Source organism: Zootermopsis nevadensis, unplaced genomic scaffold (assembly GCF_977971745.1).
Source record: "Zootermopsis nevadensis isolate Lab colony 2312 unplaced genomic scaffold, Znev_1.0 Znev_ptg000021l, whole genome shotgun sequence".
Lineage (NCBI taxonomy): Eukaryota > Metazoa > Arthropoda > Insecta > Blattodea > Termopsidae > Zootermopsis > Zootermopsis nevadensis.
In genome coordinates, this window is record NW_028259153.1 from 15,496,322 (window position 1) to 15,725,336 (window position 229,015).

General features: G+C 37.6%; 10 protein-coding genes and 2 long non-coding RNA genes across 54 annotated transcripts; 8 read left to right on the forward strand and 4 right to left on the reverse strand.

Annotated features, from left to right (window-relative positions):
• Positions 1–22,213: 22,213 nt before the first annotated feature.
• LOC110839226 (uncharacterized) lies at positions 22,214–65,133 on the forward strand. 2 transcript variants are annotated; one of them, XR_002546393.2, is made up of 10 exons: positions 22,214–22,515; positions 38,970–39,089; positions 45,626–45,722; positions 46,479–46,582; positions 47,127–47,223; positions 51,297–51,360; positions 51,604–51,705; positions 55,175–55,255; positions 58,330–62,352; positions 64,045–65,133. XR_002546393.2 is itself a non-coding variant. In XM_022083212.2 (9 exons), the coding sequence occupies exons 2-9, from the start codon at positions 38,978–38,980 to the stop codon at positions 61,159–61,161; spliced, it is 3,489 nt and encodes a 1,162-aa protein (XP_021938904.1). In that variant the 5' UTR covers positions 22,214–22,515; positions 38,970–38,977; the 3' UTR covers positions 61,162–65,133. The 2 variants fall into 2 exon arrangements, 1 of the variants encoding a protein (XP_021938904.1); XM_022083212.2 differs by having other exon boundaries at positions 58,330–65,133.
• LOC110839230 (uncharacterized) lies at positions 60,591–65,591 on the reverse strand. 2 transcript variants are annotated; one of them, XM_087352492.1, is made up of 4 exons: positions 65,375–65,591; positions 63,709–63,784; positions 62,687–62,787; positions 60,591–60,986 (listed from the first exon to the last, which is right to left on the reverse strand). In XM_087352492.1, exons 1-3 carry the CDS (start codon positions 65,545–65,547, stop codon positions 62,689–62,691), a joined length of 348 nt encoding a protein of 115 aa, XP_087208618.1. In that variant the 5' UTR covers positions 65,548–65,591; the 3' UTR covers positions 60,591–60,986; positions 62,687–62,688. The 2 variants fall into 2 exon arrangements, with proteins under 2 accessions (XP_087208618.1, XP_021938925.2); XM_022083233.2 differs by lacking the exon at positions 62,687–62,787.
• On the forward strand, positions 65,591–76,098 carry LOC147873200 (uncharacterized). Its single transcript, XR_015536113.1, has 3 exons — positions 65,591–65,758; positions 75,242–75,328; positions 75,840–76,098. It is a non-coding gene; the product is annotated as an uncharacterized LOC147873200 (long non-coding RNA).
• Positions 76,099–79,005: 2,907 nt separating this feature from the next.
• On the forward strand, positions 79,006–106,541 carry Hmt-1 (ABC transporter ATP-binding protein/permease Hmt-1). 7 transcript variants are annotated; one of them, XM_087352469.1, is made up of 15 exons: positions 83,675–83,894; positions 84,094–84,396; positions 85,445–85,644; positions 85,744–85,897; positions 86,489–86,672; positions 87,007–87,173; positions 87,342–87,579; positions 88,393–88,568; positions 89,548–89,753; positions 90,508–90,715; positions 91,795–91,973; positions 92,415–92,529; positions 93,300–93,562; positions 94,379–94,530; positions 104,334–106,541. In XM_087352469.1, exons 1-14 carry the CDS (start codon positions 83,862–83,864, stop codon positions 94,509–94,511), a joined length of 2,559 nt encoding a protein of 852 aa, XP_087208595.1. In that variant the 5' UTR covers positions 83,675–83,861; the 3' UTR covers positions 94,512–94,530; positions 104,334–106,541. The 7 variants fall into 7 exon arrangements, with proteins under 7 accessions (XP_021938911.1, XP_021938910.1, XP_087208596.1 ...); XM_022083216.1 differs by lacking the exon at positions 104,334–106,541 and adding an exon at positions 102,932–103,380; XM_022083219.2 differs by lacking the exons at positions 83,675–83,894; positions 104,334–106,541 and adding an exon at positions 79,006–79,094 and having other exon boundaries at positions 94,379–103,380.
• Positions 96,210–122,068, reverse strand: LOC110839229 (uncharacterized). 7 transcript variants are annotated; one of them, XM_022083229.2, is made up of 13 exons: positions 110,210–110,438; positions 107,605–107,762; positions 106,610–106,718; positions 104,789–104,968; positions 104,340–104,517; positions 102,660–103,037; positions 101,174–101,324; positions 100,595–100,786; positions 99,909–100,088; positions 99,447–99,628; positions 98,670–98,882; positions 97,816–97,971; positions 96,210–97,297 (listed from the first exon to the last, which is right to left on the reverse strand). In XM_022083229.2, the coding sequence occupies exons 2-13, from the start codon at positions 107,734–107,736 to the stop codon at positions 97,174–97,176; spliced, it is 2,175 nt and encodes a 724-aa protein (XP_021938921.1). In that variant the 5' UTR covers positions 107,737–107,762; positions 110,210–110,438; the 3' UTR covers positions 96,210–97,173. The 7 variants fall into 7 exon arrangements, with proteins under 7 accessions (XP_021938921.1, XP_021938914.2, XP_087208614.1 ...); XM_022083222.2 differs by lacking the exons at positions 96,210–97,297; positions 110,210–110,438 and adding an exon at positions 121,155–122,068 and having other exon boundaries at positions 97,661–97,971; XM_087352488.1 differs by lacking the exon at positions 96,210–97,297 and having other exon boundaries at positions 97,661–97,971; positions 110,210–110,454.
• Positions 106,654–141,971, forward strand: LOC110839225 (uncharacterized). Of its 9 annotated transcripts, none has more exons than XM_022083209.2 (16): positions 106,654–106,726; positions 111,990–112,294; positions 113,552–114,952; positions 116,258–116,440; positions 118,482–118,655; positions 127,694–127,795; positions 128,322–128,497; positions 129,085–129,157; positions 129,361–129,504; positions 129,948–130,163; positions 131,233–131,356; positions 133,060–133,203; positions 133,815–133,990; positions 134,744–134,882; positions 135,835–135,940; positions 137,035–141,971. In XM_022083209.2, exons 2-16 carry the CDS (start codon positions 112,073–112,075, stop codon positions 137,204–137,206), a joined length of 3,552 nt encoding a protein of 1,183 aa, XP_021938901.2. In that variant the 5' UTR covers positions 106,654–106,726; positions 111,990–112,072; the 3' UTR covers positions 137,207–141,971. The 9 variants fall into 9 exon arrangements, with proteins under 9 accessions (XP_021938901.2, XP_087208593.1, XP_021938899.2 ...); XM_087352467.1 differs by lacking the exon at positions 106,654–106,726 and adding an exon at positions 111,470–111,743; XM_022083207.2 differs by lacking the exon at positions 106,654–106,726 and adding an exon at positions 111,470–111,713.
• Positions 141,972–142,657: 686 nt separating this feature from the next.
• On the forward strand, positions 142,658–191,850 carry RhoBTB (Rho-related BTB domain containing). 14 transcript variants are annotated; one of them, XM_087352475.1, is made up of 17 exons: positions 163,825–164,075; positions 164,679–165,054; positions 165,507–166,330; positions 168,672–168,879; positions 169,147–169,250; positions 169,934–170,131; positions 171,124–171,331; positions 171,770–172,012; positions 172,248–172,339; positions 172,828–172,948; positions 175,186–175,341; positions 177,922–177,945; positions 180,417–180,530; positions 181,466–181,636; positions 181,895–182,140; positions 182,560–182,708; positions 182,953–191,850. In XM_087352475.1, the coding sequence occupies exons 4-17, from the start codon at positions 168,694–168,696 to the stop codon at positions 183,182–183,184; spliced, it is 2,244 nt and encodes a 747-aa protein (XP_087208601.1). In that variant the 5' UTR covers positions 163,825–164,075; positions 164,679–165,054; positions 165,507–166,330; positions 168,672–168,693; the 3' UTR covers positions 183,185–191,850. The 14 variants fall into 14 exon arrangements, with proteins under 14 accessions (XP_087208613.1, XP_087208600.1, XP_087208604.1 ...); XM_087352474.1 differs by lacking the exons at positions 163,825–164,075; positions 164,679–165,054; positions 165,507–166,330 and adding exons at positions 142,663–142,973; positions 145,426–145,491; XM_087352478.1 differs by lacking the exons at positions 163,825–164,075; positions 164,679–165,054; positions 165,507–166,330 and adding exons at positions 142,663–142,869; positions 145,426–145,491.
• On the reverse strand, positions 144,791–158,355 carry LOC147873201 (uncharacterized). The gene is made up of 4 exons (XR_015536112.1): positions 158,146–158,355; positions 157,359–157,574; positions 154,484–154,699; positions 144,791–145,256 (listed from the first exon to the last, which is right to left on the reverse strand). It is a non-coding gene; the product is annotated as an uncharacterized LOC147873201 (long non-coding RNA).
• Positions 191,851–192,002: 152 nt separating the features above from the next.
• Positions 192,003–206,238, forward strand: LOC110839206 (uncharacterized). Of its 3 annotated transcripts, none has more exons than XM_087352471.1 (15): positions 192,003–192,341; positions 194,085–194,442; positions 195,083–195,246; positions 195,684–195,918; positions 196,868–197,000; positions 197,782–197,942; positions 198,831–199,063; positions 199,941–200,129; positions 201,165–201,310; positions 201,533–201,823; positions 202,204–202,314; positions 203,250–203,406; positions 204,055–204,190; positions 204,974–205,182; positions 205,530–206,238. In XM_087352471.1, the coding sequence occupies exons 2-15, from the start codon at positions 194,312–194,314 to the stop codon at positions 205,682–205,684; spliced, it is 2,451 nt and encodes an 816-aa protein (XP_087208597.1). In that variant the 5' UTR covers positions 192,003–192,341; positions 194,085–194,311; the 3' UTR covers positions 205,685–206,238. The 3 variants fall into 3 exon arrangements, with proteins under 3 accessions (XP_087208597.1, XP_087208599.1, XP_087208598.1); XM_087352473.1 differs by having other exon boundaries at positions 203,253–203,406; XM_087352472.1 differs by having other exon boundaries at positions 194,127–194,442.
• Positions 206,239–206,718: 480 nt separating this feature from the next.
• mRpS18C (mitochondrial ribosomal protein S18C) lies at positions 206,719–210,211 on the forward strand. 5 transcript variants are annotated; one of them, XM_022083151.1, is made up of 5 exons: positions 206,719–206,790; positions 206,921–206,985; positions 208,797–208,939; positions 209,247–209,457; positions 209,974–210,211. In XM_022083151.1, exons 2-5 carry the CDS (start codon positions 206,958–206,960, stop codon positions 210,063–210,065), a joined length of 474 nt encoding a protein of 157 aa, XP_021938843.1. In that variant the 5' UTR covers positions 206,719–206,790; positions 206,921–206,957; the 3' UTR covers positions 210,066–210,211. The 5 variants fall into 5 exon arrangements, with proteins under 5 accessions (XP_021938843.1, XP_021938840.1, XP_021938842.1 ...); XM_022083148.1 differs by having other exon boundaries at positions 206,720–206,798; XM_022083150.2 differs by having other exon boundaries at positions 206,734–206,817.
• LOC110839207 (uncharacterized) lies at positions 210,139–212,632 on the reverse strand. Its single transcript, XM_022083147.2, has 2 exons — positions 211,313–212,632; positions 210,139–210,570 (listed from the first exon to the last, which is right to left on the reverse strand). Exons 1-2 carry the CDS (start codon positions 212,246–212,248, stop codon positions 210,379–210,381), a joined length of 1,128 nt encoding a protein of 375 aa, XP_021938839.1. The 5' UTR covers positions 212,249–212,632; the 3' UTR covers positions 210,139–210,378.
• A 341-nt stretch (positions 212,633–212,973) lies between these two features.
• PIP4K (phosphatidylinositol 5-phosphate 4-kinase) lies at positions 212,974–227,604 on the forward strand. Of its 2 annotated transcripts, XM_087352490.1 has the most exons (9): positions 212,975–213,356; positions 214,290–214,387; positions 214,944–215,054; positions 215,578–215,716; positions 217,025–217,155; positions 217,849–218,017; positions 218,455–218,770; positions 220,501–220,752; positions 221,052–227,604. In XM_087352490.1, the coding sequence occupies exons 1-8, from the start codon at positions 213,222–213,224 to the stop codon at positions 220,686–220,688; spliced, it is 1,287 nt and encodes a 428-aa protein (XP_087208616.1). In that variant the 5' UTR covers positions 212,975–213,221; the 3' UTR covers positions 220,689–220,752; positions 221,052–227,604. The 2 variants fall into 2 exon arrangements, with proteins under 2 accessions (XP_087208617.1, XP_087208616.1); XM_087352491.1 differs by lacking the exon at positions 221,052–227,604 and having other exon boundaries at positions 212,974–213,356; positions 220,324–220,546.
• The last annotated feature ends 1,411 nt before the right edge of the window (positions 227,605–229,015 follow it).

A 229,015-nucleotide genomic window follows, 5' to 3' on the forward strand; every position in this document is an offset into this window, starting at 1 on the left:
TTTTTTTTGTTTCCGACCCAGTGAGCTCAGACGCGAGTGAAATTCTGCCGAGACAATGCAAACGTGTTTCCACATACGTGTTTAGGAATAGCTCACAAAACGCGGTATTACGAGGCAATCCTATTTTCCCTGTCCCGTCAGCCCGTACGTCCGTTTCTTTGTGAAACTGTTAACAGTAAATCAATTACTTATTCATTTAATTTTACTTACCTAAGTCGAAATTCTATCGGAACACTAGCCTAGAATATTAGTTTCAGATGGGGCATCGCCGAATTTTTAATTTCACCGACATAACTACGGTCAATCACACCGAATGTAGCGTCATACAAAGAATTCCTGATTCAGATCCAGCTGAGTCCTCTTAAAATCTCAATCTTCAACTGACTACCCTGAATTATGCTTCTCGTAGTTTTCCTCTGTAACTCCATTGACATTTCGTATTTTGTATTAGCTACGATCTATCGACGTCCCACATCTTTTACCAATGCATTAATCACTATCACATTGACATATGTCATTCAACGATGAACTATAAATTTAACGCTGTTAAGTAAATGGATGAAGGTGACTGTCTTAAACTCAACATTAAATAGTGTAACGGTCCGGACACTGCCTTCATTATTCTTAAACCAAATTCGTTTATGATTTCGTAATGGAGTTCTGCGCATTAAAGCTGCGTGAGTGAGCTGGGGTGGAATTCCTTCGAACAAAGAGGTGATTGTAATAAGTAAGAGACTAGGTGGCGGACTCATGTGTGGTCTCGCGAAGATGAGACTAGTGGTGCAGTAGTAGAGAGTATCTTCAAGGAAGAAGACCAAAAACTTATATTAGTGTGCATTTTAAAGAAACTATACAATAAAGGTATACTTTGAATTCAAGTCAATTGTTACTCCTTTATTCTACATTCGATCCCCATGATCGACCCTGAGTATTTGAGCTAGCTGGAGCAAAACCGAAGAAGGTGGACGGTTATGATAGTGTACCTTCCGACATTATCCCCAAAGCAAAGTTACTTACGTCACACTGCCAACAGGCGTCTGTAGTCCCCATGCAACACAACATGGCTGCTCTGTTTAACTGTTAAGGAATGTTAACTCCAGATTTTCAGCAGCAAAAGACAACTATTTCATCATCATAGCAGTTAGTAGTCTTATAATATATAATGTAATAATAATTCAATTAATTCAATTCAATTCAATTAATTTATTTACGTGTTTGCCAACAGCAAGAAGCCAATAACAGGCAAACACTGATAATACATACAAAAATAGTGAAATAATAATGGATAATATTACACAAACGGATTAACTAAACTTATACATGTGCAGTATTAAATATAACTGCCAAGTACAGGCAAACCCAAAATAGAAACAATATTAACACAGAGCAAAAAATGAAGGAATATAAATAAAAACAAATAATCCACCTAGGGAACACTAATATAATTGTAAAACTTTAAAAAATACAAAAAGACAGATAACGAAGCTAGATCATTTCCCTTGTTGAGAACGTTCGCTCAAGGGAGACAATGTTTATGCTACATACGTCCAAAGATTTACATACGTCATTTGCAGCGATGACGCACCTGGCTGAAGGACTATGCCTTAGTGCACTGCTCACACTAAAAGTAGAAAATTCTCTTATTTGCCTCGCCGGCACACGTAAACCAACAGCGTCCATAATGGAATGGCAATTTATTTTGCCCTTAAATACATTAATAAGAAATAACGCATCGAGATGTCGTCGTCTGGAATAAAGTGTTCTAACATTTAAAGTAGATAGGATCAGTTCATATTTTCGGGGGATATTAAACTGGAAAAATCGGTAATTGCATAAACTGGCAAATTTTCTTTGAATATTTTCTAATTTATTAGAATCTCTCTGTGTAAGATTATTCCAAACGACCGAGGCATACTCAAGCTTTGACCTAATTAAAGCATTATATAAAACAACAAGGCTGTCTAAAGAGGAAAAATTATAAGTAATAAAACGAATAAGCCCTAAGGTCCTTAGTGCCTGGGAATGAACACAATTTACATGACAGTGAAAATACAGTTTACTGTCTAACAAGACACCAAGATCTTTTATACAATTAGTACGCAAGATTAAAAAGTCACTAACAATGTAATTAAAATGGATACTGTTGGTTTTACGTGTGAACGATATAATTTTGGTTTTCTCTATGTTAAGTTCCATATTGTTATCATTACACCACTCATGTACGGAATCGATATCTGCTTAAAGAGCTCTGCAGTCATGCACAGATTTAATATCGCGATATAGTTTCAAGTCATCGGCAAATAAGAGAAATTTAGAATACTTAATTTTGTCGCAAAGGTCGTTAATAAAAATATTAAATAAGAGAGGTCCCAAGGTAGAGCCTTGTGGAACTCCAGATAACACCGCGTAGAAAGAAGAAGACTGTCCTAAAATGCGAACAAAGGCAGATCTGGATGATAAATAACTTTGGAACCACTTGACATAAGGAGAAGATAGTCCAAAGTTATTTAGCTTTTTCAAAAGAATAGAATGCGGGACTGAATCAAAGGCCTGCCTAAGATCAAAATACACAGAGTCGATCTGTCCCTGTGAACAAACCGACGGCTGAACATCATTAAGGTAGGTAACTAAATTAGTTACCGTAGATTTTGATTTACAAAAACCATGCTGGCTGGGGTGTAATTTGAATTTGAAATAAAAGGAAAGGTGATCATGAACAATGCTTTCAAAAATTTTGGAGAGGTTATTAAGGATCGAAATAGGCCTATAGTTAGATACTAAGGCGCTGTTGCCTTTCTTAAAAATCGGCACGACAGCCGCTCGCTTCCATAACAAAGGAAAATTCCCACTAGATAAACTAAGGTTGAAAATATGGCGTAAAAGAGGAGTTAAAATCTCAGAACAACCTTTTATGACGAAAGTCGGGATTTCATCGGGTCCGACGCATTTCGTCGAACGGAGACGACTAATTGCCCGCGTAACATCATCAACAGAGATACGAGGAATATTCAAAACATCAGAATAGGCGAAGTCAGAACTAGTCGTAACATTAACGCAAGAAGAGGCGTTAAAAACAGAACGAAAGCGGTCTGCAAAGGCCTCTGCGATTGACTGCGTTTCCGTGATAAAACTCTCTCCAACTTTAATTTGTGTAATCGACTGGTCTTTCTTTTTGAAATTAGAAATATATTTCCAAAAGTGCTTTGGTTGGGTTTTCAAATTTTCTTCAATAGTTTTTAACCAAACCAATCTATCTGATTTAATAGTCAATTTAACTAGTTTACGATAGTGGGAAAAAACGCTATAATGATAATCAGTTTTAGATTTTTTGAATTTCTTAAGAGATGCATTCTTCTTTCTAATGTAGTAGACAAGAGTTTTGGAAAACCAATGAGGAAATGCAGAATTTCTGGGTTTTACAAGGGGAATAGCTAGGTTGATGGCCTTCGACACAGTAGCCGTGAGATTATTAACTGCAGCATCAACCGAGCTTTCATTAAGAACGCAAGACCAGTCAGAGTTTTCTAGGGTATGGTAAAGTAGTAAGTAGTCTCCTTTCCCGTAATTGTGTCGAGGAGTAAGCGAGGTATGTTGATAGTCAAGACTTAGTTTAAGATTAAGGACAAGAGGCGGATGATAGTGGTCAGGAGGGACCAGCGAGTGAGGAGAAAGGGAAATGCTGAGATCGCTGAAGTTTGTAAAGACAAGGTCGAGCAGGGCATTGTTAGGAACGCAGTCGTTGCGCTGATTTAGACCAAGAAAGCACGAGGTGGCGTAAAGAGAATTTCCTTTAATTTTGCTATAGTAATAACAATGAGAGGAAGGGGTGCCGTTTAGCCAGTCAAAATTGGGGACATTAAAATCTCCTAACATGACCACCCGATATAGATGCGAGTTTAGGTTTACTTCTAAAGTGTTTAGATAATTTTCAATTGCTTTTATATCACAATCCGGTGCAAAGTAATGATTCCCTATAAGTAGACTGTGGTTGTCTCTAACAGTAATTTCAATCCACACACACTCTTCAATCGTTTCCAGATCATACCTTCGTTTAACGCCACGGAAAGACTTTGAAACTGCAGTCAGCACTCCGCCTCCCCGTTTTTTATTGGAGCTTACGTAATCCCTATCGGCACGAAACACGTAATAGGATTCAGGAAAAATATTATAACTTAATATAGAGTCATTAAGCCAGGTTTCCGTAATACAGTAAATTCCGGACGTGCTAGCGAAAACATTGTCAATGAATTTACTGCATTTGGTTCTTAGACCCCTGACATTTTGATAAAATATATCAATAATAATAATAATAAGGGGTTAAGGTAATGGGGAGAGGTAGTACCTTTCACCATCATAGTCTGACTTTGCTGGACACTGGTCCTCACCCACCCAGGAATAAGTGAAGCGCATTACAGATGCTAGGCATCCAAGAGCCTCTCCTTGCTCAAGACCGTCCGTGCGTGGTGAAGAGCCACATCCGACTAGAGGTGACCCTGTTATATAACAGAACACGGCGGATCTAGAGGAGTAAACCTCGATAAATAATCCCGTGCAGCTACTACCGAAGAATGGAAAGAAAAGATCTGAAGTACAGGTCGCCTAGGTACTCCAAGGGCTGAGGTTGGTTACGGCAACGAGGTAACTCAACGCAGGCCAACCATGGACACGAACAGCCAACAAACCCAAGACTCTCAAGAAAATCAATCAAGAAAAACAAGAGTGGCTTGGACAAGAGAAGAAATGAAGGAAGGAGTGTGGTGTCACATGTATTGTACTTGCTAAAAACAATATGGATCCCGGAAATAGCTGCTGCCTTATGTACCTTAGGGACAAGGTCTGTCTCGGGTACATGGAAGTACATACCCCATAAAGTGGTGAATAGATGGGATATAATAATAATCCGAGCGTAACAGCCCTCTGAGAGCCAAAGCCGACTAGCATGACTGCTGGTCTCACGTTCATATGCCTAAGCAGAGGTGAACGATCATCCAACCAGATATAGGGTGACGTATGGACAGCACGACGAACCCCCAGCCATTGCTAGTAATATATAATGTATGCCTTCGTAATTCGCAAATTTGCCGATGTGGAAAAGGTCACACATCGATGAAGGATTAGTAACAAGAACATAGTTGTTATACAAATAAATAGTTAGGCATATGACTATAATTTTTAATAACTTTCCTCCGAATACAAAAATCAAAGCTGAATTGAAAACTGGATTAATTCTGCATCGCCACCTGCCTCTGAAATGATTACGTAATACTTCATATATCAGTACTCCACCACACACGATCACTATTTAGCAAAGCAATCGTCTTAAAGCATTTGATATCGTCTTCAAACATTGTAACAGGAAATTCGCTGTATATCTACAATCTCGAACTACTTCACCTCGAAAGAACACACCCCTCTCTACGATACAAACTTCCCCACATCGGTCTGTGCCATCTATTGATTAATCTATGAAGTTAAAACATTCATGACTTCTTCTTCCACCATTGTTTACTTTATATACGGGTCGATGGTCGAGAAGTATTTTCGATTTCTTGCCAGCCCATATCTCTCTTCGTCTTCTAGTAATTGACTGAACCATCTTATTCTGGGTCGTCCCACGCTTCTCTCAAGATGGCTGCCATAATGAAATATTTTTCTGACTTTGGTATTTGTATTACAAATGCCAAATCACGCATAACAAAAGAATCCAGTCCCTGACAAAACGCTTCTTACAAATGTAGAGGGCACATAACATTACTTCAATACGTCAAATATTTTCCCCGGCGGTCTTAAAATTAAAGAAACTGTAGTAGCCTTACCCCAGTGGGGTAAACCAGATGAAATTACAGTGCTGTCACCATAACAGAAGATAAACATTAGAAATTAACAGAAATAAGACAGACTTTCTTCCTGCCAGTCACTATTACTTGTAACACATTCCCGTATATGAAAGTTTCTCCGCTGAAAGGCAGTTTTTCACGACATTATTTACAAATTTAAATGTCTGCGATTTCGTGAAGTTTGGTATGAAATTGTTAAACACTGAAACATTAATAACTAGGAGCGCCATAAGAAAGACATCGTTGAACATGCGTGACTTTACTTCTTCAAGTTAGCCTGTACAAATTATGACAAAATTATGTCGCGGAACAGACGAAGCGAATGTAAAAAGATAAAGCTGTTTCGACTCACGCTATGGAGGAGTTTGGAGACAGACTGAATATCTCCTGCTTGTTCTTTATCTCAGCACTAAATGGGGTGACTGGTCAGCGTCACACCCCGGCCGCCATTTAACCCTGAGGAAGTATCCCCAGTAGCCCACCCATTGGATACGAGGCTCGGTGGACCCCAGAGCCGGTCTGGACGCAGAAGCTACAAAGGAAAACCATTTGTCCTGTCCGTAGTCAAAAACTACATTGGCTGAGCTATCCCAAATTATTCACGTAAGTCATATGGACCAGTAGGTTGATTAATATGTTACGTCAAACATTCATGTTGCCATTCTCAAGGTAGGTATGAGGTGGGGCCAATTCTGAAGGTCCTATATAGGACAGGCGAGATAAATAACTAAAGATATAAATAGAAAATATTTTTTGAAATTGTTGTTATACGCCTTTGTCATATCGTAATTGGTTTTCATTTCATTGTCCAAAGTAACGAATGAAGAAATTACCATTTCCCCAATTGCCATATCAGCGCGTCGGTAACCTCACCACATACTGGGTAACGTGCATCGTGTTCTTCAAATGTTTAGATATTCAGTGGCTGTGTCTAAATGTGCGTCCGTGCAAGGCCGACTCTGCACTTTACCGTGCCATAAAATAAGTCTACCAGTAGATACCATATAGTGCGTATAACCACTTCACTAAGGCGTACAATAAATGTAATGCATTATTAAACTGGGTCAATTTAGTCCTATAAAACAAGCCTATGTTTCGAGGTCTATATTATAATATGACCAACCTTGTGGGTCTATAATTAAGACGATAACCCTTATGATGGAGGCAGTAGTTACCTCTTAAACGTCAGTAAACTCCGACCAGACTGCATCTGCTCGCCACCGTGGGAACCTCAAAACTAACTTCTAAATAACATCTTAAAAATCGTGCGTCTTAATGTCTTATTTCTTTAGCTGTGTCCAACACGCTGGACTTGCGCACAAATTTTGATACGATCAAATCCCTGACCGTCAATACACCATAGATTTTGAATACGTTACATTTTCTTGATATCTATCTGCATTCAAAATTTCAAATTTCTACCTCCGTTCTATTATTAGTTATCTCCTTTCAGTTGCATATATAGGCCCAGATTTCATATTGTTATTTCACAGTCTACAGGAACATTATGTGAACAAAAACTGTATTTTTCGAAGGCCTGTCAAAACGTTGTCTAATCAAATTAAATACAAATCCGTCCAACAGTTTTCGACTTCATACACGCAAACAGACAGACATGCATCATGAACATAACGCACAATAAGCAATATTTACTTACAGGCTAGCTTAGGAAGCGATTTTAAGTCTCCCATTATCTCTGCTTAGGGTTCACACTTTCCTTATAAAGTACTATATTAATAACATAGTCGCATATGTCTGGGACTGATCTTATCTGTTTGCGTGTTTTAACTCGAGAACTGTTGGGCGAATTTTGACGAAATTTTATATTACTTGACGTTATTGGAGACTAGCCAGAAGACGGAAGGAAGGACGAACTTGTGTTGTGGGAAAACTAGCGCCATTTAATGTATTCCTAGACTCTGGTATGATGAATGTTGATTATAACCTTTACGTAGACAGTAAGTGAAATAATAATATGGGAACTACAAGAAATCTGTATCTAACTTTCCAATTGATTATGATAAATAATCAGCCAATGAAACTCAATGGACCAGAACATGTGCACACTGCCATCAGGATAGATCAAAAATACCTACAAATACTGAAAATATTTTATTGCGTTGAATTTGGTAGCGGTTGCAGACTTGAAATTAGATTGCACGAATTTTAGAAATGGCCATCATGTTGGTAGCAAATATGTACACAAAATAAGTCACTGAATTTTCGCCATTATTCGTGTAATTTAAAATATGAGTTACAGTTACATATAATCCACACGCATAACTTTAGAGTGAAATTCGTATTTTAGCCTAAATAATTAACTACGTGGAGTATGGTTTATCTTGAGAAGCTAATATTCCTTCATCTGGCCACTAAACGTCCTAACTTTTACGGAAACCGAAGGTTTATTGTCGTATTTACACTCGTTCTTATCTCAAGCCCAATTAACAACTCACGCATTCTTTATTTGTTCAAATACTTTCCTCAGTTACCTGTTTCAGTCACGATTCATCTTTCTTCTTCACTTCATGTAACAGATCATGTTCGACATCCTTACAAACTTAAATGTAAAATTGTAGTTTTAGTATTTACGCAACAGAACAGAAATTATTTTTCACTGAAAAGTATCCAACATTTCCTGAATTAATTAATCTTCTCAAAGCAACAACGAGGCTTGTAATCAGCTGGTTACAATTTATATCAGTCTAAATTACAGAGAAAAACTTAGAATAAATAAATTATGTAATTTAAAGTAGACTGTATAAGTGACCTAATGTACTAGACTTTCTGGAAGAAACACTGAATCAGTTCGTAGCTTCTTCTCAGAACTTATTTATTTCATACAGATTACTGTAGTGGCTGTCCACCGCATTTGACTCACAAATCGTCATGTTGACATTTAGGTCACGTATAATGAAGTGGGGCCGTGACAAACACATTATGAAAGGAACCTTCATGAGCTTTCAAACAACAACGCCTGCCTCTCTCCCTCTCTCTCTCTTTCTCTCTCCTTCTCTCTCTGTCAACGGCTCTGTAATTTTAATGTTGCTAGGTGCGCCTACGGTTACCCTTTTGTCAACATCAGTCACTGCCTACCAACTTTCGTAACTAAATCATCATCATTATCATTCAGCCCAATACAAGTCTTGATCTTCTGGATAAATGTGTAAAACTGGCCTCTTGGAATTTGACCGTTATGTAAATTATAACGTCATAAAATTACAAAGTTTTGAAAACATTATTCCACTCTTGTCGTCAGGTAAAAAGCGGAAAGATGATTTGGTCCCGGTCTGAGGCTTACTCAACCAGGGAGCCCGACAGATAGGTTTCTTGTCCTCCCCCATCCCTTTTTAAGTGTTGAAGATGGCAGAATCCAGCTTTCAGAAAGTAGGAATTTTATGATTGGATTATTCAGACGAAGTACAAAACAACAAACTTACACATTATAACGCGCCGTCGTCAAGAACCTTCAATCTTCCGAGTATTGTCCATTTAATTCATATAGGCCGAGACATTTGGTACTGGTGCAAAATCATCGGAATGTTGTTACTTACTCAGCTGGACAATATTTACCGTCTTAAGAAGCAGAAAATTCATTGATGTGTTCACACATGCCCACCCTAATACACTGTCCATATCCTCATATTCTAAGTATCTGAGATTAATTTTAATATTATACTAATATCTAAAACTGTCTCCCGGATAATCTATGTTTCTTCCGTTCATAGGTCCAAATGCTGTCTAAGTAGCAGGCTCTAGTACAAGTGGTAGTAGTGGTAGCAGGAGCAGCAGTTCATTGTGTAGTGGTAGGCCTGCATTTATAAATGGTCGCTCCCAAGAAACCCCTCGTCATTACAGTGGGGTCTCTCACTTCAATACGCCCTACAACACGCAGACAGTTCTACAAAACACGTCCGTTCTTTCTTTCTGTTTCTTTCTACTCCTTCCAATTCTCCTGGCTACCGGTTCTTCGTCGAGTCATCCCTGTTGTACGCACATACATTTCCCACTTCCTTCTTATTTTAAACTGGTAATTCTATTTTTACATTTAACACCTAGAATCTGTAAGCCCATGAAAATAATATTTAAACATTTAGTCCGTACCTCAAAGAAAACAAAGCATCTCGTTACTAAGGTCAATGTTATTTAAAGTAAATAACTGCAGTTTATTCTGAGAATCATATGAAACCTAACCTAACACATTCTGCGCGAGAAATATGCAGTTACTGATTGTTAAAATAGGTGGTATATAAAGTTACCACAGAGAGTTTAAGGGTTAACTGTTTACCGGCATCTAAGAATATTTTATTTCGTGATGGTTTAACCGTTTCCCCGTAGACTAAGGGCATAACACTTCTACAGTTCCTTGCAACCTCTCACCAGTCACCACCAAACCACAGACTTTGGTCTTATTTCCTTCATATTCCTGTATCTACCGTATTGCGTATATTCTTTACTAACCTAGTTGTTTTCAGACTAACTCTGTGACTAACTATTTAACGTTTTAACCCGAAGTTTCAACACGGTTATTATTATGAAACCCACTTATGGACACAATTGTAATTCAGTTTTATCCATCGCCCAACCGCACGCAGTAACCACATTTTGCTATAAATTCACGAAATGGTTGGGAGCAGGTCAATCACGGGGAATGCTTCTTACAAGTCAGATAATGCATTTTTGTCTTCACTTCCCCTATTTGAAACAGCGTAACTTACAATAGGCCACACAACAAGATTACTTCTTTATCTGTTGTTTTGTAAAAATATGAAATGTGGTCCCTCATCTAAGTAGAGAACATACCATTCGGAAAATTGGAGATGATTTATGAAGTTAATCTTAAAAATGTAGGGTAAGAAAATGTGGACTGGATTCAAGTGGCTCGTGATAGGATTCAATGGCAGGGTCTTGTGAATACGGCAATGAAAATTTGGATCCCACTGAGCAACTGTTAGCTTCTCAAAAAGGGTTCCGCTACATGGAGTTAGTTAAAGGTAGGGCTACCGTCTATGAAGCTGGGTGAGCCTCAGAACCGGTCTGGACGTGATAATCAAAAAGAAAAATCTTAACCACTGACGGGAATCGAAATCTGTCAAGAGAGAACGAAAGTTTTTACGTTTGCGAGAATGATGGTGGTGTCCTTTTTGATGCCGTGCAGACTCCTTGGTAGTTGTTAACGCTTCGGAGAAACATAGAACCTACTGCCTCCTTATTGAAGTATTCTTTGAACCTGAAGATTAGGACAGAATGTTAATCCAAAAACGCTGGCGTGTACTTACGAGTCTACACGGCGCCAAACCCAGAAAAAGCCATATCCAGTTTACTATCTGAGCATCCCGTCTCGTGGCATTCCTATTATTATTATTATTATTATGAATTGTTTAATTGGTCCACAAGCAGCCAAAAACTTCAGGCGTGTTGCCGTCATAACTCGGATGCTTGCAGGCCAGATGAAACTGTAGTCACGGCTCGAACCACGAGATAGGCGGCTACAGTGAGTTGGGGTCGTGCGCACGTATGTATTATTATTATTATTATTATTATTATTATTATTATTATTATTATTATTATTATTCAGTGTTCTGCCTGACGACAGGTCCATTGCTCTGCCCAAACAGAGCTCTCCAATTTTCCCTATTCTCAGCTTCTCGTTTTAATTCCTGAAACTTCTTTCCTTGTTTCAGATCGTCGGTTAGCTGTATCGCATTCTGTATCGCATTTCTATTAAGAGTCCTAAAATTTCAGCTATTTGATCTTCAGTTCCTAGGGCTGAAAGGTAGATTGGATTTTACCGAAAAACTTAACAAACCCTACTTTCCTTTGTGCGACCATTTCACCCAAGTTTATCAATGGGATAACCTTTGAAGTACTAATTATCGTTTCCGATTATCTACTCCCGCTTTTAAAAGTCGTTCTTGCAAAGAATTCAATTTATCGTCGCGGAACACCAAGCCTGGAAGCCATATATAACTCATATTGAGTTCGTGTACAGCCGTCATATGCATATGACAAAGCAGCGCTTGCGAGAGAGGAAATCTGTGTGCAAGAACGGCGCAAGAGCATTTGTCGTTGGACAGTTAATCTGTTATTGTCGACCCGATGCATTCGGATTACCGCTCTCGATGGGAGCACAGCCTATTCCTCAGTCCCTTCCAACATTCAGGCCACGACCACATTCACCCCACGAATTTCTAGTGTACTGTACCCAGCCATAACTTCCAACAGCGATACAGCGTCGTTAAACAACCTATAAATGTTCAAATAACATATGAACAAGAGTATTTCCTGTCCCAAGCCCAGGAGAGAGAATGTCAGTGGTATGCTCTTTCATATTAGACATTTATTAAATTATATTACTGAGATTTAACGACGCTGGTTCAACTACACAGAGTCAAATTAGACGGTAACATCACATTTGGTAAGTAGGTAATGATCTAATAGCCGGAGGTCCATTATACCTCGATGCCATAAACGCAAGAGGTCGTGCCTGTCTGTCCGCACGTCCTGTCTTTAATATTACTCAAAAATATTAATGGTTGCGCCTATATTTGACACTGGTTGGCATCTGTACTGAAAGCTGCACTACTATTTTTGTTCTATCAATTCAATGCAGCAAATTCGTACTTGGTATGAAATTAAAATAGGCTGTAACATTAGACCTATAATTTAAAAAAATCTTATCGTATTAAAAATTAGTAGGCCTACATAGTTTTACTTGTAGGCTATTAAAAAAAATCTCATTAAAATACGGAAAACATGCCTTTGGTTATTAGCAAACAAAATAAGACTTAGATTAAGACCTAGTTTTGTGAACAACTGAATATGCATTAATTAGTACATGTTACATCGTGTCTCTATTGTGGACGAGCTTGTTAATAGCCTACATAATTCATAAACAATAAAAAACAATTCGTAAACACAACTTGTAATAGGTATATAACTGAACGAATAAAAACCACTACATATCTGGCCATAAAGGGCCAGTATCAGGTGGTTAGAAAAGAAGATTACTGGATCATCATTATACAAGACAAACAGCGTAATAGCCTATAACATCCCAGCAATCCGTAAAATACTGCGTCTGGTGACAGGTTTTTGAAGCTGAGATCATGCATTAGTTATCTTTATTCCTTCAATTAAAATCTTTTTAAGAGTTGTGTTGACGGATTAATTAATATTAATTATCTTTGAAACGATACACAACGGTAGGCAACGCTTAGAAACGTGCCGGATATCGAGACCAATGTGAGATTAACGTTTTATACAAAGATTTTGAAATGTGAAACATTTCTGCTCCTTTACAAGGCTAGAAATTTGTTTGGACGCCATGATGAGTTCAGTGGGCTAGTGAATGCGGAAATTCATTTCTCATCCTTTGACAGCGATAGACCTTTTGTGTGTACAAACTGTGGGGAGCGCCTGGGTGGTAGTTTTATTGACAAAGTGAGGGCGCGGAGAGACGAAAGCGTTTCGGTGTATTGTTTAAATGTGAAAGGGCAGAATGACGGAGAATCGTCGCCCTTGATCGTTATTAAATGTGAAAATGTCCCTTTTGCTTATTTTAACAGCAAATATGGACTCATAACATCATTTCCGTGCTCCTATCTGCCTGTGTGACTCCCTTCGTTCATTTTCGAACTGAAAGATTTTCATAAAAATTCTTACCAGCATCATACCACTGAGGGCTACTTCATCTTCCTAGCTTTATTTTTTAACCACCAATAGTACCAACATAGCATTATGCGAACTTTTGAGATAAAAGTGACTTTGGAGTGCTGGTCTGTAATCATAGACAGATCTATCGGATTAGAAAAATATAAAAAAAAAAGTAGACAGTTTTTAAGAATAAATTGGATGAAACGACAAATTGAAACTTGAGATGAAGATGAAGATGATATTTGCAGTCTTCCTTGTTATGACACGGCAAACTTTAAATATGTTCTTCGGTGGTTAGCAACGTTCCGGAAAGAAACGTAACCTCCTGAATCTTCATTTTCCTTCCATTTTCAAGGGAGATGGAGGCGGTATGTTCTTCCAAAACTTTGGTAACCACCTACACAACTACATAACGTTACAACTAAGCAGCTCACAATCTACATCAGCTTTCAGCTTTCCGCTACATAGACCGTTTGACAATCATTGCCAGTAGACATTTAGAACGGAGGTACAGTTCACAAACGTTCTTAAGCCCACAGACTGTAAAAAAGAAATCGTATACTTAGTACACATTAGGCCCACACATGGTAACGGGATTAAACTTTGCGTTACAAAGTGTGTTTAAATACAGGTAAGGCTAAGGCAATACAAATGTGTTCTAGCGGAGCTACGTACAAAAAGACGCCTAATTATTAATTTACGAATAATTCGATAATCACCATACAGATTTAAGCATCTAAAAGGAAATAAACATCACAGTTTATTCCCATAACTTCATGCTAATGTAGAAATATCCATTTTAGTTCATGCAAATTGAAGTGACGTCTTCAATGATATTTGCTTTAACAATTCGTTTACATTTGTTCGTGATTTTATCCCTTACTCTCATTTTTCCTTTCCCTCGTTCCTTTCGTACAGTAATCTTCTTTGTAAGTCCTTCTAAAATCTGCGAAATGCTAACGTTACGTCTAAAATAGAACATTCTGCCGTCTAGCATCATTTCTGAAAACACTTCAATTATGCATTAACACGCACACAGAGCTGATAGTAAATAGCATAATATTTATTAACCTACATGTATGTAGCCTATATTCGACGAATTATTGGACCACAAGAACCATATATACGACTGTCTTGCAGCCAGACCGCCATATTTGAGGCTTCCCTATAGCCTGTACCTCCTTACACGTGGTATACAATTTATGAAAGATGTGTTCCATTTGATTAACCTGGACCCTCCTCCTGTGCAAATTTTTAAGCAGCCTCTCTCCAACTATGAGTGTATTAACCCCTAATTTTTCTCTATTTCACTGCGCAAATGGGCTCAAGGGTCAAAGACGATGGTCTAAGTCGTTGATAACAACTTAAACTTTGACTATTTCATGATCTGTTGTATGAGTCACAATAATACGGGGGTGTTCGAGAAAGATTTATACACACGAGGTTAATATTCCGCGCTACAATGTGTATACATCTTCTTGGGACACTGCTACATTGGAATCTCGCTGCTTCAATTTTTGTAGGATTTTATTTCTGAGAGTTTTTACCATTATTATAGCACGTCTAATTTTGGGGGAATTTCTGATAGCTAATCAATAAAAAGTGATTTATATTTGCACACGTCTTTTACACAAACTAACTCAACGGTGATAAATGCATGAATTTAAGGTTATAACTGATCGTCTGTATTTTTCAGCACCAAAAGTTCAATAGAAATTATATTAAATGTAGAAATGGGAATCTGCTGTAAGATTTGTCGGGTAGGTAATTTTAATTTTAGTTAATATCAGTCCAATAAATATGATTTATTTTTAAAGACGCACTGGTAACCACCTATTACAATGCTCAGCAACTCTGCATTTTGCCAGCAGAGTGTTTTTGTGTTTTTTTTATCATTCTCAGAATAAACAGCTACTGGGCATATTTCCCTGAGAAGCATTAACCATTTGATTTCTGTGTTGGAGACCCGTTGTTTTTTTTATCTGTGGTAGGGACTGGGTTTTAAAATAATATTTAAACGAGCTTTCTGCCTGAAAGTGTTAAATAGAACTTTACAACTTTCCTAACTTTTACCATAACTTACAAAAACTGTTACTTAAAATAAAATAGCTATATGGCTATTTGTATTGAGATCTACATTTCGAATATTTAACGAAACACAAGAAAAACTTACTCCCTGAGTACGTAGTGTGACGGGCATGTCTGTGATGGACCTTTCAGCATTAGTTTACATGCGGTTAAGTAAAATAGCGTATTTTAAATTTTGTTAAAAAAGTGGTGTTTTCTGTCATTCCAGATATTTAATTTTAAATGGAACAAAACAATTACATTTTTGGTTCAAAAATTAAATCAGAAAAGCCAGTTTAGTAAAAGCCTGGCATCTTCGAATATGATATAACATAGTAGACCAAGAAAATGTCTGCATCTACGGAATTGGAACCTTCTTCAAAGCGAGCCTTTGGACCCCAACCTGAAATATTTAATGGGGTACATTCCACATTTTTACAAGGTGCTTCTCAAAGATTTATTTTAAATGTCTGGACCTAGAAGTTTCCAAAATCGAAATTTATATTAACCTGTTTTTGTTACAGGTCTACGTGCTACATGTTCTGCCAATGTTATCGCCTAGACAAATCTCTCTAAGAAAGTGGCAGTAGATTACCTTAAAATAGTCTACGGCCGTTTTCTGCCCATCCATTCCAATTCATATCTCACAAAGCATTCTACCACTCGACTCTACATGCAACAAGCAGCTGAAAAAAGTCGTTAAATAAGACAAGGATCGATCAGTCAGAGGCGCGCAATGTGATGATACATCGCTCTCCACTCAGAACAGAAGCGATCGTGTCTTATCGGTAGGACTGACTTCGCGGTTTGCTAGCTCGTGTTGGAGTCTGACGACCAATTTAGTTTTTTGCTCCGTGGAGTGGGGATAGAGTGAGCTGGTTGCCTGGGTCATCGATCGATGACGTCACCACGCGGATGTGGTGGAGTGAGACAGGGAGTTAAGTAAGGGAGTGTACAAATGTAAAGACTTACTGACTACAGACGAGCCGCTTAAATTCCGTTGCCTTCAAATTCAGATAAACAGTGGGGAAAAAAAAGTTCGCTTGTTGTTTATTTAACGCCACTGTCAATAGTCCATGTTGTGTGACGGATGGTAAGATAAATAATTAATAATGAAGATTGTTATCTTGTGGGTAGTTGCGCCGTGTACTCTGGTATAAGTTTAGCGACGTTTAAGAGGTTCTTGCTGCCTCCATCATCAAGGCAATTACCCGGAATTTAGCTGGAGGAGCCGAATAGAACCACTAACATTCTCAGTCAGGACAACCGCCTTCTAGGAATACGATAATACAAAGCCAGAATGCTAACCACTCAACCGCGAAATTCGGCCATGGTTTATAATCAAACAAAGAGATGTAATTGAACTCCTGGGACAGCGTGTTTTTTTCATGCGTAGGTGATCATAGGTTTGAATCCTAATATAACCAGCACATTTTTACAGATTTCAATTGTAAATATATCTGTTTCGTACCGTCGTTATTGTTATTATTATTATTATTATTATATAATTATTGACTTGTGTAAAGAATAATTCGTGCAGAATTTCTACCTACATTTCATACGCTTCATAGCTGGAATCGCGATCAAACTGAAAGCTAAATATGCAAACGTCATATTGTTATTCTATGCTCTACAAAACGAAATGATCTCTTATGTACAGGTCTACATGTCCACAAATACACTGTATCTATAGGTCGCAATCATTTATAAGTCCAAGTGACCCTCGTGTGGTCTCCGATGGCATAAAGTTTATGTCAAACTTCGTAAATATATCTTCATTTATAGAAAATATAAATGACTATAGCAGCATCTAGGTTTATGAGATCATTATCCAGTCCGTGCCCACCCTTTCACTTTCTAACAAACTGACCAATTTTTACGAAACTCTGGAAGTCACATTAATCACTAAGTTTTAATTTTCTACAATTGGTACTCTAATAGCGACATAAGACACACAGACTTTTGAAATGTAAAAGACACTAGCGCCATTTAACACAGGATTCTGAAGTGGACCGAATGTCTCATAGATACTCTACTGATATGATAATTTTGCCAAGATAACTTAATATTTTTAAATTATATAATTCAAAATAACAACACGGTGACTACATAAAATCTGTCCTACTTAGCTTTCGGTTTTGATAGTAAAGATAAACTGATAATTGATGCTAGATACGAGGTGCGATCGGAAAGTTTCCAGACTGCGCGTATAAAAACCCGTACACTTATCTCAGGTATTAAATTCATCCATCACCCTCGAAGTAGTTCCCGTGGGAGTGAACACAACGATCCCAGCGCCGCTGCCAAGCCTGGAAGCATCCCTGGAAATCTTTCTTTGTCAGCCTGTCAAGCACCATCTGCGATTCTGCCTGAATCTCTTCTATCGTCTCAAATATCCTTCCGTTTAGCTAAATTTTCATCTTTGGGAAGAGGAAGAAGTCACACGGAGCTTAGAAAGGAAGTTGGGGTCGGTTCTTGCAAGATCTTTGAGCTCCTGACCAACGAGAAGTCGATTCTGCTTCTGATCCTCAGACAGGATGTGTCGCATGTGGAATTCTTCCTTTAGAATCAGCTGACAGGTCCCATAGCCTATCCCAACAATGTCGCACAAGTCGTTGATGGTACGACGTCGATCTTCGTGAATGGCCTGCCGAATCTTCGTAACATTTTCGGGCGTTGTGCTCGAAGATGGTCGTCCAGAACGCTCGTCATCATCGACAGAGGTTCGTCCATTTTTAAAACGTGAATGCCACACAAAAGTTTGTGCACGACCCATTGCGGACTCCCCAAATGCTTGCGTTAGCATTTCATAGGTTTCCGTAGCCGTTTTGGCGAGTCTTTGGCAAAATTTGATGCACACGCCATTCCGAAATCGCAGGAGGGTCGGTGTAATGCACTACCAAAACGCCCGTAACTAAGAAACAAATGCTAATTCGATGGTGCCGGCTGGCACACTGATTCACTATGAATGTAGGCCGCACCCCCTAAAGGCAGAAGCTCGTACTACATCCGGTTCGCCCTCTATTGACACAGTCTTGAAACTTTCCGATCGCACCTCGTATATTATATTGACTAAGGAGACTACTCTTACTTCGATAAAATCTGCACTACTACTACTACTACTACTACTACTACTTCTAAACTACTACCACTCTTACTGATACTAATAGGCTTGAAAGTAATGTTATCATGTTTAGGCTAGGCCTAAAACTGCAAGAAATAAGAAATTCTGACTAAAATTGTGTGATCAACTGCGCATTAGACCATAATTCCACCATACTAACCTGTAAGCTACGTAGCCCTACACTGCATTAAAAATTTACGTTAGGTACAGTCTGTGAGACAAGAAATCAGCTCCTGTTAGTTACTTACACCCGAAACGCTTTGATTTTATTAAAAAAGGGAAATTACAATCCAAAAAGCAAGCTTACGTCTGCGAGATCACATGCAATTTGTGTGTGTGCGTATTCCCTTTCAACTATTGAATCAATTGCCCGATTTTCATCAAATTTATTAGAAGCCTTATACCACTGGACGCCACTTTAACCTTATACCATCCGATTCATTTCAATTACTAATAACAACATGGTGCACGCAAGACGTTGTAGGATTGTAGAGATATTTTCGCCATTTATTAGAGCCTACTCTATACGATAGTGTCAGAAGTCACTGTCGAAACACCTAAACTTCGAAAAATATTAAATATTGCTGTATGAAAAACTTTGCTTCAGATTATATTGTATTCTGTTGCTTGAATGTAATCGATTTATAGGACTCGGAATCTGTTGAGTAGTGAAATAGGCTTTATAATTTCTATCCGAAACTCCTAGTACGAACCTAAGTACTTTGAATGAACTACTGATATGAATCCAGAAAACAATATGAAAAAAATCCTTTCTGAAACAAGGAAAACCCGTTATAGGTGATAGATGAATCCAGTTTACATCTTCCCACCCTTTTTACAAGCTCCATGTTAATATTATCCTTCATGCAAGCCTAGACCTTCCGATTAATTTCTTCCAACCAGATGTTATACTCGTTGCTGATGTGTATGCGTACTACATGCCCCGCCTATCTCATCCTTCTACATTTAATTTGATCCAGCCTGTACTACTCCGTGAAGAGTAGTTACAGATTATGGAGCTCCTCATCACGCAATTTCCTTCAGCCTCATTTCTCTACAACTTTCTCAGTTTCAAATACGGGTCTGCACCTTATTCTCAAGCACCATATATCTGTGTTCTTCCCTACTGTGAGAGACGAAGTTTCATGCCCATAGGCACAACAGCGTACAGTAATGACGGAATTTTTATTGCTTTCAATTGAAAATACCGGTATGTTACTGATTAGGTCTTTAAAATTATATTTATTATTTTTATTTGAGGATAATTTTTGTAACTGAGCTACATGAACATAGATTTGTAGCCGGACATTTTTGAAGGAAGTTAGTTTAAAAACTTAAATTTTTAGAAGAACAATACGCTGGCTGCTCAGCCTGGTGGGAATTTCAGTGGAGGTGTTTTGGTTCCCACCACACCCACGCCATAAACTGTTGGCGCCACTAGCGGTCATTTCGTGGTCAACAGCAGTCGCATTTCAGTGTCGCTGTGTATCACTAAAGATTTCAATAAAGTTTTATAAGTAACTTTTACAAGAAATGTGTCACGTTAAATGCATCCCAGTATCCTTGAGAGGACCTCATGATTCTGCTGACCGAAGCTAGCTGATAAGAAGATCAGTGGAGTTCGGCTACAGATTCTGGGATGTACGTCCTAACCTCAAAGTTTAGCATCGCCGCCGTGTTTATGAGTCTAATTGTTATTTTCCAGAATGACAAGTATAATTCATAGACTTTTATAGGCCATTAAGCTCCAATGGCTTTTCAATATGTCTTATGACCATTAAACTATAAGCTAAAGAATGTTTACTCGGCCACTGTATTGTTATTTATATTCTACAAAAATTACAGTCAAGCTACCTTAACAGAAGTTGCACATCTATAAAAAATATACTTCAATTATCATGGACCAACATATATTTTTTTCATCGTCTATGGTCAACTTGACCATCGTGACCCCTTTCGGGGTTTTCTTGTGAAAGTACCACGGTGGTTTCGCCTTGTCTTCCGTGTCCAGACTTTACCCACCAGACTGGAATAGGAGACGCGGGCAAACATCCATGCCTTGAGTGGGACTCGAACCTACGGTTGCAGCGGCCAGGCGCACGAGGTCCATGCCTCAGACCGCGTGATCACTCCGCCGGCCCAACATACATCCAGGATTCTAAATACCCAGTGGCACTAGTGTCGCTAACACTTCACAAGCCATATAGACCTTCAAAGGCACAACGTTCATACCGAATTTCGTGCAGATCGGTTAACTGGTTCAAAAGTTGTAAGACAGTGATGCACACAGACAGCATGGAGTTCTCATAAGCATACATTTTTCCTTTCATTTTTCAGAAGATAAAGTAGGGTAAAGATACTTAGACATAAGGCCTACTTAAAAGTCGTAAATGAAATAAACTGATCTGTTTTAATATTAGGCTGTATGAGAGAGATAGAGTGTAAAACAATTCTGTGACTAGTGAGATAATTACAGCGTACTGGGGCGGAAATAAAGCGACACACGATATTACACTTCGTGCAAGATATAGGTTCTACTACAGAAAGCCTTTAGGATTTTTATACTCACATAACCGTCAGCAATTCTGCTATATGAAGACTTCTGGAGATAGGCCTGTCTGCATCCACTGTGTGTCTGAAGTTTGTGTGAGTTTTGGAAGTCTAGGCACATAACACCACTTTGTATAGAGGTTAGTGAAACTGTAGTTCCGCTTTTCCTGTACAAATAAGTCTTCACCTTTTCCAAGAACGTAACAAGACACCATTTTACGAATGCGAAACATCTTAAGCAGTTTGCAAGTTGTAATCCGACACTAGCACATCGCATGTAAAACGATAAAACTGCAGTAAAAACTTTTTCTATACCACCATTTGCGCATCCAGGCCTGCCAACTGTCGTAACGCTATAATTAAGAAATACAACATGCAGGTGACGATCGTCTGTTGTTTCGAGCGCGTTCTCCTTGCATAATGTGGCGAGTCGATTGCAAAGAATGTCAGAGAACGTGTCCATTTTTGGTTATGTCTGTAAAGCTCCACAGATATGCGTGAGGTCGACATTACCCCATTTGCTCGTCACGGGTTACGTGTCAAAGAAATGTCACAACCGAAGTCATTGAAGTACGTACTGAAGGTGCATAATTAATTGATTGCAACGAATCTTTGTTCTAGCCTATAGTTACATCTAGCAGACGCCTTTAATCGCCTTGGCATATACTAGGATGAAAATGTTGTCTGTGCTGCAAAGCGGGCTGCGGGGAAACAGCATGCTATTACGCTGTTGCCAAAGATGAGTTCATCAATATAGTTGATTGCTAAGATGAAATTGCACCTGGACCCTTCCTTCCCCCACAGATTATACTATCCCCTCCACTTAGAATACAGACCGAATGTGAAACTCCAAGCGTGACATCAAGGTTTCTCATTGGCTGGCGTGCGGTTAAAAGAGGGCACAAAGTGTTAGGAGGGAGGAACGGGAGGGGAAGGGATGTCGGCTGTTTTCTCTCTCTGAAAGAAGAAAAGAGGATAGTAGAAGTAGAGTTGGTCGCAGTAGAGAGTTGGTAGCTGTGTGGATAATATGTGTGAATTTGGTGCGTTGTGTTACCTTTCCCCACCCTGGATATATTTTGTTTAAATAATAGATTGCAGTACTTTATGGTGTAGTGTGTTTTGTTGTGTGTGTGTCTAAAAGTGCCTAGTGTAACAGAGTGATGGTGAAAGAAGTGAAAACGCTATGTAATTGCAGCGCTGTTTGGTAACTGCTGCTGCTGCTGCCACCGTGTCGCTGCCAATCTGACGGATTGCTTTTACACTGGATAACACTGCTCGCACGTAAGTTTCTAATACTCTTTACATTAATGGTGGTATAACAGTTAGGTAGAATATTTGTATAATCGTGCCGTCCTAGACTATATTTAAGTTGGTGTTTTATGTTTCACAGAAATAGAATACAGAAACGAGGATGGGGGGGAATACACGTGGAATATAATTCTTGTTTCAGTTACTGAAGCTTAGTAAATAGGTCTCTGTCTGGCATAAATCATTAAGTGGGCTACTAAAACATGTTTTAATGTCAGCAAAATATAAATTAACCGCAAATCTATTAACACGACACTAATTTATTTTATTTCTCTTAATTGTTTTTCAATTTTAGTTAAAGATGAACTGAAATATAAATGTGGCAATCATCCTTTTCCAGGATTTCAATCTGCTCGTGTTTTTGTGCATGTTAAGAATGTGTATTATGTTTATTACAGATGATCTGTAATCGAGAGCCTTCAGTTGCTTTTCAGTTTTAAAGTTGGCAGCGCTATCGGCTGAACTCGGTTTTGTTATCGGTTACACACGAAAAAAAAAGCTATTAGTTTTCCATTTACGAAGACGTTCCCTTGTATTATATAAGCAATTTACGTTACAATTGGTCAATTTCTAACGTACGACGTACATTCTAAGCAATGCCTAAAACTGATTCAGCGTTAGATCAAGCTGTATTTTGTAATAAAAGCGGAAAATCAGTTATTTATTTTTATTTCTCTGGAGTTGAGAAAACTTTAATTAGCCCGTTTTAGCGAGTTTCGTTTCACGAAGCGGAACCTTAACAAATATTTGCTCAGAGGTGACACAAATTCAAGCCCTCCTCTTTGAAATGTTCGTGATGCCTTGTCCCCAAATATATTTTTCTAACACAATCTACGTTGAAATAAAAATTTAATAATGAAAAGGAACTTTCGAGTGAAGAAATAGGAAGGTGATTATAACATTTTAATTGTCAAATTTTTAAAATCATAATCTGAAATTAAATCTAGAAATACCCCTCCCGGTTGATCTAATGTGCAGTCTGTTTCAGAACAGAATCCCTTACATGCCTACTTTGAGTATGGTTCTCTGCAAATTATCTCTCAAATTGTATTGCAAGTTCAGTGACAAACAAGAACATATTTGGCACTTCAGTGATTTGTTCCCTGGTCGATACAGCAAAAGGGTATTAAGGCATTACATTACAATACGGAGGAATGCTGCAGCTCAGTTCTATGTCTCTCTTGAAGGTTACATACCGTTATTTTCGGGCCTACTGTGAGTGCATTGTGAATGGGGGACAGCTTTGTGAGGTTGGCAGCCCTTGCTGTGTCGTCTGCCTGCCTGCCTGCCTGGTCCTAGAAAGGCATTGAGTAGGGAGGGAGGGTTGCAACCATAAAACTCGACTGCTGCGGCCCCTAGGAGAAGAGGGAAGTGTTCGTGGAGAGGGGAAGAGGTATTATTACAGGGGCCCGCTGTTTGTTATCGCGAGGGTCTACCTTCTGTCTCTGTCACTCTTGTAGCAGTTGTTCCTTTGTGGACCAGAAACTTGTTTACTGAGAATGCATCGTGGCCTCTACTCATGTTTTAATCGAGTATTTTTCAACGTAGGCCAGATTTTATTCCGGAAAGACGTTTCAAAAAATGACCGACTTTTGGAATGTTGCGCTGCATAGTCTGGTATAAATTTCTGTCGTTTGTTCTGATGATGTAGTCAGCAAGCACCTCTGAAAAGGCGGTAAACCTACCAGACCACACGGCACAACATCCCAGAAGACATTTTCACACTTGCCGCCGTGAGAACCACAATTCTTACTAAATTACTGTTGACCTATGTAGTCTAACTGTTGTTTGTTATTATGTGTACTATGTTGCACCCATCCCAATCTTCCTGATTTTCAGCCCAAGAGAATGAATGCACTACGAATACATCATTGGTCTAATCTCCCCTGTTCTTCCGTGTACTTCCTCTCTCTCGGGCAGCCGGCAAACATTGCTCTCAGAACTTTCTCCTCAGTCAGTTTCGTGGCTAGGCTACAAACGTGACTACCGGGCTTTGATTCTCAGTAGGGGCTCTCGGTCCCACCCAGTCTCCTATCCGATGGATATTCGGGGCTATTTCCCTGGGGCTAAATCGTATGGCGTCTGAAGCTGACCATTCATCTCCATCTGTTGCTGTGGGATGGAATGCGTGGACCCATACCCACAATCCTCCCTCCATACCTCTTTATGGCAAGATGATTAGTGAACGCCACGGTCAAAGCGCCACGTTGTTCTCAGACATCGTGAATCCATGTTATGAGGGTCTAAATTTCGTGCGAGTAGCCAATTATATGAGGAGGCAGAATTTACAAGCTGTTCTGCGTAGTTGAGCTTTTAGGATGGAATCTGTGCGTTTATCAAAAACGTTAGCATACACGACACAGCAACCCCGAAGAATACTTTTTGGAGGCTGTGTGCACATCGTAATGGAAATTGAAAATCACACAAGAACATCCAAGGATCTGACAACAAAATCATCTTACGTAAGAAATTCTTAAATCTTTGTGGCGTTGACGTATAGTAAGAAGGGAATTTTAAGAATAAAGTTGGTAAATCGGAGTACCGGCTCGTGGGACTGTCGGCTGCTGCTGTCTAAAAGAAAACCACCACGTATACATGCCATTGACTTTAAAACAAGCAACAACCCCCATTTTTGTGTCGTTCTGTCAAACAACTCTGGATTTTGTTTTGTGCAGCTGGTGGAAAACAAAATTTCTCAAGGTATGCAAAATTGTTACGACCATTTCCTTACAGCCTTCGAAACCTCTGCGAATGGAAGTTACACGAACGTTTCGCAAGGTGGGGTCCTGGTTGAAAGTGAAGTGGAATATAATTTCACATTATACTTTATGGACTACTAGAGTAAAACTTTGTTAAGTTTAAATGTTCGAAAGTACGAGATTTCCAGTGATATCTTTTCATGCTAGCCCAGTTATCACTCTGTGCTCACTTGATGGATATTTAGTTGAAGTCGTGTTATAACGTTGCGGTTGCAGATTTTTCGAGTAAAAATATTGGAACACTGTTTTCATCACAGCTATTTAACCATTACAAGTGCAGTGGTAGGCCTACACATAGTACCCACCTCATTCTTTGAAATTAATTAGTAATTCAACATTTTGCTGACAGAATTAATTTTTATGATTCTCAGAATAAACAGCTATTATTTCTCTAAACAGCATTAACCAGCTAATTTTGAAATGAAGATTTGTAGTATTTTGTCTGAGGTAAGTACTGCATTTTTAAATGTCGTTTAGATTAGCTTCTGGATTTAGAGAATTAAATTAAATCTAATTTAACAGAGGTTATCTTATATTAAGACATTCCAGTGTGTTCCTTAATAATGTGTTGTAATTGTTACCTTCAACAGATTTGATCAAAATCTTAGACTGAGTGTTTTAAGATTTTAATCACGGTGGTCTAGCGGTTAGAACGCTGGCCTTATTATCCTGGGGTCTCGGGTTCGATTCCCGGCGGTGCCCGAATTTATAACTTGTGTTGGGCAAGGCCGTGGTCTAGGCAGCACGGAGGTTTCCTCCGGGAGCTTCCCCGGTTTCTCCGTGGCATCCCAACAATTACTCCATTCACACACAGAAGAAGGCAATGGCAAACCACTTCTGGATCATCTGCTAAGAACGTATATGAACAGGTCCCAGTCCGAGAAAAGGATGGAAGGATCCTGTTCATATGGACCTGTCGTCAGACAGAACACTTTAAAGATGTTAACGAGATCTGTATTTTATATCACGAATCCATTTTTATAAGATGAATCGCTTTTAATTGATAAAAAATTCATATAAGCTTAAATCGTAATTGGATGGACTCAGATCAATCTTTTGTGAGAATATGGCATAGTACGTAACCCGTTTCATCGAAATCCGTTGAACACTTCCCGAGATGAAAGATGCTATTACTGGGACGACCGTTCCATTTGGTATTGGACTTCTGCAAACAGCTAAATGCGAGTGAAATTTAGGGTTTTCACGGCGGCGAGTATGAAGATGACTGTCTACTGGGCTGCCTCCATCATCAGGACGATGATCTTCCTGTTGATGGGGCAGCACCTCTGAAACGTTGGTACAGTTCTATCAGACTACACGGCGCAACGTCGCTGAAGACAGACGTCTGCAGTTAAATGTGAAGTTGTCCCTGGCACTTTTAAACATCACGTTTTGAAAACGTCTGGACCCATTCTTAAACTCGGCACTAAATGCCACATGAGTCGTTATGTTCACATCCCTGCTACAAAAGAGTTCCTTGCGTGGACTGAAGAACAGACTGATGGGCGGACCCCAGAACCGGTTCAGACGCGGAACGAAGAAAGAAAACTTCTCCTACTGGGAATCGAACTCCAGCCGTTCAGCCTGCAGCCTGGTCACTTTACGGACCGAGCGGCTTCTTTCACACGTTACATATAAAAATAAATGTTAAGGAAATGCTAATTTGTTCCGCTTACTCGTCTTTGCCCCTAGAGGTCGTAGCTCTGTGGGGGAAGTTTTGAGGAATAAATGAAGTAAATTGGACCCACCACGAAATTAAAGATAAGCCCAAGATTAAATAACCTACCAGGATCTGTCGGACTTCTCTTTAACGTACTAACCTTGCTGATAGGAGGAACCCACATGGGTGAAATCTCCAAACTAGGTTATCTGGTGGGATTACTTACGCACGCCATGGGGCCGGATCTTTTGTATTTGCTGTGGGCTAATCCTGCCTGCCTGCTTCCACGTTTTCCTTGCGTCGCATTCATAAGAGATGTCAATAAGCAGTATACCGTCTTCTGGGGATTTAGTTCAGATGTGGTTCTCATAAGCGAATTCGTTTTGGTATTGTGTTTCGAAGACTACATATATACAGGGCCTGTAGTCCACCCAACAGTTCCTGATATCCCGAATTTGAATTTCTCAAAAATACCAAGTAGGATTTGAGGTTCTCAGACGGTGAGTACTGCATCATCAGGACTCATCAGGCAGGTAGAGCAACAAGGACCTCTGAAACGTCGGTAAACTTCTACCAGATTACACGGCGCTACAGCCCAGAAGACAGCCATCGTCTTCTCAGAAATGCCCGTCACAAAGGTGACAAATACAAAACCGAGTGGCATTGTCTCATTTTGGTACTTATTCCCGTTGATCTGTTAAGAGCGGAATCAATGAACCGTTGAGGATACGCAGGTCCTCATGGGTGTTTCCAGTTTCATTGTAAACGTTCTTATTATCTCCCGTTGATAAAATCTGATTGTAGTAGCTCAGGAAGTCCTGTGACTGAGATCAGCTGTTTCCAAGGGACCTAACTGAGTAGGTACTTTTCGCCTGAGGGTGGAAGCAGTTATAGTTCCCGAAACGTCGTGTTCTGTTCCCAATACTAAACTGTGTACAAAGTTCAGAATAATAATGAGCACAGTCTCATTAAATGTAAAAAAACTGGGCAAATCTCCAATTTCATTTAATTTAATAGGCCTTCTGTTGGTTTTTAAGCAACTTTATTTACTCAGGGTATGCGTAGGCTCAGGAAGGATTTGTCCATCCGCCCACATGCTATAACCGAAACTATTAACGGATTTGGATTAAATTTTGTATCTGGCGTCTACACTAAAATTTATTGCGAGAATTTAAGTGAGAATTGTATCGATGACTTTTTTTTTCAGTCTGAGTTCCACACGAAGCTCTGACAGAACGTTATCGATTTTGTTAATAACTGCTTTTGCGCAAGTTCATTTGTCTGGTGTAAATTACAGTCATAATTATAGATGTACTTAATGTCTATAAATTGTGTTTGAAATACTTTTCGGAGTGGTGAATATGTGACAGAACAAAGAAATGCACTGCAATTTCTGACTAAACAGCGCGAAAATACTTTTGTATTTAGCTTTATAACAATCTATAAAATCAGGTTTTAGGTTTGTTTTCTGAACACAGGATAATTCTAATCACAGGGATAATCTAACGTGGTTTTAGAGATCCCCGACATCTTCGTTAAAACTCGTCCACATAACTTATCACTGTCGTGGTCTGTCTCTGTCACTGAAGCCACATGTTTGAATAGTTCCAATATTTGTAAACAGGCTTCCTCTCTCCCTTACTCCCTTCCCAGTTTACGATTGTGACTGTTCCATTTGGCACTGTGTAAGTGATGAACACCAAGCAACAAGACGTTTTGTCACGTGCAGCAACAATTAACAGTATCTGTGATAACAGGTTCTGATACCGATCTTAGATTCGGTCGTTGTTTTATGCTCTTAACAGGCCGATAAATGTGCCAAGACAGCTATTTCAGTGCCTTCATTTAATGATCATTCACGCAGCTTTAACCCAAGTAGGTAACTTCGTCAACGAAAGCAAAGTTTTGCGAAGTCTGCTGCACTTCGCGTGTCGGACGCACGTGGCTAAGAGAATCCTAACTACAGGCATGCGCATTTCAGTCTTCTTTGCATTGATTTCTACATTGGAAACATCGTGGAATATTCGCCCACCGATTTGTACAGAATGAATATTTGTACGTAAAACACACGTACTTCAGCAGCGTCATAGAAAGTGCGTGTCATTGAATGAGAAACGGTGGACTCAGTCGTTTAGACTGATCACGAACGCTGGATGATTTCAAATGCGATCGTACGAACACTGTTGTTATGTTGTATCCGTTCCGGCATGTCACGAAGGGATTGTAGAATGGGACAACCAGCTGATTGTGAAATTGATTGTTACTTTATTTAACAGCCCACTTTCAGCTGGAAATTACAAAGAATCGAATTAGATTGTAATATTAATTAAAGACGTATATTTAGATTAAAAACGAAAATGTATACGAATTTAAAACGAATCGATTGTGATAAATTTTTAAGATACAGAGGTGCTGTTTTCGCATTTGCGTGGCAGATTGAGGGTACGTATGAAAAACTCGTTCAGAATGGCATGTAACTTGTCCGAGGTTTTAATAGGGCACATAATGAATAGATCTACAAGTCTAGATATTACACGAAGCCTTGTGGACTCGTAGAAACATACTGTCTCCATCTGCAGGGCTAAAACCATATCAGCACTAACAGATCGAAAAGAACTGTACTGCGTTAAGATCTATATCTAGAATGAAATTTGAGGTTCTCACGGCAGTGAGGATAAGGATGAAATTGTTCCTGGTTGTGACGCCGTGTTGACTCCCAGGTAGATGCCAACGTTCCAGAGGAACATACTGTCTCCATCTTCAGCCCTTTGGGACTCACCGAACCCCCAGGCTGAAAGATCACCCTTTGTCGGTTGTCCCAGACTGCTTATTCAACATATTTGAAGCTAAAAAACTGATTTTATCAGAGCAGAACAACAGAATAGTTAAAATGCAGCAGTATATTTTAACTCTTGCATGGTTCTGTGTAGTATCTATAGAAATTGATCACAAAGCAAGTTATTTTTAAGTTCTTTACTTTCCACGGCCATGGTAAGAATAGAGATGATAATAAGGCAACTTATTTTTCTTTGTTTCTTTGCGTAATTTTTGCATAGCCATGCGAGCTACAGATGATGATCCTAACACAACTTACGAACTTTGGTTTCTTTTTTGTATTCTGCTATATCATGATGGAATATAGGCTGCAATCCAACGCAATTTGAGCTGTGCTTTTGAGCAGTCGTGTGAACAAGGCCAAACGGCCGGCAGAATGAGGAAATCGGCGGTTGCTTTTTGTGATAGCTGCTCGGGAACTTTGTCTTGGTCTGTGTGCATAAACTCAAGGTCGTGAGAGAGATACTTCACTGTCTGCTGGGCCTAACGACTCGCGTTACGTAATAGATTGTGTGTGGGCATGCAGTCAACGAAGTTACAGCTTCCATGTTTGTTTACCTTGCGGGTAACTAAACGTATTAAGACGTCTGTGTACCAGAATAGACGCGCCAAGCGTTAACTTCGGGAACCGTGTGTTTTAAAATACTATTTAAATCACTAATAAAATTAACGCTTTATTTTAATTAGTGGTTTTTGCGTTCTATGTTGCACGTGTCTTCCGCCTGGCATAAAATTTATATAAAAAAGGGGGGAAAAAAGCTCAGTAGCATCAAAATCTGTTAAGTGACGGGGAACAGCGTGAGGGTGAGATTTAAGGTTATCACGTCAATGAAAATGTCTGTCATGATCTTCTGGGTTGTGACGCCTTATGATCTTGTAGGTAGTTACCATGTCGCGTCGCAACCCTGAAGAATACGACCGATATTTTCTGTAAAGGGTATTTCCGTTCGAAATGTGGACAGTAACGAGCCTATGAATCTCCGGCGAGTCTACGCTCAACTTTTATCATACCCAGCTGTAGATAGGCTGGGCTTTTTAACTAACTCCCTGGCAGTAGAATCCGCAGGTTCAACACTGACAACACCAAAGCCCGCTACCGGACACGATCCTGAGCGAACTCCATCCATTTGCCATCCTTTCAGTCTACCTCCCAAAGATCCATCTTGATGTTATCCTCCCATCTCCTTCTTGGTGTGCGTAGTGATCGATTTCCAGAAGGATTAACTAACTAACTAGATGGCTTACCGAACCAGACGGTTCATCACCGAATTAACCAAAGCCCTCCACCGGACCCTGTCCTGGGCCAACAAAATCCAGTTTCCTTCAACTCCTATCTCACAGATCCCGCCTGAGATTATCCTCCCATCTACGTCTAGGTCTCCCCAGCGGTCTCTTCCCTCAGGTTTCCCAACCAAATTCTGCATGCGCCTCCCTTGCCTCTCCCATGCGTGCTACGTGTCCAGCCCAACGTAGCCTCCCAGATTTCATTATGCTCACTATTCTAGGTGACACGTACAATTCACGCATTTCCTCTTCGTGCAGTATTCTAAATTCCCCACTTAGTTCATCCCTCCTAGGTACAAATATCTTCCTGGGCTGGGCGTGGATTATAGGTCTAATAAATGAATTCTTTTATAGGCCTGTGTATAGTGTAATAGGGGATATAAAGTTTACATTTCTGTCAAATACGCTTGTAGAGTATACTATTTATGAATCTGCTAATATGAGAATGTAAGCATTGATAAAGGACGATATTATTAATATTATTTAAATATTATTATTATCACCACTAGTAGTAATAGTAACAGTTCTGTTGTCTATTTTAACGTGCTAACTCAACACCTAAATAAACCAGTCGACAGTCAGCACAAGATAAAATAAACACAAAGAATAAAAAACCACACAAGTGAAATGAGATTGATATAATCAGTCTAAATTCTTCTTTTGTGCCGTAAAAGTGTCCGCAAAGGAGACGCGTTTTAAAGTACTGAAATTGCAATTGAAGAACTAAAGAATATGCTAAAACAATTTCAGTAAGCATTCAGTAGTTTCTCCAAAAAAGAAAGATTCTTCCTTCGAAAACAGCACGTGACAAGGAAAGTGCTACATTATGAAACCTGGAGATCGAGTGGTGGAGTTTGTCCTTGGTTAAAGAGGAAAAATACCAGGAAAAGGAAAATCCTGTGATAAGATGATGATGATAATTATAATAATAACTCAAAGGAGAGCTGCTGACGAGCTGTTGCCTGCTGGCAGATTCAGCCTCTTTTCATGTGGTTAACTGTGTTTTACCTCACACTAAACCAGAGCGAGACACTCGTAAAGAATCGATCTTTCTGCCGCTGTTTCTCTCTCTCTGTCTACGCGCGTACGTTCACCGCAATGGACCGATGATCTCATCCTGCATCAGCTACTGTGCTGCCCGCAGCGAGATGCAAGTGGAAGAAATGCACTTGGCGATGCAGCAGGACAAATGGGGCAGTGCAAGTGAGGATTCGGCACCCCCAAAAGCGCGAGATATATCGAATTTTAGGGAAAGGAGCAGTTGCTGGCAGAATTCATATTGCCCACTTTCTTGCAACATAGACTTCCAGTTTTATAAATTTTGTACCAAATTTTATGGGCACAATGGAAGTTCACGGTTGGTCATAGGATCAAATTCAACTCCCGTCAAAAATTTTATCTAGGATTTCAGGTTCTCACAACAGCGAGTACGAAGATGTCTGTCTACTGAGTTGTAGCGCCGTGTAGTCTGGTAGACGTTACCAACGTTTCAGATGTCTTTGCTGCCTCCATCATTAGGGCGGTGAGGCGTTCATGATGGAGGGAGTAAGGACCTGTGAAACGTCGGTAAACTTCTAACAGTCTCTACGGCTCCACAACCTACGAGACAGCCATCTTAGAATATTTTATTAATTTCAGCTGTAAAACTAATTGTTATAGATTGTTGGTATTTTCAGCAATACTATAATAATAATAATATGGCACCCCACAGTTATTCCACATGAGCCGGGATAGCTCAGTCAGTATAGTGACTAGCTACGGGCTGGGTTCGATCCCCGATGGGGACAGAGGATTTTTCCTCTAACCTCTGCGCCCAGACCGACTCTGGAGCCCACCCAGCCTCCTCTACAATGGGTACCGGGGGTCCTTTCCCGGGGGTAAAGCTGGCCGGGGCGTGATGCTGACCACTCACCCCCATCTAGTGCCGAGGTCAAGGAAGAGAGGAGCTATACCTCCACTCATCCCAAACGCCTACATGGCGTATAGTGGGACAAACTTTACTTTACTTTTTTTACAGTTATTCCACGCAAGTTTTGAGATAATGCCTTCAAATAGGCACCATTCCAAGTAGGCCTGCTTATCTGTTTAACATTCACTGTCCTGAAGACGGCTGTCTCGTGGGTGTCGTGTGCTCGGTGGCTGGAGGCAGCTAGCACCTCTGAATCGTCGGTAAACGTCTACTAGACTACACGGCGCAACATCCCAGAGGATGGTCATCTGCGTACTCGTCGCCGTGAAAACTTTGAACAGATTATGCCTAAGATGAGAAAAGGCAGTCCCTCAACACGCGCGTGTCCCATCTTCCGGGAGGCACACCGTTCCCTCTGCTTGCAACATCACTCATTGTTCGACAAGGCAGGGAACCAGCCACCTGGGAAGGCAACGGAACTTACGATTTAATGAATAATGACGAGTTTAAATCGAAGTGAAGTGACGTATAACAAACTAACGTGTCGTGACGTTCGGTAAAATAAAGTAAAGCGACATTAAAATAAGTGAAAGTGTTTATAATGATCAAGGTAACGTGCTAACTTACAGGCCTAGAGCGGGTCACAGAAATCTACAAATTAATCAGCTGAATTTTACCACGTGCACTGACAGTAATAGTCCATCTCTGTAGAATATAATCCAAATTTGGTAAATGTATAAAAATCTGATAGACAACCTGAAGTTGACAGACCACATCGGCTGGCAGCTTTAAATTCATATCTGGCTCTACACTTCGTATTGATGGTCCTTATCGTATGAGAGGCCGAGAGGACGAGAGGAATATGTGCTCTAAATAAATAGGGTATGATATTTACAGTTGTGTAATTTGAGCATTTATTCAACTTCGTTAAATAGGCCTGTAACGATCAATTACTGATACGTCTATTTATAAGAACCCTTATTTTGGCGTCAATAGATCGAATTCGACTAAAATCTGGTGTAATAACTACTGTGGTAACGCAAAAGGTATTTTCGTCGGGTTCTTTTACAGTCTAACTTGCGTATGTTTAGTTTATAAAAAATGTTTATGTAAAATTTTAAAATATTTTACATTCCCTCGTGTTGACAGAATTAAAATTTAACTGTAATCTGAAGGATATAAGTATTTATGAGTCTAAACTATTTTAAAATGCACTAAGAAATTAATATAATGTAAAATGAATAATAGTCTACCTCCTTATTCTATTAAATATGCAACTTTATGTTTAAGTTTTAAACACCCGATGCATCGGTCCGACCCGATCTCTTGTAAATAGCAAGTAACACAGTAATGTGATGCAGCACGTGGTGCAGTCTGCAGCTATGTTAGAAGAAGGTACAGTGGAGGGAGATATTCATGGTCAGGAAGGAGATGAAAGATAACTTTTGCTGTTTTATTTCGCTCAAGAAACAACTTTGGTGCTGAAGGATATCCATTGCCTAAATTGTGCAAGATGTTCAGTACTAAAAGAAGTTGTCGTTTGTCCAAACAGATGTATGTACGAGCGACAACTGACGGCCCTGACTTATAAAACTTCAAGAACTCAGGAGTACCTAGGTCTACAAGTGAGTCTCCATAATTTATTCAGGAGGTAGCCATTTCAAGTGTCGTTCGTCCTACTTTATGTCGCTCGCGCTTAGAATCGAAATTTTTCTGTTTGTTTATAGTTTCGGACCAACGACCTTCGCCATTAAGAAAGTGTTCTTTGTAAAGATGAAACTTTGTCTTCGAGGCTGTCATTGTCTACAGCGGCAGTGTAAACGAATTTCGTGTTCATTGTTCTGCAAAAGCTAGCGAGAGTCTCGAAAGTGGCGTGTGACTTGGGCCAGAGGTCAATTGTAAGGTTTGGTTAGGTTAGTTATTAGGTCAGATGTAATATTTGAGTGATTATAAATCGGAAAGGATGTGACAGAAATAACTAGAAACTTTGAGATAGGCGACACCGGGGAGAGAACGAAACCTGGCAGGCCACCTGGGAAATGAGAGGTAGGCTGTGGAATTAAACGTGTATAAAGATGTAAAGAAATAACATAATTAGTAGGATATAATTGGGAACATAGAAGGTGGAGGTTTTTCTACTTAGAGATGTTCGTGAACTCTTGTAGCGCCATTAGAGATAACAGTATCCCAATTAAGTTAATAGGCTGTCAAAACAAACTCTGTTCTGTTCCCACTGCTTTTGAAACACGTGGTACATAGAAATGTTACTATCTATCCTGTGAACATAAGCTGCTGTCATTCTGGTATATTCTCTGTAAACACATGGTATGAACAGTTGTACTGTACACTGACGATCAAAGTGTTTCTTGATGATTGTGAAGACAGAAGTTACTGCTACAAGCCACACAACTCACGAAAGAGCATTTTATTCATGCTGGACGTTATGACGAAGAGAAAATCTTACCCTGAGGGGAGTCGATCCCCGGTAGCCTAGGCTACTGACTGAATTATTCCTACCTTACTACCTTTATGGGCAACATTTTTCGATATGGTGGATATTTAAGGAATTAGAATGAAGAATAATTTAGAACTATCTGCACTGTTTAGTGACTTTAAATTAGTGCAGTAGCAACAATAGGCATTTATCCGTAATAATAGGTTTGTTTGTGAAACAAATGAACATGATGTCCAATAACGTATGCAAACTCTCATATGGAGAATAACTTGCATGTAGAACGCTTTAGAATATGTTCTGAACTGGTCTTGTCTTGTTAGGTAATTTTACACTCCCGAAATATAGGCAACCTGCTCTGCTCAATATCAGGGTATGTTCCAAGTTCTCAATTCCTTCATTAGCCTGTCATTTTTTAAAAAAAAGTTAGGACAGTCATGGGGTCTCGTCTGTTCCAGTTAATACCCCTACAAACCCTTTTCCCCAGTAATTTCCTTAAGGGTGGACTATTTCCGTGGATTTCGATATGGCCATTTGCCATTCGAGGCATTTCCACATTCGCAGTTCTTAACCATCTACTCTTATTCAATTTTCGTGTAATTTCCCCAACAAAGTTCCGTATTCATTTCTTTTCCTGTAGATTATAGACGGGCCCTTCTTTCTCAGCCAGACTTATGTCTCAGTTGACTTTAAACTTCGTCTGTTATAACTCCGCACCGAATAAAAAGATGTGGAACGAAGCCGCAGGCATGTTGACGAATTTTAATCAATAAAAGGCTCGAAAATGCAGGCCTGTGCGTAAGAAGACCCTCTTCACGTTGCTCAGTTAGCTTAGCGATATTAGTTGAGACAGTGTTGTAAAGCTCAGTTGCGCGGACTTCTGTTAGGATTATAATACATATTTTGTTTTATATTTACCATCTAATGCAAGAAAAAGGCATGGAGGACAGAATGAAGGAAAGAAAGAAAGAAATAAAGTGGGATGGCCTTCAATGACATTAATTTTCTTAATATTGTTATAGAAAAATAAGTTCTGCTGATTTGGCTTTATTATTTTGGTGGGGGTCCCGATTTAAATCTCGGTCGAAGACTAAAGCTTTTCGTGGTTTTCCTGTGTACCTCCAGACCTACCCTAAATTAAGGCACGGCCTCTCTTTTGTACGTCCTTTCCAGTTCAGTTCTCAGCAGTCCTATAATTCGACACCGTGTAGTCGTAACTACTCGTAGCGTCGTTAAATAAACTACAATAAACATATGTAGCCGAAATAATGAGTTTTATTCCCGTGGTTTCTATAACGGGACACACACTCATATGAATGAATATGACACCACAAGCTTATTTGTCCATGTTAGACGTAAAGAACATGCAAGAAGTATATAGAAGCATGCCATTTTCCGAATCCTCCCCTACTTAGGTGTTATAATTCAGTGCAAGGCATAAGCTCATCCATAAAAACTTAGGTTTTCCCCAGAAGCTCTGCGTTCACATACTGAGTGATCTCGGTGTGTGTGACGGTGGTGTTCGCAGACTTCGGGTGAGAATTCTCGTCTCCACTGACCACCTGTCCCATGGAGCCCCCCTGAACGGAAGGGGGAGAAGGAGAAAGAGAAAGAGAGAGAGAAAGACAGATGAATGTGCCTCCCTTTTTTTACTTCTTCGCCTCGGTTATTGATGTGTATCGCCATTGCTTTCGGAACATGTGCTGTCTTCTTTACTTTCTTCTGTCTCCGTGTATTCTTTCCTTATCATTTTTATCACATTATTTCCTTCCTCTTTTCCTCGTTTCCTTATTTATCTCTTGCTTTCTTTTCTTCATCTATTCTCTTTCTTCCCGTCTTTCTTTCGTCCTTGTTCTTTTTCTTACATTAATTTATCTCTTCTTCATTAATTTCTTTCCTATTTCGTGATTTCTTATTGTGTTCTCCCTCCATTTGTCTTGTGTTTCGTCTTTTTCTTCTCATTCCTTGTTTCATTGTCTTCTCTCCTCCTCCTGCTTTCCTTGTTTCCCGCTTCGTTCTCAGTTTTGCACAGTCGACAACAGACCACCTGCAAATGCCGTGGCGCGCGAAGTAGAGTAACATGATAGATTTATTCATCGGCTTATTTATTGATTGAAGTCCGCACTTGCATTGGTTATTTACGTCTGGACGTGGTTATGACGCAACCACTGTTTGATGTCTGATATTGTAGGCTGCCTTGATACGCCGGCAAAATGCTCTTTATCGCCAGTCTCGAAAATGCCACCAGTTCAAATCAAGACATGATAACGACCTGCGTCTATTACAGATCCATCCCAGTGTTCCACTGAATTGCCATAAGTCTATTTGGCCTGTAGATTATTTACTTGAACAGATATAAAAGCGCTTCGTTCATCCAATAATTCAGATAGCAGTTGACTTTGAAATAATTTATACCCGTTTGTTCTGTTCACGTACAAAACACTTCTTTGTTTCACGTAATTACGTTCTTGTCATTGTAATAATCGATTTCTGCGCTATCGATAATTTGCATTCGGTCACCATTCAGGCAGTTTTAGCCTGTTATGGTGTTTATGTAAAGGTTTATTCCTATAAACAAAAAGACTGTAGGTCCGTATCTCATTAACATTTATAGTCTTAAACATATTATTCTTGTGGTATAGTGACTTTATCCTGTTTAATGGTATACAAAGAAAAATACTATATGACGGCGTGCAATGTCGATTATCTGTGTTTACAGTGGATTTGTGCCGGTGTTAAATAAATACGAAGGCCAGTGAGAGATGCGCAATCGCAGAGAACTTAAACTTAACCTTGAATCATTTTTAAACTTGTCAATATTTTGTCGCAAAAATTTAGCAGCAACGTTTGAAATTTTATTTATTCATTTATTAACTAGGAATAAATTCTACAGACATTATTTAACGGATTTTCTTGAAAGTTTGTTCTGACATAATGCCATTAGACACGTTCACAGTTTGATGTCTTTCAATTCCCCGTCACCAACAGTACCAACTTTTAGTATAGGAATGTCTTACAGGTTGTTACGCCATTTAGTCTGGTGTGGTGATCGTCCTGATAACGGAAGCAGCAAACACTTTTGAAACGTCGGTAAAATTCAACCAGACTACACGGCGAAACACCCCAGTCATCTTCATATTCGCAGCCACGAGAACATGAAATCTCACAACAGAGAAACTTATTTTTGTTCTCATAAACCTCAGCAACAGATTGATATTCTTCGAATATCTGTTACCATTCCAAATATCAAGACCGTAATCTACATTAAGTGTCGCTAGTATCACTGCCATCCCAGACGTCACGTAATAGCCATGTTGGAATTATTGACGGAAGGAAATTAAAGAAGGTATTAAGATTTATAGTCTCTGGTGGCATGATGTTAATACCAAGCTTCGTAGAAATAAGGAACTTGTTTCAAAAGCAATTTATTGTACGGACACGCACACTACATCCTAATCCTGTCTTTCATTATATAAGTAAATGATCTAGAAACATCGAGTAACTGAATGAATATTGTTGTGTGTTCAGGCAAGACTATGCAGCGATCGGGCAGATTACATCTCAGGGATGTGAACCAGCATCTCGTGTGTGTCTTGTGCAGCGGCTACTACATCGACGCTACCACCATCGTCGAATGCCTCCACTCATGTAAGTACTGATATAACCTTCTTTAGCCCTTATGGCTGCCGCCAGCCGAGTGGTTTTCTTTCATTCTTTGGCGTCATGGATTAGATTGACTTCCTCTTAGAGGTCTGCATGGGCCGAACTTTTAAAATGTCATCCTCCGTGACCCGAGGGTCATTTGGCCTGTCCCAGTCCGATTCCGAAGTTTATCTTCCCCGTACCCGACCGAAGATCAAGTTCGTTTTATTGCAGCCCGTATGAAGTCCGATCTATTCACACTCTGCCCTGACTATCGTGTCACCAATATATCGTATGCATAAGTGGCATTAATTCTTGAATAAAACATTTAACGACGCTCTAAGAACGTATGAAATTATTTTAACGTTTTGGGAAAGGTAGAAATATGTGGGATTCCAAGGCTGTAAGGTGTTAACACGAGCTATTATTTGTGTGTGTGTGTGTGGGGGGGGGGGACAGCTACGAAAATCCCCGAGAAGATCCAAGTCAGTGGGATTTGTTCCCGGAGCTCGACTCACGAGCGTAAGGTGATAGCAATTGCGAATAACGTTTTCTATGTAAAAAAAATAGAATGATGACCCGAGAAAGCCCGAAATTATATAATTTTGATGGCTGGCATTTGAACTCGGCCTGGGCCAGAACATTATCTATGCTTCCAGGCCCGGTCTCGTGCAGACTGTCTCTCCTCTGGCTCCAGATTTTTACAGTCCCTAAAATATTCGCCTTTTTAGTATGTACTATAACAATCGCTTTACTTTTCTCTAGTCTTCAATTCCTTGAATTTGGTCAGTGTAGACACAACCGTTTCCTTCTAAATCCTTGTCTAATCTATTACTTCCGGTATTATTCAGTGCTGTATAATCTCTTCAGTTGAAACAGCGACGTGAAATCTAAGAATCGTTATGTCAAAACTCTGATATCAGTAACTGCACGTTTTGAAAAGGGCTCGATTTACCACTCCCACCCCCACCCCCACCCCCACCCCCACCCCCACCCCCCCACCACCACCACCACCACCATCATGTTTATCGGTATTGCGTGTTAAGATTCCGACGAAGGCGTCTGTCTGTAGTTTATGTATGTGGCTGGCTACGACCTGGACAACCGGGGTTCAGTTTCCGGCAGGAGACATATTTTTCTCTCCGTCACATTATCCAGACTGGTTTTGGGGCTCTGTTGCCCTATTCAGTGTGTACCTGGGGTGAAGTCGTCGTTGTGAGAGTTTGGTTCACTTCCTCCTTGTTTCGAGTTGCGGAATAAGTGGGACGTTGCATCCAGGCGCCTAGTTTGTCCCTATGGAGTGATTCCTAGACACAACGACAGCTTTCTCGTATCTGTGTTTTGATGGTAGTCTATTGTAGGGGTCCTTTTTGGTCTCATCCCTTGTTCAGAGAGACCTGCAGCGTGTATGAATATATATGTATGCGTTTCTGAAGCTTTGTCCAAGTGGAGGCATATTTGCAAAATATCTCAAAGCACACCGAATCATGTAGGCCAATTATAATAGTTACATGTAAGCATACGCATGTTTTTTTGTAATATGTGCAGGCATGAAAATGTATGAATAAGCGATGTCTGTGTGTGTGCGTTATTATACTTTCAAATTCGTATACATTTTGTAATATATAATTCATATAAAATATTTAACAGAATAGCATGAACTACCAAAAATGATTAGAACAGCAAATGAATAGAATATAAAGTTAAAAATGGGTAGCTGTTTTAAGATAGAAGAGACTGTGGATAAAAAAATGAAGGAAAACTAAGAAGAACCATACATTTAATGTTTTACGAGCCACAGTTGACGTACGTATTTGCATAAATTTCGCTTAGTCCATTTATAAAAGATTTACGAAAACACTTTCTGAAACAGGTTAGTAAACTAGCATGACATTATTGTAACTTTAGCCGGAAAACGCAAGAAATGGATGGAGGTAGTTTTGGAATTACACTCGTCAGCTTGAAAATCTCTGGAAAGAAGGGAGAAAGGAAGGAAGTATAATGGAGAATAAAACGTGATATTCTGACGAAATTGCGTTTGATCTTTCTCCACACACGCCCCAGTGGCAGTGGTTTTATCTCACGCTGTGCGGGACTGCGAGACTCAGTCTGCCCTTGCCACCCCCATCGTAATCCTCAACCCTCTACCACATTCTGCACACAACCCCAACGCTAATTGCCACGACTACAAAATATTCATTCCAACAATGGGCAGCTGCAGTAGAACGCAACGTGGGTGCATCTTTCTCCTCTATCAAAGACAGTCTGAAGCGTAATTAAGCTGATTATAACTGAAACAGTAAAGTGGCTGGATGTAGAATGGAGATCTGCAGGCTTGTACAATTTTCTATATTGCGTTCCTGCTTCGAATCTGGTAGTTGCAGACTTACAGTCAGACACGTTATTTCCTGAGCAAACCTGTCAAGTCATCTAATTTAGCTAGGTAATGGCTCATTAGCATAAGCTGAAAGCAAGTTGTTTGCAATGCGCGTTATGTGGGACGTAATTATCCCGCTGTGTAAGTGCTCGAGAAAATATTTGTAGGCTAACCAAAGACGAATAGGAAATGGAGGATATTACCTAGCGAGGAACTTCTTGGCTTATAGAATGCTACAACAGAAATGCATTTGTAACTCACACGATGAAGGGTGTGAGGAGGCAGACGATAAACCTACTACTTAGCTAGGAGCTGGATAACACATTTAACCACAAGTTTCACTTCGAAACTCTGCTCGATTTCCGAACGTCGCGGCCATGTTTTGGTTTGTACGTAGTTCATATCTCGGCCCAGAGGCTGGGTATCCTGATTGATGCTTTTTTATTTCATTCATACGAATGATGGGATAGTAGCATAAAATAAATAGATCACAGCTGCTTCCTTACACATACTTGACAGTTTACTATTTACTTATCACTAGAAAATATACAACGTATTTATTTTTTAAAAAGCTCAGTTTAGAGAGCTCAGAATCAATCTCTTTTGTTACGTATGTAACTCTTTATTTTCCGGCATGTCCTTTGATAGCGCTGTTTTAGTGATGCTTGTTATAAATTGGTTAGACATAAAAGTTTCACTCTCCAAGTAGTTAAAATGTCAGATTTTGTAAGCCCTGTAACTGAAACGAAAAGAATTATTTTACTTCCCTCTTGTGTCTGTTAGCTCCAAAGCTCATGTTATACTCATCACTGCATAACCATTTAAAGAGCGTGTTATTTATTTGTGGTTTGTTTAACGACGCTGTCGTAGTATCAGGGAAGAATATAAATAGAAGATATTAGGGAAGAAAGTGTTGAGAATATGGACCTGCAAAACAGGAAGTATCAGAGCAATAGAGAAAATTTCACAATGAATTTTGTCAAAATCTGCCCTCTTTACTAGTCTGTTGGTGGGATAATTAAGTGAAGGAAGTTGAGATGATCAACACATGTAGCACGCATGGGGAAAATTAGAATTGCATACAAAATTTTGGTCGGGAAGCAGCAAGGAAAGAGACTAATTTAAAAAGTTCGGTGTAAATGGTGTGGGAACTGGATTCATTTGGTTCAAGACAGTGTCCCTTGGTGGACTTTAACCCGGTTACGGACCTTGAGATTCCATAAAAGCAGGAAACCCTCTGACCAACCGAGTAGCTGCCTACTTTTCAACATGGCGTTAGTTCACTAAGGACAGTAGCTCACGGCCAAATCGCCAGCTCTGGGACGAGATAGAAGTGGCATTGAGTCGGACAATAGGCATTAGAGAAAATCTCTTGCAAACTTCCATGTTGATATCTTAACCCATTGACATACTTTTGAAGACTCTGAGACATGCGCCAATTCGGAAGTCGTTTGACGGCTGCAGAAGGTCACCGGAATTAATTGGAAAATTTTGCAGTCTTATTTTAGCTTCTCGCGGCGACGAGTGTGAAGATGGCTATCTTCTGGGATGACGTGCGGTGTAGCCTGGTAGAAATTGACCTACGTTTCAGAGGTGCTTACTGCCTCCTTCATCAGGGCGACACCGCAACATCCCAGAAGACAATCTCTTCTTTACATGGCCTGTCAAGAAACAGGCATAGTACATTCACGCGAAATATTAGTGATACATGTTTGAATAATTTATTTTAAAACTATTTAATTTTATACAGATGTTTAGAGTAGCTAAAATTGTCGCGTATCTGCACTGGCTAGTAGTACTCAACGAGTTCCGAGGACTTTTAATTTAAAAAAAATATATATAATAGGTGCTTGCATATGGACCTACGTATTGATGGTTCAGGAAGCATAATAAATCATTTGATTTGTATCAAGCCATCTCCAGATAAAGAATGAAGCCCTCATTCAAAGTTTCCGAGGTTTTGCTGCTTTTATTTGTTTTACGACAACATACCAACTCTTGTTACGCTTTCTTGGCTGAGGTTTTTCATCCTTTTCGTCAGCCTGTCGAGGCGAATGCTAGGATATTAGACCAACCTTGAAATAGTTCATTACCTTTGGAAAAATTCCGATTTCCTCATCATCCATGATTATGTTTACACCTCAGTTGGCGCTGTTTAACCTGCAAGGTCTCGTAAACAACTATCCTGATTTTGTGTCTGGAAATCTGCCATGTAGCCTATAGTGGTACGATTTGTTCGTGAGTGTGGTTCACCTTCAAAATTCTAGCCTTCTGATTTTATACACGCATTCTGATGTCTATGTTGTCTGGAAATATTGGTGGAAACCATTTTACGGAAGTCCTGAAAGGAATAAAACTAGTCTCAATAGCCTATATATCTTCAAATGATTGAAACTGAGAACCTTTCAAGCAGAGATTTATCGTTTTCGAAACGTCGAGAAGTTACACGAGGCCAAGTCAGGCGATGCTCGTCCCATCAGGCTATCCAATCAAAATTTTGCACTCATTTCTTATCTTGCCATGCGCACTACCGCCACCATATAATTATAATGGGTAATTCCTTTGCTACCAAATAATCGGCGCATTCGCAATTCTTTTTATCGCTGAGACTCGACTTTTCAATAGTCGACTTGAGCGTTTTGTTCTTGACGACTCTGGTCCGAGTCCCATCACAAGTCACTATTTTTAAAAGCCAAAAAGTTGGCCTCGTGTAAAACAATTTTTGATGCTGAAAGATTTTCTCATGTTTATGACAAGCAAAAGTAACACTTACTTACTTCAGCCACAAAACAGATTTAATCCTAAGGACCGGTTGACTCAAAACTGTCGAGTCATGTTATCACGTGACATAACACTCACCACTCCCAAAATTGTGACAGTTACTGCGCAAAATCACTACAGCATTTCTTTGTTAAATCCCGAAAGGCCTGTGCAGTTGGAACACCACTGACACAAGCCTTAAGAAACATTTGTGTCTATAAATAGACTTATTTGCATGGCTGTTAATATACTTTTATTTATCGTTGTTTAGGGCCCACATGTGCCTCCCTCTAATGGCTACAAGTTGTTTTCTACACTAATCACACCTTCCCGTTTTACGAGCATTCATCTGACGATTTATTTCCTTAACGCGTATGAGAAATAAACATTCCTCTTTCGGAATGCATAATTAATTTCTGCTACAACTAATGAATACGGACTGGACGACCGGGGATCCCCGATAATGACTCTGCACGAGTCCTGTTAGCAATTCCTCGTACAGACAGTTTTGGTTCTTGTACTGTGTCAAAGATGTGTTTTAATCAGTAGACTTACCGTGATTTTCAAATTAATTGAATGTTAGTTATAATAAAGAACTCATTGGTACAGGAATTTTCCTGAAAAGCTGACATTTACTGAAGACATTTCTGTGAGATTTTATGTTCTCACGTCGACGATTATGAAGATGGCTGTCTTATCGGATGTTGTGCCGTGTAGTCTGGTAGAAATTGACCGACGTATCAGAGGTTCTTACTGCCTCCATCATCGCTCTGATTTAGCGGCAGCAAGCACTTCTGAAACGTCGATAAACTTCTTCCAGACTACACCGCGCATTAGCCCAGAAGTTATTCATCTTCAAGAAATCTGTTTTATATAACTCGTAGGTTTATTACCGTGACCACAAGATCCCACCATTTGACTCTGTCCCAAGCCAGCTGAATCCATTCGACAGCTTCAGAACCTATTGCTCTAAAATCATTTTTTTATTATTATTCTCCTATGTACATCTACCTCGGATGTGTGGTCTCATCCCTTACAGGTACGCTATTCCTATAAAAATCTTGTGTGCGTTTTGCATCACCCCCCCCCCCCCCAATGAGTACTAAATATCGCGCGAGCTTCTTGCTATTTCAAGTGGGTTGGGGAGACTAGAAATTACTGTAATAAATACACGCACAGCATACTTGTAGTTTGTAAATTATTGTAAGTCCCGTCTTTAGTAGTCACTGATTACTGCTTTTAAATCAGCACGTTTATTTTTGTTTAACTAACGACTCTGAAGGAATCTGCTTTTATAAAAGGACATATGTCACTTTGACTTCCCTACGATTAAACATTTTGACGTTTTTCGTAGTGTTACTCCAATTTTAGCTTCGTGCCTTACGATGTTTTCTTTTCTCTCTAGTTTGCAGGGGCTGCCTCATCAAGTACCTGGAGAGTAACAGTTACTGCCCCATCTGTGACGTACAGATTCACAAAGCAAAGCTGTTCCTCAGTATCAAGTGAGTATTGTCGATAACAAGAATTTTTAAAGAAAAGTTTAAGAAGCTTGCTTCTTCTAAAAGTCTTCTAGCTAGACTAACAGGAAGTAGACTATAAATTAACAATTACACGAGCATGTTCTGTTTGTTTGCATTATTTAAGTCTGTATAATTTATGTGAATCAAATATAATTTTTCTGGACATAACCTCAAACTTTCGCATCGCTGCCATATTTGGAAATTTTCACACTAAATCGCCTTCATATCAGTCCTGTACGTACTTTTGTGAGCTGTCGAGTAACTGTGCCAAATACTACGTCTTTAGCTGCAGGGTTTTATTATTGCTGTCACATGAAGATCGAGGCAAAGTTCATCTGCATTGATACTACATGTCAGTGGCACATTTCTGTGCACACTTTAAAAAAACACTCAATTATAACGTCACAATTTGACTCCATCGCCATGTTTGTAATTCTAAAATGTATTTAAAAATGGTTTAATAATTATCGCTATATAGCGGAAAGTTACGTATAAATTGATTACACGAAAGTAATTTTTCTTCTTTTAAATTCTACACAAATCATCTTAACGAAAGTTTAATTTTTTTATGATATTACCAAATATCAGGATCTTATTTTAAGTGACGCTGGTGTAGGTTCCACCCGGTTTAAGTCTCTGTCTGAACACTAGCTATTCTTCTAGGTTCTCCTCAGTCCCTGTAGACAGTTTGCGAAACTCTACGTATTTGTATATCGTTATGATCCATTCACATTGCAGGCCGGACAAGGCTCTGCAAGACATCGTGTACAAACTAGTGCCCGGTCTCTTCCACGCCGAGATGAGACGGCGGAGGGATTTCTACGAGAAACATCAGGATCGCGGTGAGTGTGTAAAGTGCGTGCGTGCGTATCTTAGTATATTGTAGACCTCCATGTGTAAGCGTATAATTATCTGCGTAACATTTCTTCGATGAAATTTTGGAAAGCTGTCTGACGAAATTCGTAACTTGAAATTTACATGTAGTTAAAATTTATTAACAGCTGCTTCTAGTCGTTGATACTTCATAGTATAAAAGATCAGTCACATTTGGGTCCGTCAGTTTTATTTGAAACATATTTTGAATGCTTACCTACCTTGACCGAACCCAGTACAACAAAGAATAACAAGAATAAATGTTTGCTGTCGTCATAAGGGCGATCACCTTGATGATGGAGGCAAAAACACTTTTGAAACATCGATAACAGTCTACCTGACAGAAGATACCTTAACTTTATCGGAGTCAGAGATCGCGAATTATTTTGCGAGGGGCGTTGACGCACATGTCTAGTACAGTAATGTAATAGACGGAAGAATCCAGGGAAATAAACACTGCCGTTCCGGAGTTTGGATGTCTGTGACACTGAGGGTTTGTATGTGTTGTTGCAGCTCACGAGACGACGCCCGAGGGACGCGGGGTCGGCGTCGAGCGACTCATTTACTCCCCTGAGGACAGCATCAGTCTCTCGCTTGAGTACCTTGACGGGTAAGTGCGTCGACAAGTATTAACACTTCGAAACTTCTGCACACAGTTCGCGTAATTGTTTCGTATTTCTGCTTGTATATTTTCCTTTCTTTGTTTCTAAAAAAGAGATGATGATGATGATGAAGAAGAAAAGAGTAAGAAGAACTCCATCGAGTCGAATCAAATGCAAATCTTTATCTACAGTTAGGAGGAATTAACCAACTGGCTAGCATGACCTACATGGAAATATTCTCAAAATCCGGATGGTTATCGAGGACTAAAAAGAGATGAAAATTCTAAAGGAAGTCTTTCTTTCTTCGCTTTAATTCTGTCCGACATTTTCAGTCGAAATACTCAACGCTGTACGTCTTGCTGACTGTTATACGCGATGTAAGTTGTGCTTGAGAGATTTAGGTCCGGTGATCGGCGTGGTCATTCGTGAGAATCCTGATGGAAAGCTGGCTTCCAATCGCATTTTCGATTCCCTCTTCTGAAACCAGATCTGCCTTGTCCACGAATTATTATTTTCGTCTTGATTTTAACGTTGATTTGTGGTACCTGTTTCTAATATAGGTGTTGGACTTACACTTAAAATCACGTGATTTTTAGTAGTCTTCCCACGAAGCGCCTAAATCGATCGCATGATCGGAGCGTCATATCTGCCCACCTCTTCAGCTGAGTGTTTCGTCTTTTAACTTTTGAACTGACGTCAGTGGCGTTCACCAGACGTTGTTTGGCAGATATTGTTTCGCCCAATAGAGCCTGTAAGCTGCATGAAGCTGAAATGTAAATTAAAAAATATGGGTCATCACGCTGATAAGTTGGATGTCGTATTAACTACACGTCGTTTAATATGTAAAATGGAATTATAAGCAAATGATGCCTTCCTGTTTCTAATTAATTTCAAATATGCTTATATGTTATTTCAGAACCATGTAAGCGACCTTATAAGCTGATGGTGTTGCTACCACTTCACAAATTCCGTAGGATTCAATATTTGTAATTCTAAACTACGAGAAAATAAATTTTTAATACACTATGTAATATTTATTTTAAACACCCTGTGGCTATTGTTATAAATTTAATAATATTCTTATTTTTATGGAATAATCCAATTTGTTCGCCCGTTTTAAAGTTTATTCTATTTATTTTTTAATCTACTTGCGCTTTTTATAGAAATATGTAGTTTAATTAATTTGGAGAAGAATTAGCGGTTCAACAGGTGCAAGCCCTTTGCAATTGTGTTGCAGAGAGCTGTACTGCGAGAACAGATCAACAACGTTGCCATGGCTACTCGAACCCCTCTCAGCATTCGGTCGATATTTTATATCCCAAGGCAAGAGCGACTCATGGTACTTGAACAATACTCGAAAAACGTATTTCGAGATTTATTACACGCGGTATTTGTAATAGATATAGAGCATGCCCCATGCAGTCCGCAATGTAAATGGAATTAAATTACGTGGAATGTGTGCCTCTCTCTTCGTATTAGCAAGATTTTCGAAATGTCCGTGACAGAGGTTGATTCATTGCACGTGCTAGTTGACAGAAGACCATTTGAAAACGGCAGTAGAGCCAACTTCCGGAATTTAAGTTAAGTCATTTCGAGTGACAAAGAATTTTTCACGTTAATTAATATTGTAAAATCGTAGCGTGGTATTTCGAATTTTACAAAGTGGTTTTGTTGAAAATTTGCCTTAGGACATAAGTTTAAAACTTCTTTTAAACTATTGTTTCAACATGAAAACTTTTCCTTTCGAAAGGTGTTTGATAACGTAAAAACTCAGACATACATGTTTTAGCGCATGAATTATAATTCCTTTGTTATTAAGCTTTTATTAATCATTCTTTAATCTTCGGATAGGAGTTTTGTTACCAGTGTTAGTACAATAGTTTTAAAAACTATGGTGGGTTTTAAGATGACTGTCGTCTTGGTTGTTGCACGGTGTAGTCTGGTAGAAATTGACTGACGTTTCAGAGTTCCTTGCAGGGACTACACGACGCAACAACCCAGAAGACTGCCATATTCAGACTCACCGCCGTTGAAACCTCAAATCATACATAGGGAACGATGTTTATCGTGAATCTACCCTTCCTTTGCTTTTCGTAAGTTTTCTCTACTTCGAATCGTTCAAGGTGCGTCGAATCCACCTCACCCCCTTTTTATTTGAGGGTGAAGGTGGTTTTTGTTGTATCCAGAAGGGAATACTATATAATTTCTCCAAATTCATTGTTTTTTTATATGTTAAAGCAGTCAGGTGCACGTCTCAGGAGATACGCATAAAAAGTGACGATTATGCACCTCATACATAACCTGGTCGAACAGTGTTCTCCGTTTACAGATTCTTAGATGGCCGTCTTCTGGATTGTAGCGCCGTGTAGTCTGGTAGAAATTGACCGACGTTTAAAAGTCCTTGCTGCCTTCATCATCAGGGAGACAACAAGGCCCTTTCTACCAGGCTACAAGACGCTACAACCCAGAAGACAACCACCTTCGTTCCCACCACCGTGAAAACCACAAATCCTACAGTTTCTAGCTTTGTTTAGTTCATTGCGTTTCGTTGACAAACTCTTTCTGTTTTCGTCACTGTTTCATGGGATCACTTAGCAACGCGGTGTTGTCACATAAAACGGTGTTTTTCTCATTATTAGCAGAGTTTTTGGGCGTAGCTCGCAAGAAACTTGATGAGCCTCGCTTCTTATTATGTTTCGACCTAGGTGCGTGTCAAGTTTCCGGTGCAAGGTCGCTAGATGGTCGATCTGTATTCGTCATCAATGAAAGCCGAAGTTTCAGGAGAACCAGAGTATAATGTACCGTTGAATGAAAACGACAAACGCTTTTAAAATAACCAGACAGTCTACAGATATAATTTTCTTATATGTCGACGTGAAAACGCGTTGTTGATTCAACCTCATCTGGCTCTGGATTATGTTTGTCTCCTGATGCTCAGCAAATGACCGATGAGCTTGCTGAGTATTATTCCTCTCTTTTCTTTCTTTTTATTTTTTGTTTCACCCCAGTAATTCCGTTCTGTTCCGCAATACCGATCATTTTCATTCACGCTCGTTTTAAAAACAGTTTTTTTTCTCATAAAAATCCGCCTTCGGATTCAAGAATTTTAACGAGGCTTTTAACCAAATCAAAGACCGAAAATGTTAGTCTCGTCATGCGTACAGTCCCAGGACAGGCAACAGACATGCCTGTGCAGAAAACATAACTACACGACTGCAAAATTTTCAGTTTTTTGGAAGTGTTCCTAACTTTACAAAATTAACTTCGCCGAGAAAGGGCTTACCCTCAGCTTAGCCTAAAGGGTAAATCACTATTATTTTTTCCTGTACCCGCAAATGAAGATGAAGTCGAAATAACCCACATTTAAAATGGAAATTACTGTTTTCCTCCATTTCTTAATTAATTTTATTGGGACTGATCTTTTAGGAGTTCTTCGCTCTCGAGTGAAGCAAAACACCATCTTACGAGCCTTTTTATGCCTGTCTGTCTGTCGCGTCTTTAACCACATTGCTAGAGTACATCGTTAAAATAATATGAATCTCTTTCATTGTTGGATTACAGTCTCAACAGTGAGTTCCTTTGATACAATTGTTGTACTTTTTATTCTTTTACTTTGCTGACGTCATCGCCTATAATTATAGCGTGAAGAAACACCTATAGAATTTTAGTGTTCTCCAAAAGAGTAAGCTTTTCAGTTCTTGTTAAAAATTTGGGCCCATACGTCTGCTGAAAATGAACTTTTAATTAAAAATAAGATTTATTTTTATGTATGTACTAAATTAAGTCGCTAACTACCACAACTTTCCAGGCTTATGTAGGTGCTTAAGTGTTGACTATTAAATATCATTATTATTATTTTTTTTTTTTTTTGATCTGCGTGTGAAGTATTTTCAGTCAGTTCGAGTAATTGATAGCTATTTAATAGTTTGTAATCGCAGAATTTTCCTCGCCAGGTTTTCCAGCTACTTCGAAACTCCCCATTCGACCCCGAGTAAAAGTAACTGACCACGTCTGTCCCTGAACATGATTACTGAACTACCCCTTCTATTTCTCCACTAGAACTGTTTCTCTGTTGTTTCAGGGATGAAGAGGACTTGGGTTGTGCGTCCAGCCGAAGTTCTGTCAGCGACTCCAATTCCTCTGAGGTAGGTAGACCCAAATTCTCATGAACCTGTTCACAGTTGCGTCCTGTTAGCTAGCTTTATCTTTAGCCCATGTAAGGCCTGTGAAACTCTCACACATTAATTTTATAATTTGACTTTGTGACTCTGGCCACCATTAACGACGTATCGTAGCTGAAGGGTGGTAGTGTTGTGACCTTTACTTTTAAGAGGAAGCTGAATTAAGTTTTGTTAAATATTCGTATGTTTGTCTGTGTCTTTGAACAGGTAGCAGTCATAAAGCGGTACCTCCAGTGCCCTGCCCTGGTCAGAATCGGGCACCTCAAGAAGTTCCTTAGACTGAAGTATGATCTAAACGCGAGTCATTTGGTGAGTATGGAAAAAATAATTGACGTTCGCCATCATTGGGATGAGAATCATATTAATATTGATGGTACATGAGGTCCCGGGTCTTGGTCTAGTGACCTGCCTTGATGACGGAGGCAGTATGACCTCTGAAACGTTGGTAAACATCTAACATACTACACAACGCAACAACCCAGAAGACAGAAATCTTCTAGATCACCGCTGTGAAAACCTCAAATCTTACGTCAGTGATCTTCTAAAAGGCTACACGGTGCAACATCCCAGAAGACAGAAATCTTCAGGTCTTGTATTAACTGGAAGACATCAGAAACGGGATCACGTTCCATTTTAGCTTTATATGATTGCACTGGACCAATATTCTACGAATTAAAGTACAGTTAGCCTGACAATTACGTGAACATCCGAAAATTTAGTTTTCCGTATTTTTCGTCTCGATATCTGTCTGCCCATCCCCCCCCCATTTGATCTATTTGCAGGGCTATCGATCTATCGGTAGATCTATTGATCGTTCTGTGTATTGTTTCCTTCTTGAATAAAATAGAAGTTAGACTAGTGTAGGCATACCTTAAAAATTTCGAACATGGCGAGGGTCCATATCTTTGATGTTATATCTGACAATAAAAATTATCGTACACGCTACAAATTTATACAATTGAAATGTACAAACCTGTCAGACAGGCCTTATCTTAACTGATATTGATAACTTCTGTTCGAAAATAAAGCCGTGGTCATAACTCATCTGTCACAAATAAACGTCCAGAGACCCAGAGTAGCAGAGAACGTATTTCGGGACGGTGTGTACTCTAAACTGGAGCGCATAGTTCCACTCGTGAAGCCTGCAGGACGACTCCCAGCTACTTTTTAACATGTTGTGTGGTGTGGCTACTTGGCCTCATTTGCATCGAACTTTCATTCTATCCGACTTGAGAACACAACACAAGCGAGAGAGACGGAGATCGATGCATGTCGTGCGGTTAGAACTCAACCTGTACAACTGTGCTGCATACAGAAGCAGCCTAAGTCCTCTTGCACTCCTGACTCTCGTCAAGATCCACGACCTTTCGGGTGATCGCCACCTGTGTTATTCTCTCTTATCAGGTCCCGAGGATACAGAAAGAAAAGTAATGTTGTAGTGACTGTTACAGACTGCTTAAACTATAATGGTTTTACACACACAGAAGACTGTAGTTTCTTCAGATGTAGCTTGTTAGAATTATTTGAGAAGGAGCGTATTTAATTAACATGTTAAAAACGAAGAGAGGTTATGCTTTGAATAAAGATAAGATAATTGTAGAGGATGGTATACTCTAATACTTTTGACTAAAATCTTGGACATTATCATCTGTTGTTTCTTATAACACGACGTTTCGGTGACTGGGTCTGTCTCCGTCATCACGTAAAATAAGGGCGGATAGGGATAGAAACGAGCTCTTTCTAAGGGATCCCACAGAGTAGGAACACTTTTGCCCCCCCCCCTATTTTACCTGATGACAGAGACAGATCGATCCCCGAAACGTCGTGTTATGAGAAGCAACAGACGATGGATAATGTCGAAGATTTTAGCCAAAACTTTTTATAATAATAACAACTGGTAATTGCTTGTATATTCCCAAACACATGCCAGTAGAACGAAGATGTTAATCCGAAAGAGGCTGGCAAATAAAACCAAGAATCTACAGATTGCAGCAGCATTTTTAATCTTCAAGGCACAATGTGGATTTACCTGGCACAGAAGGGGCGAATCTTGAACCGCAGGTAGTCCCAAACCGCCAGAAGGCGACTCTTTGATCGGGAAAGAAGAGAAGAGAAACGAAGGGGAAAGGCGCAAGCGCATGTTTCAAAGAAGGGGCAGGAAGTTGGGGGGGGGGGGGCTCTTGATAGCTCAGTCAGTAAGTGACCAGCTACGGAGAGAACGACCTGTGTTCGAATTCCAGCGTTTTCCCTCCGCCACTGTTATGCCCTGAACGGCTTTGGGATCATTTCTTCATAGTATTTAATGAATACAGCGCACCTAATCGACAGTAAAGCGACCAGAACGTGAAAATTAACCACTCCCCTCGATACTTGAAGCTGACTACGATTGCATTCTCCCACGTCCTTCGGGAGTTCACAACCAGCTGCAAAACTGTGCTTTAATGTCCGGAAAGAACAGCTCTTTTATCTAGTGTTACGTCCAGTCTCCAATGCAGTAGGACAATCGGGTCGGAGCATGAAGCTGATCACTCATTTCGAACGGTACGGTGATTGTAAACGAGTTTGGATGCAAGGGGCCAAATGGCCGTGGTCTATTTAACGATAATTTACTGTAGGCCTGCTAGCATTCATCACGATGGACTGTGGAAAAAAAATGTAATACTGTCAGGACAGCAGAGAATCGAACCCTAGACCCGTCATATAAGAAGTAGGCAAATTCTTGGACTGTCTGAAAACAAATTTATAAACCGTTATGATATGATTTGGGAAAAAGTGTTCGATGTTAGTATGATGTACGAATATCGAAAACTGTATGTGGGTTTGTAGCGTAATTTCTTCATGGTATAAACTTACACGTATTTCTTCGAATGAATTAAAAAGTTTGGGTAGATGTTTCAGTTGTTCGTTAAGAAGGGAGAAATGTGTGGCTAATAATCACAGTTACGTAATGCAAGTTAAAGTAGTAGTAGTCGGGGGATAACGATCCATCACCGTAATAGAATTAACAGGTTATATAATATTACAGAGCCTCTCTCGCACTGCCGAATTCTTTTGAACAACCTGAAGAATGGAAATTAGGCGTGCGATTTGGAACGTAGGTCACGTTCATTAAAACAGTAGCAAGATAATTAGCGAAGTGTAGATTAACTTACTGGCAGGTTTATTGGTTGATGAATACGAGAGATCAGATGGGACAAGATCAGCTCCTGAGTGACAGGAAGACGTACAGACCTGGACATAAGAGACCTTGGCGTAGACTGTGCTACATAATATTAAAGCGGATCTCAAAGAAACGTGGCGTGATGGTGTGGACTGTATTTGGCTATCTAATTTTTAACCTTTTGCGGTCCTATGTCGGACTGAGTCCGACATTTAAATATCCGAGTTCAGGTCCGATGTCTGACTGAGTCTGACATTTAAATATCCGAGTTCAGGTCCTATGTCAGACTGAGTCCGCCACGTATTTTACGAAATTTTTACGTGATCTGGAGTCAAACTGAGGCTGGTAAACAATGTCAGCATATAATTCAAGTCTTCTTCTTTGCACTAGTTCTATCCTAGTAAGTCTTTGCGTACCTGATAACAGTGAAAGGAGACAGGAGAGAAACATCTTTGTGTGATCTTTAACCATGTTACAGGGCTAATATTTTGTGTGATGAAATGTTTTCTGATAAATAAAAATATTCAGTTCTGGGAAATAATTTCTGTGTGAACATTTTCTCGTGTAAGAGTAGTTCTGTTGTGTGCAAGATTGTTTGCATGTGTTATCTTGTTTCAGGTGGAAGTGATTCACATGCGAGAATCCCTGCCGGACGAATATACTCTAATGGACGTAGCCTATATCTATACGTGGAAGAGGGTGAGTTTCTTGCCTCGTGAAAATAAAATATTCTATGTTATTAATTTTACTAAAGAATTGTCTCCAGTAGATTCATCGAAACTATTTTCTGTCCATGGAACCCTTTTGATTTCAAAATACAGCAAACCAACTAACCCCCCCACCAAAAAAAAAAAGAAGTAAATTTTGAGAACTTGTGGCTACGAAACGTTAAATTTCACAGATAATGCCGCAAAGATTTGAAAACTGGAAAGGCTCTTTCTTTGACGTACACATGAATTAAGGTTGGTCCTTGCTGAACATTTGATGCGAAAGCTTTTTGTCGTAAATTTAAAATTACCTCATCAGGGCCGATTGCGTAATCACGCTAAACGATGAGTAATGGCATAATCAGTGCCTCGCCGTACGATTTCGAGATCCGTTGTGTTGGTATTAAAAATGTAGGAAATTTTCGACATCCGTTACGTTGGTATTACCAATTCGGGAAAGTTAATAACTACGATTTTTGGTTAGATTCACTTGCCATAACGTCTGTAAAACACTTCGTGAAAATCTGTCCAACTAGTTTCGATTTATTAAATGCGTACAAACGGACATCGAGGACTGCGTCGTCACTCCAGCTCATGACTTCAAGCACCTCGTCACGTTGGTATTATAAGTTTTAGAAAGTTTCGAATTATGAATTTTTAATAGCATAACGTTCATGCCAAAGCCATAAAATTCCTTAAAACATGCGCACCGACGGATATCACAGGTGTAGGGACGCACATACGCGGAGTATCATGTGAAATGGATTGATCGATTTTCCACATCACGAATTCAAACAGCCATCACGTTGGTATTATGGAATGTAGGAATACGCTATGTATGAGCTTGGACTAATCGCTTACGTCAATGTTCGTACCAAATCCTATGTAAATTCTTACGGATATTATCCAGTTATTAAATGCGTAAGGATGGATGTCGCATCTAGTCTACGTTTTACCGAGTGTAAAACAAATTAAAATATGGGATTTGCTATTGGTGTCAAACGCTGTAATGCCCATAAATTTCAATAATGTCCGTCAGTCATCCGATTATTACACACATGTAGGCGGTCTTTACCGGAAATGACCAAGGCCAGTATCGTCACGTATGCGTACAAGATTTTTTCTAATGGCGTTCTCATTGCCACACGTCAGGGATCTGAGCTTCCATCGCATCGGTATCAATAATTAAGTTGGGGAGATTTTGAATTGGCCACAAATGACATAACGTTCACATCAAATTTAATTAAAATCCGTCGACGTATTCTGGGGGCATTAAATGCGAACCATGGCATGACGCTAGTGAAGAGGTCTTAAAGCTTATAAAACACTTAGAAACTTATTTTAAAACATTTTATAAATATTTGACAAAAATAAATTAAAACTGCTACAGTTTGCAATACATAATTAAGTTTCCACTCTCGCAGTTTGCCATTAATTACTTAATTGTGAAGTCCGAGCGAAAAATAATTATAAGACTGACCTAGAAACATGGATGTTGGATGTCTGATACACATACAACAAGAATTTTCGATCACTGTGACTTCATGACGTAACGTGCATTGTCGCCACGTTGTAAGCTTTTCCCCAACAGCACTGTACCGTTCCGGGTCTGTACCTTAGGGTCATACACCAGCAATAAATCAGACATCTCCGTTGCTGCTATTCGTTTGGAAACAAGGTTACTTCTCAGTTTTATTAATTATTTACAATCCAATAAAACGTTAATGTGCATATATAAAAATAAATATCAGCTTCAGTAAATAGTAATAAAACACTTTACTAGCCTTTGTTTGCTGTCTCCTGGTATTTAGCTGAGTCGGCACGCAGAAGGTCCGTTGAATCGACAGTAGATGCACATTTCACGAACACTTATTACACTACTACAACACTATTTCAATGACCATTTTCCACGGACATATATTAGCCCAGCCAAAAACACGTTGTTTCACTAGTAACACATTTTTCTCGTCTCGGTACAGTCAACTTGCTTAAATCGAGTTTCGATCAGAACACGGGCAGTTTTGAGTTTGTCGTGGTTTTACTCAGCAGATTCCTTCAATTCACCATGCATAATCATGGTTAACCGCAGGGCTTGTCGCGTTATATAGAAAGCGTACCCCATTCTAATTAATTTCATTCCTGTTAAAATCTCGATTACACAGCCTACTACCCTGAATTAGATTTTTTGTAGTTTTCCCTCTGTATTTGCACTAGAATTTTATAGTTTGTGTTACCTACGATTGATCAGTTCTCCCACGTCCTCTACCAATGCACTAATCATTATCACGTCGACGGTTAACAGAGATATTAAATAAATAAATAAACATGATTGTCTTGTGTAATTTGACATTTAATAGTGCACGCACCTACAAATGACCATAATAAATCACATTACATATTCACAAATGTAGTCCTCATGCAACACAACGTGGCTGTTTTTAATTGCATCGGAGTTTTATGGTGTTAGTGACTTTGTAGGTTACTTTGATATTCGTGCTTTTGAATATTTTGGTGAGTATTGCCAAAGAATGTGAAACTGGACCATATTTTACTATTTGTGGTGGGTTGGGGTACACCCGATCCATGAAGACGTAGTTGGTTACGTAAGTGTTGTGTTTTTTAGTAACTAAGTTGGTTGACTAATTCCTTAGATGCGTAATGAATTTTGTTATACGCGTTAATGAGTTTAATATTTCTACAATTGTTTAATTTGTGTTTTTGCTATTGATTACATTTTGATGTTTAGGAAAGGATGTATGTACTTATGTAGAATGTTTGTTAATGGGTTAACAGGGTACTTTGTTGGTTCGATTCGTTTCATATTTCATTCGTGTCTGTTATTGGGTATTTGTTTAGATACTTTGTTAGTTGGTTAAGCAATTCGCTGATTGCTGCTAAGTTTAATAAATAGATCCACTGCATTAACGGTCATTTATTCCGTCCTCTTGCTGTACACTCTACTTTTCTTTAAGTCTTGGCAACATAATGTTTTGAATGGAGTTGTGAATTGTTAGTCACACGTAAAATTGTTGGTAGCAAATATGATTTGCCTTGCTTGTTTTTCAGAATGGGCCAATGAAATTCTTCTACCGAATCTGCCAAAGTCAGAAAGACCCCACTTTGGCTCCAGGCGAGAAACGACTTCGTGCCCTTGCTGCCTCAGCGTCTGCTGAGCAGCCATCGCCGACATCATCCACTTTACAGTCATCTTCAACTGTCTGTCGATTGACAGAACCCTTTTCGTCAAACGCTAAAGACGTTTCTGAAGCGATACCTCAAGCAACTGCTGTTGTACCCCCTGAAACGTTAAAACAGACAGTGGTCACAACAGTCGCTGCTAGTTCGTCATCTGATAAACCCACGTTTGTTTCTGTACAGTCTCACGTGGTAAGTGTCACCACGTCTGTCACGCAGTCGTCTCCAACAACTGCTGTAAATACGCAAGCCGCTGTGCAGATGTCGGTTGTAGCGTCTACCAAAGCTCCTATCAAGTCAAATTCTTCACAGTTACTTCATAATAGTTCCACAGGAATTCATATACATAGTCGAACAAGATTAATAAACAAAGGCACAAATCAATCCTCGGTGACCATTACCAGAACGCCTTCAGCATTAAAACCAATTAATTCGCTGACGTCTGCTGTCACTAAAACCCCAATACGACCACTCGCGATACCATCAAGCAAAGCGTCATTGCCATCTTTGGCAACTGCAAGTAAAACTATGCAGAAGCAGACGCCTTCTATAACAGTTTCGAAAATTCGTCAACAACCTCTTCCGACAGGTGCCGCAAAGCAGACGCACCTCGAAGCGGGCACCGGAATCTCGGCACAGCAGCCAAACTCCGAGACCTTTACAAAAGAGGTCAGTCAGATTGCCACTGTCAAGACATCTGCACATTCCTCTTCCACAGATTCTACGCAACCACAAAATCAGCCATCATCTGTTGCAGACAACAGCCTTCCAAAGAGTGGCCGAGTTACAATCGGTGAACATCTTGATGACAATATCAAAACGCCTCCTTCTTCATCTATTGGTCTCGGTGACACAGGTTCCAAACCTTTACCCAAACAAGTACAGCCATCAGAAAGTGGTACAGCGAATTGTAAAGAAACATCTGCAGTCAACTGCATGGACAGATTACCCACTGAAGTTAACAGGAAGCCTGTAAGTGTATCTGGCGTAACTACGACCGTACCGCCAGATGCAGCAAGTAAAACAAAACCCACTTTGACAAATTCGGTCCAACAGCGTGCTCAGATGTTGGCAAGGAACTCTTCCGTCTTTGTTAAAGTTACGCCCAACTCTGCCAATAATAAAGAGCAGCTTAGCACAGCCAGACACCAACTTCAGGTAACTAAAGATTCAGCGAGACCACCTCGTGTGAATCAGAAAATAGTCGACAAACACGCGAATAACCTCTTAACCTCCAGAAAGGACAAACCCGATGATGGCGATAAAAAGGACGTTAGAGAGGAATCAGTGAATGCTGTACCGGATCCAGAAAAAGGACTAGATAAGAAGACCTCAAGCACAAATAGTACCCCTCTGGCCTCTAATAATAACAACAAGATCTCCCATCAAAGTCTTCAGATCATCAAAAATAATCAGCAAATCTTAAAGAAAAATGACGAAATAATGCGTTGTCCAAATACTATTAAACGGACGGCGCAGATCTTGCAGAGGAAACCGCAGGATACGCTAAAGACGTGCGGTCAACTTCGAGCCAACGACGATAAGTCGACCTCTAAAAAGCGGTGTATACTCGCTACAAATCCAGTGAAGCGACATCTGGTTAACTCTGTAGATGCCACAGGACAGGATAACTTGGAACCGGCGTCCAAGAAATGGCGCCTTGGCGTAGAAAACAATCATAGGACAATTCACGTTGACCAAAAGTCATCCGAGTTTAAAGTCAAATGTACTTCCAATCCCAGTGAAAGTGAAACCTCTAAAAATGTCACAGGAGAGAGTTCTCAGGTTGTTCCGAAAACCACTAACAGTAGTTTCCAATCACCGGCTCATGTCGAGACAACAGAAGGTCAGAAGGGCCACGGCGTTCAGAATAACGGTCTTACTGACAAGGTAGAGTCGCCCATTCCGATGCAGCGTCCCGCGCACAAAAATCTCCCAAACATTTTGTCAAAACAGTATGACGGTCAGGCCCCGAAGTCTGACCAAATTCTAGGGTCTTTGTCTGTCTCTCGAAACGGACAGCAGATTTCTTCAGTGCCTGTACCTGCCGCAGCGCACTGTAACTTTGTCCCCAGACTACAACCTCCATCTCTTAAGGGGAAACAAGATGGGGATTGCAATGATATTGGTGCTCTAGATCTGTCTGCGTCACCACGTCGCCAGCAGCAGAGCAACATCATGTCCATTGCCCAGACACTGGCACGTCGTCACCAACAGCAGTGTCCTTCCCCCGGGCCTCCTCCTCTGTCGCCATTGTCGTCTCTTTCTCCTTTTCCTGTTATGTCTATACCAGTGCGTTCGCCACCGCCACAGCTTCGTATTCCTATACCACCACTTCACCGTTCAGGACACTCGCAGCAACAGCGGCCTTCCTCGTTGTCTTCATCGTCGCCCTCTCCACCTGCTGATACGCTGCCTGGCTGCTCCAGGTCTGGGCTGCAGCGACAACAGCCCGCGGACATTTACCCCTCGCACCTGCTGCCTTCTTCTGCTGTCATGTTCCGTCAGCAGCTCGAGATGAACAGATTCTGGAATTCAAACAAGCACAATACGAACCCGAGCATGGACTGGTTTAATGACGCCAAATCAGTCAAGTCGTTTGAGAACTTCATGAAGACGCTACAGCAACAGCAGGGCAATCGAAACTCCCCGTATTATCCGTACAACAACACGAATGCAGCTCCCAACAGCCACCGGAAGTGATGTAAGGCTGAACGGTTCTCAGAAACTAGATAAAAAAGTCTGAATTGTCTCCTAAATATGGTGGCGTACTGCAAACGTTCAAGCTCAGATGAAAGTGAGGTTAAGTGTCCCTGTGCATAAGCACCATATTAAAAATATGGGGCTTATGGGGGGGGGGGGGGGGAAGTGAATGTAAAGTACCACATACCTCGACCTAGACAGAGATAATTGGCCAGTTTCATACTCTGGCAGCAGTGAAAACAGAGAAACAGCCTCAGGTACCATTTGGATGCGTCCTAGCTACTTCGGACTTGTCGGGAATCGAAACCCGGTCATCCGGATAAATACTGACTAAACTCGGCTGTATTGTAGGTAACGTGGGCAGGATATTTCCGGAGGGAGAGGGGACAATTGCTAGTTCCCTCTCAAATTGCTGACTTCCCTTCGAAAATAAGCCTGTATTTGTTGCGTAATTAACAAACTGCCACAAAAATAGTTCCTGATTGTTTTATAAGTTGATGTATTAGTGTATATAATGTAATATATGTGGTTAGTCACATGCTGTTGTATGTGTTAAGAAAAAGTGAAGGGTGGATTTCGGAAATTTTAACATGTTATGAATCGAATATCAAAATTCGTGTAAAAATTGTTTTATTCAGTAGACTGTCAGCAGAGTTAGAGATTTTAAATATCAATCGTATTTACAAATATGATTTCTTAACATAAGATTTAAATATCCAAATGAAATCGATATTTTAATCCATGTGAAAATGTAAAAGTCTTATTTTAAATTCGCAAGTTGTGTTATGAATGGACTGATACAAACAAGAATGTTGCCTGAGAACTTTTATAGCCCCATTTCTTACTTCGGAGACGAGATACGTACGCCAAGTGTCCTCACAACGTGGCCACTTCGTGCACTTTGCAAAGAGTGCGTAAGAACATCCAAAGTCATTTGTGTCGGTGATTTTAGTTTCGAAATCGACTGGGATCCACTGATGATTTTCAGCTATCCTTCGTGACAATGGTCAATATGTGTGTGTGGAGTCTATAGCCCCTCCGGGGAGGGGGGCATAGAGGTCACGTAAGCTCCCTGACCCACGGCGGCCATCAAACACAACTTTATTCTACGCCGCGACGTTTCAGAAATGGAATACTTCGCCATTTCGAGGCGGATTGAGATCACGGGGACCAAAGACACCATAAACGAAGGTTTTAAGCTCAAAACATTTGCAAAGTCATGTTTATAAATATGATATTTAAGTCTTAAAGTGTCAGTGGAACGAAATATAATTATTAATTTCACTGTTACATTTGATGGTTTCATAATATGATGTTTTATGTTGTTAAACACGTGATGTCTTTTGTTGCTTGTGATAAATTATTTTTTTAAAGATAGTTTGGCGGATTTAATATTAGAGTAGTGAATTCGTGTTATGAGTTAGTAAGGTGAAGTTACCGTATGCATTACGCCATGAAAATGATCATGGGGTTTGAAAGTTTCGTGTATTTTTAATTTCGACAGTAGATTGTGGTGAATGGTTACCTTCACGCTGCAGCCTTCTTACTCGCCAGGTAAGCAGCCTTCATACCGAGTGGACTGGAAGCTAATTTGGGCTCAGAGCAGGTTTCTGCAAGACGGTGAAGCTAAAAATCAATTTTCTATTAGTAATTGAAGCTTGGACGGCCAGTTCGTAATTATCACTAATTGACTGAGCGGTTCTGGTTTGTCTATGGATTGTTCATACTACATTCTGAAACCAATATTTCATTTTAACATGGCATGATGCATTGTGGATATAAGACAGTTGTATAGGCTATAGAAATATTTTGAAAGGTTCGCATTCTTACTGAAGAACGTAACTTAGAAATGAAGCCAGTACCAGATGTAGTTACTTCATTTGCGTTAAGATGAGACGAGTGGGTGAGAGTGAATGAGGTACGTACGAATTCAGGACAATAATGTAAAAACTTATGTGTGTTTCTGTAATTCACTTGCATTGAGCTTCAAGGATACAGTACTTTGCATTTTTACTGTAGCTGTACATAGTTTGCTTCCAAGTTGTAAATATATCATAATATATTTTCTTTACCATGATATATTCTGTATACGAGACTATTTGGACTTTGGGACATAAGAAAATAAAAGTAAATATGTTACTTTATTACGTTTGTATTTCGTATGTTAACTATTTTTGTGCCGAGATATTTTAAAGAAAAGTATCTTATTCTGTTTCTGGCGCGTTCGAAACTGAAGTTGCAAAAATGCATAATTTAGCATCACCATGCCAGTGTGTTTATATATCTTGATACAACTCGGGAACAGTCGAACGGATTTTAATTAAATTTGATGCTGAAAGTATTAGTCTACTGAAATTTGTCAATGCATTCCAGTTTTACTTAAAATCTGACAAAAATAATAGATTACAAAATACGAACTCTGGGTCTGTAACCCGATTTAACCATTTAATACTGAAGCTTGTCTAAATAATGTTTAATAATTCAGTCCTTAGAGCGAAGAAAACATCATTACAAAGATCAGTTGAATAATGCAATGTAAGGAAATACCTGATTACGCTGGTAATTCGAGAAGTCTGTGTATCTGCATTCTGTTAACTTGTTGAAGCTAATCGTTTGACTTAGACTGAAACCCATAAATACAGAACGAATAGTTGCTGATTACTGAAGCAGGTGGAACAAAAAGTTGCCATTCTGCTTTAAACGGTTAAACAGGATAGAATTTTTTCAACTCAACTTAACTTGCAAACAAAATGTTGAGTTTAGCCAAGACAATATAAACACAACTAGTATTAATCTGTAACGCTAAAGCCTACATGGCAATGAGATCTATTGTGGGCTACCGTGATTTTCCTGCCACACTCCCAAATGTATTTCACTTTGCAGCGTCATCTTGTCTGATGACGAGTAGAAGCCCCCGGTGTCTCGCTGTTCTGTCGGCCACAAGGAAGTGAAACCAGACGTAGGCAGTCTGCGGACTGCAGCTCGTAGTCAGTGCAACAGCGACATAACCAACAGGAAAACAGGATTCGTGCTGCAGTCAGGAGAACTGACACTTCTTTTGTATGTTTGGCGGGTTTCAGGTTCTCACGACAGCGAGTATGAAGATGGCTGTCTTCTGAGTTGTTGCGCCGTGTTGCCTGGTAGAAGTTTACAGACGTTTTAGAGGTGCTTTGTGCCTCCATCATCAGTAGAAGCACCTCTGAAACGGCGGTAAACTAAACCCAGAGGACAGACTCCTTGATTCTCTTATAATTTTGTCTGAAATCCCTGGCGTATTCTGAACTTCAATTTAGATTTATAGGCCTACAGCAGCTTTAGGATTCTGTTTTCAGACATACGTCCAAACCGGTCTAGCGATTTCAGAGTTGTAGCTTGTAATGCAGCCAAAACAGACTAATCGATATTTCTCAGGTGTACAAATATTTTATTGTCCAAAATAAGTTTTACTCTGATAAGCCCTTTTCTCCAATGCAATTTTTCTTTGTCTCTAAGGAGAATAAATTCAATTAAGCTTTTTAAAAAAAACAAAAAGTACGATTTGGTATGTTCATGAGGCCTACAGGTACACATAGTTAAAATGATTTGAAGTTGGGGTTGAGACACGTTAAGGCTTCTGAAAATTTTGTTTTCTAATTACATGAGATGTTTGTCAGATCATTATGCTTGAAGAAAGAAAAAATGTAATGATTTCGGAAGTATTTTAAGTTCCTGTTGGATAACAAATCTGTTAACCGGAAACTATAGTGAACTGGACTACTTTACCTAGGCGTTTATATAAATATGGCAAATTTCCAGTCTAGTTACATAAAATGGCTGCTCATTCAAGCTCAAAGCACTGTTGTGAACAAGTTGCAATTAATATTTAATTAGATCTTGTTCAATTTGCGTTAAGTCCCTTTCCTGCAAAAGCCTTCATATTAAGTGATACGAGAATGTACTGTGTATAACAAAAGTTTCTTAAATTTTCCTTTATTTGTTGTTTTATTTATTATTTTATCTGAAGAAACAGCCGTATTATCCTTCCCTATATTGTGTTGCCACATTACTCACAAAGCATAAGCTTATAAATTAAATCCGCTGTCACTATTAATAATCTGTATATTAAGAAAGCACATTTTTTGCTCGTCATAGCACACGACGTCGTCTTCAGTTCTGATACGACTTTCTTCAGGCACAAATATCCTCTGAAAAACAATAGAAACTGTCTACTCACAGTTTAGAAGTGAAGTCGCCGATTTCTCTCGCACTGTATGTGAAACACGAGCCCTCTTCCCTTCCGTAAATCTCCTTTCGTTTCGTCTTATCAATACCTTGCTCCATTCTCTTCCGACTTTGCTCTTGAACACGGAACACTTCACAGCGCTGTCCTGAGTCGGCCCGCTGCATTAACAAGGACAGTCTGACTGCAAATGCTACAAACACAAACAGAACAAGACAGTTCACCCTCGTCTGTGTAGGTATGAGTTAAGATTCCTGTGGATGTGTGCAAGGATATTTTGCAGGCTTTGTTCTGTATTAAATACTGGTGACATTTACAGTTTTTAACGTGTATCTGCACGAGGAAGGCCGTGTGAGTTGACGCATTCCATCTCTGCAAGTAGGCCTCCAATTTCTGATTTAAACTAACCGATTTTCGATCAATACATTCCAGAAACATGACCATTGTGTCATATTTCTTACGTCGCTTACCTCAACAATTTCAAAATCACATTGAGATCAATGGGTAAGATTAACACGTCTTCTGGGTTGTTTCACCGTGAAGTCTGGTGGACGTTCATCGACATTTCTAAGGTCCGTATTGCCTTTATCACCAGGTGAAACAACCCCAAAAAATAGTCAAATTGAATGGAAATGGGATTAATATTAGTCTACGTGGATATAGACCTAGATAATAGGATATAATAGTATGCATGACGTTTAGGCTACGTCATATTAATATTTTCGTTAGGATTTTCATTATCAGACTCTGCAATTGTATCACATTTACTAGACGAATGTTCGCCCAAGTTTGCATATGTCAGAGTCTCAAGACTTACCGGTAAAAGTTTACAGACTTTGTTAAACAAATAATTAGCTACATTCTCATTAAGTAGGATTTGGGGTTATCGAAGTGGTGAGTACGAAACTGGTTGTCTTATTGGATGTAGCGCCGTGTATTATGGTGGAAGTTTGAACGTTTTAGAGATTCTTGCTGCCTGCAATAACCCATAAAATAGCCATCTTTTCGTCCAAACCATTTCGCCAGTTATCCCTGTGGCGCGAAACCTCGTCGTGTTCCTGTCGATAGACGAGATAACTAACGTTATTACAATTCACCGGAATCTTGCACACCTCTCTCTCCTCTCCCCACCCACCCTGTTAAGGGGATAATGAACTCTGAAGTAAACCTCGCATGTTGCTGAAAATAGCCATCCCGGCCACTGAATAACCAGAACGTGCTGGGCATAAGGAAATGGGACGCGACGTAGTTACGAAAATCAGCCGCAGTGACTCAGCGTTTCGCATTTCGGCACCTTTCATCACGACAATGATTGATATTTTGGTTCATTCACTTGGTATTTATCTAAAGTAAGTGTTCTCAACCCGCGTCCCGTCGATGTGTTTAGCTAGGCTACCAGATAACACAATATACACATCGTTAATGTCGTAAGATCTGAGGTTTTCACGGCGGTGACTCTGAAGATGGCTGTCTTCATTGTTAATGTCGTCAGTAGTTTGCAGTGGCTGTCGCTATGAGCAACTGTTAACTTGCTGAAAAACGTCAAATCGGGCACTTTGAGCGATGCATGCGAATCGCAACAGAAATTAAACTGGTATTGAAAGGTTGATCAAGGCAAAGCAGTGCGACAGCTTTGGCTGTTCACCTTCTCAGATTTTATGGAGCCTAAGGTCTCGTCATCGTACTCACAAAAGGCAGATATTGTACCTCGTCATGAGTCGGTTTAATCCAGTCCACATTTTCAAACACTATTTCTCAAAATAAATCGTAAATTTATCCATCATGTGGCCTCTTCAGATCAGGATTTTTGTCAATTTCTCATTCTTCTCACCAAGCCTTCTACATTTTCCGTCAATCTAATTTTTTAGACTAAAATTTTCATTGTTTATATGAAGCCAACTAACACTTCCATTTCTGTTAGACTAACTTACGTAATATGAATGATTATGTAATCTCACGTAGAACGTCATTTTATTTGAAGATACTGCATTTTACTGTGAATTGAAACATCCACGTGTATTTGGCATTTCGTCCAATACTAAATCCCTCGAGAATAAATGTGAATTTTTTTAAGCAATACAGAGTAGTGATGGAATTTTTTATGGAGCCTTGAGTACAGATATCGAAGTCCAGGTGGTTTGTAACTTATCACCGTAGGTCTATAACCGCGTACTAGTACGATACAATTGATTATATTTGTCAGGTTGGTAATTCCCTTGGTGCTCCCTCCCGTTTTTGTTGTTAGTCCCATTTCATTGCCCCTGTCACACTCCATAGGCCTTTCTTATAATCAACCCCTCACCCCACATTTCACCCTCCCGGGTCCTCATGCTGCATGCTGCATGCTTGCCAGGTAACAAAATGACGTCACCTATCATCCTGCGTGTATGAGAACAGCAGAAGGCTCCCTCTAAGCCATCGGATCTCAAACTGTGATACTGGTACCCCTTGGGGTACCAGAGGTTCTTCCCAAGGGTACAATAAATCCTCATTCATATACGTTGTGTGATGTAGGGGGTGGCAAAACCAATTATTCTTCTTGCAACCTGAAATTAGTTCACATAATTTACGCATTTAAAATTAATATAGAAAAGCTATTTTGTTTTCTATCATAAATACAAAATGTAGGTTGTGCATTTTCCAAGTTTCTTTTGCGTGGGGGTACCAGATTTTTATTTGTCTTTATCAGGGGTACCAAGCACAAAAAGTTTGATAATCACCGCTCTAAGCTGATCCTAATAGCCGAGCGGATTAAATAGCGCCCAAGATTAGAGGACGATCAAACAGTGGAAAGGTTAAGTTATAGTTCAGAAATTGTCAATATTTACCACACTGAGACACACCATATCGGGCCACTGTAAATTTATGTATATTAGTGCTGTATGCTCATATTATCACACTATGATACATACCGTCGTATTATTTACGAATTATATAATTATTATCACCATAAACATAAATTACAATTTTACAGTACGCTCTTCATTAAAGTAATAAGATTAAAAATTGAGATTGTTTAAATTGTAATAAATGGGTGGGTGTTATACCTGATGATTACCTTATAAAGAGTTGTTGAGTACGTGACGAATGTAATTTCTGTTCACGTTGTAATCTTTATTTTTAAAACTGCACGATTCATGTTTGTTTTATTCTTCAGACATGTTTTACACAGAGTTACTTTATAGAATCTCTCTTGTCTTTCAATATGTCAGCAGTTCATAGAAAATTTAAGAACCTTAGCGACATTTTTGGGAAAAGAAATAACTAACACTTGCTTTAGAGAAGTAATTTCGTCCGCTCATTCTGCAGTTTCAAATTTTACAGTTTAGGTTCACTGGCCTGTTCCATTTCTCTTCCAATTTAGAATCATGCTGCTTCTGAAGTTATTAAACCTTCGAGACGACCGACCTATATCAATGCTACTGACACAGTACAGAAAAACACAGAAACACGCGCACAAACATTAATACCTTGAGTGGGGATCGATCCACGTATTCGAACTGTTCAGGACCGTGTACGACTAGCGGAAATTGTGATCGGTTAGAAATTATAATTAAATACGTACACTGTACAGCAAATAGCTTCTTGAGCTTAGTGGATAAAAGAATATCTAGGTATTAAGTTAGTTTATCACACTTTGTGAACTGTTGATAACTGTATAGAAACGCATCTGATTTCAAAATGTCGCGCTCACACTGGCTGAAAAACACAGTTCTGGGGAATCCATTTTGTCTGAGTTATTCTGACATTTGTCATGGCAGAGACTTTTCCCTTGTTCTGATCCTCAGTCTAAAGCAGAAGTGACCAGCTTCTCTGGGAACCTAGTGGGTAAGAACTTTCAAGTGACCGCCAACCCGAAAACCTCTCGAGAAAATTCTGCTCTCAGACAGCCATTCGCGTTAACTAAACATACCGTACTGGGAAAGGAGACACACCTCATACAGTTTTAATCCTACACGTCATTTGATTGCATTTATCTCTCAACACTACTGTCGATTTCACTTTTATTTTAATTTTGTAAGCCTCACTTTCAGTTAACCCGTTCGATTTCCATTTTTGAGAATACAATTTCTTCTTTCTAAATTAAACTTTCACATGATAGGCTTGATTTCATATTTAGTATAGGTTAATAGAATTAAATCGAAACCCAGTTGCGTCATAATATATCTTAAGAATAAAATGTAGGCATCCCAACACAAATTTTTAGGTGAATGTAGGCCTAACGCTTTTAGCCGTTTGACTTTAAAAGTGGTAAAGAATTTTAGGAACTTATCGCCTCCTTTTCAGGTGACGCGCGGTAATTCAGAAAATATTTATCATTATCAGTTCAAAGATTCATTTTGTTTTGAACTAGCATGAAACTCCTGATCTCCCGATAATATTAGGACTGTTATGGTGGGCTAATCATTTAACATTTGAAGATGACACTTCCTCAAAGCTGTAACTTCGCAGTTGATGGATACTGCGATGAATTGGAAGTGAATGAATGGGTTGCAAACGGGAATTAGACAGCGGAGGTGTAATCACGTCAATCTTTATTTGCAGCCTAATTAATACTGTAACGCCTACGAACACGAACAGAGGGACAATGACCTATGGGCCGTTGCAAAGAAGGATGGCTGGATAGGCAAATATATGGATGTTTTTGAGGATCACTCGATAGAATGATGACTAATTAATGAGTTAATTAATTTATTGCTGCATATAGATCGACTGAGGGATTAATGAATAGGCTTATGTATATTGATTGACTAATGAATATGTGTGATCTCAGGTCCTACCATCTGCGAGTATGAAGGTGTCTACTGGGATGTTGCGCCGTGTAGTCTGATGGAAGTTTGCCGACGTTTCAGATGTGCATCCTGCTTCAATAATCTGGGCTCATCTCCATCACTAATGAACTGATTATGTAACCCCGTGCAGCTGAGTCGTTCTTTAGAAGCTCTCAGTATTTTAGCTATTGTAGACATTTTCTGCATTTTATACAACCCGAAAATTCAATACGATGTTCACAAGAGCCGAATGAATATATTAATGGAGCTGTTACAGGCTACGCTTATGGAATGAGGACCGATAAATGGATTGATTGGTAATTAAACTGCTGCAGGCCTATAGATTAAGAAATTGATCGACTTATAAAGAGATGAATTTTATGGAATTAGAGATTCTCGCGACGGTGAAGTAATCGATGTCTGTATTCTGTATTTTGACGCCGTGTAGATTTCAGCCTCGAAGATTGGTATCTATCTACAAGTCCACACTGTGTTACTACCCGCAGATCAACATCTACAGATGGATTTTCGATGGATAAACACAGCTACTGATATCTGAGGTTCTCACGGCGGCAAGTATGTCTTGCGCCGTGCAGTCTGTAGACGTTTTCAGGGCCCTGATGATGGAGGCATCAAGCAGCCATTAAACGTTGGGAAACTTCTACCAGACTACACGACGCAACAGCACAGAAGATGGCCATATTCAAATACAGCAATTCATTTTCACATAGATTGTCTGATTGTTGAATAGATCCATATATTAATACGGACTATAATTCGGCGAATGAACTTATTGTTTATTAACAGATAGACTGATCTTTTGATGGATCACTGATGGAAGACATAGACCACTGTTAATTAATTGATGTTATGATTGTTGGTTATATCGACGGATTAATATGGGTCAAAGGACTGATAGAACGATGAAAGAAAAACTTGTAGATGGATGGACTGACTGATGGATGGGCGCTGTAAGAAATGCGTAGGCTAATGGCGAATATTGAGTTCTTGACAAAGACCGGGGGCTGAGGAGCCCAGACAGACTCCTCGCTGCAGCTACAGACCACAATACGTAGTAAATCGTGTGAGGAAGAGAGTCAGAGATGGAGGGTAGGGTCGGCGGAGGGGATGTGTGAGGTACCCACCTCAAACGACATTTAAAGGCGAAAATAATTTTAGTGCCGAGTTCCTTCTATGGGATCCAATAGGGAGAATGGAACTGGGTTGAATCTTTCGTAGTTTCTACACAAGCTGCTCAGCTTAGCCCACTCTTTCTCTTTCTCTCTCTGTCTCTCGCTCATCTTTATTTGTACCTCAGTCTCCCCTTTCTGCTATCGTTTCGTTCCCAATAATGGGTCCTTCTTAGAGCTTCCCTACTCCCCTCTCACGTCCTGAAATAGACTGTTCCCGCATCATAGCGTGACAACATGTAGAAAGAGAAAACAGCGGCAAACCGGCAGCGCTGTTGCCACATTGATTCGTCGAGGCGATGGCTCAAGGCAAACAAACGCTGTTTGTATGTGTGTGTGTCTACAAATTTAATTTACGTGTCGTTTAGAAGCGTACGTGACGCTGTGGAGACTGGAGACCTCTTGCCGGCCTCTGGGCCGAAATTTTAAACGTCATCACGTGATATTTTGCTTGATTTAGGGCAACTTAACGATGCTTCACCAACTGTACAGGCTATACTCGTCAAATGACGGAGCGAATAAGAATTTGGAATAAGGAGAAAGGACTCTGTAGTGGCCTATTTATAAAAATTATCTTAGAACAGCTACGCAGGGGAAATGAAGGAAACGAATAAAAATTTTCGTTTCCACAAAACCCTGGACTTCTTAAACAGGCCACACGGTAAAGAGAAAGAATGAGGTCTTAACTAATATCATAGCCTGCAGGATGTCCTATAGGCCTGCGAACTGGGAATATGTCTGTTTTGAGCCTAGGCCTATTACAAAATTATTTACAAGTAGGCACGTATGTAATAAACAGGTTTGAGCCTAAAAAGCTGTGGCCGAAAGACCTGAGGGGAAAAGACCTCGTGGAAGGGGCTTAGAAGAAAGTATAATATTAAAATGGATCTGGGAGAAATAAGATAGAGTGGAAGCGTGATGTCTACATGCATCTAGCTCAGGTTATGAACCAGTGGCGAGCTGATGCAGGCCTCATTTATTAAAAAGTGTGATAAACCAAGTCAGTTGAGTGACTGGAAAACCGCAAGGCCTGGAATTGTTGCTGTTGGCCAGACACCTATTACACTAAGCTCAGCACCAGTCGTAAGGGCTTATCCAACTCCGATAGCGTTTAGCCTACGGTGCTGGATAATAGACCAGCTTATGGTGTTCTGGAATCACGTGGTCGGATTCTGTACGTTACAGTAGGCCTAGCCTAATAATTATAATAGACTCAGCCTTCTAGAATTAGGTATGTCATAGCATTTCACCCATGCCAAATAAAGTGTCAGGATGCCATGACTTGATTTTATAGAAATCGGCAGTGGTATTTCCTGCATACCAGATTTAATGAATTAAAAAGTAACATAGTATTCTTTCGTTACTCTCGGCTTAATGGTTACAATACAATGGTTCGATATCCAGATCCTCGTTTGTAATGGCAGGTGTATGACATGAAGTTGACGCTCGTATTAACATATGGGCAGCTTTATATTGTTCATTCCACACCTAAAAGGTAAATTAACTTAGGTAGGTCAACGTCATTAGTCGTCTTATAGTCTCTTATACACTTAAGACGATGAATTTTGCACGCAACGTTTGAAAAAGTAAATTTACTTAATCCAAGTATTTTGCCGATTAGGCCTATGAAACGTAAAGTGATTCCGTCTGTACTGTTTATTTGGAAATGTCCAGCCAGTAGGCTAGACCCGAAACGCAGTCTTATGACGATATTAATAGGTCTATTTCTGTTGATAAGGCTACGTGTCTGTCAGAAATGCCTTCAATATAAGCCCAGGATAAGAAACCACGTAACTCCGTGGCACATTGGCACGTGGTCTTCCTTGGGCATGGAGCAAGTGTGGTTAGGAATGCGATCAAGACATTGAGCGACACAGTAGACGGAACTAATGCTACTTATGCACACTACAATAATATTACTGACGAGCGGGCCTGTAGCCTATTCCTTTCAAGTCTGCTCTCTTTTCAGTTTCTTGTTCTTCTAGTTTTTACTATTGACAAGAATGCATCCTCTCAAATAAGTTCCGGGAGTAGTTGATAGTACGAGAGAAATTCGTAGGAAAACAGAAATAAGCCGATGTAAGATTTGACGTTTTCACAGCGGTGAGTCTAAAGATTGCTGTATTCTGGGTTGTTGCGCTGTGTAGTCTGGTCGATGCTAACCAACGTTTCAGAGGTCAGGGCAATGATGACGGAGGCAGTATGACCTCTGAAACGTTGGTAAACATCGACCAGACTACACAGCGCAACAACCCAGAAGACAGAAATCTTCATACTAATTCATCGCCCTGATGACGGAGGCAGTATGACCTCTGAAACGTTGGTAAACATCGACCAGACTACACAGCGCAACAATCCAGAAGACAGAAATCTTCATACTCATCGCCCTGATGACGGAGGCAGTATGACCTCTGAAACGTTGGTAAACATCGACCAGACTACACAGCGCAACATCCCAGAAGACAGAAATCTTCATACTCATCGCCCTGATGACGGAGGCAGTATGACCTCTGAAACGTTGGTAAACATCGACCAGACTACACAGCGCAACAACCCAGAAGACAGAAATCTTCATACTAATTCATCGCCCTGATGACGGAGGCACTATGACCTCTGAAACGTTGGTAAACATCGACCAGACTACACAGCGCAACAACCCAGAAGACAGAAATCTTCATACTAATTCATCGCCCTGATGATGGAGGCAGTATGACCTGTGAAACGTTGGTTAACATCGACCATACTACACAGCGCAACAACCCAGAAGACAGAAATCTTCAGAAATAAGCCATTTCGTTCTTTTAAGCCCTTGTTTCTTTATTTTTTAAAAAATTGTCTGCATGGATTAAGAATGCGTGGAGCTACAAATATCTGACCCCTCCCCCCGACCCTTACGTCGGCAAGGTACGGTGCTTCACCAGGTACTTTACCTTATTTCTGGCGTTCATTAGACTTGTTTTCCCTTAGACATTATTCCATGTTTCCTTGGCCAGGGACAGTGTCTGAGAGAAAGGCGTCCAATAAATACAGATGCCATTCATTGTCCAGCAGGTTTCCTCTACGCTTTGTGAATAGAGAAGGATTAAACACAAGCTGGTACTAGAAGGGACAAATGTAGTACAAGGATGACTAGTGCAGCTTTGCCAATTTCTCAGTGAATGAAGAACACCTCTTGTTGTCTTGCTCACAGTAACGGAGTTTGTAACCGGTTCTGTTCATTTCTTAATATCGATATGCAGCACTCCAACGACAGTTCTGTCTACCAATTAGGACCGCGTCCACAATTTTAATCTTCGTTCTTGCATGTAGGAAGTCGATCCGTGTGCCAGCGAAGTTTAAGACTTCCTCTGTCTTGGTCAGCTAGAAGATCGCGGTCGTCGATTCGAACTCCAGTTGGACGTGTCTGCCCTGCGTCTACCCTGGTTGTGTTGTCCTGTGTAGGTAGATGATTTAAGATGGGCCTGAAGAATATCAGGAATACTGCAGACATACTCAAAATCAAATGTTTTCTGGAGCCAGAACGAAACTTTGCCAGAACACATTTTCAAATTTTTGGTGCTTTATAATCTTTGTGAGACATTAATTCTGTTCCTCCCTCTGAAAGATTTAACAGCCGTGGTGACTTATTCCTCGCTGTTCATCAGGCAACTTCGTTTCCTCCTGAATGTGTTACTTATTACAGTCACTTGAGTCTGAAGAAACTGCTGGAATGTCATTAATGTTTTCTTCCACTGATAATTCACTCTTGTATTTGTGGAGAGTTTTGTTCCGAAGGAGGAAATTCCTGTAACTTAAAAATCACTCTTCAAATTTTCACGAATCTTACTGCCGTCCATTGTATTAAAAGAGAATTCTTTTGGCATTGAAAGTCTTCTCTGATATAGCCTATTTGTTTCCAGTTCCGACGCTGATTTCGCCATGTTTCTTTCGTTTGGCGGAAAAATGAAAAACACGGAAGGACTGGCATAAATGTGTCGCATTTAAAGGTAATCAAATAAAACAAATAGGCCTAATTGTTTTCCTTGTAACCCTTAATCACGCCGTAGCCACTTCAATAATAACAGGAGATCAGAAGTCTGTTAAACTTAATTTTTGTTCATGTCGAACTTTATCGACTTTATAAAAATTGGTTTATTTTATACTCACAAGTAATTTTGTTTCTATATGACAGACCTATAAAATACAGATCAACTGTGCCAATTTTAGCCAAATATCCACACCTATAAAATATTTTTAATACTATGCTTAGTATTTAACAATAGCTACGTTGTAACTGTGGAAAACGGGCTAATTTAATCTAGAGAGGTTAAAGAATTAACAAGAAAGCCCGGACGACATTCCATTTCCTCAGGCTTATCTATTAACAATTTGTTGCCATCTTTCAATAGTCTGTCATTCAAAACTATTAGCCTATATTACTTAACCTTTTTACCCCCGAAGCCTATTTACAAAATCCTGTTGAAAATATCCAGGCCAATATATTCTGTTGGTCTACAGGATCGATAAGTTGAGGAAAATATGAATTAAAGTATAAACTACGTATCTGATGCAGCCTTACGTTACCATCTGGGAGCCTAGTTTGTAATTGAAACATCAGATTTAGCAGCTAACGACGGATCGGCCAACTCCGTGGCTTAGCAGCTACTGCTCCGACCGACGGACCGGCCGGCAGTCAAAGGGCTAAGGACTTGAACAGCGTCGTTAATCAACCGGAGACGCCATCAAAACCAGGAAATCTCCTTAGAGCGAGCGCATATAGGCCTAGGTATAAGTCATTTTCTTACATACTTTTAAGTCTGTGTCCTTCACTTGCGTTTTCTTGATAGTTTTGCTTGCGTTATTCCATTCGGTTGGTGGTGAGTTCATAGAACCCAAGCGTCCATTACCATGTTCCCAAAACCCCATTATTGGATCCTATTCTAAACGATTTTAATCGTATTCACACCCCCCAGACATCGTATTTCTAGTATATTTTTTAATGTTATCCTCAGATTTATGCCGACGTCTAAAAAGTTGTCTGTTCCAAGTAAGGTTTTGTGTGTAGGCCTTAGGCCGGTTTCTCCCCTCACATGTAGATTTGGTCTACATGTCTCGCTCACCCTGTCCTAGCGAATGTAACTCACCATAAGTAACAACCCGTGAGGCGAAAGGAAGGCATTTTAGTTAACAAAAGGTTTTTCATTGTGTAATTTTCTCAACCTCCTGTTATTTCTTCTTTCATACATTCATATGGGCCTGTTTTGCTTCGAAATTTCACAGTCCGTACATAATTACAATAGAGAAGTTAAGTCTCATATAATATTACTTCCTTGAACGGTTCATATCCATCTAGACAGTGAGATGTTTCTCTCAACTGAAGTTGACCTCGACACAACTTCAAGACACAAATAACGTGGCACTCATAAGGTCGTTTCTATGACACAAGCAGCCAATATGGACAGAAGGCGATCTCTCTGGTATCTCTCCAATAACTGAGAACTGTTATCTCGTATGCCATTGTCGATAAAATACAATAAATCTCAAAATTAATGTCATGACTCTGCCCTCTCAAGACAGTTTACAAGCCTAGAAGTTTAAATCTTTTGTTCAAAATTCCCCTGATGTAAACGTGGCAACATTGCGACAACGAAAGGTTAATCTGACTTCGCGTCCCTTTTTAGGCTGTGAGTTTGTTTCCGAAAATTGCCGAAGTTCTCCGAACGGAGATGCAGAAGCTTTTCTGTACTAACTCAAAATGGCGGCTGTGGCAGCACGGACACGGTGCCGATACATGATGCCGAACACCAACGAAGTTTCCCGAACGGTAACTGTGTGTCGTAATAGTCAAGTTAACGAAATTACTCAATCGGCTCAATAAATATATTATTAATTACATTAGTTCAAATTAAGAAGGAAGACAAAATTAGTTGGCATATAAAATATTTCTATAAATTATTTTATGTGTTGAGAACGCTTAGTCAAAAATACTTACCCACAATACAAAATCCAGGTTATTTTCTTGGAAAAGAAAATCAGAATGAATAACTATAACAAGCTTACATCTGTATAGAAATAATAGGATATTGAAAACTCTTGTGGCTGTCAAAATTCGGAACATAATCATGAGAAAACACAAAAATAAATAGTGAGCATTCAGGTCATTCCAATGTTCTTACGCAACCTCGATACCTAATATCCAAACAGTGAACCACGCATGGACCCAGAATAGGCCTACAAATCACATAGAAACAACATTTACTAAATTGTTTTGCAATGAAACCAATGGGTAATTGTGTAACTAAGATCCTGAGGGCGGTTTCGTCGCTTCTAATCAACCATTTCATTGCAACTCAGAGAACTAATGTACTGCTTTATGGATCCGATTCCTTAAAATTTGATAGAGCTCAGATAGTCAAAGACGTTTCCCGCCTGTTATGGACCCCGAAGTTTCATTACCGTCTTTGTAACGGGTTACCACTGGAGCATATCCTGAATCACACCACCATATTTATTTCAGATCTATTTTAATATTATACTTTCATCTACCCTTATTATACTGTTTTTTTTCAGATTTCGGCCACATTTATGCAGGCCTAGACCTTATTTATATCGCATCTATTCTTTCTGCTTTCGTGTTACATACTAGCCTATTCAACACTGCTTAACGCTTAACGCAATACCGAGCTATAGGCGTGGGAACTTACGTTTAGGCCTCCACCTATTAATTCCAATGTATTTGTTACATTGTCAATAGGCCAACAGGTCTACCATCATCCCCCCTTCTTACTGTGACATAGCTCGAAATCGGATTTATTTTGCATCCACTGTAGAGACGCTTAAAGCCTTTCTATTCTATAAAGAATTTTAGGTTTTCATGGTGCTACAACCCAGAAGACAGCCATCTTCTTCTTTTTCTTATTTCTGCTAGGATTAGCCTTTGTTGTGTGTCCAAATTATAACTTCTGAAATTATGAACCCTTTCAGATATCATTTAGGGCTTCTTTGACGGGGGGGGTAGCGACCTTCGCAAGGAGAGCACAACATCTATGCCTCGAGAGAAATTCGAACCCATGATGCTAGTGGCCAAGGTCCATGCTATAAAGAGATAGCTATTGAACGCCATGTCAAATTCTGCTAACAACAAAGTCATACAAACGCAGAGGTGACTTAGCTGGGTCTATTTCTACTATGAACTGCATAGGGCCTATAAGTTATAATACAGATTACGTAACAGGAGAATGAATAAGACTGATAATGAAGAACTTCTCAATCTGTGCTCTTCATCGAACGTAAGACGTTTAGAACAAATCACGGAGAGTTTGGAGGCCAGGGCACATTTATTTCATGGCAGTAGATTTGTATACGAAATGTTGGTTGCAAAATCTGAGTAAAGGAAACCACTTCAAAAATCTAGACATTGATGGAAGGATGGATATAATATTAAAACGGATCTTGAAAAAAATGAATGGGGGCAAAAAGGTGTAGATTGGATTAATCTAATACAAAATAGGGAACAGTGCCAGTCTGTTCTAAGCACTTGTCTGTAGTCTAATGATCTATCAAGTTCCAGAAATTGTATTGACTAAGGAAGGTCTCTGCTCCATTTAGTTTCCGTTCTACATTTCCAGATAAATAAGTCTGTTTGTCTTTTAAGGGCATGCGTACGGCTGCCATATTATTGCGCAAAGCCTCACGACGTCATAGCAGTTCACCGCTAGCAGAGGCAGAATCCAGGAGGCGGAGCCCGCGTGTACCGCCCTCTATCATGTGACCGTGAGTAGACCCGCCTCGTGCGAACACCAAGTTCTTTCAGTATCTGGGGGTCCATAACTCTGGTTTACCACAAATTATAGGTAGGATTTAATTGATCATGGAAAATAGTCTAAAACGCCAGGGTAAATATTCAACGACACTTTTCTGCAGCCAATTTTAACGTTAAAATTGGTGTATTTTATGAACACGTGCTTTACACATCTCATATTTAAAATATTTCTGTATTAAGATGACAGGAAAAGCCAAATATTGTATTTGGAATTCTAGATTGCTCCGTTGGTACGAAATAAACAATTATCAAGTATACTGTTCGTGTTAGGTTTCATATTGTAAATTTTGCGTAAGGGCGATGTATGGTTCCAGTGTTTCACTGCGAAGAACAGGGTAATTTAGCGTTGAGTTCACGTTCCAGATATAATGAAGATCAAAATTTCTTAAAGTAGGCTAGACATTTAGAAACAATTCTTTTTGAAACAGGACTATAGAACAGTTTCTTTAATTTTTTTGTACAGTAATAGTATTATTCAAATCCACTTGTGTCCACGATTTTCTTCGATTATTTCTTCCTGCGTAGTCCTACATTCCGGGAATCTTCACTAAAATAAAAACGAATAATATGACCTAGGTTCGCTTTTTTAGATCATGTATCAAAAAATAAAATATTACATCTGCGGCGTCTGACCTACAAAATTATCTTTTAGCGCGTGGCATCTTTTCCTGCCTAAATATAAGACGAAGCCTCAATCACGACTGACAAACTGAATCTAACCAAGAAGACGAAAGGCCTACGCTTAGTCTTAAAAGAAATAACATGCATCAGGCTTAAGTATGCTTCGGTTTCTTGCATTTTGATTACCGGAAGGGGAATTTACGATGAATGTTGGCGTCTCACAAAATGCACCGACCACAAATACAGCTATAGCTGTGTTAACTCTTAAAAATTTACTTCATAAAGAAAGCATTCGTTGATAACTCAGTCTTCTTTATCTCTGTTCAAACCGGCGTGGGGGGGGGGGGGGGGGGGGTCGTGCGAATAATTTTGGCCTTCAAGTTTAAAAACGCGGTGCCGGAATTTTTCCGTTTTTATCCAAACTATAAAAAGTAGTGTTTTACATTTACTAATTTGTTTCGTTTTGACGTAAATACGTCTATACGGAAGGGTCATTCGACAAAAAAGTGTAACGAAAATGTGTAAGATCCGTATCAACAATGTGTAAATATGGACCGATAACAATGGTCAGCTTGTATGCATTGTTATGTTACCTAGGAAACGCCATCTGTTTACTCGGCGTTGTTGTGTTACATTACTTCCGTCAACAATCCGCTTTCGTTATTGCGGAAAGAGCTGAGCTGTTTAATCTCTTGTAGAAGTGCGTCGTAGACTAGATAATTTTATGTTGGTGAAACGTTTTAGAATATCACAGGTACTTATCTTATATAAGCATTATTACATTACATTACATTACATTACATTACATTACATTACAGAGACGTATTTACGTCAGATTCTCCGGAACCTTGGTTCCACTGTCAACTCTTTTTTTTCCCCAGTTGTTACGAAATTTCATAGTTTTTGTTGAAAACTTGGATTGCATTCCCTTTTCTGTACACAATCTAATTATTCAGACCAAGGATTGAGCCTAACTGTGTGTCCCTTACATACTGGCGGAGATTTTATGCTAAATTAAAACTTTTTATATTCGCTAGTGCGTAATTTAGGTTATATTTAACAACTTTTAATATTCTTAGCCTTCATTTTAACGTCTCTTAACTTAGGTCCCTTTATTTTAACACCACATAAATTCGTTAAATTTAAGCGCTCTTACAACAAAATTTACAAAAATGCGCCTATTAACTTCAATACGTCTGTCTGTCCGTCCATCCAACTTCAAAATTGCTAAAAAGATTTTCGTAAAATTTGATAAGACTATTTGGTAGTTTTATTAAAACTTTTCAGCAAGTGCCAATTTTGGTTAAAATTGAACAAGAAGCACGGATTCTTTAGATTCAGATTTAGTCCTACGTGTGTTTCTGCCCATCTAAATATCTAAATTAGTAAACATATCACAAACATTCAAATATTAGGGCTAATTAATTTTATATCTGTATGCAGGCAGACAGGTTAGCGGTTCTGCAGAAAATCTTTTGCTGTTTATCGACGTAAAAATGTCACCGACGTATGTGTAAAGAACGGGGTTTTTCATAAATGTATTTATAGCGTACCCTCCTCATCGCGAATGAACAGTGCGGATCGGGGCTTCAAGGTTCGCAGCTCCGTCTGCTTGTCACACGTAGACAACGCGGCGGGCGGTGGAGTGAGGGGCAGTTCACTGGTACAGCGCGTATCGGGGCTGCAGTCCTCGCAGCCGGCTCATAGTAAACACCCTTACGCGGTACCACGTGTTTTAGACTGGTTTCTGTATCGCAATCTGTTTCGTGGTTATTGTTAATGAGTGTTCAATAATTCTATGTGCTAACTATTTTTGTTCTGATAATGACAATGAGCAAAGGAAGTGTGTCATAATTACAGTAAATTACTTTTTCTAAATTGTCTTTGAGTGAAAAAAGTGATGTAAAATATCTTGGCCGCCCTCTTCCGGAGTAACAAATAGATAAAACATCGTCGAGCACGTATGGGTTTTCTCCTGATGTAAATTTACTTTTCATTTATTTACATTCTTATGTGTTGAGAAACTAATCTGATTTTTCCCCCTTGCGCAGTACTACCACTGCCCAGACTCACGAGCCGCCACTGTTAGGTTAGGTTAGGTTAGGTAAAGTTGTGTTGTTTTACGATAGGTTATTTTGGGTCCTGAAGAATTTCTAGAGAGTTCATCGGGTGGTCGTGGGGATGTCCTGGAGAATTCCTGGAAAAGTGCTAGAGAAAATCTGGATAAGTCCTAGAGTAGTGTCGGAGAAGTCCTGGAGAGGTTATGCGGAAGTTCTTTGGTCATGGAGAAGTGCTGGAAGGTTATGTGAAAGTCCTTAAGCGGTGGTGGGATTGAATCTGCTGAAGTTTGATTTTTGATAAGCTACATTCAATCAGGTGCATTATGGGTTAGGTTGGGTTAGGTTAGGTAAGGTATAGTTACGTTAGTTAAGGTAAGGGCAGGTTTAGGTTAGGTTGGATAAGGTTGTGTTATTCTACGATAGCTTAGGTATGTCCTGGAAAATTTCTAGCGTGATCATCGGGTGGTCGTGGGGATGTCCTGGAGAAGTGCTGGAGAATCCTGGAGAATTCCAGAAAATTTCCTGGAGAAATCCTGGAAACGAAATGCGCAATTTTTTTGTCATGGAAAATTTCTGGAAAATTCCTGGAGAAGTCCTGGTGAAATCCTGGAGAAGTCCTGGAAGTTAATTTGGAAGTCCTTAACCGGTGGTGGGTTTGATCCACTGCGGATCGGTTGTTTTGGGTTCGTTTAAGTTTGATTGGGATAACTTTCATTGGATTAGGTTGCGTTTTGAGTTAGGATGGGTAAGGTTAGGTTAGGTTATTATCCACTAATCGGCTGAACTGATAGTTAGTCCACGGTCGAGGTGTGCGTAGCAGATCGGGTCTGTGATCCGGTTTGAAGGATTTCAGCGTGGCTAGCCACTCAAAAGTAATGAGCGCTTCGTGCGGTGGAGTGAGGAGCAGTTCACTGGTACAGCGCGTATCGGGGCTGCAGTCCTCGCAGCCGGCTCATAGTAAACACCCTTACGCGGTACCACGTGTTTTAGACTGGTTTCTGTATCGCAATCTGTTTCGTGGTTATTATTAATGAGTGTTCAATAATTCTATGTGCTGGCTATTTTTTGTTCCGATAATGATAATGAGCAAAGGAAGTGTGTCATAGTTGCAGCAAATTACTTTTCTAAATTGTCTTTGAGTGAAAAGAGAGATGTAAAACGTCATGGTCTCCCTCTTCCGGACTTACAAATAGTTAAAACATCGTCCAGCAAGTATGGGCTTTCTCCTGATGTAAATTTGCTTTTCATTTATTTACATTGTTATGTGTTGAGAAACTAATCTGATTTCCCCCCCCTTGCGCAGTACTACCACTGCCCAGACTCACGAGCCGCTACTGATGTCATTGTTATATCTCCTTGTCACAAGGTCATCACTCTTAGTTGAATGTATATGGTGGCATAGAGCAATGGTATTGAACCTGGGGTACGTACCCCGGGGGGTACGTGAAATTTAAAAAAAAAGACATTTTATGATAAACACTGAATAATCAGTAATGTAATTTATTTAATTTATTTTAGATGTAGATTATATACTATGTATAACTTGAATAATACACCAACAACTTTGGGGGTACAAAGTTGAAGAGAAATTATATCTGGGGGTACGCGAACAAAAAAGGTTGATGTCACTGGCATAGAGGATGGTCTTTCCGATTTATCATGCCTTCCTTTCTCACAGGTTATGCCATCAGCTGTTTCTTAGCGTTGTCGAATGGGTGGGGAGGACACGTGCTTAAGAGATGACTTTACAGGTTTATTTTATTTGCTTATCACTGTGACGTGATAATGTATTGAATTTTTAACAGCAGGAATAACGTTGAAATGTAGGTTTGCGAAATATTATATGTGGAATTATATCTGTGACGATGTTCTGTACTGTAGCAGAATTTTGTCCTTGTTAATGATACTTTATTCGTAGGAGTGTAGTGATCTGTAATAGCATGATAACAGTTTGATAAATGGACGTATTGACAAAGTTGAGATAGGAAGGTGCGAAAGTTGTAACTAATATGCCCACTTAAAATTAAAAGATCTTGCATGTATTATTTCCTAGACAGCAGAAGCGGTCAGGTAGGAATCTTCATACCTGAAGTCATTCTCTCAATCTCCCAAATGTTTATTGATATTACTGCTCAGTTTCTTGTTTATAATTGTACAATAGTTGACTATATAAAATATGATATTATTATTAATGTTCATGTGTGCCTGCATTTGATGTTTGCCTATCTTTTATAATTTTGAGGTTATGATTATCTTTAATGTATTTCAGATCAGAATGCTGTACTGTCCGCCAAACGTGACACTTGGTGAAGTGTGGATAAACAATGGGACATCACAATGTTTCATGGAGACACTCACAGTCAGTATTACTGCTGGCATACTGCTTCTTTTTGGGTCAGCACAGTTCTGGATGTACAAAAAATATGGTACGCGGGTGGCACAATTGTCATTACCACGTTCAAAGCTCTATTATGCCCAGATTTTCATTACGTTTCTCCTGCCTATCTTGGCAGTTGTGCGGTTCATACTGCAGGCGACAGTTCTCAAAGGAGGATTTGTTTATGGTTACATGGTATGTATGAAAAATGGTTTTTACAGTATGATTACCAGTTGTGTTGTATAAAGTAGAATTATTTGACAGTACTCAAATTTACAAACATTTTGGATGCATTGTGCAGTTTAGAATGATAATAAGTGATGAACTTGCAGTGAATAAACTTATATTGTGTGCTCAACCTTGGTTTCTAATACAAGAATATTATTAATTAGTCTTCCAACAAATAATATGTATTTTATTTCTGTGAGATACTGAAGTTATTCTGGCGGTGATAATGTTGGTGTTGTTCTTCCGCGTTGTAGATTCCATTGTTTTGGGTCTGAATTAATTCTGACAGTACTGATTGTATATCACATGTCATCACAGTGATACGAGTGTAAATGGCAGTCTTTGGGGCTGATATTTCAGAGGAATGTGACTTCCTCCATCTTCGGGTCCTAAGTGAGGAGTGTTAGGAAGTGAATAGTTTAAACAGGGTTAGGAAGATGATCAGGCCAATGGGGTTGGTCAATCAGAGTCATGGGATGAGGAGTGAAGATGGAGGAAGATACTTTCAGCTCAGCCCTGAAGATGTTCACAGTATGTGCCTCAGTCAAAAGACTAGATGAGGGTGATGATGATGTTCTTCTGGGTTTTGGCGTGATGGAAACGTTTTGGAGAGATATCTGCCGAGTCCACGCGGTGCCAAAGCCCAGAACGACATGAAATAATTAAAGAGGGGGAAATGGCTTTACATGAATGTGTGTGGCTTCATGCAGAAGTTTGTTGAAATAAATTGGAGAGTTTGTAGGTTCTAGCAGTGAAAAATCTGGTAAATTGTTAAGAAATAGTTTAAATAGTGTAAAATGATGGAATATTTTTATGGACAACATTTTACAACATGGTTGGATCCTCATTAAGTAACTGCACAAAAGTGCATTATATTTGCTTCTTCTTTTATGATGTAAGCAGTGTTAAGTATTTTTAAACTCACCGTGATGATAAGATGTCTCTGCGATTTTACAATTTCTAAGCGAATACCACAAATGCTGACCTTTTATATGATTCTTCCGTCTGCTTGCAGATTCTGTCTCTCTTGCTGACTATAGCCATGTTCCCGTTCTCAGCCATTCTAATTATTTTGGAACGCAACTATCTTCTGCCGTCAGTTCCGACGCGAGGCCACGGTTTGGTTCTCTTATTTTTCTGGACATTAGTGCTTGCATCCGAGAGCTTGTCTTTCATCAATCTGAACAGAGACGACTGGTGGTTTCACCTCACAACGTAAGTTTCATTCATACGCTAAGTAATTAGCAAATATTTTGTTCTATGCAGTGCGTTCCAAGTATATGAAGTGATTTTCATTTTGTTTTATTTTACAAGACTCACAGATGAGATTGAGATGGGAGTGTTTGTGACACGCTTTGTGTCGTGCGTCGTCCTCTTCGTTCTTGGATTGCGGGCCCCGGGCATAATGACGAACAGAGACTATTTTAACCTAAGCAACTCTTCCACAGAACTCAACATTCAAATAGACGTAAGTCCACTTGCAGATACTAAAATGCTTCTTACTTGGTCGTTAGTGTCTGTGTATGACCGACCACATTTATAGTTTGCCGTCAGCTTATTTATCTTCAAAACTCATTTTGGATATGAAGGTATTACTATGTATATTAATAAAAGAAATATTTTTATTTTGGTTTTGAAATATCGTTTTGTTGGTTTTTAGTTTTAGCGAAGTTATTAATACAGTCTGATACAAAGCGTTATGCCATGTATTCAGTCAACTTTTTATACATTTTAAAGTTGTACTGAGTGAGTCCATTTCTTGTATGTGGTTTTTGTAAATAAACTGTACTGAAGTAATGAAATTGCTTTACAAGTTATGAGCTTTGCACCGCAGTGAAATTGTAGAATGTTGTCTTCTGTGGCAAGACATTATTTAGTCTTATAGCTGGTCAACGACATCATCTCCATTTTTATGGTGGGAATGAAGATGGAGGCTTCATGTTACTCCAAAATATTAGTAACTATCTGCAAGAGAGTGTCATAACCTGCAAGACCACGAATCTGATAAATTGCTTATTTATGAAGCACGTGAAAGACTTAGTTTCGTATCTGTCAACAGGAGAATGATGTGACGAATCAAGGATCTACATTCCGAAATGCATGGAAGAAGATTCTGGTTCTTGCGCCTTTCTTGTGGCCTAAGAAAGACCTCCCCTTACAGTTTCGTGTTTTGTTTTGCTTCCTGCTTCTGGCAGTTGGACGAGTGATCAATTTATATGTACCGATTTACAGCAAGCTGATCGGTGAGTTAAAGTCACTTTGTTACTTTAAAAATTCATTACTCCATAAACCTCTTGAAAAGTCAAAAAGTTATGAGCTGCACGTGAATTTATGTTTTTTAATTAGAGTTTTCCCGCTTGCGACTTTGCGTCTATTCTCCCAGGAGACCCTTTGACCTAGTTTACAGTGTTTCAGAAATCATTCCCATTCTGAAAGAAAATGTTCTGTTTAGTGTAAGCGCTATTTGAAAAATCATAAAGATTGCGTTTGGAAAATATGTCGGTTTACAGATAATTTAATATGCGGCATAATGAAAAAAGCTTTATTCTTGGATGAAATTCAAACTTTGTATTGCAGTGGATAGCATGGCAGCTGAGAATCCCAGGTTTCGTTGGGACTGGGTGCTTATTTACGTAGGTTTCAAGTTCCTCCAGGGCGGTGGAACAGGAGGTATGGGTCTCCTGAACAACATCCGATCATTCCTCTGGATCAGAATACAACAGTATACCACTCGTGAAGTTGAGGTAAAAACAATACATTCTTAATTGTCTCTGTCAAAGATGGTGGTATGCTGGTATTTTTATATTTTTGGGTAATGACAATGGACAGCATACAACATAACTGAAGTGCGGTGAATCAGCTGCTGTCGTGAATTTTAATGCTTACTGTGTGATTTCATTCTGTTGGCACAGGTTGAACTATTCAAGCATCTTCATGGACTGAGTCTGCGGTGGCATTTAAGCCGCAAGACGGGAGAAGTGCTGCGTGTAATGGACCGTGGCACGGATAGTATCAACAACCTCCTAAATTACATCCTCTTCTCCATTTTGCCTACCATAACTGACATTTTGGTAGCAGTGGGGTACTTCATATCTGCGTTTAACGGGTGGTTTGGACTCATCGTGTTCGTCACCATGAGTCTCTACATAGGTAAGGAAACAATATTAATTTTAATTAATGTATATCATGAACTTTAAATCTAATATTTTAAGCACAGAGAACTTGCTTTTAAGGTTTCCGTAGAGAACATTGGATTTTTACATTAACTGAAGAAAATTTTGTGTTGCTTACGTTGCCAGTTTATTTAATCTTTTTGAATTCTTTCTGCCTCACTGAAATTGTACATTTCTGAGGTGGTGTAGGGGCACTTGTGAGGTAAATGCTTCTAGAATAATGATAGCTGACAATGATTGTACAGCTTAACATGAGCTCCAAACCACAGTGGGGCCTCATATTCTTCAAATTCACAGAGACAACGAAAGACATAATGAAAAATCTACTCTAGATGTGACCTGTCTCAAACTTGAAATCTTTGGTGCAGAAGTTCAGCATTGTACCCTTAGACTAGCAGGTCTTGACAGTGATGGTTAATTATAAGCTTTATCACACAATTTTTTCTTCTTCTATGGCTCTCCGGTCCGTATTCGGTCCATGGCCTCCTCATTTCTCCTCTTCCATTCGGTCCTCTGTTAGGTTTGATCGAGGTTTTGAAACATCTTCCATTTTACGGTGCAAGGTTGTTAGCCTTGCGACCAACCCCCAACCTGGAGGACCAGGGTACCTGTCTTAGTCTGACCTCTCCCCCTCGACCAATCTGGCTAGGGAGTCCCTACCAGTAGCTATGCTACCGCCAGCATAGCTCTTGGGGTCACTGAGGTACTCAAGTCCCACCACCACGACAAGGTGCAGGTACCATTAAGTGGGGATCACACAATTTAGTTAATGTAATTTTTTCTCTTGTAGTGGCTACAATCTTGGTAACTGAATGGCGAACCAAGTTCCAGCGCCGCATGAACCTAGCAGACAATGCCCAAACGGCTCGTTCTGTAGACTCACTGCTTAACTTTGAAACTGTCAAGTACTATGGTGCTGAAAATTACGAGGTGGAGAGCTATCGTGAAGCCATCCTTAACTATCAGGTGATATATGTGAACACACCTATGCTGGAAATTTGTCTTACCATTTTAAAATGCAATAATTTTTCTTTGGGATCCTGATCAACCCTTAATGTAACAAAGCTAATTAACAGCACAGATAAGATATTATTTTGAGATAAATTATAAGTCGTCTGTAAGTATATTACATTTAAACTATTTAAAATATATTTTTTCCTCTCTTTCTTCTTTTTATTCCTACTTTCGTGCATTTGTTAGGATAAAATATGAGAAATATTCAGGATAAAAGCTCTCAGGCTGTGATTCAAACCCAGGACCTGTTGAATGCAAATCAGGAGTGCTCATCAATCAGCTATAACTTGGTGATTAACAAACATGGAGGAAAACTTCTTTGTGTGTAAGATTAGTAATTGAGTGGTTAAGTTGAAAATGGAAGTAGATCTCTTTTTATATAAAATTTTAGGAACTAGGTGACAAGAAGAATGGGTAAAATACACCCTTGGGGTAGCAGCGAAGAAAGTGTTTTGGTTATGCGTATTTGTCCACTGTCGTATATGTAATGTGTTTAAGTTGTGCTAATATGAGCTACGTACCAGGGCACTAGTAGGAAATTAGGCAAAGCTTACGATGGTTCATATTTCAGTGAAGTGGCCCTTAGAATTTTCCAAACTATACCAAAATCAAAATGGCTTTTGACAAAATTTAGTGCAAGTCTATTATACCAATCATCAAGTAGTTTGGGAACGGGTGGACAGACGTGGCAAAACTGATGGTTTTTAAGAAATGTTTTTTTCCTCAATGTTGGGATAAAATTACTTTTATAGATGTTATAAATAGCCATTAATAGTTTCTTTTTGTAACAGTCTGAAACAGCGTAAAGGACGCTTCAAGTTATATGCGTTTTACGCCAAACCCTTTTTCAGTATTACATTAGTAACATATCTGACTTAACAATGTTATTACATCTCTACATTTTGTTTACATCAAATATTGTTCTTGTTAGACGGAAGAATGGAAGTCGACTGTGACACAGAACATCCTGAACACAGTGCAGAATGTGATAGTGTGCGGAGGACTTCTCACAGGGTCCTTGCTGTGTGTGCACATGGTTGTGACAAACCAGGGTCTCACAATTGGCGATTACGTCCTGTTTGCTTCGTACATTATTCAGTTGTACGTTCCACTCAACTGGTTTGGCACATTCTATAGGTAAGACGTAGTAATGTTGAATTGAATGAATATTGAAGTAACTTCTTCTTTATTACGCCGTCTCCTCTACAGGAGGTTGGCAACATATTATGAGCAGGATCCTTCCATTCTTTTCTCGGACTGGGACCAGTTCATATATGTTTTTTAGGCAGGTGATACAGAAGTGGTTTGCCATTGCCTTCTTCTGTTTTCCTGAGTCTCTCTCATCTGCTCATAAGACCATTGGACAGAAAAGATCTAGAAGAAATTAAGGATCATGGTAGCCTCAAACTGTTAAATCTGTACAGAGCCAAACCTTATGATCATTGTTTCTTGATCACATTTCTGAAATTGTGATAACAGTCATACAAGAAGGGAGTTGTATGATTTGAGGTTTTCACAGCGGCGAGTATGAAGATTTCTGTCTTCTGGGTTGTTGCGCTGTGTAGTCTGGTCGATGTTAACCAACGTTTCAGAGGTCATACTGTTTCCGTTATCGCCCTGATGATGGAGGCAGTATGACCTCTGAAACGTTGGTTAACATCGACCAGACTACACAGCACAACAACCCAGAAGACAGAAATCTTCAAGAAGGGAGTTGCCTGCAAGGTTTCAAATAAGCACAATCCTTCTAAATCCATACCTGCTTACCTTATCTCATGCTGCATGACATCTTCAGAAGTACCAGCATCATTAAATAAATCAAATAATCAGTTATTTTTATGGAAATTTGTTAGATACTAATCTGTTGGTAACTTTGCCTGTAACATTTCAGAGCAATCCAGAAGAATTTTGTTGATATGGAAAACATGTTTGACCTGATGCGTGAAGAGCAGGAAGTCATAGATGCACCTGGAGCTGGGCCTCTGTCTGTGAAGCGAGGCACTGTTGAGTTTCATAACGTCAGCTTTGGATACATACCTGATAGAATTGTTCTGAAAAATATCAGCTTCACTGTACCGGCAGGCAAGACGGTGGCGTTTGTGAGTCAACCTCTCTTATTAATTTGTACAGTGGAGGTTTGGTAGTAGCAGGAAATGTGACTTTATTTAATGCACTGCCACATAACATGTTTAATACAGGATATTTTGGATTGACAGGGCCGAACTGAGATCATATTTATAATCAAATTGAGAGCAGAATCAAGTCTGAAGATTTTACTGTCAGTCAGTGTAGAATATTTTATTTTCCCATCACCTCTATAGAAAATTAAAGACAATAATTTCACCTGTTCTTTTACTTGGATATGAAATTTGGTCCCTTACTTTAATCTTATCAGAAAAGAACGGAGATCGAGAATGTCTGAGAACAAACTCTTTAGAAGCATATTTGGACTTAAGAGGGATGAAGTATAAGAATTAAGAAAATTGCTTAGGAGCTTACACTTGCACTTTTGACATAGTATTATTGAGGTGGTTAAATCAAAAGATATAAAATGGGCTTGGCGTGATTATGTAGCTGGAAACTAGAAATGAATAACAATTTTGGTTTGAAATACCTAAAGGAGGGAGACCATTTGAACATGAATGACAGGATCTTGGAGAAATAGATTTTAGAGCTGTGAACTCGGTTTTGCTAGCTGAGAATAGGATTCATTAATGGCTGATGGGCTGATTAATTAGCTGCTCAAGGAAGACTTTGTACCGTGCAATTTGATGTAGACGAGAGAAGTTACTTAATTATGACAAAATATATGATGAAATGTTTTGAGAGTGACAAAATTTAGATCAGTACTGCTAACATATACACACACATAAAATAACTTGAAAATTTAGTATTTATTATGAAGTTTAATACAATTATAAATTACTCCATTAGTGCACGTAGGGCAGTAAATTACTTCAACTTCCTGGTAACAGAATTCAAAAATACAGTATTCTAAATACGTAAGCCTGCCATTGAAGACATTTCAGAGCTAATTTAGGTTCCTTAGGATCCTAATTCCCTTCATACATATTTTTTGTAAAAATTTATCTTTCATTATGAGAATGTTGTGTGTTACAAAACATTTAACGAAAACCAATTGATTACTTTGATTGAATTGTTGTATGTTCCATTTTAGGTGGGTCCATCAGGAAGTGGTAAAAGTACAGTCATTCGACTCCTATTTCGATTTTATGACGTAGACTCAGGAAGTATTGTTATTGATGGCCAGAATATTAAGACTGTGCTACAGGCATCATTGCGACAAGCAATTGGTGTGGTGCCACAGGACACTGTACTTTTCAATAACTCTATCAAGTTAGTATGTGATGTAATGAATTTTCTTAAATTAACCAGCTTGTAGAATAACTTTCTATTTGCTACAGTCATTGGTGGTTATACAGCTGTCAAGAAAGTCACTGGTGATGGTATTATATTACCATTTTCTTTCTTTTGGACTTCATCCTTTGTCTGGTTCTGAAAAGTCTTAAAAATTTTAAAATCTTAAAAAGTCACTGTGTTTCAAAGGAAGAAATCTTTCTTCAACTTAGGTCAAAACTGGGAGACATATTCTGTTGCATCCAGTAAACTGAGCTTAACAACAATTAATAAACAGAGAAGAGAATATAAAAGCTGGGTTACATGTCAGCAAGCAATTTATTGATCAGCTGAATAAACATCAACTGCTCTTGTTATAAACATATGGACAGATCATGTAAGAGTTATGATTATTCCACATAGATGGCATTAATGTTCCAGGTACAACATCCAATATGGCAGGATATCTGCATCAGACGAAGACATCGTAGCTGCCGCAAAACATGCCGATATTCACGACAGGATCCTAACCTTCCCCGATGCTTATGAAACCAAAGTATGTTTCATTGTACCATATATGTATGTGATTCTTGTAAAACGTGCTTTTGCTGCGCTTTCGCATGTCTGCTGTTTTATTTAAATATTATGACGAGCATCAGTATCCTATCCATAGCCAAATTTTAACATCAAAATGTTGGTTGTTATATGTTAACTATTTTTATGCATCTTTATTACAAGTAGGGATATAACCCCATATTTAATGAGTCACCTGTACTCGAGGAGGGAATGCATGTACAGTTAAGAATGTAGATATTCCAGAATGGTACTGTTTAATTTGAATTACTGATGCCAGTTTTGTGATTATAATTTTTTTTTCTGTCATGCTAAGGAGAATATTTTGATCTAAGAAAGAGAATATAACAGAACAGTGGCAAAACTTACTTACTAGGTAACTTTGTAATATTTTTACTCTTTACCTAATGTTGTTAGTATGATCAAATTGTGCAAATTGAAATAGGTGGAGCATGTAGCACATATGGGGACATAAAAAATGCATACACAAATTTTAGTTGGAAATTTCTAAGAAAAGAACATCTTAGGGGAATTTACATAAATGTGGAGATTATATTAAAATGTATCTTGGAGACATTGGATTTGAGGATATGAACTAGATTCAGTTGACTCAGGCTAGGGCCTAATGGTAGGCTATTGTAAACAAGGCAACAGACGTACTGGAAAAACAAATCTTGGCCAGTTGAGCAACTGTCAGTTTTGAAGTTTTGAAGAAAGATCTTGTACCGTGCAATTACTGTCATTGTTAATTAGGTGGGAGAACGAGGATTGAAGCTGAGTGGGGGCGAGAAGCAGCGTGTGGCTATTGCTCGCACACTGCTTAAATCTCCTAGTATTGTGTTGCTTGATGAAGCTACAAGTGCATTGGACACACAGACAGAGAGGAACATCCAAGCTGCTCTGAACAGAGTGTGTGCCAACAGGACCACCATTGTGGTGGCACATCGACTGTCGACCATAATTCATGCTGATGAGATCCTTGTACTGAAGGAGGGTGAGATTGTGGAGCGAGGCAGGTGAGGCGTTTCTTCCATAATCATTCAAACCTGCTTTATGGTACCAGTACACAGTTTATTTATTAAAATTAAAGATAAAGTTAATGTTGGCGTTATTCCTGAGTATGAAGATGACCGTCTTCTGAGGTGTTGTGCTGCTTAGTCTTGTAGAAGTTGACCGAGGTTACAGGGGTGCATACTGCCTACATTGTCAGGGTACAGGCAGGGCTTTGTTTTATGTGCATCCTTTGCACACAATACATAAAATAATTGCATAATGGGATGATTATATCTCTAGCTGTCCACATTTCATATCCAAAAACTGCTCAACAGACTTAAATTAAATTTGACGAAGTAACAGGTAAATTAAATCCCAGTTCATATTTGTCCAATATAAACCCAACGTACATGATTCTCAATTTGAACATTATAATTTATTCTCAAAAGAGATCATACAAAAATGGATATGGAGCATAAAATATATAATTCATTATGATTATAATTTGTATCTCAATTTATATGGTGTCTGTGTAATATACCTGGTACCTGGTACTGAGCTATTCTCGGAGTAAAGATGAGCGGGTAAGGAAAATTAAAAATAATTTCTGAACATGTGTGATATTCGTAGTTTTACAACAGTATGTTTATGTCTGTTTTATAGATTTTATCTGTAGTTAATGAACATCAGTGCTAAAGAGATACTAAAAATTGCAAATAATTAATTTTTTAAAATATGTATAGTTCATTCTGGAGTACCACTTTCCATGTTTGTTAATTTATTAAAGTGTGCATAGTTTTTTGAGACATTGCAAATGTAACGTAGTCATTATTTTACAGACACGAAGATTTAATAGCATTGGGCAATGTGTATGCAGCTATGTGGGAGCAGCAGTTGAAAATAGATGATATGCCACAAGAACAAGAAAGTGAAGGAGACGTGAACAAGAAAACAAGTGCTAGCAGTGCATGAGTTAACACTTTTCTGCCAGGTATAAAAATGTCAGTTTAGTACATTCAGATCCAGCTGGAAATTTGTCAGACTGCTCTTGCCATATTCATCCACACTTCTGAATATTCATACATAAGCAAGTTGCCATCCGGCCTCTGCTAGTAGCGTTATTTTACAAAAAGAAAAAGGTTGCAATATTGTTATGTCTGAAATGTTTCCTTTCATGTTTCTTAAACTTTTATCCATTGTTAGTTTATTACAAGTCATCTGCTGAGTATACGTGTTAATAAATATTGCGTAAGGGACTTCCAGATACTAAGCAGGAGTCATAATTACTCAACCATGAATTTCAATGGTCTGAATATTCTAATCTTGTGAGCTAAGCAGTTTTGCTAAAACAAAGCGTTAGTATTTTTTTTGTATAAATAAGATATTTCAGATGTAAGTTGAAAATCAGTACATTTTCATATTCCTCAAAGTTTCTATTTTGGTATGAGAAGGCTTTGCGGAAATTGAATTATATCTGTTGAAGAAAAGTTGTATTACTTTGATGACTGAGCTCAGACATTGAGAGCTGTCATAAGCACAGAGAAGGCGTACTCATGTGAATGGCAATTACTGCTATTGGCAGTGAATATGTTAACCATTTCATAGTGTAATTTATTTATATTATGTATATATTTAGCTTTTATTTTAGAAATTATAATAGGTAGTTACTATTAAAGTACAATCCCCATTTAATGTTTCTTGGAGAGAAATGTATTTGAACAATTAATCCACTGTGCAGCGCCTTTCTTTCAAAATTGGTAGTTACTCATCTGGTCAAGAAATTCCCAGCTGTTAAGGAACCGAAGACATGAAAACCTATCTTCACAGCCTCTCTCCTAACCCTTTAAAGCCAAAGCTCATCTAAATAATATTTAAAAACTAAGTCATTTATACTACCCATAGCCATTACATAGATCAATTGGTTAATGTTTTTAGCACTGAGAATAAAAGAAAACCCATTAATACAAAATGCATTGTCACTAGTATTAAAGCTACTTGTATGTGTAGTTATCATTTGGCTTTAAAGGGTTAATATCCATCTGATGTTATTCTGTCATCTACACTTATGTCTCTCAAATAGATTGCTTCCCTTGAGGTGTTCCAACCAAAATTATGCATTTTTCATTTTTGTACTTTGTGATCCACGTCTTACCCATCTCATCTTCATCGTATTAGACAGAATACAAATTATGAAGCTTCCCATTGTGTAAATCGTTCAGACCTGTACCGAACGCTACACTAACGAGAATCTTAAGTAAAGTCTGACATGGAGGTAATGTGGTTAGGACCATAAAAATTTTAAACTTAAAATGAGGAAGGACATGAGCAAACATTAAATGAAGATTCCACTGTATAGTGAAGTGGTCTTTCTGATGAACTGTATGGACATGTTAGAACAATTCTTTTGTAAAAATTAAAATGCTTCTTCAGATGATAACGGTAGCTGCTCCACTACAAAACTATTTGTTCTTATTCAGTAATCTGGTACAAGGTATAGGAAATCAAATATTTTCAAGCCTGAAGTAAATAGGAATCAATTAGATAAAGACATGACGACATCACCAAATTTCTCACATACTCCAAAACTGGCTCAGGATAGAATTCAGCTCCAGGCTGTAGTGAACACAGTGACGAACCTGTACGCTTTCATATCAGAGAATTTGTAGCCAAGAAGTTTTAGTGTGGTATATTCCATATTTGTGATCTACAGAAATGGTATCATGGTTCACAGATTGTCAAGAAGGCTGTAAAACAAGAATAACTTAACCTATGATAAAGGCTTGACAGTTCGTCTCTCCTCTGTAAGTTTTCCTCTTGTGTCTGGGTCCATTTTTTCCTTACTGTCATACTCATTTTTCTCTGTACCCAGCCCTTTGTAACCCCAGTGACATCTTTATTTCTCAATCTTTTAGAGGAATTCTTTTGTTATCAATATGTAACAGTTGTCCTTACCATTCTGTCTTTAATATGATAAACTATTATTACAGTGTTTCTCAATGCAAGCAGACCTGGCAATTTAAATGCTAGACTATATTTTAGTATATAAAGTATAAGATATATAAGTTTATTATGTTCTCTACATTGAATGCAGAAATTGATAGCTAATTAATGTCTTGTGAAGCATTCAGTCATTCGTCATTTGCAAGTTTGAAACACAAGTAGGTAGGGTGGGTAGTTTGCAGGATCTTTGTACCCTACTGTGATGGTCTGTGTGCCAAAAAGTTTCATAATCACTGGTCTAGAACAGCAGGTCTCAACATTTTCTGCCTCACAGACTTGTACAATTATAGAAATAATATTTAGTATGTACTAGTTGGTCTCTAAAAGAAATTTAAAAAGTTGTAAGTTGCAGAATTGTAATCTTTCTCACTGTGGTAAAATTTTTAATAGAATGTTAACTAGAATGCTTGAATTCTTAATTTGGTAAGAAAGGCTGCCACAGCATGATGCGACCACCCAGAGAATAAATGCAAAAGTCTCAAACCACCATAAAAGCATATTAGTAGGAGTACCATTAAACTGTTCTGTATTTTCCATATGCAACTAGACAACTATTTTCTGCTTCTTAACCAATCAGAAGTTCATAGTAACATCTAATAGCTATAAGGCCAAATGCAAGATCGTCAAACGACAGTCAGCCAAGGAAGATGTGAGATCTGGTCATTGGAGGACTTGCGGTGGGCGGACGACCAGCAATTCTCATCTCCAGAGCGACACGTGCGACCTTACGGTCAAACGTCTCTGGTGATAATGTTCTCCTAAAATGAACAAAATTGTTAGAGTACAGAAACAAGAAAATCTGACCATAGTTATGAATAAGATAACTTCTACCAGACTGCATGGTGTAATATTCCAGAAGACAATAATCTTCAAGTTCCAGTTCATGTGTTGAATCATTAATAGAACATTAAAATAAATATAACATTAGAATAAAAACACTGTACAAATTTAAAATTCTGCAAAGTTGTGATCACTCCTCAAACTTAGATCATGATACAGGCTGCCAAGGGGAAGTTTTTATGAATAGTAAAAGGCTTTACAATGTTGGATCGAATTCAAATGAAGAAATAAGAAGTAAATACAGACATTTTCTTTCAGTAAAAATATACAGGAATACAAACAAAATCAACACATACAAAGAATGGATGACAAAAATTGCAGTAAAGAATAAACTGAGAGTACAAACATATTAAGGTTGTGTACATAAGAGAAGAAGAAGAAGAAACTGGGGTACATTCTTAAGAAAGTGTCATGATCTGTGTCTGTAATGATGTACCTGATATGCTCTCGGAGATCAGCTGTTGTCTGTGCTTGCAGGCGAGACTCTCTTATGGCCATATCACGCTCTTTGGCCATTCTCTGCATCTTTGTCTCCTTCCGAGTTATGAGCTCTCGAATATAGCACACTCGAGCTTCATCATCACGGCTTAGCCTGTAAGATTGATGTTATTAGTCTGCAGAGAGCTGCTACATGATTGCTGACTGTCTAACTACATAATTCACAGTTCTTGTTGTCTACTATGTACAACAAAAAATTATGTATGTAATAATTCCACTAATTTGTAATCTTATGTTTTTCTGTATATTGCTTTCCTCTGCCTTCCATTAATTTCTGTTATTTGTGCCAGGTTTTGAAAAGGAAAGACACCAATATGTCTGCCTAATTTAAAAAAACCAGTGAATCAGCGTTAATTACTTTACGTTAAGGAGAATGTTGTGATACACTTGGACATCTATTTCCGGTGAAAGACCAGATGTTAGCATTTGAGCCAAGACTATATTCAAGTTTGAGGCATCACATGTTTTTTTGTTTAAGTATATGTTGTGTTTGCACAAATACTTGTTATTTCAGTGTGGATCTCACACCAAGAGTAAATGGAATAGAATATGTAATTGTTTATAAAGCTTACACTATCCAGTAACATTCTATTGATGAGAAAATTGTAATCAACAGTGTTATCCACATTATCACTGAGAAAGCTCTTTGTGCTGCATTGGCGAGGCTGGAAGTGTAAGGGAAGCAGGTATTTTTTTTAAAAATTTTATCGACTTGTTAGTCATTTTCATTCTTATTTAAAGGTTCCAGATTAAAATCTGATTGCAGGCAATTTTATGAGGTGGTTGACTGACCTGTCCATGAGATGTGTGTGGTGTTGCCATCGTGCCCTGTTCTCATTCTCTACCTTCTGTCGCTTGCTCTCCAAGTGACGTGTCGCTTTAACTTCTGCTTCCTGTGTTGCCTTCCACTGCAAGGACAGTACCTGACCCTGCCACTTGTTCAGTCCCACATCAAGATCATCATGCAGTTGATGAACTTGTTGAAATCTGACTGATCGTTCTAAGCTGAAAGAGAGGTTTATTTCAAAACTGACATCTTCATTCATAATTAATTAATTATAGAGGGACGTCTGTAGCAGAGGGTAGTTACTAAATTGGCCAAGAAATGTCCTGCTTGTTTTACAGAACTGGAAGTTTCTGTTCACAGAATCCTGTCTTTGAACTTCATCCTGCGACAGTTCAGTCATATTCAAGCCCTCACATCTACCTAAGATCCATTTTAATATGGGGTGTCATGGAATGATTAAAAGTGATTTGCTATATTTAATGAATTAAAGCACTTACAATGATAAAATGAAATGACATGTAGACACTTCAAATTTGTCATCACTTTTGACAGTTCGGTCCCTGGCTGTTATGGTGTTGCAACTGCTCAAAAGTTGTATAGGACATGGGAGCAAATGCCTTTGTCGCCAACGTCCCCAGACTTGTTATACTTGATATTTTTTGTCGGGTTTCATGAAGGATCATGTCTTCACACCGTCATTGCCACAGTTCCTAGTATAGTTATGGGGACAAATCTCAGAAGGAAAACTTGCAGTTGATGCAGATGATTTACCAGACTCGTACCTCTGTCCCTTAAGTTGCCTACTACGGTCCTTCTGGATCTGTTTAAACTTTTCTTGTGCGCGTTCTTCTCGTTGTTGACAGAGTCTGCGCAGTTCTTGTAGTGCCACCTTGGTTTCTTCTTGCATCTGCTGCCAACGTTCTTGATGACGGAGTTCTTCTACTCGATTGGCGCTGGCAACTCTCTGTAAATGGTGTGCATAAAAACACTTTATACCTGAGACAGCTGTCATGCTACAGACTTGAAGAGATGCCTGGTTGAAATTGCGATCAGGTTACTGGATACCGTGACTGAGGTTTTTCATGGTTTCTATCAATTTATACTGCGCAAGTTTTACCATGGCAATACAATGCTACAGGACCACAGATAGGTCCACCTACTTTCTCAAAAGTTCCACTTTGCAGGCATAATATCTCTAATTTGTGTTAGTATTACAATAAGAATGTCCATTATGAAAAACAAACCCTCCGATAAGTTTCTTGGTTTTGCATCCTTGTCATTTCTGCTCTCTCAAGCCGCAGCTTCTGCTGTTCATCTAATGTTTGCTGCCACAGTGCTGCTTCCAGCTCTCTTTGTTGGCATGCTGCTTCCGCTTCGGCCTGACGCTTCGCAGCAGACTGACTGCGTTCCTCGACTTTACTCATCTACAACAAATAATGGAATATGTCTTACATACAGAATAGCAGTTGTGGAGTCTAATCCAGATTTCTGTCTTCTGGATTGTTGCGCTGTGTTGTCTGGTCGACTCACCGCTGTGAAAACCTCAAATCTTACAGAGTCTAATCCAGTTTTAAACTTTTCATTGTTAACACTATGTATACTTTTATCCAGGAAGTGTGCCACAACAACCTTAAATATATTTTGCTTTCACTTTATTGAACTGCATGCATAAGATTACAGAGGTCACTACTGGAAATGACCTTAAGAGACATTACAAAATTAAGAAATAAAAAGCAATCTGTAAGTTATAAGATAGTTGATGAATTAACATTATCAGTTAAATATAAGACTAATGTAGACAGAATGCAAGAGACAGAATAACTTCTCAACCTTAGAGTGAGCAATTGCAACAAGATGTGGCAGGAAATTGGCTGGAATTTTTTACAATTAGGTGCTTACAGCGCATGAGAAAGAGTGAATTTTCTCAAACCTTTCGCTCCTCTACAGCATAGCGTAAGTTTGCGGCACGTTCTTCTTTTTGACGAATTCTGTGCTCTAGTTGCTGTTGTGATTGCCGGAGACTCTGCTTCATCTCCTCCATTTTACGCGAGTTTTCAGTGTTCTGCATTCTTCGCCTTTCTGCCACTATCTCCCTCCACTGTGCCATCTCCATACTGCTTTGCTGTATCATATTGTCATTGGAGAATTCTGTATAATTTTTTGTGTGGGAGGGACATACTAACATAAACAAATTTGCATATTTAGATCTTACTTTGTCATGTTTATTGTAGGAAGAAGGTGGTGAACATGACAAAAATGTACATAAAACAATTTGATACAGAGTACATATAATAATAACAATAACAACAAAAACAGCATATTAACAACAACAATAAATAATGTACAGGCTAAGTATTTAAAAACAGTCATTGACAATGTTTTAGGTGTATTTGCAAGTTAAATTTGTTTAGAATATCTTCAGTGGATTCTATTAACAATTTATTTCTGCGCTGGACAAAGTTTTCCTGTAAGCAAGATGTAAATGTTTGATATTAAAGTAATTATATACCTGTTCTCTTTCCTCCCTGTCCTGTTCCCAGAGCTGATGAGCCTGGTAGGCAAACTCATCACTTTCTCTCTCAATTTTTTTCTTGAGGGCCATTGACTCAAGGATGCGACGATCGTGTTCAGACAGATGTAAGTTGTCTGTGCTGATATAGCTATAGGTAGAGGATGTACATATTTGAAACCACAGTAACAAAGTAGATTAGTTTTTTGGTTGTTTTATCACATTTTAACTGCAGAAGCTAGTAGCATCTATTATTAGGTGGGAATAAACTCATGAATGGTGATTAGATAGGGGTTTGGAAAGAGGTGGTCATGACATATTTCAGGATACTCTCCCATCATTTACCAGTAGAAAGTGAGGAAAACCATGAAAAATATTAGTCAAGATAGCCAGTAAGCTGCCAAAAATCCAAATTGGATACCCCATAATTTCAGAACATTTAAGTCATGGCAATATAACCATAATATCCAATTAAAGGACATCACTAACCAATTTCCAGAAGATGAGTCGTGGCTATATAACTGTAACGTTTGGTATACAGGAAATATATCTGCCTATTTCAAGAATACGTACATGAATGTATAACCATTACATTTGGTGTAAAAAAATGCAAATACCTAATTCCAGAAGGATGTAATGATCTTATCTTTCTTAACTAATAATCCTAATAATATTTGGTGAAGAGTACAAATTATGGAGCTCCTCATTATACAGTTTTTTCCAGCCTGCTGTCACTTTAGGACCAAATATTTTTTTAAATACCCAGTTCTTAAATGTTGTCAATCCGAAAAGGATATAAATGTATTTAAAATTAACTTGTTCAATAGCAATGAGTAAGAGATGATACAGTCATGCAGAATGGTGGTTGGAGGTTGGTTTAATAGTATTGCTCAAAACTTGTGCTTGAGAGGAATGCAGTTCAAATCTTGGCTGTGTTGTCAGTTATCTCTGTCCAGGCAAGTACCCGGACAGTACCAAGACCAAGATATGCTCTTTTGAGATCCTTTTCTGCTTCTCATTCACGATCAGCTTCGTGTTTCATTTGATGCTATACAGCCTCTGCAGTTAGAAACAACATTGTTAAACAATCTCAGAATTATCCCTGTCAGTGAACCGACTGAAACACTGAGGCAGATTCTGGGTCACTATAGCAGATGATTAGAAGCTGGTTTTCTGTTGCATGTAAATTATTTATACCAGAACCATGCAGAATAATAACTGTCTTCAGTGTCTGTTATGGGTACGGAAGACTTTATTATGTTATTCATATTTCACAAAGAACTTGGCAAATTTGCGTAGCCTCTATATTAGAAAGAAGATTAAGTAAAATTAATTGATACTTATCGACTAGTAGGGTTTTCTCTGCGAATCTTGAAAAGGTGTGATTATTTAGTTATTTGGTTGTTAATGGATAAATAATTTTACCCAGTTATCAAACAAAGACTACAAAAGTATAAAAAGGCCTACATATGTTTCTCCAACTAACCTGAAAGACACTTGTTTCCTCTTTAATGGAATGGCATTGATGTTCCTGCTAACACCACAGCTTGTGTGATTAGAGACGGAGTTAGTTGTGATTCGGTAGTCATGACCATTCTGCTTTCTCGTCAGAGTTTGATGTTTTGTATTGTGCCTGTTGGTTGCATGTGAACTGGCAGATGAAGGCAAAGACCTGATCTTTTGCAGGTATTTGGTTGAAGTTCTGCTACATGATTTATCAAAGTGACTGTTGATTAGTCGAGTATTTCTCATTAACAGTTTTACTGATGTTGATGTGGAGGAAATGGATGAGATTTCTGAAGATGAACTTCCAAGATGCAGTTGCAAATGTGGGGGTGTGGAAATATTCTTGCATTTTCCAATGCTAACAAAGAAGAGAATTTTCTGTTACTAACCCACAGAGTACAATACATCAGAGAATTTGGAAGTTACATATTGTTACCCTAAATTTCATATAAGAAGACCATTATTTTAAACATTAGGAATTTACAGTCAGGTAATAAATATATCCAGAGATGGGATAAAAATTAGGAGACTGGCTATCACAAGGTTTTTCATGACTTTCCTCATTGTGTTGAGGCTAATTTTTGCATAGTATATATGTATATGTTCATGTTTCAGTATTAACTGAAACTAACTGTATGGAATAAAGTCCTTCTTGAGAAACTAGTAGTATCTCAGATAATAAAGAAATGTCTTGTCATTTATGGAAGAGATTAATTTCCATGTTTACAAGAGCCTCCCACTGCCCTATCCTCCATCATATTTTTGTAAGATTCATTTTAATACTACCCTCCCATCTGTGCGTAAGTTTTCGAAGTTTTAACTTTTGTTCAGGTGCTCTAATAAAAATTTTGTATAATTTCTTACTTTGCCCTTGTGTGCCACATGTCTCACAAATTTCACACTCCTAGATTTGAGCATCTTAATATTTGTTGAATTACAAAAATTATAAGGCTCCTTATTATGTAGTTTCCTCCAACCTCCTGTCATTTTATCTCTCTTAGCTTCCTGTCATTTCATCCCTTTTAGGTTCAAATGTGTTTCTCATTATGGTTCAATACATGTACACAAAACTCGAAACTGAAGTATACGTATTTTCCAAATTTGCTTCCCTTTTTGGTACTGATGTTATATCTTACACATAGATTCATATTATTGATATTACTAATTAGCAGTACTGGTACTGCATTGTATGGAGTTATAAACCCTGTTGCTGGCAAAGCTAAACAAAAATAGGTACATTACACTCACATACTCACAGAAAGGCAAATAATTTGTTTCCTGAATTTAATTGTGTATAAAATGGATCAAAAATGTTTTATTGAAAGTTATAGATCTTAATGCGAAGTATTAGAGGAGGAGGATGTATGCCAAAATTAATGATCCTAATTACTAGGTTTTATTAAAATTATTTGAGAAGTTTTGAATGTGAAACATGCAAATGGATGATCAGATGTTACTTCCCCATTTGTACTGTAATAATGAGAATCTTACATAAAAGAGACTTGCACATCAATAATGTGCTGTTAAGTATACACCCTTTCAAATGGAGTAACATTTTATTGTCTATAGCAAAAGACAGAAGACAAAAGAAATAAGTCTGTGCTGCCCTTTGTGTTTGCACTACATAGAAGTTCATAATTTATTTTTGTTACAGACTTACATTTTCTTGCTTCTTCTGATATCTGGTGAACTGCAATTTTTTGATGCAGAAGTGGATGTAGATTTCCTATTATTGGTTAAATCAGATGTGGATGTTTCACCAGTCAGATACTGTGTATCAATACGTTCATGCTTCAGATCACTATCCTGGTTGTTTTCTAGTGCTTTCAGTGCTAATGCTGTTAGAGGTAAGATAATCAGCTCATTAACAAATACAAGGATATTGATGCTCTTCTATCCATAAAATTAAAAATGCAAAAATATTAATTATATTTTTATTTTATTAAAACTGAAATTGCTGCTCATTTAAAAGAAAACAAAAACTGCATTCAGTAAAATATAAATTTAATTTTTTATTATGTGACCTGCCACCTATACTGAGGTCTAAGCTTTTTAAATTGTCCCTCAGACAAAGAAAGGTTGCAAACCCCTGATTTAAGTCATTTTTACCTTGCTTTCCTGTTGATCGTGATGTGTTCTCTTTGTCAAGCTGTTCTTTACGAGCTGAGGTAATCAAGGTCGTTATTTTATTTTTATTATCAGTAGAAGACAAGGGTGGTGAATTCTCCTTAAGTGGTCCTGATTGTGTCATGAGTTCCTCTCTAATGGCACGGCATTTTTCTAGCTTATCTGGAAACAGTTTAAGATATGCTATTTAAAATTGTCATTCAGGATATGGATTAAAAGCATGCCAGTAGTAGAAGCCTGTAAGTACAAGACAGCATATGTTCAAAAATTTATTGCATAGATGACAGTAATTGCAAATTCATTAATCTAAAACATCTGTCTTTGGAAGAGAGCAAATACAAAAGGACTGGAGAAGATTAACAATTAGGGCTTCATAATTTGTACCTTCACCTAATACTGTAAGGATGCTTAAATCAGAGAATGAGATGCTGGAAAATTGAGGACAGAAAAATACATACAAAATTTTTGTTACAAAATATCAGATAATGAAATCACTTAGGAGACCTACATGAAGAGGGGAGGTTAATATCAACACAGATCTTGCAGAAATACAGTGTAAAGATGTAGATTGGTTTTATCTGGTTGAGTATAAGATCTAGTAATGGACTTGTATAAAAGATGTGATGAACCTTCAGGTTCCTTAAAAGCAGGAATTTTTTGACCTGCTGAATAACCACAAACTCTGTGTTTACTGTGATGTTAATGGTTAAATTTTCCTTTGAACTAGAGCAGGGCGCTCCTTTCGGAGCTCCTAGGGGGGGGGTTGGTCAAGTTTGTAAAACGCAATCAACCTTGGTTAGTCCCGAAGAGGAATTAGTTTAGTGTCTCATTCAAGTGTTTTAACCCCTGAGTAAGAAACTAAACTAACCCCCCCGAGTGGGGCGTTTAAACACTTGACCAACCCCCCGAAGGGGGTTCGTTGCGTTTTAAAATCTTGAGTAAGACACTAAACTAACCCCTGTGTATAAACAAATATAAGTTGATATTGTTGATGACGTCATTTTTTGACAACGATGGCTAATCCTTTCGGAGCGCTTCCTGTAATCTGATATTTTACTTCCTTACGTCGCTGATCAGAGACCAACAGTTCTTGGTCAGTCAACTTTTCACGTCCAGCCCCACCCTTGCAAATCTTCGTCTTAAAATCGATCATAAAGTCAGTTTTCATAATACTTTCGTAAGCGTAATATATCGAATGAGTATCACTTTACCTTGTTGGAGTTGGTACTTCAAATACTTGATAACGTCTTCTTTCACTTTCCTGATGTTTTAGGACAACTGTTAGTCAATTCTTAAGAATGCGACGTGCTGTTTCTGGAGCAGTGATAATGCGACTGACTTGATATTCTTTGATTTCTTTTGTTGTGAAGCGTTATTTGTTTACTCGGCATTGTTGTGTCAACTTCAACAATGCCAACAGATATTTGTTTGCACGGCATTGTTGTGTTCCACAACAATGCCGAGTAAACAAATATCTGTTGGCATTGTTGATGACGTCATTTTTTGACGACAAATTGGTTGAAGACAACGACTAATCACAAATTTTTATAGTATAAGATTAGCGAGTAATGGAAGGAAAAACAAAACCTCTTCTGAACTGTAGAAATATGTTTTGTACACATTTAATTGGGAAACAACAACTCTGTTTCCAAATAACTGACATGAATAAAATTTATGTTGAAGACCGAAACATGCCACCATAGTTCAATAAAAAGTATTCTAATTAAACTCTTAACTCTGGAAATATTTAAACTGACACATTCATTTTTGTTATACTGACTGTAAGCTGTCAAGTGTACTTACTTAACCGTTCCTGTTCCTGGTCTTTATAAAGTTGATACACCTGGGTAGAATTCTCTGCTGCAAGGTCGTCTTGGTACTCTTGAAGACTCCTGTACAGGAGTTCCACTGGCTGAACAGGTGAGTTATGACAATACTACACCATTCTCTATTTCACTTAGTGAAAATAAAATAATCTGTATGACAACTCAGGCATGTAATATAAAATAAATAAAGTAAAAGCCAGAAACGTAGTAGAAATAATGTACACACAAATATGTAAGAGATTACTGTATACAAGAAGAATAAGTGAAGAAAATATTAAATTTTGAATCTTTGGGATACAGAGTAAAATAATCTGAGAACAAATGAGGTTAAAACTTGGCAGGAGCAGGAACTTTTCTCTTTGTCATCTCATCACATCTGGGACCAACCCAGCCTTTTAATTAATGGCTACAAAGTGTTATTTTGCCTGGGGTTATTGATTGAAGCATGAAGCTACCACTCATTTCCATCTAATGCCAATATCTAGAATATGTGACACATTACTTATACAGCTTGGGCATGGGAATAACTTTACTTTTAGCTTAATTATCATTATAACAAAATTTTACATGAAGATGGGAATACAACCATCTTCTGAAACATTGTTTCAATATGTCTTGGTCAGTGGGCAATCTCTGATGTACTTTTAGGCATGTTCAAAAAACCTGCAGAGCACCTGTTAAAATCACTGTCTCTCCATCTTTCCATATATATGGACATACCAATGCAAGAACAGCTGAATGGTTTCCACAGAATTGATAATGGGGTGTTTTACTAAAATATGTTGACACATTCCAATTTTGGTTAAGATCAAACAACAATAATGAGCAATTTATGTGAAGACTTAATGCATAATTTCACATAGAAATGACTGGGTGATTATTCACAGAGGTCAACGGTTAAAGATAAAATTCTAACAAATATTTCAGAATTGTTATGCCATTTCCTAACTACTTGTTGAAGTAATACCTCACCTTGTAGCCAGCTTTGCGGCATGCTTGCAAGGAGCGTGGGCTTGTCAGAACATATGGAGAGTCTTGAGCAGCTAGTGCATTAAAGTTGTAAAGATTCAGGTGCAATGGCTTATCGACAGACTTGGGCTTCATTGCAGTTACCAGTCATGAGGGAAATTCTGAAATGTGCAACATTATTTAAGTAACTAACCAACTAACTAACAGTACAATAATGGAATCTTAAGGACCGACATTGCTAATCAGTACCATGCCACCACCAGACATAATCCTGTTACACCCATATATGAATCTCACAATCACCTATTTCTTTAAGATGTCTTAATTATACACTTCCATCTCCTGCTTGGTCTTGAAAGTAGTTGATTCCTAAGAGGTATTCTCACCAAAAATTCTGTGTACTTTTTTGTTTCCCACAAACTGAGTTGCATTTCCTTCTCACTGTAGCCTCCTAGGTTTTACTAGAGTTATCACAACATGTCAATTGAAATATTATAATATAACTCTCTAATTTTTCTCCAGTAATAACATATACTATATTATAAAACAGAATATTGTGGTATTAACTGTATACAGGACAGTATTAACTATGTGTAGCATTAATTTTTACTTGAAATCATTAAATCACTTGTTATGCAGTATTCTGAATTACACGCTACATTTCATCTCTTAGGTTGATACATTTTCCTGAGCACAAATAAGATAAAAGGATTATGATGCTGCTGTTGTCTTGTACGTGTTTATCATTGCTTGAAGGAAAGTATATGTAAAGTAAAGAGGCATTTACTGAAATGAAAACTGTTACCTGAAGTGTCTGATAGTGTAACAGACATGCTGCATCATTATCAGTACACTCACACTCACTGGATTTAATATCGCAAGATTTGATTTATTACCTGAAATACCATCTGAAGATCACTAGATATGATATAACTTCTGTTCACTAGATTTGGTAACATCTTCAATATACTCACAGGATAATGTAATTTGTTATGCAGTTCTAAGAAATACAGAAATCACACAGAATATAAGTAATTATTAATCCACTCTGATGATGACAAAACTTCTGGGAATTATGCAAACATCCACAGGAATGTATTTCACCCTGAGAGTGTGTAGACTTAGGGCAATGAACTGACAATAGCCACACCAAAAATCGCATTACCACAGAGTAAGAGTGGCATATGTTTGAAGTATGATGATTGTGATTGATAAGTAGACATGGAAGGAAATAGCAGTAGCCTATTTAAGGATCTGCCCCATTATTTGCTATTTTATTTAGCGAAGAATGGGAAGAGTGTGAAAGGAAACGGCTATGGCCTACTTGAAGGTAAATCTCGTGAGAACGCAGAAAGACCACGAAAAACCTGTGCGATTAAAGGAAAGGGAGGGGATAAGGAATCTGTAATGGCACGCCCAGAAATGCTGGAGGAAACATACAAAACCCGAATCAGGACACCGATGTCTTGACCGAGTCTCGAACGGGTAACTGCCCAATGCAAGTCAATAGCGTTCACGCTGAGCTTATTTTCTAGGTGCGAATCCACCGTTTCTGAAGGACATATTCCATACTTTCACTAAAATATTACCTTGTTTCCGCTTCAGGTCAGTAGCTCGCTTGGGTAGTCATCTGTGACCTATTCTTTCGAAAAGTGAAATGCATGTATGTAAAGAGAGGGTTTAAATAAACAGATACATCAAACCAAACGCCAAAAGAGAGGGTTTAAAAAAACAGGTACATCAAATCAAACGCCACCCACTAAATCCTGGTACACATCCTCCTGGAATGCAGATGATTGTTGAGGGTCCTTCTCAACCAAAAGCTGCAAAAATGCACCTATTGGCTTCATTATCTTTCTTTCCACCAGTCTATCCACACATAATAACATAAGAACCGCAGAACAATTTTTGCTGAGGAGTTTTTATAAAATTTGTCGTCAAATGATAATTTTGGTTAAAATCGACAACTGTCAGCATGGGGAATCTCCAGCCACCTGCGCAGTAATCTGGGGAATCCTCCGTGGTGATGTGATACCGCACCAGACTTCTTAGAAGAATATTTCGTATAACATTGAGACACAAAGTCATAGTGTAGTGATTAGCACTTCTGTTGGTTTTTGATCTCCATGCATAAATTCCAAGATTGTATTTTAAAGTAGACCACTGCCTCATTCCTCCAGATGTTACTCATCTTACCATTGACAATTAAATTATCCTGACATTATCAATAAATATCATACAGTATTTAATCTAAACAGATACCAGTGTTGTTACATAAACCATGGAAATAAATATTCTACATAATTAATCTCCAGTGTTTCTTAATTTGTTCATTTTATAATCACCTTGAATAACCTTGACACAATACAGAATCTCTGCAATTGATAAAACATTGTTGAAAAAGCCAAGAATCACACAAACACATGTACAGATACCCAGACTACAAAGTGATTGGATATGGGCTGCCTGCATTAGCTTAATTTTGCATATGAGTCCATTTAATTGACCTGTACACATATACACTCACACCCACACATGCACATGCACACTGCATTTTGTATGAGAGAAACAGTCAAATCTTTCAATATAACAGGTTATGATACATTACCTTTAAGGCCACAGGCATGTTCAAAAAATTCACATCACACCTAATAGATCATGGAAGCGTGAAAACTGTGTGATGTAATAATTATTTCAAGTACAAGCATGACTGGTTCAGAGTATCAAAGAGATCAGTGTGAGAAGATGGTTGTTTGTAGAGGTTGTGGGAGACTCAGAAAATCAATATTAACTGTGTCATGCTCAGTGAGAGACTTGGGTGTTGGTTTGAGGATCATGATTGTTTTCATTCCTATGAAAACATATGCAACTGAAATAAATAATATGCTCAAAGTATTAATTGAATTAATTTTTATTTCTTGACACTGTGGTGTGAGAGAACACTTTCAGGGTTCATCCATGTCTGTCTGTCACATTTTGAACAACAATGGACCCAGAGATAATTGTTTTTGTTATTCTTATTGCTATCATTGCTGTTACTATTGTTATTATTTAACAGGTATCCCCATCACATTAATGCAACAATGACATAAGATTACATGGAGAATTCCCAACATGTGTTTATAGATTATCGTACTTTTACATTCATAAAGTGTCAGAACATTGTGAAGTAGGTTATTCATTGTGTTTATACTTTAGAATGTTGCTTTACGTGGTTTTGAACCGTTTTGTGGTATTATGTAATGGTTTGTGTATATAAACATAACCTCTAATCTGACCTTCCTCAACTCTTTTAACCTCCCTGTCCCAATCCTATCCTGTCCTCCCAAACGTCACCTGAGCTCCTGAACCTCATCTGTCCACACGAAGACACCTAACACCTAGCCTTACATGACCTCGTCCTATTGAACGTAAGTGTCATCACCTGATCTGACCTCCGTGACCTCTTATAATCTCCATGACCTCATCTTCATAATTTCATATGCCCTCCCTGACCCATCAAACATGTCTCAATAAAACTTGGTAAACATTTATAGGTCTACCGTACATAGCGTTATAACACAGATTATCACTATTCAGAAATATGCATTTGGAGTTATTTATCACTACCGCTTACGTTATGAATCGTTCCGACTAATTTTGTGGTTACCCATACGTCAGAAGCCGGTTTTATAATTAGAGATGTTTAACATGGATCCTAATTATGAAATTGTGATGCCAGTAAGAAAATGTGCATTTTGCTTAATTTTTGGAAAGCAGTCTGAAGGAATGGGATCATGTATTTGCGTAGCAACGTACCATGGAGGAAGTGTTTTAAATGTCCCGCGTCCTGTCATAGTAGGAGAAAGTCGAAACCTTGGGTAGGTTGTCTGCCGTCAGAGCGACTTGTATGTATGGCTGCTTTATTTATATTTTGTTCAACAGATTTTGCACATTCCACAGGTAGTCGATTGGGTGTAGTAGGCGAACAAGGTTTGGAAATGAGGGCTATGAACACTAGTATATGCTCTTCTCGTGTGATTAACGTGTTTACGTAATCTAGTTTTAATTGTGTGAAATGTGTGCTGTTCATTCAAGGCCAGATGTATATGGGAGTTTGGCAACCAGAGTTGGTAACCTACATTTTATTAATTCCAATGTCGGTATATCTTTGCTGTTATGAGTTAGTTTTCACACGAATTTTATGTAAGATCTATTGTGTTCTTGTTTCATGTATGATATGTATAGTTTCTGATGATCAGAAAGTTTGTCATTGAAGAATTTTTAAGTTTAATGCCTTTTAATAATCATTCAGTTGTGAAAACATGTTAAGGATACAAATGTGAGAAGCCTTTTGAATGCAAATTACATTGCCATTACTTATTTCAGATTCGCCTCTCTTGTTGCAGGTGAAGGTGGAATATTTGTTTTACAGGATTCATCAGTTGTAAGAACATGTTAATTTAAAATTAAACTTTGCCTCCTTCACATAATGTCAGAAGACTTCTCAGACATACAGTTGCGGGTGTTGTATGATTTTGAATATGTAGGGAAGGATGAACGGAAGATACGGATACAAGAAGGTGAAAAATTATTTTTAATCAAGAAAACAAATGCAGATTGGTGGCAGGTGATCCGGAGTTCTTCTGAGAGACCATTTTTTGTCCCTGCTGCATATGTACGAGAATATTCATGGAGTCAGGATACTTCAGAGGTGTGTTTATTTGTTTAAGATGCAGAATGTAGTTTGGTTTCCCCTAAGGAAATTTAAGTTAATCTAACTTAACACATTGGAACCAAACCTGCATGTGCAATGGGATCAGATACATGCAGAAACTTTGCATGGTAGAACATATAAAAATCTAAATCTCCTTTGTTTATAGTTTGTTTTGCTCTACTTGCACTATTTCCCTACAGATATTTGTAGTTATATATTTGAGGTTTACTTCCACTCCCTTATAATGCTTGATGACAGCAGTAATTTTATCTTTACTGTTTAATTTCATTGTTTAGTTTTAAAGATTTCACTGGATTTTAATGCATCTTTCTGGTTTAGGAGTTAAATTTTCCTGTTGGTTTGGGAGTTTTTTGTTTTAATCCTTAGCTTGGATACTGGTTATTCTGAAGATGGCCATTGCCGTGATGATGAAGGCAGCAAGCACTGCTGAAAAATCAGTAAAGTTCAAACAGACTACAATAATGCAACATCCCAGAAGACAGTCATCTTCATACTTGCTGTTATGAAAACCTCAAATCTCACCTGGCTATCCTGAGTTTATTTTTCACAGTCTAGCAGATCATATTTGATGATACTACTATTAAAAATTCCATGATCACTTCTTCCCACATTTGTACTAACAGTTTGTACCAACATTTGATGTGTAGTTTAAATGTGACTAGTTGGTTCTGTACCCAGCAGGGGCAGGGCACCATGGCGTCTCAAAGTACGAAGCTGACCACTTACATCTATTTAATGCAGAAGCCTTGAATATGTGGACCTGTAACCTCGTGATATAGCTTTTGCAGTTGACACAGTACTGTTAAAGAAACAAAGAATAAATGGAAGATATAGGTTGGGTTAATGATGTCATATTTTCTGTTGTCAAATGCTATTAAATAAACAAACAAACTAAACCAAATGGTGTGTTCTGAGGGTTTAAATAAAAGTTCTGGAATTATTGTGCACTTGAAGCATTGAAGTTGTTTTGTATTTATTAGAGAAAATTGTTTAACAAAACTTATGAAAGTTACAAATAGAATTGCAGGTTATGATGTGTGTCCCCTAAACTCAGCTAATGTGTATAACAACCACACCAAATCAACCAGAAAGGAGAATTGTGGGATCAGAAAATTACCCTGGCATGTGGTGTCAGTATGAGAACCATACTGTAATTTGAACTATAACCAAACTACAGTAAGTTATTTTGTTCTGCGAATGTTCTGTATTTTTACTCATTTTATCTTTTTTAAGGAACTTTCCCATCATGGAAGCATCAGCAGACAACAAAAAAATGATTTAAAAGCCTCATATACTTCTACTGATGTTAAGAATAACTCAAGTAATTTCTTAGAATATGATAAAAGGACTGATGTTATGAGTGTTTCCTGTCCTGGAGAACATCAGATTTATGAGGTGCATTGTGAAAAGCAGCCTGATACATTCCAAAATGTGAAGAAAAAATCATCAAATGTGGAGGGTTTCAGTAAGGAAGAGACAAACCATATTTTGTTGGATAAACGAAAGTCATGGGCAGTTGAAGAATTGGTTGCTGAACTTTCGAAGATGAGAACGGAAAGAAACCACCATGAACCTCCCAATGTAAACTTGGAGGAAGACAAGCATCGAAGTAAAGACAGAATCAGTTCATCTAGTTCACACATGAATCATAACACTATTCATTCATCTCCAGATGATAAAATCTTGTTCTCAAGTAAACATGCCTTATCATTAGAAAATGATAAGGCTGATAACACTGCTCAGAGAAACAAGGGAGGCACTGAAGTAAGAAGTTGTATCAGTGTAAGTGAACCCTGCTCCGAAGTGCGTCCTATCCCGTTGGAAGGGTTGAAGCATGTAGGTAAAGTTAAACATAAACTCTCAGAGTCTTTGGAAAAACTTGCTCAAGAAATACGGTTTCAGACAGTTGCAGCAGTGAGTAGTGAGAATGCACAAAGCAACACGTCAAGCAGTTTTAATGAACCCAGCATTGTTGTCAGTTCAGCAGTAGATAATAAAAAAATGGAGTCTGCATTTAGTAGAATTAAGAGTAAGTTAAGTTACTCCAATAGTTTCAAAACGAGGAAAGAAATGCAACAAGTGTTGAAACATAGAAGTGGAAATTCTGTGTTGTCAACATCTTGGGAAAATGCATTATCAGAATGTAAGAAGACTGAAGATTATAAAGTAATTCAAGATGAAAAAAAATTAAATTCAGGACATGTTTCAAGTTCTTTCAAAGGACAGGTAGATTTGGATCATTGTCAGCTGAAAGCAAGTCATAGCGGCAGTGATCTTGAAGTTTTAAACCAGGTAATCGTGTCTCAGAAGGCATCCAATCAGCACTGGAATTTAATACGCCACCATGTGTTTAATGATAAAGTGAAGGGGATTCAGTTTGTGTCAGGCAGTGAATCTGAAGAAAATTTAGATGAGAGTGTGTGTCGAGATGAGGGTAGTGTCAGTGGTTTGTCGGATGATATTCTGTGTCAGAGAGGTACCAATAAAGGTTCCAGTGATATTAGTGACGGTGCTGTTTCAGACGACTTATTAGTGATTGAATCGTTGAGTAAAGGTGGAGAAGAGAAAGAAGGTGACCCTTGTTCTTCTGTGAAGTTGCAGAGGAAGTTGGTGTCATTGTCAAGAAAAAGCAGGGTAAGGTCATTTTAATTTATTATGTATTCTAAGCTCCAAAACTTCATGACAGATTTTGATGAAACTAAATGTTACCAAGTTAATTGAACTTTAATTCATATTAGTTCAATACATCCTGTTTTATATTTGAAATTTATTAAACTTCATAAATTTTCATAAAAATAGCTGTTCTTGAAAAAGATGCATAACAAAATGTATATAATACTCAGACACACCTTGTTATTATCTAAAACTTTTATCAAAAATATTTTATGATGTGGGGAATCTTCAATGAAACAAAAAAAATTGTTCTGCTGTGTGATTTGTATACTGTGGTAAGTTTTGTGAAAATATTTGTAGCTGCAATAAATTGAACATCAAAGCCATGCAATATGCAGATTTTCAAGTAATATATCTTTAAAATTTGTGTAGGTTGCTTCTTATGAGCGTATAGTTTCCACTTTCATTGTCTGATTTGTTAATTTTTGATTTCTGTAATATGATGGCTGAAGAGATATGAACATACAAAATTATTTGAATTGGCTTAAGATAGACTCTTATTCCATCATTCATATTTATTGACCCACAGAGAAATCTTAAATTGGAATTTCACAATAACTTAACGGTTATAGCAGAACCTGCAGATTGAAAGTCACTTTTACCAAACCTCACCACAGGATATTATCTTGAATCCAACCCAGGAACAATTTATTTTTTAAGATGAGTTTTAATATTACCCTTAGTCTACCAAGTGACTGGTTTCAAAGAGGTTTCGTCATTAAAACTATGTATGGCATTTCTGTAGTACCAGCAAAGTTATATGTCCAGGCCATTGTTAATGTGTGCTTGTTCAAATAACAGTTGTAGATCATAATGAACTCTCTCTCATGTGGGAATTTTTTAGTGTGGTTAATATTTAACAAAACAAAAATAGTTTTATCTAAATTTAGTATTCATTAGCTTTATAGCAATAAATTTGTATCTGCAGTAAATGGACATGAATGTTAATGAGTTACATAAAACTGTAAATATTGTGTGGAAAATACACATACTCCAGATTGGGTTATACCTTTTTACTGTCATTCTTTATTTCTTACTTGATCATATACTGTTTTAGATAATAGAATAAAGGTTTATTTAATTTAAACTGTTGAATTTTTGGAAGGAGTTCTTTGATTGGAAATAAACCAGTTACAAGGCTCTCATCATCACAGATCAACATATATTCCCTGAACACAAACAATCCTTATATTTTTAATGTGAAAATTATAAGAAATCTACCACTAACAGACAATGTATATTGAGACTTCTGCTCTTTTCTGGCAGGTGGACTCCCATGGAGTGCATGGATATATTTTGCCACCATCTCCATCACCTGATCATAAACCAGTTAGAGTTTTGAATGAGGGATGGGTGGAATATCAGTCTTCTCAGGGAAGGACTTACTATTACAATCGTAGGACCCATGATAAAAGTTGGAAGCCACCTCGCAGGCACCACAAATTCCATGTAAGTGTTTCATTGCTGTGGATATAATGGGCAGGATATGCATACATGGGAGAAGTGAGATTTATGACTAAATTTCAGTTGGAAAGTCACAAGTGAGGAAACCTCTTGGTAGACCGAGGTGAAATGGGAGGATAATACTAAAATGTGTCTTTGGTAATGGTCAATATAGTAATTGGATTAAATTCAGGATAATGTTTAAAGGAACGATTCTGTGAACTAATGACTGTTTAGGTAAAAAGAAATGGGGAGTTTCTCGACCAGTTGAATAACTGTTGACTTTTCAAGAAAGATAATGGATCAGGGAGTTAATTCTTATGCTAATTACAGAAGTAGCATTACTATGGTATTTGGAAAGGTTGTGGACGAATGTTGCAGGCAATTGTTGACACAGTAATGAGCCTTCAGTTATTGCAGTGAATGAGGATCATTCACATACACTTCATCTTTTAGCCTGCCCCATAAGTAAAAGTTGCAAGTATTTAGTGGTGTCCTGTCTGCGTAAAATTATACAGGTTAGACAAGAAATACCTGGTAGGATGATTATGGATAGAAGTTGATAGCGATTTGGAATGTAGTATTCAGGTACTTTTTCAGCAGTAGTCTGGATGTAATAGGGAATTTTATATACATTTTGTCAGTATAGCCACTTTCTTGGTCTAGATCTGAACTGCAAATCTCCATGAATTGTGAACTTCAATTGTATGTCTCATTAAGAGAATTTTAGAGGTTCAAGGATGTTTGCCAGGCTTTAATTAGAAGAAATACCATGCCATGTTTGCTAACCAATTACAGTAGCCTTTTACACATCTACAAAAGCATGCTAAATAAACTCAGCCAAGTTAGCAAGGTCCAGCTTAATATTTGTTTCCTCCAGTGTGGCTGCAAATACACTTGTTTCCGCAAGTATCAGGCAGATGGATTTTTTTCATTACTATCAGCATGGAATTGGTTTAGTAGAACACACAGCTGACAAGCTAATAATGCTTGTAGAGAAACTATATTTACTCCAACATTTATTCTGAAAATATGAATATAGTAGCAGTTTCTCTTAAGATTCTTTTTTAAAGAATCTACTTTTAAAATTATGTATAGAAAGATAAAAAATCTTTACTGAATGGCAGTAAATATTTCCCAAATTTAATTTGCTATTAATTCCTTGATTACTGCAATTTTGATTTGTTTTCATTTCCAAATATTTTAACTTTGTCACATTTGTTAAGTATTGTATGTATGTATTGCTTATAGTAGTAATATCAAAGTGATCAATGATAACATGTATGTAACACACATATTGAAAAGTGTATTTTTTATTTTCATTCATGTTTAAAGGTTTCATTTCCTATACACATAGGTTTTTTTTTTGGGGGGGGGGGACTGGCTGTGTGTTACCAGCACTTGTGAATTAAGTCAGAGGTGAAGGTAGGAAATCCAAGGTGACCCAAGAAGTTTTGAGTAGCATCCTGAATGAAGACAATGTTTAAGATCTTAAATTGGTACAAGCATGGACATCCTATCTTCGTTATGTCTAAATTTATGGATTTTTATTGATTCAAAATGAGGACATGCTTATGGGGTTACGTGTAGAATTCAAAATGGTGAGGTTAGCCATTGAGAATGTAGTAGCATTGCTTGAACTTAGGCCAAATGTAATATTGCTGTTGAAGTCCCTCTTGGGTATGTCATTAAGTCCAGGGCTTTAGAAATGTAGTCACCTACTTATCACAAGTGAGGTAGGAGTCAGATAGTGGGTATAAAATGTGTGAAGTGTAGTTCAGGACTAGAATAGAGTAGAATAGAATTTAATTTAATTTAATTTATTTACTTACCGTAGATCCTTCATAGGCCTAAGCCAAGGATGTAGAACATATCAAAGCACAAATACAATACTACTTATTTCTAACACAAATATAAATTACGTAGTTATGACGGTAAGTACTGTGGGTGAATGGACTTTATGTTGCTAATAGTAGATTTAATTTTTATTTGTGGATTCCTGGTGAAGTGTGAAAGTATATCTTCACTTAGTAATTCTTTTTTTCAGGAAACTGTAGAAGATGGCAGTGTAGAAAATCTCAGGTCAGATACCTCAAGCCCTCTAGTAGAGGTGAATGGAAGTAGCGGAACAACTTATATTCCCGTTCCTCCAGGATGGAGTGAGGCGTATGATGAAGATTCATTTCAAGTGTGCTATATCAATAATGCTACAGGTGTGAAGGTAAGTTACAAACCATTGCAAGTACCAGTAGCTGATTATTGAAAATTATGATGACATGTGATACTTCTTTAATAGAACAAACAATATGGGAAATATGTATTTGGTTGAGTTTTATGCTCGTTGCTTTTTACTTATGCTTGTTTCTGGTAAATTTAAGACATTTCTTTCCCCTAAAACTGACCTAAAATCTTTGTTCTTATGATGGTCTAATCAAAAAGTATTGATTGTGAATTCATGTCTCAGAAAAATCATGCTGCACAAGAACATGACTGCAGTGAACATTCCTGACCTGTTACAGCTGATTAATTGCACTAATTCAGTAATTTGTGTGAGCATTTGAAAAGTTGGACTATTTTTGTCAGTTGTCGCTTTAATGATGTCTGAGAGATAGAACAACATGTGTATTAAATTGTGTGAGGATATCAGATGGACAGCAAACAAAAATAATAAACTGCAGTAGTGAACTAATCATGAGTTTTTGATAGGTTTCATCTTTTTAAAGAGGAACGGATTCCCATCAGAAGTGATGAGCGATCAATAGAAATGTATTTGTATCTCAAGTGTATGATTTAGTGCAAAGTGACAGAAGACTTGCTATTGTTGAAATTACTAAAGAGCTAAGAACTTTTGTGGCTCGTATCAGACTATTTTAAGTGAAAAATTGGAATGAGGAGCGTCACAACCAAGAGCATTCCGTAACCGCCGACATACGAGCAGAAAGGAAGCTGCCAGTCTGTGACTTCGGACTTTCCGCAGGTGCAGAAACTGATGGAAACTTCCAAAAAAATTTAATGGGTGACAGAACATGAGTCGTCAGTAATGACCCTCAAACTAAGATGCAATGGGGATCTCATTCTTCCCATTGACTGAGGACAAAACCAGTGATGCTGATTGTTTTATGCAGATGTAAGTTGATCTGTATCATGAGTGATCTACACGGTCAGACTATTAACCACCATTTCTATTTACAAGTGTTCTAGACAATAGCAAACTATATGGATTGCATAGCAAAAGACGCCATCAGGATTTAGCTACATCCTAACAACTTCGGACGAGATACAGATATCACTCTGACACATGGCAATGAAGAGAAAATTTCAGCATGATATTTGGGATATGAATACTAATCATATTTGTTTGTTGGTTTGTTTCTTAGTTTATTTAATGGCACTTCCTCAGTTACATAGGTTATATAACCTTGAATTAGAGATACTGGATACTGGGAACGACCCGTTCAAGTGCCTGAGCACTGCGGGTCCCAACTTTTAGTTGGCTCGATCTATAGACATTCGGTAGGACTCCTTGGACGAGGGATCGTCCCGTCGCAAGGCCTCTACCTGTACACAGGACAGCACAACACAGAAAAACGCGGACAAGCATCCGTGGCTTGAGTGGGACTCGAACCCACGGTCCCAGCGACCAAGCGGCACGAGGCCCACGCCTCAGACCTCGTGGCCACTGCAGACCCCTGAATTAGAGAAGGATTGTGAATAATGAATTGGGAAGGATGTGGAAGGTAGTGATCGTGGACTGTTTTGAGGTATACTAAATTTGTGTAGGTTTGAATTTGTGTTTTTTATTTTTATATGGTGTTTGTTTTTAATAGTTACATTTGTTAATTTATTCTTTGTGTCATTAAGCTTGTACTTCTTTGAAGATTGTATATACTTTTACATTAATAAAAATAATAAGTGTTAAGATAGTGTATGCCATGCCATTTTAAGCTTTAATATTTTAAATAGTTATGAATTTATTTTTTAAATGCAGTATCACCAACAGAGATAAGGTATATGGAACTTTGTAAAGCAAAAATTGTTAAAGGAATGTATACTAACTGGAACAAGAAATTTAAGTTGATCCTCATGGGACATTTTCAGCAACTGGATCTGTATGGTTCCTTGACAGTTCAGTGACATGGTAATAACAGCAATGAACAACTTGTACTCTATGAGATTTGAGGTTTTCATAACGATCAGAGATACCATGTTGGTCTTCTGGGTTGTAATGCCTTGTGGACTTTTAGGTATATAGCAGTAATTTGGAGAACATATACAGTTTTTGTTGTATCATTTTAATTTTTTAAGTAAAAACATTGGAAAACAGGCTTTTCTGGATCGAAGTGACCAGATGCTGTTTCTGTACACACAGTGATGTATCAGATTTTGCCAAAGTATTACAAATGTCCATGCAAGAGTTTATTTATACCCTAAATTAAAGTGCCAAAATTAAATGAGAAAACAGCCAACAAAATTTCATATTGATCTGCCTTGCTGAATTTTTTCAAACATATTTATGTTGGTCTTCTGGCTTGTAATGCTATGTAACTTGAAGGTAGATACCAGCTTTTCGGGAGGCAATATTTTACTTCGAAACGTTGGTATGTGCCTACAAGTCCACATGTTATTGCATTGAAGAAGACCAACATCTACATTTTTGCCGCCTTGAGACCCTCATCTCATTCATCCACATAGGTCCCATAGTTTTAACAGTGTTACTTACACTTCTCATCGTGACTTTTTTCTTTCTAAATCAGTCTGTCCACACTAATATCAGAATACCGACACGGGCCACGATCCTCATTCCTTTCCACTTCTCGACGTTCATATGTATTTACTAATCATATTTCACGTCGACATTAAGATCTGTCCGTAAAGCGACTGGCTTAATTGCTGGGTTTGATTTCCGGCAGAGTTTTTTTTTCCTGTCAGCACATCCACACTGGGTGTGGCCCACTCAGCTTCCTGTGTAATAGGTACCGGATCTGTAGCCGGAGGGGTAAAGCAGTCGGAGTGTGACGCTAATTTATTTCGTGCCGAGGTCTGAACCACGTTTTGCTTTTTCATGTCCGCGCGCTGTCTTCTGAAATACGCGATGTTAAGTAAAGCGGACACTGACTGTTGGGTGAGAAAAGATACTGTGGACTGGACGACCATGGTTAAATTCCTGATGAGGATTGTTCACTTTGCCACATGCTGCGGCCCCTGTAGCCTCCATCCTTTACCGTGAGCACTTTTCTCGAGTCATAAAACGGCAAGAGAGTGAATCTGAACATCACCATTCTGTCTTCAGTTCGTAGTGAAGTTTTATCTCCACTCCTTTTATTCGACTTCTTGTTTCTGCGCGTGGATAGAACAATTCATAGCGGATCCATGATTAACCGTGATAGCTTAGTAAAGTCACTGACTACAGGATAGACGATCGGGGTTTGATTCCCGTCAGAATCAAGTCTTTTTCACTTCTCCAGCGTTTCCGTACCTGCTTTGGAGTTCACCCAGCTGGATATCAGGGAGTTCTTTTTTCTGAAAGGACGAAGCCGCGGAACACAAAGGTTCAGGTTGGCACTGGAGCCACACAGCATCCTGTCTAACAGATACCGAGCTTATTTTCTCAGGACAAAGCGGCTGGAATATAAAGCTAACCACTCACCCGTCTCATGCCGAAGTCCATAGAATGTATGCAGATTTATACTCATCGCAAACGTCTTCTGTTGCGGAAGAGGAACATTTTTCTGTCGTAGAGAATAGTGTGCATTTATGTTGGGAAAACCAATAGCTTGCGGCAGTGAAAGGAATTCTGTTTCCGCTCTTCGTCATCCTGTCTTGCTCTTGACAGTGTGATGATATTCATGAGCTCGTCGCCGTCACATACAATGCCCTGTACTGTATTCGTGTTGTAAAGCGAAGCAGCATGGCACCAGTTTGCCCTGTTGACCTCCAAGTAATTGACTTCATTGCTGCAGATGTGACTAGCAGACGGCCGAGTTGGAGACTTCCTTCAGCTTGTATTTTAATTCGTACACTTTAATGTTTTTGGGTTCGGTGTTCAATTCTGTAATTTACAATTCGAAGGAAATTTTGTAGACGTGATGCAAGAAAGATTTCACATTTATTGTTTTTCATTGTGAAGCAACATTCCCTCCTATGAGCCCTTCTAATTTTTATATGTTTATTCTGGAAATTCTATTATCCCCATGATTTTGAATTGAAAAAGGCGAAGTCGTCCCAGGTGAGAAACAAAGTACATGTGTGAGTGGAGATATAGCTCCTGCTTCGTATTCGGAAGGCTCCGGCTTCAAATCTCAGCCCTGATTTTTTGTGCTTTTCGTCAGCCTCTTCAGGCAGCCGCGAGGATAGCACCGTAAATTAGGTCATTTCCATATCTTTTTCAGTTGTTTATTCATCAACCATCCTATCATTCGACGTTACATAGTCTAAATTACTGAAAGCGTCGTTAAGTAAAGAAGCAACACTAGGACCCAAGGGTCTCCATTATTTTGCAGCAATGTAGGTTGCCTACTTCTAGAAGAATCGAAGTAAACAAGTAGACAGACAGACATACATGGAAGGGTCCAAAGGCATTTTCCCCTCACCTTGGAGCTTAAAACAAAAGAACAGCTAACCAACCTACCATTGAAATTTCAGCCCCGGAACACTCATAGACTATATGCGAGCGAATTGAACATAATTGTTTGGTCTCTGTAAAAATGTACAGCAGTTAAGAGCGCTTAATCATTGCATCCACTTAAAGCAGAACAGCCTGTACTGACACGTAATTTGTCGTCCACTGAGAGGAAATAAAGCACGGAATTACTCAGTACAGGCCTGTGCAGCTGTCAGAAGCAAGCAGTTGCACTGACGGTGACCGTTCGTTGTTACAGGAAGACAATAAGAAGGATGGAATTGTAAAGTAATGACGCTCTAAGATGTGTTTTAATATTAAACGTCAGTTTTTGTACCGTTATTAAACGATTCAGTAACAGTCTCCTTATAACTATTGCAGTAAGTGTTCTGGGTAGCAGCTTTTCTGTTTTGGAATTCTAGTAAGTTGTCGGCAGGAATGGTGGTGCGTGTGATATGTTGAAGGTGCGGTCGAATTAGAGTGAGCTGTACCAATTTAAAACATACATTGCGTTTAGTGATTGTGTGTGTGTGTGATCTGACTGACACCACATGTTTAAATTGTGATTCACATAAGGGGAAGGGCTACCGCGTTTCCTGTTTGTTTCTTACTCTCATTTCAAGTCCGTGGTCAACAGTGGTAGGATTCATCGTCTCTCGTCTTAGGCGTCAGACATCTAAGGAATTATTCGAACGGCGGTGTAAAATAACCTTTTTGCAGTTTATTATCTTTCAGAATTGATCTTTATTGCGTTGTGTATATAGTTTCAACGGGCACAGAGGAGGTGTGTTGAGCAGTGAGACAGTATATGGTGCATAATTTTGTGTTTAAATATCCGGCCGTTGCTGTGTAAGGAAATGGGTGGATAGTGGACAGGAACACTTCGACAGGATGCTTGTGGCATGTTGTTTTTTCATCGAGAGATAAGAAGCAAGATTTTAACAGAATGCAAGACTCGCACCATCGGTTGACGCTTAGTAGCGTTGCGTTCAGGGAACACCTGCAAGAACGTAACTGCATGTGGCTTCCTGTATCTCTGCCCATCCCTAGCGAACCTGTCCCTACTGATGTTGCCTTGTGGTTATTTGAACTGCGACATTTCAGTGATTGTAATGATGTTTCGTGTAATGTGAAGGTGAATGTTGATTGTGACGGCGAAGCAGATTACAGCAAGCACGAGTTACACGGAGAGGAATTTCAGCATTTCGGTCTCAAGAAAAGTGACGAAGAAGTAATTCAGAACTGTGACGTGGCACTGGATTATCACAATACTGCAGAAGTTTATGTTCCAAAGGAAGACATTCCAAACTTACTGACTCAGAAAGAAGAACATTGTGTTAAGATTCATAGCAAGGAGGAGGAAATCCAGAACTATTCAGATGGGCAGGAACGTCATGGAGATTTTGTCCCAGAGTTGCTAATTCAGAAGGATGAAGGAACCTGGAAATGCAATAATGAATTCACAGAAAATTCCAACTCAAAAGAAGAAATTACAGGGTTGCTGATTTCGAAGGAGGAAGTTTGTATTGAGAATTACAAGAAGGTTGAAGAAGAAGCCTTGATTTGCTGTTGTGAATGCCCTAATAATTTTACCCCAAGAGAAGATAATCCAAGGTTGCATCAGAAGGAAGAAAGTAATGTTCATAGTCACAAATGTGATTGTGATGATGTATTAGGTTCAAAGATTTACAGTTGTGTAGCACAAGGAAATGGATTAGTGGTCACAGATGAAAGCAGCACACAAGGAGATATTCAGGCAATAAATCAGTATCAAGTAGGTGAATTGCCCATCCGTAATCAGGCACTCGCATGTGACAGCATCCTGTGGGAGAAAAATCCACTCTATTGTAGAGTGGGAGTAGGAAGGAATGAGAGGGGATTTAGGAAATTGTGTCACAGCACATTGGACCAGTTGGATGACAGTATACATGTAGGTCCTGGAGAAGAATTTGGATTGAGTTCCTCCCAGATAGACGAACCTGTTTTTGCAGATGTAACTCAAGAGCATGGAGTGGCCTGTATGTTAAAAACTGGTTGTTCTGTGTGTGGACAAGACAAATTCATTGACAGTTTTTCTTTGAGGGTTAACTGTGAGTGTGATTCATTCAAAGAAGAAGCATGTATGGAAACATGTCAGTGTGGTTTAGATCTCGATGCAGACAGACATCTGATAGACAGCTGTGTTAACCAAACAAATTCTAGTCTTGCAAGCACAACAGAGTGTGAGATTTATGAACAGAATATAGTACAGAATCTTGAACATCATCGAACTGTGCCGTCTGATATTCATGACAAGCTTGTTTCAAGCATCAGTAGCAGTGTGACTGTCTGTGATAAAGAAGTAGACTGCAATCCCACACTGCAGCTTCAGAATTCCATATCACAATATTTTAGAGCTGGTGATTCAGTGACATTGCCGTATAGTGAAAAATGTGACGAAGTGTTGCATCACTTGGAACTCATCGTTCAGAACCTGGAGGTTGCAGCTGGTGATGTAGCAGTTGATCATGAAATGGTGTCTGATGTTGACTTCCAGAAACTGTGTCAAGAAGCACAAAATCTGGCAGAAGAGACCAGTCAGAAGTGTTCAGCCCAGGTAAACACAAAAGTAAAGAAGGCTCGGAGCATTACATTGAGTTCTGATCTGTCAGATGATGTGTTCATCAGTTGCCCCTCTTCTGAGGAACATAATGTGATGCATCCATTACCCCAAGAAGTACATAGGCATAATAGTTTGGACATTAATTCTATATTTGATGATGGCACTAAACCTCCTGTGCCTCCTGCTCGGACAAAAAGAAGGAAGGAAAAATCCAAAACATTTCATGTTAACGAAGGCATAATTATCAACGAAACTAAAGATTCTGCTACTGCACTGCACTGTGATACCAGTGATAAGAGTGCAAGCGAGTTAAATGTAACAAAGCTGTCGGTTAGGGATGCTGGTTGTGAGAACAGTTTGCTGGACTGTCAAGAGCTCTTAATAATGAAGCGAGTTACAGAAAGAACCAAGGAGAAGAGAAGTGTCAAAGTGACTTCTCATTCTGAAGACAGAAATTTGTGCCATCAGGAGTATCAAACACATCAATGTGTTTCTGATTGTGACTCCTTGAATGTGACTGCTGTGTCAGACGATCGTTCGAATCCATCAGTCAGTGGCAAAGGTTCAGAATCTCTTTTACCTGCTGACAGTGTGATTGGAAAACTTGGTGGTGATTGTAGGGGATTTCTCAACATTGTTTTAACACAGACTCGACCCATTTCCTCAGTAGAATTTCCTCCTTCACAAGAAGAAGTACAGATTGTTTCATCGTCTTGTGATGCCAGAATGCAGAGTGACGTAGAGACTGTGGAAGCTTCTTGTGATGAAAGTGGTATTCTGTTGCAAAACCGAAAAGGTAGCACATCAAGTGACATTACAGCATGGAAGCAGGAACTCCAGCATTCTGGCCTCTGTTACCTGGATGATGAGTGGGATGCAGAGTGTATGTTGCAGCCAGAAAAGGTACACACTCAGTTCTATGAACTGAGTTAGTCTGACCCTTTTCCCTGTCAGTGAAATAATGCCGGGGAGGCTGAATGTACAAGGTTTGCCACAGTCTGATCTGACCAGTGTTGAATTTTTAGCATTGCATTTGCCCAACATTTGAGTTCAAATGGAAGATCTCCCAACATTATAACTTTGTAGCTCTCTTTATACAACAGGCTGTCACTCACCTGCCATAAGGTTTCAGTCTAAGGACAATTAGATGTTTTCATCAGGTAATTAAAACATTAACATTATAAGATTTTAGGTTTTCACAGTTGTGAGTATGAAGATTTCTGTCTTCTGGGTTGTTGCGCTGTGTAGTCTGGTCGATGTTAACCAACGTTTCAGAGGTCATACTGTATGGTCTCTGAAACGTTGGTTAACATTGACCAGACTAACTAACTAACTAACTAGATGGCTTACCGAACCCGAAGGTTCTTCACCGAATTAGACTACACAGCGCAATAACCCAGAAGACAAATCTTCAACATTATCATTGGTACTCATTTTATGTCATTACCGGAAAATGCTTGCTTGAACCCTGTAGAATTTCTTGAGATTTCAGGTTCTCATGGCAGCAGATATGAAGATGAATTTCTTCATTGATTTTGTGCCATGTAGATTGGTAGAGACTGTCCAACATTTCAGAGATGCTTACCGCCTCCATCATCAGAGTGATGTCATTGTTATTGTGATCCTTTTTTATGTTGTTTTCTTCCATTCTAAACATCGTATAATGCCTGCGTCTATTCTGTAATGTTGATTTGTTTTTCATTACATTATTTTTAAATCTGCACATTCTAAAAAAAAGATAAGCTAGCAGTTATGTGCTCTGTTGATTCTCTGAAGGTTTGTGACTGGTTGATTCACTATGGGAACACTATATTGGACATAGCACATTGTCTGAATTATATTTTATTATACAACATTTTGGGAGTTGTGTGTACTCCTGTTTTCAGGTGAATCAACTGAAGACAGGAGTAGAGCCAACGCCTGAATCATTATGTATGTTAAATGTACCTCAGACAACTGATGGTGTTTATTATAGTGTTCATATCGTACACACTGTGTTTTATGTAGTTGTTTATATATAGATTGTAATTTGTTTCAGTGGTTTTCATCGAATGATGCAGAAGGAAAGGTGTACTTTTTTGAAGAAAACAGTAATCAGTCTTCATGGACTTTACCAGACTTTGGCAATGCTGGATCTGATGTAAGTACCACTGAAGGAATGGATTATCCCCCACGGTATATACTGTTGTTCTATTTCTGTTTTATATGTTTCTTGCAAATAATGCATAAAATGAACAATTAAAGGGAAGTCTGCCTGCCCGCATGTTTTATCTCTGAACTACAAAGTGAATTTATAAGAGTTGTTGTTAGGAGAGAGAATTTTTCATAAATACTGTTTACTTAGATGGCTGTTTCCCAGTTTGTGAGCTGTTGCTGAATCTTTTTCCAGGGGCTACTGAAAGATGAAGTGTAAACAGAAATGCTAAATTAACTTTATTTCTGAATAAACAGTGTGTCAGTAAATTTAAATTACATCAAATTTCAAAATGTAAAGTTTAATACAAAAAGTACTTAATAAATGTCATTAATGTTTATTGTTAATTTTTTGAAATTTATAAATAACATGTTAAGGCATTTTATAGGTTGAGAGGCCAATATACAATTAAAACTAGGTTAATTTAGAATATTCTGACATTAATTAAGATTTGTTTCTTCTTCTTTTTAAGAATCCTGCACATTCAGCCAGTCGAAACCCAAGTGAATTGGAAAGACAGACAAAGAAAGATGAACATTGCCATGATACAGACGTTCATCTGCGTTCAGGACAGCAGGTCTGTCAGCCTGAAATTAGGGCCCAGCAACGTATGACCAAAGCTCATTCCATGGTCTTGGCAAATTCCAGGTGAACTCACAAAGTTTTCTTATAGCTGTAGCATATATGTGTGTTATATACCCTGTTCTGTTTCTGTGCAGGGACAGCATATTTAATGCACATTCAGTACTATATAAAGAAGCTTTCTTGGGAAGTAAGCTTTGTATGAGTTTATTAACAGATTGTCTGAGAAGATTTCATTACATTCAGTCACCATGAAAGCTTCAAATAATATTAAGTGGTTTATAATTTTTGCAGCCAAAAGGCATCGTTAAATAACTCTGTCAGTTGGTCGCTTTGTTGTTTAAACTGAGATTTTGCTTACACTTTGATCTGGGTGCCATTACTTTTTTTTCTTTGGGGAAGTATCATTTAAATTGTGAACTGTAATAGATTATCTTTGGACTTCAATGCAAATGTCTCAAGGTAATTGCTGAAATTCTTTTAACATATACAGAATCATATTCAGATGAAGTAAAATTGTAATAATTTTCTTATCGTAATACGTCTTTGTGATCTCTTTAAACTCGGCATACAGGTGTGAGTATGGAGCACACATACTTAGAAATCAGATGGTTAATTTTGCTAACCTAACATACTGATTTCATTTTTTGCAGCAGAAAGAAGCAGACTTCCAGCAAATCATCATCATTCCCAAGGAACTGGCCACAGTTATGGGATGGTAACATGGTGAGTGATTGTCTTATGTAAAACCATGTTCTGTTCTTTTAGTTAGAGAGAGAGAGATCTGCATATGGGATGTAAACGGATGTCTCCTTAAGATTTTTCATACTTTAATAATGTTCATCGTGGGATGCATTCGTGTCACAAACTATCTCTCGCAAACTGAATCAATGAAGTGTAACTGTTACATCTGGTGTGGTTTTTTCCAGTGTGTGCTTAAGGAGGGAACATTAAATCGCACAAAAATAACTGAGAATGGCAAAAAGTTGCGCAAGAACTGGGCACCGGCACATGTTGTTCTCACAGAACTCTTTCTGCTTTTCTTTAAAGATGCTAAAACATTTGAAGCAATGGTATGTATGGTGTTATTTAAAAATCCAGTCTGTACTTAAAAGAAAACACAATTTGCCTCCATTACAGAGATCATTTAGTCATTGAGTTTAGGGAAATAATCAATCTTTATACTGTAAGAATTGTAAGGTAACCATGGATACATTCCATGGTCAGAATGCAGAGTTATTGAATGTTAAACTAGTGGTACCACTGGGCTTCAATGGATTAACATCACAAATCAGATCAATTCTACAAAAATTCAGTTACTTATTTTGTGCATTGGGAATCTTTAGAGTTTGTCATTGCAAGAGTTAGCTATTTAGTTATGTTTATGATATTTTGTACAGTTTCTTAGATTCAATTGTTCATGAAATAAAATTAGAATATCAGGAGAGTGTTTTAACATTGCACCTAGAAGCAAGTGCACATTTTAAGTTCCATATATTTTTTTTTATTTGGACAGAAAAATTCAAACGAAGAAAATGCTTCTGGAGCAGCACAGCCTGAGTTCTCTATAGATCTGAATGGTGCATTACTGGAGCACGGAGAAAAGGTATCAAGTCGACGCAATGTGTTCCTTCTGACAACGGTACTTGGTCTACAAGTGCTGTTGCAGTGTGAGAATGCTCAACAGGAAGAAGAATGGTACAAGGCCATCTTTAAAGCCATCAAAGATCTGGTGAGTGGAAACAGTGCTGAATGTTATTAAAAGACCAGAGAACCATTTGCAGCTTATCCTTACATCTGGCATCTGCTACCTCAGTACCAGTTTTGTTTGAGCATTCTTCCTGCTGGTCAGATTAAAGTACGTCTTCACCCTGTCTCTGCCAATAAACTAATGAACTAGTTTAGCAGGTTCTGTAATGTTACACATCTGTTCAGGCTGATGCTTATATGCTGTTTTTTTTGCAGAAGAAGGGGAACAATATACTTTGTCGTAAAAGTTGTGCTCCCAGCACACTTGGTTAGCTGCTGTTTGGTTATTTTAAGTGAATCTTTCATTCCAGTCACTTCACTCAGCTAACTTCTGGTTTTTTTCAGAAGTGAAAAATTTACTTTGAGTGATACAATATCAATCGGTATAGAACCGCACTAGGAACAGCAGTTTAGTGGTATGGAAAATGGACACTGAAGAAGAGTTGAATATTTACAAATGTTGATAAACAGGTAGAAAATATAGATAGAGGGAGAGGAAAAAAACACCTGATACAGCATGTAGCCTGAGATTTGCTATGAATGCTCCAGATCATACTGGAGGAAAAAACATTTTTGGAAAGTGTACAACATTTGTGCTCTGTTTTTTCTGTACCACATATTTTGTAGTATAGCTCAGTCAGTATAGTGACTAGCTACGGGCTGGACGACCGGGGTTCGATCCCCGATGGGGGCAGGATTTTTCCTCTAGCCTCTGCGTCCAGACCGGCTCTGGGGCCCACCCAGCCTCCTCTACAATGGGTACCGGGGTCCTTTCCCGGGGGTAAAGCCGGCCGGGGCGTGATGCTGACCACTCACCCCCATCTAGTGCCGAGGTCAAGGAAGAGAGGAGCTATACCTCCTCTCACCCCAAACGCCTACATGGCGTATAGTGGGACAAACTTTACTTTACTTTTACATACTTACAAACTTTTGAAATGCACCTCTTACATAACACAGCATATAAAATTATACTTAATATTTTAATTAATTGTTTCATATGGTTGTAGAAGACATAGGAAATAATGATGCGAAAACTTTCATTTTGATTGTAGCCCTATGCATATGATGTGAGTCCAAGGAATAAAGCATCAAAACTGAATCCTGTACACATTAGTTCAGGATCGCCTGAGGAAATAAAAAAATCATCTGTCATTGGACGTTCAAGATCAATGAAAAGTAAGTGTGTAAGCAGCTTCAATTTGCAATATGTATAATTAATGTGATATTTTTCTCTCCATCTCTTCCTCAGACCCTTCCTTGCTCTTTCTTATTCACACACAAAAAGATTTAGTTTCAGGAAAAGGATGTCTACCAGTCTGAGATAGTACCTTTCAAATTCATCATTTGCACTCATTCTTCCATTTAGTGCTATGTAACCATTGCAGTTGAAAAACAGTTTGTTGAACTAGCCCATGATATAGCACATAACAGTTTCTTAACTGGTCATAAATTCCCTGCTTCTAATTAAGGACTGCAAGGGCTCATCACCTTGTTTACTAACATCTGCCATTGGATCTTATCTTGAGCCAGCTCATTCCATTTTAAAACCTCTTTTTTAGATTAATTTTAATAGTTTCACTCCATCTTTGTCAAGTTTCCAGACTTATTTTTTTTCCTTGAGGTTTGCCAACCAAAATAATGTATGAATTTCTTTTCTTCATGCATACTATATGTTATGCCTACACTATCCCCAGTTTCATTAATCATATAGTTATTATAGATGCAATACAGTATTTTGAAAATTTGTATCGGTTTTTCACTTTCAGTTTTTGTATTTAAAGGGAATTATTTTTTCTTGTGTGTTGTTATTTGTTTCTTAGAAATGTTACAAACGAATCATTGAATTTGTATATAATTTCCCAGAAACATATACATTTGATCTACCTTGTGTGAAAATTGTGCATAGTACAGGAAGATAAGCATTGATATCTAATCAGGCAAGCAAACATTCAAGTACTGATGTTGACTGCGTCTTCTGCTGAAAGTGTTTCCTGCGTTGCCTACATGAATAATTGCATTGAAGCTTCGTGTTCGGGGAATGTATAAAAGAAGGGGGTAATTTTGTGCACATCATATGCTGCTTATGAAGAAAATATGGGTTTCTGGATCATATGATGTCAGTCCTGCTGGTATGTTAATTTTAGTTAAAGATTTGTCTGTGTGAACATTATCTTCTGATAAATCTAATTTTGTATGAATTTTAGCATAAATAACATTGAACATAGGAAGTCCAGAATTAAAATTGTAAGGGATACAATTCTTGAGAGCAAGAGACAAAAAGAAGACATAATGTGTGATAACTCATGTTAATGTTTGTGAATACAAATAGCATATACAAGTGTGTATGCATCTTATGGGTAAATCCTGACTTGCATTTACTGTTTCTTGCACAGTTTCAGTAGTAACAAAGACGAGCCATTAACAACTAAACATCTAAGCCAGTTGCAATCAATAGAAATGAGATATTAAGAATCTCAGAAAATAGACTAGAAAAGGTAAAATTAAAAAGCAAACTACAGATTTTAAACCATTAAAAGAAACAATTCAGAGCTTGGATGGTCTGTACATATATAGAGGGTGGAGGATGGAGGATGGAACATATCCTAAGAAAATATGGCAAAAATACCTAATGGGAGACCAGAAGAGGGTATTCCAAACACACTGATTATGTCTGGTCTTTAAAATGACCAGGCCATGAAACTTACTGACACAAAGTACTGAGATGGATGTGTGTAACTTTACTACCATGCACAAGAAAAACCTCACTTTTTACTTTTTCAGATGAAAAATATTATAATCTTTGTTTCTTTTTGTTTATTATTATCATCTTTGATGCTGAGTATTGCTACAGAATTGAGAAGTTTGTTTTGTTCTAACAGTGAAATTAACTTCAAAAGATGAGAGCCAAGAAGACTTAACTGCAGGTTCTGAGGAGAATCAAACCAAGATCCGCAATCGACTCAAAAAGTTCTTCCATCGTAGGCCAACTAAAGAGAGTCTTGTCAAGAAAGGCATTTATAAAGGTAATTTAGTATCTGGCTGCTGTTGTATTTCTGCATTAAAGACATTATATTTGTGTTTTCTGATACATCATGAGTGGTACCTTTTTAAGTATGGGGTCACTGAAAAAGGGTGCTCATATTTTAAAATGTAACATTTCATGTAATGATTTATTTAAATTTTCTGTAGACTTTAATGTTAGTGTCATTTGTCATTGAGAATGCATCCAGGCAATATTTGCAGTCTGTCCACACTTGGCTCAGTGAATGAAATAACAATTCCAATGGCTGCAATAATTATTTCCTGTAAGTGGTCTAGATCATGAATTGTAATGCTGTAAACAATATTTTGTTGCTATTTAATGGTTAAGCTATCTGTGTACTTAAGCACTATCCCCCAAAAAGGAATCTTATGAATTTAGATCAGCTCTTTTTTTCACATTCTTCCCACTTCATTATTTACCCTCATCCTGTCATTAGCTGCTAAATAAAGTATATAGTTGAGAAAACTTTGTTAAAGAAACTAAGAAACAAACTGTAAATGTGTGAGTGATGGAAAATTGCAAAGAACACATTTTCAAACCTTCAGACTGAGTACATCAGTTTCCATTCTTAATTTTTTCTCCCCCCACCAGATGAACCTGTCTTTGGGCGTAATCTGCAAGATGTGTGTAAAGGAGAGTCTCCTAGAGTGCCTGTCTTTGTCCGCCGCTGTATTGCTGCCATTGAGTGCAAGGAAGAGAACATGAAGACCGATGGGCTGTATCGTGCTTCTGGCAATCTGTCCCAGGTTCAGAAGATCAGACTGCAGGTACTGTAAACTAAATGTTTCCCACCATTCGTTTGCACTGCTTCATATTCAGAAGGTTCCATGCGTGAATCTCAGCTCGGAAATATGTTGTCCCTACTAAGATTTTCCCATTCTCTATAGTTTAGTGCTGGGATATCTTCAGACTTCCTCCATAATCATTTACACCTTCATAATTACATGAGACATGAAGATGGCTGTCTTCTGGTTTGTTGCACCTTGTAGTTTGGTAGAAGTTTATTGTTGTTTCAGAGGTGCTTACTGCCTCCATCTTTAGGGCAATCAGTCAGTAAGCACCTATGAAATGTAAATGAACACGCTACAACATTCCATGTGAGAACCTCATATCACACTTATTTGAAACATGTTTTAAATAAACCAAGAATCAACAAGAAATACCAATTCACACTTAAGCTTAGGTAAATCAAACATAAACTGTACAGTGACCCAAAATAGGTATGTGAGAGATGTGAACGTTATACTTATATGTATAAACTGAGACAGTGTGTTATTTCTGGGCACAAGAGAGGGAATGGGGATGGTCTTCTGTGAGCATAAAATACAAACTTGCCGTTGACTAATGCAGAAGTCAGCTATATCCCCTTCAGTCCAGGAATGTTATTTGAGATAGTTGCAGTCCCAAGTCTTACGGAGTTTGTGTCAGAAGAATCACAGGTGGTCTTCAAGGCATTGTGACTGTGTATCAGTAATGGAACAGACTGGTAGGCACTTAGATGTACTCTTTTTATCTTACAGGTAGATCAGAACAACTTAGATGTCTTGGATCAAGAAGAAGATGTGCACGTGCTTACAGGCGCTCTTAAGCTCTTTTTCCGAGAGTTGAAGAAACCTCTCATTCCATTTGAGCATTTTAGTAAGGCACTGAGGGCAAGCAGTAAGTACATTTTTTTGCATTACAAGTTTAGTCCCAGTATTTCAGATTTTGAATTACTTTGTCTTGATTGATACCCATCATGGACAAGGATTTTCCTGTTTTGCTGCCACACCCATTGAGTGCTTCTGTAGCACCCCTCTCCCCCCTCCTGTCTAGTGGATACCAAATGCTCAGTATCTGGGAGTAAAGCAGCCAGATCTTGAAGCTCTTAGATTTTAGGTTTTCATGACAGTGGAGATGTTGATTGTGGTCTTCTTGGTTGTGATGTCTTGTAGTCTTGTAAGTGGTTAGGAATGATCCTCTGAAATGTTGATGATAACCTACAAGAATATGCAGCATCACAACCCAGAAGACCAAAGCTTGAAGCTGATCATTCACCTCTGTCTTTTACCAATGACCAAAGAGCGTACCCCTATAGACTTAACATCTTGCTTCTTAGGCACTGGGACAATCTTATTTTGGTACTATTCTGTGTTGTTTATACAAAGTGCATAAAGGAACACATTGTGGGTAGGTCATGGCTGCATGTGTTGTTTCTGAAGTTGTTTGATAGGTTTATATGAAATTTGGTATTGAAAGATTTGCAGTAAATGTCATCAGGTGAATTTTATTTTTGTCTGTATCGGTCAAATCAAACTCCTACTTCACATTAAACTAAAACCAAAATTATATCATTTCTGTTAAAAGTGGTTGATTCAGTCAAAGATTGTGTATAACAGAATACATAAATCACATTCAGATCTACAACTTTATTTGAAATATTTTTAATTTTGGGTAGAATTTACTGAAATAAAGGGAGAAATCATTTATGTATATCAAATGCCATATTTATGTAATTTTACTTATTTAAGTTCTCTTCTATTAACCATTGTTTGATGTTGGGAAATCTGTTATCATATTCATAAAGTTTCCAATAAAATGTCACATTCTTACCTCAGTATATGTTTTGCAGCGAATCCCAGCAAGAAGGAGAAACTACAACATTTCAAGGAGATTGTGAAGGCACTCCCTCTTCAAAATCGAGATACCCTTGAGTTCTTGTTTAGGCATTTGCTAAGGTCAGTTGCTGTCGTTTGTTTGTTTGAAGATCACAGGCAATTTTTAATTTCTGAAATTTTATATGTTCTGCTGTAATTAAAGTTTAAAATTTGGCAGGTGAGAAACAGTTTGTTGCAGGCACAGATAGAGTTATAAGAATATGAATTTGTAGTTCTAAGAATATTCTGCAACCAATTATGTTAAAAATTATCAGTACACATCCTTTTTACTGTCATCACATTAGTTATATTATGTATTATATCCTGTCAAATTTCTTCTCACTAACATGTTTTACTGTCATAAGTCCAACATCACGCATCTCGACAGTGCAACTTGGCAAATTAGGTGTGCTTGTGAGAGCTTGCACAAAGCACCAATAAAAGAGGCTGACTAATTTTTGTTAATTTAGAATTCTCACCACATGACAGTTCAACGTTGTATTACAACTGGCTGTTATCTGCCAGCTTATCTGGCTCTTTATTACAGGTTTTTCTCAGGCGTGATCTGTATGTGAAGATGTTATAATTGAATTTCAATATACATAAATAATTTTCCCTGTTTTATCACCCCATTTTTCTTATCTGTCTCCTGTTTTACCTTCTCTTTCCTCTTATACCAGTACTGCAGTCCTCCCATCTCCTATAGTTTCTTGTGTATTGGCTTAAATTTTAAATTAAGTGTTTATTTTGAGGTTTTAATATCAAAGCCCAACATTGGATGTACTTCTGAGTGTGTTCCATCCATTCATTTCCCATCCTCAGATACCATTTCAGTGAGATCAATTTTAATATTATCTTCCCATATTCTCTGTTGTCTAAGAGGGAGCTTTTCGGTGTTCTGTGTGCATGTCTGTGTTTGTTTCTGTTCTACATGTTCAGCCTATCATAACCACCCTGGTTTCAGTAGTGTGACAGTACTAGGTTTTGCAGTATCCTAAATTGCCTGTCCACTCACTTCATCCCTCTTACATACAAATATTTTCCTGAAATCTTGTTTTTAAACTTAGTTTTTTTCCTTCAAAGTAAGAGACTATGTTTCATAACCATACATAGCTGGTAAAAATGTTTATATATATCAGCCTGTAAGTCATATTTTTAATTGTTTTCTGTTGCAGGGTGACCGCATATAAAGAATTTAATCGCATGCACATTCCAAACCTCGCCATTGTCTTTGGCCCGACGCTTATGTGGCCTGAAGCAGAGTCCCTCAACATGGCCCTGGACCTAATGCAGCAGAATCTTGTAATTGAGTACCTCCTTCAGGAATTTGACAGCCTCTTCCACTGACGTATGTTACGCATAAAAATGCTTCTGACAGTATTTCCCTTTGTTGGACTTCTTGTGAATTGTAAATTCTTATTGGACAGTATTTGTCACTGCAGTTTATGTAAAGTAAGCACTGAAACCTTAACTTTACATTTGCAGTTAAGTGTGAAGATATTAATTGTGATTCTCAGCTTTACTTGTAAGATTTTAATACATGAAAAGGACTCTAAAGACACTACGCTTATAACTTCAATGAGTTCGTGAGTGAGTTATATAAAATACAGTGAAATCTCTTTTTAATGTTTCTTGATTTAAGGTTTTCTGTGATTTAATCTAAATCTGTCCCCAGTTATCTTACTTTTAAATTTGGTCACGTTAGTAAACAAATGGCTTATTCTAGAAAATGGATGTGTTCATCAGACGTCGTTAGCAATAAAAAATCCATTACTACACAGCACAGCTCTGAAGACTGCAATCTAAACTCTAACCACCATGAAAATCTCATATCCTACCCCCCCTACCCCCACCCACAAAAAAAAGGAAGAAGAGAAATTTTAAGCCAGTAATTAGATGTATGCTGGCCAGAGATAATACATGTTTATATAATAGTCCAGAGAGTTATACATATATTACGCATTTTTCTAAAATTTAGAGTTTGATACTAATTTAAACAAACTCGTAGTATGCTGTGGTGGTGGGGCTTGAGTACCTCAGTGGCCCCAAGAGCTGTGCTGGCGGTAGCATAGCTACTGGTAGGGCCTCCCTGGCCAGATTGGTCGAGGGGGAGAGGTCAGACTAAGACAGGTACCCTGGTCCTTCGAGTTGGGGGTTGGTCACTAGCAACCTTTCACCGTAAAAAGGAAGATGTTTCGAGAAAACCTCAATCAAAGCCTTGGACTGAATACAGACCGGAGAGCCATAGAAGAAGAAGAAGAAGATAGTATACTGAAAAGAGGGATTGGGAACTGTGTTGGACAGATAGGTATTTTGATATAAAACTTAAAAATTGGATAATCACTCCACATAAAGATGGCATTGGGACAGGCCTGTGGGCCTAAGCCTTGAAGATGATGAACTTACAAAATTAGCTAATACCAACAGCATGCAACAAAAAGCACATTATAATGATGGTGACTAGCTGTGCAAGGGGTAGAAGAGATGCTAGATGGGGCTGGAAAAACACGTTTTTATGGTGAAAATTTATTATGTATGCTAAAGAAGTTGGGATAGTATGTTTATACTCACTTTGGGCATTATTTATATGGCTAATAGGCTCATCTCTTCATTGATCTTACTTACCCCTCTTATCTCAAAATTAAATTCCTTCCATGTAAGGTTTTCCTCAGTTTAATGTTCAAATCATCGTCACCCAGAGAAATGCGAGGAGATTTCACTGTATAAAGATGCAGTTGCCAAAATCAGTCACAGGAACTCCAATAAACAGTATAAACAAGATTTTTATATTGAGAGTTCTGTGACAGTAAAGGGATTAAGGATTTATATTTCTCTTTAAATCATTCCTGAACTCACAAGGAAAATTTATTAATGTTAAAGTATTTTAAACATTGTATGTTAAAAGTTAAATCATTATGCATGTTGTAGCATTTTTAAGATATATGAAATGAAATTACAGTATACAGTATTATGTTGTGCATCAGGAGAGAAAACCAGAATTGAAGTAAGATGGCAGTACACTTTGTAATTTATTATTATGTAATTCTGTTTATGACTGTTAAATATTGGAGATTTTTGATGCCTCTCACTTTTCACAAGCTTATGTGGAAATAGCAGATGAGTCTGATGATCTGAGCTTGTAGGAAGGCTGGGAGAGACAAAAAATACATGGAGAATTTTGATGGAGAAACATATTGGAAAATATCCTTTTGTAAGGTTGTGGAGGGGAAGGGATGATAACATTAAGATGGTTCTTTATGGAAGTAGGCTGTGAGGATGAGACATGGATGAAGCTGGCTCAGGTTTGTACCCAGTAGTAGGCTGTGGTATTGCAGTGTTCTACAATCAGAGAGTTAACAAGTTACTGTGAAAAAAGGCAAATAGTTCAATTAGTTATGCCCATCATCTTGTGATTTGTTTCTGTACATGAATAAATTCACTTTAGTTTTGTATGTAAATGTCTGTGGTTTGTGAAATGAGTATCCTCCTGTAAGTGCTGCTCTTTGTGTCTACTTTTTTATGTCTTCCCACACCTACATTTCTGATGCTTTAAAGGAAACATTGTTGCCTGTGCAAGATGTGTCCATACTACTTAGTCTTCATTTTACCGAATGTTATTATAGTATTTCTAATATCAGATATTGTGTAATGTCTGGGCTTCTGTTTTACCCTGTGTTCTTCTGGTTAACACTCTATAGAAATTTCATGCCTGTTGACTACCTGTCTTCTCTAGTCCGTATTCATGTTTTCAGTCAGCAGGCATATAGTGTTCTAAATTCTAAATTAAATCTGTAACAGTATGGAAAAATATCCTGCCTCATTGGAATCTGGCAGTAATTGCTAAATTAGATTATATAAAGAAAAATTACATTTTTTTATCTTTGCCCCATTTACACTTACACTCTTCAGTTAATTTTAAGACAGAATTATTTAGTCCTGTGTATTGATCTGAAGAATTGAAGTTGCTAAATTATGAAATACCCTAAATCCTTTTATGTTTAATTATGATGTTTCGGCTGTACCATGGTATTAGTTTGATTTCAAAAAGGAAAATAATTTTCTGTGGGATATAAAGTGTGTTGTGTATATGTGTCTGAACATGTTTTGAATATTTGAACAAGCTGGTCTGTTTTCATGAAATTTTGTTTGAATATGACCCTTGAGGTCACTTGAAAGTCATGTTGTTTAATCTTATCTTCTACAATAGCAGCTGTGTTTACTTTTTGCTGGTAGCTGCTATTTGTTTTGGTAATCTTGTAAAATTCTGCTTGTGAAAATATAAAAGTCCTAAAAAACAGTTTTCAGTAAAAGGCACCGAATTTCATACCTTCTCTTTAAGGTACATAATTACGTTAGTATCATCCATCCAATGGCAGCCACATGAAATATTGTACATTTGGTGATGATAAATTATGAATTATTATACGTAAGCAAGAGAAATGTAGCACACTACATCATAATTATCTAAATTTTGTCAAATGTAATTTTTATTTTGTTTAAGTTCTGAGTCTAAATCTTTATTAGGAGACCTGCTGTCCTAGCTAAGATACCTCATAGCTTTCCTCATTCTTATCACACACGTGTTGGGATACTACTGTAAAATAAGCCACAACTTCTGCTTACTTCTGCAGTCATAATTTGTAATCATCCTGTCATTGAACACCATATGATATATGCAGCTGATTATGTTTTATTAAATAAACTGAGAAGTGAACAGAAATATAAGCCAGTCAACAGCACATCAGGTTCTTCCAGATTTGGCTTGTCAGTTATCACAAGAACTTCTTAATATAAACTGAAGAAGAATGATATTCACACTTCTTATCATCAAATTAATATAGTATGGAGGTCTGCATAGATCCAGATCCTTTGACCCTTGATATTTAGGCTTGAGTTTGGTTAAGATTATGTTACAACATTTTAAGCTTTCTGGGGCTGACATTGTTTCATTGTCAGCCAGAAATGTGTATACTCTTTTAATAAAGGTTCAGTACCTATACCAGTACTGAAAATGAAAGGGCAGTGATTTCAGTATGCTCTAAAATTCCACTAATATTAAAATAAGCTCAGATGTTAAATGAAGTAATCAGTCAAAGCACATTGGCAGGTTGGTGCCTGGAAAGATTAGGGCATTTGTCATAGTGTACAGCAGGGGTTAGAAGCAGGTTAGTTTGGGTGAAGTTGTTTTTTCTGTTTGGGTATGGGTAACAATTAAGGTAAAGCTTGGACTCTTGGCTGGGTCAGGCCATATGCTCATTGAGCCAGAGTTTGTAAAGTTACAAAATTTGGGTTCATGCAGACTTCTGTTATAGTAGTTACTTAACACATTCATGGCAGGAAGACAGTTCCCTATTTCTGAGGCTCTTATCTAGCAAACAGGGAATGTAAGAATTTGACATTTGGGCCACACCAAATTTGGAAACTTGTAGTTCATTTATTTCTTGCTAGATGGGTGTGTGTACACCTGACATCTTGGGTATCATGACAAATATTCCAATAAATTAAAAAGGACAAAAAAGGAAATTAAAAGAGATGGATATTTTCATTATTCTGAGCATTACAGGGGTAGGAGGGAAACATTTCTCTATACAGAGTATTTCACAAGATAACAGTCTCTCAAGCATCACTAGCCAAGTTACTTGTTGGGCACAGAATGTTTGAGAAAAACCTGCCACATAGATTGTGCTCAATGTTTAAAGTTGTGGTGTATACTGCTGCAAATTGAAGAGCCAGTGCAGACAGCATCAGGCTGCCTGGATATGAATGTGTTAAATACCTACATCTCTCTCATGTGGTATTACAGGATTTAAGACTGGCTAGTGTTGACATGTTACACTTTTTGTAATAGAAGTGGTTATATTTCCAAATTTTTTGTTCCTCTTTCCCATATTCAGAAAATACTGTTAAGTCATGGGAACCCATAGTTTTAGAATTCATTATATAGGAGTTATTTATAGTGAGGTAATAACTACAAAAATATATTTTATAGTATTATGTTGTTTGTTGTATAAAGTTTGTTATATACAGGTTTATTGTACAATAATGTTTATGCGAAAGGTTGTTACATAGCCTATATTTCTGCAAAACTGGAGATAAAAGGAAGGTTTACCGATTTTGTCTTTTATTTGGACCTAACTCCATGGAGCAGTGTCCTTCTTGAGCGTTGATAATAGTGTGCTCAATTAGGAACCTGAAGGTTCATTACCACATTCACAAGAAACTTTTACCAATCCATATCTGAAGCCAGATGAATCCTGTCCACACCTTCCCATTCTGCTTCCCTGATAGTTATTTTAATCAAAAATAAACACAATAAACTTGAAGATGGACTGGAAGTTGTGGGAGTTACATGGCATGGAACAAGATAAATTAATCCCATGTCTTTTCACGCATGTAGATAGGGTAGTTATGCGGCAAAATAACGTCCTTGGATTCTGCGATGCACCTATTGTGTCAAGTATCAAGGGGTTTAACTTTGTAGTGTTTTAACCTTAACTACCATTCGATCTCCACAATTTCCTACCCCCCCACCCAGCCCTCATCCATCGTAACTATTTTGAAAGCCTGATATTGCATATTTCATCAATTACAAGAAAAATCCCTGCAAATGCAAAAAAGATAACGTCCCTATTCGACTGGAAAAGGCCCCATTTCTAACAGATGACAGCAATTTACAAATGAAAACTTTGTGAGTCATCAGTGTATATATCCATGCCTTTGTATTGTCGGTAACAGACTTATAAATTGCGTTTGACAACGGATGTACGTCAATGTGAAACGTTCTTTCCTTTGGAGAATATACTCAATTCCTCCCCGGGATATCTTTATTCTGTATACATGACCACCGATGACACGTCTGTCCAAGAAGCATATTTATGTAGCTGTTATTCAGCACTGAAATATATGCACGTTTGGTAATAAAAATGTAGGACGTTTGTGAATCTAAGGTGTTCGAATGGAACGAAGAATGCAATCACAAATAACGTGAAAAAGCAGTGCTTACCATTTGGGTAAGACGAATTAGTGATATTTATTCGATATTTAGAATATACCTTGACATTTTGATGCACTGCAGTTAACACGCACGGCAGTAAAGATGTGATATTATTTTAAGGTAAGTTTGAATGGAAACTTGTGGCCCAAGGCACCTATGTTTTTGTTTTGTTTACACAAGTATCTTATTTTTGTTAGAAATAATAAGCGTCAGTACATTCTAGTGACTGTGTGATTTGATCATTACAAAAGTTAATGACAGCGGTGAATCAAAAATTTAAGTTACAAAAATGTACATTCATCTTTCTGAAATCATCCATTTACTTGCGACAGAATTTAGTTTCAGAACAATTTCCGGATCGTACTTAGAAGCTGGATGTGTGCCGGAATTTTTTTGATAAAAGATAAAGATATGTAACCATTTTAAAATGTGTGAATAACGGATGGTTGAAACAAGGTTACATTTTTATTATTATTTTCATTGTATTTGTTTTGTCAGAAAACTTAAAACATGCCACTAGTTTCTTTGTCATTTCTAAATACAAATAATTATTATATACTGTTGGTTTATTTATTTACTATAACTATGACTGTTAGATGTAGATGTTTATTTTATTCACCTGACTGTTTTGTCTATAATATCATCATCGTAGGCTGTTTTACTGTCATAACTATAACCTAGAATTATAATTAAAACATAGTGAAGATTTCCACTGAATTTGAAGATGCCTGTCTTTGTTGTCTGGTAGAAGTTTATACTGGTGTTTCAGAGGTGCTTGGTGCCTCCATCATGAGGGCTACTTTCTGCCATGAGAACTTGAAATCTCACCTTTGTTGAATGTGTTAAAATCATGAATTCTGTTAAATTAATTAAACTTAACATTAATATAATAAATATTGCAGCAGATATTGATTCAGTCTGATTGGTCTTCTTCTGACACAAGGAACCACATAAGCAACACTGCACAATAGAACATGGAGAGTAGGAAATAGACAGATTTTAGAATTAGAATTAGGTACGGAAATGAAAAGCAAAGTAGAAAATAGCAATAAATTATAAAGGAGGAGCAATAACTGTGTTCTTGACTAATTGTAATGTAGTGGTTTAATGCCAATGATTTTAACGTATCTAATAACAATTTGTCAGTGATATGTTTTAATTATAATAGTTGGGTAGCCATGTTTATCTGGTAAAAAGCATACATTTCTTTTAATGGTTAGGGCTATAGCACATTAGACTACGTGTTGTACAGCCATAAGATTCCGGGTTTGACCTAGACACAGCCAGTCCTTAACTGACTACCGTTTTGGATGCTCAGAACCAAAGAGAATTCTGTACTTCTTTGTCTTGGCACACATCATACATTTTGTAAAATGTGGCTTTCATGTGATTTTGGAATTGGAACATAGCTAACTGGTAACAGATCTCAACATCACAAACCCTTTCTGACCAAAGTAATCAGGACTAACTAAATTTGTAAGGAGCAATGACTTCTTCAACAATAACAATAAATTTTAAGTTTGTTTTTTATTTTGTTTTTATTATCATTCTGAAGCCTATGTCTGGGGCAGAAATGGACATTTTAAGAAATCATTCTGTTGTTTTAGGAAGTCATGGTGCTGGTTAAGGCATGTGTCTGCATTATCATCATTTGTTAGTTCTTTGGTTCATAAAATACGGTGTAGTGCGAAAGTCATTCTATCAGAATGCCACTGCTTGTGTAAGAATTAAAAGGGGGAAAGTGTTTTCAATTTCAGACAGACTCTGCTGTATTGCCCCCCCCCCCCCCCGCCACCATATTCCCTTCCCCTCTTACTGTGATGTCTTTAAAGCTTGGAGTTATTACACATGATGTTTGGATGTTTGAAGGACATGCCAGCTTATATTTGAACTGTTGCGAGTTTATGCTGGACAGGTGCTTCAGTTTGTGTCTGTTATAGAGGTATCAAAGTACAGTCTGAATACAAATATTATGCCCTTATTTCTTCTCCAGTGGAATTGAATAGGTGGTGTATTGCTGGGACAAACATCTCACTCACATGGATAAGTAGAGAGTTTGTCTTTATGATTGTTGTGATATATCAAAGTAATAAATGTAAAGTGTAAGTAACACACCTCTGGATATTACTTACTGTGTACCACTCATGGATGGAACTAAAGAAATTAACATGACATGAAACCAGAATGAATAAGATAACCATACTGTAACTACATTTGCTAAGTCATTGATAAAAATTCTAAATAAAAATATGTGTGATCTCACTTCAGAAAGTTTGTAGTGACATGGATATTTACCCACCCACCATTTAATTAAGCTGCCACCAAATGTTGCCATGCAGTGATCAGCTCCCCTGCTGGATGCTCACTGTTCTTACTGAGGATTTTCTCTGTTTTCCTCAGTCCCTACAGGAAAATGCCAGAATACCTCGAATTAGGCCACCACCACTTCACAGCATTTTCAATTAATCTGAGCTATTGACAGTGTCATTAAACAAACCAAAAATAATAAAATAAATAATATTGCATCTCAGGAATTAAAATATGCAGTGACTTAAGTTATTTGTCTTTTCAGGTGGTGTAAGTAGAAGATGATGGATCTAAGCTGTAAAGTCAACTCCAACTGTTGTGACTGTTTCTGGTAAATACTGGCAATTCATATTTAGTACACTAGTGGTGTCCAAACAGTAACCTAGGGAATAATAGTAATACGTTGATAAGTATTCCGTTTGTGCCTTTATTAAAGTTGAATATCAGTACTTTCCATTGTGATCAATGTTCAGTGCTGTTGAGAGGAGAAGTCACATGTGCAAACAAACAATTTTTAAAAGATTAGGTCCAGTATACAATGTTTTTATTTTGGGAAAAGTTCATAAAAAGTACAAGATAGGAATTTATAATGCAGTAGCTATTTTAGCACTTTTATGTTTTAGCAAACCTAGACAGTGACATTAAAATAAATGCTCTGAAATTAAATTCACAAAGATTGACGGAAAAAATTCACATTTAGATACAGAAACAGAAACTAAATCGTGTAGGATTTGAGGCCATCTTCTGGGTTGTTTTGCAGTGTGGTCTGGTAGAAGTTTACCGACGTTTCAGAGGTCCGTGCTTCCTCCATCATCAGGGTGATGAGTCACCTTAATGATGGAGGCAACAACCCAGAAGACAGCCATCTTCAGAAAGTAAATTATTTTGTAAGAACTGAAGAGTGAATTATTATTAACAACAGATTTAGACTACAAAAAGCAAATTGATTTGTCATGGTGATAGATTACAGACAGATTAACTTCACATATTAATGATGATGAACAGACCAACTGGAACAACAAGAAACCAAAGAAACTTTTGCAGAGACTGTTGGACTTCAGGCTATAATGGGTCAACTGATGATCTTAACAGTCATGTGTATGAAATATATCTCACATGATGGACTATGTCCAGCATAATTGCATTGTAAATAGTAACTAAATAAATGGAGCTAGAACTGGCTGAATTATCACTTAGTATAATTAGCGATGTGGTATCACATGACAGTATCGAAGGAGAGTTTGTATGACTTGTGACTTAATACATAGGTACAACCTTGCAAGATCGGCAAATGTCTTAAATTGTTGTCCATTAACTTTCAAGGTGTTCCACCAAGTAATCGAAACCCTTATATAAAATTGGTTAGTATGTTAGTCTTCATTATCACTGTAAATTGATGATATCTATCATTTTTGCAATCTTCCCTGGGTTGGTAGTACTGTGAAATAGCCAGCATTTGATGTTAATTCCAGTTATGTTTCAGTTTTGGATGTAATATGTTGGTGTACATAGCATGTTGTGTTATTGTGATTTTACTTCTTCTTCTTCTATGGCTCTCTGGTCCGTATTCGGTCCATGGCCTTCTCAATTCTCCTCTTCCATTCGGTCCTCTGTTAGGTCAGTCTGTCCGAGGCTTTGATCGAGATTTTGAAACATCTTCCTTTTTACGGTGCGACCAACCCCCAACCTGGAGGACCAGGGTACCTGTCTTAGTCTGACCTCTCCCCCTCGACCAATCTGGCTAGGGAGGCCCTACCAGTAGCTATGCTACCGCCAGCATAGCTCTTGGGGTCACTGAGGTACTCAAGCCCCACCACCACGACAAGGTGCAGGTACCATTAAGTGGGGTTGTGATTTTAGAGCTTTCTGTAATTGTTATTTTTAATGTCTTAGAACTGAAGAAATGAGGAATTGGCCCTGTATCTTAACATATTTAAGACTTGTTACTGGATTAGCTGATCCGTCTCTTGCTTTTAGTAGTGTTTTAAGAAATGTAGGATTTTGTTTTAAATAAATAAACTATGAAAACTTCTAAACTTATCAGCTTATTTGGATGAGTTAAAGACTGGAGTGTGGGTGAATGTGCAGGAACATTTAGCACTGTTTAGACATTTACTATTTACACCACCATATTGAATGTCATGACCTTGTGGTTCACGTCCCGGCCTTGGGGCTGGCTATCCTGACAGAGGGATTTTACATGGTTTTCTTCAGTATCTCAAATTGTGCCATGGCAGCTTGTTTCAAATCCTTCTTCTTTTTCCTGTTTAACAATGTTTGTACATTTTCTGGTACCCTTTACGGGTCCCCAACTTTTCAGTTGGCTTGATCTATGGACATTCGGTAGGACCCTTGGACGAGGGATCGGCCCATCGCAAGTCCTCTACCTGTACACAGGACAGCACAACACAGAAAAACATCCATGGCTTGAGTGGGATTCGAACCCACGGTCCCCGCGACCAAGCAGCACAAGACCCACGCCTCAGACCGCGCGGCCACTGCGGACCCCTGTTTCAAATTCTTTCTAATTCAATATTCATATCAACTGATGATTCTAACCAATGCATTTGATTAAGAATCTTTGAATGAATTAAAGACAGGCTACGCAGCTCAGTCGATGATATAAAATGCCTCAAGCTGAAACATTGTCATTGAATAATATAAGATTTATTGATTCTGAAAAAGTCGTTCTGTTAACATAAATTATCCATTACCATATGTTTCTTCCATGTCATTGCAGAAACATTTGCAGTAGAAATAGTGTTTTAAATAATGCAAAGATTAGTCACAGGTTCAGAAATCACCTCTGCTGTTAACAAATACTAGTCTCTTGCCCTATCTTCTTCAGATTTTGAGTATCATGCAGGACTTTTGCTCATTACTAATCTTCCTTTTCTACTTACATTTTGTCCAAAACTTTATTTTTATTTCACGCCAAATATTTCTCATGCAGTCATTAAATGACGAAATGACCCATCATCGATTTGCAAATTAATTGGGCTGCTTAAATAAAATGTTCGTAATTTTATTACCAGATTTTCTTTTCTTGATTAGCCTACGTTTTGTAAAAAATGAACTAGATTTCCCAAGGTTGTTTGAACCTGTTACCTCCCCCCATCCTGTAAATTATGTAATGATTAAATATTAAACGAGATTAAATTCCAGGAATCATAATCCTTAGTCTAACGTAATCGTGTTATGAAAATTGCATGTTGTCAATATCGATTGAATGCATGCAGTCTTCTCTATTCGATTTTTGTGATACTATTTTAAGGCAATCTTTTTTCAGTCGTGTCTCTACAAGAGTATTCTTCATGTGCAAAGGGATGGATGAAGGAGGAGGGTTACTAGAATTGATTTTGTTTATGACGTCAACGGGTGCTATATACCTTGCCTTTGGCGCTGGCGCATCTAGTGATACCATGTGGGGGTGGAGACAGGGTGAGAGTTGAGTTCATTCAGGGCCACTCCGCATTCAGTTGGAACCCAAAGTGGGCTCCTGATCAGCAGCGTCACGTATGGGGGGGGTTTACGGGCATCGAGTTTGACGTGTAAATGATGGTGATGGCATTTGTGTGTAATGTCGTGGTATTTTGTTCGGTGCTCGTGTGGTTGGTGAATATTGATAATGCATAGGGCGCAGATAAGACGCCCCAAGAATTGTGTTGTTACTCTGTGGTACGTGCTTAATGTTTACCAAATCATAGTCGTGGCGAATGAACAGATCTTGAACCATGCACCGAATATATCTGGTAAGTTGAGATGCATGTTCGGACGAGATGGACCTATAAATGATACCCGCCACTTTAAACGGCTTACCGAAAATCATTGCTGTTGGTTAAACTGACGTGGTCGTCCGCCCAGCGGTGTTTATGATATTAATTATTTTTTATTTCTGGTGTAACGACAGCACAGCCTTGTATTTGATTGTTATCCGGTTCGAATCCCACCCATTTTGCAGGTTATCTTGACTCTGGTGTTTCTTCGTGTTCTCAGTCGCTTAATTCAGGTGTTGGAATAACACGGACGACTCCTTCCACGTCCTTACCAACTCACCATTCTTGATCATCTCATCTGATTCTATTCTACATTGTCTTAGAAGTTGAGATAGCTTAATTAAGTAACCAGAGAGTCGTAATTCAGTCACCAAACTATTGATGCTGAGCTCGGTATTTTGGTGTTAGCACAGTGTAGAAGTTGGCTTTTTGCTCCAGCACCCAGAAGCGGGTTCTACATTAATAATAATCGCCCTGAAAGCTTAAAATCTCTTATCCTCCAAATGAACCAACTCAAAATACCTAACTTAAACTAACCTAATCTAACCTAAACTAACCTAACCTAACATAACCTAACATAACCTAACCTAACATAAACTAACCTAAACTAATCTAACCTAACCTAACCTAAACTAACCTAATCTAACCTAATCTAACCTAAACTAACCTAACATAAACTAACCTAACCTAAACTAAACTAACCTAACCTAACCAAACCAGACCCTTGCAGGGGAGGAGGGGAGTTTTGTGCCCTTGTTAACATTTTAACCCGTTTTCCACACGCTTCTTAATCTTAAATATTGGACGCTGCTTAAGTCACACACACACAGACAAATTTGCCTTTGAATTAGCTGTCTTGATCTGTTTAATTCAGATCGTTAAGAAATCCCCTCTTTTCATTCTACACTAATATTCAAACACATAATTTGACTAATGACGTAAATGCAGTATGCCTAATCTAACCTTGAAAATTTGTTGTTTTTGAGGCGGTCAAGAAACGTGCATTTAGAGAATTTGCTGTTCATTTTCCAATTCAAAAAGGCTGGCACTGTTTTCTAAACCATTTTACATCCACAAAATATATGTTTCTTGAAGATTAATTATAATGTAATTCTTCCATGTAGGATTGAGTCATTAAAGTTGTCTCATCGCTCGATGCCTCGTAACTTTTATGTAATATATCGAATCTAATAGTGGATAACATGCACAGCAATGTATCAATAAGCTATAGAAGTTACCCTTAATTCCTCTTATCCAGCACAGGATGTTTCAGAAATGTGTACAAAAACAACGAGAAGTATCGTGGTAGGATTCGAGGTTCTGATGGCGACGAGTATGAAGATGGCTGTCTTCTGGGTTGTAGCGCCGTGTAGTCTGGTAGAAGTTTAATTCAACTTGCTGCCTACATCGTCAGGGATGGAGGCATTAAATTTCTACCAGAACAACAACCCAGAAGACAGTCCTTTTCTTACTTGTCGCCGTGAGAACCTGAAGTTCTACCTGTTGTTATGAAGCTGATTGGAATCTTGGCGGCATAGGTGAAATGTGAATGACCTGGAATACATGCTACCGACCACTTATCTGGAACACGAACATTTTCGTCGCAGAGAAATGAAATCGATTGTGCGTGTTCACAGAAAATGTGGATGTTGGGGTCAGAAGTTCAACACTGAAAAATCACTCTCTTTTTATTCTACTTTCTCGTGTTTGTGACTGAGTCTGGCAACTTTTGAATCAGCTTACTTATCTTTATAAAACGTAATACTGAAAATTACAGTTTTATAAGTTGCTCCTCCTGGTTCATAAATGTGTTCGAAAAATGTGGTACTGGTATTTTTTTAAGAAAACACTGCCGGCCGGCGAAATAAAAGGATATTCTGACGATATTTAACATATTTTGATGGACGTTGGTATATCAGTTGGTCCAAATGCAGTTTCGGCTGAGTGACCTCTCACACGGAAGAGCCTGTTTCTTTTTGCAACGTTGCTTTGCCTTACTTAGATTGTGTAGCTTGGACTCGGTTTGTGATAGGATAGTTGACAATGAATGATGAGTTGGAAAGGACGTCGGAAGAATCCGTCTTGCCATATTTTAAAAAGGCACTGACCCAGTGTTTGCCTGCTGATGTTGAGGAAGACCATTAATAACCTCAGAGCTTGGAATGCTAACCATTACTCCGATATGCTCGGAGCCATGTTCTTTCTTGTTCGTTATAGAGGGTGTATCGCTTAAAATGCGACCCGACAACAGCTCCCTTGACATTCGAGTCAGCCAACTTTGTTGCTAGGCCACTGCTCTCATCAGTTGCGCAAAAGCTGTGCAGTTGCGAACATGATGTATTGACGAGAACTTCTTTCTGTAGGAATTTCTCAAAGAAAGAGTTATTTGAATTGCCTACAAAGTTTTGAGGAACTGAAACACGATGTTGAACACACTGTTGCCAGCATTGACCCAGAAACATACGACAAATTCGTACGAAGCACACTAAAAAAGGGTGGATATTTGTCTTCGAGATGATGGCGGATATTTACATCATCTGCTGTAAAGCTGCTCTGAAAGTTTTACCCAACACCAAGCGTACAAATACATTTGTTGTTGGGGGTCGCGTTTTAAGTGGAACACGCTGTATTAAGCTCCGTCTTTTCTTGTCTTCACGTGTTAGACAAATCAATGCCTGTTCAGGCTTCCAAATCCTCTTCCCAGAGTCTCCTTTGTCCTCCACTTACTCTTTGTCTTGTTAGTTTATTATTCTACGAGCTTCCACCTGTCTACACTCATTCTGTCTACGTAGTCTTTGCTTCTCTTCTTATTTGTAGTAATCTCTTCAACTATATTACCACACTGAAGTCTAAGAGCCTCGTACGACGTGTTTGACAAACATAATTTTAAGTTTCCGATCGTTTATTGTTAATTTTGGTCCCCGATCTTATTTTAGCGTCATAAATTCTGCATTAAGTCACAATTTTTCGTGGCATATAATATGAACATGATGCCACCAGAGATCAGCCTAACTTTGTGCTTTATAACTCCTTAATGTTAATAATGCCAACATGGTGGCCGCGCGAATTTCTGAGGTGGGAGCGACTGAAGTCTCTTAATTTAGGATCCTGAAGTTTGGTGTGATGGGTGCCAAGGCCTTAAAATATGCAGTTTGCAGTATATAGAATGTAATTTGTTGCAAAATTTAAAATCAACATGGCGGCCTACCGAAATTTAATTTGTATTTTATGGCGATATATAATGAACCTTTGGAGGGGCTAACATGTGAAATATTGTGTAGATATCATAAGTATGTATTCGTATTGTGTATGTAACATACTTTGTACTGTAAGAGTTATAAATATGACGACATTGCGATGCTTTGAGTTTATCAGAGAAATTTAATATAGTCGAAATCTGTATCAGTGCAAATTATACGCGGAAATGATGACTAATTTGTACAATTATTCATTTATTTATTTATTGTGAGCCTTAGAATGTAAATTGAATCATTTGAACTGAAATACGTGACGTGAGGTCGTCTCAGGAGTTTTATCATGGTTTGTTGAAGACAGATGCAATTCTTTATTGAGGCGATGGTTTTATATCTGGTCGCCACTGTTTTCTGTTGTTGTGTTACTTGTGTGACATCTGTACAGCGATGGACAGATGTGTGTACATGCAATGTAGGATCCCGGCAGAGAGTGGATCAATACGCGGTGCACCTTACTTCATGACCGTAATAACCATCACCCGACCCCCAACACCCCAGTGGAACTCAGTCTTCGTTTCTTTAGACAGATGTCAGGTAGCTGTAATGTGTCAGAATGATATAGATGTACACTGTTACGACATAGTTTACATCAATAAAATGACTGGCCGAGGGCTGGGTGATTGTGATTAATTCGTGGCAGGTGTCTTCGCGACAATGTCCAGATCGTCACCGGGGCCCAGTGGGCTTTTCCCCCTGGTTAAAGCCACAGAACGTGAAACTAACCTTTTGTCTCCATCTGGTGCCGAGATTAAAATGCGTGGAGCTTTACCGTTTATACTCTTGGTAGTAGCCGTCACTAAACTGCATATTTCATGTTTACAACAGAATCGTTCGACGTTGTAACAAGAAAAGCGGAGCCCCGGCGAGTGAAGACAACTCAGAACTATGCGTTTTGTACTTGTGACTGTTTAGCACGCAGGAAGCCGAAATGTCGTTCTGATGCCGCTGTGTTAAAAAAAGAGCCCCTGTGAGAACGAATGCAGGGGGCATGCTACAAGCACAGTTCGCTCTGTTTGATTAATCTTTCGCGATTTTATACAGCGAGAAATTACATTACAATTTCAGTCATTCTGAAAGGGAAAGTCGATAATGTTTTCATTTAGTCTATTAACGGATTCGTTCGGGTTCGTTGTTGATTAAATGACTGTAACAACTATTTTCGTCGAATTAGATTTCAGAGGATCGTGTGTAGTGCGCTTTTGAGTCACGGTTATCACTTAACAGGCTTATGGCATTGGTTCTATCGCTTTGCAGTTTCTAGTATTCAAACTGTTAATATGTGTGAACTTCTCTGTGGCACTGATTGAAAATTGTTCGCGTACTTCTTTTTGCTAGCCACTGTTTTATATTTTCAGTAGAAACAATTTACTTTGGATGCACGATTCTGGTCCACCTGTCGTTTATTTCACTGTACCTTCAGATTATTCAGGATGGGAGCTTATTTTTTCTCAACCAGATACTGGTTTATATGCTGTATGCTGTTTTAAAGTGCGTTCAGTGATGAAATTGAATGCAACTGTCACTTTCAGGCTTCCAGCTGGTACTGCATAACTCACCGCCAAGCGCTGCAAGGGTTTCCTCGGTGTGAGCCAAGTATCGTTTCCAAGAAAACAACAATATCGATTTACCTTTCTTTTGCATTGCCTTCAATTTTTTGTTATTGAACACACTGTTATCTGTTGCCTTATCATTTCATTTTATTTGAGATTATGTTTACATTATGCAGTGAAGAAACCGAATCGCTGGTGAAAGTTTTCGGTGTATGGAAGAATGTTAAATCTGTTAAGATTATAAACGTGGTCGCGTTTTAGTGAAAACCTGCGCTTGTATCACTGTAGATTCTGTAAGCTGCATGTGATTTAAAATACTTTCCAGAATTTAAACAAACATACGTGTTTTTGCGTGCAGGAGCCGAATTCGACCCTGAATTTTATCTGTCGTAGACGACATGCGTTTTTAATACCTATTACACATACGAGCCTGGACTTTAATACGCCATACAGCAGGCTTAACGTGACCTCTCTCTCGACAAACAAGGCCTTGGCCTTCAAGTCAAGGATGGCGTCGTCTTTATTTTGTGGGTAATAAATGCCATTGCTTAATTTCAGAATACTGGGCATGGCGGTGTGACCTACGTCTCATGAGGACGAAACACCACTGACGATATTTTGGTTATGCTAATAAAATAGTTGTGTTTTTGTTTTGTTTGAATGTGCTTCCAATTGGATGTGACCAATCCAGTTGAGTCAGCCAAATACAATCCAATGTAGAGAGGGTTAAACCCATTACTCACTTATTGCAGACAGGCAGTAGCCGAATCGGCTGATGGAGAATCAATCTTTCATTACAGCACAACAGAAACTTTACGTACGTCACGGCTGAGTGCTTATTCACCAGATTTAGATTCGGAAGGTATTGGCTTCTATTCTTGACCCGGAGACTGTCTGTCGTCATTTCAGTTTTTAACCGGCCCATCGCAGACCCCATTGCGGAACTAAGGAAACAAAGCCTGAAAGAAAGAAATTGTATAAATTTGTTTTTGCCCTGCTAAATGAAAGGCGAATTTCAGTACCAGTGATAATAACATCTGTCTAACGTGCGTCTTCGGAGTGCCATATGTTAACGATTAGGATCCATATCCCACGCAGAAGGACTTAACATGAGTATGGTAATTATATTTGTCGACTGCCAATTAGACGATGACTCATGATGAAAAGCTATTCTAATCAAGGCGAATATTTTGTGGTGAGAAATGGAACTATTTGTGTTGCTATGCGACGACATCATTCCGTTCATTAGCCAAAGGCCAGCGCCCTCGCAGGCTACGTAACCGCTGGCCTCGGAGGATGCTGTTTGAAGTTCAAAATACATAAAGTTGCCTCAGATTAAGCAGCAAACGTTTCGACCCTACAGCAGCGTTTTTTTACACGAATAACATAAAATTAATTCGTAGCGGAAATTTTGAAGGGTGCTGTGATGAATATTTGTGCCAAAGAAAGAAGACGGAACACGATGATGAAGACAGTTATATCCTGCAATGAATAACTTCATAATTTGTTTATTCTTTATCATATGCAGGGGGAATTCAGCTGATCTGAACGTTTTAAAATGTCTAACAGAAACTAAACAGCAGATAGAAATTATTGTCGTGATGACGGAAGCAGCAAGCACCTCTGAAACGTCGGTAATCTTCTACCAGACTGTACGGCGCGACAACCCAGAAGACAGTCATCTTCGCGAAAAGATACGTTATCCCGTTTGCACCTCTGAAATTATTTAATGGGTTTGTATGAAAATTGGCATTGAAAATCTGCACGTCGTAGAACGAATTTAATTCTAGTTTCAGTTAATCCAGTAGAAGTTTTATTTTTGAGATGAGGCTGATTTTTTTTTTATTTTTTTTTATTTTTGTAGTGGCTGTGTATAAGATCTGTAACTTTTATTTGAATCATTTAAACATAACATGGTTAATATTTAACGAAATATATGCACGGAAGTATAAATTCTGTTACTGTGAAGCATATCTGCATTAGTGATTAGTTTAAAAATCATTGGATTTGTCTGCAATAAATAACGTAAAAACCGACGAGGTATGCAGGTTAATGAAGAACGCATGCAAAACGGACTGTTCCTGTTTACTCTTGTCAGAGGTGTTGCGTCTAAGTGAAACCAGTTCCAAATATAGCTATGGTAACTTGACTTCAACAAGATAGCAAGGTCGAATTGGACTTGGTTATTTGTCTCGTGTTAATTAGGCTCTTTCTACGCACTGTTATGTTTATATAAACGCACTGAAGGTTTAAGCTCATAAACACGTATTTTCCGTCAACAGATTTGCAGGTTCTGTTGCAAGGTCCAAGCTGTCAGCTGTAATATCAGCTTGTAAAGAGTCACTCGTCCTTAACAAAAAGTATTCCCATTCCTAGTCAGCAGCTTTGCTACACACTCGTAGGCCCGATCCTTGGAACCATAAAATGCACCACTCCAAAAAGTGAGCCCTGATAATAATTTTGGAAAGTACTCCGATTTAAACAAGTCTTCTGGTCATCCGCGATCAGTAAAAAATGGGTAAGCGAATGAAAGTAAGAAATTAAAGTCCTCTCCTAGATACGCTCTTTCGGCCGAGATTGAAGTAGGTAATTTGGAATTAAAGTCGTGCGTTACCCCAGAGTGTTTACACGAGACTGCTTACTAATTGAGAGGCATTGTCCTTTGTCCTGTCCGATGACATCAGTGGGGCTGCGCACATTGCATAGACGTCCACCGCGTGCCTCTGGTCACGTAACCAGAAAATTCCGTCTGAAAGTCTTCGTTTGCAAATGATCTGACCATGGCTGAGATAAAAGACAAAGGAAAGACCTAGACATTTTTCTTTTCGACTTGGCTGTTGAAAGTTTAGTTACCACGTAATTGGTCCACTGAGCCGGTTTGAAATTGACCTGGTTTTAGTCACGATGTAATTTGTGTGGTACTTCTGTTCTTTTGCATTGGTGGTGTGTGTGTCCCCAAACACTTTACAGAACTGTAAAAAGAAAAACACGTTTCGAAAAACCTGACCCGCCTACTCTGTTGGGTCCGTTAGAAAGTGATAACCTCAATTTTAAATAAAAGACGATGGACGAAGTCCAAAAACTCAGTAGCCCGGACTGCAGTACCCTTCAGAATTAATTTATCGACATTCAGGAAGAAGATAATTTTGATACTGTAGCCTAAGCGTCGTATCTACCAACTACAGTTACTTCGATGTGTTACTGGGCAAAATTCTAGAATTTCTTCTAAATACGAGTTGTTTGTTTATTTCAGAATTTCAGTAGGTGAGGAGAAAGTTAACTTATACACCCACTCTCTCTGCTGTTGGCACTCTTTCAAAATTTTCTGCTTCGGTAAGTCCACGGACCAGTTAATGAGGACGTGCCGTTTTATAAATTGTAAATTTTCATCGTATTTTTGTACAGGTTGTCCATAAATTATCGGGCGTTTTGAAGGGCTTGTAACTATTTATTTATAACACATACGAAAAACTTTATATGTATGCTAATTTATGGTCATTCTGTGTGCATAAAACGATAAGGAACGAAAGACAGGTGAATGTAAAAAACAAGAAAGAATAGGGAAGACAAGGAAATTTCTGTCGAAATATCTGTCGTGATCGGGCTTAGTTTTATTACCTGTTTACTCCCTGCTATTGTTCATTGTCTGCTGTTGTGAAATCAGCAACATTATTATAACACATCCCATGTGAGCCGCTAGGACTCGTGGACCCTGGCTGTGGGCGGACGAGTGTTTCCTTTTGACTTTATCCCGAGAGGAGCCAGTTGAATCCATTCAACATATTGTTTATTTAAGATCCATTTTAATATAATCCACTCATCTACGTTTGGGTCCTGCAAATAGTGACTTACATTTATGAACCGAAAATATATTTTACGTGAAATTAAGAAAATTATTATGAATGTTTATACATTACCATGAATTTTTTTGGAAATTACACATATCGCAGGTTAAATTATTTTCGATTTATACATAAACTCATAGTTACTTCTGAAATTAATTTTTATATATGCTTCATCACACTGTTATGTAAATATGATTTTTATTTTACTCATGATTACGTTCAAAGTTTCAATGTTTGCTTAACATATGCTGCGTTTGAAATTTTTTGGATTTGTACCTCAGCACATTGCACATTTTGAATTTACACCCGAGCACAACTATTGTGGTTTTATAGCTCAACATGTTGTCACTTTGGAAATAATTTTTGGATTTACGTCTGAATACATCTTCGCACACACAAGAAGAACTAGTGTCTCCAAGGAAGCTAATGGGACTTTTTATCAAATTAGTCAGGATTTTACGCACTGGATATTATCAAAATCTTATTTTATTACTTTCCAGGAGTCCCAAGTTTTTCTCATAAGACTACCACGTTCGATGTTAAAGTGATTTTATATTCACCTAAATTTTAAAGCTCACTGACACTGCACAGCAGAAATATTTCGCGTTAACAGCGTTCTCTTTGCCAGACTGCATTGGTACGTAGCACGAATCACTCAGACTTACCGGTCTCTTGAAAGAAACTGAATTGCAAAGTTACGTTACGTTGCAATGAAGCTTATTTTTGCGACTGGTCATTGTTTGATCAAACCGGATCAAACCAGCTTAAGCAAAACGTCAAACTATGTCCTTCCTGAGTGTGTTGCAATTCATTATACCTTTACCTTTGATTTTTATAATCATTTCAGCTCTACAGTATGATGATATTCAAGAAACCGTTCAGCTAAACTGAACCGATTCGGTACACGAACAGAATACATAAGTAGGAAGTGCATTCGTTAAGTCCCAGGTTCATTTAAGTCCACGATCGGCTAAGCTAATGGGATGGATAACTTACGTGTCAGGAGTGGTTCCAGATTAGTTTATGAGCCGAAATCCATTGGTATGTCAGAAAACATGGGCTAGAAGTTCTGGAAACAGTTTGTGATGCTCGCTTTGCTTCAGATACCTTTAACCTATATGAACAACATTTAGTCAAGCAGCAACATTACGTTAATAATTACACTCTTCTGTAATTTATGTAAATAATTTCTAAGGCACCCGGTGATTTCTTGAGTGTCCGGGCGCCGCCTTGGCCCTTTTTTAAAGTTTGTGACGACAGATGCATGGGGCGGTGTGGCCCAGTCCTTTAAGCCAGCGGTATTCAACCTTTTTTGTTCGCGTACCCCCAGATATAATTTCTCTTCAACTTTGTACCCCCAAAGTTGTTGGTGTATAATTCAAGTTATACATAGTATATAATCTGCATCTAAAATAAATTAAATTAATTACATTACTGATTATTCAGTGTTTATCATAAAATAATATATATATATATATATATTTTTAAATTTCACGTACCCCCTAAGATTCTTCGCGTACTCCCGGGGGTACGCGTACCCCAGGTTGAATACCACTGTTATAGAGTATTGTGGTTTCTTTGAGATACGGTTTTTTTTAACAAACTTACCATTTATAAGAGCTTCGACTTCAGAAGGGTGGTTTTGACACCCCACTTTCCCATGCACTTAAAATACGAGTATTCCTCTCTAGAACTTCAAAGACGTTAAGTAGTTAAGCGTAAGAGATTATACGACTTTGTTTGCTTCAGTATTAACATTTTCTAACTTAAGTAATGTGATTTTTTTGTTTCTTTGTGGGTTGTTTATCGTCTAATTGTGCACTTAAAAGTTTAAAACTAATCAGGTAACAACTGCATACGAGGTCGTCCGGCGTAGCGCCTACCTCGAACATTCATTTTAAGAAAGTAGACTCTTTATGTATCAGTCAATCCCCTAAATTTTTTTTATGCATTACCATAAATACCATAATGGCGGCCATTGTACGAGTAACTAGGTGTGAGCAACATTAGCGCCACTTAATATAGGATCTTGACATTTTGCAGTGAAAAAGACTTTCAAGAAGTATTTTGCTGTTCTCAGTTTTTTCTGTTATGTTCCTTTGTTTTTAAGAACGTAAATGTAAAGTAACGATGGCGGTCGGAAGATTCTTATAGGCGTTCGTTGTTGTCTGGTGGAAATAACTAATTAAATACTTCGGGTTGGAGAGTCAGGGATCGAAGTCACGTCCTTGCTCTCTGCATTTCTGTATGACAGACGGCACGCGTCGTCACTCGGATGAGATAAGCGCGTATTGATATGTTAAGAAAACTTATCTTTTTGTTTCACCTCTATCGTTCGTTAATTCAATAATTCTTTTCTTTCTTTCTTTTTTACTTCCCTTGCTGTGTCTCTTGTCCTCTTTTACAGCACCAAAAAGTAAATGACTGCGTAATTAACTGTGACCAGACTGTCCAGCCAACTTCAGTCCCTTCCTTCCAGCTATTTAAGTGCGATGCTGTTCCGGGCACGCTTAAAGTCAAGGCAATCTTCAAACAAACTGACGCAGCAGAAGCAAAGGTCGACGTCTAGTAGTTTCTGTCTTGTTGTATAATGAAACGACGACAGAGTACTTTAATCGATAAATATTATTCTCACATAGTGGCGCCGGAAATCCTTGAACTGAAGATAATATAAATAGTAATAATAAGAGCTCATGGAATGTAATCTTCAAAATAGTGACGTAACAAAAGCAAGGGACGCCATCTTCTAGTTTCTCTCGTATTGTACAGTGAAACGACGACGAAGTACTTAAATCCATTTTTTTTCACTGTGCGACGAATGAACGTTGTTGATCAGTGATGAATGTAAGATCTTGTGGTCCAGCTGCGGTTGTCGGCACAGAGTGATTTCCGTTCTGTTTACTCTTAACACATGCCCGATGTGCAGGACATTGGTCTACGTACACCAGTGAGTCGCGATTTTAACGGTACGAAGTTAGTTATTCAAAGGGCTTTGGGTTCGATCCCTGTTCCAAACATAGGAAGTAACAAGAAGAATCGGTTAGTACTGTGACAGTTGAAGATGGAACTAGAGATAAGTCCCCACGTGCCAGTATTAAATATATATAAAATGTGGGCTTACTTTATCAAAGGTGTTTCCAGTAGGCCGTTGTCTAATAAAGATTTACTCAGCCTTTGAAAGAGATGTGAATGAAGAGTGGAAAAGTTTGGTAAGCACGCTCTGTAATGTTTGCTTTTCTGTTTTGCGTCCCCACGGGTCTTAATATACATTTACCGCAATCTGAAATATGCTGTTTACAAAAGCATTGTCACGTACGCATGCATACGGTGTGGACAGTCAGATTGTTGACAAAATTTAGGGCAGGCATATTCTTATACAGGGTTTCCGAGAAAGTGTGCATACATTTTAAACATTTTTATTGAGAAAACAAACAGAGCTAGGAGAGTACAGTTGTCACAACATAAATCCGCAATTTAGAAAGTTTTCTCCCCACGTATCTCCATTTCACTGCACTACAATTTCTGGACACAACGTTTTCTGCAAGATTGATTGGAAGAGGTGGGTACGTTGTATGGCCTGCGAGATCGCCGGATTTAACGCCCATGGATTTCTTCCTTTGTGGGTACACAAAGGACCAGGTGTGCCGCATACAAGTCACTTGTTTGCAAGATTTGAAAAACCGCATCGTCCATTCTGTGGAAGGAATCATGCCTCAAATGTGTGGCAACGCTTTCAGGGCATTTGAATACCGGATGGACATTGTGCGAGCAACAGAGGGAGTTCAGGTCTCAGTGCAGTGAAATGGAGAAAGGTGGGGGGAAAACTTTCTGAATTGCTGTTTCATGTGGTGAAAACTGTACTCTCCTAGTTCTGTTTGTTTTCTCAATAAAAATGTTTAAAATGTGTGTACTCTTTCTCGAACATCCTGTACTTGTACGTGGTGGCCGAAAATGAAAGCTACTGAACTTAATTTGCGCTTATGCTACACGTACTGGCATGTCAATTGACAAATGGAGCGGTAATCATCAGAAAAGAGGAATCAAGAGTGAGAGAGAGGGACGAAGGAAAATCTGTTTGCTGGAAGGGCAGAGAATCATCAGCCAAGACAGCCGGTATTGGGGTCTAGATTCGAACTCTGAATACAAAGAATAGGCTAAGCGATAATCATTACAGAGCCACAACTTGTTCCTGATGAACGTTGCTATGTTTCGTTAGAAACAGTGTCAATCAGAAAACAAATATCCTGCCTCCAGTTATTAATAGACGAAAACAAAGGTCATTCTGGTTCCAGTGCAGAGCAGTGGTGGCCAGATCGGACTGGATGTAACGACACTGCAACACACAAAGCTTCAGAATGCAGTCAACAAATTAGGATTGACCTATGGGTTATCTGAGTGACTGCTATAACTTTGTCCACAGGAACGACTCATCTCAGTAACGGTACGTGCTAGACTGTCAATTCGTGTGCACGTGTACCAGCCAGCATGACGTAATAAGTTCCAAGCACAACTACAAAGCCTAGACAGGAGTTCCGTGCAGAATTCCAGTCGACAGGAATTACCTCCGCCATGTTTTTTTCACATTCTACCAAAAATTTCACATTTTTTTCTTCGAATAACTGTTAGTATACACAGTTTTAGGACCCTACATCAAGTTTTCAATAGTGTCACTTCCACCTGATAAATCGGCCATGCTGTTGTAACCTGAGTGTAGGAATATTACATGTACGAAGTTGCGGTAACGTCCCATAGCATAACCCTTTGAAGCCGAAACGCGTAATACAGTCCGTACCTTAAAGAAAACAAAATTCAATTGTTTTTACGCTGCTCACGGTATAGCCTACTATGAGATTACGAGAAACTCTATGAATTGCGACAATGATTCCTGGGCAACCGCCGAGGTTTAGTGACAGCTTTTAGCCTTGTGTTAAAATGGTCCTTCGTTAGATCCCAACTGTATAAAAGAATTCCGACAGCAGAACGAATGTGTGGTTTATATAAGGCTCGGGTCAGAGGAGTAAGGATACGAAAGTTCAAGGCAATATACAATCATCTCATTGATGATTCGTCTTGGCTGTATAGTCCTTTGTGAGTTTTGGTCTCTATTGGAGAGAATTTCAAAATCCTTAGCGGCAGGACTCATTGGATAGGCATACAGGTATCGAAAGGCCGATACAGTCTCTCAGTAGTGTATTCCTTGAGCTGCAGCCCGATTCAGTTTCGACCTCCTTTATTGTAGAGAATTTTCAAATACGTAACAAGTAAGGCAAGGCCTCTCTCACTCCAGAATGATTCTAGCCTTGACGGCTTTCAAATCAGTGATAGGAGAACAAAAGAAGTCTTACGAAGATGGAAGTTCGAAACTGATATTTCTGAACTGAAGGAATAGTTAAGCCCTACCCCTGCAATACGCATGTGGAAAAGGTGCTGTTGAATTTTTGTTGGTCTTTGAATTATTTTTTATTTTGTTTTTGAATTCAAACAGTTTAGGAGCGAAACTCGTATATTTTGTCGTCCTTTAACAGCCGATTCGATTTAATATATTGTGGCAGCTGAGAGAAAATGTTTGGATCGTTATCAGCTAGTCCCTGAAGCCGCGCGGTCAGCCTGTGGGGCATGGATGTTTTCTTAGGTTTTATGCAACATAAGATTTTCTCTACTTATTGTATAAGGATTTAGCATTAATTAGGAGATTACATATATTTGTAGACTCTTAGCACTGACGCCGTATCAAGACCCTCAATTTATGAGTCATAGCATAGCAGCAACAGATCAAAGTCGGACTCTCGCACTCCGACTGGGATTGAAGATGTCGATCGCAGAGTGCGGGCGAACCAAAACCACGGTCGTAGTCTCCGAAGGGAACATTACTGTTCAATGTGAAACGCTCAGAAACCTGCAAGTCGTCTGTAGTCTGTGAGAAATCCTGGTCTATTTTTGCAGGTGGTATCTACCACATACTCCCTCCTTTTCATAACAGGAAATTTCATTACAATGTGTACAGACAGCGCACACTGAGCGTTCCTTCAAACGGATAGATCCAGTTCATCATTATTTTTAACTAGAACTTCATGTTTGTCGAACCGACTGCGGTCTGCTAATTGTTATTTGTTTATATACGCATGTTTGTCGTTCTGTAGTTGGTTGTCTGAGATACCGTAGTCCAGACCTCCAAGATTCACACAAGGTTCTTGACTTCAGGTGTTGTGAAGTGAGCTGCTTCCATTTTATTCATATCAGCGCCTTTCCCGAAGAGTAAACAATTCCACTGCATGCTTGCTTGTACACTTCTCTTTGAAAAGAGTTGCGACTAAAACTTGGCAGTATTACTCAGCCTTTCAGTAGTCGCTGTTACGCGGCTGGGTGCTTGTTCATTGTTTGAACGTGGCAGTCAGTGTTGTGTGTTCTTACAGAAATTGGTGCATTGTTTTACTTGTGTGTGTGTGTGTGACATCCTAACGAGTTGCAACGCAAGGTTTGATTTTATCAGGTATCCGAACAGTTCTTGTTAGTACGGAGTTCGAGGTCATGGACCTTTTTCGCCGTAATTATCACTCGGAAAATTGGCTTATAAGCTGATTTTGCATGTGTCGCATTTTGGTGTTCGTTCTTTTCAACTTCTGATTTTTTTAAAATCTGTATGATATTTGAAGGTCTGAGGACTTCTGTATTTTAAAGTGAAATTTGCGCGGAAGTAAACCATTTGCAACTGTGTTTGAGAAGTCGAGGAAATTGTATTATTTTTTAAACAAATTTTTCTCGAAAACAAGTGTAATCATATTTCAAGGTGAATTATTATTTGCTCTTTATAGTGACTGTGCTGGGCATGCGATTTTCGGAATTGTAGCATACGGACGTTTATAAGTAGAATAATAATTAGAACAAGAAATTGTTTAATATTGTATTCGAAGTTCATAGTAAACTGTGGAGCAGATATAAAAATAAGTCGTAAACATTCCAATGGCTGGAGCCAATCACAAAACGTTTTCCTATCAAGCTTAGTGCCCAGTCGTGGTCACCAAGTATTTATTTTATTCAGTCTCGTTGCTAGTGTTTCAGTAGACCCTTAATTTTTCTTGCATTTCGTTGTCAGCTTCAGGTACGTCTGTCGTATTCGTTAGGTAGATGATATTGCTAGTCTCCATTACGCTGTGTATTAAAGTGAAGTTACTGACAAACACTGAATCTGAAGTGAGATTAGCTTGGATTATGGGAACGATCCGATGGAAGAAAAAGTGTTTGGAAGTTCGGCGTTGAGGTTATCAGTACTGTGTTAAAAACGAGTTCGTGTATTTCGTGTATTGGATTTCATATAGTGGATGGAGGTTGATGCAGCACGTGCCAGCCAGCCCTGAACTGTCATTGGCCTACCGTTTGGAGGGGTCACCCGAATGAGATTAGTTGTGTACACCTGGATGAATGGCGGTTGATCTAACAGCGATAGCACATCCATGTCAGGCAAACGTCGAGTAGGTTTGGGCTGCCAGAAATTGATAACATTTTTTTAAATTCTGAACCGTTGGTGTCGTTTTAGCTGGAAAATTGTTGATTTAGAGTGCTTTGCAAGTACAGAATGAGTGTACTTACATTTACATTTCATAATATTTTGAATGAATAAAGACTATATCATAGTAAAGTAATGTTGTATCCCAACAAAATTTGTTTTAAAATTTTTATGTTCTTTCTCTTGATCAACTATTGAAAGAATTTTCTAAAATTGCATTGTAGTATTTTAAGTGAAATGAATGGATGTGAGGTCTGACATAATTTAGCAGAGCGTATCTGAAGATGGGAGTGAAATAATTTGGAATATCACTTTTCTGATTTTGTTTTTTTAGTTCTGTTTCCTAGTGGACTCATGTTTTGTATGTTACTTTGTTAAAAAGTAAATCATTCCTTACTGGAATGTTTACATTTACAGAACATTTGCTTTTGGTACAGTCTTCGCATCTATTACTTTTAACATGTAACTAACTCCATGGCTCATGGTCTGTAAGAAACTGATTACCTCTCAGCTGGTTAAGAAGTTTTCCACCGTTTTTGGAACCAGAAAGTTTACGTGTTGACAAAGCCTAACACTGGACCCTATCCTGAGCCAATGCCCTGTTGTTTTTTAAAGATTTCCTTCAGATGTGTTACCTTAATTAGGGCTGTAATTTATCTGTTTGAGGCAGAAGTATCATCCTCTTTGAAGTAAGTTTATTTTATGAGCTTTTTATCATTAATTTTGGTAAATCTGTAATTAAATTGTTTTTTAGAAAGGCCTTGTGCCCATATCTTCTTTAAATGCATCTACAGATTTTGTATTAAGCATGTTTTGTGTCAGTTCTGGTGCAGTTTATTAAGTGAATATTTGTTCACACCTAGAAAAGTGGCATGGATGATTTTATATCGAAAACAAGTATGGTTGGAAAATCAAAAATTTAGAGACAACTTGGTAGGTTATTGTGTAGATGGGAGAATAATTTTAAAATGAATCTTATCTTCATTTTTGTTATCTTTGTTTTGGTAAGAAATAAGTATGAAGGTATGGACTGGATTTAACTGATACAAACTAGAGTCTGGTGTCAAGCTTTTGTGAATGTTTTGAATTTCTGTGTTCCAAAAATATGGGCAGTTACCTGACCCAGTGAACATGTATCAGCTTCTTAAAGGAAGACACTGTACAAAGGAGTTTGTTATATATTTTAAGTCCAGGATGTGTGCAGCCTTCAATCTCATTAGGTGGCCCCTTCATTTAACAAGGTAATTATATAATTAATTACATCTTTACTCTTAAGTGACAGTGATATTAAGTTCTTCTTTTTGAACTTGATAATTACATTATGCCATTATATTCAGTGATTCAGATTGAGGTTCTCAGGGCAGCGAAGATGGCGATCGTAGTCTTCGTTTTCTGGGTTGTTGCACTGTCTGGTTAGTAATGTTATTTTGAAACACTGGTAACCACCTGCAAGGCCACAAAATGTCACAGCCATGATTGATACATTTGCTGATTATAAAAGAAAATTATTCTATTACTATAATTTTTTCATGAAATGTGTACTGAAAGTTGTTGATTTTACAGCAGAAGTCAGAAACTAGATCTTGCTTCTAACTGATTTCAAGATTTAGAAACACAGAAGCTAAACCTCCTTCACTGGGACAGTTCATTTGATAAATATCACAATTTATAGAAACCCAACATGTGAATTAACGTGATGTGTTCACTACATACAATTTAAAAGAAATTTTCATAAATTTTAAGAAATTTCTTGATAACATTGGGATATAGATAATGACATTTTCAGTTATTTCAACCCAATATTTTAGTTTGATGTGTTCTAAGCGTGAAGATCCTAAAATGAATGTATAATAGAGTGATTGTGTCTGTTTCCTTTTTGAAAATACTCAGTAGGTTTCAGTTTGTTTGGTATTGGGGTTCTGTGCTTTTGTCAGGCAAATTTGATTTTGAACCATACACGTTATTCAGATTCCCTGCTGTACATAACACCTGATTTAAACTTTATTACATTTTTCAAGAATAGCTGGCTTATTTTAAAATAAATAGTTTATGATAAAATCTGCAGCTCTCATAAGAAATATTTTTCTTGGGGTAAATATGTACAAAGTATTTGTAATATTTATAGTATTATTAAGTTTGTAGCAATAGAGGTGTGTCTGCAGTGACTATGAAGGCAAATGAGGCATGAAAAATTGTAAAGAAGGCATTTGAAAAATATGTGTACTCCAGTGGTGTATATCTTGCCACTGGTTTACACAACATGCTTTCCACCCAACCTGGTACCTGTTATGTGGAAACAAAAGAGATAATCAGGATAGACGTGAGGGAAAAAAACAATCATTAACTTACTTTACTTGTAACTTTACAATTTTACTCATTTTAAATGATTTTATGGATGGAAGAATGTCAGTGAGAAACTTGGGAAGGCTTTCTTTGTCACCAACTTCTCATATCCTAGTCTTTGTATGTTTGGTCTATGAGCCTCAAATTGTCTACAGTCTAACTAAATAAGTGACATCACAATCAACTGTTTAGTTATATGGATGTTTATTCATTTCTCTTCAGTAGGGCCTTATAGTTCATAAATATTCAGGTTATATTTATCATTAGTCTCTGCTGTCGTGTTATCTACTGTCTGTGCATATTTGGCAACATGGATCTTACAGCCTTATAATATGTTTTCTAAGCTGCCTACACTCACTTCTATTATGGTTATTAACACTAACAAAGAGTGCAAATACACAGTATGCATAACTGGATTATTCATACTACATGTGACTTGTTGAAGCTGGTGTCAGGTAGGGTTGTACAAATCATTCCTACCAGTAAGTACTTGCTGCATTTGCACAACACAATATATTTATGTTTCCAGAGGTCCATTTTTATGGGACTCAGTATGTAAGTAGAATTTCTGGGAAGAACGCATGCTACCTGCTTTATTTCAAACATTTCAGTATATTCTGTGAGGCTTTACTAAGTGATTACTGATTGATCCATTTCTGTGCATAATTCCGACTGAAACAATTCTGACTACATTCGATTTGTTAGGCATAATATCAAATGTTTTCCATGTTTGTAATTGTTGATATTTTTATTGAAAAAATAAACAGTTCTTGAAGGAGTCACTGTAAAAATTGGCATATGACACCAGGACTTCAAATCTGTATAGTTTGACATTCAAGGAGACAATTTGCACACAAAGAGGGCATGAAGATTCCTCAGCGGGAACTTCTTTAAGCATTATCATGTAGAATATGTCTCACATATGGTAAAATATGTGACAGTTAAAGGTTATGTATGATTTGAGGTTTTCACAGCGGTGAGTATGAAGATTTCGGTCTTCTGGGTTGTTGTGCTGTGTAGCCTGGTCGATGTTAACCAACGTTTCAGAGGTCATACTGCCTCCGTCATCAGCCCTGATGACGGAGGCAGTATAACCCCTGAAACGTTGGTTAACATCGACCACACTACACGGCGCAACAACCCAGAAGACAGAAATCTTCAGTTAAAGGTTAACTCACCATATCTTTTATACATAATACATAAATGGAAGGTCACATTTATTGTTTCTTTTTTCTCCAGGGTGCTTCCTAGATAATGGCTCATGATAATGGATAATGAACAACCCCATCAGGAGCTGGTGAAATGTGTGGTGGTGGGAGACACTGCTGTGGGCAAGACACGTCTCATCTGTGCTCGGGCATGCAACAAACATGTCTCACTGTCTCAGCTTCTAACAACCCACGTACCAACAGTCTGGGCCATAGACCAGTACCGTATTTACAAGGATGTAAGTTCATATTTTGTTTGTATGTATTAATCCTGCCAATGCACTAGTGCAAACCCTGGCAGTTGTTTTTACCCTGGAGAAAGGACCCCCATTACCCATTGGATAGGAAGCTGGGTTGGCCTCAGAGCCTGTCTGGATGCTGATGCTAGAATAAAATCTCTCCCCCTGCCAGGGACCTAACCCCAGTTGTCCAATTTATAGTTGGACATTATACTGACTAAACTACTCCAGCTCATAAGTGGACATTTTTCGTCTCTTTGTTTACAGGTATTGGAGCGTTCATGGGAGGTGGTTGATGGCGTGAATGTTTCATTGCGGTTGTGGGACACATTTGGTGATCATGAGAAGGATAGACGATTTGCATATGGCAGGTGTGTATGAAGGCACAGGCTAGTAAGTTAAAAGTTTTTAACAAGTTACGTAACAGGCGTTTAAATGAACCTGTGTTCCGAGCATCTGTGGTTTAGTTGGCTAACACAGTTTTTTAGTAGGAAAAGTAAAATACTTCTATTAAACATACATAAAAATCAGAATATTTTAAATCCTACAAGATTTTACATCTGTTGGAATTGACTATGGGTGTTCATTTGAGTAAATATGAATATTAATTTACAGTAAACTGATAAATATAACAACTGCATAGGTAAATTAGTGTGTGAAAGAAATATTTATTTTTAGGACAAAATAAGTGCATGATGTGGTTTTTTTGTATATTCCTTCAAGATCAACCCTGATAGTAAATATAACAAAGAAGTAATTATTCATATTAATATACCACTAATGTCCATACAAAGCATAGGAACACACAAAAAAAGATGAATATTGAATGGAAGGATTATGTTTATTTTAGAAAGGTTTCTGCATTATTTTATTAGTAGTTTTGATAACTATTATACATAAACAGTGAAAATTTAATGTTTTGCAACATATTACAATTTGTGAAAATTATGCAACAGTGGAATATATCTGTTGAAGAGGTTAAATATTTCAGATTGCAAGCCATTGGTCACACTCTGAGATTACACTCACTGATGTAATTTTAAAATATTTTTAGGTCAGATGTTGTACTTCTGTGCTTCTCCATTACAAACCCTGTGTCTTTGCGGAACTGCAAGGTAATGTGGTACCCAGAGATCAGGCGATTTTGTCCGCAGACTCCTGTTCTACTAGTTGGTTGTAAGAATGATCTGCGTTATATGTACCGGGATGAGACCTACCTCAGCTTCTTCCGTGATCGCAGCCCTTTTGTTAGGTGAGAAGTGTGGCAGTTTTTGATTTATTTTCATTTAATTACCATAATTTTAATAATAAGATAAGAGAGGGAGGTGGGATGTGATGTGATAATGTAAACAAACAGTATTTTTGGGGTCATCAAATGAAGGAGGCTACAATAATTTGTTGGAAATATTTGACATTTTATCTTGGAAATCCTGTATTGTCACCATCATTTTGTAAAATGAGCGAAATGGACAGATGTGAACTTCTGAGGGAAGAGCATGTGATGAGTGTGTTCATGTTGGTGTCCTGGGTTGTGTAATGCCTTAGGAATGTGTATTATAGTTAGATACTGTTATGGAGACAAAAAAAGAGAGTCAAAGTTAGCAATGGACTCTCTCATCCTCAAGATAGGAAGTACAGTACTTGTTCAGATACAAAGTTAAAACAGTGCTGGTTTAGTTTTAGGACATCTGTCCACAAGGAGTTTGTTCTTAAGGACAAACAGTGAACAAGCATTTTTCTGTGTGATTATTATTTCATGTGTCACACCAGAATACGTGTCTTAACAAGTGAATAATCCTCAACGCTGTTTCTGCATTCACTGAACGCTTTATGTATGCCAGTTCTCGGCAGATGAAATCAAACTGCCGTACTGGAACATCTGTCTCTTTTTCTGATGTTGACCTTCCCAGTTTTCTTCTTTAAAAAAATAGAAGTGAAAGAGCTAATTTTGCATCACTAGAAGAGATTTAGAGAATGATGACCATTGAGCTAAATCACTTCTAAAAAAAAAAAAAAGAACTTCCAAGAGTACTATAAAGAAAAGAGCAGCATTAGAAAGTTTCCATAAATTTCTAGGGAGATTACTTTGAAAGTGGTCACAAAATACAGTTTTAATATTTACATTAAATTATTTTTTTCTGTAATCCTGTAACTTCATTGTAAAATCTTGTAATCTGTTTCGTTGAAAAACTGTTTTTAAATAATCCACGAATAATCATTCAAATTGTCTCATAATTTGAATAGGCCAACACGGAAAAGTGATCTGGTGATGCCAGACCAAGCACGTGCCATTGCCAAGGAATTGGGTGTATACTACTACGAAACCAGTGTGCTCACATACTACGGTGTGAATGAGGTGTTTGAAAATGCCATTCGCGCAGCCCTTATTGCCAGACGACAGCAGAGGTTCTGGATGACTAATCTCAAGAAGGTTCAGCGACCTCTGCTTCAGGTATATTTCACTTTGAGGTCTCAATATGTTTTAATCTGGGCTGTACAAAATTATGTTTCTTTGAAGAAGTAGTATGGCGTCCACCTCATGTTACGATGTTGGCTACTCTTTTATCTTCCACATCAGGAATTTATATTGATGTTTCTGTTATTATTATAATATATTAAAACAATCCTTTTCTTCTTTCCCTTCTTTCATGTTTTAGCCACAGTGTGTTTCAGATATAAATGACTGTATTTGCCATATATTGTCATCAACTTGCTTCTTCCTTGATGACAATCATGAACACAAGTGATCTCTTCGGAATGAAAATATTTTAGTTTCTCTTTTGGAAGAAATATATTTGATGCCGCTTTGATGATAGTATTACTAAATCTGAATATATGATTCTTTACACACAAAGGAGAACAGACACAGAAAGTTTAATGTTAATTATAGGCTCCTTTCCGGCCACCAATGCCTCCAAATCCGGAGCTTCACGTAGCTGCGAGTACGTATACTGAGAATGTGCAGGCGTTATGGCTGCAACAAGCATATGCAGACGTAATACTAGTGGCCGGCAGTGTTGGCTTCTCAGCTCACAGGTTTATCTTGGCAGCAGCATCACCAGCATTCCATCGCTTGCTAATGATGGACTTGAGCAATGAACTTGGGGCCCGAAGCTCCAGTGAGTCGAGTATGGTAAGCAATTTTGGAAGTGATAAAATTAATGTTACTTAATGTCATGTTATGTAATGTTATTTAAACAAGAAATTTAATTTAATTTAGTGATCCATTTCTGTATACCAAATATAAATTCTGACAACATTAAATTTGCCATATATATCCTCACAAATGAACTCAAAAGAAGAACTTAAGGTAATTTATTGTAGATTTAAGATACAGAAATAAAACATAAATCACTTTTCATTTGTAGGTAAGCACTTTTGGTGAAGCAACCATGGGAGACTTCAATGATGACACAGAGTATCTAATAAGACAATCCGACAATTATTTCAAACCTTCCAGGTAATATATTATTGAACTCTAGTTCTTTGGAACCATTTCCTGTCTAACATAGGAAATTGTACAACACTAACATGTCATAACTTTAGTTCACAGTGTTTCTTGAAAAGTTGATAGTTTTCCAGCTGGCCAAGAAAGAGTCTGCGTTGAAGGAACATGAGGAATGTGAGATTTAAAGCAGTGAGTATGAAGATGGCTGTCTTCTTGGTTGTTGTGTCATGTAGTTGGTATAAGTTTACCATCATTTCAGAGCCACTTACTGCCTCCATCATCAGGGCATTGACCCATTTCCATTCGTGAAATTAGCCGGTTGACCTTGCTGTGAAGTATTTGTCCTTGATTAAATAAAAATACCATAAAAATTCTGTTCTGTTTTGATACAGTCAAAGTAATACATTTACTACTATAGTGAGATTTTTACTCAGAATTCTTCAGAATTTCAAGGTAGGATAAGGAAATATGTCCCTTAAGCAAATTGTTTATTGATACAGGGTATGGGAGCAACTGAAGAGGAGGTCAAGTTGCCAGGTGTTGTCAACTGACTCAAAACAGCGGCTTGGTGTATCTCGAGAACTAAATCATCCAGCTTTCCAAGCAATTCGTGTTGAGCAGGTGATAATTGCTTACTCTGGTAGTGCAGAAAATCATAATATAGGAGATTAAGTGAGGGATGGGGAGTTCTTTTACTGAGGACTGGATGAAGCTGTTTCAGAATATTTATACCAAAGAAACTCATCATAAAAATTCTGCACTTCAAAAATTATTAAATTGTTATAAGTTATTCACACACACTGTACACACATTATAGATTTTCCAATAAATGTAGAATTAACATTTGTAATAATTAATTTGAGAGAATAAAATTTGATAAAAGCCATATTATTAATACTTGAACAATACTTACGGCTGGATCCCCCTCCCAGGCAAGAAGTAGCTCAAAGGCTACTTTTAGCCCATCTTTGAATTAAACCAGTCACATGGAAATTTGTTTTGTGATCATCTCTATTATTAAGTTTAAACAAGTTTTAAAATCACATGAAGTTGCATTTATTTATTTTTGATAATTATGTACCATCCATTGGCTTAATAAAGTAATTAAATTAATGTCCATTGTGTGTGAAATCAATTGTGATAAAATCTTGGTTGTGCATAACAAGAAATTTTAAAGAAAGATGACATGGAGAGTGTTGAGTCTTAAAAATTATCTCTCATGGTAGCTTTCACATCCCTGTACTTACGTTACAGGCTCATGTACATTTTTAAGGGGATGTGCATGAAATTAAGTTATCAAGAGGTTGTGATTATGTTTTATCTACATATTCACATAAGGATTTCTATGAAATGTATTGTGTGAAGAGTTACTAGAATTTTAGTGTAGTTTGTATTAGTTAAGTATAAACTCTGTTTTACATGGAACATAAATTCATCTTTATCTTTCTCAGGAGTGGTTCATTGAGCAAAACTTAGTTTGTGACATAAAGTATAGACTTTATTAAGTTGAACCTTTAATGTAATGTATATTTAATTAAATACTAAGAAAAGATTGTCTCAATTCATTATTGTATTCAGTCATATAGTCTTTCAAAACGGCCAGTGAAGTATGCAGAGTTATTTTGTGATTGACAAACACTTCTGTTCAGTGTTTCTTAAAATATAAGTATGGAATGTGTTGTAAACTTCTAAATATAATAATATTAGAATTGTTCATCATATCCATGGACATCACATGTTTTTTTTCTTTGAGGTGATTTTCATAAAGTATTTTTAGGATTCTGGAGTATTCCATCCTTCCTAAATTTCCAATCTATCTTCTTTCATATACTCTTATTCTTGTGTAAACATAAATTTATTTTCAGTGCTTTTCTTATATCTGTTTAAATAAAACAGTAAAGGAAAGACAGCAAGTGTAAAAACTTATTATTGTGGGTTCTGGAAAACAGTAAAGATCAGTACCCAACATTGCAGTCGATTGGTTAGCACTCCTGCTTTGTATTTCGGAGGGCTATGGTTCAAATCTCTGGGCCAAAGACTAGCTATCTTGACTGAAGTTTTTCATGGTTTTTGTTGGGTCCTCCAGGTAAATGCTGGTGTGCTTTCTTAAACTGGGCCACAACCAGTTCTTCTCTGACCTTTCAAGTAATTATTTAATAATAATTACATCATTAACACTATATAGTCAGAGCTACTGACGATTTAAAGTAACCACATAAAAAGTAATGGCAAGTGTGATCTGTAGTGTTATGGTAAATATGAATTTCATTGAAGATATCTTCAGACTCACCGCCATGAAAACCTCAAATCCTACTTAGTAAATTTCATTATTATAGATTTGCAGATATTCAGAGTTCAGCACTGCATATTCAGAGAATTATGGTTTATTGGTGACAACAGGTTATTCATACCAGAAGGATTGGCAATTGCAATTGTAACCGAAGAGTTGCTGTTGAATATTGGTGATGATTCCTGGATGAGAGTTCAAATTAAACAACTTTGATCTCTGTTCACAGATAGTTGCAAAAAAACTAGTCTTTCCTTCTCTGCATTAGAATCTGTAGTTTGCTAACAATCAACAAATAGACTAAGTTGGACATTTGTTGAAGATCTAACAGTATTTGTAGATTATATTTTTTACTAGTAACTCCTGTTGATGGCCTTTAAATATCAATAACTGTCATGAATGGGACAAATTTTCTGTAGGGACTTAGGAAATCCATGAAAAATCTCAGTTAGGATGACTGACTTTTAGCTGAGATTTAAGCCCAAGAACTTACAAATGCAAAGCAGGGGTACTTTAACTATGAGATCAGTGATTTTATTGTGTGAATAATGAGAGATATTTGTGTTTTCAGTGTGATAGTGTTGAATGTACGACACAGCGGGGTCGGTCCAATAACTCCATGCAGACAGTGGTAACTCTGTCCAAGCTGGTCACACCACAGGCCATGCAGCAATGTCTGCAGTTCCTGTATACAGGGACAATAGACAGTCGGTTCTGTGAGCTGCAGGTTAGTTGGTACCAACCACACATTAGCTGTAACTCACACTTGGACACAAGTCTGGAAGTTCCAATTATTGTTTAACATTCTCTAAAGATATGTGGTATTTGCTGATTTATTCTACCACAGTTATGATGTCATACGATTTGTTGTCAGAGGTGTATTTTAATGCTGTGTTTCAACAATGGCTTTGTATAGTCGATATTATTTAAGAATGTTATTTCAACCTTATGGATTAAATAGTGTCATACGAGAGAGAGAAATGATTGCTGAGTAGATAGGATTTTGGAAGAAGGCTTACTTTAAAGTGCTGTTCCAGCATTCACTGTAAGGTACCACAAAAACTCTGTCATGTTAGCCAGTGGCCCACTTGAGATTTTAACTGTGATTTCAGAACACAGTTCTCGAGTGTTAACTGCTCTAGCATCCAGTTTATCTTCAGCTGATTAGTTGTTGTTTATACAGTGGGAAATAGTTAGTGGGTTTGACAGTCGATGCTCTCTTTATCTGCTTAAGTAAGCACCTTTTTTTTTGAAGACTTGAAACTGAATAATTTGGCTCCACTCGCGTTTCTTAACACACATGGAAATAGGACAGTCCTCTATCGTGCGACTTATTGGAGTTACACAAGCAGTTTTCATCTATGTGTGCTTTTCATTTATGCATCCAAACTCTTTGTGAAGCTATGCTTATGAATTGAGTTATAATTTTTTATGTGTAAACTAATTACCATAATGAAGAAATTTTAAACTCTATAATTATACTAAATATTGCCTGACTAAATATGAAATAATTGTAATTTGGATATGGAAAACTTTTCTTCTGTTTCAGGCAGTGTTATCCTCCCCCTCTTGTTCCCTGTCTTTTTATAAACGAGTCCTTGAATGCTGGAATGGAATGAACAGTTTCATGCTATATGAGTCTTGTGTGATAGTTATTTAATTATATTGAAAATGTAACTTTTAATTTCAAATTACAATTGAATACACCAATTTAACCTAGTTTTGTATGCCATGTTTTTGGTTATAATGTTATGTAAAACTATAACCGTGACGTATAGTTGCTAGACTCTATCTTCTAGAGCAGTGGTATTCAACCTTTTTTGTTCGCGTACCCCCAGATATAATTTCTCTTCAACTTTGTACCCCAAAATTTGTAGGTGTATAATTAAAGTTATACATAGTATATAATTACATCTAAAACAAATTAAATAAATTACATTACTGATTATTCAGTGTTTATCATAAAATAATAGAATTTTTTTTTAAATTTCACGTAACCCCTAAGATGTTTTCGCATACCCCCAGGTTGAATACCACTGTTCTAGAATCACTGTTACACTATCCAGCTATCCAAGGACATGAATTATGTGAAAATTCTGAAATATAAATTAAGCATCACCGATCTCAATAAGGCTGTGCTGTGTATGTGTGTGTTTGTGTGTATAAACTCCTGATTATCTAGGCTAATGAAAGGGAGAAGATGCATTAATAAATGAAAAATGCTAATAATCCAAAATGTTGTGTTTGGTACAATCACAAATGTCAGAAATTATTTCTTTCTGCATAACTGGTGTTTATTTTGAGAAATGTTGTACAATGGTTGCTTGTTTTATGAACTGTTTAATCTTCTCCTCATGGCAGTATGAAACTGAAAGCTATATGTAAATTTCACACATATACTTGGTTATATATTGTATCACATATTGACGTTATCATGCGTTTCACCATCTTTGAAAATCTACCACTACAATATTTCAGGCTCATATGTTAAATAATGATAATATTGCTTCCACCTCAGGTCTGTGGACTGTCACCTTGGTATTATCAATGGTTTCCAATGTTTTGAAGTTCATACAAATTCCATGAAAATGAGCCCGTTGTAGAAGTCGATGATGAATTATGAATGATGTGGACTGCCGCTGTTGGGTTTATTTTACGGTGCCATCCCATCATTTATTTAGGGTTACTAAAGAATACGATAAAAGCATACTAAGTAGCAAATCTGTAGTTAGTCACTGGTTTTTCCTCGATTCTTCCAGTTCATTAAAGTAGATTGTGTGGAGAGATTTGAGTTTGACACTGTGCTGAAGAAGTTGGTCTTCTTAGTTGTAACACAATGTGGACTTGTAAATAGTTAGTGATGTTTGTCTGAAATGTTTGAGAGAGACATTGGCATCTGCCTACAAGTGTGCGCAGAGTTGTAACCAATAAGACCAACATAGACTATGATCACTTTGTTTCATATCTTTAACATTCACAATCATGCAGCCTTAGCAGTTGGTGTAGTTTTACCGTAGAACCAAATAACAAGAAACGTGTCTGTTGTCGAGTCTTTTTGGTATTATTCTGTATGAAAATGATAATTTTTATCCCTTTACCATGCTGCAACACCCAGAAGATATGAGCCAGCATTAAAAACCCAGATCTCATAACCAAACATTTTATTTACAAGAAATTACTTAATTTAAGTGAATATATACTTTAGGGAATGTTTGAGTGAGTGATGTTAGATATTCTAAGCAAAATCCTTGATTGAGCTTGGTGTTGCTTTGTGCTGTACCTATGTGGCTGTTATGTTCTCTTCCAGACTGTACCACTTGGACTGTTGCTGGTAATTACATTATATCTGTTCACATTTGCTAATGCTGCTGTCTTTTTTTGTTTATATTTATAGAAGCCTTTTAGAGTTTACATTCCACTTGTGATCACAGTGCTTTGATTTAGAGCTGTAGTCTGTTAAGCTAAATTGAAACCACAGAGAAAAGGAGCCTTTTAAATTGTACACAAATAGTGATGATAAATGAGACTGGTGTGTCAGCTGTTGGGAGATAATGCAGTGTTGTGGAGGGCTGGTAGCCCTACAGAGGGAAATGAGTGTTGTAATAATATTTATAATGCCTGATAAAGGGCCAGTGTTTAAGCTTGTTTAGGTGTACTCCACTTTGCATGGCATTGCATTCATAGAAAATTCAGCAATATATGAAGATAAAGGCTTTTTCTGTGGAATTTATTTAAATAAATTCCACAGGTATAGTTACATTCCATAACAGATATCTTTCAGTGGTTGACTTTGTGATTGTCACTTGTTTGGTTATTTAAAAGTGAAATAACATTGCAATAATTTAAAGACATTTACACATATAAATATGGAATCAAATAATTAGTTTATATTAAAAACTGTTATTTATATTTGCATTAATTATGCTCTAAAAATGCTTCTGAAGACCTGGTAACAGGTTTACATTAAGGAAGTTGTGGGTTATAGAAGTTAGTTTGGGGAGTATGCATTAGCAGAGGCTTTGTTTCATGGTCAACAACTGTAGTTTCTGAGGTCCAAGGAATTGAACTTTCTTCTTGCAATCAGCTGTGTCTTCCTTTTTCTGGGTTACTTTCAAGAAATGAACCATGTGAATAAAGGACGTGTCTGAAAATACAAACCACATATTCACAAAAACTTGCAAATGTAAGACAAACACATTTTTGTATACCAATACATTTGCGTTAGGAAGAGGAATGTTCTTTTCTTACCTGTTAACAACAAAACTGTTTGATGTCTCTCTTCTGATTGGGTTATTGGTCCTTGTTTCATATTGTATAAGGTTTTTATCAGCCATATAACTATCTGGGAAAACATTTTACATTAATTTGCAGTTATTGTAACATGGATGGGGGAAACAAGATATGCATATACAGTTTTGGATGAAAATTATCAGGGAAGGAGTGAACTTGTAGAAGACCTATGCATAGATATTAGGTTAATATCAGTGGTCATAGAATCATAGACTGAAGATATGAAATGAATTCAACCCATTCAGGTTAGGGAAAAATTCTCAGATTATGTAAATGTGATGAATTTTTGGGTTAAATAAAATACTATATTGATTGAGTTGAATATTTGTCAGCTCGGTGAAGATTCTGTACCGCGTGTTTCCATTTATATTTTTGGATCCACTAATGAGAACAGAATTTTCAGTACTACATGCCACTGTACTATAAGTAAGAAGTCATGGTCTGCTGTCATTCACTTTTCCATAAAGATGGAGACTAATAAATAAACTCCTCATATTGTTAGTCTTACACACTATCTTGTAAAAACTCAAATCGAGGAACATGCTTATTTTCGAAAAATTTCTCACCTGACTTCTTGCTTTATCAGGCTCACATCTACATCATAGTTTCTATGTATCATCACCATTATCATTATTTCAGTGCAGGTAGCTAATGTTGTTTGCATTTATATTGTTTGCATGTCATATTCCAAAATAACTTTAATCCTCATTGAAGTCTGCAGTTGTTTACAGTCTTATACAAATGAATGATTAAGTTGCTTTAGAATATGTATGTTACTACAAACATCTTTGCTTTTGTGTGTTAGTCTCCCTTGAATAAAAGTGTTCTAAGTATTCTAGTTAAAACTTTATACTGATTAAACTAATACAGTTTAAACATTGTAAGTTACCACTACACATTTATGAAGGCTGTTCAAAACTTAAGGTGATGAGATTTTTTCTTTGCTCTGCCCCTCAAAACACAAAGATGTTCATTATTGCTGTGTTATGTTGCTGCATAGATTCCAAATACTTAGGTTATTTTAGTTCTGTTGTTTTATTATAATGTCATTAATACAAGTGGCCATATATTTAAACTGTCTTGTTATCTTATAAGTTTATACAAGATTTACCATAGACCTCAAACAGTTCAAAAACACTGTTCTTCAATCATTTCTTTCAGTTTTGATCATGTTAGCATCACGGTGTTATGAGTTTCCTTCATTTAATTATTCATGTTCCAACTGGCTCTGTGTCCTGGTAGCTTCCTTTTTGTAAGATTTGAGGTTTTTCACAGCGGCGAGTATGAAGATTTCTGTCTTCTGGGTTGTTGCGCTGTGTAGTCTGGTCGATGTTAACCAACGTTTCAGAGGTCATACTGCCTCCGTCATCAGGGCGATATTCATCTACCACCTTATTTTTGAACTTGCCTTATATTTCAAATTAATGATTTAGTAATGTAATTTTGTGTTTGAAATGTACCTTTACTTTGTTCTCTTTTAAAACAAGTGTGATTTTTGTATTGCTTCTGCAGGAGATAAGGCAGGCTGCAGAGTTCCTTGACCTTCCAGAGCTTCTGGTTTTTGTGAGCAATATTCAGGCTCATGAAGAGTTCTTGAACACAGATCTCAAGCAGCAGTACCGCAAGGTGAGAACATTGACCTGCTGAGATTGCTGGGTACATAAATATTTCAGTGAAATGCAGGACCACAGCTAATGCGTGTGTTATGTTGAATCTCTGATAAGCAGTTATAGTGTAATCTGAGATTATTTCACTCTCTTTTATGATGATGTACGCACCTACAGGAACAAGGAAGAAAGATTACCGTTATACTGACTTCTGGACAGCAAATGCAAAAATATTTTAATCAGTAATATAGCTGCTTGACTGATGATAATTGCAATGATAGTATAGTTGTTACACATTCTTTGCATGTAATGCATAAATATATGGAAGGGTTATATCAATCCAATATATGAAGTCCAAGTCAGACCTATAAATTGGTTTCTAAAACAATACACCACATAGATATTATTACATTAAGAAGTGAAATTTTTATTTCAAACATTTCTTGGTATGGAAAATAGGCAGATTAGCTCAGTCAGTACAGTGACTGATTATGGGCTTGTTGACTGGGATTTGACTTCTGCCTGGTATATCATGTCCAAACTGGCACTGGAACCCACTCTGACTTTTATCCACTGTGTACCAGGGGGTGCTTATGTCTCATGGATAATCAGTTGGAACAAGAAGTTGACCACTCAACTACATCTAATGTTGGGATGGTGCTATACCTTGACTCCCACATCTTTGTGGTATGATACTTGCTTGAGCCCAGAGACAATGTTTCTTTACCAAGGAAGAACAAATTATGACTGCAGTTTGTTATCTGTGGTGTGATTAGTGTATGAAAGGCCAGTTGAGCATGGAACGTCAGCAAAAATGCATTTGGAAGTGGAATAATCCATTCCACAATCAGTTTATTTTTGTAGGATTAGATTTCTTTTACATTTTTCTTCATGGAAGAAAACACTTTTTTGTGTTACAAAGTTATTTGGTTGACATTTGATCTGCCCACACAGGCAGTGAGGCAGCGACTGCAAGATATGTGCCTGGGACAGGGACTGTTCTCTGATATAGTGTTCCAGTTGGACGATGGGTCATTTGCAGCCCATCGGCCCATGCTAATGGCTCGCTGTGACATGATGAAAGCCATGTTTTCTGGAGACTTCAGGGAAAGCAGTGCTAAAGTTGTAAGTTCTTTTCAATTTATAATCTTTCTTACGTCATTCCTTTAGTAAGTGTGTGCTAAAGCTCTGAAAGGAGAAACAAATACAAAGTCTGCCATTGAACATGATCCAGACCCAGCTCCATTCACCTTCTACCTTATAACCACCTCTTAAACATCCATCTGATATGCAAAATCATGGAGAACACATGGAAAATAAATGTTCTAGCCATTCTAGTGTCGTGTAAATAATTGTAGCCCTTATTGAAGCAATTGGTGCCAGATTCTCTTCCCAGGTGTTCATGAAGACACATTCCACAAGCTGCTAGTATACTTGTACACTGATGATGTTCCTGCCATCTCTCCTGCTCGTTGCTTGGACCTGCTTGAGTTGGGCAACCGCTTGTGTCTGCCCCGTCTGGTCAACCTGGTAGAACGTCGTGTAGTAGAAGAGATGGTGCGCCTCTGTGGTTCAGATGGTGCTGATGTGGTGGTGGAGCATTGTTTAAGACTACTGGAGCCATGCAAGGTAGTTCAACAGAATTTTTTTATTATTATTATTGTAGGATTAAAAATGGTGTAACAGTTTCATAAGTTGTTGCATGATGTCTGTGTACAAGTGAACAAGTTTTATGTTACTTTAGTTTTGTTGGTGCATGTAATTTATAATTCCATTTACTGATTGTGCCTGTTAAGTGTACACTATATGTTTTTTACAGTCTTGTTTTCTTTCAACATCGATACTTAAAAAAACATTCACACCTAGGTAACTAACGCCTGCTTATCTTAACTGCTCTTCTAACCATAATAATACTTTGTGAGTGAAGCAGTTTTGCATGTAACTTTACTACAGTAGAATTTTGTGGAAAATTTAGTGAGTCAGAGTAAGCTGGTGATGTGTAGTTCAATCATATTTTATCACTGATGTTAACTGAAATCTGTCCATAGTTGCACAATGCTGATCAGCTGGCAGATTGGTGCATGAGTCACCTCTGCACAAACTACAACAAGCTGTGCAAGATGTCACCAAAACTTCTTAGAAGTCTTCATCCTGAAAATCAGGACTACCTCAGTGAACATCGCTGGCCTCCAGTGTGGTAAGGTTCTTCGTATAGTAAAGAAACATTTTCATACATACTCATTACTCCCTCTCTATTTCTCTTTTTTTAAACCCTAACCAGACATCAGACATGTAGCAAAGTGCATGTGCATTCACAGGTGTGATCATCTTTTAGGTTTCTTTACACTGGGTCATATTGTACATTATTTCATATCCATAGTTCAAGAGGAATTTAACTTTTGAATCATTGATATAGTGCTATTTGTTGGATTTGTTTACAGGTACTTGAAGGACTATGACTACTACCAGAAATGTGTTCTTGAACGGGAGCGAGAGGAAAAACCTTCACTGAAACGTGGCCGGCACAACTCAGGGTGCCTTTGCTTTACGGGGGGGAAGTCTCGGAGAGAGGAACGAGGTACTTTGCTGGGTGGGAGCAGCAGTGGTGGCACCACTATTCCTGGAAACAGTTCTGGTGGAGTTGGTGAGGGTGGTGGAGCAGGAACTGTATGACAACGCTGCACGGGGCATCGTAGTGCCGGCCCACTTGCACTTGTGCTGCTGGTCGCGGTGCTCACCGGGTTAGTTGGTGCAGCCACCCTCATGCTGCAGTTTCTAGCTGCGTGATGGAAACCACTGCCTGCTGCTACCCTCTCCTTTCATTGTGCATGTCTTATCGGTAGCAGTGATCAAACATGTCTCATTTATACATCGGTAATGCTGGTGACAACTGTTTTACATTACAAAATGTTAGCATTTCTTTGCTGAACATAGGGCAGTTTACTCTGGCATTCTAATGATGTTCTTGCATTCAGTTATAATATTAACTCAAAGAAGTAAGAAATTGAATTGGTCTGAAGTAATAAAGCCATATCAGAGATTTAGCCGGTTGTGTCATATGACATGCGTGTTACATTCTCTTAAATTTGAACATTTGTTTGTAATTTTCTTCATTAGATGGCTGTAGACTGAAATGAAATTGTTAGATGAAAAATTGAACTCCCTACGTTTATACTGATAACTTTAAAAATATACCCCCAAGCAAAAGTCACCAGATTAATGAATGACTGTTACTTTTGATGCAAGAATATAAGTATTGTACAAAAAGGTGTTCAGATTATGAGTGTGGTGGTGAGAAATTACATATTTTAGTGACTTGTCTCTTTTAAAGAATATTAATTTGAGAGCCTGATATGGAGGACAGGTTTCTAACCACTGGTCTAGACAGACGTGTCATACAGCAAGTGCATTTTACAACTGACACTGCTGTCACAGTCTGTCTCAGGATCATGGCTAGGTCCTAAGGCACAAGCCTTTGCCTTCATTTAACTCTACACAGTTGGTAATACCAGTACATTTTTCCTGATCATTCACAGTGATCCCAGGTAGATGATCTTTAGCCTGTGCTAAAGCAGGAGTGGGAAGTTTATTTTCTTGGGGCCTAATTTACATAGAAGGTTGTCTATAAGCATGACACTCATTGTTTGAGAGCTACGTAAAAGGCACTCACTTTATCTGTGAGATGGCATATGATATGATTTTACATGTTTCTCAAATTAAATTAAGCACTAGGAAGAAGAAAATATAATGTTTTGTTCATAGCTGTAATTTTCTGGGTATCTGCGTTTTGAAGTTCAGGGTTGATACATCAAGTAACAACAAAAATTTAACTTACACAAAAAATTATAGATTAATGAAATGTTAACCCTTTCAGTATTTTTGTGTGTTTGAATCCAGCAATTGTCATTTTTGTTGAAAATTTGAACAATACAAATATCTTCCAGTATAATGATGAAGGGAATAGGGCCAACTCTCAAAACACCTGTATACTGAATTAAATGTACCTGAGACCATGGGCAGTGTCAAACTTAATTGTGGTGTAGTGAATCAACATTTTGGTCGTGATGTTTTTGAAAATCAAGTATTGGGTACACTACTTTGAGTTACTATTGATTCCAGATGGAGGAATATCACTTTCTTAGATGCTAGAATGCTGACGGCACAACACAGTTACTGACACGACCATCCATTTTGCCAGTGGAAATAATCCTGGTTGATTGAGTGGCAGATTGGTCATATGAACATGACTTGTTATTGTGAGAAAGTACCAAAGTAAGACTTTACTATGAAGTTGTTAATTGGATGGTCCCTCCTATGCAGCATACTATAATCGCCCCTCAAAACATGTGAAGGTATATTTCTACCTGAAATCATAGTATATACAACAATATTAATCTTTGTTAAAAATTTGGGATGATATTTTTGCAAGAAGTATGTATGGCATCATTATATCCATGTGCATGTCTGGACCTCCTTTATAACTTTTTAACCAGTTTTGATGATGCCAAACAGAATAGTTGAGCCTAATACACATGTACCTTTGGCTGGATTTTCCCAATTTCAGCAATAGCAAGAAGTCTAATAATATCTTTTCAGCTAATTTTCTTTCACTTTGCCGTACAAATTCAAATATTCGCAGAACATGAAGTATGAGAATATTTTGGGTTTGGTAAAGAACAGAAATATGCAAACTGAAAACAAGTGTTGCCCTGAGGACACAAATTTTATTCTACCGTATCTTTAAATAGAATTACCTGAACAGACTTTTACTTTGATAATTTTGTTGAGGGACTATCCACCACAAGGTGTTTTCTTTCAACAGTGATCTATTCAGTGAAGGACTTGCTTCACCGAAATACACAGATCTCATTGTAGTTAGCTGTTAGTTATGATCATTCACCAGTTATGACTATTATCTCTCCCAAGATGTATAGAAATGATTTATTGTAAAGTTTCTTGGCAGCAGAGCAGTTACCACATAGCCAAACTTCACCTCTGAGTGCAAAATTAGCCAGCATATTTTAAATATGGTAATATGTAACACTTATTTTAACAAACATTTCTGGGGTGACTTCATTAAAGTTTGGTAGTAGGAGAATAGTGATTTGTTTCATTGCAATGAGTTGTTATTGACTGAGACTATACATTTCATCAGACATTAACTGTATGAACAAGTTGCACTTATACCTGATTTACATTAATCTGGGAAACTGGGATAGTGGCTATCCTGAGTCCCCCTCCCTTCCTTGCAGGTGAATGATGGTAGAGGTGATCCCACAAGAGCTTCTTAAAGTGTGACAGGCTCTACAGGTGAGGTTGAAAGCACGGATGAAATGGAAACTGAAGTGCTGCTTGTACTCCTCATGATAATAGAATAAAACCACAGACATGCGAAAACACAAATAGCTGAAGTGCATAAAATGAGAGTAACCTCTACTGTAACCCTTTCTCTGTTTACAGCATTATTCGATGCTGAGAGTGCACACTTCTTTCCCATGCATTATGACATCTTTAACGCAGTATTGGAATGATGAGAACTTGAGATTGAGATACATTTAAATGTTGAAGTTTTTTGATAGGATTTAATCGCTGTTGACTGAAAAATTAATACAAATATTTTGTTGTAATGGCCTGCAGGTATTGCCCAGAGTTCTATAGAAATGGTTGAAAGTAGGCCATGACTACTTCCTGCTGTATTCATAATCATCTTGCACTAGGTTTAAATCTGAGCCCTGAAATTAAGTATCCTGATGTGACATTATTTGTGGATTCCCTCAATCCTTCCAGGCAAATGCTTTGATAACACCTTAAAATAAAGCATTACTACTTCTTTCCATATTGCTTCCAATTCATCTTTCACAATAATGCTATTGATGGATGCTGTGTAACCTATGCATTGGAAAAATTCTGTTAATTAACCAATGAACCATTCATTTATCATGCTCCAGCATTTCATTTGACAGTACATAATAGTGTTATAAAGTGATGATATACACTAAATACAAAATCATCTCGTACCCAGAGGATATTGATGTTGCCTATAAGTTTATATCTGTATAATGTTCCCATGGTAGGTGGTCTGCTCGTAGTAACTGCTTGTGATGACTGACTCTGTCCAGCTTACCTGTACTGCAGAGTTCTTGAAACTTCTGCCACTGGAAAGTCCAAAGAAATATCACTCTTATGGATATGTGGCCTCTTTACAGAACTGTGCATGAATTTGTTTTTTTATTAACAAGGTTACTAATTTACAACATTAATAACAAAATATTTTATTCCAGTTAGACTTTCTATGCAAATCAAACTCACACACATTCAGTCACTAAAAACACACTACATACACTTATAAATGAGAAAGAGATACTGAAACTTGCTTTTGAAACTGCAGCCATCCATTTTTGCTCACATTTACTAATTCTTGAGCTATGCAATGCTTTGAATGAATTCAGCTTATAAGCATCATTAAAAAACTGGTTTTAGTCATTCTTAAAACTCTTGTATATTTTTCTGTCTTCTGTAATATAATAAAAAATCTGGGGGCTTAAATAATTGAAACTTTTGGTCTGTCTAATTTGTTCTCTTAAATCTTACAATCCCATTTTGCTAATAGATTGTTTTTTATTATAAAGTTGTCAGTTGGAACTACTTATTCCTTCAAAGGTTTATAATCTATTGCATATGGTGTAATGTAACAATTGTATTGCTTGCAGCATTTCTGATAATTGAAATGGTTTTTAAGTCATTGTCATATTGAATAGTCAGTTTATTTTCTAACTGAAGTTGAATGTGGCTTAGCACAAATAAAATGGAAATCAGAAATGTGTGAATTTGGTGTCTTGTACAAGGATTTATCTGTTTACAGCTATGAAGAACTGTTTTTAGGCTGTTTGAGCTATGTTTATTAAAGATGAAGCGACGTGGTGTGAAGTATAGACAGTTTGCACAGCTATGCTTTTAAACTTTCTAATACCATGTGCTGGTGATATTTTTCATCTTTATAAGATCTTATATACATTTCTGATTCATAAGACAGTTACTAATGTTTATAAGTGTTGAAATGAAGGTGTTGACCAGTTTGTGAATGATGTTCTACAGACTTCATTTATATAACATGGTTTCTTATGTTATAAATAATGGAACAGGCAGAACAAGAATGCAGCAATGGGTTTCATTTGTGTCAACTTCTTGTAGCAGAATGACTATCTGTGACGTTAATGTGGAGATTGACATTTTGGATGTTCAGAATATTATTTCTTTTTTTGCAAATCACAGTACACCAGAACTTGTTAAATGTGGGCAATGAGTAATCAAGCTTAACATCACAAGTTGATATACAGTTTATTTTTGGATAAGCAGACAATATGCAATACCCAAGGTCTCTGTCAGCAAGAAAGATGAAATTAGTGATGTTGGTGCACAAGTAGTAGGATTTGAATCGTACTCAAGCCAAGCGTTTTTGTTGTAATATTTTATAAGCAAAGTTCATTTCATAATCTCCAATAGGACATGTAATGGATAGGATACAAAATATGGAGAGTCTCCTAACTTAATGCCAAACTCACCTAAAGGTAAGTACACCCTGTTTTTAGAAATGAGATATGGAAAGTGTGTCATGTCAATGTAGCCTTTAAACTGATTTTGAAAAAGTTTTTTTTTCCAGAGATTTGGGATAATTTACTAAAGTTTGAGTTCAATATGTTTAGCAAATTGACAGTCAAATAACCAGTACGGTTGTGTCAGTTTTAATCGGTCATTCTGTTTAATAAATTGACAATCAAATGTTCAGTACAGTCATATCAGTTTACTTGGTCACCGTCCATAAACCTGCCAGTATATCTAAGGTATCTCAGAAACTAATAATAGTAAGCGTGGGTAGTGATATAAAATGCTTGGAAAAACAGGTATACTCATAACTGAAATCATGATAAAAATTTGAGAGCTGTAGGAAATTTACAGAATTATTGGTTGATTAATGTAGAGTTGATTTATTTGTATGTTATTGTGCTCATCATAATATCTACTCTAAAAAACAAACTTAAGGAAATAAACTTCAGATTAAAATAATAAAAATGTGTCAGTGGAATTTATTTCACTGTGTATGTTACAATTGTACCAGTATGACGTACATTAAATTCTTACAATATTTTATTTTCCGTCTATACACAAACTTAAAATAATGTTGTTTAAAATTACTTAAAATTATAACATTCTCAGTAGATACTGCATCTTGTTACATTTTTTTGTATCGACGACATGTTTCAATGTGTATTACATCATCATCAGGTCTATGTTATAATTTTAAGTAATTTTAAACAACATTATTTTAAGTTTGTGTATAGACGGAAAATAAAATATTGTATCAATAAAACACTAACATGACGCAATTAAGATATAAATTAAATTCTTGTAAGTGAAAACTCGGTATACCACATGAAGGTGAGGTGGGTGTTAAGACAGCAGGGACTTCACATTCCTCATAATGCCCCTTATACTTTGTGACTGTTTTGGTCCCATTCATTTGTGTATGCTGTTGACAGTTAAAAACTTGTTTGTACATGGTCAGAAATTGAATATATATACAGTCATTTCTGCTATAAGGTGGTAGTTGCATTTCTGGAAAACACCAAGTTACAGAAACATTGGTTCTGTTGGAATTAAGAGGTTAGAGTATAGTTGACAGTTCTCTGAAAGTGTAGCTTGTAGTAAAAATAATTCACTATTAGTGTATTCGTAGCCAGGTTAGGAACAATTGGAGCCTTTTTCATACCTTCATTTCTGGCTTGCTTCTCTGAATTTCTGTATTTGCTGTATTTCAATCATGTATCCAACATGCACCCGCGTTATGGAAACAGCTTTTTCTTATAATGCAATCGTCTTATATCCAATTCACATGAAAACATGCATTATAGGAGAAATGACCGTACTTGGATTATTGTAATTTGTAGGTAACCAAAAACTGTCTTGGTATGAAGTTTTGTGATTGGGTTACATAATTTTGTAGAAATTGTTTTATAATTTGCTTTGTGTATGTGACATTACGTTTTTTATGACAGGATATTCATTGTATCATATTCTGGGTATTACACCATGTTAAAGTGGTAAAGATTACTGATGTTTTACAGGAACTTGTTTCCTACATCAGAGCTGATGTGATGGACAATTAGTCTGAGGGTTTTTACTACTTTGATGTCTTGTGATACAGAGAAATCTGTGTAATGTAAATATATTTACAAGTTTTTGGATATGTAACTAACCTAATAACATTGATTTGTAAATTTGTAATGTATGTGTTACAACAGAAAATAAGGAATAATTAATAATGTTAGTCTCTTGCCCAGATCAGACTCCTTATCATGATTAATGCCTGTAAAAATCTGATTTCCTAATATTTATGATTATTTCTGTCCTTACACGTATAAAATTGATCTTTACATTTTAAGAAATTACCAGAATATTTTGTATTGTTTAGTACTCTTGTAGTGAATGGTGCTTTAGTTATGACAGTTTGTGGTATTTTTTCAATCAGTACTTTTCAGAACTGCAGAAAACAAACAAAGTCCTTGCCAGAATCAGATTTCTGATGTTACTCATAATTACATTTGTCAACTAATAGGAAATTTCCAAAATGTTTCCAAATTTTTCGTAACTTTTGCACTGAACACTTTTCTCAGAAGAAACATTCATAAAGGTTTCTGTAACAGCATTTTCCAAGAATAGAGGGGCATGCAAATTGGTTGTAATTTCTCTTTGTGTTCATAACAGGAGCTGTAGTTTTGTTTTTATAGCATTTTATAGGATGTTTAAAATCAGAAGACAAGGAACTAAGGAGTCAGATTTTTACACAGACAAGCTAGATACTTAATTGTTAGAGTGTTCAGGTACTTCAAGCAAGAAGCAGAGAGAGCATGTAAGTGCAGGCTTGTGTATGTCTAGTTCATTTCTTGCTTTACACTTGTGGTTGGTCCATTCATTTTAACATAAGTCTGTAAGGACATGAATGTTGTAATGTCCATAACATTATTCAATTCGGGCCAAGGGGTGTCCTAATTGAAATGTGTAGTTCTTCTACCATTTGATATAATTCGATGGATAGAAAATCTGCGTTCTTATCCAAGATTTTTTCACATGGACAGCAGTGTGATGATGACACTGTGTTATGGCATCCTAGTTTGCTGATGTTTCAGAGAACATGGCTGGCTGGCTCTATCTTCATTGTGTCCTGATGACATGTTCTGAGCAGTGGGGTATTTAATGCTTTGGTTGATGGAGAAGAGAAAGGGCACAGTGCATAATTACCCATCTCCTCATGACTCAATATTACATATGCTAATTTATGTTACTGTTTAGTACCTTTGTCTTGAGGATGGAGGCAGCCAGAATGATTAAAGAAAAGAGCAATGTTGTCACCTAAGAAAGAAATCAGTTAACTACAAACTGCCATGAATAAAGGTGTAAAAACTTCTGAAGAATTTTTGTGACATTCTGCCACTTGTAGTAAGGTGCTTTTTGTTGTAGGATTTGAGGTTTTCATGGCAGTGAGTCTGAAGTTGGCTGTCTTCTGGGTTGTTGTGCAAAATAATAATATGAATTTTTTTGCTGTATTTCTTTTAGAAAATTATTTTTGTTATTTATTTCAGTTGTATATTTATGTATAGTTATTCTCTTCTTTCAGAATGGAAATTAATAGTGAAACAGCGTATGAAAGTCGGGAACACAATTCTTGGACTATATTCATCGTTTTTGTTTTTAAAAAGAACACTGCGTTTTGGAAGCTGAACTACTTCTGTCCTCAAGTTAAAAAGGGGGAGAGGGGCACCTACTCAGTTGGGTTCGATAGAAAAAGCTAACCTCAATAACTTGACTTTTAACCTGCGGATGGAAGCAGATCCAGCTTACAAAACATAGTGTTCTTTGGGGGGGGGGGGGGGGGGGGCATGTTGGACATGGTCCAAGAATTTTGTGAACCTGATTTTAACACACCATCATCGCTACTCTTTAAAAGTGATTGTATGAAAGTGTAACTTGTTTTTTCAGGTTAAGTTGGTGTCTGTAAGAAGAGGAAGAGGAATGAAAGAGACATAATATCAAAATATTTTAAATATGAGTCAGAATTTTCTGATTTACTGGGCAAGGGTCCGATATAAATTGTGAACTATTGGTATTTAAGGAAAGTGTATAATATTGTCTGCGTGTCCAGAATGCACTTTGTAAAGCTGAAGAGCTTGTGGTAAATCCACCCTGAATTGAAAACCTACTTACAGGAAACAAATGTCATGATAACATATAAAAACATTTGTAGCTTTTCTCTGCAGGCATGGCCATTACAAGTTTTTGGTATATGTAGTTCATGTTATTTTCCACTCATATCTTCCATTCCTGAATCCCAGGTTTAGCAGAGTGTAAAATGAATGTGTAATAGTCAGGTTGTATCTGCATGTAATGTTAGTACTAATTCCCCAGCATTTGACAAAATGTTAAGCGATTTTAGAGTTTTGTGCAGGCAATTACGTTCCAAGCGAAAATGAGTGCACAAATTCGTCGTCTTGCTTGTAACGCCACTGTCACATTGGGCTTTAAATGCTGTATAAAGCAGTGGATAACTTATGATTGTCGAGGTAATGGGGAGCTAGGACCATGACCTACATTGAACTTAAGAACTGAGTGTTGCGGGTGTGAGTACCGCTTGGCACCAGTGCTCTTGCTCTTGACTGGTGAGTCCACCTGTTCAACTATCGATTTCATGAGGCCAGGTGGCGTCTGCATCACGGCCAGTTCTCCGCATGGCCCAGCAACGTGTGGGTGGCGAGTGACGGTTGACGTTTGTGTTCGTGTGAGTACTGGCGTATATCTATAGCTTCAGTTAGGATTTTCCTCCATTATAACTGTTGTCCTCTCCGTTTATCTGTCTTAAATTTTAAACCAATTTACTGATTTTCATGTTACGTATTCCAGGCGTCATATTCCTGCTTGTGCTCGTAAATACAGCATGTTTCAAAAGTAGCTTTACAACTTGAGGGCGAGATATTGGTGAACTGATAGGAGAAACATATAATTTCAGAACATAGAAATGTAGTCGAACACTTCCAAGTTTTATGTCCATCGGATTTTTATGGTTTAATGTGACTTCCATTTGTTATGCGGCAGACGTGCTATCTGTAGTCAATATCTTGCCACACGCGGTGTAGCATCTCCGGTGTCACTTCAGCAATTGCGGCCGTAATTCGAGTTCGGAGTTCGGCCACATTTGCAGGTAAGGGTGGCACGTACACTCGATCTTAACAAATCCCCACAATAAAAAATCTAAAGGTGTTAGATCTGGGGAACGAGGTGACCGTGCTATTGGTGCGGCCCGACCGATCCACCGTCCAGGGAAACGGTTGTTGAGGTACTCGCGCACTTCTCCGAGGTAATGAGGGGGTGCACCATCTTGCTGGAAGTGAATGCGTCCTTCCTGGTCATCTTCGTCAAGTTGAGGAATGAGGAACTGTTGGAGCAGATCCAGATATACAACGCCAGTAATGATCTCCATGAAAAGGAAGGGCCGTACACTTTATCTTTGCTTAGGGCGCAAAACACATTAACTTTTGGACTGTCACGAACATTTTCCAGGAAGGCACGTGGATTTTCACTACCCCAAATCCTGCAGTTGTGGGTGTTGCCCTTACCAGTGACATGGAACGTGCTTTCGTCACTGAAAATTACTGAGTCCAGAAATCCTTCGCCGTCTTTAACCCACCGCAACATTTTCGGCACTACAGTTTATGTGCATGAAACTTGGTGTGTTTGGCTAAATTTGTGCATTTAAAAATATTGCGCACGTCCTTTAAATAAATTTATATTCCCCTGCGAAGTTGTAAAGCTACTTTTGAAACACGGTGTATTATACCCTCAGCAGTGGCGGCTAGTGAGTCTGAGCAGTGGTAGTGCTGCGCAAGGGGGAAAACTCAGAATAGATTTTCAACACATAACAATATAAATAAATGAAAAGTAAATTTACATCAGGAGAAAACCCATACGTGCTCGACGATGTTTTATCTATTTGTTACTCCGGAAGAGGGCGGCCAAGATATTTTACATCACTTTTTTCACTCAAAGACAATTTAGAAAAAGTAATTTACTGTAATTATGACACACTTCCTTTGCTCATTGTCATTATCAGAACAAAAATAGTCAGCACATAGAATTATTGAACACTCATTAACAATAACCACGAAACAGATTGCGATACAGAAACCAGTCTAAAACACGTGGTACCGCGTAAGGGTGTTTACTATGAGCCGGCTGCGAGGACTGCAGCCCCGATACGCGCTGTACCAGTGAACTGCCCCTCACTCCACCTCACACCGCGCTGTCTACGTGTGACAAGCAGACGGAGCTGCGAACCTTGAAGCTGAAAGTTTACCCACCCCTACATTATTGTGATAATGCTATTATTTTTCTTCATCATTTCCCATCTGTTTTCCATCACTCTGAAATATGTGTCACAATGTAGCACATAACTGAGTCTTTTTTATTGTTGTAAGTTTAAGTAAGAAATAATATACATTATTTTTATTCTTGTATTCTACTACAGTTCCTTCCTTCCTTTTGTATATGAATGAAACCTTGGGATCAGAAAGGTGAAACAGAAGAGGAAGATGTATTGATAGCTGTGTGCTTGTTACATAAAACGTTTGTTCTACACTTCAATTGACCAGTGTAAATAGTATGCACAAAATTGGAATTATAAACATCTATAAGCAGTTGTTGCTGATAGTAGACATTAGTTGACGTGTGAACCACAGATGGGAAAATTTTACCATGCTTGGAGGGGAGTGGCTGGAAGTGGAAAGCGAAGAGACTCAAACATTCTACCGTGATTGTAGAGATCTTCACCATCATGCAACCTGCCTGTCAGGGAAGCTGCGTGACATTCTTCTTTGTCTACAGAGGTATATTTAAAATTTAACTGAACATATTACCCTAGTTCGAACATATTTGAACTAACACAGGGCTGACCCCATGGTACATTTATTGTTAGTGACGTGCTCTCAATCTTTATTCTCCTCCTTCCCTGTTAGTTTGTTCTCTGTAAGAGACCAAACGTTTGAGTCAGATTTTTATTGCAGAAATTCCAAAGCCCAACATAGTCACCAAAAAATGTCATTGCATAAATTAAAAACCCTACATTTGTGTCAGATTTAACATAAATTTATGAATTTTGTAACAAATTTCCAAAAAATTAGGGTTCTTTCATAGTAGATGTGCGAAGTTGATTACATCAATCAAACATTTTCATACTATTTACCATGTTGTTTTATTCCAAGTGACTATGTGTAATCACTGTTTATTAATATAAGAATAAAATAATATTGTTTGTGAATCTGACTTAATGCCAATTAAAACAGTGAATTTCCACTACATCAGGGTGTTCAAAGAGACTATAATAGGCTATATATATATATATATATATATATATATATATATATATATATATATGTGTGTGTGTGTGTGTGTGTGTGTGTGTGAGAGAAATTTAATAAACAGAATGGTGATTTCTGTTATCCACACATTTGTCTCTGTCATTATTAGGATTTCTTTGAAAAAAAGTCAGAATGGGGAAGCACAAGATGACACAGTGGAGTGTGAAAAGTTGAATTCTGCTGCAGATGCGATGCAGTCAGTGGTTGAGTCCTTCAAAGGTTTGACTCGGCATGAGAGGCCTTCAGACATTAAATCTGCCATGTCTGCTGCCAGTAAGTATGCTTTAAATCCTGTTTATTCCATCTTGTGCTGATAAAATACTGTAAATATCAAATTTAAAATTAATTCTAAAATAGTAACCTGAGCTGTTATTGTATTCAAATATTAGCACAGGTCTTGTAAGTTTGATGATACTGATGTATTTTAGAGGACATTACAGTTATTTGAATGTTGAGGATTGTTGAGAAAGTAAATTTTACAAGGCTCATATATAGAATTAATTAATAGAATTTTGATATGGCCATGATTCATATATTATTTTTATTTTTCCGAGCCACTACTAGTACCATGTTATGAAGCAGTAAAATCCCACAAAGTTCAGGATGTGAAAAACAATTTTTGGAAAGTTTTGACAAAATCATGTTTATTGATATTTTAAAACATGTTTAAAAATATGATTGCACAGTTTACACATGCAGTGTGATTGCAGGTTGTGCAGACTCGTCCTCTTTGGGAAGTCACAAGACAATGAGCATCTCTCCTGTAACAGGTAGAAAGGACAAAAACCCTGTGTACAGGTTCAAGACAAGATGGTGGACGGAGATCCTGTGGCAGGACCGGGTTACTGTGGCATACCTTACTTACGAGACAGTGATGGAGATTCTGACGAGGTGTAACATCACTGAAAAGAACCATAACCATCGCTCACTGGAAAACGTACTCAGGTTGGATTAAGAAATTTTGAATAGTTTATTTGTTCATTCATGTATTTTTGCTTTTTCAAGTTGCAAGACTTACAAGTGTTTAGGATGTGTCTGATATGAATGTCAGCTGAGTTACTGGCTATCCTGACAAAGATTTTATCTGAGTTTTCTTGATGTACTTTGATAATTGCTGAGAAAATATCTTGAAACAGGCTAAGGCTTGCTTTTTCAAATCAATTACCTATTCACCATTCCTGATTATCTTTACCATCTCATTCTCTTCTCTTGAATAGTCTGCATTCATCAGATAGTGATTTATTTTTCTTTCATTTAGTATCTAACATTCTGCTCACTAAATTAGTTTATCATAATACCATCCTTTCTTCTGACATGCATTGGTACCATAAACTGTTTTTTTCCTCACAAAACAGAAATAGAAACAAAGTCTACAGAGAGTAGTGAAGAAAAAGGGAAGTCAAAATTAGGATAAACTTTTTGTTTTAACCAAAGTTTATTGGTATATTTCTTTTTAGTAGGGCCATACCTATTTGTCACATTGCTTCTTTCCAGAAGAAGGTGATACTTCAATATATGTATACCACTCACCTCTGATAAAAGTAAATCTGTATGAAACTGGAGAATGCTATGTCAAATCATCGTACAGAATCCATATTAAACTGTAGGTCCCATCTACCAGCCACATTATTTTTATCATCTTATGATTTAGAATAACTTAGTTTGCCTTGTAGATGCCTCTTGTCAGGAGTGGACTGTTCATTCTTATCCAGGTTGGGCAGAGGCTAGGAAGGTTGAATAGTATATGACTGGAAGCATTAGTTTTATCAGCACATTATGCAGTGCAGAAGATTTTTTATCATAAAATTTTACTTAACTTTGTTTTTACTTGCTTAATCATCATTCTTTACTCTCCCTTTAAATGAACTTCTTTCTTTGTATTTTTTTATTACAGGTTATCAAGCTTGTACAATGAAGTCTTGGTCCTTGGTGCTCATGATAATAAGAGTGTTGCTACCTTTTGCCGTAATACATGCCCCAGCTTGCTGCATCCTCTGCGAAAGCTGTCAATCACAAAGATTCTTCAGGTATAAGGGTACCGCTCAAGATTAAACATTGATAATGTTAAAGTATGCCACTGGATAAGACTCTTAGACAGTTCCATTCACCTGTCATTCTCATAGCTTATTTCCTTAAGATCCATCTTAATGCCATCTTCATCTTCTCAGCCTTCAAAGCAACATTGTTCTAAGAAGTTGCTCTTCTATAATCATGTGCATGTTTTGTCTCCACATCTGTGGTACATGTCCAGTCCATTACAACCTGTTAGATTTTACCACCCTAACAACATTAGGTTACCTATTAGTCACAAAGTCTGTTGTTGAATATCTTGAATTCCCCACTCAAATCATCCTTCATAAATCCAATTATTTCCGTGTAAGATTTGAGGTTTTCACAGCGGTGAGTATGAAGCTTTCTGTCTTCTGGGTTCATCGCCCTGATGATGGAGGCAGTATGACCTCTGAAACGTTGGTAACCATCGACCAGACTACACAGCGCAACAACACAGAAGACAGAAAGCTTCCAATTATTTCCCTTAGTACTTTGTTTTCAAATGCTTGTAATTTACATTATTTCAAAGTTATGTGACTAAATTTGCTATTATATGAAACAACTGGCAGAATTATTTTTTTATGTATTTTTATTTTAAGTTCTTTAAAAAGTAAATTAGACAATAACACTTTTTGCACTGGACATCGGGCATATCCTGAATTTATTGTTATTCTAATTTTTTCATCATGAACCTGGTTGATACAGTACCGTTCATTATCCCATGAACTAAACTTTACTTTTGTGTACTTTATGCAGATACTGGCACAGAGCCGTGCTGAGAAGTGCTGCCACTTTCTGGTGAAGAGCCTTCTGGACACTTACAAGCCTATACACTCATCTGTTTCTGTCACAGAAAAAGATCACAGTGAGATAATCACCTCGGATAATTCTGACAACTCTAGCATTGAAGTATATCGGTATGTTACACTACTGTCCTGTGATATACAGTACTAGTTTGTAATTGATATGAAGGACAGTGGCTGTCTTATCTGTTTTTAAGTGGCTTCTGTGTTTGCATAAAATTCATTGCTTACTGACTTACATCATTTATAACAATACTGTACAGGTATTATAAACAGGTCTCCACCTTGTCGAACTCTGACTTGTATTTCGGCATTAATTTTCCCAGTATTTTTTAAGTCTTCACTTATCTATGTCTCCCTCTAGATCTTCCTTGCTGTCTTGCCTGACATACTTAGGCTATATTTAATTTTCTATTTTATTTTTATTTTTTGTCTAAGTAAGGTTTGAATGCCCTCTTCCAGGATTATCTGTCTCTAGACCTTAGAGCTTCTTCCTTTCTCATAATTTTGTAGTATATTCTGAGTATACTTTTCCTATGTTTGTTTCAATCTTCCATCTGTGTTGCTTCCAAACTAAAGACATCTTTCATTTCCCTTCCTCACTCTCATTATATTTCTTCTCTCTTCCATTTGAGTTTTGCCATTTAAACCTTCTTAATTTTACATTCCAATGATCTGTATAAATCATAAAGGCCCCCATTACATATTTATCATTCATGCAGTACCCATTTTGAATATCATCCAGGTTGCTGGCTGTTTTTTCAAGTGTTTGTGGTTTTACTCAGTCATTTATGGTGATTGTTATAATAATACATGTGTGACTTTCCAAATCCTTACCTCTTCACCATATACATAATCTGTGTATTGAAACAGCATTAATAAATATCATAATAATTGATCTTTCAGTTCTGTTTACGTCATGTCTTTTTCTCTCATTTTAAATCATGGCTTCAGTGATTGCTTTCTGTGGTGCTTGTGATACACAGATTCTCATTTCTGCAGGGCTCTGACTCAGCACATGACTCCACCTTGTATGACCTCAGTTCTGACCCCAGTAGAGAATGTGGGAGCTGTAGTAGTGGACGGGATTACCACATTACGGCTCTCATGTAGCTCAGACCTGGAATTTGCTCTAGTAGAAGAGGAGGCACATGTGTCTGTGTTGCTGAGTGTAGCTGCACGCATTGCACCTCATCTGTTGGGATCAAGTGGTGTCAAGGTTTCCCGCACCTCAGGCATGTACGAATATATTAATTGTGTTTAAAGAATTTTATGGGGATATTCTTTTATCTTTGAGAGATATTTAAGACTACCAGAGATAACAGCTGCAACTTGAACATATTGTGTGTCTCAGTGTAGTAGTAAGCATTGCTGGTATGTGTTTGGAAAGTGTCCAGTTTGTATCTTGACCAACAACATGTTGAATACATGAATTGTATATTTAGCATTCTGTTTAATAGTGATATTACTGAACCATTAGAGTTAAGGCACTTGAAATTTGGTGTTAAAGTAATTCATGAATATACTAGAAACTTTTTCATAAAGTATTTGCGATGTTGAGAGCTGGGATAGCTAATTCACTATAGTGATTGGCTATGTATTGAATATCCCCCATATGTCTGCAGGGACAATTATATCTTTATTTATATATGTTAAAAATTAAGTGTGAATAAGGCAGGAGATTTTGAGGTTAGGTATGTAAATGGTAAGGTAGAGGCACAGGGAATCTACTAGTGGTAGTAAATCTCCAAAATATATCGCTAACTGCAGTATATACTAGACAATCTGTACAGTATAAAGTAAATTATGTTCATTAGGTCTGCTCACAGCTTATTGTTTGAATTTGAATGATGACTGTAGAACCCTTACTGCTAGTGTGTTTTCATATCTGCCACCCAGAGGTGGGTGCAAGTAGTGATGCAACTAATGGATACATCTGTTACAGAGGATCAGCTTCATTCATGTTGGAAATATATGCCATATTTGTGCTACCAATCTACTCAACATTAACATTATAAGGATTAAAAAATAAATTTAAGTAATACTCTCCTGTAAAGTGTTGCAGCTACTGTAATTTTGTCAGCGAAAATTTACAAAGATGAACTGTTGCAGGCATACGCCGTGTTTCAAAGCAGGCTCGAACAAAGGTGGTGGAGTACTACCAGCAAATCCTATGGGGTGAGGTTGGATCTTTCTCAGAACATGTACTACTGTGGTGGGGAGGTGGCCCTCTATTTGGCTCCCTTCCTCCTAAGAGTTGCCAGCTCCTTTGTGATTGGCTGCATTCATTCATATCTCCTGGTGAGTTCATCTTGTCAAGTGATAAAATTATATTGTTTGTGATGTGACATTTTCTGTGTCATAAATGTTATGTTTTTTAAAGTTAAAGGAAAAGTTGTCCCTGTGTCTAAGCACCAAGCCATGGAGATGTATGGAGGATTGGAGGCACAAAGCAGTGCATTCTTAACTGCAATACCAGGTGGAAGTGAGTGGTCAGCTTTATGCTGTGGCTGCTTTACTCCCATAGAAACAGTCCCTCAGTACTCACAGGCCTGGTTGAGCCCTAGAACCAGCCTGAAGATGGTGGCAAAAAGAAATCTCAATGCCCCTGCTGGGACTCAAGCCCCAATAATCTAACTTATAGCCAGTCATTGTTTGTGCTATCCTACCTTTGTATTTTTTTAAATTTAATGTAGCGCAGATTAAATAGAATTATAAACAAACTGCATGAAGAATGAAAGAAAGACCAAGGTAATGCTAGAAGGTGGACTTGAGGCTGATATAGTATAAACTTGTTTATTTGGTGATGATTTGGAGGAGGAGTAGAAGAAAACACTCAAGCTACACAGTTCCATCCTGTCACAAGTCGACAAAACAGTGAGAAAGCACAGCTTTTTCGGTGATTTTTTTATGGGACGAAGAATAATAGTAAGATTAACATTATGCTGGAATGTGAGACTGGTGTAACATTAAGTTGCTTAATTGATGATGACATGAAGAAGAAGAAAACTACACACTGAAGCTACACAGTTTAATCCTCTAAGTAACCATAAAAATAGTAAGAAAGCTCAGAATTTTAATTGAAATTGTGTTTGCTTCTGATTAAAATAAAGGAATTGTATGTGATAAAAATTAAATTATACCATTGGTCTGATCTCTTAAAACATTTGTATTCTATAAAATATTAATAACAATGTAACATGCTTGCTCATCTGAATCTGCATGTAGTTAATCTGGTTTTTGTAACTTATAAATGGAGACACAAGACTCTGAATAACTACCAGCTAAAATTCAGCAGTCAATATCTTACACGCACATTATGTGTTCTGATTCTAGTTGTTGTACCAGAGCACGTGGTGCCAGCAATACATAGCCTGGCAGATGGGCTTGGTTGCCATGTTGCTAGTACGTTGTGGGACCAGCTCTTCAGACTGACCTTGGTGCAGGGACGCAAATTTGCATATAGTGCAGACAAAGAGAAAGTAAGAACTACCTTAGTGATTTTCATTCACCTAGATGAAATTATGCACAGCAATGAATAACTAAATTGTATAATTATATGTCAATTATGTTAAGGAAGAAAGCTTAAGAAGTCCTTTCAGGCTATCTTGATGTGTTATTATTTCTATATATGGTCCATTAATTGGGATATCTGTGTTCTGACAGACCAACAGTAAGGTAATAAGTTGTTCATTGATGTTTAGGGGTCAGTGTGTGGCCAGCTGTTTGTTGACTTGCTTCACCAGTTGGTGACCCTTAGTAATTCCTGTGAGCCCACAGTGTCCATTGATCTGCTTCCAAACCAAGCATTAGAGGATTTGCCATTGGTAGAGCAGATTCCAGTCCTGCACAGACTGGATCATTCTGTGCACATGGCCAGATTGTGGGCTGCCAACACTGCACGGCATCTTGTTAATTCGTGGTCTGTAGATGCTTTCTTTGTGATCACTCAAACTGACATCAGTCTCTGCCTCAGAGAACTCCAAATGCTCAAGGTATGCTGTTGGGAATAATAGCTTTTCATCTTGTGATGACAATAGCATATACTGAATCACTGTTTCTTTTTTCTTCTTCTTCTTTTTAAATTTTTTCATCCACTTTCTTTTGTCCCTATTTTGCTTCTTTATTTTTCAAAGTTCTTTGCCACCTTTCTGCCCTCTACAGCAGTTATTTGAAACATTTTTCACTGTGGTGGTTACATAATTAAAAACAACGAAAAATAATTTTTGACTCCGTAGTATGATTAACCCTATAAAAATAGATTTTTATTTGCAACAAATGAACATGAAAGCCAATGAAATGTGCAAAATTACATATAACACATTAGGAAAGTATGTTTGTTCCATAAAAATACATTTTTCCATTCATATTTTAGCTTACAGATCACAAAGATTTTTCTGAGGTGCATAGTGAACATGTAATGGTATGTGCCAAGATGCGTTCCAAACTGACATCTGAGGTACGTGAAAACATCTGCAAGTTGAAGGTGAGTGTAAGGCTTCTGTTGTATCCACCATTAATATTGTCATCAAAGTCATTATTGCACAATATAATACAAAACAAATTTATAGCTGCTAAACTGGAAATGGCCTTTCATTGTGTACAAATAGTGTTGGTTGCCACTTTTCCTACTTTGTGAGTTCAGCTGTGGAGATAGCGAGATCGCAGTAACATAACAGAGTGAAGTTTAATTACCTCCATTACAGGTGAAGTTGAAATAGTTCCCCATTGACTCTGATACATTCTCTACATCTTCTATACAGATTCTGCTTTTTTAAACCTACTGGGCACAAGGTTATGTATGAGGACAGTTTGTTGATATACCATAGAAATTTATTGACAAGATTAGAAAAATGTACTCTTCGGAGTACACGGATATTTGAAATGTCGTGCCTGTCTACCTGTACCAGCTGTTCACCTTGAGCAGTACACAGTACAATGCATATTCTATAAACTGAAACAAAATGCACTCTATCTCATAGATTTTGATAATATTTTTAATAATCACATTGCATCATGTCTAGTAATATTATAGGAAATATGTTGTGAGAAACATTTGCCTTTGTGTACAGAGAATTGTATTCATAACTGACATAATTGTCAGAAAGGTGAAGTAATCTTGTAAATTAATTTCCTTTTCCTTTGTTGCTGTTCGGCTTAATGACATATTTGTCGTGATTTCTAACATGTCAGCTTTCTATAGAGACGTGACCTATTGAAATCTGTAAGAAATGCATATAAACTAGAAACTTTAAAATATGGTGCTGAACAAAGATCAGTGTCCTGCTTTTTTGCTGGATAGTGTGAGGTACACAGGCAACAGACTGCCTTCCCACTATGAGTGTGTTGTGTGAGGAGAGGGGTGGGTGAAGGCTAAATTGGTTGACATGTTCCTGAGCTGCAAGCTTGTGTTGCTCTCAGCAGCTGCTGCCAGATGAGTGTATACAAGGCATGGCAACTGTGTGTCGTACCATCAGTCTTGCCAATCTGCACATGTGCTTTCCCAAGCCACATTATTGGAGACGCTCATCCAGTACGCCACCCAAACCTGCTAGTCCATATGTTCAAGAATATCTTGGTGAGTCTTTGAAAGTTAGTATATATGTTTTTGTCAGCTTCAGCCAGTGGCATAACGAGTGAATTTAAATAAATCACAGCTACTCCGACTCCCTTGATGATGGTTTACTTAAACACCTAACAATTAATGCCTTGTTTATGTACTTTAATCTCTATCAGGAAGTAATAGCCATCTCAGTTTTATTACTTATTACACTTAACATACAGATGTATGTATTCCTAGACATTTTTATTGTAATATGAAATTTGTGTGAATGCAATGTGTATTTTGTAATCAATGACAAAAATAAATATTTGGTTTCCATAGAATTTAGGGAATTGCTTCACTAGCTGAGTGTACTATTACCTATGCACAGACTCTGCTGTATGCAGTTAGTTAGTTGTAATTATGACAGATTTCTTTATAACATGTTAAATTACAGTATTAAACTCAGTGCATGAAATGTGTGTGTGAATGGTCGGTACCTGAGTGAGTAGTGGGGGATGAAGTTCTTTGTACTGTACGTTCTGAAAGCATTATAATATACCCAAACAAAAAATGAACAGGACACATTAATAAAAATAAGACAGCATAATTTTATATGTTGCAATCATAACCTTCACTCCAAATGTTAAAATAAATATATAAATTTGTGTTATCCTTTTGCAGATCGTGTGTTATGTCCAGTTCTTACTGCACTGTTGCCACTTCCAATTCCAGTACAACAGAGCATTGGGGCTCTGGTCTTGAAACTGCTCTGTGAGGCATGGCTTGATCACATTTATTTACACCGCACAAAGTTCAGGTATATTACTTGGGCATACAAATTGATCCTTTTTTTTTCTGAACTGGATACAGAATATTTTTTTATATTTTTCAGTGAATTTAAACAAAATTATATCAAATCTAAAACTTCTTGACGATGGTGAAGAGTCAATTGAATAAAACTTTTCTTGGATATTACCCATTGTCTAGTAAATATAAAACGTAAAATGACGTTTCGGAGATGGGACTCTATCTCCGTCTTCAGGTTCCTACACAGTTGGGCCCACTAGATAGAGCTAATCCCTTAGTTAGATAGAGTTTCTATAAGCATTACACCTGCCAGTTGCCTATTTTCCCAGAAGTCACTGAATCACATTTGCTTTCTAGGTGTCCTTCACATGCTAGCATGAGTGATTAACACCTTATGGACCCATCCATGTCTGTCTTTCTGTCTCATTTTTCCTATGGGACATCATTGTTATCACACTGTTATTCAATAATAATGTCAGATCCTATTAATGCAACAATGGTTTGATGCACAACATTGACCTTGCATAACATTATTTCAAAAATGACCTACAATGCAACAGTGACCTCACATGACATTAGTGCAATAATTATATGCTTTGATGTGGTGTGAAGAACAACTTTGGAATGTCTCCCATAGCTGGATATTATCTGTATTTCTTAGATTGCTCTATCTGGTCTTTCTGTTGTCAGTATGAATTAAAACTACGTCTTGTTGCCATTGTTTCTTACATATGTTGCATACTTTGAAATGTGATGAAGACGTTACTGAACTGTCTGTGTTAATTTATTGCAGTGAGTGGGGCGCACTGCAGCTTCTAGTTGACTTTGACTCAGTGCCAGACTGGCTGGAAGGATGTGCATGGCTGCCAACTGAGGTTCGGAACCACTTGGTGCATTGTGAAGTTCTGCGAAGGTGTGAGGGAGTGGGGCGTTTGCTACTCCGGCGTCCAGGAGAGCCTATTGCAATGGTAGCCCCTGTCTCTGCTAATAAAAACAATACTGGTAAATTCTTTTGCCATGGTTCTGTATTTTCATGAGATTTTATGACTCTGCAATGTGATTTCCGTACTAAATCATAGTGTCTATAAATGCATTATTTGTACTTATGAAGATAGTGTTGGAAGACATATGATATAAAGATTTCATATCAGTCGTCATGGACTCCTTTTCTAGAGGTCTCAGTTTCACGATTTTTGCACGTCTTCCCCACTTCTCAAAAGTCCACTTTCAAGTTTTCTCAGAATGCACATATGATTGTCACATATTAGAATTTTCATATAATGATATTCCTCTTCGATACATATGATATGGTGTGAGTTGATAGTAAGGAGAATTCCCTTGATTTTCAGGAGACAGAGACTCACCAAAAGGCTCCCTACATTCAAGAGGGTTGGACACGATGCCAGCAGAGATGTTTGTTCCAAATCAGGAACAGTGGCTGGAACTACGAGTTCCAAAACATAAGGGCTTGTGTGGGCCATATTCCCTATGCTGCAGTAGTTGATAAGCAAAATAAAATATGAAATCATGTTTTGTGATCAGCCCTATGAACTGCTAACAACAAGCAGGAATAGGAGATTCAAAGAGACTTACATATTTCATATAATTTTCTCTGTGCAAGAGGCCTTAGCTTATTTTTTGTCATATTGGTTTAACAGCAGAGTGAGGATTATTATTTTTATTATCATCTCCATAATGGCAAATGGGTTGACCCAACCTCACATACAGTCTTGTTTTGTCTTTTAGTGCCTGTCTCTGGGTTCTGTTACCATGAAGAGAATAATAGTGGGATATCTGATTGAGATTCTCTGTGAACTTGGATTCTGGGTCTGAGGAGACATACATTTTGAAAATTTTTATTGTGTGATAAGTTGATGCACTCAGGTCTACAGGATAATGAAAACATATTTTTGTCTCAGTGTGTTCAAATGCAAACATAGTGAAGTGAAAGAACAATATGAAGCACTTTACTTCAGAAAACCTGCATTTAATTGTAAAAGTTGTGAAGTATAGGATTTGGTATGGTAAATAAAATTGATGTGGATGGTTTAACTCTTACCACTTGGCAGTCCTTGTTAATACACAACAAGTAGTCAGTTATCTGCCATATTCTGCCACAGAATGGTGTCATTCTTTGATTTCCAAGTTGTATTTTCATTGGGAAGGGCCAGGCACTCTTACACGTAAGAGTCCTCTGCATACTTCTTTCAGCATGCATGGCCAATAATATTTGCTCTTTTTAGACAGCTGTAAGTATTTAGGAAGTAAAATAGAAAAATATAAGTACTGAACAAGAAATTACATACAGAATAAAAATGCAGGACAGTTTTGTTAATTACAGAGGGGCGTAATCCAGGCATGAGCCGAGAAGGAAAAACTGAATGAGATAGAATAAAGAACAGATTCGAGTGAATCAGAAGTTGAATACATTGGAAGACGGAATAACAGAATAAGTTGATATGGATATGGTCTAAGAGTAAATAAGGAGAGAATTCAAAAAAGTTATGAACGGTAAGAAAAATGAAAAGACAAACATGGAGAAACAACCGCTGCCGACAGATGGCAGCACAATATCTGCGTAACGTAATATGGTATATAGGTTACAAATCTGTGCGTTGGTAATGATATCTATAAAATGTAATGTTTTTGTTGTTTAAAAGGGAATTTTACTTTAATAAATATGTAATTGTCAGCACGGGTAGCTTTAGTTGTGTTTTTCACTTTTTCTGCTTCTTTCTAGCACGTTCTGCCACGAGTTTTGATTCGGATCAGTTAAGATGTATGTAACACTGCTGTTATTGCCAAGTAAGCATTGTATTCAGGTAATTTTATTTCGTAATGTAATGTAGGTCTGGTTACTGATTGCTTAATTGCCACATTGCTTTATGTACAAACTTTTTTGGTTTAGACCAAGAAAGTTTGTACATAACCTTGATTTGCGATGCCATAGGATGTAGGGACATGTTAAGTGGTAGTTTAACCCTTACGGCAATGAGCACCGTTAATTTGCTGATGGAGGAGACTGCCTCCGATTATAGAAATTTAAATTGAATAATATTTACTTTCCATAGATCCTTCATAGTACAAGCTAAGGATGTGAAACATGACAAATATAAATATCAACACTTTGTAGAAATGTAATATCAATACAAACACCTTGTTTGGTTATTTCAATAATGAACATTTTGATTCCATTACAGACGGCAAATTTATAGACTAGCTAAGTGTAATATCGTTTTCTTTAAAAACATTCTGCTCCATGGAGTCAGTTGTGCTTGTAGTGGAACCCCACATTTAGTCTCTCCAGCAGAAAAAGCATGCTTTTGGCTCATATTCTGAGTCATTCCCATATAGTAATTCTCATTTCCTTAAAAACCATTTTGCAGTTTACGGTCTTCATCCTGTTCATATACGAAGTTACCCCATGTGTTCTTTAAATGTTAGGAACCATAATGTCAACTTTGATTTAAGTATGGAACTAGAAAAGGGCTACCACTACTGCTTTTCTGGATGGCTACTGCAGTCAAGAATGAATTAATTTAACATTCTATATAACATTATAGTAATGATGAATAAGTGATGTTTTAAAAATGTGCCAATATACACAAAAGACCGCTTCAACTTGGAACACAATATACAGCTAGAGGACACTTCTATCCTCTCCTCTAAAACCGGCTACATGGATCGGTTAATCAGGGAAGCCATCGAGATCGAACTTCATCCTGATAACTTTAACAGGGAAGATGGACTTCACCTGAGCCGGTCCTGGAAGCCTCTTATTCACACACTCTGAGGACTCCGAGAACGAGCAAGAGTGCACCGCCAGAACCAACCAGACTACTAACTCGGCCCTTTTCGGGGCCCTTATCCATACAACCAAACTCACCTTTCTCTCTCTACTTTCTCTCCCTCTCCCACTCTCGCCCACATGCTACCATTGGTCCACTCCCATACCTGCTCCCATTGGCTCGGGGCAGGCTACACCTTTCACTTCCCTGCCTATAAATCCAGCTCCTCACACCCTATTGGCATATTCATCGCCCTGATGACGGAGGCAGTATGACCTCTGAAACGTTGGTTAACATCGACCAGACTACACAGCGCAATAACCCAGAAGACGGATATCTTCATCTACACAAAAGATAATTTAAAATAAGAGTGCTTGAAGTGAAGTCTGTACTTTTGTGTGATATCATATCTTGTCCTGATTTTGCAGTAGCTATAAAAAGGTTTAATAAGACCTGTGGAGTTGGTACGTTGTATTTGCTGAGATGCCCTTTTTATATTTTCTTTATTCTTAGCTTAGGTCTATGAGAAACTTGTTAAATGTAAACAATTTCTATTCAGCTGACTTTTTTCAAAACCTAGCTGAGCTCAGCTTATTGTTGCTTTTACAATAAATTTATTAAATTCATCTGATCTATCAGAATTTGGATTTGTTGGTGAAATATAACAAAAAAAAGTGTGTCATATTTGCTAGTTCAACTACATATATTACTGGTAAATAGTGTAACTACATCCAGGCATAAACAAGAACAAAAAAGACAAAGGCAACAAAGTAGTCACTGAAATGTATTGTGTCCAAAACTTGAGATAATTTGCAATTTGTGCTACAGGAAGACTGCAGTGTATAATTCCACACATGAGAGAGACTTCAAGAAGCTTGGCAACTTTAGGAGGAGGTGAAGTATGGAGAAGTACAGTGGAACCACAATCAGAATTAGATGAAGAGATTCAGAAAGCCAGGATGAAAGATATGGTGAGCTAAGATCGTTCAAGTTCATAGCTGCAGGCTGCAGAAAAGAATTCAAACCTTTGTATGGGGCAGGGCACAGAAGTAAAAGTAGAGCAGTATGACAGTATGTGGTTAGAGATTTGGGAGCAAAATAACCTAAACTCTGGTATTTTCAAAGTATTAAGATTCACATTAACCCTTTTGCTTTATATTTCCAAAAAGATTTTAATTGTGAGTTATAAATCTTATCTCATTAATGTGCTTTATATGCAGAAAGATATAAAGGTTATTGTTAGAATAACGTTAATCATATAATAAAACTGTATTGCAGCCAGTAGAAGACATGAAAAACCCATTTGAAAGAGAAAAAGCTCAGTGCATCCTGTGCCAATATAAGATAGTGCCAGACTACAAGAATGTGAAGCTTCTGTCCCAGTTTGTTTCACCATACACAGGACAGATATATGGGCGACACATCACTCGACTGTGTGCTGCCCAGCAAGCTAGACTTGAAAAGGAGATATTTAAGTCTCAGTCTGCAGGTTGGCATGTTTCTATTAGAGTTCTTTAATAAGATTGAATGATGAATTAGACAGGGGCAGTACATGTTACATGGTGTGATAATATTGTGTATGTGAATGCCAAAAGAATGCACCTTCTTGTCAATTATGCCAAAACAAGAAGCAGGTTATAATGATGTAACACATTGAACTTGCATTTGGGAAGTACCTGGTTTGAATCTTTGCCAGTTATTCATGCTAATGAAGATATTCCATTTTTTTTGTCTCTCCAGTAAATGCTAAGACATTAAAGTAGGCTATGATCATTTAATACCACATCATTCTCTGTAGAATTCATAATCATCCTATGTTATATATGTATAAAATGTGACATGAAATAACCTGATACAATGTCACAAACTAACAGAATAACCAACCTACAACTTTAACTTTAATGACTCTATTAATGAAGAGTGCAAGTTACAAGGTACAAGTTGGTATTTCATTATACTAAAAACTCTGATTTTTTTTTCTCCTATTTCTATTTTTATTTTACAGGTTTCATGCCATATTATTTTAAGGATGTAGCATATGTGAAGGATCCCAAACTTTTTGATCCAGATCGCCCCATCCGTCCACACAGATTTTAGTTCTGTTGGCAGACATTCCCTTATAGAGTCAAGAGAGGCGCTTGCTACTTGAAGATGCAAGTGAATAACTTGATTTGCATAGTAACAATGTTTATTCAGCATGTACAAATCTTTTTTCTACAAATATAAATTATTGCAAGAAACAATTTCTGATTGTTCTGAAACTCCAATTCATCCTCTTAATAGTTTGATTTCCTCAATCCTTTAATTTCACATTCTTATAATGAACATTTTAATGTGCATATATAGTATATTTATGTGTTTAGTTTTCTAATATTTCTCCTTTTTTTTTATTCATGTAAACAACAGAACATTATCCTTCATCAAAATCATCAGTATCCTCATTGTAACCAATTGCTTCAGGTGGAATACCAAATGTTTCCAGCAGCTGAGTCATATTAAGTTGGTACCCTTGTAAAGTAGAAGCTTGATGAAGTCTTCGAAGTGCTTCTTGGCAACCTTCCTTCCATCTGGCTATTTCGATTGCCAGTTCATTCACATCATGCTGTAACACAGTAATCATGAAAGTATCTCAATGACATAAATATCTGGTCAGGTTCTACGAAACTAAAGAATTTATGCACAATTAGAATCATGCTTAAAGAAGAACAATATATACAAACATCCCAGATCTCCTTTAAATAGTAAAAATGAATTTTCCACTGTTAATTTGGTCCTAAGAGATAAGTAACCAGAGTGTGGAGAAAATAATATTAGTTTCATAACTTCTACTCATCACATATATGGCTGATTAAATGGATTGGATGACCAGATATACAATATATATGTATGAAAAACCTATCATGATACTTGAAGAGACCACCTGCAGACTAGATGGAAGGATAATATTAAACTTGATCTTAAAGAAACAGCCTGTAGACCACATTAAATTGGCTTAGGATAGGGTCAAATGATGGGCTCTCAATGCACACAGGTTCCATAAAAGGCAGGAAATTTGTTAACAAATGTTGGGTGGACCATCATGAATTGGAATCCTGCAGATAGAAGTCTAATAATTCAAATGCAAGGAACCTGGTGGTCTCAGAGGTGAACGATCATTCAACCAGATATAGAGTGACGTGTGGTCAGCATGACGAATCCCCCCGCCATTGCTAGTTTTTATAACCAGATTACACTACCTAGCTCCCCAAATTCCTGCTGGGTTGGCACTGGTCAAAAATTTCATGAGAAATTTCTTTCCCCCGAGACCCAAAGGAAAAAATCAAACAGAGCCAAATGTTAAATACCTTCTTTTTGTATAACAAAGTTAGTTTCAAACGTTTGACTTCTTCCTCCTTGACTGTAATTTGCCGCTTCAAAATGTTTAAATTATCTTCAGTACATTCTATCATATTATCAAAACTGTTCATGTCTTTGTTTCTTGAATTACTTTGTAAGTCTAAATATTTACAGGAATACATATCTACACTGAAATTATGAGTTACATCATTCTTATTTTCCATCAGGGTTTTCTCAATGGTTATTTCTCCATTTTTGTCCTCAGAATTGTGTTCATTATTTGAACTGCTTTGGAGGTCCAAATTTTTATATGATGGTCTATCTATATTATACTGCTGAGCTTCATCATCAACATTTTCCATCTTGGGTTTTTTGTTGGCCCTTTCTCCATCACTACTCTCAGAACTGTTCACATTATATGTACCATATAATTTGCTTTGGAGGTCTGACTCTTCACAGACATGAACATTCATGTCAGCTTTGTTAATAAAGTTTTCTGTCTGGATTTTCTCTGTGGTTCTTTCTTCATGTTTATCATGGAAGGATTCTTCTTCCACTTCATATTTACATTGCTTGGTCTTTTCATTAATGTTCTCCAAATTTAGTCTTTCTCCCAAAGACTTACTGGTTTCTTCCTCATACGGAATGTGCTTGTCTAACACACTACCCATGAACTTTCCCTGCCCTTTGCAGTTTCCTCCTGGAGAAACAAACCTTAAATTCCTAGGAGTCACTAAAGGTATACTGTTACTATTCGATGGTGACATGGCATTTTTTGGTGATTTTCTTCTAAGTCCAACCTGTCTGCATGGGGTTAATAGCCCTTTGGAATGCTGCTTTGTACAAGATGTACTAAATAATTTGTGATTTCTCAAGGAAATAGGTGTATATGCTTGAGGTGATGGCGATTCCAATACAGTTTCATCCGAAATCACCGAATCCATTCCTGATTAATATAGTTTACTGATAAGCTGATATTGTTTCGACACAACGTTTATGGCATTATACAAACTGAACACATCCCACAGTTCACACTTGCAATAACTTTCATATTTGCCTAATAATTCGCCGGTGAACGTAGAGAAGCAACCTTCGCCACACTGTTGGACTCCGACTAAGCTAATGTGTTGACCTCACCAACGGAAGGCTCTCAAGTATTATCATGTCCTTCTGTCTAGATAGTTTGGTTTTCTATGCCGAAGAAGTTAATGTGATTAATATTAAATATCAATTGAATTATTCGATAGTTTTATTCGATTGTATCATTATTGCTCTGTGTGCACAGATAATCTGTGCATTATCTATGATATTGTTTGTCTGCTCACTGCCGTGAGAATCTAAAATCTCAGTTTCTTAATTTCTCATTTGATTGTTTACTATCTCTGTTGCAATTTGCAGGTTACACCACAGAGACCAGCTGATGTCCAAAGAGCATTGAAAGGTGCGCCAACGTTTCCAAAGCACTCTTTATCACTCAAAGATGGAGGTTTGGCAAAAAATTCTAAACTAGAGCAGAAATGTTTGGCGTGTTCTTTACAAGTGACCTCGACAGCACGTTTGTCTGCTTTCAGTTCCTCTTTTATGAGTTCTAGCGTATACTTTGATGCAAATCATGTAGTTACATAAAGATCCCGACAGGTGTCGACACTGTTTATTTATATTTGACATCCAGGTACTCGATTCGACTTATCATTTGCGTTGCAGTCAATGACGTTTGTTTTCGTTTAGGGGAGGTTATAATAATTACCGAGTGTCAAAGCAATCGAGTTATTTGTCATTGTATCACATGGAATGTTTTGTGTTTGAGTGTACGTAATATGGTACATCATTAATAGTGTCTGATGAAAATGGGTATAGTCTGGTAGTGTTTTTGTGCTTGAAAGCCTTCTTCGGAAAAATACTTCGAACGGGACCGCCATGAGTGTTCCTCAAGTTCAAGGTGGATTAAGTAAACTGAAAAAGAAACATTTTCGTGTAAAACACCAAAAAGTAAAACTTTTCCGTGCAAGTGAACCTCTTCTGTCCGTTTTTATGTGGGGCGTCAACCATACGGTGAGTGGCAGTTCAAAATACTGAAGTTTCATTTCTTGCTGGATATTGTTATTGTAGGTTTGTACATGTAAACCACCACTCCAATTCACATTTTTAATTTTTAGGTGTCAATGAATGTTGTGGCTATTTTATAGTAGTGTTTGTTTTCTTCTGGGTAAGAATGCATGTACAAACAAAACGAAATTTTTACCAGTTGTACATCATTATTATTTACATCTTTGTGATAGGAAGAGATAGAAAGGTAGTGTTATGAAATGAGTTTTACATTGTTATTATCAATGCAGAATATGTGGTAGAAATAGGATGGCATGTATTATGAAGATATTTCTAATAGTTTACCAGAACAATTACAAGAAGCCTGTTGGTATTAGTTGAAATGCAGACATGGTATGTGTAGGATATTAAAAACTTTGAAAACTTGGTGCACTCATATTATAGTGTGCCCTAAGTAATGCATATTGGTTTTTCGTACTTAATACACTTTCATATTTTAGTTGTTGATTAGACTAAGCATAAGTGTAGAATTAGTTGTCTTGTGTGCAACACTTGTTTGGAGGGGGACTGAGAAGCTGGGATGGGATTCTGTGATTGCCCATAAGAATTGCCTGTGTAACAGCTTTTCTGTAACCCTTTTACATGATTATTTAGGGTTCCTGGCAGACCTTGGATGAAAGAGGATTATCATCATCATTATTATTATTATTCATATGAACATATGTTTTTAGGTATTTATCTTGTTCCATCTTTTTAGCAATTTTTAGGTACTGTTGGAAATTTATTTAATTTTTTTTCGGACGAAAGTTTGGAATAACACATGGGCTAAGAAATTTCTGAGTGTATTTTATTTGGGATTCTGAAGGAATAATCAGTTTATCATTGGAGTCTTCTCTGTGTTATTTTATCCCAGTTTTGATTTATGTTCTTTCTCCCCAGATCAATGAACTTAGCCATGTGACAATTCCAGTAATGCTCCTGCCAGATGATTTTCGAGCCTATTCAAAGTTAAAGGTTGACAACCATTTGTTCAACAAGTAAGTTTGCAATATAACATTATACCTCTGTATAAAAACTGGTAATATAGTGACTAGTAATAGCAGCAGCAGCAGCAGTGGCAGTAATAGTGTCAGTAGTAATGATATAATAGTAGTGGTAACAGATTGTAGAGTAAAACATGTCTATAATGTAACCTGGATTAAATGGATATCTGTTCTTATCATAACATTTCTCTGATCTGAGAATATGAGGTGAAAACTAATTTGTAATTACCTCTTATTCACAGAGGAAAAATACTAGACCACGCAGCACAGTATCTCAGGAGGTCTGCTTCAGTATTCATTGTTTTCAGTTCATATTTTGTTCTGAAATGTTCATCCTGGATTTTATGTGAGAAGAAATGTTCTTGTCACAAAAGGGAGATAACTGAGCCTGACTATTTTCAGTTGTATAGAATAATTTAATGGACTAGCTAATGGAAAAATGGCAAGATAGAAAGAGAACTGGAAGTATATATTTCGCATTGTGTTTTGCACTATTTTGCATTAAATCAGAGCTGTTTCAAAATGTCTTCAACTCATTTCCTTCTTTCAGAGAAAACATGCCAAGTCACTTCAAAGTAAAAGAATATTGTCCTTTAGTGTTTCGCAACCTACGTGAGAGATTCACCATTGATGACCAAGATTATAAAGAATCAATGACACGGTAAGATTCCTGAACATTAAGAAAATCAGTTACTGTGCAAATAATACATTTTTTATATTGGCTATCTGTGTCTGAAACCTCTTAGTAAACCTTTGAGCTGAGGTGAAGTCTGCATGGCCTTACAACCTGGGAGACCAACATGGACACATTTTAGTGGTTTCCACTATGGAATTGGCTTAACTTTTACTTGCCTCTGATGGTAGAGTTCAGTCATTTTGAGCTTTATGCTGATAGAGTTGGAGAACCTGTACCATCACAGTCCAGTACTGAAAAGTACCAATAAATACTCAGGATTTAAAGAGACTGGCTACAGTCATACATAAGAGTGGTCTGTTATTCAAGCAAGAAGAGGAAGGAGTTTTAATTAGGTATAGCAGTTAACTTGCTCATATTTCCAGTCAGATTATGTATTCTCCTAAGTCTGTTACTTCATCGAAGTATAGGTTGATTCAGAGGAGGGTGGTGGCTGGTAATTTCTCTGGTGCCCATTGTATAGACACACAGTTCTGTTGTTTGGTGTCAGGTCTCAACCTGTGTTGGTGGACTCATCGGGAAAGAGTGGGGCAAAGTTCTACCAGTCATATGATCGTCTCTTCATACTCAAGTCTCTCACCAGTGAGGAAGTAGAAAGGATGCACTCCTTTCTGAAGCACTACCATCCAGTAAGCGATAGATAGTTCTATGGCGGTAGGAGCTCTTAATTGAAATTCAGAACTTTATTCACTGAGTTACTGCTATCATATTATGACTGGGGTTTTGTAGTGGTTTTCCTCAGTCTTACAAGGTGAATGCTGGGATAGTACATTAAAAACTTATCTTTTTATCTCAGTTTATGCGGTGTAGCGTCTGTATTTGAAACATCATTGTTACATGAACTAAGACTCAGGAAGTTAGAATTGTGAATTTTAGAGCACGTCATTGCATTTTGTAGGTCTACATGCAGGTTTACAATTTCATTGTCAGTATACATACTATCACTTTTGCCTTAAGCATGTACATGGGTGTTATGTAGTATTTTGTAATATTTTTTACTATGGATTATAGTCTACACACATGGCATTTATCATTTGCCGGTATGAACAGAACTATATTGCTCCCTTCCTGCTTTACATATCCATACATTTCTGTGATTTACAAAAGAAAATCAGCAATCAACCAGTGTATTTTTACCATTGTACAGTGCAGACAGTTGTCCTGTGATATTATAACAAACAGTTTAAAAATATACAACATAAAGGATATATAAATCAAATTCATATAAATTAAGAATAGAATTTAGATTTGCTTTTTTAATGATCTATGCTTAATTGTCGGTGGCCGTGGTGTAAAATGTACATACACAGGTGCATCATAACTGTTTGCAGTCAAGATTAAACAGAAAATCTTGCTGTTCTCCTGTCACTTCACATGCTAAAACACTAATTAACTGGACCTTGAAAGGGTTAATAGAAAATTAATGATATCATGAGTTATTCTCATTTCTAAAATCATATAGATAGACCCATAAGCATAAACAATTGATGTTCTTAATGGACTGTGTACGTACTTGTTCGCTTTCTGACATAGAGGTTCGGCTTACCATCATTAGTTAATAGTTCCCACCCCCCTCCCTACACAATAAGATCTTGTGCTTAGAAATAAATGCCTTTCAAGTCTTGAGTTTGTTCAGTGGAGGAAAAAACTGTGACTGTCTTGCAACAGTTAAAATAACTGTTTGTGGCTTTGTAACAACAGACATATGAGATATGAGATTCTCATTGCAGTGGGGATGTTGATGATCTTCTGAGTTGTGATGTCACGTAGATTTGTTTCTCTTAAATGTTGGCATCTACCTATGAGTCTACACATCATACAACCCTGAAGAACAACGTTGTCAACAGACATGTGATATGTATATTTGCAGTAACAGATATCTTTGTTTTCATATAAGAAAGCAGGAAGATAAATTTAAAGTATGTTTATTGATACAGTACATTGTAGAGCGTCATGGAAAGACGCTGCTTCCTCAGTACCTGGGCATGTATCGGCTTACTGTGGATGGTGTGGAGCATTATCTGGTGGCGATGAGGAATGTTTTCAGTAATCATCTGCAAACGCACAGGTACATATATTTTAAGAAGGCAATGATGAAGTTTGTGTTACTATTACTAGAGAGTTAGTTACACAAAGGCTGGAGGTGTTCGAGAACAAGGCGCTCAAGAAAATGTTTGGAGTCAGGATAATTCAGGTAGTAAAATGACTGGAAAAACTTATATAATAAGGAACTTAATGACTTGTTCTCTATACCTATACTGTATTAATAAGGTGATTGGCATGGCAAGCAGCATATATTTTAAATGGTAAATGCTGTTATATGAATCAGAAGAAAGTATCTGAAAGAAACTTATGTTTTTCCTATTAAAATACTAGGTTCCAGCATCACCTGTTGTAAGGGGGGGAGGGCAATTTTTTTCTTCAAAAATTAAAATGTCATGTGATATTAAAAGCAAGAAACTCCAAAATATTCATTAGACTTTTCCCCAGGATAAGAGGTATGACCATTAAGTTTATGCAGTGCATTAACTGACAACTTTGAATGCAACTTTCACATCCCAACTCCTGGTGGAAGCTGATATATTGGTAAGTAGATTTTATTATTTATATGGAGTAATACTTGACTTGTACTGGGAAAAACGTGCAGTGTTTGGTGGTAAATCATACAATACTGAGAATTATTCAGTGTCTTAGCAACTGCAGTATTGGATAATTCTTAACATTTGATGTGGCAGTTACACATAGTTGTCAATTGTTGCAGAAAGTTTGACCTGAAGGGATCAACAGTTGATCGTGAGGCATCAGACAAGGAAAAAGAGAAAGACCTACCTACTCTCAAAGACAATGACTTTGTGAAGGAAGGAATGAAAATATATATAGGAGATGATGCGAAGGAGAAGTTACTTGAAACTCTGACAGCGGATGTAGAGGTGTGTTGTGTTTTGTTGCCAGTGATTATCTTATATTCCCTGTTTCAGTTTTGGACATCAGTACTATACACACTAATTGACTAGTTTTACCAAAACTTGGTACAAGAAACTGCTGCTGGAGAACTCTCTGTCTTGGAACATTAATCCCCTATTATCAACCATGCAGATATGCTAACCATGTGAACTTCTGAGGTGGGAACAACACTAGCCTCATTCAGTGTAGAATCTTCTAGTTTTGCATATATCTTTCAAAAGATAACAATGTGGCAGCCATGAACATTGTATGGTGGTAACTGTGAACTGCTGTCATTCAACTACTAGAATTAGAAATAGGATCAAGTATGATTTACTGACATTAAATAAACCATAAATCAATTAATCAGTTATTGTGGTTGAAAACTTTGAATTTATTCCATAACACGATTGTTTCATTGCAGTTTCTGACCAAGCTTCATCTCATGGACTACTCACTGCTGCTAGGTGTTCATGATTGTGCTAGGGCAGAACAGGAGAACCGTGAACGAGCAGAGCAGGAAGATGAGGAAAACAACGGGTTGGAGGAAGACGACGACTCAGAAAGTGGTTCGGGACTGGACACGAGGGGTGGTGGAGGGGAGAAGTGGGGTTGGGGTGGAGCCATGGCTACACCACCAGACTCCCCTCATGCAATGGCTCTAATGAGAGAAACCAGCTTGCAGTATGAAACAGGAATTGTTCCTGAACTTGATATATACGCCATACCTAGCTCCGAAGGTACAGTTTCATGCATAGTAAAACCTTTCTGAAATGGAATCTGGTTTAACCTTTTAAAGCCAAAGTTTGCAATTTTATTTAAGAATTTAGTCCATATCATGAAGAAAACACTGTACTTCACTATCACAAAGATCAACTGGTTAACGCTGTTTACTATAAGAATCATAAGAAACACATGAATACAAAATGCAGGATTACTAATTGTTAGAGCAGCTGAGACATTTGGCTTTAAAGGGTTAAGCAGAACATTTACATACTTCTGACAGTGTAGAGTGAAAATAAACTTAAAATGACCTGTAATAAGTTTAAAGTGTTTGGCATGGAAATGGGAATGGAAAATAGGAATGTAACAGAAAATAATCAGCTTTGATATTTATTTTCTGTTAATATAATATGCTTTCTGTAACATATCTGATAATGAATAATTATAAATGGGAAAGATTTATAGCCAGCTGATGACAAAATATGAATTATTCCTGTCCTTAGATTTTCTAATCTGCAGTTTAATGTATGACTTTGGTTTTTTGGGACAAGTCCCATCCCTCACATCCCACTCATGACCTACTGCTTGGTCTGTATAATGCTTCCAAAAGCCATCCAAGACACATGTATCCTGAAGATGGAAAACTGCAGTGTTTGCTAAAATATTGGAAAACTTTAAAGGTTCAAAGCACTGTGTCCCCAAAAGCTGAAGTTTTACAAAATATGAGTGAATACTTCATAAATGAAATTTCCATTAGCAGTATAACTGAATAATGAAGTTGTATGGTAAGCACTAGACCACCAAATGATTTCTCATACAGGTAGCCCTCGATTTACGCTGGGAATGCATTCCTGGACGAATCAGCGTAAATTGAAACTCTTTTATAATATAAATCAACGGGAAGTCAATGACATGCGTTCCCAGCACCCAAACATTGACGAGTAGAATAATGACATTACATTTAAAGCTCTGAAATAACGTAAATAAAATAAGGGAATTTAAAAAATATATTTTATACACCTACAATCGGCAATTCGTTGGTCCCCGCGATTGACTGCGATTCTTTCATGTAATTGATGTGCACAGTCATCTCTACTGTTATGCGATAGTTGCATTCATGTAAGACGCCGACCTATAGAAAATCACATAGTAAAAATAACCACGGTACCTCCACAGAAATTAAATTAGTCCTTTGAAAGTGTAAAGCGCATAAGAGCAAACTCGCATATGCAAAAGTTTGCATTTCATAAACAGCTTTTACCGATTCATTGATCTCATTGGAGCAAATTCTCGTTAATGAAACATACGTAATTGCAGAGATGACTAATTATAATTTTTATTCGAAATCAGCGATGTAAGAATTACGATTTAGTATAAGAATCAGTACACATTGTAAAATGTTATAAATAATAGTAAAATATATTTTTTTCACTTTTTGACTTGCTGGTTTCAAAATCGGCGTTATTCTGAACTGGCGCAAATCGAGGGCTACCTGTAGTTTTGAAAGAGGTGAGTTCTGATATTTTGTTGTTACGTTGCTCTGTGTTAGTCTATGCTGTCACTGTTTCAGAAAATATACTTAACTGAAGTCAGATGTGGCTGTCAAAGGCATGTTGGGTTTAACACATTTTGCTGTCTCCAAGATTGAACACCTTCTACCTAATCACAGGAATAAGTATCAGTATCTGTACCATTGAATTAGTATCTTGTTTGTTTTATTGACAGTTTTCTTTTTGACATGTTCCAGGTGCTCCATTAAAGGAAATTTATTTTCTAGCATTGATTGATGTGTTGACACATTATGGTGTTAGAAAACAAGCTGCTAAAGCTGCCAAGACTGTGAAATACGGAGCTAACGTTGATGGTATCTCTACTTGTGATCCAGAACAATATGGCAAGAGATTTATCGAATTCATGAGCAAGGCTATAGAATGAGTTGTTTATTGCAGAGCTGTGATCACACATGTTCATCTTCACGCTTGTGTTGAATTGAGATAAGGTTTGTAAGGTGTTATATCCAATTTTTCTACACCACGAATGTTAATTAATACATTCACTGCCACAGAAATTGAATTCGGAACCTATAAACTCTTTCATTAGTTATATTTTTATGTTTTACTGATACTGCTTTGTTATAAACTGAGAGCAGTACTACGGAAAAGATTATTTATACACTAATATTGTCAGTATTTTGTGGGGCCCAAAGGTTTCAGTAGGAAAATCAAATTTGAGAATCAGTTGTAGATTTCAGTGCTCAATACATGAGATTTAAATTAGTTTGTTAATTTTTCTTTGCAGGTGATTGACATGTGTGACTATTGATTTCACCCTTCTTACTCCAGTTTGGATGAAATGAGTTGAAAGTACAAGGTCCTTCTGGCACTGAAAACATTTTTACATAAATTAAAGGAAATTTGTTGTTGATGCTCATTGGATGCATGTATATGTTGTTCGATGTGAGCTGTTATATTGGTTAGTAATTATGTTTTACATATGTGGTGAAAATCTTACATCTTGAACAGAAAACTGAGTGTTTAATTACTAAAGATGTTTGTTGGTTGTCACTTTCATTAATTTTTTGGCTATCAGACCAGTTCATTTAAATTTCCTTTATCTTTATGATAAAGCATGGAACAACATATTTAATGTTGCTACATTTAACTCTATTAAATGTAAAAAAGGGGCTGAAAGAAAGGCCATTCTGATTTGGTATTTTACAGTATTCCAAATGCTGTAGATTTCTGCTGTACTGTAAGTGTTACAGTTTTGTGAGTAACTGGAAGAAATAATGAACAGGTTGTTTTTATTTCTGTTAATATAATTGGGATATCCAGACTTTCTAAAGCATATTGTGTTTTATATATATCCCAGTGGTTCCCAACCAGTGAACTCAGGAGCACCAAAGACAAGTATCTGTAATAATGAATTTCAAAATGAACATAACCTAAAAGTAAGTTTATTTTGAAATTGGGACTCTGAAGGTTAATTAGACTCCAAAGTAGAACTTGATTTTTATCTTAAAATTCCCATGTTTCCCTCTTCATTGAATTTGGGGCAGCTTGTTCAATAAAATAACTGTCCAAGGGCTGACCAAAGTTTGTTTTCTGTCAAGAATAAACATTTTTCTCTCTACCACTATATGCAGATGGAGACCCACTCAGTCTGCACTGATACTCACACACAGACATATCTGAACTCTTTAAGAAAATACCTTGTTCTACATTCTTTTTTATTGTAATTTTAAATTTGTTTTTGGGTTCCATCAGTAGATATCATATTCAGAAGAACTTTCAGGCAGCAATTTGTGTGAAATGCTAGATTGTTTTGTTGCATTTTGAATAAGAAGACATTTATTACTGATAATGGATGTCAGTTTGATTACCGAAAAACATTTTCTGCATGGATGGGGGTGTTAAACATGGGGTTGTGAAGCTTTGTACTTCTGTCTACTGCTGTTTAGAATGCACAGATGAGTTTTTCCATGTACCCACCACATACCTTCTTTACATCACACTTAGTCACTACGTTAGATTTACCATTACCTGAAGATACATAATTATAACATGATCAAATAATAAATGGCATGTCATATTGATCTTAAATGATCATTTTAGATACCTTAAGCCTGAACTTTGTCACTTCCTGCCCAGCCACCCTGCTGAATATATCCCTGATTAGGGTCATGACCTGCATTTGGGGACCATTGCCATAGCTGCTTAACCCATCAGCGTTGAATGCTGTGCAGTGCCATGCAGCTTGCATTACACTGCTACAGTCTATCTCTGTGGAATAAGATGTGTTGCGTTTCGATGACAACTCCTGCTTTGTGCTTTCATTTAACAGGTATTCTTTGGACTACCTGAATTTCACTTGCATTTGGTATATGAATGAACTGGATTGATAAATTTTTCATTTAGTTAATAATTGTGGAACTTGCTGGTGAATGCATTCAGGCATCTAAATTATCCTTTATATAAATTATAGAGGTGTAATAAAGTGTAATAGCACTTATTTTGTAAGAAAAAAGAGAGAAGAAATTGAAAAATAATGGAGTCATGATTAGTCTTAAAGTTGATGTAATTTTGCAAACCTCAATTTAAATTACCAGCGGAAACTCCTTCCACAGCAGGTTATGTCCTGGAATTTGAATTCCCCATCACAGAAGTCTAAAATCTCAGTGCATAGATAAACTAAAGTAATCCTATAAGACTTCTCTTTTATGTTAATAAAGTAAAATGAAAATAGGACATTTTAAAAAAATCTGAGTTTATCTAAGTACAGCACAGGCTTCTTGGGCAATTAGTTGTCAGTATGAAAAAAAAAATGTTGACATTTCAGAGGCAGTTGCAGTCTCTGAGAGGTCACTTTACACATTGACAGGGCTGTACAGTCAAGATGATTCAGTTTTCTTGTATTTGCTGTGTGTCACAAGTTTTGTTGTATAGTTTGGTTCACTGGCAGGATTGTCAATGTTGATGGTTGAATTATCCTGACATCAAGATATTGAGAGATTTTTGCATAATTATACCACAGTTATTTAATATTATTCCAGTATTTTCTATGCAAGGTAAGATTTTGATAGTGGAACAAATATCTGTGCACTTGTAATAAATTTAGACCTTCATTTCTGTCTGTTATATTTTTAACTTTTATATTTAAAAAGAGAAACCAAGGCTCACAAAATTAGTTTTGAATTTTTTAAGGATATTGTATGTTGAAGGTGAGTTATCTTATATCTGTAAATGTTTTTGTCATACTTAGCTTTTAAAAAAGATTGAACTTCTAGCATTATATATGATACTGGAATACTGAAGTTTGTATAGTTAGAAGACTTTAAGTTATTATTGTAATACTTGTAAACCATGCATGTCTCATATTGTACTAGCGCTTTGCAAGATCTTAGTGTAAGGAAAACCCAGGCTAGCCATCTAGCATATATATGAACATTATTTCTTGATAACTCTCACACCACCATTTCGATCCTGGTTACCTACTATTGAGCAGGTTACTAAAGATTTTAGGCTTGCCAGCAATAACAAAACATAGAACTCTAAAACTGCGTATTATTTGTTCCTTAGCTTGTAAAATATATCTCTTGTACAGTTTTGGCTCTGATAATAGGTACTGCAATATAAAGACACATTAAATTAGTGTAACTGAGCTTTACAGCTTCTGTGTCAAAGCTAATAAAAAGTTTTGCTCTGTCTTCAAATAGAAAGAACATACTTGGTATAATGATATATAAATTCATCTTTATGTTTTCTCTTTCATGGGCTTGGACTGCTGTGACTACTTTGAATGTAATTTTTTTTTTTGCAATGTAATTTTTTATCATACACAGTAGATTCACAGTTAATTATGGATCAGAAGTGAAGCTGAAGAATATTACTGTGTTTAGTATTTATGGGCAGGTTTAGAGGTTCAAAGTCTCTCTTGTCCCATAATTTTGTAGAATATTTTAAAAAAATTGTGTTTTTCTGACCAAATTTATTTGCAAGAGACATATTTGGCAGCCGTTGTTTATATCTACACAATATAATATTCAAACATTCATTCATGTTGGGCATTTTCTGCCCCTCTGGCTGACACACTCCAGCAGGATTGCAGGAAACTGATGTGTGTGCTGTGCCAGATTTTGAAGTTTTTAGTTAATTTAAATCCACAATGTCAGAATTTTATGACTCTGTAGATGGCTGATGTTTTAGGCATCACAACAAACAGAAAACACTTCTCAGTAAGTTAAACAGTAATAAAGGAAAAACAAACTTGAAAAGAGATAAAGACGTGTCATGTCTGGTAGAAGCTTACTGATGTTTCATAGCTCCTCCATTATTTGGGAGGTCACCCTGTTGATGGAGGTAGCAAGGACCTCTGAAACGCTGGTAAACTTCTACCAGACTGCAGCGTTACAACCCAGAAGACAGCCATCTTTATACTCACTGCTGTGAGAACCTGAAATCCTACTTAAAAGGAGATAAACATTCCTTATCTTCAGAGAATTATGACAGCTATAAGAGCAGCTTTCCCTGCAGAAATGAGAGTGTTTCACAAGATGATTACTGAAAGTGCAAACAGAATGTGCTGGATAGATTGTATGTTATTTTAATTTAAAGAATACACATTGCAGTGCATACGGCTGCAAATCTGTGAGCTGGTGCAAGAGACAGGTACAAAGCTACTTGAGTATGAATACTTGCTCCTTGACCTTCTTACGCACATTATATGCTCAATAAGGTAAACCCAAATTAAAAAGGTCAACATATTAGGCTTCAGGAGTAGCTCTTGGGCCTTTCACTGTCTCTCTTACAGATTTGTTGTTTCTATATGAAGGGATTAATTTTTAGTTTTGTGTATTATTTTTTAAAAGTGAAAATTAAAATGATAGATATTGTTCTAATGAACATGGTTTTTGTAATGCACATTAGAAATTTAAGTTTTTGTACTCGCCAAACTTCGTATTCAGGCAATTCGACCACGTGGCCACTGATATGAGTTGTTTTGTATCCAATAAGTGAAAACATTTTAGTGTGCAGTCAGTATCGGTATTTACTAAGAGTGGCTCTGGTTTGAAGTCTTTCCCTTCATATAGTTTATTCTGGTCTTAATAACAGTGTGTTTTACTGGGACCTTCTTTCATAAAACAAAAAGTGGTACTAAAACCCAAAAAAAGATAGCCTGCTCAAAATGTGTTAGAGAATGGTATTTTTTTTAGTAAATTAAATTACAGGGACACAGTTTGTCAGTCTGGGAATTTTAGTGTTAAATATTTGTAGAAATACAAGAAACAACAGAGAATTCTGTACATAATTGTCTCAGCAACTGAAACAATTAATATCTAGTCTTATAATTTTCTTTTGTTTCTGTGTATGTAGAACCTACTACTTCTTATTGTTCTTATTACAACACAGTTAGATGTAAGCATATTATGTTTAATCCATGTTTAGATATTATGCACCTGACAGAATTCTGCAGTATTAAGTCATTGTCACAGACTGAATGATAGTCTGTATTCATATTAACATCATCTAAGGAGTTTTACTTTAAAAAGAAATAAGTTCAAGTTTACATTAAATGGAAAAGCAATGTCAGTAATTTTTTCCATTTGTAGAACTAACATAAATATCTACATATGCTGACTCTTTTTGATACAAACATGTTTTGGTGTGATTACTAATACGTGATATTTGGTTTGTGAATTGTACTTTTCCTCACAGGTCCTTATTTTTAACTTTGAAAACATAACTAAAAAGAAAATGTCTACAAGGAAGTTCAGCAGTGTCCCCTCTGAAGTTTAGTACGCGTATGCTGTCACTCCCACCCCAGATTTTAAATACTTCTGGTACCTTTATCTATTCCAGTAAAATATTAAAAATGATATTCAGCCGTTGGTGGGCACCTGATTTTGCATTAAGGCCAGTTTAAAAGGCTCCAAATTCCATCAGTATCGGGAGCCAAATGATAAAAAACTATAATATATTATGTTATCCAGTCAGTTATATTTTATATACATGACATTTCATGAGTGTGTTTCTGCCCTCTGGTGAATAATTGTCCTTATATTGGTTGATTTCTTATTGATTTTTATTTTCAAGGTCAGAGAAAGTTATTAGAGAACGCTACTGTTTAGCATAAGGTTAGTATTCAGAGCATTCAGGGTCAGATGCCATCCATTGCCAACAAGTTAAAGATTAAATGAATAAAAGAACATGTCGACTAAGTGACAACGTTGCCTGAGGGCAGGTATGAAACCAAATTCCAAAATGTTTATATCAGATGTACTTCAGACAGTGGTTGCGTTCAACATGTGGATTGTAAGCTTCTGGGTTATGGTGCCAAGTACTCTTGTAGATGGTTATATTTCTGAGGAATGTTTCACCTTGTGTAGAGATATTCACTGCGTGGAGTTTGTCAGAATCCCTGTATGACAGAAGAGCCAAGTGGCTTAGTTCCCTAGAATCACAACGCAAAGACCACAACCAATATTTTAGAGTTGGCCTGTGTTAAGTAAATGTATCATGGATTTAATTAAGTTAATTATACAGACAGCTAGCTGTGGTGTTTCACCCTTCTCTGCGTTTTCTTCAGATAATAACAAAAGAGGCCCCCTCCCCACATAATTTCTGCTATACTTCCTCATATAGCAACCAAACACCCAGGATTGAAATATCAGATTATGTGTGAATGTGAATGTTTTGAAATAAGAGTATTAGTAATAAGTGGAAGGCCCATATATGACAATAAATACATTTATGATGTACATTCGATGGATGAAAGAATGTCTGAGAAACGTTTTTGTAACAGATTTTAAATATCAGGGCGATTAGTTAGCCAGTAGGCCGCGTTAGGGTGACTGGTAAGCCAGTATCATCTGCATGTAACAGGTTGCCCACCACTTGTTGAAATTTTTATTTCTAAAGACATTCAAGTACACATGACCCCATTTAGCCTTGAATCAGTACAGCAATTAATATAATCCATTAATTGTTTTGCTGTTCACGGGTTGAACAAAAAGGATCAGCAGGTGCGACAACAGTATCTTTGTATCTGAATATATTATCATCTCTGAGATGTTTGAATAACTTTAGTGTTCTGTGCATTTTATGTCAGGTGTTCAGGAAACTGGCCCACAGCTTGTCGTAGAGACTGCGTGTTTCAGAAACTGTTCTGATGTCAGATGTGACTCAAGTCTCATATTACTTTCTGTTTCGTCATTTATGTGTATAAAACATTGTACAGGTCCACTTATTATTGTTCTGTAGCTTAGAGTTTGCAGTTGTGTTTTTAAGTGGAAAATAAAGAATAAAATAAATTTCCGTAGTGTCCCACCATGGTGGGGCATGTTATGACAAAACCTTCACCATTATTCAACATCGTCCTATGTTTATAAGCCCATTTTTACGTGATTCACTATGAGACCTGACTGAATGACTATGTGACAGTCTGAAACTGACCGATCATTTAACCTAATTATTTACTGAGTGAATGACACTTATTTTCTTACTGACAAAATGGATGAAGCACTTGCACAGTGAGGCAGATGACTGACCCATTCTCTAACTGGTCATCAAAGTGAAAGTAGACAACGCGGCGGGCGGTGGAGTGAGGGGCACTTCACTGTTACAACGCGTATCGGGGCTGCAGTCCCCACAGCCGTCTTATAGTAAACAAACTTGCCCGGTACCACGTGTTTTAGACTGGTTTCTGTATCGCAATCTGTTTCGTAGTTATTATTAATGAGTGTTCAATAATTCTATGTGCTGACTATTTTTTTTCTGATAATGACAATGAGCAAAGGGAGTGTGTAATAGTTGCAGCAAAATTACTTTTTCTAAATTGTCTTTGAGTGAAAAAAGTGACGTAAAACATCTTGGCCGCCCTCTTCCGGACTAACAAATAGATAAAACATCGTCGAGCACGTATGGGTTTTCTCCTGATGTAAATTTACTTTTCATTTATTTATATTGTTATGTGTTGAGAAACTAATCTGATTTCCCCCCCTTGCGCAGTACTACCACTGCCCAGACTCACGAGCCGCCACTGTTAGGTTAGGTTAGGTTAGGTAAAGTTGTGTTGTTTTACGATAGGTTATTTTGGGTCCTGGAGAATTTCTAGAGTTCATTGGGTGGTCGTGGGGATGTCCTGGAGAAGTGCTGGATAAGTGCTAGAGAAAATCTGGATAAGTCCTAGAGTAGTGTCGGAGAATTCCTGGAGACTTAATGCGCAAATTTTATTGTCATGGAGAAATCCAGGAGAAGTCCTGGAAGATTATTTGGAAGTACTTAAGCGGTGGTGTATTTGATCGTGTGCTGGTCGTTTATTTTGGATTCGTTTAAGTTTGTTTGGGATAAGTTACATTGGATTAGGCTGCCATTTGTTTAGGATTGGGTAAGTTAGGTTAGGTTTAGTTATTTTAGGTGAGGTAAAGGTAGGTTGTGTAGGTTAGGTTAGATAAGGTTGAGTTGTTTTACGATGGGTTAGGTAGTGTCCAGGGGAATTTATAGTGTGTTCATCTGGTGGTAGTTGGGATGTCATCTGGTGGATTGTCTGACTAATTTGTTATTTGACCGGCTGGGTGTCTGACAGCCATTAACAGTCTCATTGACTAACTGCCTGGCTTCTTTCTTTTCTCCAGAAATTCATACCAAAATCAAAGTGATTTTCAGGGTTCCCTTCACAATTTCGAACATTCAATAATCTCTCTCTGGATTGATTTATTTAGTCCAGTGGAAGTCACATTTTTATCAATTTGCCCCACTGATGTA

Bases quoted from the DNA above. Each gene is read 5' to 3' on its own strand.
- LOC110839226 (XM_022083212.2), top strand. From the start codon at position 38,978: ATGCAGCGATCGGGCAGATTACATCTCAGGGATGTGAACCAGCATCTC. The intron at 45,723-46,478 runs GTGAGTATTGTC...TTCACATTGCAG, and splicing joins AAGCTGTTCCTCAGTATCAA to GCCGGACAAGGCTCTGCAAG. The intron at 46,583-47,126 runs GTGAGTGTGTAA...GTGTTGTTGCAG, and splicing joins CGAGAAACATCAGGATCGCG to CTCACGAGACGACGCCCGAG.
- LOC110839229 (XM_022083222.2), bottom strand. From the start codon at position 107,736: ATGAAGCCCAAGTCTGTCGATAAGCCATTGCACCTGAATCTTTACAAC. The intron at 106,719-107,604 runs GTGAGGTATTAC...TCACCTGTTCAG, and splicing joins GCCGCAAAGCTGGCTACAAG to CCAGTGGAACTCCTGTACAG. The intron at 97,972-98,669 runs GTCAGTCAACCA...TCAATCTTACAG, and splicing joins CACACACATCTCATGGACAG to GCTAAGCCGTGATGATGAAG.
- Hmt-1 (XM_087352469.1), top strand. From the start codon at position 83,862: ATGTATTATTTCCTAGACAGCAGAAGCGGTCAG. The intron at 84,397-85,444 runs GTATGTATGAAA...GTCTGCTTGCAG, and splicing joins GATTTGTTTATGGTTACATG to ATTCTGTCTCTCTTGCTGAC. The intron at 87,580-88,392 runs GTAAGGAAACAA...TTTCTCTTGTAG, and splicing joins CACCATGAGTCTCTACATAG to TGGCTACAATCTTGGTAACT.
- LOC110839225 (XM_022083205.2), top strand. From the start codon at position 124,000: ATGCAAGACTCGCACCATCGGTTGACGCTTAGTAGCGTTGCGTTCAGG. The intron at 129,158-129,360 runs GTGAGTGATTGT...GGTTTTTTCCAG, and splicing joins AGTTATGGGATGGTAACATG to TGTGTGCTTAAGGAGGGAAC. The intron at 134,883-135,834 runs GTAAGTACATTT...TATGTTTTGCAG, and splicing joins TAAGGCACTGAGGGCAAGCA to CGAATCCCAGCAAGAAGGAG.
- PIP4K (XM_087352490.1), top strand. From the start codon at position 213,222: ATGAGTGTTCCTCAAGTTCAAGGTGGATTAAGTAAACTGAAAAAGAAA. The intron at 215,717-217,024 runs GTAAGCGATAGA...TTATTGATACAG, and splicing joins TTCTGAAGCACTACCATCCA to TACATTGTAGAGCGTCATGG. The intron at 218,018-218,454 runs GTGTGTTGTGTT...GTTTCATTGCAG, and splicing joins CTCTGACAGCGGATGTAGAG to TTTCTGACCAAGCTTCATCT.
- LOC110839207 (XM_022083147.2), bottom strand. From the start codon at position 212,248: ATGGATTCGGTGATTTCGGATGAAACTGTATTGGAATCGCCATCACCT. The intron at 210,571-211,312 runs GTATTTAACATT...ACTGTGTTACAG, and splicing joins CTTTGTTATACAAAAAGAAG to CATGATGTGAATGAACTGGC.
- LOC110839206 (XM_087352471.1), top strand. From the start codon at position 194,312: ATGCTTGGAGGGGAGTGGCTGGAAGTGGAAAGCGAAGAGACTCAAACA. The intron at 201,311-201,532 runs GTAAGAACTACC...ATTGATGTTTAG, and splicing joins ATAGTGCAGACAAAGAGAAA to GGGTCAGTGTGTGGCCAGCT. The intron at 201,824-202,203 runs GTATGCTGTTGG...TTCATATTTTAG, and splicing joins GAGAACTCCAAATGCTCAAG to CTTACAGATCACAAAGATTT.
- mRpS18C (XM_022083151.1), top strand. From the start codon at position 206,958: ATGTATGTAACACTGCTGTTATTGCCAA. The intron at 206,986-208,796 runs GTAAGCATTGTA...TTTGTGCTACAG, and splicing joins AACACTGCTGTTATTGCCAA to GAAGACTGCAGTGTATAATT. The intron at 208,940-209,246 runs GTGAGCTAAGAT...ACTGTATTGCAG, and splicing joins AAGCCAGGATGAAAGATATG to CCAGTAGAAGACATGAAAAA.
- LOC110839230 (XM_087352492.1), bottom strand. From the start codon at position 65,547: ATGCAGCGGGCCGACTCAGGACAGCGCTGTGAAGTGTTCCGTGTTCAA. The intron at 63,785-65,374 runs GTGAGTAGACAG...TATGGGTTTCAG, and splicing joins GGCGACTTCACTTCTAAACT to TCTAAGTCAAACGATTAGCT. The intron at 62,788-63,708 runs GTATTTCCTTAC...ATTGATTTTTAG, and splicing joins CGAATTACCAGCGTAATCAG to CTTCACCGTCTTGCAGAAAC.
- RhoBTB (XM_087352474.1), top strand. From the start codon at position 168,694: ATGATAATGGATAATGAACAACCCCATCAGGAGCTGGTGAAATGTGTG. The intron at 172,013-172,247 runs GTAAGCAATTTT...TTTCATTTGTAG, and splicing joins GCTCCAGTGAGTCGAGTATG to GTAAGCACTTTTGGTGAAGC. The intron at 172,340-172,827 runs GTAATATATTAT...TTATTGATACAG, and splicing joins AATTATTTCAAACCTTCCAG to GGTATGGGAGCAACTGAAGA.